Consider the following 288,358-nt stretch of genomic DNA (forward strand, 5'->3'; position numbering starts at 1 on the left):
TGCTGCTGTTCTTTGCACCATTCCAGTGCCTACTCAAGCAGCACATGATCAGCTCCTAGGGAAGTCGTTAATTGTGTTAATTTTGAGGGTGCTTCAAGAAGTGGAACTCTCTAAATAGTTGAGACAAAGCTCACTTGAGGAGGAAGTGACTTGAGCTGAATAAGCAACAAAATCTTCTCCCAAAATAAAACTCACTTTAATGTGTTTTAATGTGTTAGGTAGGGAAATGTCCCAGGAGAGACAGAGCAGGTTGGCAAAGGAGGATCAGAAGTTAAATGTGAGCCACCTCTGCAGTATTTTATTCTGGAAATAATGGCTATAAATTAGTTGTTATCTAAAGTCAGTGCCTATATATTACTGGTTTCCCTCTATATTTAACAACCAGTCAGAAAAAACCAAAGGCTGTCATTGGTAGGAGCTGTAGAGTTGTGTCCATGAGAGAACATTCACCAAACTCTGTTTTCAAAGTGCAGCCCCAAATCTGTTTGACAAAATATATTTGCAAACTTTACTAAGTGGAGTACATCTCTGTTTTAGTGATGAATGTTGGGTGTTTGCATTTTAAAACTAAAGTCAAAACAAAAATAAAAGGGACAGCATCACAACAACCAGTTAAAATATTTTCTTTCTAACTGAATTTGGAGAGCTTGTTTTCTGAATAGCACAAAAATACCTTAAGGAAATTGCATTTTTCTGATTGAGGATCCAATATAGATAAATAAAATACTGAAATAGCAATAAAGATCATTGGTATTTCAGTCATGCCAAGGCTGTCAGGTCCTGTTTTAGTATCCTTTATGCAGCAGAGCTTCCACTGATGTCACATGGGCTCACCTGGGACATCAACTGGGGTTCAAACCAGAGGATGGGATCCCAGCAGGCCACTTAGCAAACATGTTTGGCCCCTCAGAATTCAGTGTACAGCATGATCATTAGCTAAAATCACTGGGAGCTGGGTGTTGAGTCAGTCTGACAGAGCTGCTGGTTGGAAAATCTACATCCAGAGAAGCTGTTCACACTGGAAACCCATGGTGCATCTGGTGTGGGCAGGGTGGAAGCAATCTTGCAGTGAATGTTCACAGCTGTCTGGCAGCCAGGGGTGGTGCAAACACAGAAGAAGCATTGCCTAAACTAGTTGCTTGTGGGTTGCAAATGCAGGGTGTTGCTATTTATCCCTGTCAACAGCAGGCCCTATTAACTATTTTTAATGAATCACCGCTGCTTTTACTTTTGCCATCAGCCATGACCTTCACCATTTAGAAACACATGGTCTCTCATAAATGATAGTCCGTGGCATATAAACTTGAGAAGGATTCTATCAGGGCTCAAACTACAATATCTATCATTAAAACAAACTGCTCATTCCAGATGAAGAGACATTCATATATATCATGGAACCAGCGTTCCATATTTTGAAATTTACTGCCCTGCACTAGTGCTTCTTTTTCTTGGTTTTTTTTCCCCTCTCTCCTTTTTTTTTTTTTTTTTTAAAGGAGGCCATGCAACCTTGCTCACTTAATACTTTTGATAAACTTCTACTGACAAGGAACTTGATTAATGATGGTTAAAGGAATTGAATCAAGAGTAGGAAAGACAGGGCCAAAAAAGCAGACTGCTGGCCTGATGGAAAGGAACGTCTCTACAGAAATATATGATGGACCCTCCTTTTTGCCATGCCAAGTAATTACTTGCACAGGCCTGTTGTAATAATTCCTATTACAGCCAAAACGGAAAAGTCAGTAACTCACAGCCCTGGGACAAGGTGAAGGCAAGGCCAGAGTAGTGTGGATCAATATTTCATTTACTCACTTAGGTTAGCTTCTATCCCTGTATCAAATTCTTTTACAGAAAGCCATGAAAGAAATGAGGTTTGCTGAAAAACACCAACACGGGGCCCTCATTTCCTTGGGGGTGCTCGTAGAGAACACGGAGCAACAAAACCTCTCAGCAAAACAATATGCACTCAAGGTCACTCATTACTTGCTACTGTTGGAAAATAAAGTGCCATTAGCCTGATATGAGTAATGTACATCAATCAACTGCAGACCAGCAAAAGTATGTTTTCAGCATGGCATTGCAGCTGAAAATGAACGAACCATGTTAACGCTTTCTGAGCACTTGACAACAGTGAGGGATTTTTCCTTTGGCAGTATCATTTGTTTCAGAGTTTCACTGCAGCTCATCCTCGTGAAATCCAACCAGAGCACCTCAGTTATTTGCTGCACTTTACACAATTGAGTTAATTCTCACAGAGTAAACATCCCAGTTTTGTGGGGGACAGTTGGATGCTGTCCAAAAGGCCCTGAGGGTGCCTCACAGGACCCTCAGCCTAAGGATGGAAACCCAGATGTAACAAGAAATAATCTGTTGGGTTAGTAAAATAATTTAAACAATACTTGCTCAGAACACAAGATGACATCAAAGCACAAATACTTCTACTTGGCTGCATCCTCAACTCCTTCCTTCCACACAGAAGTTTTGAGGAATGATTCGTTCATGGCTTGCACAGTGCTGATCTGAAGGGGAAATGTAACGTGTGTGTCACTGTGATATTTTCTGGAAAATCCCATTGCCAGGATTTTTCTCCTGAGAAGCTGAGAAGCCTCAGAGGAAAAGAAAAACAATAATTATCTGCTGCTGTGGAATGCAGCAGGTGCATCTTTGATTGGTCCATGTGGTTGTTTCAAATTAATTGCCAATCACAGTCCAGCTGTCTCAGACTCTCTGGTCAGTCACAAGATTTTATTATCAGTGCATTCCTTTCTATTCCTTTCAAGTCTTCTGATGAAATCCTTCTTCTATTCTTTTAGTATAGTGTTACTATATCATTTTCTTTGAATATAATATATATCATAAAATAATAAATCAGCCTTCTGAAACATGGAGTCAAGATTCTCATCTCTTCCCTCATCCTGGGGACCGGCAAACACCACCACACATGTGCTTTTGCAATGGCTGATGTACACTGTGGTGTCTTTTTCTTTCTGTTTCCTCTCACAGGGTTCTGGAAAGAAAGTGTTTGGTGGGTTGTTTGTGAATGCTTTTATAGTTGATGAAATTTTAGATCTTTCCAAAGCTTCTTGATTGCCATCTTGGCAGAAAGTTATGTTTTCTGCTAGCAGAATTCAGAATTCTCTGATCTTACCTGCACCAGTGAAATATTTATATCATGGTCATGAAGCAGTACCTTCCCAAAAACTTCCGTGTTATCCTGTTAAAAAATGAAAGCATTATGTAGGCATAAAATGAACTGTCACAGAGTAGGGAGAGCTACTGTGGCAAAAGCACACTTCTTTTTCCTACTAGAAAGTAAATTTTCTCTGCCTCTTTTTTCTTTAGCCGTATTCTCTTTGGTTTTTTTGAGCATTTTGAAATCACTTATTAAATAATGATGTTAAGTCTTTGTTCCAGAATCATACCCTGAAGACTGACTGAGGCATGCAAAAATAGCTGAAGTGTTTAGGATTTTTAACTCTTGCTGTGTTTGGTAGTGGTGAAAATGAGTTATTTTCTCTCCTAGCCCCATCTCCTGAGATCAGGCTTCCAACCATTGTGAGTGTTGAGCTCCTTGTAGCACTGAACTCATTTAACCAACATTGCTTCCATGCAACTGTAATGTGCAAGTAAACACAGCCCAGAAATTCTGGGCCAGGAGGAAGATGACAGATGAAAGGCCACGTGCCCAGTCAGACATGACTGTGGCCTTTCATGTTTGACACTTTGAAAATTCATGTTAAATTTGCTGCTGTTCCGTAAAGGCTGGGGACATTGAATGAATTAATTTCACATTGTTAACAACTTGGATAATGCTCTTCAGTTTTCTGCACCTGTGATATGTTTTATTTTCATTTACAAATCTGAAGTATTGGCAAGTGAGCAGCTCTAGTCTTAATTCCATGCAGGCCATGCTGGTTCCATTCAAGAAAATCAGCTGACACTCTGGCAAATAGGAGCTTGATTATATTTTGGATTGTTTGGGTTTTTTCCTATGGATTTCCTTATTTAAAGCTGAATTTTAGGGTAACTATAGTTCTGCAGAATACTTCCTGTTGCTCTTCTGTGTGCTGTTACTTTTTAATGATTTAATGGAAAGTGATGTCTAGAGTATGAGTCCTGGGAGTGCTGCTTCCCTCATGTCTGCAAGCAGGGAAGAGGGATGAGCATTTAGAACTGCCCATCCAACTGAACAGATCAGTCTGAGGAGACTCTGCCTGGCTGCTCACGTAGAGACCCTCTCCTGCATTAGAAGGGTCCACTCCATTTGATTTGTTCTGTGCTTTAGATGTGCAGTCAACTTGGTAAAGAGGGTGAAGTTCAATCATATAAAGTCTAATAATTCCTTAAAGAGATTCTTTGAAAGGCACAGAGCAGAATTAGAGAACCTGTCTCCTCTATTCCTTAGAATCACAATTTCCTTTTTTTTTTTTTTTAATTCCCAAATCCTGTTCTTGTGATTAAATTACTTTTCAAAATCTCATTCACTGCAGGTAGTCAGGCTGCTCCATGCCTGTGATTCAAGACTGAGTGCCAAGTCCTAAAACTTGTTTAGGTGACCATGAATAATTTGAAGTCACTCAGTGGTGTTGGTAGTTTATTTTCATTGACCATCTTTGAAGCAGGGAGATAGTATTGCCTTCATGTACTGTGAGGAAGAGGGGTGGTAAGAAATCAGTGTCAAGGCATTTTGGTGCCCAGTTAAACCAGCAGAAAATGAGCAGCTAAATACCTGTGGGAGGTCTAGGTGTCACTGACTACAGGGAGAACCAGCACACAGGTACCAGAAATCTCTGAAGGTTTCCTGTGCTTCTGGTTGCAATGAAAAAATCTTTCAAGAGTGCCTCCACCAGGGCAGGAGGGTCTTGTGATGGGATGGTGAACAACTCTGTCGCTTCTAAGACAAGATGAAATCACTCCTTTTCCCTTAATTTTCTCTGGTATAAAGAGAAAATTAAGATGACTATCAAAGGTTATTTTTTCTGTTTACAAACTAGAACTCTGACTTTTAGGTTTGCTTTTTTTCCTGTTTTGCATGAAAATATCCTGGTGGTTCTTGGTGTCTCTGAGAACTTGGAGTCATTACCTTGCGTGGGCGAGTGTTCTGGTGTAGCTTTCATCCCCAAGGAAGCTGCATGCAGCAGGATTACTCTTTGAACCAGAGTGTTAACTGAGAGATTTGGGTCACATCCCTCACCCAAACTGCTTGCACTTAGAATCAAGAACAAATGTTTGGTCTGGAGGTCAGGATTTTTGGATTCATAGTGCACTTAGTTGGATCAAGGTCTCATCTGGGGTTAAAATCAATATTGCAAATTGCAGCTTAAATGGCAAAGAATATGTTTCCATCCATGTAATATTTTAGGTACAGTAGTCTTAATGTATAACTAGGTCAGCTCCATTAAGATGTAATTTCATTAAGGGACCATAACTGCAACTGGAATTTGGCTACTAGATGATTTTTTTTTTTATTCTTTTGTTGAATACAACTGTTCAGACATGCATCACTCCAGGATGCTGCTCACTTGGGTAGTTGTGCTTTAGCACAGCAGCCCAGTGCACTCTGCCAGCAAGTTTGAAGGAAAACAGTGAAAAAATATTTGTCTGCAGGGAAGGCTTCTGGTTTTCAGCTGTCACAAGAATGAATACCTGTCAAAGCAGCGCAGCAAAGCACTTGAGCATTTAACTTGGAGACCTTCAGTTTAATGCACTTGTACAGGTACATATGCAAGTGGCATGTTCAGCAGCAGAGCCTTCAGGCTCCATTTCAAACAGGATATGAGACAAAGCAGCTGACTTTGAGGAGCTTTGCTTCACTTTTAATGTGGCAAATCTAAGCAGAGTTGACCATAAAAGACTTGAAAAGTCTTGGAATAAGGAGATGAAAGCATTGTTCAGAAGAAGGCACTTTTTCTGCGTTCCTGCTGCCTAAGGAACGTGTCTGTCCTCAAGCATGGTGCACACAGGCGTGGCAGGCGAGAGGGAAAGGGAAAGTAATCTCAAAATCTTGAAAAAGGAGGAAGGCTGTGGGATGGCTTTCATGTAATCCTCTGTGAGGATTAATTTCTAGTGCACAACAGCCACACTGAGCTTTGTAGCTGAGCGTGGTGCTGTTCACAAAGTGTCTCTCTGTCTGTCTGCTGCTGTCTGCACTGTGGCTTCAGTCCTCTGACTCTGCTCACTGCTGAGCCACAAGGGGCTGCGCACAAACCGGGAGAGTTTATTTTGTGTTTCAGCCCCGAGGGCATCACCCAGCGCTGCCATGCTGTGCAGAGCACAATCTGCTTTTCTCCACTTGCAGCACAGAGCTAGGGAGGACAAACAGCCGGAGCTGGAGGCAAGCAAAGAGCTGTAGCAAAAAGCTCTAGCCCTCTCTTGGCCGTGGGGGCCTTAAAAAGCCCCAGCTTGCCAACAAGGATCTGCACTATGTTTGTGGAGGAAGTCTGGGGAGAGAGGAGATCATAACTGGGCAGCAGCTGCTCTGGATGACTTGCTTCCCTGGAAACCTGGCAGCTCTCCAAGTCAAAATGTGAATAGGAGTTAAACTGCTGGGAGCATTCCTTCCCCTTGCAGCCACCAGCCTGCTCTTTGCCTCCCTGCTCCAGCAGAAGGGAAGGATCCTCTGCCCAGGCAGCTCTGGAGGGTTCCTGTTGCTGGCCAGGGGGCTGTGTACAAATCACAAACAGGACGGGACTGCTGAGGAGAACATCTTGAGCTGTTGCATTTTCCAGCATCAGTCATATTACATGGCTATGACAGTGGGAAGATGCCAGCAGCTCACATCCCAGGCAGCAGACCAAGAACTTCATGCTACAACTCACTTTATAAGTTTTTTGACCAATCACACAAAGCAGAAGCACATTGACAGTGGTTCCATCCAACCACTATAAGCACACAGACCTTTGATTAAACAATGATTGCTTATTTCAAATGCAACATGTTTGTGAGCCTGTTTGTGAGCTCCATTATTAAGCTTAGAACTTCCTAATATCTCACTAGATAAACTTTCCTGCAGTTTAGGGAGTTATTCTAGCCAAGATTTAATACACAGACAAATTGTTTTAGTTGTTCTTACTTTCTACATCTTACAGAATTTTTCTGATGACCAATCTCATGGCTATTGCTCAGCTCTAATGGCAGCTCTCAAACCTGTCTTTTGCAGCTTTCCCCAAAACCCTCTGATTTTAAGGATTCCCACAGGTTCCTGCTGGCAGCAGAGGCAGGACACACATCCAGCACCGTGGGCTTTGTCCCCAGGACCTGCTGCTGCTGGCAGCAAACGGGGACCAGGACGTTGGGACAGCTCTCCCATCTCCTGTGTGCCCTGCCACTGCACACAGCCTGACCCAGTCAGGAGCTTAGCACTGCTTTTAGAGCTTTTCTGGTGGCTGTATTGATATTTGGGGGTTCCTGTTTACATGGAAGGCTTTCCTGTGAATTTCCAGCCATATGTAAGCATCCTAGGCCAGCCTTCTGCTGCCTCTGGATGGCTTGGATATCCTCGCTCCCTCTGCCCCTGGTTCTCCACATGAGCACAATTTTCTTGGCAGATTTTCAGGACTCCCCAGCTCATTACTGTGTCCTCTTGAAGTTGGAAAAATCAGTTTTATGTCCCTTGAATATTAACACACAGAATGTTTTAAATCTTCCTGTTTTAATAATGATTTAATCTGGGATTTATTTTTTTTAAGTGCCTTTTAAATTGTTTACTTCTTGCTGCTTTTTGTAATATTTTTGTTTTCACTTAATGTACAACATGACTCATACATTCCAAAATACTGCAAAGAGGAAAAAATAAAATCTCTACCTGTTGGCAAGTGAAGAGGGTTAACCTGGATATGGATCAGTATCTGCTGAAGAGATGCTGAAGTTTATTTTGTCAAGATGCATAAAAAAGCAGTCTAAAATGAAACAAGAGCTGCTCTGGCCTTACAAGTTTTCTGCCTATGGAGGCAGTCACCACAGCAGCCCAGACAGGTTTTTGAGGGTTTTCCTGCTCCTCTGTGCCCTCTGTTTTTGATTATCTACCAAGGCTTGCGAATAGTGCCAAACCAAACAGTGCAGCATCTCCATAGGTCTGCTCTGGGAAGCCCAAGAATTCAGCAGTGCAATGCCAGACGTGAAAGAAGCAATTCTAGTGGACTTGCAGGAGTTTGGGTTTCATAACTCTAGTATTTGTGTCATATATATTTTGAGGCTTCTTTTAGAACTGTACTTCTGCTTTAGGTATGCCTTATCCACAAAATTTTAAATTTCTTTTTAAATTTAAATTCTATATGATCTTGCAAAAAAACCGTGGGGTTTTTCCTTGTCCTCTCCCCTTTTTTGTTTTTGTTTGTTTGTTTGTCTGGGGGTGTATGTTTGCTTTTGGTGTACTTTTTTGTTTGGTTTGGGGTTTTTTGGTATTTTTTTTGTGGTCCTCAAGTGCCATACAAAGCTGGAATCCTATTTCTGTGCACACAGGCTCTGGTAACTGAAGCTCAGGGTTGGTTGGAGAGGGAGAACCTCTGCAGAAGGAACCATAGCAGTGATTTTGAGTACAGAACACCAACTTTGCAAATGTTTCTCATCCTTCTCATGTGTTCAGTCCTTCTTAGTCAGTAGAAACTAAGAAAATATCTGATGTGAAACCCTACAGGTTTTCATGCTTTAGACAATGAAATGAATTGGTGGGGTTATGGCATTGCCTAGAATGAAAGTAAGAAAACTTGAATTTCTCTCATTAATTGCACAATTGTGGGCACAATTTGAAGTAAAATTTATCTCACAGTGATCAGCCATGGAGAATATGCTCTCCATTTAATGTTCAGGGGCACAAAAAGGAGCTTTGACCAAAATGAGGCTATTTTTAGATGCACATTAGTGAACAGCCACTCTCAGAGGGTCTAGAAAGCCAGAGTCCATTTGCAGTGATTTAAAATGCTGCCTGCTTAAATTCCAGGTGAGGGGGGCAGGGAAAATCTAACTTGAAACTCAATTACAGCATGACAAGATTAGGGAAATAAATGAGCAAAATTGATTTTGCATTTAGTGATCTTCCTTGTAAAGTTTGCCCTTTTGACTTTTTCTATTTTCTTATTATTCTGAATTTTATTATTGTTTATTCTTTATTTTCTTATTCCTTTTTATTACTATTTCTTTTTAATTTACTATTTTTATTTACGTTTTTATTTATTTATTTTTATTACTTGTTTTTATTACTTTTTATTTTTATTACTATTTATTTTTATAACTATTTCTTTTTTATTTACTGTTTATTTACTATTAACTATTTATTTTTATTTACTTCTTTTTTCTATTTATTATTTCTTTTTTATTTACTATTCCTTTTTTATTACTATTTCTTTTTATTATTATTTCTTTTTTATTTTTTATTTTATTCTTAGTCTCAATTATTCTTATTATTTTTTTAATTTTTAATTTTTTGCATTCTAATTTTAATTTTTTTTTAAATTCTAATATTTTTAAAATATTTTCTGATTATTTATTCTTGCTAAAGAAGCTGTGGTTTATTGATGCCCATGTTACCCAGACCTTCCACACTGTGCCTGTTTGTTACATTGATACCACTGTGTGCAGGAGGGGAAATCTTTTCTTGGAGTAGCTTTAATAAGATAAAACTTCTGTCTGTCTTTTGTGTTGCTTCTTGTAAAGAAACAACATTTTGTACCTGGTGCCTTGGAATTTTGTACATTTGTACCTTGCTACTTGACTCACATGATAAATGCAAAAATGGTCAAAGATTTCCACTTTTATATGAAATTTACTGAAGTAGCTTTTGATGGCAGTGAGCTGTAAGAACCACTAATTCAAACCAAAAAATAATCCTTTTTTTTAAAAGGTGCAGGGATTTTTTCCCCTTGTTATTTCCCTGTGTAGGCTCAATCTTCACTAGAGCAGATCAATAAAGAACTTGTTTGCATTAACAGGGCTAACATCACACTTGATGTAGGTGCCTGCCTGTATACAGAGGTCACTTGCACTGGAAATTCATGAAAGAAATCAAATATTTCACTGACTTTGGTTGAATCTAGGGACAGCTTCAATATGTAAAATATTACTCCTTTTCCCTCCAGGAACTTAGTTCTTAATTGTAGCTACACCTCTGGTTTTTATAGTCTCTGTGAAGTTTGTAGGAGTAATAATAATAATAAGAAGAAGAAGAAGAAGAAGAAGAAGAAGAAATAATCCTAGATTTGATTTAATTTTTAGGCTTACTGCAAAAAGTCAGTCTATTTGTCTTGGAAGTTTTGCTTCACATCAGGACAGTCAAGTTTATTTCCCAGTTGTTCATTCAGAAGTGTAGGAGAGGAGGGGAAGGAACTTTTCAGCTCCTGAGATGCTGTCAGAGGAAAGCTAAAGAGCACAGGTCATATTTGGGATGCAGCTACTTGATTTAGAGCAGAATGAATTTTTAACATTTCATTTTGCAATGAATTTTTAGGGTAGAATGAATTTTTAACGTTTCATTTTGCAAGGCTCATTCAAACATGTAAAAAATAGTATTCTGAGGAATCTTTATAGTTCTGTGGAAACCCAGTGTATTTTTTACTCACGTGCTTCTAACAGGGGGGAGAGGGGTTTTTTTTAGTTTAATAAATTTATGCTTTAAAGGAACAAGTTTCTAGCTTGGAGTTTTGCTAAAAAATAAAATCTACCCACATGCACACATGGGCTGTCAACCAGGTGATATTTTCTAGTCTTTTCCAGACATTTTCTCTCTGTCCTGGAGAACTAGGATATATTGAAAAGAGAAGTAGAAGTAAAATAATTCCACTTTGCTTTGGAAAGCAACCTTTTATAATGTGTAATCCTATGTTACCACTTCCTTGGGGAAAAAAAGCTTTCTTTTACCTAAAATAAACTTTCTGAAATAACTCTCACCATTTGGGAAGCTTTCAACACATTGTAGGACAGAGTTTTTCATTTTCTCTTCCAATAATGCTTTGCACCACGCTGTGACTTGAACTTTATTTTCACATGTTGTGGGAGCATCTGAAATCCCTTGCCAATCCACCTTTCTCTCCAAATCCTTGGAACAAAACTGGCAGAAAAGCAGGCTATCCATAAAATCGTGTGTCCTGGTGTCCAGCTGGGCTTAGACCCATGGCAGTGTGTTAAAATATGTTTATATGGTAATTTGATATTCATATAAAATATATTTATACAGTAATTAGGGTACAACAATGGTAGATAGCAAGAGAGGACAGGCTGCAAATACAGTCTTTAGATATAATTTCCATGACAGAAATGCTGATTTTTTTTACATCAGGTTTACAAGGAACTGGTGAAAGTTCTGGTGGTGAAGGGACAGTTCAATTATATTTTATGGTATAAAATATATTGTTAGGTTTGGGTTTTTTTGATTGCAAACTGGGCAGGAATTCATGGGCTTAGACCCATGGCAGTGTGGTAAAATACATTTTTACAGTAATTAGGGTATAACAATGGTAGATAGCAAGAGAGGACAGGCTGCAAATGCATTTCCATGACAGAAATGCTGATTTTTTTACATCAGGTTTACAAGAAACTGGTGAAAGTTCTGGAAACTGAAGGCACAGATCAATTATATTTTATGGTATAAAATATTCTGTTGGGTTTTTTTTGTTTGTTTTTTTTTTTTTTTTTTTTTTTTTTTAATTGAAAACTGGGCAGGAACTAATCTAGGGGAAGATGGTTAGGAATGGAAGGAGAATGTAGAATCCAGGCATAACTGTAAGCTGTGTGGGGTGAGGATGTTTGATCCACAGTCTAGGTGTGGAAAGAATCTGTTGGGTTTAATCTGATTTGTGATAAATGCTAATGAGTTCTCCACACTGTGCAGTTGTTTTTGCTGAAGCAGTGTAAGTCTAAATGTGCAAAATCCTGAGCCCAGTGTTTGTGAGTTCAGCAGTTCATGTGAGTAATCCAAACTAAGCTTACTCAATAGAAATATTGTCATGGATTTTTTTTTCCTGAAATTTAAGTTCATATTAACCCTCATTATGTTCAAAGAGGGGAAAAAAATATAAAAAAGCCTGATCCTACAGTTCCAATTTCTTTGAATCAAGAACTGCATGGTTTGGTCTTGATATAGCAACAGTTAATGTTATAGGTTCTTGCATTCACCTTGAGCAATTATATGGTTTAATGTTTATGCAGCAAATTATTAGGTTTGGCAGTGACTCAGTCATGAAGATTAGTTTTACACCAAATTGCTTGCAGATACCAAATAACAGGTTTTGTAATGAAAGGTTGCAATTATTTCTAATTTCCTCAATAGTAGTCACAAATCACTGATGCTGATTCTGCTGCTTGTACGTGGCTTTCTAGAATAAGATCCTGGTGTGTCTGCCTTACCAGAGTTCTGTTTACAGAATTGAATAAATCAGGTGGAGTTATGAGTGTGCAGGAGAAAATTTCAGATAAATTATTACTGCATGATCAGAGTGGGTGTTTTGGGGTTGGTTCTTTGCAGCTTATTTAGTTCTTATTATCTATTTTCACTTGCTTCTTGATGATGTTTGTTGTTCCACGTGCACTCCCTCTTGTGAATGCTTAGAGGGAGTTGCAGAAATGGGTAATCAGCCATGGGACAGGGTTGCCCTGGTGTGAGCATTCTGCCCCTGGTTCTGTAGGCAGATGGCTCAGCCCTGGCTCAGGGCTGTGTGCATCCTGTGCTGTTCAGTGCAGCAAAAGCACTCCCAGTCTTCCCAAGCTGCTGAAATTATTCAATCCACAGAGGCTTATCAATTTGCCAAGCTCAAATAATCTTCTTATCACAGTCAGTCTCACACAAGTAACACCATGACTTATCCTTATGCTGTCCTGGCCAATATTAATGCATTCTTTCCAAAGAAAACAGCTTCTAATTGCCTAAGCTGTGTGTGAGCTATTGAACACCAGGTACCACTGCTACTGCAAGTATTTAATGCCTTTCTAATACCATGAGTATGGAAAATGAAAAAAAAAAAAAAAAAACACAGAAAAACCCGTTTGGTTTATTTTGGGTTTGAGCATTTTACTGCACCAGCACTGTCTGTGGCAATGCTAACTGGGATTGTGATGCAACTTTCTGGTCCTGGCTTTGATTATGGTGCATGTCCAACTGTATTTTCCCAGGGACCAAACTGCTGCCAGAGAAAGCACCTAAAATCACACAACCTGCTCTTTTCATTAAATACTTGTTTCATCTTATCTAAAGGTTTTGGTCAAAACTGTGATAGCTGCTTACACCTGTGCAGGTGGATGGTGAGGCTCTTCTCCAGGATTGTAGGATAAATCTTCAGTAAGATCTGCCCAGAGCAGAGCACAAAGATGCTGAGAGGGCTGGAGCACCTCCAGAATTGGGGCTGTTCAGCCTGGAGAAGAGAAGGCTCTGGGAGGAACCTTCCAGCAGCTTTCCAGTGCCTGAAGGGGTTACAGGAGAGCTGGAGGGGGACTGGGACAAGGACAAGGGGGAATGACTGCACACTGACAGAGGGCAGGGTTAGGTCAGATTTTGGGAAGAAATTGTTCCCTGTGAGGGTGGTGATGCCCTGGCACAGGCTACCCAGAGAAGCTGTGGCTGCTCTATCCCTGGAAATGTTCCAGTCCAGGCCAATGGGGCTCTGAGGAAGCTGGTGCTGTGCAAGGTGACGCTGCCCATGGAACTGGAACTGGATGGTCTTTAGGGTCCTTTTCGGGGATGCTCCTCTTTCCCCAGCAGAGCAGGGAGTCAGGGAACGGGGACCATGGTCAGCTCATCACACATTGCTCCTCCCTGTGCCCAGAAGAGGCTCCTTCCCCTGCTGCAGCCTGGGGTCCCTGTCATGGCAGACAGCTCTCCGTGAACTTCTCCAGTGTCAGTCCTTCCTGACAGAAACTGCTGCAGTCTGGGTCACTCTCCCACGGGCTGCATCCCTTCAGGAGCAGCCTGCACCCACAGAAATCCCTCCCAGGGGTCACAAATCCTGCCAAGAATTCTGCTCCAGCATGGCCAACCCAAAACACTCTGTGATTTATCTCGAGTCCTTTACTGTGTTGGCTCCTTGCAGGGAGTAGCATAACCAATGACACTTGGTACAATATTGTAGAACTAAAGCAAAATCTCAAGTGGAAAGCACGCTCAGGGAGCCTCCATGAATGTTTTGAATGGAATTTCCTCTTTTCCCCCCTGAAAGTTTTGTAGTGCTTCTCCCACTGCCCCCAGAGATGGAATGTTTGCACTGCATTTGTCTGCCCAGTACAGGTATTCTTCTAAATGAAAAGTAGAAATTAAGACTGCTGCAAAAGTCTTCTAAGTCCTGCTCTATCATTCTTGCAATATGTACCAACATATAAAAAAATTTCTGTTTTCCTTAAAAATTTGTCAGTGAAACACTACACCAGTGTTATCCTTATAGAAATCATAGTAATTCTCTTGGGGTCAAGCTTCTTTAACTTTCAAACAATTCTCAGATGAAGAATAATAGAAAACAAGGTGACAACAGTGGATGTTCAATAAAAAAGCTGACTGTCCTCAATCAGTTTGGGTTTCTTTGTGTTCAGCCTTTATATTTGCAAATATGGCCAATGTTGATACTATTTGGTTGAAATAATTTGAAAAGGCTTTTCTTTTAAGCAGTGCTTTTTAGTTTATTTTTTACATGTGCACTAAGTATTTTCTCAGACATTCACAATTTTTCTGTTAAGACGGAAAATATTTATATCCTTCAGTAAAGGGGTCCTAGAGTACAGAAGCTGAAGATAGGTGTGACATTTCTATGGGATGCAGTTTTTCTCTCAGATTTGGGATTCTCAGAGGGGAAAGTGAGACAGCCAATTCCTTCCCACCTGTGACCATCACTTATAAGCAAGTATAAGCTTATAAACTTTGGTGTCTGCAGTGCAATGCTGCTACACTGGAGCAGCATGGCCAGAAAATCTGTCAGTACCCTGGAAGTGACAGTGGTAGGCACTGATGACCAGACTATAGAAATTAGTTGATAATAATGGATAATATCCATTATCTATTATTATTATTATTATTATTATTATTATTATTATTATTATTATTGTTTGTTTGTTTGTTTGTTTGTTTGTTTGTTTGTTTGTTCTGAAGTACAACAAAGCCAGCAGTATGTGCTAACCATGGTAGTGTAAGCAGTCTGGCTCTTTAGCACAACAGGATGAATTTTAGGAATGCATTTCAGAACCTGCCTCTTCCTGAAGAAAAAATAATCCCTTCTTTATCCCTGGGAAGGGAGAGAACAGCAAAGCATTTAACAGAATATTTTTGGGAAGGAGCAACTTTATTTCTTCAGCATATTTCATTTACAGTGGCAGCTTCACTCCAAGGCACCTTGGTGCTGTGCAGCTGATGTGAGACAAGACATTAAACATAAAATAGGTTTAAATATATCTATAAAATAAATATAAAATAGGTAGGAAGGCTTACAGCTGCTTGCAGGTGGGCTACATCTCCATGTAGGACCAGGCTGAGTCTGTATTACCAGGCTTTTACAAGAATTTCAGACCCTTTGGTGTTTTCATTTTTTTTTCCCCACTGTTGCCAGCTGGTTTCTGCTCCTCCCTGCATTTCCATGTACAGTGCTCTAGCAGACAGCCTCTGCTGAGGGTAAGGATTGAGTGTATTTGCCATTGTACTGCAAAGGGGGCAGTTTTACACCCAGGTTTTTGCAATATGGGTAAGGTATAAAGCTGTCCAGAGCTATATTCTTTCTGTATTACTGTAATTTCATTTTTGGGCAACCCCTTTCCCACTTCTCTCTGCAGTTTCAGTCAGTTGTTTATAAAACAATTTCACTTCCAAGTAAATATCACCAATGGGCGAGATGATATCTGTGTGATTTTAAAAGGGTATATAGTAATCAGCAGATATTTAATTACCCTCAATTTAATTCTCATTTTAATTACTTCTCAAATACTACCTTAATTTTTGCCAGCTTCTTTTTGATATCTGCTTGGGTCAGGCAGAAATAGAGAGGTATCAGAAGGGAAGAATGCAGGATGCTGACTATGTCCTTCCCATGACTTTGCTGTGTGCAGGTTTGGTGCTGAAGATGAACAGCTGTCACACAGCAGAGCTGTAAATACTGCAGAATTTTCTCTCTTAAAGCTGGATGGTTTCAATTATATTATTTTTTTGAGATGTTCAGTGGCAAGAGAACTATGTCCTTCTAATGAGACTTCCTTTTAAACAACTTTGCTCATCTCCAGAAGCACTAATCCCAAAGTATCAGACTTGTCTTAATCCAGAGATAAAGCAGCTTTCTGAAAGGCACACAGCCTGCAATTAACTTTTTTCTTTACTTTTATATTTTTGTAGAAGCATCTAACATTCTTACTCACTTTCTAACATATTCTTGGCAGCCTGACTCATTTGATGGGGTCCTTCAAGGTAAAAGGGTCATGAAACATCACAGAAAAAGACTTCTTCAAAAACCCTAAACCTTAACCTTTGCTAGAACTATACTTCTTTTACTTCCCAAGAAGAAACATGGGTTTCAAAATGAAATATTTCTATCATGTTGTAATAAACTATTGTCAAATAGGGAACAGGTATAAATTGCTCAACAATTCTGTTCTTTTTTAAAGTCTGTGATGGGGAAGGTCCATAACAAAAATGTTGTTTGTTTGTTTTTTTTTCTTTTCTGTACTCTATCCTTTGATCTAGTTTGTTCCCAAATCTCTCCCATATAAGAAATACTACTCAGGGCTTTTGTTTAAGTAGTAAATTATCAAGAGAATTTGTAAAGGTGGCCTTAATTATGCAATTATCAGGGTCCACCAACTGACAATTAAACTCACACTAATGTGTTTGGTTTCAAACACCAAACCTGGCAGCAGATCCCAATGCTTCACTGCAGCTCTGGCAGGAATTAAATCTTGATCCCATTGCTGTGAGTGGGGATTGGCTGCATTGATGTCACTGCTCAGACTCTGAGCTAATCATTACCAGCCACAGCATCTGCTGCTTTTTCAAGCAGAAGAGTGACAATTACAGAAGTTCTTTTAATAAAAGGGAAATTATGTGAAGAAAATCTCTATGACAACTGTGGCAGCTCACCTGAGTGTGCTAATATACATATCAAGAACTATTGATGACTGTGTGAAATAATATTGCCCTTAAATGGAAACTAAGGAGATGAGAAGTGTACTAATCTATCATTAAAGGAAAATGAAACTTCAGAAGAATTTATGACAGCTCCCCTAGCTCAGTGTAGCCTTGTGGCACTTGTTAGGAGCACTAATCAGGAGAGGCATAGGGGGGGTGGCAACAATTATCAGGTGTGGGGCTAGGTAATTAATTGAGAAAAATGTCTAATTCAATTAGAGAGCTGGCAGATGACATGAGGAACTTGAGAAGGGTTCATGGACATAGCTGGCATGGACTGGGCACCAGGCACTGCAGTCTGGGGGCAGCAAGGTGGGCAGGCAGCATGGGCTCTGGAACTCTGCTCTAGAAGGGTGTGAGCTGCAGAAGTGTTGAAATTAAGGTGAGAGGGGACTCTGTGTGCTCATCAGCCTGTGAAGTGACACAAAGTGACAGAATGGCTAAAACAAGGGGTTTGGAACTCAAATGTCTCACCCTTCAACAAAGATGGAGGAGTGTGTTTGGAGGTTTTTTGCCAGCAGCAGGATGGGACTGCTGGGCTACAATCCTTGAGCTTCATTGCAGCATCAGCCTCATCACATGGCTGAGACAACAGAAAGATGGCAAAGCTCACATACAGCCAGCAGCAGCCAAAGATCTCTATGTTACAGAACATCTTAAAAACTTTCTAGCCAATAGAAAGTTTTGTCTGTAAGCTTTAGCTTACAGTTGTTCTAACCAGTCACTGAAAGCACACATGCACCAGCTGCACACAGTGCTGGCTTGTCTGCCTTCTATTAACAATACAATATACCATTATTACCATTACCATTATTATTACCATTGCCATTTTTATATTATTACCAATACCATTTTTATATTATTACTATTATATACACAATACTCCATTATTAAGCTTAAAACCTTCTAATATCTTGCTAAGCATATTTTCCTGCAATCTTAAGCTCTATCTACGACAAGCCTAAAACTCAGGCTATTGTTCCATGTCCTTGCTTTCTGTGCCATTGGAACTTTTTCTGCTTTCAGACTTTGCAGCTAGCTCTCTGCTCTTTCTGTCTCTAAGGCCTGATTTCCCAGCTTTCTAAAAATCTTCTCATTTTTACAATTTCCCCCAGAAGAGTATCAGCAGTGAGCTGTGTACCACCAAGCTGAGAGTTGGTTGGCAGGAAATAAACCTGTTACATGGTCTGACAGAGCACTGTGAGAATTGGGTGGTGGTGCAGAGATTTAATGTTCCACAGAAAAATGAAGGGGAAATGGAGAAATTGGTGGTAGGGCCAAGTTTTAATTCAGTGTGAGAATGCTGGTTTTTTTAACAAGTTCCTGCAGAAGGAATAAAAGGCAGTCCTGTGCTCTGGTAAGCTGTGAGTACATAATAAGGAGCTGCTCACAGAGGAAACTCTTCTTGGTTCATCCTTTGATTAATTTCAAATTAAAGAGAAATCTATCTCAGACTGGTTTTGAAGAAATTATTTAAAGACATCAAAGTAAAGAGCTATTCATTGGAGTCACTCGGACTGCAAAACTCAGAAACCTCTCTACTTTTGGTCTAAAAAATGTTGGAAATTTGCATCTTGAGCCAGAGGGTATAAACTTGTAAGGGAGGTTTTGAGGCCCAGTTTTGTGGTGTTAATCTGGGCAATGACTGAAGGATTATGAAGGATAAAAAGCCACTAGAATTTAGGAAAGAAGCCAATGAACAGAGGAAGAGGTCTGGTGTGGGTAGGAAAATTGTCTGGTAAGTGTGATGTGACAAGTGCTAAAGTCAAGAGAAAAAAAATCATGTCAATCAAGGGTAAATAGTTCCTTTTCTTATATTTTTAAAGAAAAGGAGTTGCTTGAAAGAAATGGGACTTGTGTTTAATTTAAAAGAGAGAGAGATCAAGGATAATCTAGTTTTGGCCAAACCTGTTTTAGTTGGGTGATTGGTGGTGGGGTTGTCAAGGAAGGAACACATTTCTTAATGAGAAAAGAAAATATGAAAATATAATCTGAGCAAAGCCAAAATGAAATGAAAACTTGGAAAGTATGATATAAAAAGTTGGCAGGGAGAAAGAAGGGAAAAGAAAAAGCTGAATAAGTCTTTAAAAAAGGGGCATGTGAAACTGGTTCCTGTAGTTCCCTTTTATTTTCTACAGACCAGTAAAATTGTACCTGGTGCCAAAAGCCAAAAAGTAAAAGTTTTGTGTAAGAAGTGCAATGCATGGAGGTAAAGATTTGCCTAGGGAACTGTTTGTTTTTCAGGATTTAGTAATCAGGAGATAAGGAAGATATTTAGAATAAACAAAAACTTCTGAAAATTGATTTAAAATTGGATAGCACACATTGAATTTACAAAAAATAAATTATGCCATGTCTCTCTGATGAATTGGATTTTTCATTTAAGGATTTTTAAAAAATTATTATTTATACCTAGCTTCAGTAAAGAAATGAATAGAGGCAAGTAAGAGAAATCATGTAAATTAGCTGAAGAATTCTATAATGTTCTAAAAGTAGAAACTTTGATGGGAATTTTCTTTAAAGGCCACCCATGAATCGCTGTTATAACAACACTGGAAAAAAAAAGGCAGGTACAGCACAATTAAATTATGAAGTCATTGTTATTAAGAGATTGACTACATAAAGAACAAACTTGACTGAGGGTAATGGAAATGGGAAGTCCTTTAATGCCACAAAGCATGATGCTGTGCTTTTAAAACTAGTCATAAGGTTTTCTTCTGCAAGATCTGGGCTGCTCAGTTGAACAAAACAAAAAGAAGGATCCCAGGACGAGGGGGAGCTCTGCTGTGATGTGGGTGCTGAAGGAAAGCAGGAGCTGGATGCTGCTGCAGAATTATTTCCAAAAGGCACAGCAAAGTGCCAAGGCCACGTGTGTTAGCTGAGTTACTGCATGCTGTCCTAGCCCCTGCTCCAGCAGTGTGATTCCAGGCAAAGAGGTGTGGGAAAAGGCTGCAGGGATCACTGATGGGCTGGACAACCTCTCTGCTGAGGGGAGACTCCAAATGCTGGCTGAGCTCAGCCCAGCCAAGAGAAGCTGTAGGACAGCAGGTGAGCTCTCTGCCAGTTAAAGAAGTGAACACCAGGCAAAACAAAACCCCTTCCCTGCTTAAGAGAAGGAGAAATATTGGCACAAGGGCAAGTTCTGGTTCACCTGGTCTCAGATGCAGGAAATCTCTGAGGAGATCTCTATCCTTGGAGAAGGGGGATGCCAGAAATGCTGTTTGATGATAGAAAAAGGAGAAAGATGCCAAGGTGCTATTAAAATGAAATATGATTAATTTATAAGCCCGATTGGATGATGATGTGGCTTGTGATAGCAGGCAATTAATTTTGATTTAGGAGGTTCCTTCCTGCCCTGTGTTTGGGATTCATTAGATGGGCTCTCCACCTGTCTCAGACTGCATTCTGAACACGATGGCATGGCACTGAGGGAACAACAACAATGTCATTTTCAGCTGTAGCACAAAGCCAGGGGACACACCAGCTGAGATTTTTAAAGCTCCTATGACTCTTTTCTTGAGCTCTTCCTTACTGGTTATGACCTTTCTGGTCTGTTGCTTCTACATTTGCCTTCTGCCCCTTGCAGTTTTGCTGATGTGGCTAAGAGTGCCTGGCCAGCTCCAGCCTTCCTCAGAGCCCTGAGGCACAGGTCTGAATTCCCTCATCCTCCTCAGGGGATGGGCTTGGAGCCTGCAAATCTCCTGACACCTCTGGCACTGCAGGAGAGGATGTGGGACGTGGAGGGCAAGGAATGAAGGGCTCTTGAGCTTCAGCAGTCAGGGCAAGGTGGGGCAACCCTTTTGGGAGCCACAGCTGGGCAGCTCTGTGGTCCTCCTGAGCCAGGCTGAGACTCAAGCCTGGCATAAAACTGGTCTCAGGATGTGTTCCTGTGTTCCTGATTCGTTTTTGCAGCTTCCTGCTGGGAAGCCTTCAGTTTTTCTGCAGTCACTGGGCAAGCACTAATTCACTCTGCTGCTGTGCATTAGCAAGCAGTGGATGCATCCCTGGGCTGAAATATGTTTTAGTGCTTTTTTATGGTTATGAATGAGGTTACATTTATACATAAACTGAAGAAAAACCAGAAGTGAATATGTATTGCAAAACTGACAACTAATATTTTTTTATTGCATTTAGTAAATTAAAAGTGTGTATGCTGGTGGTAAGGAATTAACAGAACATGCTTCAGCCTCAAGGGGAAAGAAAAAACCCATGCAGAAATGAGGTATGAGGAATAACCTGGGGTGTTTTGGGGGTATGTTTTAGGAGGCTGAATATTTATCATGAGAATTGGATCTCCAGGGGGATTTGTGAGTGGGGTAAGAGTTGGGAATTGCCTGTGAAAGCCCAAGCAGCTGGATTGTTTGTCAGTGTATCTTTGTAAGAAATCTTTAAAACAAGGAACCTATCTACCAGAAAGTCTTTTCATGTTACTTTGCACAGAATTGTCACGAAGCTTTGACTCTAGATAAGGGAATTATAATGAAATAAAGGAAACATTGTTTAGATGTCAAAACGGATTTGAAGTGTGACACATGTGGGAAGAAAGAAACCACAGAAAATTGGATATTGTTCCTTGAAATTTACGTATGTAATGTGATGACTGTGGATTGTCTAAGAGAATCTATCCCTTTATGGCTGGTGCAATCAACTATTTTATTGACCTTTCTGGTTTTCTGCTTTAAAGAGTATTAATATTAATGGCACATAAACAAATACTGCAAAAAAGAAAAAAAGCTTAGGAGGTATTTATTTGTAATTAAGTTGATATTCAATCTTTCTGCTTTTTATTATCATTCTTGCTCAAATTTCCTATTAAGTGTAAGAGTAGATATGGAAATATTTTAGAGCACCCATGAAATAAAACACTTTTTACATTATTAACAAAATATCTAGTTTACTTAGATGATTAAGATTTGCTTTTATACAAATAAGAACTTGTCCCACACTGTGTCTGTGAATCAATAATGAAGTATTTTGGCATGACAGCATTTAAAGATATTTCTCCTAATTACTGGCCCATAAACAGGAATATATCCTCTCTCTTACACACAGATTTGTGTATGAAAAGAGTTAAATGATGAATGAGCATGTTTTAAAATACAGGTATAAATTTAAGGCATTGTGCTTATCTTCTAATATAGCCAAGCATTTGCATAATCAGGATCATATCAGCTTCACAAGAAATTAATCAGAATGGTATCAACTTCAGAGGGAATGTATGGAATCCTGATGTCAGCTTTGACAGCTGCAGAACTGGCTCAATCTTTTGGGTTTGATGTGCCTTTGTGGAGAATGCCAGAGTGTGATAATGACAGTGAAAATCAGCTCCTGTAACTCGACTTGTTCTCTCAATAATCTTGTTCAGTTCTTTATAAGCTATCAGTAGTTTGTTAAGTTTTTTCTAACTCTCCAAAGCCTTTATAAAATGGTTTAGGAGTACGCAGATGTATGAAGTGGTTTAGGAGAGTGCACACATGGTTGTGCTGACAAGGCTGAGGATCTGAAGTGGGGCAGATGAGGGTCTGAGTTATCACAGCCATGGCACTGCAAAGCCAAACCTTTATTTGGGCTTTTTTTTTTTTTTTTTTTTTTACCATTTTACACTCCAGAAGTATTCCTCACAATCAGGATCAGCATTATCTTCCCTCGCAGACATTAGCCAGAAGGAAAATTTTCCTTTTCCAAGAGGGTTCACAGGGACAATGTGGCAATACTGAGTGATCACAGTGTGGGCATGGCCTGCCTGGTTGGTGACAGGCAACATGTCACCACTTAGAGCCTGCTGCAAGCTGGCACTGACTGAAGGAGTCATTCTCTGACAGCTGACAGTTGTGTAAACCAAGTTCATGCTTGGCTCACCCCTTGACAAATGCCTGGAATTCCAGAAGCTGCTGTGGTGGTTATCACCAACCGAAATGCTTCTGTGGGTAATCTTGCACTGAAACTCAAGAATGAGGGAATTAAAAGGTCTTAGATGTTCCTTTGCTGCTACAGTTGTAATTGCCCTCCTCTCTGCAACTGAAGGCACCCCAAATGGATTGATAAAGACTCAGAATGCCAGCTTTAGCTCTGTTAGACTCATGGGAGTGTCTCTCCCTTTATGATTCTTTTCCTTGAGTTTTTTCAATGTGAGCTTGCTGGCCAAAGGGAGACCCTCATGAGGCTCCATGGTGATGCAGGAGCAGACCCTGAGTGAGCTGTAGGTCAGGCTGGGAGAAGGATATACCAGCAGGCATGGTCTGAGGCAGAAAAATCTTTCCCTCTGCTGTGCTTGCTCGTGAGAGGAACTAATCCTCCTTAGCAGAGGACCCACCATTACAGGACCCACCACACACACTCTTCCTACGCTATGAGGTGACTGAAATGTTAAAGAAAAGCTTAAATTCAGTTCTTTCACTCAGCCCTGTTCCTTATCTCTGTGAGGAAATGTGAAAGGGCAGCTCTAATCCCCTCTCTCCAGGTGTGCATTGCCATGGAATGAAAGGATGCCATGCAAGAGCATGGCCTCTGCAGGGACACTCAGGGACCCCAACCCCACAAAAACCCAAAAACCCCAGGGCCCTTGCAGGAAAGGCACAGAGCTCACTCTAGCAGTGTGGAAAATGTTCCAGCAGCAGCAATATTTGTGCTTAAACAGCAATATTTGTTTTTAAACAGCAATATTTGTATTTAAACAGCAGTTTACCAAGTCAGTTCTGCAAGTCAGAACTCAGAAAGGAAGAACTGAGAAAGGAAGGGCTCAGTAAACACCTGGCTTTTGATCAAATGAATAATAATTCGAGGTGGTTGTAAATCATTTGGAGCAGAGTGTGCTGCCAATGAGCAAAGCCTGCTCAGGAAGAGCTGCGGTTGCACTTTGAGAGTGATTCCCCATAAGCCCTGCATCCTGGTTTAGGGCAAATTTGGGAGAAATCCTGTGTACCCCAGGACCCCCTGTCACACAGCCCAGCTCCTTTTGCCTTCCCTGTGCCTGGCTGTGGCAGGGATTCAGCCCAGGCTGTGGGGCCCTGCTTCTGCTCTCCCTAAGAGCTAAAGTAGCTCCGTGTACTTTAATGGTGTCAATCCTGATTTACTGTGTCACAGCTGAGCTTGTAATCTGGCTCTGAAATAATAACTTGATGCAGACTTGAGTGGAAAAAGGTCTTGTGTAAAATCAGGAGCATGCTTTTGGTAAAGAAGAACTGTGAGAATTTTTTTTTTTTTTTTTTAATCTCTGGTAAAAAAACCCAGGGGTTTCATTTGTCAGACGGGTTTGTCACATCAGAGTGAAGTGAAAGGAAAATACAGTAAATAATACTTTGGTCATTGTGGAACTCAATGTAAACAGTGTATTGTTTGTACCAGTGAAATTCGTGTCTTTTTCAGCATCAGGCCACTTCTGATACACTTGTGCTGGCATCATTATCCTGGGGTAGGAAGTAGTCATTTATTTATTCCCTTTTGGCATCCATATGATTTAGAGATGAGCCATTGCCCTTCTGGATACCTAATCCAATTCTGCAGCTTTTGGTTTTTCCAGTAAAACATCAATAATTTTATATGCTTCTATTGTCTAAAGCGGTTTTGTCTTGATGAAAGACATTTTAAGTGGGCAGTGTTTCAGAACGAGACTTCTCTTATGTAGCTTGTCATTACGTGTACAATACGTAAGTAAATCTCATCTATTAAATTAATGAGAATGTGGGGAGAAGGAAATATTTTTGATCAGTGGTAACCAAACTCTGAGAACAGGGAGGAAAAAAAGATGTGCAAAGAGCTTCAAAATACAGCACGGCATTGTTTGCAAAAAGCCTGCTGTTTCCTTTATGTCTGACTGATCCGTGCCAGAAGCCCTCTTGAATTTCTACAAGAATAGAGCTTCAGATCATCTGCATTCAGTGCCAGAGTCATGGCCCTGGAACCGATAATTGCCTCTGACAGGATTTAATTACCTTCTGCAGGACCTTTTCTCTGTTTGATTGGAGACCACCCCCCGCTCCGATCAAACCAGACAGTAATAACACGCCGTGGCGCCGGAGCCAATCCCGCGAGCGGCCGCCGCCGTGACCTTGGCGAGCCCGCGGCGAGGGGCGGCCACCGGGGCCACCGAACGGGGCTGGGGCTGCCACCCAAACGGGGATGGGGCTGCCACCAGGGCCACCGAACGGGGCTGGGGCTGTCACCGAAACGTGGATGGGGCTGCCACCGGAATGGGGCTGGGGCTGTCACCGAAACGGGAATGGGGCTGCCACCGGAATGGGGTTGGGGCTGTCACCGAAACGGGAATGGGGCTGCCACCGGAATGGGGCTGGGGCTGTCACCGAAACGTGGATGGGGCTGCCACCGGAATGGGGCTGGGGCTGTCACCGAAACGGGAATGGGGCTGCCACCGGGGCCGCCGAACGGGGCTGGAGCTGTCACCGTCACCGAAACGGGGTTGTCACCACCGAATGGGGCTGTCACCACCTAAACGGGGCTTCCACCGCCAAGCCGAGGTAGTCACCGCTCCAGGGCTGCCCACCGAGCCGGGGCTGCCACCGCAGAGCAGGGGTTGTCACCGCTCCGGGGCTGTCCCCACGAAGCCGGGGCTGTCACCACCGAGCCCGGAGCAGTCAGCCCCGTGTCCCCTGGTGTCCCTCCGGGGTAGCACGGCGGGCTCAGGGGACCCTCCCGAGCTGCCCCTGTTTGGAATATTAACTTAAAGCCTGCAGTCTCTATATTATTTAGATTTAATATAGAACCTAAATGTACTCTGTTCTTCAGGAAAGAAAACCCAGCAGTGGGCTCTTGGAGACCTAAGGCTTTGGAGCTGAAATAGCTGCAGGACTTAAGAGTGTGGTAGTTTTTAGCAAGTGGTTTCTCCTTCTCAGAAATTAAGCAGTTTTGCCTGTCTCTCATTCAGCAGCTGAATGTCTTGACAGCGTGAGTGCTCTGAGAGTTCGAGTTGGCCGATCAGGTGTGCAGAGCAGCCACAGCCCTTGGCCTTGGTGCAGGTAAAGGCTGGGCCCTGCTCCGGGGGTAGGTCCGGCCTAACTTAGCGCTGTGTCTGCTGCTTTCTCCGTCTTCAACTCGTAAGTGGCACGCAGTGGAATGGAAGGCAGGGGTGATTCGGTGTCATGGTAACTTGCCCAGCTCTCCTCGGGCTGTGGATAAAAGGCAGGGCCGGAGGAGCTGCATCTCGCACACATCCCTCCGGCAGCAGCGGGGGGTGCTGCTGCGGTTCCGTTCCTCGAGGACGCGCTGGGGAGAGCAGCATCGCTCTGCCCTGCACCACAGCACTGCCCCTCGCAGTCTGAAAAGGAAAAACGGAGAGAGGGATCGCTGACCGAGCTGCAGGAGCAGTGTTAGTTGAAGAAACTAAAGCACAGAGGTGGGGGGGAGCTTGTACAGTTTTTGTACAGTTATGCACCCCTTTGTGCAAATGCCTTGTCTTCATTTTTTGCTGCTTACCCCATTTTACCCTTTTCCTAAGTTTGCATATAACTGATGTTCCTAGATGTTTCCATATGCTCCCAACAGGAATTGTGGTGATGTGAGGCTTTCCTTATCTCCAGGCTAATAAACTTCCATAGGAAGGCACTGTTTGGTGAAAATAAGTAAATAAGTGTTTTTACAAGGCAGTGTGTGTGTGGGACTGGTCTAACCAAAGGCCAGTTTAACTGAGAGTAGTTTCAGCTTTCTGTGGATGGTCTGGCAACAGAGCAGCCTCTGAGGTGAAGAGACATTGAGAAATGTGAGACAAAGAGAAATGTGAATGTGTGATTTTTAAAAATCTTCTTCCAAACCCCTGCTAGCATCTTAGCAAAGCGTGCAGGCTGCTTGCATAGCCTGAGATGGCAGAAATGCTCCCAGCTGCAGTGCCACAGGCTTTCCCTGTTCCCAAAGCAAAGCTCTGAGAGGATCAAACAGACAGTGATGTGAGCACAGGTCCCCACAGAAACATGAGGGAATATCCACTAACCCCAACTATGGAAAATTTTTAATTTCCAGAATGGACAAAAATAGTAAGAGAATAAACCAGAGAGAGAGTGTGTGTGGGTGTTGGAAGAGGGTGGATGGAATCTGAGGCAAGTTGCATTTTATTTTTTTTTTCATTTGCCCAGACAGATTCCACTGTGAACATGTAATGGTCTTCACTGAGGCACTGTGTTATTTTAAGGTAAATCTGCTGACTTCAGAATGCATAATCAGTTTCATGATCGTAATAAATTATATCACATCATCTCTGGTGGGAAAATGGAAGGAAACACACAAAGCAAGGGTGCCAGGACAGCTTGCTGGTTAGCATGCTAGTTTGGAAACCATGTCTTTCTTGCTTTTTAAGGAAATAATTTCAAAAGCATCCAGGTCAATTAAAAGCTCATTCTGAAAGCTTTGTAGGCACTCACAGTTTAAATCTGTCTGAAAGATACTTTTGAAATCGACGTTGCAGTTCAGTTCTGCGGCTGTAAATTGGGAATTGCAGTACTTCTCGCAAAGGTGATGTGTGAATAAAATATATTTGAAAACAACTGAAGCCAAATAGAAGCTCTCTGAGGAGCTGGGGTAGACAGCCAGCCAGCCTACACAGGCTGTGGCACTGGGAACATTTATTCACCAGCAGCCACAGCTTAGGCAGTTCAGGCATCTCCCCCCTCCTGGCAGGGTGTCCCCAGCTCTTGCATTTGCTGCCACAACTGTTTGCACAGCAGTACAGAGAGCTTGATCAAGGAACAGATCCAGCTGGTAAAAGATAAAATACATGCTGACTGCATGGCAACACAAACGACTGTGCCAGCCAAAACACTGCTTGGCACGTGGAGCCCAAGCACGGAGGATGGGAGCTGCTTCAGCAACCTGCTGCCAAATGCAAAATCTCAGTCCCTTTTTATTTTCCAGGCACCTTAAATGTTAATCTAGAATGGCAAAAGTTGTGTTCTAATGTGCAAAAAGACCATGGTCTGATGAGACAACTGGAAGGCTTTTGTCAGTGATTTCCATACGAGGAAAGCTGGCTCTGTGATTTATGTATTAAAAAAACAGAGGCAAAATGAAACTAAAGTTTTTTAACAAGGGAAGTAGCTCACAAAAAATATGACTTAGAAGTCATACTGTTATATTTTGATTTTTCCAAGGAATATAATAGAAAAGTTAAGAATGGACCGCTGTCTTTAAAAAAGGCAGCTATAATTTTTTATAACTTTCCTTAGAAACTTGTGTTATGTGTCTTTTCCAGGATTACTTTTTAATTACCACTGCCCAATTGTGAGATAAATAATTGCTGCATTACCCTTTTCTATTTGAGATCAAGATCCTCACTCTGTAGGTTTGTCTTTCCAGGCTTCAGTGGCGGTACACTAAAAATGAATTTCATCTATTCCATGTGACACAGGTTGTTTAACAGGAAAATGTTTTTATTAGAAGAACTGGGTTAAGGGTCCATCTGGAACCAATTGAATCCTCTAATGGCCTAACCCTCTATTTCTAGAGGGAGAGAGGAGAAAAAGCAGAGAGCAAATCCAGGCTAACAGTGTAGTTCTGCAGTGTGAATTTAAGAACTTTCCCCTTTGCTCCCCCCAGCCTCTCATTCCTGCTCTCTAGCTGTAATTTGCCACGTCTTCAGCTTTGTGCATACAGCTATTTTCATGGCTTGCTGTAAATTACACTCTTCAAATCACTGCTGTTAAAAGTCATCATCAAAAAAGGACGGGGGGGCACTTAAATGGGGCAAGTGAGGGAAGAGTGAATTGTGCTGGGAGAAAGGAAACGGGTCTGAGGGAAGCCCAGGGCTTCCTCAAGGCCCTGTCACTTGAGGCAGCCAGCCCATGTGCCATTTAATTACAGGCTCAGCCATAGGCTTGGGTGCTCAGTAGCCCTCCTCAGTTAATCCTGCACCTCCCAGGCCAGCATGCACTATGTTCATATATGAAGCACTGGAAAAATGGAAGGCCCTGTATTACAGCTGGGTTCAATGTCCAGGGTGGTTCCCAGATGTATTATTGTTATTCCAAGTGGCTTTGGCTGAGCTAAAAAAAAAAAAAAAAAAACCCAAAAGGAAAACATTTGCAATAACATTTCTTTAGAAAGGAGTTCATATCAAAAAGTCATTGAGGCAGCAATTGTCCTGATGTTGCATTGTTTATAAACCCAGAATTTAGCCTTATTTATTTTCATCTTCAGGCACAATGTTAAGCAATTTCTTTCTCAAGTGCAGAATGGCCTTTTAGATATCAAATGTTTGCTACTTGTCCAGGACAAAAAGGGCTACAGCACATATATTAATGTATGTCCTGGGATTCTCCGTGCTTCTGATTATATTACTTCTTGAGTTTCCTAGCAGAAAGTAAGAGTCATTCTGGATATATATCACCAGATTTGTCTTGGCCAAAAACCATGTTAAATGTTTGTTAGTGATAGAGAAAAAGTGATATAGAAAAAAAATTCTCCCAAAGGAAAATAATTTTCCTTTCTCAAGCTGGCCATTGAAAACATTGTATTTCCAAGTCAGGTTGCATTATTAACTCGTATCAGGGTGAACTGATAGCAAAACGTGGAAAAAGAATATTATGTTTCTAATAGGAAAAAAACTAGCTAGGAAGTCTGAAGCTGTGAATTTTGTGTAGCTCGTGTTCCTTAGCACCACATCTCTGGCAGAAACAATATAGGGTAGAGCATAGTGAGAGAAAATGAACATAAAAAGTGTTGATTGTGTAATATTGGTGGATGTATTCATGTGTGTGTTTGGGGAGGAGATAACTGTGCAGTTCACTCCTAACCTCCTCTGCCTAAATGCACCGTGCAGTTATTTGAAAAACCTTATGAAAAAGATAAAATCCTAAGTGCAAAGAGCCTAAAAAGGCATCTGCATTGAGAAACTGTACCCAGTTGATTATTCAGCTGGCAAAATGGGAATTTCAAGTTGCATAGACAGCTAATTGTGGCCTGCCTGGGGAATGACAGGTCTATAATTTTTAGTTTTGTGCACATTCAAAGCCAGTCACCTTGACACTTAGCAGTCCATTATCTGCTGGCCACCGACCATATGATGATATTCAAAGAGTGACAGGTCTTTTCCATTACAGAATGATAAAATGCACTTTGCTTTATTTGGATAAAGCTGTCTTCAGAGACAGCACAAACCAAGTGCTTATCTGATCCTTGCATGCAACAATGACACTGAGACACCTTTTACTCCACAGGGCTAACCTGGTTTTTCTTGGATTTATTTGCTGTTGTTGTTGTTGTTGTTCTTTCGGGATAAAGATGAGTGAAATTGCTATTCCCGGTATTGTTTTCTAGGAGAACAGACAAGCTGGCATTCATATCTACGATTTCTTTCAGTATTAAGTATGACAGATTGCAGGAAGCATTGGGACACAGGTCATGCAACTACATGATTCATAATCTAAGGAGAAATGTTTGGGGTTTTATAAAGAGACTGTTTGTTTTCAGTATGAATACAGAGCGAGGTCAAAAAACACGTCCCAGGATACTTGCTATCAAATAACAAAAAAAACCCCAACAAATCAGGCTGAGGCTTGGCATTTGATTGCAGCTCAGCCAAGGGGCTGGATCCCATAGCCAGGGGCTCTGGATGAGGTGAAGGTGTCTGTGCCTCTGTCCCTTGAGGCTGGTGCTGGAAGAAAAGCACAGCTGGGAGGGCAGGCAGGGGTTGGAGGGTGTCCCTCAGCTCAGGGGTGATGCAGGGAGGGCAGGGAAGTGTCAAAATTCAGGACATCCCTGTGGCTGTCCTGCATTGCCCTGCTCAGAGACCCTGGCACACAGCCCAAGACGCCTGTGGTTTTGATCATGACCCATGGAGCAAGTTACCAACTTTAGATGAAGATCTGCAAGCCATAAAAGTATAAGTAGAGTAAAAATTAGTTTGTCACGGGGTGAGAAATAGATTTTTTGGGGTTTTTAGAATGGGGGTTCAGGGGCCAAGATGGAGGAATCTGGGCATGTCCAGCCTTTCTCCTTCTTCTTCTTGGCTTTCATCTTCTGCTGTGATGGTGGCACTTTTAGATTGGTTTAGAGTAGAAGCTCACTGTCTAACATAGGTGATAGGTGTTGGAAAGTAATTGTAAATATTGTACATGTAGTTTTTAGTATGAAAAGATAACACTGTCCCAGGGATGGGCAGTGTGCCTCTGACTGTCCTGCTGAATGGACCTCGGCAGGACAGGGGAAAGAATTTTATAGATAAGAAACAATAAACAACCTTGAGAATGAGAACTGAAGAGCTCTGACTCCTTCTTTGACTGCTGGGCTGGGAAAGAGACTTTCTAACACATCTGGGGGTCACTGTGACTGGCTAGAGCCCCGAGAGGAAAACTGTGCAGAAGCCACAGTGGGCAGGGGGAACCTCTTCTTGCTGTCTCACTGGGCAGGGAAAGCCATTCCTTCAGGCAATTGGAGCATATATATTGACAATTGGAGCCTATTTATGTGAGTATATCACAGACAACTGGAGCACAGAAGCTTGCAGTTCTCCAGAACCTCACGGGAGATGGGCCCGCAGCAGCCATGAGCTTTGTTTTGGCCTCAGCACCAGATTCTGTGCCAAACCCTTCTCCCTGAATTTTATTTATTTATTTATTTATTGCTGAATGTCAGTTCTTAGCTGTGAATTCTGAATGTGCCTTTTTAGTAGCTGTTGTTAAACTGTTCTTGGGGTTTCAGCAGAGAGTCAGGATTGTTTTTCTTAGCCAGCAGGGCCTGCTCCAGCTCCCAGAGACATTAGTGGAAAGATGCTGACTGATTCATGACGTGCTGGAGCAAGGTCTATAGGAGTAACCGTGCAGAGATGGGCTTTTCCAAGACATAACTTTTATCAGCACTTCATTTTGTAGTGATCTTAAAAATGATAAAGATCCTGAGAATTATGAATTTACAGAGCACTTTTCTTGAGCAGTTGGAGTGAGCAAGAGTGACTTTTGCCACTGGAAAAAAATAATTAGTGGGTTTTCCAAATGATACACAACTGTCATTTCAATGTTAAATACTACATACATACATATATATATATATATATATATATATATATATATATATATATATATATATATATGTGTGTGTGTGTGTGTGTGTGTGTATAAATATATATATGTATAAATATATATATACTTATACATATTATCTATATAGTAAATATATTTGTATATACTATAGTATATCTAATAAATTTATAAAATAATATATAAAAATATTTCTATATACTATAATACATAATATTTTATGATATTAACATATATTTTATATAATATATTATATAAAATTATTATATGTTATACATAGTATTTACAGACACTATACTATATTATATATAAAATATATAATATATAATGTATTTTTATATACTATATAAATAGTATGTGCTATATATAAATACTCAAATACCTATAAATACTTTATATATATAAACATATGTATAAATATATATACACTATATACTTGTATTTATTTATACTATACTATATTATAAATATATAAAATATCTAATGTATTCATGTATACTATACTATAATATAAATATATATAATATATATTTATAAGATATTTTATATTATATATATATATATATACTATGCATAATATATTTATAATATAGTATCTGTAATAAATATATTTATATATACTCTATAAATACTACTTTTTTAGGTCCTTGCTTACTCACAAGCGAGCGATGGTAAAACTGCAATATTTTAATGATTTTTTTTTTCCCCACAAAAATATACTTTGCATGCAAACTTTGAGTCTCCTGTGTTCTCAACGATACATAAGATATGCTATGATATTTATATTACATTTATAATATAATATCTGTAACAAATATATTTATGTATACTATATAAATACAACTTTTTTAGGTCCTTGCTTACTCACAAGCGAGTGATGGTAAAGCTGCAATATTTTAATGATTTTTTTCCCCACAAAAGTATACTTTGCATGCAAACTTTGAACACCCCTGTGTTCTCATATGTCCAGGGCACTGCAAGTATTTCTGCCCAGCTGTGGAGGAAAGGCTGATGAGCAGAGCAGAGTCTGAGAGAGCAGTCAGGAGGCTTCATTTGTTCCCTACATGCTGCAATAATACTAATACACCTTTTACTCTGCAGAATGGCTTGTACTTGGGGAATTGTGCTTTCATCCAATTTTCTTGCGAATAATGAACAAGTTCCTCCAGGTTTATTGCCACTACCCTGTGCACACTTTTTTTTTTTTTTTTTTTTTTTGGTGTAAATTATTTATTCTGCTAATTTAACAGCAAACAGTCCTGGCTAGTGAGCTTAGTGAGGCAATTTCAATTTCGTAGGTATTGGTTGTAGGTTAATTATTTAGGGATTGAGATATCTCTGGTAATGCCAAATAAGTACAGGCCCCGTCAGAGAAAGCAATTGAATGTGTCCAGCTTTTCCAAATCTCAGATCATGCAACCATTATTTGATAGTCATTAAGTTTGCTGTTTTATTGCAAAAGAACACAAATGTGTTTTTTGAGGGAGCCCACAAGTTAACCCTTGTAGCTCCTTTCCCAGGAGCTGGGTTTTTTTTTTTCCCCAGGAGCTCCCAATCAACTTTTTGATCCCTTTGAGCCAGCTGACCAGGATTTTCCCATCAAACATTCTGTTCTTGTGGAAATGGAGGCTGTTAAGGATGGTTTTGGATATGTGTCTTGTGGGATAGCTGAATGCTTTGGAGGCTTTAGACACATGAATGCTGAGGAGACCACAGATAAATCACATTTAGGACTGCAATAAACACCCTCGGCTGATTTTTCTCTAAGGTGGTGTGCAGACACACACTGGAGCTGGCTTCACTGCTGTAATTGTCCCTGTGTTTAGGGAGAGATTTTGATGCCAATTATTTGTAAAACATGAAATATCTCATGTCCTATAGCATCACTATCCAGTTTGATGGGTATCGTGTCATTTCTTTAATTCAAGGAGGAAAACATTATTTTTATGAGGACTTTTCAGCTGACATGTGATCACTGGGTGATACATTTGAGGGAGTAGAGCCTGGGAAGACAATGTCAGAAAAGCAGAGTGAGGAGAAGGCTGTGAGCAGGGCTTGGTGTGGATAAAATGTTGAGGCATGGTTGTTTCTCTTCTGCCATCTTTATTCCTGCAGCAAAATTACTGCTCTGTGCTGTGCCTGGCTCCTCAAAAAGCACTCAAGAAAGCCCTGCAGAAGGGCAAGAAACTCTCATGTTCAGGTTCTAACTCCTCTTCAGTAGCAGCTGGAGGTGTTTTTTTTTTTTAAGATGGGGTAATCTGCTCTGTAGGCTGGTTTTTGGGGGGCTGTGGGTGTTTGGGGTTTGTTATTCCTTCTCTTAATGCTTGATTTGGGCTGGTTTTGTGTTTAATACACGTGTGGATTCATTTTTCATGCTAAATTTAAAACCAGTTGCAGGTGGTGGGGAAGATTTGTGATGCTCCTTTTCTTTTCCTAAGGCAGTTCCTTCTGCAGTTTTAGTTCAGCCTTCACAGAGGTGCTTGCTCCCTTGGAGATGAGCTGAAAAGGTGCCCCCAGGAATGGGTTTGTTAAGGTCTGCCCAGGGTTCCAGGTGGCTGTGGGGTGGAATAAAGAGGTGCTGTGTGCAGGAACTGCTGTTGTGTTTGGGATGCAGCTCTCCAGCAGAGTGCAGAGCAGGTAGGAATGGCTGTGCAGAAGGGGTGGTGCACAATTCCCAAGCTGCATAACCAACTCCCAGTTTACTCCCTGTTGTACCTGGTGGCATGGAGACAAAGCTCACAGCCTATCTGCCTGGAAAGGAGGGCACAGGGCTGGTTTGGATACACTCAGACTGATCAGGGAAGCTTGAAATAAGAACACCTGAGAGATTCAGGGGTTTCTGGGTGGAATGTAACCTTTAAAAGCCTCCAGAGAATAGCACATGGTCTTTCAATGGCATGGCTTTCAATGAGTTCCCTCATTTTCACATTGTTCTTTGGTATGAAATGTTTAACAGAGATTCCACCTGCCTGTTCCACATGTAGGTCAGCATTTGATAACTGCACTAAAATTGTAGTTTCCTAAATCTTCTCTCTCTCTATAATCCTGCCTGTCCCTCTCAATTTTCCTGTGTTCTAAGGCGCTGTTATGGAGAAAATGTAGAGTCTTTTTTTGAATTATCTCTGGGTTGTCACCCACAAGGAAGTTGTTTTGTTTTAGGTTTGGGTCACATCTCTTCCCCAAAAGCCTCTGGAGATAGACATCACAGATGTGATGCCACATAGGAAAGGTTTTGTCATGTAAAAGTCCATGTCTTTTTGTATTGTTCTGGAAAAAAACCCACAAAGTGTTTGGGCCTGTGAAAGTGTCTTAAAGAATATATTTGCAATATTTAAATATATTTGGTAATTTAGCTCTTCAGCCCAGCATTCAGCTCGTTTTCACTGTACCTATCACTTCTGGTGTGACATTACTGAAAACCCTCTGATTAAAGCCAGCTCTCTTATGCATACTTTACCTCTGTGACCTATGAGTAGCTTGAAACCATTTGAACTCTGTCTAAATTGGATCCCCCTGGTTGTAAGTGTTACTGCATGTCAGTTCTGTGTCAGTTGGATGGAAATCTTGCTGCAGAGGATGAAAGTTCACAGCTCAGTATTAATCTACTGGGCAAACTACATCTAATGCCTTCAGTTTTCTTGAAATATAGCTCCTGATGACCTCTGACAGGTAAAACACAATGCAGGATTTTCTAATATTCATTTTCAGTGTAGCTATTTAAAATAAGGCATGTATCATCCTTCTGTACCAAATAAATGCTGTGAGAGACAAAATTAAGAATAGTGAGAAGTGGATTATTGGACGTGGAGACTTTGGTTAATAAAATATGTCTAGGTCCATTACTCCACAATTATCTTGGAACAGGAAATGCAAATCCTGGCTGTGCTAGGGGAGGGTGAGTAGGCATGAGCTGCTGGCTGGGATTCCCTTGGTATCTCTTGGATGAGACTTTCAAACTGCTGTGTGAGCTTGGAAAAAAAAAAAAAAATTCCTGAAGCTGCATGGCTTCTGGAGCAGGCAGCATAAATCACTGAGTGCTGGTGGAGTCTGTCTCCAACTCACAACCAGGAACTTTGGATTTAGCACCAGCTACTGTTTTAAAAGAGAATCTGTACAGATTTGTGCAGCTTGGATGACACCATGATCAACATCCTGTGCTGTTACACAGTGACAACAGTGACACCTCTGCTCTTGCCATTGTTAGGGAGAATTCCAAGCACATTACATTTGGGGTTGCTTTTGAAAGGGCTTTTTTGGGCCCAAAATCCAAACCTATAAAAGGAAAAATGTCCAATAGATGCAGGTTTGTAAGTCTGCAACTTCCTCTCATTTCTCTTTAAACTAACAGCAACACTCATACCTCTCTCATGGCAGCAAATTTGACTTCTAAAAACATTTATTTGGAGTCTGAAAGGAAATGGATCCTGCATTCCTTGCAAATCCCAAACTGTCTCTAAAAAGAGTCAGATTTGGTGGGAAGAAAGAAATCCAGCACTGAGCTCTGCTTTGCAGGGGGATGCTGCTGGTGCTGGGAGGGATGCTTGTCAGGCGCTAGACAGGAATCAGATCAGTGTTTCTCAAAGCCCTGCTGCATTCCCACTGAGAACTGACAAAGTGTGGGCCTGGAAGGAGCCTTGGGCTCTGCCAGGAGCCTGGGCTTCAGCCCTGTGTTTAGAGAGAAAATTCAGTCTGTTGGGAGTGTACCTACTCAACAGCATCTCTGGAGCCCTTCCAGCTTCTCTGGTTCTGGAGCTTCGGTTTGTCTTTACAAACAGATAAGTCACATAAAACATCCCATCTGATGACTCTCATCCTGTCACTCCTCCCAGGGAAGTACAAAACAATGGTAATAAATCTGCACTGCTATGGCCAGAGGTATTTTAAGACAGTGGCAGTCAGATCAGTTCTTGGACAGTTCAGGAGCGTATTTTCCTCTTGTTTCTATTTTTAAACCCAGGCTTCTAAAATCCTGACAGCCTGGCTCTTTTTCCTGTGACTCACACAAAGAAATAAATTTTTGATTACAACATGTGCAAGGGCCCAGAGCCCAAAACTTTCAAGTTCTCTTCTGTCAGGGGCTCTGAGGCCTGGAATTGAAGGATAGATATCAGATGTTGGAGATGCTCCCTGTGGGTGCAAAGTTGGGGTCACACTCATCTCTGGGAGACCAGAGCTCACCCAGAGGCAATGCCACAGGACTTTTCTCTGAGTTCCTACACACTTTCTGACATAAATGCAGAATTACAGCACAGGGACTCTCACAACAATGTAACCAGGACAAAGTATTTGAAGAAATGGAAATGAAGCAGCTTGCAGACTATGGCAATCTGGTGGCTGGTGGGCTTTAATCATTGATTTTTTTCTGTGTTAATTTGGCAGTATTGAACGTTCAGACCCAACAAATAGGTGGAAAAGAGCACTCTAATGAAAATCCATCAGAAAATAAGGGAATGCTTCAAAGTACCAGGAGAGTGTGCAGGTGGATTCTGGGCTGGAGGAATCAAAGCAGGGACTGACAGCAGTGATCTCTTCCCTTGCTGTTCATTGGCTCACACTGTTCATTTTGATAGAGACCCCCAGACATGGAGGAGTAATTTTCCCTTTGTAGAACTCCCATATGTGGGAAATTTTCTTCTTAAGCTAACACAGAGGGCTTTATGACAGGCCAAACTATGGTTTCACGGTTTTTTGCATATGAAACAGCTGGCTAAAAAAATAATGTTTACTTAAAGTTTTTTACATCCACAGCTAATGTCTAATCTCAAAACCAGGAGCTTGATCTCAAGGCAGGGCAGAATGTGTGCTCTTTTCAATTTTATCAGTTTAATTAGGAGTGAAGCCAAGGCTTTCAGAGGCACGAACGTGATCTTGTATTGCCTGCTCAACATCCAAGTACAGCCCTCAGCCTGAAGCTTGGACGGGAGATTAGGCATACATGTTATTCTAGATTTGTCCTTCTTAAGGCTAGCAGTTTGTTCTAAATGGGAAAAAATCACTGTCAGATGATTAGCTTATCTTGCTGGTGCTGGGTAGAGCCGCAAGATGATCTGGAGAAGTTTTGTGGCTGGATTTGTTTTGTAGGCTTGGCCCTATACTGGATATGGGCTTTTGGAAAGCTGGAACTGAACCCCTACTTTTTCCTTTGCCTTCTGCATCGCCCTATTTGTGTTTTTAATGTTTTCCTTTTGCCTTCTCCCTCCCTGAGGTGGGACATCCTGTGGTGGTGTTCACAGGGGTCCCAGGATGAGGGAAGAGATGAAAATCTTGACTCTGTTTCAGAAGGCTGATTCATTATTTATATATATATATATATATATATATATATATATAAACTATACTAAAAGAGTAGAAGAAGGATTTCATCAGAAGGATGGCAAGCAAAGGAAAGGAATGGAAAAGAATGATAATAAAATCTTGTGACTGACCAGAGAGTCTGAGACAGCTGGACTGTGATTGGCCATTAATTAAAAACAACCACATCAGACCAATCAAAGATGCACCTGTTGCATTCCACAGCAGCAGATAATTATTGTTTACATTTTGTTCCTGAGGCCTCTCAGCTTCTCAGGAGAAAAGATCTTAACGAAAGGGTTTTTCATAAAATGTGTCTGTGACAACATTCCAATGGGTGGGGCACTGTGGCAAGGAGGGTGGCACAAACCGAGCCCCTGCCCAAGGCTGTGCAAAACTGAATGCACAGCAGGAATCCACAAGAGCCCTCCCTGGGGCACACCAGGGTACCCTGGTTAAAATCTAACTGAGACTTAGAGCTGATCTCATGAGCTGGTTTTCTCTGAGAAGGCAGTTTTCTGAGAGCGGTCCCAGTTTGGGATGGATCACAAAAGATGGAATTGTGATCAGTGGGTCTGAGGGGGCAAAGAAACACTGAAAAACTCCTCACCTGCATAGTCTGGGTTAGCTGGCAGAGAAAATGACTTTTTAACACAATGGTTTTGAGGTCACCTCATGGGAAAAGAGATCAGAACCCACACCTAGATTAGTTTAGAAATCTGAATTTATTACCAGAAAGTCCTCTCAGGATTTCACTTAGCATTTTCCTACTAAGCTTCCTATCTGTATATTCCCTAGTAGAAAGGAATCTTCTAGATAATATCTTCTAGATGTTATGTATTATTAGATACCAGCTTTCTAATTAGGCTTATTCATAATTAATCTGCATAAATCCATATGCAGAAATGTTTCATTACGATTCTCTCAAAACATGATGCAGGACATGCAAGAGATGTTTGCGTCTGCTCATTTTCCATTTCATGGTTTTCTGCCATCCCTGGGTGGGGTTGAAGGTAGAGTTTAGTTAAATTTTCAAATTTTAGAAGTATCCACTGCTCAATGTTGATATTGCCTTTTGTACATGAAAATGTTGATGACTGTAATGAGGGATACATATTTTAATTTAATGATAACACTCTTTCTATAATTTCTGTGTGTTTTGTTGTTTATGTGTGTGGGTATTTGGGGATTTTTGTGTTTGGTTGTTGGGGGTTTTTTTGTTACTTCCCAGTCTTTGCTCAGCTCTGCAAGCACACTGAGATGTGTCAGGAGGAATAACATATAGCTTGCAGTCCATCATCTGCATTCCCTTTGCATTGGGTGTAACACTGGCATGAAAATCAGAGCCCCTGCTCCAATTTTTCCACCTGTCTCTGTCTCCCTGTGATCTTTTTGTACAAATTTTCTGGCAAGTCTACGAATGTGCACGCTTATATCCCTTTCTTGGGCATACATACACATTTTTCTATCTCAAAACACGGGTAGAGCTAAATAGAAAAATTCATTTTTTTCCCTAGTAATGCAAGTGTGTGTTCACTGATGTAGGCAAACATCAGTAAACAAAACATGCATCTAATATACAAAAATTACAATATCTTCTTTCTTTGTCCTCTTGCTTTCAGATCTCTATGTCAGTTTGTTTTGTTTTCATTCAAAATGTATGAATAAAGCAATATCAGGATCTTTTTACTGCCATCATCAGGTCTTATTTATACTTTTACAGCTCCAGGAATTGTTAACTTTTAGGCAATAAATGTCATCTTACTTCTGAGGTCATATTTATTTTATTCCCCTCAGTAATATTATTGCTTTAAGACTGTAACATGTTTTCTATTTTGGTGTTTTCCTGTTGCCCCCAGGGACTGGAGCTCTAACAAGGATTGGCCACGGTGCTGTTCTTATTCTGCACATGGTTCTGGGTAGGCAGGAGAGAGTGCCAGTGCTGAACATGATATTCTATTGGAGCAGCTCCTGCCAAGGTTTTGGGCTTGAGCAATTTGGAGGAGACGTGATGTCACTGTCTCAATCAAAGCTGTACTGTATAAAATAATTTCTGTGGGTTTCCCTGTTTTTTTGTATCTGCTCTCTGGTTTTACAGCCTTTGCATTGTGTTGCTTGTGTCCTGGTGGTATTTCTGTTTCATTATTTTTCAAGCAGAGGTTGATGACACTGATTTAGCAGTTTCTCACAGTTCACTGCTCCAGTTTCCATCAAATTATACTTGTAGTTATGCTAGACACTTTCATCATCAATTTCCATATGCCTCAAAGACATGCAGGGCCCAGTTTGCCAACACTGAACTCAAATTCCAGGCAATAACTGGAATATGTGATTTCTGTTCTGAGGGTGCCTGAAACAAAGAGTGTAATATCCCTCAGTTCTTAGCAAGTGTTTTCAGCCTGGATGCATTCAAAATTCAGACAATAACTGGTAAGGAATATTGATTTTTTTGAAATGCCAAATCAAGGGTTAAAAATGAGCATTGACGAGAGCTGATCCAGTAGGACCTTCACCATTCCTTCCCAGAAAGCTGGCTTACATTAGAGCACTGCCTGTGGATTTAAGTTTTGCTCTTTCCCCACAGAATGGGAGGACTCCTAAGCCACATGAGCTGTATTTTCTGTATAGCAGAGTCTGATAATGATGATAATTAGCACACAGTGAAGATTTTGGCTCCAGGCTCTTAGGTTTATGTGAACCTTCAGATCAGCAGTGTTACCAGGACATTTAAAGTGACAAGGCTCCTGAGAAAGTCTTTTCCTTCATTTAGGGAGCTCAGATTGGAAAAGATGTCCATGTAGGAACACCTGACACCTTTAAAGGCTTTCTGTTATGCTCATCCTACAATTTCCTGTCAGGGCACCACAGTTCTGACCCAAAGGGAATCTGGATGAACCAGAGCTAGCTGCAGATTTGCTGGAGAGCACGGTTCTTTGTGTCTGTCAAAAGCATAAAGTTAATTATGCAAGGCATGCAGTGAGGCTCTATTTGTTTAGATGTAAAGAGGTTAACTCTGAGTAGCTGTTGACAATAGTCATCGTCATCATCAGATTAATTTGCCAATAAATCTGTAGTCTTCAATAAAATATGTGTTGAAGATAGTACAGGAGTAATACTCTCTCCTCTGCAATACCATGTAAAATGCTTTTCTTGCACTTAGAGATAAGATCTATTTCAGGTTTGCAATTTGCTTTCCATGTGGAATTTTGACTGATTTGGAGAATTTCATACATAACTCTCCATGCAACAGGGACCTTCTCTCAGGAATAGAGAGAAGAATTTTTCTCTGTCTGCAGGAATTTCGGATTGTGGAGCCTAACATTTGAAAAATGCAAAAGAAAACCACTTGACAGAATCTTCTGTCTGAAGCCAGAGGGACAGGGGTAGAGTTAGACAGGAGGCCACCTGGTATCAGTGTGACTCCTCAGACCCAAGGGGACACAGTTCATGTTACACCCAGGAACAGAAGCAGTGTGTGGCCAGGGTCTGCCACAGGAGAGATAATCTCTGTGATGAACCAGGCAGGGAGTTAAATAAGGTAAAGGTCAGGGAGAGGAGAGGTTTGTAAGACACTCTTCTGTAGTAGCAATGCCTGTTGTCTGACACACCATCAGATTTTGGTACAAAATGTTTTGGTACAAAATGGGCTGTGAGTGCCTGAGCTGCAGGTGAATTAAACTGAAGGTTTTCCCATGCACTGGCTTTGACTCAATGAATAATTGAGTAAAATAATAAACTAATTAAATGATAAAATGATCACTTGGGGGAAAAGGCATCCACCTTCTAAACAGGCAAATTGCCCTGCAATAAATAGGATGTTCAAACACCCACAGCTCACTGACCAGAGTGTGACCCCCAAAAGCTTTCCTTGGAGTGTGCCCTGAGCCTCCAGCACCCAGGAGTTCCTGCAGTGATGCCTGTGCAGGAGCTGCTCTCCATCAAACCACAATTGCATCGTTGTGTACATACAAAACTGGAGTCACTGCCTTCTCTGTTGTGAGGAAATAAATCACCCATGGATCCTTCTTAATTCTGAAAAAAAGAATGCTCAGTGGAATGTTCAGGGGGGAAAAAAATAATTCTTTCTTTCCCAGGTACCATGACTATCAGTTACACTGGGAGTTCTTAGAAGGACAAACAATTCTACTCCAGCTGGGTTTTTTTTGCATCACTTTATTTTTACAGAGGGTCAGTAGGAAAATTCCAATGAAATATTTAATTTTATTTAATTTAAAGGGGAGAAGCAGCAGACAAGCATTATCCTGTGACAAAGTTCTGGCCCATCAAATGTAAAAAGACTGCCCAGAGGGCAGCTGGTGATATTTCCTTCAGTAATCTTACCTGATGCTCTATCAGCAGGATAATGACATGCTCTTGTGTATCTGCAGATTCTGACAGAAAGCTCCAATTTCAGTTCCTTTTGGCAATTGTCATTTTCCTCCCAAAGCTGGTGTTTCTATGGAAAGGCTGTGGGTTCTTCCTGAACTGTTTGCTGGAGTATTGAACAGTTTATAGGCCTGTTTGTGAGGGGGAAAATGTCAGATAAAAACTCATAATGGGACAGATTATCAAAGTCCAAAGCCATGAGGTCTGGGGGGGTTTCAGCTCTTAGGATTTAATTAGCTGCTAGTTCCAGCCTGCAATTTTGTTAAGAAGCCCTAAGAGCTTAAAAACCCAACTTGCAAAATTGGAATCCTGTTGTTTTGGATTTCTTTTTCTGTTTGTTTGTTGTTTGTAAGTAATACTCTGTTTTTCTGTTGTTTTCATGTTGTTGGCCAGCATGCACACCAAATGCCCTGTGACTTATGGCCTGCAAATGAAAGGACAGAGCAAGGGAGAATCTATCCAAACACATTCAGCAAATTTGGAACTTTGTGGGGCTCAGTGGGGCATGAAGCCAAAACTAATGCAGTTTTCTTCTGTTGTTGTCTTCTGTTCCACAGTTAGGGAAGAATTTCTGCTTTAATGGGGGAACAAGCCTGTTAAGGTACAGTTTTTGGTAGAACTGCACTGGTTTTTGCTGACATATGGTAATCCAGTGACTTTTGGTGAAGATTACTACCAGTGGCCATCCACTGGACCAAAATCTACTTTCTTGAAATGTCAGGAAAATTAAAATATGTTAGGAAATTAAAATATGCATTGTCTAGTGCTGTACCAGCGTGTTCCAGTCTCTGCAGGCTGAAACTGAATTGTCTGCAGTGCAAATGAGAACTCTTGGTGCTCTGGTCTTAAAATGGCTAAAAAAAATCCAGGAAATTGAAACAAACAACCCAAACCCTTCTGGTACTGTGTCCAAAGGACAAATAGTGTGAAACACTGGCCTGGCTCTTTCAGGAGGTGCAGCACACGCTGTGCCAGCCTTGGTCCTGCACTGCTTTGTGCGAGCACAAGAATTCATGACACTGCTGTGGATCTGCCTCAAAACCCCCTCTGCCCTTTTGGAAGAAGTCTTTTCAAAACCTGAATTTGTTCTTCACTTGTGGTTTGGGGTGTTTGAAAGGGTTTTTTTTGTTTCAGTTTGGTTTGAATTTCTTTCTGTGTAAAAGATCTCCCAAAAATCTGATTATTTAAGGAATGAGTACTCAGAGGTGGGCTTGAAGTTAGTCTTTCTTGTAGTGCTTTACAGATACTTAGGAAAATTTTTTCCTGAAGTAAAGAGCAAAAATAGGTAGGTGTCTGTGGTTGAGGGTGTCTGAAGTACCCTGTGTGTGTCTCATAAGCTGTTAGCTCTGTCTTGTGCTTGGCAGAAACTGGAGGCAGTCATACCTGTGAAATGTATTAAAGATGACATAATAGATTGTGAAGAATCGGTGTGCTTTTTTGGATTCTGTACTGTTTTATAATTTTCAACATGCATCTCCCGAATCTGTGCATTTGATGATAATCACTTTGGATTTGTACAGACAAAAAAAACCAAAATCCAGTGCCAACTCTGAACAGAACTAAAGTTTCATGTATAACATACCTTTCACTATCATTAATAGGCAGTATTCAGGGAAAGAAAAGCTGTTTGTTCACTGTTTTGAATTTCACCCAGCTAGAAAAATCAGTTCTGTGACACTCAAGCATTTCATTAACTTTTTGAGGTTTCTGAATTTATCTCTAAAATCCTCTTGTCATGTGTTTGTTAACAAATACATGTTCCAGCCACAATATAGATATTTTATTTTTGTGTGCTTGCATTTTGATGCTGCCCTTGTGAATTAGTGAAGAAAGGCAGCAAGATTCTACTCCTTCCCTCAGAAAAACTCTACTCCTTCCCTTTAATCAGTTTAAGTAATATATGTTTTCCTTCCTATAGCAACTCTGGAGCCAGCATGTTTCTCAGGTGAGTACCTCTTTGGAAAGCATACTGAAAACAAGCAGTTTGTGAGAGGGAAAAATTCTGCTGGGTGCCCTTAGCAGAAAATGTTTCAGAGTTTGTAAAGTCATATATGAACAAAAATGCTCCTGATGACTGTGTTAAAGCTTGCTGCTGTTGCTGAGCAGATATTATTGCGAAAAAGGTGTGACCTTAGAAGCAGGTCTCACTCTGCATTCACCCAAGCAAAACCCAAATAGCAGGAACTTTGAGACCACTGGGCTTGCTGTGTGTGAGGACTATGAGGCAGAGAAGTGCTCACCTCAGTGCCAGGGGAAATATCTGAATTCTCACCGGCTACAAGAGAGAAGGTCTGTGAGCTTCCTAATTCCAGTCCTCTATCCAGGTTTCTTCCCTGTTTCTCTGTGCTAGGAGCTCCTTTTCTAGTGCCAGGGGCTCCAGATGTGTAAAGACAGAACAGGAGAAGTCCTTGTGCTGTGAGTGTGGAGAAGGGATGCAGCAGGTTCGGGGTCAAGCCTGTTCCCTGTCACCTCCCCCTTCGTGTCCCTGGGACCAGGGGAGCTCTCCTGTTCTCTTTTTTCCCTCAGCTGCTTATCTCTCTCTCTGGATAGTCCCAGCAGGAGAATTTGTGAAGTGGACTGGGCAAGGCATCCGACCCACAGCAGAGCAGAAGGTTTTTCCTGGTGCTGAGTGCATCAGTTTCCCTGGTGGGTGGGGTTCCCTGTTCCTACCAGAATGCAGGGACACGGGTGGGATGCTGGATTGCTGGTTTTACAGCTGGGTCACAGGAAGCCAGCTAAAAATACTTGTGCAGACTCCATTCCAGGAAGAGTTTCCCTGGAAGTGTTGCTTTGATTTGGTCAGGAGGACGACTCATCTGTGGGCCTTTTTGTCTGAAACAGGAATTTTCTTGTGGTGGCTCACAGAGCTCACTTCTTTCAAAAGTTATAATGACAACTGTAAAAAAAATCAGAGTGAAAGGGTAAATTTGGGAAAGAAATCTTATGCCATTTAGTCTTTTTCAGGTTGATTTTTCTTAGTTTGCCATGTTTCTAAACGGGATAGTTCATCCCAGTGGATTTCTGCCTGGCAATACAGAAGACCCTTCTCATGGCTTTCAGCAACAAAGAAGAACCTGCCTGCTTGCCATGCATATCTGAGGGCTGGCTAGAGTCAAAATTACTTATTTAAAATATATAGGTCACTTATACTCACTATTAGAGGCCTGCTATTTATTTTCTGTCTGCTCAACTATTCAAAAATATTTGAACTTGCTCCTTGTGGCTTTCTTTCCTTGCGTCTTTCTTTCCTTCTTTCTCCTCGTTGTAATTTATTTTTGGAAATCTCTCCTTTCCATTTGCTGTCTTGAAAGTAAAAGGACAAACACGTCGAATCTTTACTTTGATACTGTTGTGGCTGTTGACACAATTGCTGTGATTTTGGCGGGGGTGAGAGCGGGGCGAAAAAAAGGGAAAAAGAAAAAAACAACAGCCACAGCCCTGATTTTATTTTTCCTTAGGAAAGCCCCAGTTATCCTAAGACAATGCTCGGCCTGAAAGGCGAACCCTGGTGTTTCTGGTCGCTGAGGTTAGCTTACCTACAAAGGAGCAGGGCACCGCATCAACACCCGCTGAAGAAAGGTGCGGCTGAAGATGCCAAAACCCGTTCCGAGGATTTGGGTTTTTTTAATTGTTGCTGTTATTACTTATTTATTTTCTCATGTCGGCGGGCAGCGGACGGAGCCTCTCGGCGATGCGTGGTGCGGGGCCTGCCGTGTCTGGGCGAGCGAGTCTTGGAAGAAAGGGGGTCCCGGGGGGCTCCGGCTCTGTGACCCTGGCTGAGAGAGCCGTGCGCCAGCGCGGGGAGCCTGTGCGGCACTTGGGAAATGCAGCAGCGCTCGCTCGCTCGCTCCCTCCCTGCCCGGGGGGGTGAAGTGCGAGGCAGCGGGAGGAGCCGTGCGTGTCTCTGTGTGTGTGTGTCTGTGTGTGTGTGTGTGAGCGAGCAGCGCCGTGGCCGCCGTGTTTCCTGGTGCCTGCTCCCTGACCCCAGTGGCAGCCCCGCTCACTGCACCGCGCCCGCCCTCGCCGCCGCCCCGCTGCCGCTCCCGCAGCCGGAGCCCGGCCGGAGCCGGAGCCGAGCCAGGGCCGCCGCTGCTGCCGCCGGGCGCCGCCGCGGGGTCGGGCGCAGGCTCTGCCCCGGCCGCGCCCCCGCAGCCCCATGGAGCGGCCCCGCTGCCCGCGCTGAAGGCATCCCCGACCCGTCCGCAGCGGCAGCCGGCGGAGGGAAGGTGAGCGGCCCCGGGCCGGTGTCGGGAGCAGGGGGGCACGGCGGGGGCAGCGGCGCACAAAGCGGCGGGTTAGAGGTGCCGTGTCATGGGCGGCAGTGGCGGGGGCGGGCGGCAGCTCCGGCGGCGGCGCCGGTCCAGCCTCCCGCGAACAATGCTGGGGATGAGCGCAGCCGCCCGCGCCCCCGCCGTGACCGCCCGAGCCCGCCGGGTCGGGTCGGGTCGGTGCGGCGGCGGCGGCGCTTCCCCGCAGCCCAGGCGGCGATGTCGGCGGCGCTGAGCGAGGCTGCCCTGCCCTGCTGCCCAGGCCGTGCCCCCGCTGCCCTCCGCCGCTGCCCGGCCGGGCGCGGGGGCGGCGGGGCGCCAGCCGTCCGGAGGCAGCCCGGGGGCGGGGGCGGCGTGCGTTGCCGGCGTGCGGGGTCGGGGCGGGGGTTGCGGCGGCGGGGCCGGGAGGGTAGGCCGGGGAGCTTTGTGCTGGCTGGGGCCAGCGGGCGGGCGGCAGCCGGCGGGCGCAGCGCCGAGCAGTCCGGCGGGCGCGGGGACGGGGCTGCGGGCGCGGAGGGAGCTGGGGATTGGTGCGGGGGGGGGAAGACGCCGCAAAAGTAAGGAGGGAAAGGCGGGTTGGCTCCCCGGCGGAGTTGCCTCTCGCCCTTTCGCCGGCAGAGAAGCCGCTCTGAAACCCTGATCCCGGAGGCCTCAGACACTTGGAGCCTTCGGAGGGGTTGGGGCCGCGGTGCGGGGGTAGGCACGGCCGCAATAAAAAGCGGCGGGCATCACCCCCCGCCCGGCCCCGCCGCGCTCGCCCGCGGCTGCTGTGGAGTTCATGACATCCCTCCCCCGAGCCGAGCATCCTCCCCCCGCAGCCCTTTGGGTGCGTGGCACTGCGGGGACGGCGGCGATGCGAACTTTGTGCGGCGCGGCACGTAGGGCGCAGACGGGGCAGAAATGCCCCCCGGTGCCGCGGGGCGGGGGCAGGGCAGGGGGCGCGGGACTGGGGCTGCAGCACACGCCGGGACGGGGCCGCGCCGGAGCCATTGGCCACCCGGAGCCATCAATCACCGGGGGGCGAGCCCGGCGCCCCGCGGGGCCGCGGCCGGGGCGGCCCGGGAGCCGGCGGCGGGCGGGCGGAGGTGGGGAGAGGCCGGGGGCCCAGGTACCGGGAGTCGGCGGCGGGGGAACGGGGCGGGCGAGAGTCGGGGTCCGGCTCCCCGGTGCCTCCGCCGGACTCTGTGGGTAGCGGGAGCGCGGAGTTGTAGGCAAACTGCAGCGCAGCATCTCGGGGACCGGTGGCGGGTCCCGTGGGGCCGGGAGCGCTCCGGGGGCCGAGGCGCGGCCCCGGGCGGCTGCAGCGTGCCGTGTCGGTGTAACAGCGCCGGGATAGCGCACGAAGCACCAGAAGGTGTTGACACGGGGTTAACCCTTCCCGGCTCCTGCCTTTCAGCGTTTTCTGCTACAAACCGAGCCCAGCCAGAGGCGAATTTTTGAAATTCAGATGAGGAAGGCGTAAATATTTTATTTGGAGAAATGGTTTTTTCGCGTGCGCATAGGCAGGGCTCGTGTGAGTGGCTCTCTGTGCGATGTAAGGCTACATTGAAATTGACTTAGCTGGGCAGATTTCGTGGCAGTTTTTTGACAGAGCGGCAGTGTACAGGTTTACAATTAGCTGCACGCACACTTGGGCCAGCCCTGTTCCGAAAAAGCGCCGGTTTATACCTGTAAGGCTGGGCAGAGTGTACAATGGCACATCTCCTGTCTTCCTACAAATACACGCTGCGAAAGGATAACAGCCTGTAGCTGGGAAAAGGCAACATGCTGAAAAAGCATCATTTGGGTTTTTAATATAGCCATTCTTAAAACTGCCTCGAAAGGTGCAGGAGATATTACGCGTTGTTTTCCTTGATAGATGGGAAGATAATCCAACTTTTATTTTTTGTTTGTAATCTTCAAGTAGTGCTCATAGTTGGAGAAAGAAGAATGGTAGCGATTTGAAGAAGTCTCTTTTAATTTTTTTTTTTTTTAATTTTGGGCCTGTGATACATTTGTTTTAAAGTTTTGAAGTGTTCAGCTTCTTTCTTCCGTTTTCTTCAGAGACGTTCACAGTAAAGAAGGTAATAATTAGATGCTTCTGATAGTTGAGCTGTAGTACTCTATGGAGTATTAAACAGAAATAAAGAGAATTGACACACTAGTCAGCTTCAAATTATAATTCATTTTTTTTTTACCCCCAGTCTAGCATTTGTTGTTGAATTTAATTTTAAAAGGATGCTTTCTTTAGATTTGTCTCAATTTAAGTACAGATTTATTTTTAAGATTAAAGATTAGAACAATGGGAAGCAATTGCAGCTTATGCACTTACAATCTGACTGAGAGTCAACTTAAAAGTATTTAATACAGCTTTTTAAGTGTCCTCTTATCATTTGTTTTATGCCAGTTAGTTATAATTTCTTTCTGTAACATGGACTGTTACAAACATTGTAAAAAATGCCTATTATCTTTATGTATAATTCATTCTCATGAGCAAATTAGATTTTTCTTCCATGAGTGAACTATAATATGAAATTTAATGTTCTGACCTTTCTTATGCTGGGTTGTTGAAAACAGTGTCATTTAGCTTTTTTGAAAGCCCAAGCATATTTTTGTTGTTGGTTTATTGCTTTGTTTTATATTGTTGCTTTTAATTGCGGAAAAAATAACATTATGCATGTAATTTTCACACTACTTCTTAGCATATGAAGGCTCCAAAGTTCTTGCAGTGTAAAAGAAAAACTGTATTTTTTTTTCTTGGGAGCTCTGATGGCCTGTCTTGTTAATGACAGTCATTTCTCTGGCAGGAAGATGTTTTCATTTGTATTTACTTCTCAGTGCAGGGCAATTATGCTGCTCTGCTGTTTCTCACTCTTTTGAGATAGTTTCTATCTCAAAAGAATTGCAGCGCTTGGAACAGGACCGCAGTTTGAAGCAGGTGTTGTGTTTTACTGTTATGCAAAACAACACCGAAATATAATTGTTGTAAAGGAAATTCAGGAAACAGCTGCAAACTTGGCGTGGTAACCACTACGTTGTGTGAGCAGTTCTTGCAGCATCTTCCATTGCATCTAGTGCAGCAAAGATATGTTCCAGCAAAGCTCACCCTTGCTGGGTTTTACTGCTGAAACCTTGTTCTCATGAGAGAGGTCTCACAGGGAGGGCCCGGCTGTGACCACAGTTACAATGCTCTGCCATCTCTAGTGACAGCTTTGAAATTGCTGCTTTTCCTTTTCATTTCATCTTCTTATTTTTTTTTTTCTTTTAATTTTTTCTTTTTGCTTTTTTGTCCTTTCCAATGCTGAAGAAGATGAAGGTTCGAATCCAGTTACTAGAATGAAGGTTGCAGAATGTCTCAACCCAACCAACATATGGAAGCCTACATAGGCCTGAGGTGGTAAAATAGTAAAATAAATGGCCTATAGCAAGCCATCTGCCATTTGTAGAGCGTTTTCATCGTGCCTCATGCCAAACTGGAAATTAGTCTTTGTATTAAAAATATATTTTGAATACAAATCAAAGATTTCAAATGCTCAGCGATACACATGGCAAACACATTTTTATCTGGGAGCTAGGGAAGCCCAGGGAAATTGCACTGGAAAAATATTGCTTGGTTGGATGCTCAGGGCTCTTCTCTTTCCCATCCCTTTGTCTTCCCAGTAAGCAAGGATTTACTTTCGTGAAATGCACTCCAGACAGGGAAAGTCCACTCTTGCATGTGGCAGCTGCAGGGAGGAATTTCAGTGGGTTCTGAGAGTGGTGATTTCACCCAAGTCCTTGCTGCTGGCACAGTGTGTCCCAGCTGAGGACCTGCCTCTAAATGGGCCTTTTACAGAGCTGCTCGTCTTGAAACTATCCTTCCAACATGGGCTGATCCATTTCCACAGAGCCCCTCTGAAGGGAAGCAGCTGAGGTCTCCTCAGGTTATTTACCATAGAAATCCAAGCTCGGATTTTGCTCAGGAAGCTCAGCGGAGCGTGTTTGGGAGGTCCTGGCTCTTGGCTTGTGCTGATATCACGGTACACATCCAGGCCTAACTCAAAGTGTGTTTAAGAGCGCTCTGAAGACTCCAAAGACAGGGATGCAGAGAGAGGGAAGAACCTCTTTCTTTCATTCTTACGCAGAAATGTTTATGCATAAAATCAGGCTAAAATCAGATAAATCGTTGCTGTCTTCTAACAGTGAGTCCAAACCAGTTTCACTGCTAGTGAGCTGTAATATGGATATTTTGTTAATATTGCCTCCATACTCGCCTTTCTCTGGGCACTCGGATACCTCGATTCAAAGTTATTTGGGTGTGCCTTTTGCTGTGCAATTGTAACGTGTTCTTTACGTCAGTTTCTTGTAAGTTTCTCAGCTGTTACTGTTCCAAAGTCACAGCAGCGGCTTGAAAACAAGTCTGCATATTTGTGGAAAGTCTTTTGTCCTTCAGGAAGCTGGGTCCCCTTGTGAGTTTTTCGTGGTTGCAATTAACAGGAGATGTTATTTAAAATCGAGGATAAGAAATGGGGAGTGTTTAACCGGAGCTTTTAACACAGATATTTTATTCCCCCTTCCCCCACCCCCTGAAGATAAACCCTTACTTTAGGCATTCATCCTTTGGACGTGTCTAATGATGATGGAGTTGGATGATGAGGTAATTAAAAAAAAACCAAAGTGAGTAGTAACGTGTGGAGAGGTGTGATGGGTACATCAGGAATACAGAAAAAGGTCTCAAATCTGAGTAGGTCTCAAATGTGAATGGAAGTCGGGAGAGCTTGGAGCAGTAGGTCAGTGTGTGTTTACATCTCGTGGCTCACAGCAGCGTGTGCTGTCTGTCTCTCCTGGCAGAGGTCACGGAGTTGATGCGGAGCTGCTGGGAGTTGGGATCTGCCCGGAGCACAATGCCCTGCCCTGTCCCTGGCCTTGGGAAGCTGTGAGCTGGCTCATGTCCATAAGGAGGAAGGATGGCTCATGGAATTCCTTCACAAGGCAAAGTTACCATAACGGTGGATGAGTACAGCTCCAACCCAACGCAGGCGTTCACGCACTACAACATCAACCAGAGCCGCTTCCAGCCTCCCCACGTGCACATGTGAGTATTCCTGCCTGCTGTGTGCCTGACACCGGGACTGCTGCTCCACGAGGGGCTGCAAAACGGGGAAATTGCCTTGGTTAGCCACGGGAGCTGAGAGAAAGAATCGTTAGCGGGTTTTGGACCCGCTGTGTGCGAGGGCTGAGGAGCCGCGCTCCATCCTCTCCTGGAGGGAGGTGCTCGGTGCCACCACCTCGGTGGGACTCAAGCTTGTCACTTCACTGATGTCGCTTTCACTCGCCTGAGGGACCCATTGCTGTAAGATTTAAGCTCCCTTCCCCCAGCGCTTACACTCAGCTGCGAAATAGGCCTAATTGGGACTAATTGTCCCCCCCGATCAGTGAATCCTTTGTCCTCCCGGTTGCGAGCGGAACGTGTGTCGCATTCCACATTCCACCCGCAACCTGCCGCACAAAGGAGCCGGGGCTGCCCCGCGGCTCCTCCGGGGAGCTGCAAACCCTTCCAACACCTCCCTGCAAACTCCAGCCCTGGCCCGAGCCCAGGGAACACCGTGGAGAGAGGGGAGCTGGAGGTTCCTCCTACCCTCACCTCCTTATTCCTGGCTACTGTGGCACCCAGGGTCGGCACCTGGGCACAAAGGGCTGCTCGCTCGGCAAAGCACCGGTTCCAACTCTGAATTTCCTTCCCATTGTTTAGTGGAGTTTTGATCTTTATCGGTTATTTACGCGAAGATTCTTTTTCTCTTAGCATTAATAGACTGAAAAGCACGTGAAACTAAAACAAAGCCGACATCCCTGGACATCCTGCGAGCCATTGTTAGGCAGGATTTTGAACCATGTCACACTATTGAATTTGATAAGGATTTTGCATAATAAGGGGGGAAAGTTGTATGGTACTTCATTGCATTTTTGTTATGTAGAAGACTGCCGGAAGAGTCACAATGTAGGAGTTCAGCACCTTCTAATAGGATTTCATGTGGTTACAATGTTCCTAAAGGCAACTTTGGGAAGGATGCTGAGGAGTGAGTGTCTGTCCTGCATTCACTTTTCAAGGTGGAGAACTCCCCATTAATTACATTTGATTTGTTACTACCACGCTGATAATCTAACTTTGATTTTTAGAAACATTTCCGCTTCTCGATTCACTTTTCAGACCTTTTGCCAGCAAATTTCTGTTGCGTGCTTTGCACTCCAGGCTGGGCTTCTGACTGACGTTAAGTACAAATCTTATTTTGAGAACGAATTCAAAGCAAACAAAAGAAAATCAGAAAGCACTTTTAAAGAACCCCTTCGTGTGGCTATTGACTTCAGTGGGAGCTGAATTTAGGACTAAGTGTGGTGTTCAACACTGTAAAAATTGGTCATGCTTTGTTTAAAAACCTCACAAAAATACAGGCACTCCTCTAAGTGATAGTGTTAAATGATACTAACTTGATGGATGTCGTGAAAGATACTTGTTTGGGAAAAACTCTGTGGTTGAAATAAACACTGAAACTTCAAAGTACTGACAGAATTTGAAATAATTTTTAACTTAAATATTACAACTTTCTTAAAATCAGAAATTTGGGTCCAGTGGAGGGTGTGGCAAATGAAAGGAAGATCAAAATTTCGAAAAACTGGCAATGAATTGGTCTCAGGTTGCCAGTGGAAGCAGAGACAGAAATGTTCCAGTGCAGGAGCTGAGTTCAGGTGCAGGTCTGGACAGCAAATGACAGATTTTAGAGAACTTGTTGAGAAAGGAGAGAGGGGATCCTCCACCAGGTGGGCAGAGGACAGCAAGGAAGTGAAGATCTGGGTGTGCTGAAGGTTTGTGTCATGTGAGAACAGAATTGTTGCTGGGGGGAGGACTGGATTATGTGGTGGCCTCAGATGGAGCCTTTATTTGGCTTCTTAATGAATTGTAATGGAAGTTTTGTGTGTTCATCTGAAAGAGGTTGTCATCAAGTGAGAAATCTTAACAGAAAATTGGTAAAAGCAGTATTAACAAAGAAACCACGATCTTTTTACCCTGTTCTGGCTCTGTTAGTGCTACATTGCTGCAGCTGCCAGGATTGATTTGATTTTGTTTTACAGTCTGCTTTTCTTTGTTGCTGTCTTTTAAAGTAATGCATCTGTGTGGTTTGTTGGTTTCTTTTTCTTGTGTTTTTTTTTTTTTTTTAATTTATTTTTTTCTTAAGAGGGAGTTTAAAGAGGATCTATTCTCTAGTGAAAAATTTATTTTAAAAATCATGGGATGAAGAGAAATGAGTGGAGCAAGATAGGGGCTGAGTTTTGTGCCATGTATGTGAACAGTGGGGCAATCTATTGCTCCAGGACACAGATCAGGAGCTGGATGCTGCTTAAGGACAGTGTTCTTTGCTAAAGGAAATATTGGTTTTAGAAGTAATTTCTTCATGGATATGCTGTACAAAGGTGAGAATTGGTTTCTTGGCCTACACTGAGCCATTTACAAGGTCCTGTATCCTTTGGGCCTAACTCTGATTTTACAGAGAGCCAAGGAGAACCCATGGAATATCACCAGCATAAATCTGGGGAGTAAGGCACTCCTGGCACTGCTTTGCCACTTCACATGTTCTGGGCTCCTTCTGCCACTTTTATTTTGTGCCTTCCATGTAGTTCAATCAGCTGGGATAGAGTTCTATTATCTTTATAAGTATTTTTTATACTCCTTAGTCAATTTGTTTAAGCATAGTGTCAGTTAACAACAGAGTGTTTATTACAGATCCCTTTGCTTGGGCTGGCAGCAACAGCAGCTTTGTCTGTGTAACTTTTGAATCAGTTTGTCCAACCATTTAATTTCATTTAATTTCACTTAATTTCTCTGCCAATTAATGTTTGAACAGGTATTCCAAAGGCAATTTTTGCTGCACAATTGTTTTGCATAAAGGGATGTAACCTTAAATATTATTTTGTCGTCTTGAAGCGATGCTCCCACCCACAGCTTTCAGTTACTTAGTTACAGTTGGACTCTAACTTACATTTAGACTGTAACTCTTAGTTACTTAGACTGTTACAAAGTGCTTGTATTTGATTGCTTTGTCCACTTAGTGTTTAGTTTTAATTAACAGCATCATCTTAGTTCCCTGCTTTCAAGGGCAGCTGCAAAAAATAAATAGCTATAATACAGAGATTAAAATTGTAACACCTGCAACACGCTTCTCTGTGCTTCATGTTGATTATTATTCTTTTGAAAGTTTTCATACTTTCAAATTTTTTGGCAAGAATTGTGACTTAAAGAGGGAAGTGCTTCTTGCTCCTTAGGTGTATAAGAGTATGTTTGAGGGGTTTTTTAGGTGTCTGTTTATTTTTTAAACTTAACCAGCTTTTAAGCCTGTTTAGACTTTTTAAATATTCTGTCTGGGGCTGCTAGCAGTGGTACCAACAATACCAGGGTGCAGCCTGGGGACAAATCCAAATGAAAAACTCCTTCCTTAGTTTTCAACCAGACAGAAAAATCTTCCTGTTTAGGTACAACACCTCATTCAATTGCAGGGGGGAAAAAAAAGGAGAAGAGTAAAATAAACCTGGTGTTTCTATTATGGGAAATGCCCCTTTGGACAGGCCTGTCTGCTGAGGATGAGGGAATTTTGTGAAGATAAAATAATAAAATAGCTGTAGGCTGAGCCTTTTGGAATAGTGGTGGCTTCTTTTTTGGGGTAGTTTGAATGCATGTTCACGCTTTGTTATGGTTTAAATTCAAGAATAGGGGAGTGAGAAAGGTAGGAGTTTCTGTGCCAGAGCAAAAGTCCTCTAAATAAGTTTATTCATACCTGGAGATACATTTTTCAAGCTGTAACTATATAATTTTACTGCCTTTTCTGTACTAGAGCAATCCCCGTGAATATTCTTATTTTAAAGAATATAAGCATGGTTTTATAGAAATATAAAACCATGGTAGAAATATATGTCTGGTTGAATAAAGTATGTAAATGTCTGTGTGTAAATGTATATATATAAATACGTGTATATATATCCATAAATATATATCTATATCTATATATCTATATATCTATATATGTATATCTATCTATCTGTCTGTCTATCTATCTATCATCTATCACCTGAAACTTCAAAGTAGGGTACAGTGACAAAATTTTAAATAATTTTAAACTTAAATGCTGCAACTTCCTTAAAATCAGAATTTTGGTTAAAAATTTTGGTTTCAAATCAGAATATAATAGTAAAAAAATAAAACCACAGCTGTTTGATAATAGAGGGCAAAACTTTCAGCTGTGATGAAACCTTACATTGTTAGAATCTTATTAGACTACTAACCTTGACAAGAGAGGATCTTGGTTTGGTTTTTTTTTTTTTGTTTTTTTTTGTTTGTTTTTTGTTTTGTTTTGTTTTTTTTTTCCTTTTCTTTTCTTGGGCAAACCATCCTGCATTTAATGGGCTTTATAAACTCCCCCTGAGATTAGTGGGAAATCATGGACTTGATTTGCAGCAGCCTGGATTTTTGTTTCATGTGAGCTGTGTGATATTTGGCATTAGCAAAATATGAACTCATTTGACATTTACAGAAAAGTGGAGCTGGTGCATGTAATGTTACTGGTTGAGAGAAAAAGAGATTCAGTCTTACAGAAGTCAGCTGTACCTGCGTGACTGGCTGGGCAGGGCTGTTTCAGCTGCTCCTGGTGTGAGAAAGTTGCTGTAGTTTTGCTGGAAATTGTTGGTCTGGTCATTAATAACACTATATATATATTTTTTAAATATATATAGTGTTATAATATATATAAAAATAGGTATGCATTATATATAATATGTATATAAATATAAAATGCAATAATGTATAAATATATATTTTATATATAAATATATAAAATAGATATAATATATATCTTTTATATATAAATATATAAAATTTTTTTGCAAAAACATACACAGCTTACCATTCAAGTTTCTTTTCACTACTGATTTTTCCAAAGAAATAAATAGTTATTTCTTATTACGTAAATAAATATAAAATACACATTTACTATACATATATTTATTATAATTTTTTATTAATTATAGAATTTTACAATCAATATTATAAAATTTTATATGCATATAAATAATAACATATAAATATATACATATTTGTATTATATATAATATGTATATTATATATAAACTATAATAAATATTTATTTATTATAAATATATAATAGTTTTTGAAACAATCCAGTGACATTTAAGTTGTGGGAACAGGAGCACTTTGAATGAGTGTACTTCAAGCAGGGATTTTTTCCTGGGGTCCTGGCTCATGCTCAGCTCACCTTGGAGCAGGTTTAGCCATTAAGAAAGCTCTTACTGGTGCCTGTGCACATCTGTGTGAGTGAAGATCTCTGCCATCTCACTGATTTTCACACTGTTCAAGGTTACTTGTGCAAAAATCTAAGCAGCACCCAAGTTCTAAACTTAAATTTTCGGTGTAAAATGAAAAGAATTTTTTGAAGAAGCTACACTTATTTGGGATGCTGGAGTGTGGAGCATACTGCAGGTGTTCATACAGTGGTGGTGTAAGGCTCAGTTTTGTAATTAAAATTCAAATTTAGGCCCCTTGTATTGCGTTTATACCGTGCAGTCATCGTGTGCTAAGCACTCTTGAAAAATTGATTAAATTTCTGACCTTTCTTTTTGTCATTGTAAAAAGGAATAATACCAACCTACCTTTAAAAAAATGGCCTGACATCCCTGGAAGGCTAATGCTGTAAAAGTACGAATATTATTATTATTATTACTATAAACGTAGGACAGGTTTAAAATAATTTATTTTTGTCACCATTGCCCTGTTATTACTGTCTTGGCACATCACCCTGCCCTAAGACAGAAGGCAGGTCTGGTTTCAGGTGGGGATTAACCCCTCTTGTGCTGGGGGACCAGGCTGCCAGAGCAGTTTGTGCCTGTCAAAACCAATCCATCCGTCCCTGGAGTTCACAGGGGGGAGATCCCTGCTACAAGGAGAGGTTTCAGGGCTGGACCTGCTGCTCCTGCCTGCCCCTGGAGAGCTGGCAGAGCCTTTTGGGGGCTGCTGGATGGAAACTGAGACAGTCTGTCAGAACCCAGGACATCCTCTGGCTGCCCTGGATGGCTCCAGCCCCTGCCAGGGGGCTCAGAGACTCTGACCCAAGACCCCTCTGACTTTGATTTTGACCCATAGAAAAAATTACCAACCTTATATGAGGATTTACAAGCCATGAAAGTTTAAGTAGAACAATAGTTAGTTTGTCACAGAGTGAAAAGTAGATTTTTAGAGTTTTTAGAATGGGGGCTCGAAGTCCCAAGATGGAAGAATTTGGGTGTGACTTGTCCTTCTTTCTCCTTCTTGTCCTTCATCTTCTGAGTGATGGTGGCACTTTTAGATTAGTTTAAAGTAGAGACAAACCCTCTAACATAAGTATTAGAAAATAATTGTAAATAAAGTACTCGTAGTTTTTAGTATAAAAAGACAACACCACCCTGAAGGCAGGCAGTGTGCCACTGACTGACCTGCTGGACAGACCTCAGCAGGTCAGGAAAAGAATGTTACAGATAACAGAAAATAAACAACCTTGAGAACTAGAACAGAAGAATCCTGACTCCTTCTTAGGCTGCTGAGCTGAGAAAAGAGACTAGGCTGGGAAAAGAGACTCTGACACATCTCGGGGTCATCTTGACCACAAAGACCCCCAAGAACAGTCCAGGATATAAATGTCCTTCTAGTGGGATGGGGATTTTGGTTTTGTTGGATTTTTGTTTTGTTTTGGTTTTGTTTTGTGGTTTTTTTTCCAATGAGCTACTTCCAGTGATCTCTCTCCTGGTGTAGCCTCACCAGTGGAGGGTCACAGGGGCAGCCAGGGGCCTGGCTTAGTGTGATCTTAACTTGCCAGATATTTTTTATTTTTTTTAAATATCTGTAGCATTTAACATACTGGTTTATATTGTGGGCCTGGCAGTGCTAGATTAATGGCTGGAGTTGATAATCCAGCCTCAACAAATCCATAATTCAGTCACAGCTTCTTCCTAATTTAGAACAGCCGCACAAAACTTCAGCTACAACACACCACCTGAAAGTTGCAACCTTCACTGCAACCCCATCAAAACTGAAAATAAATGGGTGAGACTTGAATTTCCAAATGCCAGCAAGCAAGCTGTTTGTGTCTGCTGAAATCCCTGTCATGAAGAGTGTGCTCATGGATCCACCAGTGGGCAGGGAGACGAGGAAGGGGCTGGTTGTTCACCTTTGGTGCAGAAATAAGACTGAGGAAGGTTTTTCATTGATGAAAATGTGCTGCTAAAACACCTTGTGGAGTCAGCCTGGCTGCTGATGCTAAACCCTGAGAGGGAGAGAAGAGAAGTTTTTTTGTGTGTTGGTGTTCTTTTGTGCGGCATTAATCCTGCAGAGCAGCCTTCAGGTCACAAACACTTTATCTGTAAGGCCCCACTCAGTAGCTGAGCACTACAAGAGGAAATTTTCTTTACATGATCTGACTCTCCTCTGTGGTGTTGACTGTAGGGTTCATTTAGTCACACTGAGACACATCTGAGTTGCACTTCCAAGTTCATGTATAGCCCACAAAAGTGTGTGTGTCTCCCAAAAACCTTTTGGGAGAAGTGTGGTGGGATGTGGCCAGGAATGCTTTGTGCAGCAGGGGCTCCTGCCACAGTACCTTGTGCTCACCCAGGAAACTCTCTGCTGTGAAGCAGTTTAGCAAAAAAGATGGAAATGTGTTGCAATCAGGATGTTGTGCTGTCCCTGGAAACTTGTGAATTTCTTTTTTTTTTTTTAAATACCAAGGCAGTAGGGATATTGTTGTGGAATTATTCTTGCAGAATTGGAGCAGATTCTTGCTTTTATTTAGTGTTTGAAGGGTGAGACACAATCTGTCCTGTGAAACAACTTCTAGAGGGTGGATTTCCAAACAGAGAGCTAACAAATAAGTCTGCAGGCCCCACTCTGCAAATCCCACTGGAGAATTTCTGGCTCATGGTTTTCTCCCAGTGGCAGGATGAAGCTGCTCTGCCCTGGCAGCAGTGATGAGGGAGCCTGTTCCCTTTGCTGTGACACATGGCTATTCCAAGCAATGTGCTGCAGCTACCTACCCATCACACATCTGACTCTTTTCTTTTGCAAACCCTTGCTGGAATTTTTTTGTTTGACCCATAAGCAGAAGGAAAGCCCTGTAAACAATGTGAATTTATATGTCTGTGTTACATGTTAAATTTTTATATGCTTATGTTTGATGCAAGAAGTTTAGTGGTGCAAGAAGTTTATTTCAGAAGTGATCAAGTGTTTGTTGTGGATGTTGATTTTTTTGGTACTCACTGTTGGCATGGTAATTTTTTGAGTTTACATTTCTGATCCTGAGCTCCCAGAGGTGGCTTAATTTTGGAATCAGTTGCCTAACATCATGGAAAAATTCAGAAATGGAGGGCTAGTGTGTCTCCTTGTCAAAGGAACGCTTGAACAGCTTGCTTTTGAATTCTGTAGCATGCCATGGTGTAGCTTGATAAAATAAATGCTTTTAGGCCCAGCAGAAGTAAAGTGAGGCAGGGACATACCTCTAAAACATCTCTGGATGTCATCAGAGCGTCTCTGGGCAGTGAGCTTGTGAAGCTGCTGCTGGGAAGGCAGAGCCCAGCATTACCTGCTGGGTGGGCAGGTAATCCCCTCTGTCCTGCATGGGGAAATAATTCCCGGCACAATTCATCATTTCCTGAGTCCCTAGGAGTGGGTTTTCCAGCAAGCTGTGAGTTTTGGTCCTTGGAGCAATGACTTCTTGTTTCCAGTGGTTTGACTCATACTTGGCACATGCAGCTGCAGTTTTATGGCCTTGAGGAGGTTGTTCCTGCTTGCAGAGGGCCTGAGAGTGGCTCTGAGCTCTTCTCTGTGGTGTGAGTGAGCATCAGAGCAGTGCAGAGGAGGCTGCATGCACAGAGCTCATGGCAGCTACTTCAGGAGATCCAGCTTGTTTGCTGGGATTTGGAAATTCAAGTCTTACCCATTTCCTTTCAGTTTTGGTGTGGGCCATGCAGGTTGCAGTTTGTAGCTGAGTTTTGTGTTACTGTGTGGTTGTTTTTAATTAGGAGGAAGCTGTGACTGAATTATGGATTTGCTGAGACTGGGTTTAACAACTCCAGCCATTTATCTAGCACTGCCAGGTCCACCACAATAGAAACCAATATGTTTTGGTTAAAAAAACATGGCATTTAACATAACATTTGGTTAAATGCTAAAAAAAAATTGAATTTAAATGTTCAAAAATGTTTACCCAAAATATTTAAAAAAAAAAATATGGCAAGTTAAGATGGCATAAAAAAAACCAGCGAATGTGTGTGTATTTAAAACACTGAAGTCAAACCAATTCTGTCCTCTTGTAAATGAGACTAGACTCCATTTAATGGTTTTTATTTTGCTGCCTTTTTCAGACCAAAAGCTAGGGTAGGATAATCTTACACCCAGTAATGTTCCTGGAGCAGTACGAAGTGGTTGAGGCAGAAAACAGCAAGTCTGGGTTCCAAATAATAAAGTTTAGGTACCTGGCATTGCAGTGACTTTATTTATTTCCTGAAGAGTTGGCCATAAAGCCTGGTCATAACCTCGATAAAGCTGGAGGTTCCCCCAGCCCTGGGGCTGGATATTGATCTATTGGAAGAAAGGAGGGCTCTGCAGAGAGACTTAGATCAGTTGGATGGATGGGCAGAGTCCAACAGCATGAAGTTTAATCAGTCTAAGTGTCCAGTTCCACATTTTGGCCACAAAAATCCCCTACAACTCTACAAGCTGGGACAGTGTGGCTGGACAGTGCCCAGGCACAAAGGGACCTGGGAGTGCTGGTCCACAGCCAGTGAAACATGAGCCAGCAGTGTGACCTGGTGGCCAAGCAGGACAGTGGCTCCTGGCCTGGATCAGGAATGGTGTGGCCAGCAGGAGCAGGGAGGTCAGTCTTCCCCTGTGCTGGGTACTGGTGAGGCCAAACCCTGAGTGCTGTGTCCAGTTCTGGTCCCTCAGTTTGGGAAGGATCTTGAGATGCTTGAGCATATCGAGAGGAGGCAACGAGGCTGGAGAGGGGCTGGGAACATTTGAAGGAGCTGTGGCTGTTTAGCCTGGAGAAGAGGAGGCTCAGAGGTGACCTTGTTGCTCTCTACACCTTCCTGAAGGGAGGTTGCAAACAGGTGGGGTCGGTCTCTTCCACTGGGCAGCACTGACAGAACCAGAGGACACAGTCTCCAGCTACATCAGGGAAGGTACAGGTTGGATATTAGGAAGAAATTTTTCAACAAAAGAATAATAAAGTACTGGAATGCTCTTCCCAGGGAGGTGGTAGAATCACCATCTCTGGATGTGTTTAAAAAAAGACTGGACATGGCACTTGGTGCTATGGTCTAGTTGAGGTGTTAGGACACAGGTTGGACTCGATGATCTTAGAGGTCTCTTCCAACCTCATTATCCTGTGATTCTGTGAATGCTGCAGGATCTGCTGCTCCTGGTACACAGGGCTGGGCCATGGGCAGTGCTGCAGCTTTCTGAGTGGGGCAGAGCATGGCTGCAGAGCAGCCCATCATCCAGAATTCATCACCCCCAAACACAGTTGTCCTCTTCATAGCTGATAGATCAGGCCCTTTTTATTTCTGCTGCCAGCCAAGTTCACCTGTGTTCTCCACTGACAGAGAGATGCTTGCCCTTATTTTTATGTGCCCTATTTTATAGTGGGCATATTTTCTAAATTTAAATCATGTGGAGGGGAGTGACAAAAAAAAAAAAAAAAATCCCAAGTGTCTCCTGTCTTCCCTAAAAGATTATTTAAATTACTGTGCAGTGCAGTATCTTTCAAGATTTGCTTTTGTCACAGGTTGTGGATTTCATATTCCCAGACCCTCTCTTCCTTGCACCCTGGCTGACATTAGGGCAACAGAGAATTCTGCTGGATGTTGAAAAAAACAGCACCAGAGGCTTCCTTGCAGCAGAGTCTCCACTTACTGCAGTGGGCATTAACTTATATCCAGCACATTAGACTTAAAAGCACACAGCCATTAAGGGGAGCTCTCCCTTCCCAGGGGGGCAGCAGATGGAGAGAGGCTGGGGGAGGGCAGGAGGAAGGAGTGTGTGAGATGGAGGCGCTGGCTCTGATGGAGCTGTAAGGCAGCAAACTTGTATTTACCACGTTTACAATTTCCCTGGGATAAGGGATTGAGTGTAGTGGCTGTGAGCAGGAAGGTCAGCACATTACTCCTCAATGTTTGCCTATTCCATCAGTTGATGGGAAGGAGAAGATGCCAGTCCAGTCCATCTTCCCTCCTGCTCCTCTCATTCAGGGAGCACAAAGAAAAAAGTCATTACTTTTTAATTACTCCAGGCTTCCTCCTTTCTTAAAGCCACTTTTGGCCAGTAGTGAGCATTAGCAATGGGTTATTTGCTTTCCTGTGAATGGTGAGGTAGTAGTTTTGGGGAAAATAATGTTCAGAATTAAAATTTCATGTCAGCCAGCATATTTAATAAATAGGAGCCTTGTCCTATACTTGTGAAATGCAGTGATTAGTGACATCATTACTGCTTCCAGTGGGACAGGACCTGCCACTTAAAAATGCCAGATTAGGCAGCTCCCTCAATTTTAAGCAATGATTCTTTCAAGGACTTATTTTCTCTGGCTGTTAGCAGTGTGCATGTAAGATTATGGTAATTGGCAGATATTAAGGAAGAGGGAAATTTCGTCTTTGTGCTGTGTTTATTTTGTAAATTTAAAATCATCCAGGCATTCACATTTCCTCTTGGTGCAAAGCAGCGAATAAATTCAAACTAAATAAACAATCATATATGAAAAAAATTATATATAACCTGGGTGTAATCTTTGAATTACTTGAAAATTTGTATATGTAATTGTTTCATTTTGATAATATCTCTCTTGACATTGGTTTGATTTTTTTATCACCTGGTTTGTTAAACAGGGATGTTTGCAAGAAGAATTAATTTTGTTCTGTCCTCAACACTATTCTGTACCTTGAAAGTGTCCACCTATGTACCCTCTTTGGATTTTTGAGAGAGATTTATTATTCATATTGTGACTTGTTAGATGTTTTGGAGGTTAATTTAATTGTTTGTATCAAGTTCTGAGGACGGTTTTTCTCCTACAAATGCATAATGAGACTGCACAGATCAAATGCTGTAGTAGGAATTTCAGACACCCTCAGAGAATTAAAATGCTGATGGTAATGCTAGGGGTGGTATATGATTTTTTTTTCCCCCTTTTTTTATCTTCATTGTGACCTTTGGTGCTGTTCTGCTCAGCTGCTCTGCGTGGCTGCTGCCTTAATGGCAGGATCACACACACACACTGCTCCTCTCAGAACCTGGCACATCTTTGGCACAAAACACAGACTTTTAATGCAGGGACTTTTCATTTCTTGTTGGTTATCTGCCACCACCACCTCTGTGCCTTGGAGAAGACAGGTTGGTTTAAAAATGTGTGCATATAGAATGAAGGCTTCATTTTCTTTGAGTGGGGACAGGGAGGAAATGCCTGGTCTGGAGGAATTACAATGGTCTGAATTTGGGGGGATTTGGTTTTGGCTTCTGGCTTGTTCATTTTAGATATCATTATTACAGAGCTTATTTTCCTGAAAAGAATCCTTGCATCCGGTCTTGATTGTCAAGAGAAAAATATTAATTGAGGTTGAAAATGAATTTTGGATCACCTGGCTTCCTTGAGAGTCTGTTGATACCATCATTTTATGCTGTCACTAGTTTCAGAGAGGTTCCTCTCAGCAGCTTTTACAGATGTCATTCCAGGGCATGAGAAAACCTCTTGTGAACCATTCATTCAGTGGAGAGTTAAAAGGTATGAACTGAAGCTCCTGGAGCCAGGAAGTTGATAGACGGGTTTTTTTTATTAATTAGTTCAAATTAAATTATTAGTTCTTATTAATTAGTTCAAATTAAATGGGGTCCTGTAGAAGATTTGGAATAAGACATGGCAATTTTCTGTATATCTGTCTGTAAAGACACAGTGCCATTTCTTTGGGTCCAGACACTTACATCATAAAATACAGGAGGAATGTACTGGAGATGACCAATAAATGGAAGTAGAGAAATGTATAAATGATCTCAAATACCCAGAAATAACCTGAGATAAGCTGTTGGCCTGAGGTGAAGCTCTTATCACACCTTGGACATATAGCCATATTTATTTATTACAATTTTACTGTCTGTACATGAGTTTCCTGCCCTAGCATGAAGTGCACCAGTGTGATTTTTATATATATATATATATATATATATATATATATATATATATGATATATATTGCTGTGTTGGAATCTGTCTTTTGTGTCTTTGTACGTGTTTCATTATTTTCCTAACAAAAAGGGTTTTTTAGATTTTGAACTTCCAGACTTATGCCTTGTAGTTGTTTGCATGGAAGCACGGTCATGCTGAGCAAGAGGGTCTTTATAGGAATTAAAGAAGAATATTTTCTTGGGTTTTGTGGGGTTGTTTTTGGTTTTTTTCAGGCACCAAATGGCTGTCACTGGGGTAGAATTTCTGTTTGTTTAGTGTGTTATTAGATAATGAGCTCTAAATGAAAAATCAAGCATCCTGCTAAGTGTCCTCTGAGTCACCTAATCCTAAGCAGCATGCTCTGTATTCATAGAGCACAGACAGTGCTGGCAGGTGTGCTCCAAGAATTCAGGGATCTTCTCTTTTTTCCCTCTCTATTTTCCAAACAGAAAAAGGCAGAAATTTAAGAATTTAAATGTCAATTCTCTCATGGTATAGCCAAAGTAAAACATAACATATAACATAACATTTAATATATAACATAACATATAACACCTATGTAATATAATATAATATAATATAATATAATATAATATAATATAATATAATATAATATAATATAATATAGATATATAATATAATAAATAAATACATTATACTATTTATATAATATAGAACATCAACATAATATAATATAACATCAATATAACATCAATATAATACATATAATAAATATAATATAATATAATATACAGTGTAATAGGTATAAAATAAAACATATTATGCATAATATCTTATGAATATGATATAATTAATATAATATAATATAATATAATATAATATAATATAATATAATATAATATAATATAATATAATATAATAATTTAAAATAGATATAATAATATTCTGATTTTAGCACCCTCCCAAAAGCTGTAGAAGAAACATTTGAATGGAACATAAAAAAAGTTTCTTGAACTGCCTTAGTTTGAACATTTGGACCTGAAGCAGTGCTAACCAAGAAGCCAATAATATGGATGGCTCTGCCTGGGACAGCTATGGAAGAGAGAGTAAAAAATTTAGGCTGTCACAGGTGGGTGGAGCAGTGACCACACAGGACACAACAAAAATCTTTTCCTATTTGCCTTACTGTAGTGGTTTTTGGTTTGTTAATTCGGGATTTCTTTAATGTTGAGATTTTTTAACTAACGTGTTGATGAGTGTGGTGCGTTTCAGTGTTAGTTAATTACTTATTTACTTAGTTAGTTTACTTAGTTAGTTTACTTAGTTAGTTAGTTACTTATTTTTTGTTATGAGGTAGGAAGACAGGATTAGGAGAAAGGTAAAGTAGGCTTAACATTTTAAAAGGGGATAAAGAAAATTTTATTAGATGACCAATAAATAGAAGTAGAGAAATGTATAAATGATCTCAAATACCCAGAAATAGCCTGAGATAAGCTGTTGATAACTAAAAGAAAAAAAAAAAGAAGTAAGAATTAAACCAGATTTTTAGAGTACCTTTCTTCTCTTTACAACTTTTACTGATATTGTAAAGAAACAAACCCTAAAATTTATAGTTAGTTTACTACATTTAAAATAGTCTTTTTTTAAGTTTACTTAGGGAGAGAAATCTCTCATGTTAATGTTATGGAGATTTCTCTACAAGATGAAAAAAATAGGTTTTTTGTGGTTCTTTTACGACAACAGTAGCTGCTGGGGGAAGTTGGTTATTGTGAAGTTTTTCACAATATGCTGCTGCCTGTGTGTTTGAAATCCTCTGCAGAGCTGCACTTGTGTTTTCTCAGGGGAGCCTTGTGCCTGTGCTTTGGGTGTGCCCTCTGCCATGTGTGATCCAGCTGCCAATTGACCTGGCAGCTCCATCAGCTCGGGAGGGCAGCAGTACAGGGGAGAAAGAACCAGCTTCATTAACCCCCCAGCATCTCCTGGTGCTTGGCAAAGGTGGGCTGGGTAATTACAGCAAAGGCCTGAAGCTGAGTGGAGACATTTTAGGAGGTATTTCCCCCACTGTGAGATGGCACAGGGAGGGGACACCAGTGCACGTGTGCAATTTAAATAGCTCTGGATTCTGCATCATAAATATACACCAAATGCAGGGGAGGGAAGAAAAAAAAAAACCAGCACGTTCTCTCAGGATGCTGTGAGGGCCAAGCAGCATCTCATTAGGGACAACTTCAAAGATCAGTTCCTCATGTCCACGAAAACAAGTGTAAATTATCTTCTGTGAGCCTGCTGTTAGCCGTTGCACTGTTACATTATGCATGTAGCCTAGGCTGCACATGGTATCAACAAACTGTACTGGGTTTCATTTTATTCAAGGCTGTTTATTAGCTTTTCTGTTTGTTTGTTGTACTTTTGGCTAATACAGTATTTGACTTAAAATTTCCTGCTGTATTAGCTGTTAGCAGTGACACAGTGCCTGGGAAGGGCTTTGAGGGTGCCTGTGTTTTCAGAGAGGAATGGCAAACAGGCAATTCCCTGTATTGACAGCTTCACTTGCCTTCTCATTCTTCTGCTTCCTGCACTCAGTGAGAGGGTGGCTGATCCTGACCCCTCTTGGAAGGAAACTTGAAGGAGCTTTCAGTGATGCTGCTCTGCAGCACCTGACTTAAATGTTTATGGAAATGGTAAAGGGGGTAGAACTTCCATGCTGTGTCCTTTCACTGCCCCATCATGCACATTTGAAAGGCCAGCTTGCAGTTGTTGCTGGGGAAATGTTTTGAAGTCGTGAAATGCAGCTTCTGTGCATGGAAGTTTCTGTGGCAATTTCCTATGGGATCAAAATTTTTGAGATTGTGTTCACTGTCCTTGCAGAAACAGCAAGATGCCATGGAATATTCTCCTGACCTGTAGTGCTGAAAATGGAAAAAATAATATTTTTGTGTTTTTCTTTTCTTGTGGTAGTTTTGCCTTTTTTGTATGGCTTAATCACTGATGAAAGGAATCATACACTTGCACACCTAGTCAAGGCTTGGGTGTGATGTTGAACTCTGGGCCAGCAATCTGATCTGCACAGGGATTCCACAAAGACCTGCACCTTAGGGCTGCCTTTGGCTGCTCTGACTGAGCTCTCTTGTAACATCCAGCACGGCTTGAGTGCTTCCAGCCATCCTTGTCGCACTCACAATGCCAAGAGGTGTGTGAAGAGAGCTTTTATGAGGTCTCTTTTGCCCTGAATGTTTGGGGGTGGTGGTGCTGCTAGCTGGAGCAGCCCACGTGCCTGTATTGTGCAGCAAAGTTGGGAATTCAGAGAAATCCCTGGAGTTTGGTGCCCAGTTCAGCTCTCCAGCCCTGGTCACCATCTGTCCCTGTGCTGACACAGCAGCCTGGAGGAGGAGCTAGGCACAGCAGGAGGGGGACTGGGATCTGCAGGGGTTGGCCCTGGTGGTGGAAGGTGAGGTTATTGATCTGTATCCCTGCACAGATTGTGATTCCCTGTGTTTAATGTGTGCCTGAGGGTTTGCAAAGGTGCTTCACTAGACACAGCTATGAAGTGGCTGGGTTGTGTTGTCCTGTGCTTCAAAGGTGCTTCCTTCAGGAGACACAGCTATGAAATGGCTGGGTTGTGTTGTCCTGTTGTGTTCTGGTGTTTCATAGGTTCTTCCTTCAGGAGACACAGCTGTGAAGTGGCTGGTTTGTGCTGTCCTGCCGTGTCAGCTGCTTTAGAGTTCACTGTGTGAAGTCCAAGGGTGGAATGAACCCACATGAGACCTCTGTGTGATTTCCCAGCAGGACATGAAGAATTTCCCAAGATTACTCAAGGCTGTCTCCTTTAATATGAGATAATTTCTATGTCCTGAAGGGCCTGAGAGCACCTGTGGGGGGATCAGAGAGAATCTTGAGTTTCTGCAGTGCTTTTGGAGCATGCAGGGTGCTGAGCTGCCAGGTGTTGCCACAGTGGTGAAGGTGCAGGGGTTGGTGCAGGAATGCAGGAGTGCCAGTGCATTTTGCACTGTGGGACAGTGTCTGCAGAGCCCAGAAGGGCTCAATGTTTGTCTCAAACACCCATGGTCAGCTGGCTGTGGAGCCAACCAAAGGTTGTTGGTAATAACAAAGTGTGAGAAGGGACAGGATATGGCTGGAGACAGGGGCCATGTGGAGGTGGGCAGAACTTTTCTGGGACAAATACCCTGGAAATAAGCACAATACAAATGACAAATGAGATTCATAATGGGCATGGGCTGTAGGGGGGAACAGGACCACCAAACACCCCCAGAGTCCTGCAGCCCATTGCCAGAAAGGTCTGGAAGAGCAGACTGTGCATGATTAACTTGCATAGAAAGTGAAAGACTGGTCTCCAGGATGAAAAAATCTACAGAAATCTATAATCCAAATAAACCTCTAATCTAGATAATCTGTAGGAGGTACCTACCCCCCACAAAGCCCCACAGGGGCTCTGGAGCTTGCCTGTGCTGAGGCTGTGGCCGTGGTTGTGGGATCACATCTACAGGAAAATGGACATGGACTGAGTGAACCAGCCTGACCTTCTGGAGCTAAAGAACAAGGTCGTTTTCATGGATAAAAAAGCTGATGCTGTGAGAAGAAAGAAGCAGCAGGAAAGCTGTTAACAGGCAGAAGGGTGTCAACCCCAGTGAAATGATGCTTACAGCATCTACCAGTCAGATTAATGAAAAGATCCCTGCTTGCCTCATGGACAAAGCAGAGCTACCAATCAAACAATGCATGACAAGATAAGAAGTAAATATAAACAACGTTTAGAAGCACAATAAATGGCTTTTGCTTGATTGACATTGAATCTGCAGAGTCCTTTGTCTCCTCTCCACTGCAGGTGGAATGAGTGGGGCCTTGGGCAGGATGGGCTGTCTTCCACCCTTGGAAACCCTAAATCTCCCTTTAGAACTTGTACCCTGGCAGTTAATCTGAGCAGAGGCCAGGTATGCACTTCAGTGCAGTTGGTGTACTTCTGATGTTAATCATGTCAACAGATCTGCCCAAGAATGACCCAGGTTGTGCTGGTAAAGCTTATGGTCTTGGTAGGAAGTAGCCTGGTGGAGGCAAAAGTCTTGCTACTTCCTAGGTTTAAGGTTTTTGTTTTGTTTCTTGTTTATTGGTTTTTTTTTTTATTCTTATAAAAACATTGAAAGACTTATTTTCTCTAACAAGCATCAAATTCTAGTGCAGAGTTGTCTGAATTTTAATGGAATTAAAAAGATACCAGCTCCTTCCCTTTGGAAAAGTTGCTGCTTCTTCCGCTGTGTTTTCAAGTCTAATGAGCTGAAATGCCTCCTTTAATTTAATTTTTTTTTTTAACAGAGAAGAATTTGAGGAATCCAAACATCCCCTGGTGTATATTTGTTATTTGTTTCCACATGTGTCTGTGTGTGTTCATGTACATATAGCTGGTACCCAGAGACGAATGTTTGCATGCACTGAGAGCTTTGCTGTTTTTTTGGAAGCCTGCTTCCTATTTGCATTCTCTTGAGCTGGATTTTAAAGCCCTTAAACCTCCAGCAGGGCTTGTTATCTTGCTGAGGAGTGATCAGTTGGATCAGAAGTTCAAGACTGTGTGGGGAGGAAGCCTTCACTTACCATCATTGTTGAGGGCTGGCTCCCTGTCTGCCCCTGGCAGACAATGTTTGAGCAGATAAGATAAGAAGTGGCAGTGATAGCCATGCTGCAGGGTTACTGGAAGGGCACGAAACAGCCTGGCCAGGGGACTTGAGAGGTCTGATCCTTGGTTGTAATGGGTGATTGAGATGTTCTTCTCATGGGGCTGGCAGTTAATGTGGCATTCATGTCACTGTGTCCCTCAGGAAAAAGGAGATGGCTGCAGGAAAACAGAGCAAAAGCAGAGTCTGTGGAACTGGGCAGAGCATCATTTGGATTTTTGTGTATAGCATGGTCACTTGGTGCTTTTACTGCTTCAGGAGCTACAGGAGACCTTGTGAGGATACAGTTTTGGCCAAGGAAGATGTAAAAAGAGTGAAGTGACAGAAAAGCCTGTCAGGTCAGGGCTGAGATGGTATGGGGTGTGGCTGGAAGGTGTGAAGAAGGTTGTGAAATACAGCCCCTTAGAACAATTAGGAAACTGCAGCCAGAACTCTTATTGTCTCTAATATATTAAAAATATTTGCTTTACTTTTTTTCTTCCTTCATTTGTTTTGTTTGCTTTTAACTTGCCCGCTCAGGAGGCTTCTTCCCACCCAAGCCTAACACCATCTCTAACAGGAGTCATCTGCAAGTTGAACATGCAGAGCAAGATCAAACTGTGTCTGCAGATAGAGAAAACCCTCATTAGACCAAAGAGCTCCTCATTTTTGCCTTAAGAGGAAAAAACACCATCCCACTCAACACCTGGGAGAATGGCTATGCTGATGCAGTGTGCAGCAGAAAGGAGGCAGCTGTGCCCTGCTGCTCCTTTGCTTCACTTGTGCTCAGATCCAGCTGACTCTGGTGAGATGAATCCAGCCCTGGAGGGGCCAGGAAGCTTCCAGGACCAGCCCAAGTCAGCAGCCACCCCATGGGAAGGGGCAGGTGGAACACAGGAGGACAGGTCTGCCTGGCTGTTGTGGGAATCCTTCTCTCTGGGCTGTGATGTGCAAGCCTTGACTCTCAGTGGAGCAGCTGCTCTGTGAGTGGGGCTGGGAGGAGGTTTGGCTGAGCATGGGAGGAGGTTTGGCTGAGCACATGCCTGCTCTTGGGAGTATGTGAGCTCCAGGTGTAGGTTCTGGCTTAGGGGGAGAAGAAGAAGGAATAGTGGCCTTTACCTGTGAATGGAATGGGTGTTAAAGGCATTTAACTCTTCACAGCCATCCTGATGTATTATCTCCCCTGGGTCAGAGCTTGCTCAGACACTCACAAAAGAGAGAATCACACACTAAGAATGATCAGGGAAAATCCAGGGCACAACAGGTCCTTGTGGTTAACACTTGGGTCTGTTTTGCTTAGCAGTGTGAAAAATGACAGCAGGATTTGAGTTCAGCAGCACTTCTCGTGCTTGCTCCTAGCTGTAAAGTGGCTGTGCATTGTCTTGGCCCCAGAGTGCAGCTCTGACATCTGGTACACTGGTGGCAGTCCCAGGGCTGAATTCTCTTTGTCCCACACTCCCTCACATTCCCATCTGGCTCAGACTGGAGTTCCATTTTTTACTTGGACTGGAGTTCCATTTTTGCTTGGACTGGAGTTCAGTTTTTGCCATCAGGCTGGGAACTGAAAAGGTGAGTGGCACATGCCACGAGCCAGAGAGCTTGTTAAATTCCTGTGAGGCTAGGTTCCCTTCAGACAGCTGCTTGCCTGAGCTGAGCACAGCAAGGCAAGCCCCTGCTCCCCGATGGCTTGGTGCATACCCCTGGCAGGTTGCCTCAAGCTGTGCTTCAAAGGCAAGTCCATAATTCAGGCTATTCTCTGGGCCTGCTTGCTTAGCAAAGGTCAAGGGCAGAGCCATTGGCTGGCTCATGTTTGCTGGGGGGGTTGCGCAGTGTGGCTTGTGAGGACAGGTATGGTGACAGAGTGATCTAAGTGAAGTGATTTTGCTGTTTTTGCAGAAAATATGCACCTGTGCTTGTTAAACTGAGTTGTATTTGCTGCTCTCTGGGTGACACCGTAAAGGGTATGCAACTCTCAAGCCACAGTAACAGCAAAGTGTTGCTTTGGTGAGGAAGGGTCTTTGGGGAGATGGTGATGTTTCAGACAGCAAAATGTCATTTGTGTGGGTGAGATTAGCGCGGCTCTTTGGAGCTGCATGGGATTCTCTTCATCACTTGAAGAGGATTGTTAAATAAAAAATCTGTCATGTTATTTGACAAGGAGAGGAATAGATGTGGTTCTTGTTACTGTAGGTAACAACGGTGGAAAAAGCAAGTGCTAGAGATGGGTTCTGAGGCAAAAGGAGTCACTAGTGGAAAGTCTCTGAGCATGTCACCTTTCATTTCCTACAGTAACATGCAGGCAAAGCCCTTCTTGAGGAAACATTTAGAGCTGAGTTGATTTTCCAGGAGATGGAGAGACCAGAGCATTTTAATTCTAGAAAGGCATGGTTTTGGCCTTTAGGAGTATAGTTAGTCTCAAGTCTTCACAATCTGCAGAAGATGAAGGATCTCAGGATTTTATAGGCTGGAGTAAACCAGCAGCGTAGAACTAGATGGAATAATGAATTGCAGAAGGGATTTCTGGAACAGGCTGGAGTATCTTGCCAGTTTTACCCTTAAGGGCTGTATTCATTATGAAACAGTCCCTAAGCCTGCTCTTGATTGCCAAGACGTTTGGAGGAAGGAAGGAGGAGAAAGGTTGCAGGAAATTAGTCATTTCAGTCAAAGAACTGAGACTCTTAACTGCTAATTTTGTGTAATGTAGGTGACTGTAAGAGTATTGATGTGAACAGAGTGGTTTCACCCAGCTCACATTCCTGTCCTATTATGGTCACTGTGAACTTTGGCTTTATTGACTGCAGGCAGCCCCAGTACAGGCAGCCCTGGTGCTGTGCAGCTGGGGATTTCACTGGCACTGCCAGAGTGCAGAAATGTACAGAAAAACTACAGCCCAGTGGATCCAGGAAATAAAGAAATGGTCAAGACAGCTGTTCCCAGGCTTTAAGTTCCATGTTTTTTCAAGTTTTTTTTCTTTTCTTTTCGTCTCCTTAAGGAACTCAGTGAATTAGCCTGTTTCCTTAAAAAGTACCCTAATAGTTGTGTCTTTTACAGAGTGCTCAGGAATGATTTTTTGCTGCAAGCTCATAGAAGCATTCTTTTTCTTTTTTTCCTTTGCACTTCCCCATAGCCTTGCAGAGCTGTGGAATTCTGTTGTAGTCTGTCCCTGGAAGGTACATTTTCCTGCTCCTTAATGGATGAAATCAAAAGAGCTAGGATTTCCTTTGCATTTACTGAGAAATATGACTGTGGATGGGTAGGTAGGTGCAATTTTACATGTATTCTTAGTCAAAGCAAAAGTGGTTTTGATTGTTAAACTGAAAGCAACACACCCAGATTAGTAGAGCTGAGTGCCCTGATATTCCATCTATTTGTGTGTTTTGGTTTTGTCAGTGTCAGTTTTATTGCTAATTTTCAAGAAGCTGAAGCTTTTCTGAAGTTTCTATTACTGGACCACCTATTAAAAACATATAATTTTCTTCTCCTTTTAAGTACTAAGAGGAGTATGAGGCTGGAAATCGATGCTGTGTATCCATATAGGGGAACTGACTCAAGACAGTTCCTATAGAAAAAGGCTGTTCTGCAGCTGTTACTTGAAAATTCCTCTTGGTGTGGGCAGTGATATTCTCTAGGAAAAGTGCTTCAGCTAAATCAGAAAACAGGCCTGTGCCTAATAAATGGATTCTCCAGGGAGCCATATAGGGAAAGCAATGGTACTCTTAATTCACACAGCCTGCCTGATTTCAGAGTAACTGCCTGTTTTCAAGCTTTGAGAAACCAGAAGATAAATAAAAACTGGAAAAGACTCTTGTATAAAAAATAGGTGTGCAGTTTTGGGGTGGGTTTTTTTAGTGGTGCTTTGTTTTGTTGGGGAAGACACTGGCTTGGTGTTTTTTACCTCATGTCGTGTGGGTTCTGAGGTATCTTTAGCTCATTTATGGCAGATGTGGTGGAGTTAATCTCTGTGAGTGTCTGTATGTAACACAGACTGTGTGAGCTAAAAGGCTGCACAATTCAGTGTATGCCTCCCCAGCACCCACCACCAGAGAATGCATTTCACCCACCTTGGTTGTTCCCATCTAAATGGGAAATGCTGGTCTCTATTTGCTCTGCTGCAGATAGGATGTTTTGTGATTTTTGCATGTCTAATTGCACTGGCTGAAGTAATGAAATTCCCTCTTTTGTTTTGGAGCATAATCAGTGAGATTGCATTTGCATTGCTTATAAAATGAATCACGGAAGTGAAATTGCATTGCCCACATCTCATTTTGTATCATAAAATGTTATGTGTTGCAGCTCATTTTCCTCCTTCCCAGGGCTTCTCCTTGTGATGTTCTTTCTCTAAATCTCAAACTGCAACTATTTGCCTTTTGTACTTGACACAGGAATTACTTTCTGCAGTGTGCTCCTACATCTGTCATGCCAGCTAAAATCCTAGTAGTGCTCAGCACAAGGGTTGGGGAGCAGTGAGTTTTCAAAGCTTTCAAGGGCAGCATTGAAAGCAATATTCTCTTGTGTATTCAGCATTATTAATTTGGTCTGTACAATTAGCAGCAACCTCTGAGTCATAGGTGGCAATGCCTTCCTAGCCTTCACAGATGGAAGCTGGATATTGAGAGGTTTGGCTTTGGAATTTTCTTGTAGGAAACACTGAAATCAAAATGATTCTGTTGTTCTTCCCCCTTTTCTCCTGACTTTGTTGCTGGCACAGAGGCAAAAGTAAATGTGTTTTTAAATTGGGTTTTCTAAAAGTATCCCTGAGGTAAATTTCTATCTTGACTATAATTCATTCTTGGATTTATTTGATTTTTGGGGATACATCTTTGGAAATGAACAGTTTAATGCAATAAGAATAATTGCTTACTGCAGGAGCCAGTAACAGTTCTGATAAATATGAATGTCCTAGATACTCCCACTGAGGACTTTGAAGTCATTAATTTTTATTATAGAAGTATAAGCAAAACACAAATGTTCTGAGATAACCTGTGGCACTGTGGCTGCCCACAAACACTCTGCCTATTAACTACATTATTGATAAAACCTCCTGATCCTGTATGCAGCACTGCTTCTCTTAATATTGTATAAACGTGATGTGTGTCAAATAAATGCCACAGTCAAGTTAAAGTGATGGCACAACTCAAACAGTCAGTGCTGGTTTTTATCCATAAGATATTTTGTATTTTCCATGAGAAGATGGTAGTCTGGATTTCAGCAGCCTCTGCCACATAGAAGTACTCATGGAAAATGAATGAGAACAGCAAATAATAAGAGAGATTTGAAAAAAAAAAAAATTAAAAGCGGGGAGAAAGCAAATCAGAATGAATTGTGCATTTCCAAGGAGTATCTCCAGCTGGAGTTTCCTTTGTGCAGCTTTCTGCTAGTGAAGATATGAGATTTTTTTTCTGTCCCACAGCTTTATCCACCAAGCTTTTTCTAACTTGAACTAATGTTTGTATCTTGAAATATTGTGGAATGTGTACTGTTTGACCTGAGGTTTCCTGGTCATAAGTTGTTTAATACTGGAGAGAGAGAGAGAGAGAGAAAAGGTGGGGAGAGCTATCAGGTAGAATCTTTTTAGCTGGGGATGCATTTGGCCCAGTGTTTCACAAATAAAAGAACCTGCTTTCAGTGCCTGTGGTCCAGCCCACTGCAGCCCCTCCAACCCAGCCACCAAGGAATTGCAGTTTTGCTGATTGAATCCAGTTCTGGCTGGGACTGGATTTCATGTTAGATGTGTGTCAGGGAGACTCTGTTGGCTGTAATGAAGACAATTGCACTGGAAACACAAAGGATAGAAAGATTAAAGTGCCAAATTTCCTCCAGCAGAATTTTAAACCCAAAGTGGTCTCTTACCTTTCTGTGTCTCCAGCAAAGTTCCTGTGAAATGTTGAGAGCATATCTTAAGAGCAGAAATTGGTTTTTGGCAGTTAGGTGGGGATTTTTTTCCCTGCTTTTGTTTTGTTTCATTGGGTTGTTTCTTTTTTTTTTTTTTTTTTTTTCTTGTTTCCTCCTCTGCAACAAAGAAAATTTCATGAGATAAGTATATATTTTTCTATACACCCTGGGACTGCTTCAGATCTCTCACTAGTCTAGATCTAGAGTTCATTTGAGCTTAAGACAACTGGTGTCAAAATTTTTTGCAGTGGAATTTCTAGGAGTACACAAATATTAGGCCAGCTGTGTGACTACTAGGGCATGAAAGCTTACCTAATTCCAGTTTTTAATGTGGCACTGAGCTTTCTGTTACCCTGGATGCTGGGTAGAGACCTGTGTTTGGTGTTGGTAGAAGGCAGTCCATAATCTCCTCTCTATTCCTGTTAGACACTAGGGCTTAACTTTGGAGGGAGAGCTAAATGGTGTCTGAATATTATCATCTTCCCTGTGGAAAGCTCCTTAAACCTCAGGAGGTAGACAAATGAAAAGGAACCTTTGACAAGGGCTGAAATGGCTCATACAGATGAGACTGAGTACCTTTTAGGACAGCAGGGCTGTTCTGCAGGGTTTTATTTAGTAGGAACACAGTGTTAAATGCTCGTGGTTTGATGGGAAGATTTTATGGCTAACACCTTGGAGAAGCTTGTTAGAGCTCAGGTGCATCCTAACAGAGACAGGTTTTGGTACTGGTTTGTGGCTTCTGGGAGCTAGTTAGAGAAAAAAGTCAGATAAGCTTTACCAGACATTCCTCTGGGAAGTTTTGAGAAAGCTCAGAGTAAGAATTAAAGCAGTCCTACACCTTGTGTTCTGAACTTCTTGTTAATTGTGAAGTGTTTACAAAAAGAATGTTATTCCTAATTAACCAACGGTGTAAAGAGTACTAATTAATGACCAATCAAGTCCACTTTTATCATAATTGCCTATAAAAAAATGTGTAGCTTCTAATAAGCTCAACATTTTACCTTCTGAAACCCTAGAGTCTGTATTCACCCAACCTCAATACAACAGCCACACAGGTTCACATGCACAAATTCATATTGCAGGCAACACATGATGTCTGCCAATTCACTTTACAGTCATATGTCATGTTTAAAATGTATGTCATGCTGCACAACTGCTAGGACACTGCTTTTTGAGTTCTGTGCTCCAGTCTGTTTGTTCCTCCTAACATCAGTGACAATCCCACAGGCATGCTAGTGGCATTCTGTGCCTTCAGTAACTCAAGGGTGGTGTTTGGTGGCATTCTGTGCCTTCAGTAACTCAAGGGTGGTGTTTGGTGCCATTCTGTGCCTTCAGTACTCAGAAGTGGTGTTTGGTGGCATTCTGTGCCTGTAGTAACTCAGAAGTGGTGTTTGGTGGCATTCTGTGCCTTCAGTAACTCAGAAGTGGTGTTTGGTGGCATTCTGTGCCTTCAGTAACTCCTTAGTGGTGTTTGGTGGCATTCTGTGCCTTCAGGAACTCCTTAGTGGTGTTTGGTGGCATTCTGTGCCTTCAGGAACTCAGGAGTGGTGTTTGGTGTCATTCTGTCCCTTCAGTAACTCAGGAGTGGTGTTTGGTGGGATTCTGTGCCTTGAGTAACTCCCAAGTGGTCTTTGGTGGCATTCTGTGCCTTGAGTAGCTCAGAAGTGGTGTTTGCCCAGCATGAGTTGCCTCTCCTTTGAGCAGGGCTTTTGTGACTCATTTCCATCAGCCCTGTGGAAGCCAAGCCGGGAGGGAGAGCAGCAGGGAGGCCCGTGGTTAGCAGCGTGTTTAGGAGAGGATGGAATTGCATCCCATCCCTTGGAGAGGGTGTTACCTGCAGGTCAGGGAGCAAAATGACTGAGCAGGCTGAGGAGGGAGGTTCTGGCTTTGCACTGTGTCCTTAACTTGTGGCTTAAAGAAGAACACTTGTGCTTCTGGAGCTGAAATTTCAAGTAGCCACTATGTCTTAGACCAAATATGTGCTGGGGGGAAAAAATAGTCAGAACCCACCTCAAGTGGTTCTTTGCAAACACTCTGGGCTTAATTCTGTAGGTATCTGAACAATGAGTATTTGTTTCTGATACTTGAAGAAAGGTTTTAGATTTAATAGCAAATTCCAAAATTTTATGCACCTTCAGGTCCACTTGCCCAGTTTCCCTGTTACATAAGAGTTATTGTCTATTTGGAGAATTTACCATCTCCAAGGAAATATAATGAATTCTGCAGATTAATTATACAGGTATATAGTGAATTATGTAGATGAATTCTGTGCATTTTATGACATACCAGATATGATTCTTAATATAAATGGCCATCAGCAATGGAATACCTGCTGCAGTACCTGCTTGTGCAGTTCTGTTTTGGCAGAACCATGTGACCTTGGTGCCCCTGATCAGAATTGCCCTAATTTCTGAGGAGGATGGCATGTCAAGTTAGAGCAACGTGATCTGTCCTGGAGATCTGCCTCTGCTTGTTTTGGGGTGCCTTTTTTTCCACTGCATTTTGGAAAACCTGTTTTACTGTTAAAAGAAGAGCTCTGTGGTTTCCATCCTAGAAGCAAATCCAGCACATTTTATGATTCCTGCAGCTGCAATGAAATGATTGGAGGGATACCACACATTAATTTAGCTTTGCTAAATATATCAAAGTGTGCAGTTTTCAAACCTCATTGTCCTTAAATTAAAGTTGGATCTAAACTTGGTTTAGATTGTACTTTCTGTGTGTATTTCATTTAGGTTATACTTTCTGAGTGTATTTCAGGAGTTGGTATTTGGGTAGATTATAGTAGGGAAATAATAAAAATCTTTTCGTGAAGAGAGCTTTTTGACTTACTTTCCTAGTAGGTGCAGTTTTGCCAGCAAATAAGTTCTGTCAGGGTGGGAGATAGATAATTTACAGCAGTCCCCCAGCAACAGCAGCAAAAGAATAGGGGAAAAGTGCTTCTTAATGAATTTGAATTGAAACCACACCAGCATAAGAAGGGTTATTTTATTTAAAGGAAACTTCTGTCTGGGCCTTAGAGTGATGCTGACACTGGTATTGAAACTATTTCAGTTCTGTTTTGCTTCTCTAACCTTTATAAAGCCACTGATATCTAAATTTTAGAAGGTATTTTGCTGACTTAGAAGGAATTTTTTTCTGCAAATGAATGATTAGTAGGATTTTCAAAAATGCTCAAGCAATTCTGTTTCTGAATTCCCATTAGTATCAAAGGCAGAGGTCAGGTACTTCAGGAAAGGCCAGCTGTCTGTTTGCCCCTCAAAGAACACCATGGCAAATCTGGATTTTAGCTCTTTCTGCTTTTATTACTGACCAGAATCTGGATTTAGCAGAGTTTGGAGTCTTTAATTAGTTAAGGTTTAAATCGGGCTGAGAAGATCTATTATTATAAATTCCTTGTAAAGGAGAGTTTTCTTAAATTTGCCCAGATGATGACAGTGGGTAATATAGGTCTTTTCTGTTTAATCTCATAAATCTCACTGGAAGTAAAACAGCTCCAGAACCTGTAATAAAAAGATCCATCATTTCCCTGCAGCTATAATTGTTGGAAGCGTTGGCAGTAAGCTGCTGAGCGCTGCACTGAATCCTCCTGTGGCTTTGGAAATGTAATTTATTTTTTTTTCCCCCCACATTGCACCAAGACACAATTAATGCCATTTCTGTAATAAATATCAGGCCTCTGTTTTACAGCTCTCCAGACCCCTCTGAGGCTTTGGTGGGTGACACATGTACGTGGAGGTTTCCAGGAGAGGTGGGGCTTTCCAGCAGGTTTGTGGGAGTCTGTTCTCACATGCGTGTGCTTGCCCAAATCAAATCTACCAGGGATAGTGTGGAAAGGTATTTGCATCCCTTTGTTTTCAGTCAGACAAGAAACCAGATGTTTGGCTTGGTGTTTGAGCACTCTGGAAGACAATTCAAGTTAACAAAAGCATTAATATGTATGATTTAAACAATTAATGGCTGACAGTGGCCAACAAAAGCAATGCTATATTTGGGCATTAATTTTGTGTATTGAGAGGAAATTAGTGTTTGACTTTGTGTCTTCAGCATGTGTTGTATCACAAAATCAGCTATGGGCATGTAAATGTTTTTCTGATGGGAGAACTCAAATGACATTTCTGTTCATGTTTTGAAGGTTTGGAAATTAGGATATGAAATTTTTGTTTCAAAATGTAGGCACATTTACAGTTTGCTATAGTCCTTCTAGTCTGTGGCCTTAAAAACTCAGTTGAGAATTGTGGAGTTGGCCTAGTAGCATTGAGGTTTGGTTGGTTTGTTTGTTTTAAATGAGAACAATTACACATCTGTTACTTTCATCCCATTTCTTGGATGCTGCCAGGCATGCAGGTGCATTTCATGCTTTTTTCCTTCAGCTGAGAGACTTACTGATAAATTGTAACAGAAATTAATTAAGACATGAATTTCACATGATTGCCCTCTTCCAGGACTTGGGACTGGCTCTAGGAGCAGTAACAAATATCACAACACGACAAAGCTCTGAGGTTTGGATACAGAAACTAATAGATTTACACAGCAGTTCTCACAGAAAAACCCATTACTTTCTCCTGAATTTTCCATGCCAGAGGGAGCGTGTGTAGAGACAGAGGTATGAATTCAAAGAAACAAAAACCTGAAGATATAAAAAATATATTGCTTTTGTTTTCCCATTTGAAAAAAGTTTCTTCCATTGACTTAGCTGAGGAGGGGGAACTAAGCACTAAGGAACAAGCTTTTAAAAGTGGGTTTATTTCAGAAAATATTTGTATTTTAGTCCTAAAATAAACACACCAAGCTAATTGGCTCTTTGAAGAAGTATTTTGTTTGCAAATTTTGAAAATAGGAGTAGCAAGAAAAGTATGAAATTATACGAGAGGAAGCTAAACTGTAAATAAATACAGTGATGACTATTCACAGGAAGCATGAGTGGGATGCTTTTAAAAAGCTAGTTATATAGATCTGTTTTAAATACCTAGGTACTAGAGAGGAAGTCTCCAAGTGACTCCCAAAACAGAGTAAGTGCAACAACACACGTGGATTTGATGTGGCACACAGATGTGAAGCCTGTGCTGAAATGGATGCATGATGAATACTTATTTAGATGTCATAAAGAATAAACCCACAAATCCAGTCACAGATATACCCAGTGGAGTAATTAGTGAGATGAAAAGCCAGCATGTGAAGTGACATGGGCTGGGAAGGATGTGGGCCCGTGTGTCATGCATGGGACTGTTCATGCATCTGGAGAGCCTGGGGACACGGAAATGTCCTGCTTTGCTGTTCAGCTGTAGCAGAGCCAGCCTGCAGAGGGCTGGGCTGTGAGCAGCAATGATACTGGTTTGGGCTGTGGGGCTGCAGGAGGGGTTGGTTTGCAGCATCTGGTCGTGTTTTGTCCATCATGGGTGCTGGGTGAGTGATTTACTCCATGGCAGGAACTGGAAACTTTCCTGGCTCAATGTTTAAGGTTTTTATTCCATCTTCAAGGATGAATTGGTTTCTTGGGAATCCCTCTGTGAGAGGGGCTTTGTAGCCTGCATATCTCAAAACCTGAGAGAGCAGGGAAGTGAACAGTCTGTGGGTTAGGCTCTACAGCCACAGGCATTCCCAGGCTAACCCACCCCTGCTAGATTAATTTTTTTCTGACTCAGAAATAAAATAACTAAAAAGCATTTTAAAAGCTTTTGTTCTGTTTTCAGGCTCACGTAAAAAATACAAATGTTACAATTTACACTATAACAATCAAAAACTATTTCTTAATTACAATACATTGTGTTTCTTAACTTATTGATTTTAATCACACTATGCTACAAATGTTTTAAAACTAATCATCTAAAATGACCCCCTCATAAGTCTTATTAAAATACATCTTTCATAGTTCTATTTCTCTAAAATATCTAGTCTTATTTACTAAACCAACCTTTAAAGCTTATTTGTAGTTCTATTTCTCTCAACATCTTATTCCATAGTATTTCTAAATTAACATTTCTTACCTCAAAGTTTGTACAAAAATACATACTGGATAAACTTTCTATTAAACTTTGAAAATTCTCTACAAATTCATTTCCCACACACCCCAAGACCCTTATTTCCAGCATTTGAACTCACCCATGCAGAATTATCCTTTATCATCAAAACTGACTCCTTTCAGGAAGGTGGTGCTTGTGTGTTTTCTGAGGTTCTTTTGCAGCAGGGTCCCAGTGTGGCTGCAGCTGTGTCTGTAGGAGGGCTGCACTGCCCTGCCTGTCTCAGAGGAGCTTTCCAGCCCTGCTGATTTATAAGACATCCTTATGAGTAACTGGGGTAGGCTTGGGCTGAAATGCACAGTTAACATGTCTCCTCTGGGGCAAGACATCCTAAATCAAGTCCTTTGCCCCTGTGTTGTTGTTGCATTAGCGACGGCTGAATAAAGCGACACAGATTTTTATGTTGTTAGAAGGTAAATGTGAAGTTTATTATACATCACATTCTTTTTATAGACAGCTCTGAGAAGGTCAGACCTGATTGGTCCTCAACACTCCTCACATTACTGGCTAATTAGCAGCAGCAATCTTCTTGTGCACATCTTAGAAATAAAGAAGTGCAACAACACCCCTGGATTTGATGTGGCACACAGACTTGAAGCCTGTGCTTAAATGGATGCATAATGAGCACTTATTTAGATGTCATGAAAAAATGAACCCACAAATTGAGTCACAGATGTACCAGTGGGGTGCAGGATAATAGGAACAGCACTTTTCTTGTACACATGTAGTGTACTTAGAGTGGTAAAAAGAACAACACTCTTCCTGTACACATATAGTATACTTAGAGTGGCTTAATAAGAGCAGCACTCTTCTTGTGCACATTTTAGAAATAAAGAAGTGCAGCAACACCCCTGGATTTGATGTGGCACACAGACTTGAAGCCTGTGCTTAAATGGATGCATAATGAATACTTATTTAGATGTCATAAAAAATGAACCCAAAAATTGAGCCACAGATGTACCCAGTAAGTACAGGAGTACAGGAAGTAGGAACCAACACATTATTATTATCCTGAGTACAGGATGATAGGAACAACACTCTTGTACACATGTAGTGTACTTATAGTGGCTAATAAGAAAAACGCTCTCCTTGTGCACATCTTGCAAGTAAACAACCAGTTTAAAACACCAGTTGTAAAGATTTAGGATTCTTTTAATTCTTTTTTTGAGCTTTCTCAAAACTCCCCAGAACAATGCTTGGGGAAGTTTATCTGGCTTTCTCTCTGACCAGGCTGTCAGCATCTGCACCCCTGTGCATGTGCAAGGCCCAAGGTGCTCCTCTTTTGTGAGTTCCTGAATTCAGCCCCCACTCCCTTGCTGGTCAAACCCCCCTGGTATGGTGTGTGCTGCTCATTCTTGCTTGTTTCATCTCCCACTTTGAAAGCCAGGCTGGGGTTTGCTGCCTGATGGGTGAGGGCAGGGTGCAGCCCCAGGATGAAGCAGTGCCTGGGCTGCTGTGTGCACAGCTGGCAGGGCAAGGGGCAGCACTCAGCCCCTGACCTGCACTGATCCACCTTGGGAGGTGCTGTGGGTCTGGGGAAGGGACTGCTGAGTGCCACCTGAGCAAGACAAATCAGAGCCTGGATAATGCTGTCCTTTCAGGCAGGGAGGGAGGAAATGCATATTTTGCAGGAACCCCCATATTTTGCAAATCTGAGGGACTCTTAGACTCTAAGTGAGAACCACTGGTGGTAAGGGCAGTTGGGTAAAGTATTTATCTGATAAACAAGGTTCTTGTAGAAGTGTGTGAAGGTTACATTGTCCCTTCTGATTGCTGGACCCTTGTCATAAATGCATTAAATATGACAGATCTTACATTTCTGTCGTGATCTCACAAAGCAGTCATTGCTCAGCTGCCTTATGGGATTTCATTCTGGGTCTTACATAAGCTTTTTAAAAACCAGCCAAGTGCCTGATTTTCTGAGATGCAACATATCTTATGTTGTTTCCTGTTTCCTGATTACTGTATTAATCCTAATATATGAACATTTAAATTATTCTGAAATATCTCTTAGTGCCTCTTTCCGTGAACATGCTGCTCCAAAGGGAGTAATCATATAATCTGTGAAGTGTTTCAGTCTGCCATGTCAAGAAGACTGAAAAAACCAAATTGTTGGTGGTGATGGAAAGTGTCAGAGTAAGGTAGATGCATTTTGTTTTCAGGAAGGTAAAGAACAAGTTGAATTTCTTAGGTACGTGCTCTGATTCAGCAGAATAGTGGTGGACATAAATAATTTGGATTAATTATAATTATTGTTATGACTAATTATAATGATTAGGGCCAAACTAATTATTTTATTTTATTATTTATTATTTTTCCTGCTTGAACTGCAGGAAGGGTTGGATGCAGAACTGTCCCAGAGATTTCAGCAATACCAGTATGCAGTCCCCAGCTGCTGGGTTGTGAGTGGATCAGAAAGAAAGGTGAAAGTAGAAAAGGAAGAAGGTAGATCAGGAGGAAGGGTGATGCTCACAGCCCAGGGTGTCACCAGAGCTGTGGCAGGGCAGTGCCTTGCCTTCAGAGTCCAATCCTCTCGGGGTGCAGTGGGAAGGGAGGCTCTCCTATTGCTGTTTGCCATGCTGCAGCCCTGGGTGAAAAGAAAACTTGAGCCTTTAGGGCTGGCAATAACACCTCTTTTATTAAGGTTCTATTGAAGGACTGCTTTGATAAATGGATGGACTGAACACAATCATCTGCCATATCTCACTTGGAAATACTGAGTGGAGAAATATTGAATGAGAGAAGGAAGCTAAGACGTAGAAAAAAGGTTACTTGGCAACATCATGGTGTTTGTAAAGGAGAGAAAGAAGGGTCAGGGACTCAATGAATTTTGATGATAGACTTTTCTGTAAGTCATGGCACAAATCCTAAACCAGGTTTCAGTGCGAGACTCTAGTGCAGAACAGGGTTTGGTTGGAAGCTGCAGAGAAGAGCAAAGCCTGGCTGCTGTGTACAAACAGAGTTGGGCTCCCCAGGGCAGAAAGTGCTGGTTTAGCTGCAGCAGAGATGCTTTGAACAAGTTCTGTGCTAATGATAGAAGATGGTGCGCATTTTTTGTGCTGTCTGGAGTAAACATGCTGGGAAGTAGGGAAATGTTGATTTGGGGACCCCCATATTTTGGAAGGAAGACAGCATGTAGGAAAGCACTATGATTGCAGTTCTGCCCAGCTTGCCAGTGCAATTTCAATGGGTAAATTAATTTTTCTCTGGAATAATAACTGAGTTAATTTCAGACCCTTGCTGAGAAAAATAAAATCCATTGATTATTGGATTTTTCTCCTGGGTTTCTGCAGTGGTAACAGTTTCATGGCTCAGGTAATTGTACCTGGTGCTTTGGGTGGAACAGGAGGCACAACACCAAACCCCAGAAGAGTCATCCACCAAATTCTCTGCTCTCCAGTCCAGCTGGCAGTAGAATCTGGTTTTAAAGTAAGCATCACCTTGGAGAGCCTGAATTTTGCAAATTAATTCCGTGGCCTATGTCAACAAGGTTGGGTACTTGGATGGTAAATAACAGCTTGATTGGAAAGATCTAATTATGGTACCTAGGAAAAGTCAGTCTAACAAATATCTCCCCCCTACTGCTTCCCCCACTAATATTTTTGCTGTGAATAGTCTTAACAAATAGAATAAATATTTAATATTATATATATATATATATATATATATATATAATCTATTAATGTAATATAATATAGATAATATCTAACAGATGTAATAATAAACATAATATAATTTAAAATTTCCAACAAAGTTAAATTCTAACTCAGTAAGATCTTGTTAGTAAGGGCATTCCCAGGGGCAGTTTTCCACTGGAGACCAGGATATATCCATATGGAGTCTGATTTCTGGAGCCACTCTAAAGCTCCCCAGGGCAGGGAACTGATTTGAACCCTGGAGGATGCTTCTGGTCTTTCTCACCTGTGCAGGGAGCTGAAACTCAAGGCACTGGCAGAAGTTTTCACACAGTTCAGTGTACAGTAAAACTAAATGCTAATTTGGTTTACAGTTCAGTTAACAAAAGCAATACTTCAAAAGTCAGTATTTTCTTAAGGTTTGTGCTTTATTTTCTATTACTGACCATACATCTCATTATAGCTGTGGGGATTTAGGACAAACAAATTCACAGTGATGTCTACTGGTGTTTGTTTTCAGTGTGGAGAGCACAACTAATAAAACCTGTTTAATTTTATTTTTACTTTCAGGCACCGATTTTTGAATGCCTGTTGTGCCAGTTTGCCCAAATAAATCTTAGAACAGCATGATTTTGGGATGCTTTAAAGTAGCTGGAGCTTGGTTTCACTAGCCTGATAATTTGAGATGTAAGTGGACTATTATTGTGACATAACTCCTAAATACCTCAACATTTCTAGCTGAAGCTAAGCTCTAACCATGATCAAAGTGGCACATAAATGGAATGAGCTGAAGTTTTGTGGAATTGGGATGGGATTTTCTGTGGCACTAATCCAGATGCTGTGCTATTCAATGTTGAGCAAATCAAATTATGGTAACCTTGCAGAGAAATAATTGCCATTCCAAAGTAGGCAATGGATTGCCTTTTGTATTTTAGTTTTTCTGTTACAAATTAGAGCTTCTAACCACTGAGTATGCACAAAGCATTTTGCTTACCTACTTTTTTCCTCTATTGTGCTCAAAAAAACAAAAAAAGTCACCAAAAACCAAATGACCAGACTTCCATGATGGGTCACATGTAGTTGATAAGATCAAATTACCAAATACAGTTTGCAAATTACCAATTGAGCTGAATTTCTAGCATTGTTGGCTGTAGAAAAAAAAAAGTTTTATATGTGTGATAGCACATCAGCCCTGACTTTATTGATTCTGGGATGATGAGCTCAGGATTTTGTTTAAGTTTAGGAAGCTGCCACTAGACTTGGTTCTGCAGTTTCCAGCCTCCATCAAAGCACTCCTGAATGTACTTTATTGTGTGTAAACAAATGCTCTGTGCTGGGATCTGTAGGAGAACCTGTGCCCTTGAACAAAATCAGCTGCTGAGTATTGTATTTGCTGGGACCCCCATGGCAGGAAGGAATGATGAATGTGACTCCATGTTCTTAGAAGGCTAATTTATTATTTCATGACACTATATTTTATTAAAGAAAACTAAACTAAACTATACTAAAGAATACAGAAAGGATACTTACAGAAGGCTAAAAAGATAACAATGAAAACTTGTGATACTTTGCAGAGCCCTTACACAGCTTGGCCCTGATTGTCCAAAGAGTCAAAACAATTCACATGAAACCAATGAAACAACCACCTGTGGTAAACAATCTCCAAATACATTCCAAAGGAGCAAAACACAGGAGAAGCAAATGAGATAATTATTATTTTCCTTTTTCTCTGCGGCTTCTCAGCTTTCCAGGAGAAAATCCTGGGCAAAGGAATTTTTCAGAGAATGTGAATGTGACAGCTGAGAGCCTGTTCCTGGCCCACCTGGCAGACCTGTTATCCCATGGCCCCTGTGCCTGTCCATGTATAATGGCACAGGATGTAAAACATCCCAATTCAAATCCTCCTAAATCCACTTTTCCCCAGGTTTAAACACACTTAAGTACCACAGAGTGGTACCTTGTGTATATTTCATCTTCCTTTCCTCACCAGGTAAGTTTTGGCAGCGCTGGGTTTTTGGCAGAGCGTGGTGTGTGCCGGTGGACACGTGGCTGCTTTCCTGAAGGGAGCAGCGTGCTGCTATCTGCAGTAATGGATGTGAGGGTTTGAACCTTGTGACTGTTGTGGGATCTTTGTGTCTGCTCTAGGGTCGACCCCATCCCATATGACACTCCAAAGCCAGCGGGCCACACACGCTTTGTCTGCGTCTCAGACACGCACTCCAGAACAGATGGCATCCAGATGCCCTACGGGGACATCCTGCTCCACACGGGCGACTTCACCGAGCTGGGACTGCCCTCCGAGGTTAAGAAGTTTAATGACTGGTTAGGTAAGGAATTACTGCCTTTTGGTGACCCCAATTAACCCCTCCTGTCCCGGTGTCACTCACTGCCTGCTAATTGAATTAGGGCACTCGAGAATCTCCCCCCTTGCTCACTCCGCTTGTCTGAGTGTCATATGATGCTTCTAGCCTCATTTGTTAATATAATAATAATAATAATAATAATAATAATAATAACAACAACAACAAATAATATTCTGTTAGTTAAGACAAATTCAGAGACTTCGCTGCATTTCTGCATTCCCTTGGGGAAAGGATTCATTGCAGCCCTCTGGGGGTGTTGAGGAGGTGGTGGCACCTCATGCAAAGGGTGCAGTTTGTCCCCTCAGCTGGTGCTGGGGTGTTCTGTGTCCACTCCAAAAACTGCTGCTCGCTGTGTTTTGGGTTTGCTGTAGCTTACAGCAGAGCTGGAAGTTACAATCTATTGGAAATGATCAAAGTCCTTCTTCCCATGGGGCAGAATCAATAATACTGTTTGGAAGACTATTATTATAAATATATAATAATAATAACAATATTTATATATATATATTATAATGTCTATATCTATAATATTATATATATATAATAGGAAGGTATCATTATAAATATATAATAATAATAAAAATATTTTTATATAAATAATGTCTATATCTGTAATATTAAAGATATATAATAATACTATCCATATATTATATATTATAAATTATATAATTACATATTATACAAATTATAATGCATAATATATATTATATAATAGATTAAATGTAAGAAGTATATACAATATCTTTAATATATATTATATTTTATATCTATATAATAAAGAAAATATATTTATGTATATAAAAGTATATATATAAATATATATATATTATATTTGGAGAATATTTGGTGGGGGGGGTGATATTCACATGCTTGCCCCTTTGATTTGGAGTACAGGCATTTTATCTTTGATCACGGGCTGTCAGCTTCTCTTTGGTAGAATACTGTCTTTAGGGAGAGAAAAAAAAAAGAGCTCTATTCCCAGAGACAAAGATAATTTTTAAAATAGATAATTAAAACTTTTACCTTTAAAGAACTCATCTTTAAGAAAGTATCCCATAATTTAACATAGCCCTTAAAGACAACTGTAAAAAAAGCTTATAAAAAATAGAAGAAATTTCATAATTACAAATTTCCCCAAGCAGCTACTATTCTTAAAAAGAAACACAAAAATACTAAGTCTCCATAACATTAACAAAAAAGGCTTGTCTCCCTAAGTAAACTAAAGAAAGATTATTCTACAAGTAGTAAACTAACTAAAATTTTAGGATTTGTTTCTTTACATTATCAGTGAGAATGAAAAGGTTATAGAAAGGTGAGAAGTGTTCTAAAAGTTATTTTCTAATTTGTTATTACTTTTTCTTTTAGTTACTATTAAGAAATTTCTCTTTATACCCTTTAAAAGTTTTAAGCCTGTTTTACCTTTCCCCTAATCCTACTTCACAACAAGAAATAAGAGAGTACATCCTAGTGAATGCACTGGTGATCAGCCAGCACTAAACCCACAACACTCATTAGTACAATAACCCCCAAAAAATCTCAAATTAACAAACCAAACCCACTACAAACACCTTTAATATTCTGCTGTATTTGACAGCAGCGCCCTGACAGCATGTTGCTGGAACTGAGGGCAGGTAAATAGCAAGAGCAGAGAACCAAAAGGAAGGAGGGGAGCTTGTGTGGGAGGCTCCTGTTGGAAATGCCACTGGCAGGCTGGTTGTGCACTGCCAGCTCACCTCTTGCTCTAGAAATATCCAGGGCTGAAGGTGACTTGAGCAGCTGATTTTCAAAGAAGCATCAGAATGTATTTTAAAATATATTTTTAATATATGAAAGATATTTCAAAGCAAAGCTCTGTCATCAGCTTTTACTGCACTCTCCCTTGCCTGCTGTGTGATGGCAGCATCTCTGCATATTTGATCCTATGTGTATCTTACCTCTTTTATCATATGTAGCATCTCTACATAATTTTATTGCACTGGAGTTCCTTGGCTGACCCTTCATATCAAGATATATGTAAGGGACATTTGATTTTACAAAAGGAGTATTTAAATAGAAGGACTCCTACATTGTCTGTCTTGTCACCCTTCTTTGCATTTTCTTCATACTCTTCTTTTTACCTGACCTCCTGATTTCCAAAACCCTGTTTGAATTTGAATTTTTTATTGCTGTGCACATGGGAGTGGGCCTCTCTAACCACACCACTGCAACTTAGCTGTATTGCTCCTGTTTCTAGAAGGAAATAGAAATTTCTAGAAGGTGATCCTAGATTTGATAGGTTCAAAACTGTCCTTTTTCTGTGTGCAATTGCAGCTCCAGAGGAGGAATTGCCTCTTGGAGGGCACAGATCTCCCTGAGTGCATTGCTGAGAGCAGTGTCTGGCCACCTGAGTTCCTCTTTGGCCCTGGAGTAATTTCACAAATTTCACAAATGCTCTTTGGGTGCAGCCAGAGCCTGTGGCCAGTGCTTGGCATTTGAAAACACTCAGGGCTGCAGAAAGCCAGCCCAAATCATCTGCCAGGGCGCTTTCACCCTTCCCTGGGGAATCCTGCAATGCTGGCAGCCTCTTGGCATTCCTTGCATCTAACAGAGGGGGTTCATGAGGACCTTATTTTAGCACATGGGTCCTTGGCTTAACATTCGCAACAGAAGATTATAACCCTTTGGATAGGTTGTGTTCCAGCCCCAGTAACTTACCAGGGGCTTTCTTAGCATATATGCATGGTTTCTTGTAGAACACAGAGTAGTGTTTATTGGAAAAAGCAAATTTTGCAGGCAGTTTCACTGAAACTGGAAGTTCTGACTCTGTGAGGGCCTGCTGGATTTGGCCTCAGGCTTTCATAGTTCAGGTACAAAGAAAATCTGGTTTTACATGCTGAGAGCTCACGTGCATTTTTTCATATATATATATATATATATGTGTGTGTGTGTGTGTGTGTGTGTGTGTGTGTATAAATATATGTGTGTGTATATATATATTTATAGATATATATTCATAGATATATATATATGGGTATATATACCCATATATTTGTGTATATATGTACATATGTGCACATATATATGTATAGATACATGTATATAATTATACATATGTATATGCACATATGTAAGTATATATATGTGTGTATGTATCTATAATATATTTTTAAATATAATATATATTTTTAAATATAATATATATTCTTATACATATAATATATTTATATATATAATGTAATACAATGTAATACAATATAACAGAATATAATAGAATATAACATAATATAATATTATACATAAATATACATAAATATACATATATACACATATACATATACATATATACACACACATATATATATATACGCGCGCGCACACACACACACACACACATATATATTTATATGTATTTATATGACAATACCATTTATTAGGTTCCTGGCTCAGGGCAAGCCCAGCAAATTGCTTCACCTGTGGGAATGTTGATAAATACTTGCTTCAGTGCAAGTATTCCTCACCTGGAATCAAAACACCAAAGCCAGCCATGTCCTTTTGCCTCTCTTTTTTCAGACTCCTGTCTCCAAAATGTGTTAATTGTGTTTTACCATCTTTTATGTTATTTTTTTTTCTGTGTGTGTTGTGAAGACTTAATGCCTTCAAGGATGTGAGGTGATGATGTGCTGTAGTTAAAAATATACATACCAGGAGCAAGCAGGATTCCTTTTCCTTCCTCAGCAGCATCTTTTTTCATTGTAGTTGGTAGGAGCCTTGTTCCAGGACTACACGCTGAGAATCAAATGCATCAAATACAAGGTGGTCCTTACAGAAAAATGTTTTTCTATCTCTCCTGGCTCTGGTTTTCTCCCCTGGCAGCTGTGCTGTGAAGCTGCAATGAAGACAAGACGTCTGTGTCATTTGTGTCATGAGGGAGAGAAGCCAGATCGAAGCTGGCTTTTATTCTGCAGCTTATCTTACCCACTCTGGGGTAAAAAACAGGTCTTGCCTCCATTAGAATTATATCATGGCATAACTGAAACACAATGGCTGTCCACAATTTCTCTTGGCAGTCAAGCCAAGTGGAAAGTTGAGAGGTGATTATTCTGAGCTCCTGCCTTGCTTGTCCTTCACTGGGCCTTACATATCCCAGTTACACAGGGCTGAGAGCACTGCCTAAAGCCCTGCTGGTTTATACCTTGTGAGTCTTGCATCCCTTTGCCACAATGTGGGTCTTTCAACAGGGAAAAATGTTCAGCATTTTGCCTGTCCATTTCATCCACACTCATCCTTATTCCTTGCCTCCACAGCCCAGCCATGGAGCTTGCTTTCCACACTCCCACTCTCCCCAGTTCTCAGCTCTTCCAGCAACTTTTGCTAGTTAAATGCTTTTTCCCTTTGGCTGTTACATTTTCATTACTGGTTTTGCGTGGAAGTCAGCTGGGTTTATACATTGAATAACCTCTGTGGTCACTTAGTGATTGCATCCCCTGGCTGAGGTAATTTATTCACTTTGTTTTGGTGTGAACATGTCCCTCGGGTCTTGTAACTGCTGTAATCACTTGACCTTAGGGACTGGTAGATGCTTTAAACACAGTTATTTTAAATTTATAATTGTTTTCATTAAAAATCTCCTCTACTAACTTAACTGATTTTGTAGTAAACACAGCATTACGTGCTGAGGAAGAATTGAGATGTTATTCTGTGCCAAATGAATTTTTTACTGAATGTTTCAACTTGCTATTATTATCTCTGTTCATATTTTTCCCATCCATTCTCATTCAGTCATATATGTGAAATGAAATAGAAGAATATCTAATTATAGCTCTGTCTTCATAGTGCAATATTTCCTTTTCCTGGGTGATGGGAAGTGATTGAATAACCCATAAGAAGTGAAGAGAAAGCAAAGATAAATTCAGGCAGATAGATCTTTAATGAGTTGATATGTTTATTTTGCTCAGTTACTGTGGGCCTGATTGTGCATATCCTTGCTTGTGTGAATAATTTGAATTCAGTTCAGAATTCTTCTTCGAACAGCCCATTTTGTACTTTTTTCTTTGGTGTTTATATCACACTGTGTTCACTTTTTTTTGGTTCTGGTTTGTTTGTTTTTCCCCCCTGCAAGGTTTCTGTTATAAAGAATATTCCTGCGCGAGCTTCCGAAATCTTGCAGTGGTAGACTTGGATAAATTCACTAGGTGATCTTGCTCCTGGTTATTGTATGTGGGGCTGAAATTTGAATTTAGCTAGGTTTTTCCTAAGTTGTTCTAGTATTTAGCAACTTGCCTCTTTCAGGTTTAAGTCTTGCTTTTGTTCTGAATGTTTATTTCTTTAAATTTCTTTGGGATGATGACTGTAAAAACTTTGTGGATGGTTTAGTGGCCAAATACATATGGGTTTGTACTGGAGCAAATGTTTCTTTACCTGTACTATGTACTTGCCTCTAGTATAAACATTGTTGCTAGAGCTAAAAAAAAATCAACTTTATTTTTCTGTGCTGTAGTTCCTTGACCATGTTACTTGAAGTGAGAAGAAAATAATTATTACATAATTTTAATGCAGAGTTTTTCTTGTTACCTCGACATATGTGGATGTGGTCCTCAGCAAGTATTGTCAATTATTTTAAAGATCATTTTTGTGTGACTATTTGTAACTGAAAATAGCAGCATCACCTTGGAATTGCTGGTTGTTACGTGGATTAGATGACAAAATGTAAATGTGGTGTTGCTCTCAGAACTGTGGACAGACACTTGGTTCCAGTCTACAGTTAAATTTATGCATTAGTGCTGTGGAAATTTGAAATTATATTCAAAACTGTTAAGCCAGACACCTGCCAGAATGTATTTGATATTGAGGATAACAAAATTCAATTAAAAAAAAAAAAAAAAAAACAAAACTCTACCAGAATAGTATAATAGCAAGATCAAGCTCTTTTCTTATCACTGTTTAAAAATGCAGGGTCACATTCCATTTTTATCCTTTCTCAATCTCTCTGGTCTGGCTTAAATATCTGGCTTCATCTCCCCCCCAGGCATGGCTCATTCAGGGTTTAGAGTGAGTGTGTTCCTTTTACTAATGTACACTGAGGACAGCTCCAGTGTGATCAAGTGTTTGTTCCTGAGGGCTTTTGCTCCCTGAAAGTATATATCTGATTAATTTGGCATCTGACATCACACTATTTCATATAAAAACACCAACCAGTGAGTTTTAAATTTCTCCAGATTCAGAGGGGTATTAGCTCAAAGTATTCTGGGGTAATTTAGAACCAGAAGGAAGCCTGTGAATATTTTAAAGTTAAATTATGGCAATAAAAACAAATCCCTTCCTTTTTTATAAATTGATTTATTTCTGATTTGTTTTTTTTACCATCTGGAGCATATTTTGAACTCTATATTGCTCTGCTTGTTACAGCTAGAATGAATAATTGACTAAACATAAAATACCATTTTGATGAACAAAACTCTGAGCACTTGAAAAAAAAAATTGCATTCATTGCAAGTGAAAGAAAATGCTGAGGTGGCTTTAGTCCTGTAAGTATGTGTGAGTTTGGCACAGCTGTTCTGGGAGAGAGGGAAGCAACTCCCTGGAAAATCTGTTAATCCAGTTTTGGAAACAACTCTGTCTTCCATGATGGGCCTGGTAAGAAGCTTCAGACACTGGGGGGGAGATATTTTATTTACAGGTTGTGCTGGTGCTGAGGACTTGTGGGGTTTATAGTGATTTAGGAGTTCTATGGGTTATGTATCTCACTCTGTCCTCACCATAAAGTTTTAGAAACTTCTTCCTAGTTTATTTAGAGTTTATTGCTATATTACTGCTTAAGAATATTTCCTTTGCTTTTGTTTTAACTCAAACTGTGTTTAATGTCATCTTTAAATTCCCATTTGTACTTAGTTTTCAATTCCCATATGGCTTGCCTGAATTAATAATCTCTGCTCAGCTTTTATTAGCATATACCTTTTAATGATCTATTATTATTAATTTTTATCTTTGTTTTTTCTCCTCAAAATAATAAAAAAATACAATTACAAAAATAGTTTGAATATTTCATTTTATTATATTTATAAAGTAGTGGGAAAACACAACCATATTGATTTTTGGTAATAGGCTGAATAATTTTCATGGTGTAGCAAGCTGTAGTGTAGTGTGAAAACAAAGGTAGGAGAAAGTGCAAAATTCTCCTTTTGTACCAGGATTATAGCTGCTTCTTCATATTTATCCTCTGTTCTGGGTCAGATGTGAGATGCTTTGTGGCAAACAGAACCCCAGAAGTACAACTTAGAAGGTAGAATAAAAGCCATTGGATAAAATGAATGTTGAGGTAGTAAAATTCTCACTGACTGAAATGGAATTTATGCCTGAGAAGAAATGTAGGATCATTCATATCTGATCAGTTCTTTCTTGTTCTGCTCTTGTTATTCCTGGCAATTCTTTATAAAGAGATTTCACCAAAAATCCATTTTTGCTACCTTCTAATGGTCTCTAGAGAAATGGAGGGTTTTAAAACTGTGTTTGCTGCTAAAGTGTAAAATTCTCTTTACGAATTGCCATGGTCAGTCAAAGCAAATATAAAGGTGTTATTGGACAGCCATTAGAAAACTTGGCTCAGGTAAAATGTGCTTTCAAAGAGAATAATGTTCTGCAGTGAGTGGCTCTTTATAAGTTTAAACTAATATATTCATTTGGTGATATTCAATGAAAGGAAGGAGCCAGTGAGCACTGCAAAGTACTGCATAATTCTTGAATGGATTTTCAATCACAATAATTGCTTGGTCATTTCTTGGATCTGCTTCCCTGGGCTGCTAATGTTGTCTTAGAAGGGGGAGGGGATGATCAGGTTTCTTATAACAAGGTATAACCAAACCGAATGTATAAAAAAAACCCCAAATAATTCTTCCTTTCAATTCCCCCTTCCTCACAAATCCCCTTTGAAACAGAAAAGAGATTTATGGTTGTTGTATTCAGCAGGCATGGGACAACCAATGCCCCTCAAATAGAAACTTTTTCATCAGATTCCTCCTCCAGTGCTGCTGCCACAGCCACATATTGAAATGAGAATGGTTTCAGTGGAGAGCAGCTGAAGGATGGATCCTTTGTACACCATCAGTTAATTCCTTCACTTGCAAATTTAATGTTGCATCAAAAATACAAAGTGCAAAAGTACTTCTCCCCTACATTTTCACACCATGCACGCCATTTTAACAATAGCTAATTAAAATGAGCCCTTCTGTTAGCAGAGCATCACGTTGCAGGCTGGGAAGAACAATGGTTTAGGGGTGGAGGAGTTGCTTTGAGCAGAAAGGCGTTGGGGCTGGGGAGAAAGCACTGAGGATTTTAGTATAATGTGAAGTGTTCAAAGAAATTTTATTTCATCATAAAGATTAGCAGGCTGTGTAATTCAATTTAAAGCTGGTTGGTGGTGTTCTGTCTATTACAAAGCCTTTTTCTTTTTTTTTTTTTTTTTTTTATTGCCACTATTTTTTTTATGTTGTATGCGACTACAAAACCTCGTAGACAGCAGGAATGATCTTAGGGGTTTTGTGCTTCCCACCTGCCCTCCTCTTTTCCGTTCTGCATGTTAGGAAATATGTGAGATTACTTTAAACTGAGCTACAAAACAGTCCCTCAGTGAAACACCATCCTGGATTTTTTTTTTTTTTGGCTTGTGTAAAATAATTATTTTTGTGGCCCAACAGCCACTGAAAGTGAAGACCTGTTAAAAATGTTCAATAGAGAGGACGGAATTGAGCTTAAAACTGAAATGTTAGCATTTATTCACATTGGTTGTGGACATTACTGTGCTGTAGAAAAGCAACATGCAGCAATTTATGGTAATGCAAGACTGGCAGACCTTTCTCTTACAGTAATTGCCTATACTAGGGGGTTAATAAATGTTCCAAGAATTACTGACTTCTTTTTTTTTCTTGAAGAAAAACAGAGAGCTGCTTATTGCTGGCTATAACCAGCCTGCGTAGCTTGTTCATTAACCCTCTTGTTGCAGGGGGCTGAGTGTTTGAGCTTGGGCAATTCCAGCATGGGAAGGACGTGTCTTGGCACACAGGGGCTGTGAAAGAAAGTCCTGTCTCCCATCCACCCCTATCAGGCCTGCTAGGAGACTTTCAAGCCTTAATTGCCTGTATTTAGGGAGTACATTGGTTTTGGAGGGTGGGTGTTTTATTAGTGGGCACCAACCACTGGTAAAGGAGAAAAAGAAGAGGAGAACCACTTTTCCCAGAGCTAAAGGAACTTTTGTATTCCTTGTCCTGCTCTGTGCTGGGCATGGCAGTAAATGATGGCACCTGCTCTGTAGGGTGGCTCTAAGACCCACAGGAAGCACCTTCAGCCCTGGGAGTGATGCCTTGAGAAGGCTGAGGGAGAACAGAGGCTGGACAGAGCTAAAGAATAAAACAGGGATTTGTTAAAAGGCCTCCAAGGGATACGCCTTGGGCAGTACAAGAGCCTGGCCGGGGCTACACCCAAGATGGACTCCAAGTCACCAGTTTTCACACTTTTTATAAGTTTTGGTCCATTTACATATTGGGGTTAATTGTCCAATTACAGCTTCAGGTTATGAAGTCCCATCCTTCCAGTTTCCTCCCCTCAGTTCCCTGCTGTTTGACACTTTTTGGGCCTGAAGCTGCAATGGTGTCCTTGGGCTGGAAAAGGATTGTTTTTCTAACTAGAATGTGAAGAGAACTTGCTAACACTTTATATGAAGTTCAGAGTTACATACTAAAGCAGTACAAAATCTGGAAAATATGAAATCTAAACCTAAAGGCATCAGTGCTAATAATGCTTTGAGAAGGCTGACTTAGAAAAGAGACTAGAGAGAGTTAAAGAATAAAGCAGGGATTTATTCAAAGTATCTCCTCCATGGACCCACCTTGGGCAGCACAAGAGCCCAGCCAGGGCTGCACCCAAGATGAACCAAAATGGCCCCAAAATGCACGAGCGCTCCCAGGGTCTCTCCCTGGGATCAGTTCTGCTCCATTTGCCCCTTGCAGTTCATTGTCCCATTCCAGCTTTAGCCCAGGCAGTCCCACCCTGCTTGTTTTTCTCTCTCCAGCTCACGGGGTTTGTGCTCTTGGGGCTGAGATTTGGATCATTTGTCCTTGGTGCCCAGCTGGAGAAGGAATTGTTTTGTCTCTCTGCTCTGTGCAGAGAGCTCACCATCCCCTCATGTGAAGCCCAGAAGTGCACACTAAAGCAGCACAGAATGTGAAAAATATGAAATTTTTCACATGAGGCATCTCTCTGTGCTCCTCAGCCAGTGACACCAGCCTGGGCTCAGCGCTGGCTCACAGGAGGGCTGGATTCTGGTAGCCCTGCCCCAGCTTTGGGAATGTCTGTCAGGACTTGTGGTGGCTCTGAGGCTCAGGTCACATCAGTGCCTGACTTCACTAGTTCTGGTCTCTTTGCTCATCCTGCACCCCAGCTGAGAGGGGACAGTCACCAAAGGCACCTCTGGCCACTGATGGTGCCTTTGGTGGAGAAGGAACAAAGCAGCACACCAGGGAACAGCAGTGTAAGGAGAAAGGCCGTGGAAAGCCAACACGGGGAGAACAAAATAACATAAAACTGGGGGTGGGGTGGAGACTATGAAGAAGAGAGAGACAAATGAGAGCACAGGGACACAAAGTACTGGACCTGCTCTTTTTCACTTGCTTTTTCCAGAGCTTCATCTCTTCTTGAGTTAGTAAAATTAGGATATGAGAGCTCAGGAGCACTCTGTACTTTGAATTTCCTGTAATTTTTGGTAAGTGAACCATAAAGACCTCAGAATTATGTGCATCTTTTCTAATGAACCAGAAGCTTTCACGTCACAGAGCAGGCTGGGTCTCAGAGCTCCTTTTCTCTTGAACGTTGCCATTACATTTTTTTGTCATAACCAGCCGACAAAGGGTTCTAAGTTTAAAGCAGAGCTGCAAATGATAAAGAATTACCCACATGTCCTTACTTTTCCCTGAGCTGCTCTCCCCAATATGTTCCTCTGAAGGCTCCCTGCTCCCTCAGCAGCGCTTGGCATTTGCCTTCACTCCTGAGAGATGAGCAGAGAAGCTGCAAGGATTTGCTGCAGCTTTGTGCAGGAGATGTCTCCTGAGCATAGCAGGGAAGGAATTTGCTCCTCCTCTTCTCTGCCCCAAGTTTCAGTGGCTGCAGGAAATAAAATGATGCTGTAACTAGACTTTTGGTGCTGAGAGTAAAGGTCCTGGACTGCTGTCCCCTCTCAAACCCCATGAGGCTGGTGAGGGGCTTGGAACACAAGCCCTGTGAGGAAGCTGGGGGAGAAAAGGAGACTCAGAGGTGACCTTATCACTCTCTACAACTCCCTGAAAGGTGGCTGTGCTCAGGTGGGGTTGGGCTCTTTCTCCAGGAACTGACAGAACGACAGAACCAGAGGACACACCCTTACCTGCACCAAGGGAAATATAGGTTGGATATTAGGAAAACATTTTTTACAGGAAAGGTGGTAAAGTTCTGGAATGGCTGCCTGGGGAGGTGGTGGAGTCACAATCCCTGGGTGTGTTTAACAAAGCCTGGATGTGGCACTGGGTGCCAGGGTTTTGTTGAGGTGCTGGGGATGGATTGGGCTCCATGGTCTTTAAGGTCTCTTCCAACCTGGTCATTCTGGGAATTTTGGGAATTTCCCAGGAGGTGGTGGAGTCACCATCCCTGAGGTGTGTTTAAAAACAGACTGGATGTGGCACTGGGTGCCAGGGTTTGGTTGAGGTGTTGGGGCTGGGTTGGATTTGATGATCTTGAAGGTCTGTTCCAACCCTGTGAATTCTGTGAATCCTGTGACCCACACTGTACAGAAAGCCACTCCCCATTTGCTGTAAATGACAATCCTGTGCCATTAGCTGGAGTGGGAAGGGCAGGAGGGGATGCCCTGCTGTGCTGGGCACCCAGGCTGCACAGGGGCAGGGGGAGGAAGCAGACACCTCTGCTCTGGTGGTGGAAGGGGTCTGGCGTTGCAGAGAGGTACCAGAGTGTGTCCAGCTAGAGGGGAAGCAATGCAGCCATTCATAAACAACTGCTTCCCTGAGACCAGCTGTGAAAACAATGATGCTTGCCTGCGAGGTGAGAGGGCAAAACCTGGGCAGAAAGGAGAATAAATAAGGAATAAATTGTTACCTTTGCCTTAAGTGACTGAAATAGCTGCTCTCTGGATGCTTTGTGCCAGTGAGCAGCTCTGATTGTAGTTCTGAAGTGTAGTTGTCGTGTTATTCAGCAGAACTTTGCCTGCATATCATGGCTTTTTACAGCAGGTTTCTCATCCCATTTTTTTTTTGTTTCAAAGGCTAGAAAAGATGGCTAAAATGGGTAAGTCAAGAGAGATTCCTACTCTGCAGAAAGCACGCTAGGTGAAAAATTGCATGCTCCAGCAATTAACCATAGTATTTAATTACAGAGAAGTATTTATTGGTGGACCAGAATTGCCAGTGTCCTTCTCTGCACTAGGGTACAGCTGCTACATCACACACATTTTCAAGCACCTTGTGAAAATGTTGCTTGAACATTTTCAAATTCACAACAATAAGTGCCATAAATCTCACACATTGATCTTAAAAATGTTTCCCTCCTAGGTTAGAGGCTTACAATTATCCTTATTGAGGAGCAGAGATGGCAGCAGCAGATCTTTCCTTTTCCTGTAACAGGGGCAGGAAAGATCAAGAGTTTCACCTGAATTCTGTCACAAATAAAAGCATGCAAACTCTCTGTTGCAGAATGGGGTTTACATTGCATACACTGTTTTTCATTTTTTCTGTTTTGTCCTGCCTTTGGAAGGAGAATTAGGAAGTATTTCAGTTTTCTGCAATGAAATTCAGAGATCTGGATTCTTAAAAAAAAACTTCAGTGTGAATTTGACTGGTCTGCTGTGAGGTCCTGGGATGCTGCAGCACAAATTACAGCCAATAAACTGGAAATTGAAATTCTGCAAAACCACTAGAAAAGAGGAGGTGGCAAGAAACAGTAGCAGGGGTGAGACAGAGAACTGGGAAATCAAATCACTGCTGCCAATGTCCATAGTTACCACTGCAAACCTTTATCAGGCTTCAAGCTTCCTTCTCACTCTCTTTTTAGTGTTTGTGCTCAAACTTACAAGGACGGGATCTGCGCCCTCCTGCTCAGGGAATTCTGAAATTCCCTCCTGCTCAGGGAATTCTGGATGGCCAGGAAGAAAACCTGCACAAGAGGAATTCAGCTCCTTGCAATAACATGATACAGCTGGAGTGACTTGATTCTCCCTCTCAGTAGCTAAGGAACCTCTCTGTGAGCTGGATTCCTCAAAAGGAATTTCCTTAGAGGGCTCAGGAGATTCCTGGCATCCAAGTTCATCTTGGAAGACTGTAATGGAATGTTTAGCTTTCTTTGGAATAATAAATTTAAACAGGGGGTTCAGAAGATAGTTCTGGAGGTTCCTAAAGACCTGCCTGGACATCTGAGCTGACTAATTTCTGTTTGCATTCTCTGTGCACCTTCTCTTTGTGTTCTCTCCTCCACAAACAGCTCAGAAAAGGCCTGTGGAGGTGTGTCTGGAACACACATATCCCTGCTGGATATTGCACTCTAGAAGTGGAGTTTAGGCTCAAGCTTTTGATTTCTGCCCTTTCCAACTTAGGAAAGGAAGGAGCAACAGGAAGGAAGGAAGGAAGGAACAGTTCCCAACAAGCATCAGTATTGCCATGTGAAAATATGTGTAAAACTACCTTGGAATATCAAACTTGTTTCTTATACTTCAGTGTTTACAAATAAAAGCACAGGCCTTGGTCACAGGGTAAAATCTCAAGAGCAGCTAATTGCTTTAGCACACCGGAGAATGTTACATTCTCAGAGTTATTAAAAAAGCTGTAGTCTGATTTTAGGCAGTAGTTCCTGCTTTTAAAGCCTCTGGGAGATTAAAAATAATATTTTATCTTATTTCTTCTCTTTAAGTTTATTTTCCTTCTGATTATTCTTGCTATCCCTGCTTTTATCTTTCCTCTTTTCATTATGGATATTAATCCACATAACACTGTGGATTACAAACCACAGTTAATTATACCGCAGTTAATTATAAACCCCAGTATGTTTTGTAGTTTCCCAACAATATGCTCAAAAATAATAATTTTAAAGGAAGGATTTCAGTTCCAGGTATAAAATCAAGAAGTCATGCAGGATATAATGTATCATATAAAGAAAATAGTTTTTAGGAGCTTCTTGTTTATGTATTTTGAGATTTTTCTTTTTGTAAGAAATGCTCTGGATACCTTCCTGGGATACAGAAAAAAGGAGATATTTGAAGGGATTTTTTTTTCAGAAATACTGCCTGGGCTCTGCCAGGCCAGGAGACAGAGGAAGGTAATTTCCTACTGTTTTGTGCATATGTAAGTCCTAGAGACTTCTAAAAATGAGAAAATAAATGATGGGAACAAGCTCAAGGACTTGGGAAACAGGAAAATGTTTTGGAAATCATGTGTTTCCCTGGTTGGTGCATTTATTTGTTCATATTTAGATAGGTGGGCAGGTACTGGGAGGATCCTGATGGGGGGGTTGGGGTGTGTTGGTCAGTCCTGTGGGCAGAAAGGGAAGTTCAGCTGCTTGTTTGAAGGTCTCTGTCAGTAAGATAGAAGAATTTGGGGCTGAATCTAGATCTGGGTCCTGCACTTGTAGTTCTCATTTCCTTCACTAAGTAGTGAAGAAATGATATCAAACCTTGTTTCTGTTTTAAATAAACTTTTTCTGGAAATTCTCATCCTTTTAGCTTTCCCTGGCCTTTTGCAGTGTGAAAATCCATGTACATTAAAATACCAAGATATTGCCTGTGATAATTATGATTAGCTTAATTACCTTCTGTATAATTGTTTCTCAAGATGACCTCCTTTTTGGTGGCTTTATTCATTTATTTTGGGGGGAGGGGGGGGGGAAGACTTAATTGGAACTGTAGATGACAGAGATAAAGGGGATGTTCTGGGAAATAGGTCCAGATCTCTTTGTGTCAGGCAATGGAAGTTGAGTTTTTATATTCTTAAGATTCATGGAGAAAAATAATTTAAATTGATACGGTATGTGTGTGCACAAGGTAATATCAACAACCAATATATTATTTCAAAATCTGGTGAATTTCTTCATGGAGGATTAGGTTATATAGTGTGGTGGGCTCCGAAAAGAAAATAGAATTGTGTATTGATGCCTTTAGAAATATTATTTGAGGGCAATAAAATGTTCTCTGGAATTCCCTCCTGAGTGGAGAAAATGGAGTTTGTTTGCAGTAATTGCATTTTCTAGCATTTGCTTTCGTGCTTTCCAATATGAGTTAAGCCAATTGGAACCTGTGATTTTGTTTTGCTTATTGGCAAAAGCACCATGTAAATTGATCAGTGATGCATTTATAGAGAATGCTTTGAAAGTTTTGAGAGAGAGATGCCTTTCTCTTATTAGATTTAGATAGTATTAGGGTTCATTTTTATGTTTAAGCCTAATGCAATAGTAACCAAAAACGTTTCTTTTCAATTAAGTCTAAATTAAGTCCAAGAAGGACATTTCTACTTAGCCCTACTGGCACTGTGAAGGCAGAACTTAAGTTCCAGCCTTAGTATTTGGAGTTCAAGGTCACAGGCATTTGGAGCCACACAAGGTGCTGAAATTGGTCTAAAATTGGTCAGCCCTGCTACATTAAGGTCTTGATTGCAGGAGAAAAATCCAAAGTTCTGTTGGACAAAGCGGGGTTTATTTCTCTGTGTGCACAGTGCACAAACAGAGCCTGAACTGCAGGGGCTTGATGCAGGTGGCTCTGTCACTGTAAATACAGGGTCATTCTGTTTAGGGAAGCACCCTTCAGCTCTGCCAGACAAAAGGTCTTCTGGCCTGAAAAATCTCTGATGGTGTCCCTTAAAGGATCCCTTGGAAGGGGCACAGGGCAGCAGCACAGACCTGGGTATATAAATTGATACCTTCAGGTACCAATTTGCTGGGGCAAAGAGGAGGGCAGCAGGAACTCCCATGAATGCAGGAAGCACATGTGAAAATAAAAAAGGACAGACAAGGCTATTGAGATTTCCAGGTAGGGTGGTCTCAGAATTTGCCAAATTTAAAGAGAAATTTCACAGCTGACAGCTCCTTTGATTTTAAGTTACGTGATTTTTTTTTCCCCCTCTTGAAAGCTCTGTCTTTTAGGTTGCATAATTAAAAGCCTGAAAAGAGAGCCTTTCCAGGGACTAGCAAGCAATCTGTGCTGCTTGCGTTTCAGATTTCATAATTTTAAAGTCAATTTGGGGGGACTTTTTACACCTAAAGTTGGCAGTGCTGTGAGCTGCAAAATCTGGAGGGTTTTTTTTTTTTTTCCTTTTGCTTTTGAGGTTAGGCTGAACAAAACCTTCAGATTCTGTTTCGAAACAAAGAAACGCCACATATTAATTGTTAAAACTTTAGTGAAGATTTCCATGTTTCAATAACAGCAGCCCAGTGAAGTTCAAAACAAGCTGGAGATCAAAAAACAGAACAAGTTATGTCAGAGTAACGCAAAGGAAGCCGTGGAACGCTGAAGGGAAACAAAAGCTTGTTGCTGCATTTCTCATTTCAGCAGACAGGAGGGAGATATTAATCACAAACAGTTACATTAGAATAATGTTATGGTTGAGACATAAAAACATCAAAGCAAGGAATGGTGACCTGTGCAAAAGCGTGGTTAGATCAGACCTGTGGCCGAGCTGGTTCTGCAGAGCACGTGGGGATGTTTTGGCCTTGTGTTGTGCAAAATTCACTAGGTTCTCTTGTGGAAGAGAGAGAATGAGTGGAAACTTGGTGTTAGGCACCGGTGATGGTGCACATCAGAGTTGTGTGCAGTGCCTGCAGGGGTGGAGCAGCACCTGTGCTCCCTTGGCACCGCTCGGCCGAGCTTGACATCCACCCAGTGCTTCCTTGCTTTCATGGGTTTATGGCTCAGCCCCGGCATTATTGTAACGTAGTTTTTTGTGTTTAATGTTCCTTAGACTTGGTTTTCCATTGCCAGCATGGAGGAAATCCTAATGCATGAGTTTGAGAGGAGAAGGCAGCAGACTCTGAACCTGCTGTGTGGCTCGATCCGCAAGCGTGAGTATTAACGCTGGAGCTGTCAGGCCTTGTGGAAATTAATGAAGCCTGACGGCTACAGAGGGAAAGGTCACAGGCAGAGCTTGCACTCACCTAACATTTCTGTTTTGTTGTGTCTAACAGTGCTCTCAACAAAAGGGAGCTTTAATGTACAAGCGTTGGATTTATCGCAGGGATTCCAGGGCCCCAGCCTTTGCTTCTCCCTGTGCTGCGATGCGATGTTTTCTTTGCATAAAGGCAAAACAGTTTCATGTTCATTCAGCCTTTCCTCTTGCTGTGTTGCCCACGTGTGTTTTGCCTTTATTTTTTTCTTCTCCAAAACTGGACGGGAAAAGAAAAAAAAAAAGAAAAAGGAAAAGAAAGTGGCATCAGAACTGATGGCAGAATGCTTTTCACTGGGAAGACTTTGAGAGATCTCATGCTTCAGTTCTTTGTACTGTTTTAGAAGCATGCTCTGGTTTTGTGCATGTTCTGTTTCTTATTTGCTGCTTTTTTTTTTTGCTTTTAATTGTTTCATTGTGTAGGTTTCTGCAGACACAGGGAGCTAAGCTGCATAGAAATTCATGGGCTATGTTTTCAGCCAGTGTGTTGGTTGTTACCAGTTTGAGCTCTTCTGTTGAGGGCTTTTTGTGAAGGCTGACTTGACTAAAACAGCCAAAATATTTTCATAGTCAGTTGGTCAGTCTCATCTCGGAAAAGGTGTTTTTCTTGCCCAGTTTTGGATCTCAGTACCTGAAGTGGGTTGTTGGTGGGATAGGCCCATCTTATCCTGTGGAAGCTCAAGTCTGTAAAACTTATGCAGTCTAACTCACTTATTGCTGCTGAGGGAGAAATAGCAGCCTTTGGGCCATTCTGCCTTTGTTTTAAAAAGCTGAAAGTAACCTCTGTGTGTTGGGACTGTGCTGAAAATGCTGGGAAGAGAGAGTGACCGTGGCCCTGTGATGCTAAGGGCTTTCCATGAGAAACCTCTCAGGAAGAAGTTGCAGAGCTGCTGACCAGAGCTGGACTCTGCTGGTTGCCCTCAGCAGCTGCAGCTGTGGGGACTGAAGTCTGCAGGAGCAGCACAAAATCTGCTTCTTCTGTGTTTACCCCTGGATGTGTATGGGGCTGGTTATAAGGGAATGCTCCATGACCAGTTTTGCACTTTTGGGGCATACACAAAATACCTTAAATTTGAGATGCTTCACTTGCATGCACATCTCTCTTGTGCAGTTTTCCCTCTTTTTAAGATTTATACTTCAAGGCTTCTCAGCCTGTTTCTCAGCATATGGCCAAAGGGTTTATGAGGCTATGAAACAGGCATGAAAAAAGCTCCATGTTTCATGGAAGTGTTGTGTGGTTTGAATAGTTAATGCATGCGTATGCATATTCAGAGCTTTGCATCAAAACCACTTGCATATCATTTGTGTGTAAATACAGGTTTCTACCACTCTACAGACAGCTAGTGTCACATTATTTCTCATTCCCCTACTTCCCTGTGGGGTTTCAGGTAACAGTAGTAGAAAAATAATGTGATTTTCTATTTTTATAGGGGCTCAGCAGTTAACGTTCACTGCCAGGCACACTCCTTTTCATGTCTGGCAGCTCTGCAGAACTTGGGTTGTGTGACTAAACTATACTCATATGAAGCATGCTATTAAAATGGGAATGGGTGTTCAACAGATTAAGGCTTCCTAGGCTCCAAGTGCTTAAGGTGAACAAAGAAAGCCACTGAAACAACTCCTTAGGTAGGTTAAAAAAACCCCATAGCCCCCTGGCCCCCAAGCTTGCCCCCTTGTCCCATGTAATAGATCTATTTAAAATCAGACTGTTGTTCAGCTGAGACTTGCAGTGGTGTAAGTGGCTGCAGCCAGCAATGGAAGTTCTGCCTTAGCAGCATTCGGACCCCCACTCCTTTTTTGCCACATCATTTTTCATCTTTTGCCCATTTTTCATTTTCATCTGATGCACTCTGCTCTGTGCCCACCAAATCCTTGTCTGGGCAGGAAGGTGCCATGGCACAGGAGTAAAGATGAACCTCTGGGGGACAAAGGTACCTGGGACTATAGCCTGAGGATTGACTTGTTAGACCAGTCACAGAAGTTTTCTGAGACTCCCAGATTAATGCATTTACTGTAAACAATTCAATTTTTCCAAGGCATTCAGAGATAACCATTGTTGCCTTTGTTTGAGCAAGAGCAGTATTGACCTTTTGGCTTCCAGAAGAGAACAATTTAATTGCAGTATTTTCTTGATCAATGAGTACATTGTGCCCTGGCTTGGACTGTTAAGAGTTGTTGAAAAACATCTGAACCAAAATAATAGATATATTTTGAAGATACATGTGCACACCCTGTGTATGTGTGTGTACAGACACAAATACTCTAGTATAAATGACTCTGCTTCACAGACTTAGTGCCCTGCTTGTTTTTGGTAGTTGTAATTTTAGCCTTTTGATCTCACCTATTAAGCATTTTAAATAAACTCAGTTATTATGCTGAGAGTTAATAATGGGGGTTTCTGAAGTGCTCAGCCCAGCAAACAGATCCCACTTTTTCTAGTTTGGAAAAGGATTCTTCTAATTGTTTTCCAGGGTCACAGTATAAATTTAGAATGGATGATGTTGCTGATGCATAATGGAAGATCTGATAGTTGGGAAATCAGACTAATAAAGACCAAATGTGGCTAACAAAGATTTAGTGAAGGGAAATGAGGAAAAGCCTTCCAACCTGTGTGTTGTGCTGTACAGGCAGCACTGATGCAGAGACACAGAGATTAATCTGGTCAAGATAAAACTAAATTACCATGGAGTAGGAGATTTTTGAAGATGACTGTTTCTATTTCCATATTAAACACAAGGTCAACAGATTAGAGACAAAGGGCAGGACTGCCAAAAGAAAACAAAATATTTCAGAAATTATATCAGAGAGAGTGGATGTTGTGCAATGCCATGGGGCCTTTCAAGAAGGAAAAAAACAGACGGTGATGAATAAATAGCTGATCTGATTGCAGGTAATTTATTACTGTGATTAGTGCTATATAGTCCTTTTCCTCAAGGAAGAGAGAAGAATTGAATGAGACTTTGCCTTGTTGGTGCCCTGGCTTTTGATGTGTCTTAGTCCTAAAAATACCAAAAGCTGTCTTCACACCAATTTCAACAAATACTCTCTGGGTCCCCCCTACAGATTTCAGGTGCTTATATGACATGTATAATGCTACATTTATGTGTTTTAATAATTACTGATGTCACCATTAGTTTGCCTTTGCATGTCCTGTGTGCCTCCAAAGAAAGCCCTTATTTTTAAAATGTCAAGATAAAAAAAATACTGGGCAAAAATGCTCCAGGCTTATTTGGGCATAATATCAGCAAAACGTGCTGGTTTTCAAGTCTATCAAAATAAATGAAAGTGTAAAGCTTGGACATGTATCAAGTAAGATGAAGAGTTTTCTGTGGTAAAACAGGCAAATGTTGAGAACTTAGCTGAAACCTGAATTTTACTCCTCCATCCCACTTCTCTGAGAATATTATCACACCTAGCTTGTTTTGGGTGATTGATGGCTATGACAAGTGTATAAAATTTCATGCTGGTGATATCTTTTATGTTTCCTGGGAGAAGAGAAAATAGCAGTTTTATCTTGTGCCCAGGAGTCACAGAGAGCAGGAATTGTAGGTACATGCCACACAGAGTTTTTAAATAAAAATGCATTGCAGAGCAGCACGTAGTAGAGATGGGCAGGGGGAGGAAAGTGGGAAAGGAGTGAGTCAAAAACTGTAGAGGAGCATTTATTGCATCTCCCCAACTTTTATTCTAATGCAGCACCACAGAGAGTTATGAATATGTATTTTATTCAGACCTGAGGTGTCTATGAAAAACACAGTCTGCTTGGATTTTTCAAGGGATTTGTAGCTTTTTGGTTTTCCATCCAGAATTCACTAATTTTGCAGAGATGATGTTTGCACCTATGCCTCGTGTAATTCCTGTTTGTGTGCTGTAAATGCTGGAAAAGCAGAGGGTTCTGACTGTAAGTCCTATTTAGGGAAAAGTTAATCTTGTTGTACATACTTACAGCTTTACTCTGAATCTCACTTTTGAAAAGAACCCAAACCAAGCAGTTTCAAAAGTTGAAAGACAAGTTTTAAACTAGCAAAGCCACTTCTGTTCAGGAGCACTGTACTCACAAGAAATGTGTTGCATCTGATTCTGTCTTCCCTGGGACAGGTGGTGTGAGTTCCAGACCTGGAAGACAAACCCAAAGATTTCTATTTCATTTTGCTGCCTTTCTGAGGAAAAAAAACCAAACCAAAAACAAACTGCACAGAAATCCCTATAACAAACCCAACCATTTCTAAATAATTCTTAGTAATAAACACCAAAATGAAGGATAAGGTATGAGACTAAGAAATCAGGCTTGTGGGGAAGGCAGGAGCAACTAGCTTTGATGCAATCCTACGAGGGATTTTTGGCAAGTCACAGTGGGACAGATTTTGTAAGAGAGCCTAACTTCTGTGAAGACACCACAGTATGGGGCTGCATTTTTAAGGGAGCTCAGCACCCAGTATGTTTATTTGGAAGATCTGGCACTGATTGCTGGTACCAAGTGCTTGAAAATCTGTTCTGAGCTCCAAAAATCTGGCTCTGTGAGCACGATCCATGTGTCCTTCCAAACAATGGTATTAGTTCCCCTGAATTGAGGGGAGCAAACATGTGATTCCTTACTTCTGACTCTGCTGGTAAATGATTTAATCAGATTTTCCTTTTTTCTAGTTTGTCTTATGTGGCTGAGTTTCATGGTTGCTTCTACTTGTGTGCTTTTTACAAGAAATTAGATACTAGCATAAACATAAACATAATAATAATAATGATAATATAAAAGTATGTTGCAAATGAATCGAAGCTTTTGGGAATAGGCTAGGTCTTGAATAAATGTGGATTCTTTGCTTCTTTTTTGCCAAGGTCAGGATTAATTGTGTGAGAAGGTATTTTTTGTTCAGACTCAGATGTTTATTAGTTCTCATCTATGCTGTAGTCTCACAAACTGGGAATTCTTCAGTGCTTCACTCTAACAAACTAAAAATGGAGCTGTATCTCCCTCTCTGCTAGGCCTTTTAAGGATAAACTGTCCAATTAAGAAATGACACCTAAATTGTTTTCACTTTTAACCCAATAACCAACCACACAATGTGGACTTTTTAATCCAATTACACAAAACCCTCCCAAACCCATGGAGAAGAAGGTGAAGAAGAAGGAGCCGCCTCCACCCTAAAACCTCCATCTTGCTTTATACATATAACTGTATTCTAAAACCTTAAACTCCAAGTTTTCCACCCTGTCATATTACACACTTCTATTCGAACTCCTCACCCACAATCCCAGTTCTGTCATTCCATTTTGGAAGCTTCTCCACAGCCTCAGGTCAAATGCAGTGCTCTCTTGGGGGTCAGTGCCTGCCAGCACAGAAAGTCTGAAATTCTCAGCAATCAGGGGTTCCAACAAATAAATGCCACTGGAATAGAGATGAATCCAAATAAAGCCATAATTTAAAAACCAGCAGTGCCCAGCAGTCTGCTCTGGTGCTCTCAGGACACGGCTGGCAGGCATCCTGCACTCCCTGCTCACCTGCCAGGCTCCTCACTGCTGGTCACTGCTGGGGACTGACCTGCATGAAAGCCTGGTGGGCACATTCAGGTGAATAACCCAGCAGTGCTGTTCCATGCCCCCTTTGGAGCTGGTTTTGCTGCCAGCAGCTGGTGTTGCTGAGCCCTGCAGCAGGGGCTCTGTGCTGTGCCATGGCTTTGTGTGCCATTCTGTGCATTTTCAGACCCTGTTCCACTGAGTGCAGGAGGAGCAGTATCCGTGTGCTGTGCCCAGCACGGAGATGCTCCAGGCCTCGGGTGTTCCACTCTGTCACTGCTGGCTGGCTGCTTGTTGTGGGAGGAAATGTGCTAATGAAGTCCTCTTTTTTGTTATTTCAGGAAACCTACCATATGAATATAAAATAGTGATTGCTGGGAATCATGAACTGACATTTGATAAGGAATTCATGGCAGACCTTGTTAAACAAGATTACTACCGCTTTCCCTCTGTGTCCAAATTGAAACCAGAGGACTTTGACAATGTTCAGTCACTCCTGACAAATAGTATTTACTTACAAGATTCAGAGGTAACAGTTAAAGGATTCCGAATATATGGTGCCCCGTGGTAAGTCTCAATTTCAACTTTCTTTGCTGTTTATTGCTTGAACCCCAGCAGGAATCATTCCTGCTGAACCTGCATGAAGCTGCTTTGTTGCATTGCCCTGCAGAACAGAATCAGACCTAGCTGTAACCATTCTGACACAGTTGCTTTTGTTTTTTTAATTTTTTTTCCTTTTCTTTTTTAGATAGATAATCTCTATTTAGTTACGTGTGTGAAATAAGACAAAAGGAACTGTAACTATTTCTGTTCTGCTTGCTGAATGCACCTAAACTGTGGAGTCAATACTGACTCTGTGCTTGTGGATGAACTGTGGTGGCATTTTTGGATGCATTAGGGAAACTCCATTACATTCTACAATGCTGAGCTATTTATAGCTGCTGTGCTAATAGATTAGTGTGGTGGCATTTAACACCCACACAGCACAAGGGAACAAGGCAGCAGGTGCTTTAAGCCTTATTTTTGAGCAGTTCTGGGCATTGTTTTCTTTTGCTAGTAAAGCTGTGATAACAGAATATCAAACCACTTTTGGTCTCATTCCACCCATGTGTCAAGCATGTCACGCAGGAAAGATTGCTGCCCAGTTTTGTGCTGAGGAGATCCTGCCTTGTTTTTTCTACATGTCATTTAATTGTGATGCCTGACATCTTTCTCTGGAGCCTTGGGTAGCACTTGTTCTAAATTCTCATGCTAAGAACAGCCACAGTCCTCTGAGGCTGTACCAGAGACCTGAACTTGAGTGATGGTGATAATCACTCTGTTGCTTGGAATTCTCAATTGTCAGCAGAAGCACCGAGATGCTAATTTATGCACACCTATAAGAAGGGCTTGTTATGAGCTTATAACTTATTTTTGATGTCAGGCTTGCTTTAAAGGTGAAAGCAGGAGAGGGGTTGAACCAGGAAATGGGACAAACCTGTACATGCAGTAGAAATTTTCCCCTTCAGCTCATCCTGGTTGCCTTGGCCTGCAGACCTTGGTGGCTGGTGTGGCACCACACACACTGATGCTTCTGACAGTGCTTTCTCCTGGTCCTGTTGTGTGCATCAGTGCTGGCTGGAAAGCTGTGATCTAGCTCTGTATCTCACATTCTTGACTTGAGCTGCTAATCTTTTCATTTAAGTTATAGCCTTTAGCTACTAGTTTAAATCAGCCTGACATTGCTTAGCTAAAAAAAGAGTAATGCTCTAAATCCTTGCAATATCAGCAAATTGGGAAAGATGGCCTTAATTCAGGTTAGGAATCATCTCCTGGAGACATTTCAAAGTAATTTTTTTGTAATAGCAGCACAGAAGGCCTTGGATAGTGAGGTGGGTCTGAGGCTTGCTGCAGGGTGAGGAGCTGAGCAAGATGTGCTGCTGAGGTTGGGGTTGTGTTCAGCTGCTTTGGTGTGTGTGCATCACACTTGGAGGGCCTCTCCCATGATTAGGGAGTGCAGGCATATTTCCAGATTTATTTGGATCAGATTTAATGAACTCAGCTTCCTGCAGCACTGCTGGAGAGACCTGGAGAACAGAGGAGAGAACTGTGTGATGCACCTTTACATTTATACGTGCTGGCAACTCATCATGTTCCTTTTTCTTCTCTTTCCCTTCCCAAATCTGTAATGGAAATCTGTCATCCTTTTGTCTCCAGCTGCATTTAGAAGTTCTTTCAATTTGCAGGTGTGCACATGGATTTAGAATGTTTGCTCTGCAATATTAAGGGACATCACATCAAGGCCCTGAGTTGTCTCAGCTGTAAAAAGTGAATGGCATGTGTCTCCTGACCTAGTCATGGAAGAAAAACCTGAATTAATCTTTCCTATCATCCATTGATAGATGGATTTTTCCCATTAGTGATGCATGATAAAGGAAGCTAGATTATTAGAAATTGACACTGAGCTCAAGCCAAGTGAGGACTTCTCTCTCCTGGTCTTCATTTGTGTTTAGCTGCCAAAAATCGTTATCAAATCATGTCTTGAGCAGCTGTTGGTGTGGAGTTGAGGCTACCATTTTCAATTCAGCTTTTTAGACCAATCAGCCAGTCTGTGTTGAAAGCAGAAATGTGGTATTGTCCGTGCATTTCTCTTTTTTTAAATTTTAATAATGACAGTTTTTAGAAAATGTGAACATTTACTATTTTTTTTGGTGTGTGTTTTAGCCAGTCTTTCAGAGGAAGGAAAAGTCCCATCAGATATTAGTTGTCCTAGGCTGACAAATTTGCCCTGAACCAGAACATTAGTAAAATCTGCTCTGATTTTGTTCTGTGCCTGGAAACTGAGACAGAATGATCAAACAAGCATTTCACCACTTCTTAAATTTTTATGCTCTCTCTCCCCTCCGATCACATCTTGCTCTATTCCTATAAATCTTCAGATTACCCCAAAGGAGGAGAAATGGTGGGGTTTTGTGTGTATTTACAGCCTCCTTACCCCAATTAATTCTGTCACAGAAATGGGGCACTGGTCATTAACCCAGAAGATGTGCCAACCCTAACAAGAGATAAGTTGGCATGTTCAATTTATGTGCAGTTTTGTAAGTATTTCCAGAGGGGAGGAAAAAACATTTTCTCATTTGCTGATAAAGCTACTGGTTTTAATTTTAAAAAGAGGGATCAAACCAAGAATAACAGATGTGATTCTGGAGGTTTGAGCCTGTCAGGGGTTTCTAAGAAGTAATTGCCAGAGTACTGGGAAGGTTGGCTATAATTCATCTATCTAGAAAATGTAAATTGCCAACTCAGTGTAAATACAGAGAGGAAATATCAGTTCATATTCATTGCATGCTATTACTCAGGGTACATCTAAAAGCTTTCTAAAGACCTAAGAGAATTCCAGTAGTGCCTCCTAACTTACAATTTAGCAGGATTTGTGAGTAAAAAAATAACTTACAATACATGGGAGCATTGGTGTGTGTTTGCAATTGGAATGTGCCGTGGTGCATAACAACAGCCTCTGAGGAGCAGAAAATTTGAATTTAGCCTGATAGTTCTGAGAGCATTAAATGGCATTAGCTGGAGGGAAGTTGAAAAGAAGAGTCTCAGCTCCTAAAAGAGAAAAGTGCAAGGGTGGGACATAAATCACATTCAGAGCTCTGCTCATTTTCTGAGGTGAAGAATGTAAGTGACATTTTCACACCTTAAATAGGAGATTCTTTGATGTACCTTGAAGGAACAAAATGGCTGAAGATTTTCCATTTGGTCTATAGATAACAATCCACAAAAACATTCCCCTCCTTTCTCTTCCTTCTGTCTTTGCCCTATGAACCTGGCTTGTTTGCTGGGAAAATAATTGATAGTTTATGCAGTGAAAAATTCTGTAAGGTTCCAGTGAAAACGTTTCCTCCTTGGGAAATTCGAGATTGAGGTGTGCTATTAAACAGGATGGAAAATAAAACTAGTGATGGATTTATGAATTTTTAAATCTTCAAACTCCCTCTGTGAAGCAAACATGAGCATAACTCATGCTGTGAAAGGGTAAGGAGACACAGTCTGTTTTTACTGCAGCTTTGGGTGCTGAATATGCATAAGTGAATTAGTGTAAGTTTTACTTATATTCAAATGTTATTTTAAAATACGTGTTGTTTTTTTAAAATTACATTTGAGATTGTTCATCCGTGCTGAGGGCTGAATTTACCACAGTGTGCTGTAGACATTTGGATACAAATATTCTCTCAGTGTGTGTTTTCTAATGAAGCTTTAAAAGCACTCAAACCACCAGAGAACTGCAGTTAACTGGAGACAGAATTTGTTTAAACCACATTCTGACAGAAACAATTGTTCAGGGAGAATATTTTTCACTGTTTTATTTCATTCTGCTGATCAGCTCTATAACTTTTGTAGCTTTTTGCCTGTTTGAAAGAGAAAAGTAGTTGAAAAGAAAAAAGTGTTCTGATGTACATTACTTTGTGTGCATTGGAATTCATGATTCTTACCTTGATGAAGAAGGAGGCAATAGGTTTATTTATGGATTTTAAATTCTGTTCTGCATAAGAATTTCACAGAAAAGTCAAAAGGTGAAAGTGCAAAATAATCTAACAAACCAATCCTTGACATCATTTTCAGCTATGACAATATGTGAGCAAATTTTACTCACAGAGTGAGAAGTAAAACTGCAGGTCTGGGACTTTCAGCCTATATATTTGTTTAGATAACTGGAGATACATATATCTTTTTGAAGGAAGAAATGTGTAGTGTAAATATATAAATATATATTAAAATATACACAGTATTTATATTTATATATATATATATATAATATTAAAAGATATTAAAAATATATACATATTTATATTTATACATATATAAATATATATTAAAATTCTAGACTTTCAGCCTGTATATTTGTTTAGATAACTGGAGATAGAAGTATCTTTCTGAAGGAAGAAATGTGCAGTGTAAATACATATAAATATATAAATATATATCTACAATGGAATATATATTAATATGTATATTCTACATATACATATTAAAATATATAAATAATACATATATAGACTTTTAGTCTTTATGTTTGTTTAGATAACTGGAGATATAGGTATCTTTTTGAAGGAAGAAATGTGTAGTGTAAATATATATAAATATGTAAATACAGAAATAAATATTTACAATATAATATGTATAATATAGATATTATATATATATATACATATATAAAATACTTATATAGACTTTCAGCCTATATATTTGTTTAGATAACTGATATGTATCATTTTGAAGGAAGAAATATGCAGTGTAAATATATAATATATAAATAAATATCTGCAATATAATATATATAATATATAAATATATATATAATATAAACAATAATTATATAGAGACTTTCAGCCTATATATTTGTTTAGATAACTGGAGATAGAAGTATCTTTTTGAAGGAAGAAATGTGTAGTGTAAATATATATAACTATATAAAGAAATATGTACAATATAATATATAGAATGTATATGTTTTTATATATATATATATATATATATATATATATATATATATATATATATATATATATAAATAAAAATATAGTATATAGATTTTCAGCCTATATATTTGTTTAGATAGCTGGAGATAGATGTATCTTTTTTGAAGGAAGAAATGTGTAGTGTAAAAGCTAATTCAGTATTAATCCATGGATGCCAATGGTTACCAGAATCAGCTTTATGTGGATAGCTGAAAAGCACAACAAAGGTAAAAGATGGCAATCAATTATTTAAATAATGCCTGAAATCAGTGATTTGCATTGCTGTGATGAACATGAGTTCCCCCAGAACGCAGGTGGGAGTGAAGCTCTCCCCCCCTGCAGGACAGCAGCATTGTTCAGCAATATCCTGCACGTTTGTCAGGCTGGAGCTGGTTCAGGTCTCAAGAACAGAAGCACAAAGCTGGCCTCCCACTTGCTTTTAATGAATCCTAGTGGGTTTTTCCTGTGTCCAAGAATTTGATCTGGAGGGTGATCCAGAGGTCAGGAACAAACGGCTCACTATCACTCACGTCTGCGCAGCCAAGGCTTTCATTTGCTTTTTTTAGTAACTCCAGAGGAAGTGCCTGAACTCTTTTTTCAGAGGCAAAGTTTTAATTGGCATAGATAATGCAACCTTAAGAAAGCAGAGGCAGGTTCAGCCATCTCCTTCAGAAATAATGTTTTGTGCAATCTTTTCTTTTTAGCCCAGTGTAAAATCAGGGGTTTCATCGAATGATTTTACATCAGTTAAAAATGATTTCTCTGACTCTGTTTCTTTCTCTGCTTCATTTGCAATGATATTTTAGTACAAGCAGCTCCAAGTTAGTTACTTCTGCCTTGTTCTGATCAGTGTTTTCAGACTCTCTGTTTATCCTGTCAGAGAGGTGTCAGAGGTTTTTTTTTTCCTTTCCAATTATAAGTTTTGTAATGCATCATGGGTTTTGCTGACAGTCTTCAAGTTCTTGAAATAGCAAGCAAATTAACAGCAGATATTGAGCGTGAGGACTGGAAAACCAATTGGCAACTCACATGATGGGATTCAGATACACTGATGGGTTGGAATGGATCTCATTTCTTTTATTTTCATGGTCTTAGCTGGCAATTAGCTCCTGTCTAAAAAAAAGGAGGGATAGAAATTGGGCTATTCAGCAATAAAGTTCTTCTTTGCTGTTTAGTGGTGAGGAAACCAGGGGAGCCTGGACAAGGCTGTGCGTGTTGCACCAGTTTTTCAGGAATTCTGGTGTTTATGCAGTAGAAGTCAGCAACTGAGAGAATTATTGGCAAAGACTGAAGTCTCCTGTCTGTATGTTAAACAAACACAGCACCACTGCAGCATGGCTGTGTTTAAAGGTGCAGGCTTCTGTTTCGTTTTTCTTGGCATTTCTCCTCCAGGTCTCTCAGTTTAGAATGGAAGAATGAATTCCCCCTGGTCTAGAATTGCAGAGGTTTGTTTACATTTTTTGCCTTGTTGGGAATGTGGCTGATTTTTCTTTGGTCTCCTTGACTCCTTGATATCAGATTCACTTTCAAGTAAAAAAATTGTCCTGTTTACTTTTAAAAGCTTTCTTTCTTTTTTTCTTCCTTTTTTTTTTTTTTTTTTTTCTTTTTAATAAAGAGTGGGATGTTTGGCATTTTAAATACACTCGCTCATAAGTAATTTTTAATCCTGTGGCACAAACCTGCCCTATTTAATTCTTTGGACAGCTCTGCATCCTGGCACTGGGGCAGATCATGAAGTCTTGATCTTTTCTTCAAGCTTGACTTCAGCAGGAATAAGAACTTTAGAGTATTTTTTAGTAGTGTTAACAAATAAATTGTGCCTATTTGTGAGTGGAATTTTAGCCAGTTAAACCAGATATAAAATGGTAGTTCTCCTAAATCATTCCTGGTGTGGAAACAGGGATTTTAATTCTTCCACAGCAGTACAGACAAATGATTGTGGAAATCTGCTCTGAGTCTCTAATTCTTGCTCCATTTCCCTGGAGTTCAGGCAAAAAACAGAGAGGCAAAAGGAGCCAGGATGAGCTGTGGTGCTGGGGTGCTCATTATTCATGGCGCTCTCCCCATTTGTAGGTTGAAGTATGGTTTGCTCAACAAGAAGGACATTTTGATAGACAAGTTGTGCTTGTACTTGTAGTTTTGCTTTGGTTGGTGTGTTTTTAGTTGCCAAAATCAAGCAGTTTGCTTTCCTTTAGCTGAGCACTGGATAACACAGTGGTCATTGTGGCATCTGTGTGCAAGGAGCAGGCTGAAAGTATTCACCCCCAGCCAGGAGTTACCAAGAGAAGGAAACAGAATGCTGCAAAACTCCTGGCATTTTTAACTCAGGAGCACCAGGCTTTGTCTTGGGAAGGGATTTGAAGCCCCTTAAAGAATGGGAGCTGGGAAAGAGGAGTTGTTAAGGCAAATCTGGAGACAGGCTGTTCTGTACAGGGCAGGACTCCTTGCAGTGTGTTGATACTTGCTTGAAGAAATTCTCCTGCACTTCAGGACTCCTGCTTTTCCATTTCCTCTCACCTGCACATGCCCCACACCTCTTTGTGGTGGTCTGGTACAGAAGGGAAGACAGACAAAGCTGGGAACACCATGCTGTTCAGGTTAACTGGAAAATTACCTCTCTCTAGGACAGCCACCTTCATGGCCAGAGAGTGGAGAAGTAGGAGAGGGGCTGCAGCTCTGACAAGCTGACACCAGGATGGATTTTGCATTGCGTGGTGCTCTTCAAGCCTCATTACTTTCATTGCTTCATTTCCCCTATGCCCTGAGCAAGAAGAATTAGGGAGCAGGTGTATGCTCTGAGTGGCAGGCAGAGAAGCCTGTTGGAGGATGTGCTGGGTCTGGCTGAGCTGGAGCTTGTTCCTCACAGCACCATACCAGTGCTCTGCTCTGCCCTGGGGGCTGCAAGGGTGCTAACAACACGCCTGTGTTTGGCTACAGCATCAGCACTGCTTTCTCCAACACCCCTCCCCTCCATCAGGAGGCTGGGCAAGATTTTGGAGAGGAACACAGTGAGACACTGACCACAGGAATATTCCATACCACGTGATGTCAGCTCAGATAGAAAAGCTAAGGAAAGTGGGGGGATGGTGTTTGATATTTGCAGTGTTTGCCTGCTGGAGCAAGCACTCCATGTGATGAAGCCTGACTTCCTGGGGAGTGAAATGAATGAAATTAGGATGGAGGAGGTGACAGGGAGGAAGGTGGTTGGGTATGGGAAACAGATGCAATCTACAAGTGGTTTGTTTCACAGTTCATCTATTCAGGACAAACAGGAGAAATGTGGGAGAATTTACATTGCAGGTAGAGTTGACAACAAAGCTCACGTGATGTGATGGGGGTAAAATGCAATAGAAATGGAAAGGCAATTATTTTTTATTTTTGTAAATCCAAAAGTAAGTGACTAGATTTTGTTAGCTCCCAGTGAAGGGTAACATTTCTCATGACTGTCTTTCAGATGATTTGGGGTCATATTTATCTAATACTTATTGATCACAATGCTAACTTTACCCTGACGTGCATAAAATGCTTAGAGTAATTCTCAGAAGCTATGAAATAAAGCAAAAATTGCACATGCACTTTAAATAAGAGACCACTGATTGTGAATCTGAGCATAGACATAAAGATCAAGAGTGACAACTGCATTCATCAGATTTTCATGAGAATCTGTTCAGTAGAATAGATCTGGCACCTCATTTCAGAAGTGGTCAACACTCATGGATTCAGTTGAAAATCAATGAGATTTCATTGGGTATTTATAACCACCCCTACAAGGTTTAGCTGCTGGTCTGGATTATGGTGTACCTGTAAAATGTGAGGATTGCTGACATTTCTAACACAGCCACTAGGACAAAGGGAATAATGCTTTCCAGGAAGTGATCTCGTGGTGATTTGAAATCATCTGACACCTCTGCCATCGTGTTCATTTTGCAAGTAGTGCAAGCACTTGAGTTTTGTGTGTCAGATCTGCCAGCCTGCCTGTCCTCTGCTTCTGGAGAACTCTCACCTCCAGGTTTGCTCCTTCAGCAGCATTTGTAGGATGGGTAGAGCGTGCAGGAAGGCTGTGGGGTCTGGTCCTTCAGAAAGCCAGTTGTTTTTTGTGCATATGTGAATCAGTGTGTGATCAGTGTGAATCACTGACAAAAGCTGATATTTGCAGCTGCTAACTGTATTAATCTCTTGAGTCAGGTTTGTTGTTATTTATAGTTGTGTATCACTTCCAATTTTACATAAAGCAAGGGAAGGCTGTCTTTCAGTCTCCTTTTCCTGGCACAGATTTTAATGCATCTTGTTTTCAAAACTGGGAATGTAATAAATTTCAAGAAAGGTGTTCTCTTTAACACTTCCCTTGGTGTTCCATCTGGGCTGCTTGGGACACTTCCCATGGCCTGCACTGCAAGAAAAAGGAGAAAGGCAACCTGAGTTGTTAGTCTGAAAGCTCTAAGTGTTCCCATTTTTAACATGGGGTGCCCTAAAACACTGTAATCTCAGTTATGGCTCCCTGAATTTGGTTTTTCAGTTTTAGCAAGCTTGGCTCTTTCTTCTGTTTATGAACATAACATAAGTTTCATGTTTTTTGAGAAACCTGCAAAGTGCCATTTTAAGGAATATTGTCTTCCACTGCCTAACCTGCAAATCTTTTTTTATAAACTCCTGGATTTATAGGGTTTAAGAGCTGACATTGCTGCATGTACAGAGGTGAAACATTTGGGACAGAAAATGGAAAATGACAGAGTAAACCAAGTATGGATCACTCTGCACAGCCCCTTGCAGGGCCAGATGGGGTATGGGGCATCTCTGCTGGGCTGCAGCATCTGCTCCCATATTGCAGGGGTTGTGGAACAGTTACTCACGTGCCAGGACTGAATTTCTGACCCACAGATGCACAGCTGAAAAGTGTAGTTGCTACCCACTTTATTCACCTAATATCAGCCTAGAAATCCAAGTGACCTGAAAGAGTGAGAGGAAGAGAAACAAACCAAACAAACACCTATTTTGTCATTGTTTTGTGGATTTTGGGGACAGAACATATATATATATATATATATGTGTGTGTGTGTGTGTATGTATGTATATATGTGTATGTATATGTATGTATGCATATATGTGTATATGTATATATGTATGTGTATATTTGGGGACATACTATAATGTATATATAAAATTGTTAATTATGTATCTAATATATATTCATTATGTATAAATTATTAATTATATATTTAATACATAGTAACAATATATATTATGCATGTTTCATATTATATTAGGTTATGTTATGTTATATTATATTTAATATAAATTTTATATACTTATTAAAATATTTAATAATTTTATATAATTATATATAATTACATAAAATCAATACTATATATTATATGCATATATAGATATATTTAATATATTTTCATATCTATATATTTGATATATATTTATTATATATTTTATAATTGTATAATATTATTATTAGCATAGATATATATAGATATAGATTATATATAGACAGATATAGATATATATTTGGGGACATGCACAGACTGGTGGTTCATCTGGAAATGAGCTGTTCTAGCACATGGCAGCAAGACCTCGCTGTAAGGATGTGCTGATAATTACTAGCAGTCAATCTGCCTAGAATGTACACCTTTTCTTATTTATATTCCAGTCCTGTAACCTTCCCTATTCTCTTGTGCTTTTGTCCTATTAATCTACAAAACAGGGCTTGACTTGCGATTAGTCCTCAGAGGTTGTTTCTATTAATCAGCCTGCAAAACAGGTCTGCTTGGATGTTCTGCTGCAAGTGCTTGATGTGCTTTCCTCATCAGCCCAGAGCACAGAGCTGCTGGGCCTGTCTCAAATGGCACTGAAATCAGGGAGGTGTCTGCTGCACTTTCTTTGTGTTTACATCTTGATTGTGGGGCTGCAGGAGGGGGAAAACAGAGGGAAATAATTGCAGTCCTCCAGAAAATGACACAAATAAGTGACATTTGTGGCTACGTGTTGCAGGACAGGTCCTGTCACAGCAGAGCCACTGCTTTACCTGTGTTTTGGATGTGAAGAACCTGCCCAGTTATAAGTGTCAGGATTAAAATTCAGACTTTGCTCACAGGTGGGACTAAGTTTTAAACTCTTGGTAGAATTTAAGGAACAAGTCTATCCCCATTACATTCAGCGTGTTATTTAAGAGAATGTGTATTTCTCTGCAATAGGTAGAAAGCCAGAGAGATTTTTTGTGAAATATATATATCTTTAAAAATAGATTTATTTCTAGATAAAAATATATCTATTGTATTATATATATAAAATTTTGTATATATAACAAGTTTTGCTTATATATATATATATAGATATATATATATATGTATATGTATATATGTAACAAAAGAATAGTCTGAGAGCTGTTTTAATACCAAAAAACCCCCCAAAAACAACCTCAAACTGAACTGTTTGTAACACTTGAATTATTAGAACTTACCATAAAACTTGAACAATAAACAGCATGTGTAGTGAGAAACTAATCTAGCTTCATTGTAGAAGAAACTGCTAACTATAAAAATGGAATGATTTATTCTTCTAATTAAATGCAGTGTTTCTTGCCTTTAGGAGGAAAGCACATATTTTAAAATGTACCATAAGAAACAAACCAGATCACTAGTTCTTTTTTTCTATTTTGTTCCTTTGGCTTTATTCATTTATTTTTATTTTTTTTTTAAGTTTTTGTGATGTTGATGACATACCCCTTAGCCAGCTCAATGAAGTTCCCAAAGGAGACTGTCACAGCAGGGCAGGAGAAGGGATTCCCAAACCAGATTTCCACAGCAGGAGAAGGGATTCCCAAAGGAGATTGTCACAGCGGGGCAGGGGAAGGGTCCCAAACCACTTTTTTCCACACCAGGGCCGGAGAAGGAGCTCCCAGACCACCTTTTTTCACAGCAGGGCAGGAAAAGAGTTCCCTAAGGAGACTTTTCACAACAGGGCAGGAGAAGGGTACTCAACCAGTTTTTCAGAGCAGGGCAGGAGAAGGGGCTCCCAAACCATTTTTTCAGAGCAGGAGAAGGTGTTCTCAAACCAGATTTCTTGCAGCAGGGCAGGAGAAGGGGCTCCTTAACCAGTTTTTCAGAGCATGGCAGGAGAAGAGTTTCCCAAAGGAGATTTTCCCCAGCAGGGCAGGAGAAGGGGTTCCCAAAGGAGATTTTTCACAGCAGGGCAGGAGAAGGGCTCCCAAAGCAGATTTTTTCCCAGCAGGGAAGGAAGAGTTCCCAAAGGAGATTTTTCACAGCAGGGCAAGGAGAAGGGGCTCCCAAACCATTTTTTGTCACAGCAGGGAAGGTGAAGGGGTTCCTAAACCAGGTTTTTTCACAGCAGAGCAGGAGAAAGGGTTCCTAAACCACATTTTCCACAGCAGTGCAGGAGAAGAGGCTCCCCAATGAGATTTTCACAGCAGGCAGGAGAAGGGGTGCCCAAACCACTTTTTTCCACAGCAGGGCAGGAGAAGGGATACCCAAACGAGCTATGCCTTGTGAACTCCTAGCCAGTCTTTGCTGGGGGGTGGAGCTGGAATTTGGGTGTGCTCTAACATGGTTTTCTGTAGTCAAATTCCCTTTGGTAATTTCATTTTCACCAGCTATTTCTACTTTTTTTTTTCCCCCTCCTTGCTCCTTTTTTTCCTCCCTCCTTACCATTTCTCCAGTTATCAGAGCAATCAGTCTTCCTGCATTGATTCATTTTGACCAGAGTCTGGAAGGCATAGGGAATCAAATTAACTAATATTTTACTTTTGCATGTGATTAATGCTAATGCTTATAGAGAAGAAAATACTTTGCTGTGATTTAATTTTCATTCTCCAGTTGAATCCCAGTGATTTAATTTTGCAGAGGGTTGTTTCTCTGCTTCTTGTCTCTTAAGGAATCATGGAAGTCAGAGATGGAGAAGACCTATTAAATCATCCTGCTTTTGCAGGATTGTCTCCTCCACTGTATTTTTGAATATTATGCCCAGCTTTAATGAATGAAGAAAAGCAGTTTCAGTTAATTCTTTTTGAGGCTGTACCTCAGTGCAGTGAAGATGTTACTAATGGGAGCTCATATTCTGCTTATACGTTTCCTAGGTTTATTTTATTTTAAAGAATAAAACTGAGCCATGTTTGATGAGGAGCCTAAAGATTTCTTGTACTCTACATGATGTTACTTTTCTAGCCTTGTGTCATTTATTTTATACCCCCAGCCTTCATAATCCTTTCAGATTTCTCTCTTTTCCTCTTTGTTATTTCTGGTGAGGTGCCTGATATTCTGGGGTATTTGGTTCATTGATTGTCCGGGCTGTTATTTCTCCCCCCCCCCCCAAACTTCCACAAGGCTTAGACCCAAACTGCAGGATTCTGTCACTGCTGAATGATGAGGGGATCCTTGGATGCTTGAACCCTGCTGAAGGATGGTGACTGTGTTTTTCCTCTGCTTCTGCAGGAGGTCCAAGCTTGCATCAGGCTCTGATGGGGTGGTACAACCACGTGTGTAGCCCAGGTCATTTAATTCTTTTCCCCATTCATGTTGCAAGCCCATGCATAATTTTCTGTCAGCTGCTGCCCTTGGGTCTTTTATTTTAGCTTAACAGGTTTGGGTTTCTTCCTCTCACTGGTTCTTTGTGCTTTTCAATTCTCTTCAGATGTATTAGCCTGCATTTTTTTCACAAGGAATCCCCTTTTCTTACTTATCTCAGTGTTTCTAACCTCCTTTGGCATCATTTCTTCCCCCACTGTCATGTTTATAACACTTCTCACGATTCTGAAATCTGTGAATTTAATTAATGCACTGTTTACCCCTTCTTCCAGATCATTAATAAAGATGTTAAATAAAACTGATCCTAATACCAGTCCCTGTGGCAATCTCCTAGCACCTCCCTTGTGCTGCTGCAATCTATTTATTTATAGCCCTTTAGCCACTATTCAGCCATGTCCTAGTCCTCACAAGCAAGCCAGTTTTAGGGTTTTTGAAAGGAGATTGTGTCACGTTTCTGCCAAAGTCTGGATTGATAGAATCTACTCTATTATTTTAATCTACTGACTTGGCTGAATTTAATATATGTACAAAAATTAAATGTGATGAAATTGAACTGTGGTTTTGGAGTGTTTTGAGATCTTGGCAGCTGAGTAGCTCTAATTCTGCTTTCTTAGAGCAATTACACCTCCTCCACCCCCACCCACCCCCCACCCCAGCTACTCCAGCATTTTATTCTGGGCTCAATTTAGATTTACTAGGAGAGGATTCTCAGCATTGCTCTGTAATTCAGGGTGTGCTGAGCAGTGCCATGCTCCTCACTACTTCTCCAGGGCTGGATTTTAAATACAAAACTACTGTGGATGGAATGGTTCTGGTAGTATTTCAGTTGTGTAGTGACAATTTGAATTGTCTACTGCTTGTTTGGCTGCAGTCATAATTTTGTGGTTTTCATATACATATTATATATATATATAAAAATATATATAAATAAGATAATATAAATTCAAGTTATATGTAATTATAAATATAATTAAATATAATAGAATTAAATTATTTATAAATTAAATTATTAATGAAGTAGAAATATAATAATTATGTATAAGTATACATGTGTCTCTTTGAAATTTTATCTTTATGTGTTTGCAAAAGCAATAGTAAACTCTTGTCTTAATTTTAAGTGCGCACTTTCATCCTTCTGAAATTTTTCAGATTTACCTGTTTGTTTAAGTTCAGTGTTGGTTTGAGTGCTTTCTTGCTGTGCATCTTGGGGGTCTGTAGAATTTGTTTAATAGCACACTGAATCTGGATTTCCTTTAAATTCAAAGGTATTTAAACTTTAATTGGAAAAAAATTTGTCCTTCCCAACATCATTGTGCATCAGTACAAACTGAAATAAGGAGTTGTGCCATTGAATGAAGCCAATCTTGTGAGATTTCACTTTCTAAGTTTGGCTTGATTTTAAAAGCTCTGTGCAAAATCCCCATTTTTACTCTACAAATTGTATCGTGGAAAACTCATTTATCCCACCTTGGCTGGAATGGCACACCCTGCAAAGCACCACTGAATCACCAAATCTGGGCTAAGGAGAGGTGTTAAAATCTGGCTGACAGGCCTGATTTAGGTCTGTGCTAGTGCAGAGCTCTAGAGGAGCACAAAAGCAGAGCAACCTGGTATAAAAGAAATGACACAAGGAAGGCTAGAAAAGTAACATTTTGTAGGGTACAAGAAATCTTTAGGCTCCTCATCAAACATGGTGCAGATTGGAGTTCTTTTAAAATAAAATAAACCTAGGAAACATATAAGCAGAATATGAGCTCCCATTAGTAACATCTTCACTACACTGAAGTACAGCTTCAGAAAGAATTCAATGCTTTTCTTCATTCATTAAAACTGGGCCTAATAGTCAACCCTGCTGGCTGGGGCTGGGCAGCTCTGCAGCCTGAGTCAAGCCCCAGTGGGACTGTGCTCAGGAGCACTTGGAGCCAGGATTTCTCCCTTTTCCCCCAGCACTGAGATGCTGCATTCAGTACCTTTAAACACAGTGATTTTGGAAACATTTAAGCCCCACTGGAAACATTCAAACACCACTGGAAGCATTCAAACACCACTGGAGCTGGGGAGAGGAGGGTAGGTTGGGACAGGACTTAATCTCAATTCCACAGTCTTAGTCTGAGCTCTGCCAAATTAACCACTAACAGCTTCCTCCCAGTCACCTGGGTCTCTGCTTTCTTCTCCTGAGTGCAGTTAGGAAGTGTGTGCTCCAAATTTTAGACTGGCCAGGTTTATACTGGGTCAATACTTTGCTGCAGTGCCTTGGTTTGGTGTTCAGGGGCTTGACTGAGTTCTCGTGCCAGGTACACCAAAACAGGATTTACTGTCTTGTTGGATGGTGGCTTCAGAACAGAGTTAGTACTTCAGTAAGGCCTGCATCAGCAGGGATTGGTATTAGGATCAGTTTTATTTAACATCTTTATTAATGATCTGGAAGAAGAGGTAAACAGTGCATTAATTAAATTCATAGATTTCAGAATCGTGAGAAGTGTTATAAACATGACAGTGGGGGAAGAAATGATGCCAAAGGAGGTTAGAAACACTGAGATAAGTAAGAAAAGGGGATTCCTTGTGAAAAAAATGCAGGCTAATACATCTGAAGAGAATTGAAAAGCACAAAGAACCAGTGAGAGGAAGAAACCCAAACCTGTTAAGCTAAAATAAAAGACCCAGGGGCAGCAGCTGACAGAAAATGATGAGATCAATGGTGAGCGATGGCCCTTGGAGTGCAGTGAAACATTGGCACAGGCTGCTGGAAATACCCAAAGCCAGCTTGAATGGGGCCCTGAGCAACCTGCTGAAGGTGTCCCTGCTCGTGGCAAGGGGGTTGGACTGATTTAATGTGATGTACATTAATGCAGCAAGGGGTGGAACTGAGTTTTAAAATTTGTTTGCAGACTGCTGTGCTTGCTGTGAGTGTGCCTTCAGTGAAGAGGAACATGTGGGTGCCAGGAGGCTGAGAATGTGGGTGAGGGAGCAGGGAAGGGGAGTCACAGCTTTTTGTTTAATTCCTCTCTCTACAAAACAAGTAACAGTTATATGACTGCCATTTAAACAGGAATTTCAGCACATGAAAACACCTGGAAAGTGCCAAGTATTGCTGTTAACCTATTTTTAGCCAGGTGATCCAGCAGGTCCTGAGCAAATTCAAGCCTTTCCTCCTTGAATGGTTTCAGAGGAGCCAGAGGGAGGTTTTTTTTGCCCTTGGAAGTCTGTGCACTTGCAGGGGCTCTTGTCTGGATCCTTGCACTGCAGAGCTAAGGAGGTGTCTGGTTTTTGCAGGATAAGAAGGGGCGTTCTTGAGATACTGTTGAAGTGGAATAGATAGCTGTGTTACTTGAAGTGGGAGCTGATAACGTGTGATTTCAGGACACTTGAAGCCCTCTTCTCCAAAAGAGGAAGATTAATAAATAAAAACTGCAGTGCTCTGAGTTTACTTCCTGAAATTTCTGCTTTGGGTGGTAAACACATCACTCATTAAGAATTGGTTTATTAAGGAAGAATGCAGAGAGGCTGCAGAGGGGATGGGGTCAGGGAGAGCCATCTGGCACAGAAATCTGTGCTCTCCTGTGCTGTCCAGCCCAGCTAAGCTGGGCTCCTGCAGAAACTGGTCCTGGGCTTAGCCTGTGCCTGGCTCACTGCTGAAAACTTCTCCCAAGGCACAGGTGAGTTGGACAATCCCAGCATTCCCAAACTCCAATTCCAGCCCATTTTTTTCCCCCACACTGCTGCTGTGGTGCTGTGTGTTTTTAACATACACCCACCTTGGCACTTATTATCTGTGGGGAGGATATTGAGACTTCAAAGGAATGGAGGGTGGGCCACACGTGAGCACCTGTGGGAAGAAATGCACCTTTGTGCCTCACGAAATAATACAAATATTCATTCCTACCTCCTAATAACCACCTCCTGCTCTTTATTTAAAGCCAGACTAAAGGTAGAAGATACAATCTCCAAGGAGAGGCACTTAGCAGGTATTTGAGCAAAGAGTCCTGCAGTCCAGGCAGTGAAAACTGACACTGCTTCTTACCTTCTATCAAAAGCCCTGTTGAAATGTAGGGCCTGTTCTTGTATCTTTATTCAGGCATCAATCACAATCAAGCCTCCTGCTGGTTCATCTGTGAGGGCATTGTAATCCTATTTTTATCAGTTCCTTCCTGAACAACAGACAGTTAAAATAGCACCAGTAGGGCTCACAAATATCTTAATGGCTTCAGTTCCCAGAGATATCAGTAACCAGAGGAAGAGTTTTGCCCAAATTTCTTCCTGAGCTGATAAGGGGGATAAACAGGGCTGAGGTGCAGGGCGAGGGCAGTGGGAAGGGCAGCCTGGGATGGAGCTGCACGAAGAGCAGGCAGCACTGCTCAGAGAAAAACCTCGGGAGCAGATGGAAACAAGGGCTTCTGTTTGGGGAAGGGTTCTCTCTTTTCTGCAGGCTGGGCTGAGTCAAGTGATTTTTGTAATTTATTTTGATTAATTAACTTCTTTTATTTATGTATTTTGTAATTTATTGTATTCTTAAAATTCTCATTTATGTTTTGTTATTTATTTATTTTAAATTCTGTTTGTAATTTATTGCATTCTTAAAATTCTCATTGATTTATTTTTATTCATGATTTATTTATTATTTAATTTCACCTAATTAAATAATTTATTTATTTAATAGATCATTATATACCTATGTAATTTTACTTATTTATTTATTAATGTATTAATTTTATTTCTTTATTATTTAACTTATTATTTAATCTCACTCAATTCCAATTATTTATTTATTTAATTTGTTTGATCAATTATTATACATTCAATTAATGATTTCATTTTATTTCAATTAATAATTTTATTGTACTTATTATTTATTTTATTATTTATTTTATTATTTAATTTATTAAATCTTAATTTATTACTTAATACTTTATTTATTTATTAATTATTTAAACTCGATTTAAATAATTATTTAATTTTTCAATCGATTAGTAGATATTTAATTAATTATTTTATTTATTTTTATATTTCTATTTTGATTAATTAATTTTATTTATTATTTAACTTCAGTTTAGTTATTTAATTTATTAAATCGGTTATAAGTTATGTAATTCATTATTTTATTTATTTATTTTTATTTTGATTAATTAATTTTTTAAAATTTATTTTGTAATTTTTTGTAATTTTTTTGTAATTTTTTTCCACCTCATTTTGCTATTTTACTTCTTAAATCTGCAAGTGATTATTTATGTGAAGGAAATTGAGTGACAATTGGCAATAATGTCATTTTTTTAAACTTGGGACAGTATGCTGCTGACTATTTAAGTAGCAGCATAAAAATGATACATACTAATATTTTTGCTCTTCTTTTTGTACATATACTTAAATATTTGCTTATTATAAAGTGATGAATTATGCTTTTTAATATCTTTTTCATGAATTCCAGCTGTCTTTTGATGCAAGTTATTAGAAATAATTTATAAATTAACACAGAGAATGTTTTAAAATGCATTCTCTTACCAGAATGAAACTAGCTTAGGACTGTGAATGCATAAGGGAAAAGTTCATTACAGCAAATTTTATCTTATAAGGCAAAATATTGCCTTGGTCTCAGCTTTTTCAACTAATCTATTGTTCCTGGTCAAGCTAGTCTTTCAGGATTTCAGAGATAATGGACATAGTGTTTTATACTTAGTTTTTATTCATAAATTGTAGGTGGTACTTTTCCTGGTTTGATTCCCAGGTTTTTGGGGATTTTTCCTTTTCATTTTAATCAAGCATTAGCATGTACTACTTCTATGAACTAAACCAAAAAATGTATTATTTTCTAGAAAAGCAGAAATGAATCCTGTAGCAATTCTTCCAGCAAACTGTAATTCTAAGAGTTTATTCAAAGACTTCTTTCAGTTAAGCAGCTTGACCTTTAATTTTAGGAACAAGTAAATATTGCTTATTTTTTTGGATATTAATGATTTTATTGTATTATTCTAGTGTAGACTTTGTGTGGGTGGTTACATCTTTAGGGTATACGTTAAAAACAATTAGCTGTCCAAACCAGTAATAATGTACTTTATACAAACCAGAATTTGCTATGTAAAAACTCAAAAAATCCACATGAATTAAATCAGAAATATGAGTTTGCCTCGCTGCCACCCTTTGGTTTTGAATCTTCATTTCTGCTGCAAGAGAAGCCACGTGTCAGGCTGCTCTTCTCCTTGCTGTAGGGTCTTTTGTCCCCCTTTTGTTCTAGGGGTGGCAGCTGCTGGTGACACTTGGGTTTATGTTTAGCTACACAATGTGAGAAGGTTGCACCAAAAAACATGCTGAAGATTTCAAATGGGGCCCCACCTGATGTTTTTTTAATTTTGTCTGTTAATCATTCCAATTGTGCATTCCAAAATACCCTTTTCCATGGAAACTTATTTAAAATAATTTGTGCAAGAAAGCAACCAGTCAGGAGAGTCTGAAATATTTTTGGAGACCTTTTGCTAGAGATAAAAGAGGCATCAGCGTTCTTCCACCATGAAAACAGGCAACAAATAATAATGAGGCATCCCACTCACTGCAAACAGAAATTCAGCACACACAGCAAGCTGGAATTCAGTGTTGCTCTGCTTCTGGAACTCTGTGCTGGCTAAAGCCAGCAGAGATTGACACCAGGGACACCTTCAGGGAAGCTCCAGTGCTCCTGGTGGTGCTGGAGCTGATGGATTCTGTTCCCCAGGGATTGATTTCCCACAGATTTTCTCCTTTGCCTCTTTTGTTTCTGTCATGGAAGGGCCCTGTGTTTTTCAGCCCAACTTGAGCTCCCCCAGGGGAAGTTTAGGCTGGGCGTTACGGAGGAATTCTTCGCAGTGCCACGGTCTGGGTGACAAGGTGGTGTTAGGTCAGAGCTTGGACTCAATGAACTCAAAGTTCTTTTCCAGTCTAGTTAATTCTGCAATTTTGTCACAGAAGCATCATGCTGAATTGTGCACTGAAAACCTTAGATAATCAGAATTTTGTAGCAGCTGACCTTACAACATGGTCAATTAAATCTTTCTGTCTGAGGTTAGGTCAGGAAGAAATTGTGCCCATTTACAGTAATCTAGGTTTTTCTTTTGTTGCTGTTCTTAACTCTTCTTTCAAGAAGAATTAATCACTTCTGGAGGTGTGGTATGTAAGTTAATTTAAAAGTTGGTCTGACTTTCTCTTCAAGTGACAAGAAGGTGAATATCGATGTGAGCAAAGCTGTGATTCTGGTTGGAATAAATAGTGGGGGTGGAGGGGGTTGTGGCTTTCACATCACAGCTTTCACTTTGGTCCTAATAATATTGCGCTTTCTTCTCACCTCACTCTGGTGGTTATATTTCAGGTGAAGTCACTTTTACTTCAGCAGAAGCTGACAAGAAAGGGCAAACTTTGTGAGGGAGCAGGAACTGCTCATTTTGGTATTCTGTCCCAGCAGCTGGTTTTTTTTTTTTTTTCATCAGGATGGTGTTTCCTTCAAGCAGCTGCCTTCAAGGCACAGGGCCCTGAGCACAGGATCCTGCTGTGCTGCTGCTCCTGGCCAGACACACTGAGCTGGGGAGCTGTGCAGGGGGAGAGGCTGCTGGTAAAACAGGTGAAGTCTGCACACTGTGGTCTCTGTGCTTGATTTCTCAAATAAGGCGTGGGGTGGCTGAAAGTAGGGGGATGAGTCCATCCTGCAAATTGTGGTGTGAAAAATGTCACTTGTTAAAGCAGCTCCCCTGAATGAGTGTCAGTAATTGTGGGTTTGTGGAAATATGGTCTCCTTCCTCTCCCTCGCTGTATTTTCACCATTCATATCTACTCTCTTATATTTTTTATGGGGATTTTAAATAATACCTATTTTAAATAACAGGTAGTATGCCACTAATCCTCTGTGTAAAATTTTACTAACTCTAAAGAAGGTGTTGCTTTGTAAGCAAAGTGGGGTCCTGAGCTAATTTCCATGGACTCCCGTGAACGTTTTGTCTTTCTGATTCCACCTTTATGGATTTCCAATGCTTTAGTATCATTGTCATTAATGAAATGTGTTTTGCAATAACTCTGCAGTAAATGTCTTGCCAATAGCCACCTCAATTCAATCTTGATCCACTTCAAATCCTTGGGCAGAGCTCTCCTTCTTTCTGTGGGAGATGAAGTCTCAGTGTCTGGAAGTGTCTGTCAGACCTGGGATGAGAAGACAGAGGAACGTTGTTCCCTCCATGCCAAGACAAACAGGGAGATTGTTTTGATATATCTTGCAGTCAAGCAGAAGTTTAAACCTTGCACAAACCTTGCCTTGTGTGCCTGGAGCTCTCCAGCTGAAGAAAGCCATTGTGCCTGTAGAGGTTTTGGTGAACACGTGCTTCAAGGTTAAAGGGGAGATTATAAAACACAGGGAATGGCAAAGTTTTTTTAAGGATAAATTGTTTAATTAGGAAATGGCACCTAATTTATTTTTACTTTAAACTTAATAATTAACCACGTGTGGCCCACAATGTGGAATTTTTTATCTAATTACACAAAACCACCCAAGCCCATGAAGCAGAAAGTGAAGAAGGACCAGCCTCTACTCTAAAACCTCTATGATACTGTAGTCTAAAACCTTGAACTCTAAGTTTTTTGCTATGTGATATTACACACTTTTATTTAAACTACCCACCCATAATCCCAATTTTATCATTCAATTTTAGAAATCTTTCCTACAGCCTCAAGTCAAATGTAATATTCTCTTAGGAGTCAGTGCCTGTCAGCACAAAAAGTCTAAAATTCTCAATAACCAGAGTTCTAACAGCTATGAAGTAGGATCTGATTTTGGTATCATGCTATAAAACATGGCACCTATTATAAATAAATGTACTGTTCATCATAATGAACTATCAAATAATTACCCTGTGTGAACTGCTTTTCATAATTTAGTTCTTTAAATATGCTAAAAAGTATATCTGCTCCCATGAATACTGTGAGCAGAAGCCCCTGATAATGAAGTCATTTTCTCTTTGGGAAGAATAGAATTACCATCTAAAATATTTATAGGAAATATTTTAGTGACTGTACCAAGTTCACTTTGAAATCACCATTTGCTACAGCTTGAGTTCAACAGCAGTTAAAATATCTTTGTGTAACACTAGAAGAAGTTAAAAGTGTTATTGGTCTCTATTTTATCATGAGTTCTGTTGTCAGTGATAAAATTCCCAAATGTACCAAATAGAGAAGAGAAGCAGAGCAGAAAAGAGACATTTGATTATTGATTATTGAATATTAGATTTTTGAATAAAAAAAAGTCTGATTAGTAAAGTTTGGGATTGAAAAGTTGAGATAAAAAAAATAAGATGACCAGAAATTTTGGTGCTGAGCTACAAAATTGGCCTAGAACTCGCTAGGTGCATTTTCCAGCCCTGGAAAACTTTCTGACTCTGGTCCTCTGAGTCTCATCCAAAGCTCCTTGAAGCCAATAGGATTTTCCCACTGATCTCAGTAGGCTTTAAATCGTGTGTTTGATCCTGGGGTTCTTAGACAACTGATGAGAAAAAATTTAAAATTCTGTACTTAGAATTCTGCCTGGCTCAGGACTCAGATTTGTACTGTGAAGTACATCATGGAGGCTCAGCCATGGCTGCATCTTGGTGCCAGCCTGGGCACCTAAACAGCTCAGAAATATATTGGAGTCTCCAGGCCTGTAAGAATTTAAAAAAGGCTTTTTCTTTATGCCTTCATTGCAGCTCTAGTTTGAAAAGTCGTGTGACTGTGTTTTCTGTGGTTTCTCAGTATTTCAGTGTATTACTTAAAGAACTTCCTTACACTGAGCTGGTTATCAGTTCATTATGCAGATGAAAAATAAAAGATTAAGGATGAAAGTCAGCTCTCTCTGAAATCAGTAGCGTTTGTTCCTCAGTTCTGTAAAGAAAGGATGTAATTTCAAAAGTTAGTGTGGAAACAAATTCTTTCCAATAGAGGCATGGCCAATAAAGTTTCACACTGGAGGACTAAAATTAATAGAGTACTCTTCTAATTCTGACTGCTTGTCAGCCCTAGTTACTTGTTAGAGATGTAAACACAACTATTTAAAACAGCATGTGAAATGCTTCTGAATTTCCTAAAAACTATCAAAACATTCAAGAAATCATTTTGCTTCAAAAAGAATTTTTTTTTCAGTTTCTGCTTGTGCAGGTGCTGCAGGCCAGTACAATCATGCTTTGGGAAGGATAAGGGAAACATCCAATCCACACACCACCTTGAGAATAAACATATTTGTAATGTGGGTTGAAGAAGAGAGCTTTTTAAGTTAAATTGTGTGGACTTGAAAGCATCAATGCTGAATATTTTATGTGAAGCTTGTCAAGGGCCCTTACTAAAATAGCTTAAAAGCAGTATCACAGTTGCCTTCTTAGAAGCATTGCACACAAGAGGCATGTTGAAGGGTTTTCAATATTGCCAGAAGTTGATATATATATTTTTTTAGGTGTCAGATTTTTTGTGCTGTATATATACGTGCATGCTCGTGTGAACAAACACCTATCTCACCACATTTCTGCAGAAGCTTTATTTTATGTAATGTATCATGTCCCTTAAGGTGCAGTAAATCTGGGGCTGGAGCCTTGATATTGTTTTTTTTTTTTTATTTAAAAGTTGCAGTGTGAAACTAAGCAAGAGTTCCTCAGCCCCCTGTTTTCATGGGAGGAGACTGAAGGGAGCACTTGCAATCCACCCCAGCTGCTTTACACATTGCACCCTTTGCAAAAAGGGCTTTTCTCTTGCTCTGTGGCCCATAATGGAGCCAGGGAAACTGCCTTGCACCAAATATTTCACTTCTGAACAGCTGAATTAATTAAGTAAGAAACCTATTAAGTATTAATAGGCTTGCATGCACTGTAGCTAATGAAAACAGGTCATGTTTGGTCCTGGTGCATTGTAAGAAATAAAGTTACCTCTGTAAGGGTGTCCTGAAAGTGACTGAAGCACTGCAAAACCTTAAATGCACTGGAAAAATGACTGACAGCCATTGCTTGTGTTTTAAACACTTGGCTAATTCAACTGGCCAAATACACCTTTCAATGAAGCAACTAGGCAGAGGCATGACAGTGAACACTGCTCTCCCCTTTGTAAATTCCATAAATTTTATAAATGAATGTATAATTTTTAAATGAATTTATAAATTATAATTGCTAATAGAAATCTCTAAAATTATAGAGAAATATTTTATTATTTATAAATTAAAAATTCATTATATATAATTATATATAATATATTGTAATAATAGATTATAAATATAAATATTTATATATTTATACATATAAAATTATAAATTATAATTGATAATAGAAATTTCTAAAATTATAGAGAAATATATATTATTCATAAATGCAAACATTTATTATATATAATTATATTTAATATCTTATTATAATACATTATAAATATAAATATGCATATTATTTACAGATAGAAAAAGAAATTTATAAATTATAATTGATAATAGAAATTTAAAAAATTATAGAGAAATATTTATATCATTTATAAATATAAATATTCATCATATATAATTATGTATAATATATTATTATATTATATAATATAATATATTATTATATTATATAATATTATATATTATTATATTTTTATAATTTTTATTCTTTATAGATGTAAAAATTTTATAAATTATAATTCATGATAGATTTTTTCTAATATAAATTAAATAGAATTATAAATTTATAATTTATAATAGAAATTCCAGGCAGAAATTGAGCTGCTCTAACAATCTGGTGAACAAAGTTTGGTAGGGCTTGTAGGTTTTCATGTGCAAAGTTTGTCAAACTCCTTCAACATGCCAAATCCTTGTCCTGATTTCGTGGCTTGGTTGCAGCCTCTTACCTATTTATGTGTAGGGGCAGATATGAGAAAATAGATGGAGTTTGCTGCAGATAAGGATAATAATGGTGCAGGTAAGTGTAATCGGGGCACTGTGTTTCTGCATGCATGCATAGGGTGCTGGCTTTGTGTGTAGGACATGTTGAGGCTGTTTCTCTCGTTTTCTGTTTGGTTTTTAAAAAATATTTTGTCCATACCTCCTGAATTGAGCTTTCTGAGGGAGTTTTTTTTCGCCGCTTGTATTGGTTCAAATACAAGTTGGAGTAAAATATAATATACATGTTAAATATACAAATTAAATATTACTGGAGTATTGTATGGTCTGAATTCACCATCCCAGCAGCCTTCCCTTTCCCTTTTTCTCTCAGGTGTGGCAAGGGAAGCTGAGCTAAGGGGAAAGCCAAGCTCACATTGCTGTAAGCTGTGGGTCTGAGTGGGGCAGGTGTGACCTCCTGCATCCCTGGGAGAGGAAGGTTTCAGGTGCATCCCACTGTGCTCTGAAAATACACCCCCAAAATATGGTGTGCCTCACTTGTGTCATCTGAGCCATGGAGGATTCTGGGCACCTGGGGCCTGGGTTTTGTGCTTTTAAAGAAAAGGGTTGTGCAGATGAACTTCTTCAGGGGAATGCAGCCTAAATACAGCACAGGACTTGATTTTTACCCTACCTTCCACTAAAAACTTTGTTTCCTAATGGTCTTAAAAGACATCCTGGTGACCTCTGGGCTTTATTGTGCCAGTCCAAATGATTTCTTCTGATGATAAAGGCAGGGGAAGGCTGAGCAACAGCTTGTGTTGGGGAATGGAAAGGCAGCAGGGCCTTACAGAGAGGGTAGCATGCAAAGCTTTAAAGTGGATGCTGCTAACAGAAATGCACCTTTTCATGTCTTCTGTGCTCTCAGAAGCAAAGAGCAGGACAGCAAGAGATGACATTGAAAAATAAATCCTGGGTGAAATTTCCAGCCCTGGCTTGGGTGAGAGCAGCATTTCACACACTGGTGGAGGTTGCTGCATGCCATCCCAATGCTCCCTGCTCCTTTCAGCACCACACAGGAGGAGGCACTGCAGGCAGTGGCAGCTCTGCCTGGCTGCTGAGGGCAGGCAAACAGGAGGGGCAGAGTGAGCAGTGCCTCAGGTGGGACAGAGGAAGCAATATCCAGGTGAGAATTGCTAATATAACCCCATCTGTTGTTCTCCCACTGGTTGTCAGCTCTATGGCATGAGCAAGCCTGTTGAAAGGAGATCCTTTTTAGAGGCAGAAGATTGTTGTTTCACTACAGCAGGATTTAGCAAAGAGAAACCCCAGTTCACAGTTTGGTCTTGAAGCAGTTGATAGAAATTCATAAGTTATGGCAGTAAGAAATGTTTCTGTGCTCTCCTCCCTGCTGCCACTGAAGGGATGTCTGTAGGTTCTGAAATCCCTGGGAGCAGGAGGCATCATCTCCTACAAAAATGTTTTCTGAAGGGTGTTTAGTTCTTTACCACTGCCTTCTAGGTCTCAGTCTGTTAATCTTCATTAAATATGTATTATGGCCACGTGACTTAATCTCCTGTATCAAGGTGTTTGTTGCTGTCAGGATCTGATAACCTGTGGTAGGAAAGCAAAAAAATATTTACAAGATTTGACTCTTAGTGGTGTTTTTAAATAAGTATTTATAGGAGTATTTATATACATATATACAAATATTTGCAAGATTTGACCCTTAGTGGTGTTTTTAAATGTGTTTATATGAGCATTTAAATGAGTATTTCTATACATACATACAAAGTTTTCTTACCTTATGCTCTGTGTTTCAACCTGTGTGAAGTCACATTATTGAGCTTCCCCCTGTCACCATCAATACCTGGGAGTGGGCCAGGAGCCAGAGGCAGAAGTGAATGTTCACATTTGCCAGGCATGGTTGATTGGAGAAAGCAGCTCTGTTGTTTTCTTGTGCCTTTGCTCATCTGTCATTGTGGCAATGCATAGTGACATTTCAAAGCTGCTAGCATGGAAATAAGATAAAAAGTGTTTGGGACAACTGGGAAATTTCATTTGGACAGAATGTCAGACCCTAGTCTCTAGCTAAAATACTGTAGGTTTACCATGTCCAGGTTTGAGATATCATTTGATGTGAAATTAAATCAGAGGCCAGGAACAGGAAAGAATTTGAGCCTGCTCACTTTTGGTTTGTTGTACAGTTCTGCTGCTCGTGATGCCTTGCAGGAGTAAGTTACATGGGTCACCATTTATTGAGGTGTTCTAAAAGCATGATTCCCACAGAAATGTCTTTTGATTCCTAGCCTGGAAGTTTGAAAAGTTTGTTAAATCTCCCAAGTGCTTATTGTGGCCCTCATTGTTGCCCTGGATGGAGTTGGGGCTGGCTCACAGTGACGTGGCTCTGCACAGTAACCTGACACTGATATTTCAGGACAAACAGGCACCAGAGTGGCTCCTGAATGGGTGGCTTACACGTATTCATAAGCTGTGCCATTCATTTCTCTGACATGGAAAAAAGGGTAGGGCTGCTTTCATCCTCCTGCCAGCCCTTTTATCTCCAAAGAATCAAATTTCAGGAAACCTTTCTGCCTAGGTCCCAATTTCAAAGGGGCCTGTGATATTTTCAAAGTTTAACATCTTAATTCTCATAATTTGAATTTCTTTTCCCACTGAGAAGGCAAAACAAAGAAGCCCCCCCAAAACAAAAGAGAAACCACTGAAAAAACCTAAAGCAAAACACAGGTTTGGAGACGTGGGGCTTAGTAAAAATGTGTTTAGTGGTACTTCACTTCCTACTATTGAGGACAGCGCATTGTTGGAGCTGGTGCAGTGTTTATACACTTTGTGGTTATGGCTGCAGTCAGGGCTATTGTTGAAGGATGTTATACAGACATTTATCATGGTATGTCAGCAAACCCATTGTAAAAATGTCCTGGTAGTTAAATGAGCCTTAGATTTAATGAGGCTGTAAGAAAGGGCCATTTTTTAATCCTACTGTAAATAAGGTTCCTGTAGCAATGTCATTGGGATTAACGTTCTTTTGTTTCAAAATAAGAGCAATATCCATGAGGTTGGGTAGGCATTTTAGGAATACACTCTTGCAAAGCCTTTGGAGCAGGAGGTTTGTGCTCATACTTTGACTACGTAGTGTTTCTAGTGAAGTTGTGACATTACAAAAAATTCAGACCTCCCCTCCTACAAGCTAATAGTAGAGTATAGGTAATTGTACTAGCACTAACAGAGTACTGTGGTGATGGCTAATTAATGCACTGTCAATGACAGAAAACCTTCTTCAGTACTTTTTTAAAAGATGCTCAACATAGTTACAAATTTCTGTACTGTTCCCTTTGCTAACAGTGAACTGACTCTAATGTTTTTAACACCACTGTTGCTGAGAAATATAAAGATGCAGCTCGTAACCATTAAGATCTTACACATCAATGTTTATATTTCTTGTACCTGTGAAAGCAGCCATCTAAAGGTTTCAAAGATAGTTATTTTAACTACATTTTACCTTTCTGCATTTGTTTACAATCTAATGTGTTTTCTGTGCAGTATAGGTGCTGTGCTTTATGTTTAAATTAAAGAGTATGCAAGTGTAAGGGAAAATATAACTTTTACCATTCAAAAGGGCAGGGTCAACAGCAGAAGATTAGGACAGGAAGAGTGTCTTTATTGTTCTTCCTATATTTCTTTTGCAGCAGGAGTGCATTGTTCTATTCCAAGCTGTAGTTTGGTGCTAAGGCCGTGAGTCTTGCTGTCAGGGAAGCAGCTCCTGTCCTGAACAGCCAGTCCTGAGCCCAGTGCTCTCATTCTCCAGTCCCACATTTGGGCCGGTTGAAGTCTTGAACCCTGTAAAACCAAGCAACCAAAAAGTTCTTCCCATTTTTGTCGACAAGAGTGCTGGGAGTGGCCTCACCTCAGGTTCATCAGGAAAAGAGAGCAGCGCCTGTGGCAGGGTGAGGCTCAGGAGAAGAGCAGGATGTTTTGTTTACAGAGAAAAACACCTTTGTGCAGCCTCTGGAGATGGAATTGTGCCTGTCCACTGGCAGGGGGCTATTATTGATGCCTTAATGAAGGGATGGGCCTGGTTTTGGGCTAAAAACCATTTATTGCTCAGATAAACATCAGCCTCAGAGACTGTGAGATTTTAGAGGAGCAAGAACTCAGCCATAGCTCAGAGTAGTCCCAAGTTTTTTTCATTACAAGGCAATACAGAACTTTCTAATCCAATGGAAAGCTGCCACAAAGTTTATTTTGTTTTTCTAACCCATCACCTTTACTTCATTCTGCTGCACTATGGATACTTTTATAGAGTGGGCTGCTATCACATGCACACACACATGTGCTTCTGTTCTAACATCTGAACTCTTGTACAGTTACATTGCTGCACTATAAACCCTTCACAACCTTCACAGTTTCTCACTCACTTAAGGCATATTCTTCCTTACAACTACAGAAACCTAAGTTTATGATTTTTCTGCTTTATGTCTGTACTTTTATTTTTAATCAACCCAAGGCTGCAAATCAAACCTTCCAGTGTCTGTGGAAGTTTCTGTCTTCCCATTTCCTCCAGGGGCAGCTGTTCCCAGAGGGAAGGCTGGGAACAGCTCCTGAGTCACCCCAGTCAGAGACAACTTGGTTCTGAATCACCTCATTCCACCTCTAGTACTGCTGCCTTCGAGAGGAAGACCCAGACAATGGAGAAAAGATAATTCAGGATGAGGATATTTTGAGCAGCCAAAACCACAGTAGCTTTCCTTTTTCACCAAGAAAAATTTTGACTCAGCTGGGGACTTGCATGCCCTGTTAATGCCTGAGATTTCCCTTTGACAACATATTTCCTTTCAGCTGCTTAAATCTTTCTGGGGGCATTGCTGGGGTAGTGATTGCAAGTGCTTCATCCTACAAGAGCAGATTCCTGTAGCTCTCTATTTAGAAGGCTATTTAATGTTAGCTCTCCATTCATTTGGAAATAATGGTGTTGGGGGGGGTGATAATTAAAATGGCTTCAAAAAGTAGTTAATTATAAAGCCTACCATGGCCTGCAGTATAAAATACATTGCAGTCTGAGAAATCATGGAGGGGAGCATTACTAAAATAATTAATTTAAAATTTTACATCTATCACCCACACAGCAAATGCCTTGGCTGCTGCTAAAATGAGTCCAGTGCCCTTCAAAAACTGAGCATCTCTTATTTCTCCCACTCACTTCCTTCTAGATATCCTGATTTTCATCCTTAATCTGGGGGGGCAATTTGTGTTAAGAACATCAATTTTGGAGAAAGGCTTTGGGCAAGAAATGCAATGTTCCTCTGTGTTGATTTTAGCATTATTTTAGCAGTGTGTCCTGTGGTTTCTTTGGGCGCTTGATGTGGCACATCCCTGACTGCCCCACCTGGTGCATCCTGCCAGACTCTGGCTCTGGCTCTGGCTCAGCTAAGCCCAGCTCTGGTGCTGGCCTGGGAACATTTCCAGTCCTGGCAGCTCTCAGAGGGCAGCAGAGCCTTGCTGGTCTCCCAACAGGGCAATCCTTTAAGTTCAGCACTCGTGCACCAAATTTAGGGGTTTTCTGAGCCACTGTGTGTGCCTAGCAGGGCAGCCAGGCAGGCATCGAATACTGCAGAGGCTCACCTCTAAGTGCAGGAAAAAAGGCTGCTGGCTTTTGGTATTGTAATGGTGAGCAGTGGCTTTTTGGGGGTGCTTTTTGGGCTTTTTGTTTGTTTGCTTGTTTGTTTTTCAGGGTTTTGGGGTTTTTTTTGTTTGGTTGGGTTTTTTTTTGTTGTTTTTGGGGGGTTTTGTTTCTTTCTTGATTGTTCTTTGGGGTTTTGGTTTTTTGCTTGGTTTTTGTTTTTTTATTTTTGGGGGTTTTTGTTGATTTTTTGTTTGCTTTTGGGTTTTTTTTTTTATTTTTTTGTTGTTTCTTGGGTTTTTTGTTTTGGGGTGTTTTGTTGGTTTTTGTTGGGGTTTTTTGTTTGTTGGTTTTTTGAGTTTTGGGTTTTTTGGGGTTTTTGTTTGGGTTTTTTTGTTGTTGTTGTTTTTTGTTGGGTTTTTTGGGGTTTTGTCGGTTTTTTGGGGGGGAGCTTTTTGGGTTTTTGCTTGGTTTTTTTGGGGGAGGTGGTTGGTTTTTTTGTTTGTTTTGGAGATTTTTTGTTTTTTGGGGTTTTTTGTTTGGTTTTTGGTTTTGGTTTTTGGCTTTTTGGGTTTTTTTGGGTTTTTTGGTTTGTGTTGGGCTTTTTTGGGTTTTTGTTTGTTTTTGGCGTTTTTTGTTGGGGTTTTGTTGGTTGGGTTTGTTTTTCTCTCTTTGTTTTTGTTTGTTTGTTTGTTTGTTTTTGATGTACTCTTGAAGAAAGGAGCGTGTGTCCCGTGCAGGCTCGGGCTCTGTGCTCACCCCCAGCCCCATCTGTGCTCTGTGGCTGCCACCCCAGGCTCTGTGCTGGCTCCTGCCCCTTGTGTGCCTGATCTGTGCCTGCTGCAGGCTCTGACACCCAGGCCTTTCTCAAACACTACCTCCTTGGCACCTATTAGGGCTGATCTCAGCATTGCTAATAAACAGCAACATCAAGGCCATATTTTCTGGTTCCTGTCAGAGCCCTGCTTTCCTGGGTAAAATAAAAGTCCCATTAACATGCTCCTCCTCATGGGCTCTGACAGTTTGATTAATTGGGCCCCCTCTTTAGATGACCCCTGCACTGACACGACAAGGAGGTGAATAGAAAATGAATCGTTTGCCCACATAATGGCCTGCTGCAAGTTTCAGATTTTTATCAGATCAGCCTCAAGTCCAGGGCCTGTGCTAAAACCCCCAGTGCACAGCAATATATGGCTGTGGGTTATGAACTGCAGGCTTTACAGCATGCTTAAGGAATTAAAACCAAACCAATCCTAGCCATCCTGATATATTGACTGACTGCTTCTCTAAGAATTAATCTTTCCTTTACTCTCTTGGCCGTACAATACAGATCTAATTCATTTACATTATCAAATAAAATGACCTTTTGTTTTCAAAGGGTTTTTTATTGCCAGAAAATACAGTATGTTAACTCTGTGGTTATTCAGCCTCCCATAAAATACTAATGTAAAGCCATTATTCTAGTGCCACTCTATTTAAATGTCAGCCTGTCTTTCTGTTATAAACCACCAGTTCATAGGCTGGTAACTCATCAGTAAAAAATTTACTTCAGCTGGGAACTTGTAATATGAGCTCACAACTTCTCTTTGAATGCAGCTTCTAAAAGAAATTATGAGTATATAATATCCCAAGGGGTGAATATGTAATTGTGACACTACAGCTTGGCTGGAGCACCTCTCCTGCAGGAACAGGCTGAGAGAGTTGGGATTGTTCAGCCTAGGGAAGGGAAGGCTCCAGGGTGATCTTCCAGCTTTCAGTGCCTGAAGGGGTTACAGGAGAGCTGGAGAGGGACTTGGACAAGGGCATGGAGTGACAGGACAAGGGGGAGTAGCTCCAAACCACCGAAGGTAGGGTTAAATTAGATACTGGGAAGAAATTCTTTACTGTGGGGGTGGTGATGCCCTGGCACAGGCTGCTCAGAGAAGCTGTGGCTGCCCCTGGATCCCTGGAAGTGTTCCAGGCTGGATGGGGTTTGGAGCAGCTTGGGACAGTGGAAGGTGTCCCTGCCCATACGGGTCATAAAGAAAAAGCTGAAAAGACTGGAGAGAGCATTCGGCTTTACAGAGGCAAAGAGAGAATTATTTTAATTGAAAAGAATCTATTTAGGCAATGGGTCACTCCTTTTTGTTGCTTTCAAGATTAAACAAGGAACTCTGATGACAGCTGGGTCATTTACACAGCATTTCATTTTAAGGCTCCCCACCTTGGTGTTGTCCTTCTGATGCCTTGTACAGGCTGCCCCAGAGCAGAGGCTGGACAGAGCTAAAGAATAAAGCAGGGATTTATTCCAAGGATCTCTTCCATGGACCCACCTTGGGCAGCACAAGAGCCCAGCCAGGGCTGTACCCAAGATGAACCAAAATGGCCCCAAAATGCACGAGAGCTCCTGGGGTCTCTCCCTGGGATCAGTTCTGCTCCATTTGCACCTTGCAGTTCATTGTTCCATTCCAGCTTTAGCCCAGCCACTCCCACCCTGCTTGTTTTTCTCTCTCCAGCCCACGGGGTTTGTGCTCTTGGGCTGAGATTTGGATCATTTGTCCTTGGTGCCCAGCTGGAGCAGGAATTGTTTTGTCTCCCTGCTCTGTGCAGAGAGCTCACCATCCCCTCATGTGAAGCTCAGACCCACCCACTAAAGCAGCACAGAATGTGAAACATAGAAAAGCTAAGCCTGAGGAGTCACTTCCAATGAGGTTTGTGGGAGATGGGGATTACCACAGACTGAAGGAAAGTTAATTTGACTCTTCTGGTGAAAAAACTACTAATAATAGAATAATATTTGTAATATTGCTCATGGCAGGGAGCTGGAACTAGGCAGGTTTGAAGGTCCCTTCCAGCCCAAATCATTCTGTGGATTGCAGCACCAGGAGCAGCAGTCTGTGCCCACTGCCTGGTGCCTCTGGCTGGAGCTGCTGCTCCATGGCTCCAGGAGGAGCAGTTTCATCAGCCTTTGAAAGCACAGTGCAGTCCTCTAGGAGGCACCTTGGGCTTCTAATAAAAGCTGGAGTTTTGGCTGGTGGCCACTGAGAAAGGCATCATCCCTGCATCCTTGTTCTGCTGTTTGCTCCCACTTAATTATTTTCCACTAAGACTCTTGAGAGGTGTGGCCTCAGAGAGATGTGGGGGTCACATCTTCTGTCCCTCAAGGGGAGACCTGGGTCAAACATGAGCAATATTTTGTTGATCAAGTAATTGACACAGATGCGAAAGTTCTGCTACATTGGTTTCTAATAATTTTGTTATTAGAAATATTATTCTATTATTGTTAGTTTTTTTCACCAGAAGAGTCAAATTAACTCTCCTTCAGCCTGTGGTAATCCCCATCTCCCACAGACCTCATTGGAAGGACAACACCAAGGTCAGGGGCCTTAAAATGAAATGCTGTGTAAATGACCCTGCTGTCATCAGAGTTCCTTGTTTAATCTTGAAGGCAACAAAAAGGAGTGAACCATTGCTTAAACAGATTCTTTTCAATTAAAATAATGCTCTCTTTGCCTCTCTGATGCTCTCTCCAGCTTTTCAGGTGCTTCTTCTTTATGACCCTTATGTTTTTCCCTCAAGCTCCCCTGTCATATCTCTCCCTTTGTGTGCATCTGTTGATCAAGGAACTGCATTGCTTTAATTGATTTGCTGAATTGGCTCCTACATGAGACAGCTCCTCCAGGTGATAACCTGGAAATGTTTGCTCACATTCCTGTGGCCATGCTTGAGTGCTGCAGCACTTGGAGCTCTCATTGGTTTGGGAGTGCACTGAGCCATTTCTGCAAGCTGCTTTTCAGCTTCCCTGACACAAGCAGGAAATGAATGTTTCTTTATATTATACATATGCATAGAGATATCCACGCACAAGTGCACATGTTGTATGCACCAGGTATACATCAGGTGTGGGATTTGCTGTTTGTGTGCACTTTGTTTGCAGCTGGGTCTCCTGAGGCTTCCTGGGCTGGGAAGGAGGTGTGATGTGCATTTTGAGAGCCATGATCATCCCTTTCCCCAGATGGCTTTGTGGAGGAAGTTTGTTGGGAGGCAGAATTTGGCAGATGAAGTAGCAGTGGTTTTTGATGAAGTCTGGACAGGAACTTTAACTTTCCTTTCCTGCAGTTCCAAGGCAGATCACATTTTTCAGCAAAGGTGGAATTTTGAGTATGCCAGGTGTTAAATTTCTGCATGAAGCAAGGTCTGTAATAAATGAAGAAAATGAACCAACCTGCATAGCTTTCACATAAATGACATTTCCTAAAACTTACAATTGAACAGTAAACCAGTAAATGATGGCTTAAGACCAAGCCATGGCATTTTGTACTGTACCTAAATGCCAGCTAAGCATGCATTGTGACACTGGGAACTCAGTTTTCATCTGGTTAGTGGGGATAAGAGACTTTACATCAAGAATAAGCTGGAACGGAAGGTAGCACAGACCTCAGGCAAACAAGAAATGCTGGAAGTATCCTGTGGCCTAATTATAACTAAGTGTTTCCATTCTTTTCTGTAAATATTTAGAAGATTACTTTGCAAGTTCCTACAATTAAATATTGTGGGCTGTGTGTGGTTGGAGGACTTAATTCATGTGAGCCTCATTTGGTTTTCCTAGCAGGCATTCTGGAAAGTTTCAGTTTCTTATTGAGGAATGCTGGCCAGCATTTGGAGCAAAACATAAATGAAAATAGTGGTGGTATTTATAGATAAACAGCACCATCTGGCAATAAGCAATCTCAGAGTCTTATTTTAGGTCATCTGAGTAGCTCAGAATAATTGAGTTATTGGTAAAGACTAATGGTGAAAACCACAGAGGGCAGAATTCTGTGTCTACTGTCTGATTGACTTTATGCAAGTTGCTTAGGCATGCATTCTGGCAAATTTATTCTTGGGTTAGCCAGCCTAGTTCTGCACCTCTGTAAACAGTGCTCTGACTGGACTGTTCAGAGCCTGAATTATTTACTGCTTGTAAAGCACCTGAAAGAGTTTTTGAGTTCCTGTGATTGTGTTGTAGGTTTGTGCTTATGGTGTTCCTTTGGGTTGGTTCTGGTTTATGTATTTTTCAGAAACACCAAAGTGGTTTGATAACTCTGGGAATTAAATGGGAAAAGCACAGGCAACTAAGACATCCAGACCCAAACCTTTTTTTTTGTGATGTTATGTGGTAGGGCTCCTCAGTATAAAAAAGACACACCCTTCCTGTAGGTGTCATTAAGTGTTGTGTACATTAGGAGCAGCACAGGCTGCAGATATAAACATATAAAAAGGTGCTGAAACACTACATAAAAATATGTGTCTGGAATTTGTCTGGTCTGTGGCATTAATTAATGAACAAGCTATCACATCTGCTGACCCTCAGAGCCTTTTGGAGGAACTACAGAGACTTTATCAGTGCTAAAGAATTCTGTTTTAAGGAGCATTCCAAATAATTAAACATCTAGAGGTTGTTTCTTAGGAGCAAGAACCAATTTTACTAATAGGGCAGGTTGACATAACTACTTTGGAGTGTTTTATTTGTTTCACTAACTTACATCTGGCAACATTTCTTTCATAATTCACTGAAATGCAGCTTATTTGTTTTAAAGGCTGACATATTTCTGTTAATATTTTCCAAATGCTGCCTTTAAAAGTATATAAAATATTCAACTACTGGATGTAATTAGACCTGTTCAGATGTTGCTGTTTTACATGTCAAGCACACAGACTACCCCAGTGGGTTGAGAATATGCACTATTAAGTGTGTTGGGGGAGAGCTCTTTACTTTTCTTTTTTTTTCTTTAATGTGTGTTGTCATCACAGAAGCAGGACTGCTAGTAAAAGCCTCTCCCAGACTGACCTGGGCTGGAAGCTTTGTCAATTTACATTTCCTGCACAGATAATAAGAGGAATTTAAGTAGGAAATGAATTTAAGATGTGGTACAATAGCATGCTATGATCATGCTTACTCTAAGAAGTCAAGCATCCAAGCATCATTCTCAAACATGCACAGTTGTTGAGCAAAACTGAATCAAAATTTTAGATAGCTGTTTGGTTTTTTTTTTCTCTTTTGTTTCCTCTTTCCCTTGGCATGTCCCTGGGAGCAGACATCTGATTTATGTTGTGGTGAGCTTCAGGATCAGAGAGCTCCTTCCTCTGGATAGATATTTTAAGGTTCTCTGTGTTTTTAAGAAGACCAAAAAATTTTGCCATAAGAACTTGAGTCTTTTAAGTTCTTTTCCATGCTGCAGCATCCTTTGATGATTCAGGAGCACATGTGCCCTGCCCTGGGATGCAGTGTGGGAGTGAAGGACTAAAAGGGCTCACTCCACAATGAGAAGCAGTTCTAAAAGTCAGTCCAGAGTGTACTCTGGAGGTCTGAGCTGCTGCCACAGTGCAGCACCACTGCCACATGGGGAAACACAATGTGCTTAATGTCTGGATCCATTTGAGTCTGGTCCTAACTTAGGCCAGGTCTATCCTTCCAGGCAGCCCCAGTTATACAGAGCAGATGTGTAAGGTCTGGTACTTGCTTCTATTCCTAGGTCTTTGTAATTCTGTGCTTTTTAAAAGTAGAATGAAATTAGCCCTTGAGTCAAGTTTGAATTATTTTCAATTTTTGGGGGGATATTAAAATATCTCCCAGATCTCATTAAGTAAAGCCCTAAATAAAATAACTGCAATACAGTTAGGGATTGGGAAGCCCCAGAAGGTTTGGAGGAAATTTCCTCTTTGATGAGCAATTTGGATACTTGAACAAAGGTTGCCTGGATCATAAACTTGAGATATTCACCTGCTCCCTTCCTCTCCTTTGCAGTGGTGGTGTCCACTGCTCTGCCTCATTGTGCTCTTTACTGCTGTGCTCTGTGTCCTGCTGTCCTCAGTGTCCCTGTGACATTACTGGGCTTCCAACCTCCTGCCTGCCTGCTCCTTTGCTCTCAAGTCTCTTACACCCTGGTGTGTTTTTATTTGTTTCTTAACTCTTTTTTTTTTCTTTTTACTAAAACACATCTTCCCCACAGATGAGTTTACATAAAAACTGTGGTGCTCTGGTGTTGTTAACACGAAACATATGAACTGAATTGAGAATCCTTGGCAAAAAGGGTCACTAACCATTGCAGACATAGGGTAGGAGATGCCAGTGGCTGGTGTGGACCATCAGAGAGAAGAAATAAGTGAGAGGTATCCACAGAGGTAGTAGATTTGGCTGTAGATTTGGGGACCAGAGCTCAGTTGCCTGTCAAGAACAGCTGGAGTGGCCTGGAGGCAGAGATGTGCAGACACTGACAGAGGGGACATGCAGGAGGGAATTCTTTCCATGTACCATTTGTATGGATGGCTAAAGCTGCACTTGCTGCTGTCCTGCTCCTGTTTGATGTGATAATCTGGTCCAGATCAGCACATCCATGGAACATGATGTATGGCAGCAGTAAAGGTCCTGGATTTTTCATAGATCCAGGCCTGAATCTGTGTCTGACAGGAGCTGAAACTCAAACCTGCACTGGCCAGTTTTTACAGTCAGAAATTGAGAATTGCCTGGTGCAAGGAGTATGCCAGGTCATGCTGGCTGCTGAGGGGATGCTGCAGCTTCTCATTCCCTGCTCCCCAGGGAAAAGGCACTGCAGGGCTCCTTCCCTCCAAACTCAGTGCAGGATGGGGGCTCCTGCTTCTCAAATGCTTTGTCATTTAGATAACCAGAGGTTAGAGACTGTAAGTTAGAGAGAGAAAAACCTGCAAAGCAGAACCAATCAAAACAACCAACAGGTTGTTGAGGTTTCAGGTTTTTCTGACCTTGTGAAAATAGCTGAACCATGCTTTAGAGACTTCCTGAGTGAAGTGCAGGCTGGTAATAAGAAGGTACATGGCTAACATAATTGCAGCACTGATAATTCACTTCTTTGAGAGCTTCAGCTGTTTAAAGACGCAGGGTAAGCAAAATCCCAAGGAGCCCAGTGCTGCTTTCTGATCTATGTTATTATTCTCACTTTCTAAATGGGACACTGAGGCACAGCAGGTGAGTGCTGGTGGGAATGGCATTCAGCTGGAGCCCCCAGGCTGTGCCTCTCACCCATGTCACAGCACTGCACATAATGAGCACATTTCGGAAACAATTTAGCCTTTACCATTTCCTGCTGGTTGTTACATTATGAAAAAGCATTTGAATCTTCACTATAAAAAGGAGCTTCACCCAAAAAAGTACTTTAGTGGCACTGAAAGCAGGTTTCAGTGGCTTTACAGAAGCTGCTGTAAAATGTGCTGCTTCAATGTGATGCCTTGTGCAGGCTGCCCTAGAGCAGAGGCTGGGCAGAGCTAAAGAATAGAGCAGGGATTTATTCCAAGGATCTCCTCCATGGACCCACCTTGGGCAGCACAAGAGCCCAGCCAGGGCTGCACCCAAGATGACCCAAAATGGCCCCAAAATGCACGAGCGCTCCCGGGGTCTCTCCCTGGGATCAGTTCTGCTCCATTTGCACCTTGCAGTTCATTGTCCCATTCCAGCTTTAGCCCAGCCACTCCCACCCTGCTTGTATTTCTCTCTCCAGCCCACGGGGTTTGTGCTCCTGGGGCTGAGATTTGGATCATTTTTCCTTGGTGCCCAGCTGGAGCAGGAATTGTTTTGTCTCCCTGCTCTATGCAGAGAGCTCACCATCCCCTCGTGTGAAGCTCAGACCCACCCACTAAAGCAGCACAGAATGGGAAACATAGAAAAGCTAAACCTGAGGCTTCAAATGCATTGTGCATGTGCCCTGCTCAGTGTTTTGTCTGGATGATGCCCCAGGCTGTCCTCTCCTGCCCTTGTCCCTGTCCCTGTGTGTGCATTCCTGTTGGACAGTGTGTGCTGCTGGCCCTGGCAAACCCTGTGTGTGTGCCCTTGGGGCCAGGGGGCACTGAAACCTTCTCCTCCCTGCACAAAGTCACTGTTGGTGGCTGTTTTGTCACGTTGTCTTGGGTTTCTCTGGTTGAGATGGCTCCCAAGGTATTAAAGAGTGTTTTTTCCCAGCCCTGTGACCAAAGAAGAAATTGTGATTCGTTGGTTCTGCTTTTCAGGGTTGTTTATTTTCTCTTATCTGTTCCATTCATTCTCTGACCTGCTGAGGTCTGTCTGGCAGGTTGGTGCATGGCACAGTCCCTGTCCTTGGGGTGGTGTTGGCTTTTTATACTAAGAACTACCTGTACTTTATTTACAATAATTTTCCAATACCTATCACCTATGTTAGACAGTCTGTCTCTGCTCTAAACCAATCCAGAAGTGCCACCATCACAGCAGGAGATGGAGGACAAGAAGGAGAAGAAGGAGAAGGACAGGACATGCCCAAATTCCTCCATCTTGCCTCTTGAACCCCCATTCTAAATCCCCAAAATTCTACTTTTTCACCCTTTGACAAATTCACTATCATTCTACTCAAACTCTTGTGGCTTGTAACTCCTCACACAAAGTTGGTAATTTTCTCCATGGGCTAAAATGGAAGGCACAGCTGTTTTTGACTCTGTGCCAAGGTGCTACGGTGCAGCCAGAGGAATGCTCTGGGTCCCCAGAACTTTGCTGCCCTGCAGCCTTGGCCCAGGAGTGGAGCAGGCGCTTTGGGGATGCGTCTGTAGGGTGGTCCCACGGGTCCAGGGCTGCACATCCCTGTCCTGTGCCACCAGTTCTGCTCTGCTGCTGGAGATTCCTACCTCCCTCATGAGCCAGGGCTGTGTGCTCCCTTTGAATGCTGATAAAAATAGAGAACATTTCAATATTGTCATTGGTGGTGTGGAAGTACTTCCCACTGGGGTGCCTTTTAGATGCTCCCTCAGCTGTTATCCTGTGCAAGGAGACAGAATGAGATTTTTGCCTCCTGTGCACTTTACTCATTGGATTAAAGAAAAAATTGAAGCTTTCCTAAAAGACTGTGTACCCTTAAAAATGAATGAATATGTGGGATTAAAGACCTACGAGATAATTCATTTTTCTAATCCTGTTTAGAAGTAACTATTGAAATAAATGGATTTACTGGTGGAGTTAAGAGGAAAATGTGAATCTAGAAGGTCTCACTGTACATTTACCTTTTGAGCTGTTGAGCTCTGAGGATCGGGTAATTAAATTCATGAGTCAGAGAAGAGATGAAAGTAGTTGTAGGAGCTGACACCCTTCAAAAGCTTTTAAGTTGCAGGAGGAGTTGACATTTCTGTGCTACCTGGGTGAACTTGGCTGTGGCTTTGTGTCCCCTTTCCTCATGTGGGTGTTGCTTCTGCGGTGATTGTACCAAGGAGCAGTTGTGATGTCATGAAATCGTGTTCCATGGCTGTGCTTTTGTTGCAGGTCGTTTTGGGTTTGTTTGGGGTGTTTTTTAATGTATTAGTAAAATAATAAAGCTGTACAGTGCATACTTGTGAGAAGGGAGAGCTGGTCACCTGCTGAAGCTGCAACTCCCTGCTGCTGCAAGCAGATGGATTTGTGTGTCCTGTCCAGGGCTTCTCCCAGTGCACCTGGAAAAAATTCTTAATTTGTTAAGAAACAAATTAAAAATTAAAATGAGGATGAGTCTTGTTGGGAAGCTTAGCATTCCCTCCCTCCTGCCACGATGTCCAGCAGTGTCTGCATCACTTGCAGCACGAGGTGTGAAGATAATTTGCAGCCTCCTCCTTTGAATTTCAGAAAAGGTAGCTTCCAAAAGCCAGGTGGAGGGGAGTCTGTGGGGATTCCTGTGCAGGAATGAGGAGCTGAGGAGAGCAGGGATGGGCCAGGTGTCTGCCCCTCCTGAGGATATTCCCTGAGCCACATCTGGTGCCAGCAGAGCCACCCTGCCCAGATGATGAGGGAACTCTGTAGCCAGGGAGGGCTGAGCTGTCAGGTGAGCTGTTGGGGAGCTGGAATTCCTGTGGGTGTTTGCTGGCATGTGGGGGAAGCTGTGAGCTGTGGTTGTGAGCAGCAGAGCCTCAATTAGGTTCCTCTGCACATGGGCTGTGAGGACGTGTTCTGCTCCATCAAACCTAAAATGACAAAATCATTTGTAATCTCTCATTACCAGCCCCTCTGGGTTTGCCATCTACGCCTCCCTTGTGGCATTATTCAGCATCATATTATCCATAAAAAAAAAACTTTGATTTTTTTTATTAAATTCAATAACTTCCTGCTGTTGCCTGCTATACTTAAAAAAATGAAGTTTTAGGAATTAGCTGAAATATTTAATTCAGAGATCTGTAGGAAAGAAAAATTAGGTCAGATCTGAAATATTGCTGCTAATGACTAGTAGCCTTTATTACTTACTTGTGTTTGCTTGTAGTTTATAGCAACGAGTGGCTGTATGTGCTTTTACCCCTCTGATTCTCTCTCCCACCCCATGGGAGGTAAGGAGAAGGGCTGTGGCTGTGGGGTTAAACCATGACAAAGTTCATCACCTACATTTCTTCCCAGACAGGAAGTGGTTTCTCACAGTAATCAGCTTGAAAATGCATTGCAGAGGGCACCTAACTCTGTGCACAATTCTTTTCTTCTAAGTTGTTTAGACACTGAGAGTGACTCTACTTGACTCTTGTGTATGCATTAAAAAAAAAAAAAAAGCGCTAGCAGCAGTAAAATATCTCTGTGATCCACAGAGCAGGCTTTGTGTTTCCTGCAGGTATCTGGAGTTGGCTGGGGTGACCAGCCACTCCCAGGGCTCACAGCACACTGACCCCATCTCACTGCAGCACAGCAAACATCAGGTCACCTTCCCTGTGCTCCCTGAGCCTGTGCCATGCAGCTCTTTGGCTTCTTGGGGCTGTTCTGAGCACATCCTTGGCTTTCTGGCATGGCCTGAACCCTCTCCAAAACAGGGACCCTCAGTTTGTCTGGCCAGCCTGCAGTGCTGTCAGGAATTATGCACTGTTTCATGTTTTCAGTGCCTGAAGCCTAAATCTGTAATCCAGGTGTTCTTCAGTCGTGCCTGCTCTTCTCTTTGATTTACCCCTTTTGTATAAAAATCTTTAGTATATTAAATAAGTACTTGACCATCTTTTTTTGTGCATAATGAGGAAGGTTTCTCAAAAGTTTTCTTCCCATGTGGCGCCTGTTAGTCACAGCTAATTACAGAGGTTGGTGAATGAGGCATATCTCTGAGCTCAGGTCCCCTCCTCCTCTTTCCACAGTGCTTCAGAAGAAAATAAAATAAAAATCCTGCAGACAAATCCAGTTTTTTTTCTGTTGTCGTGGTCTCTGAAGAGCTCCAGAGAAATCACAGATGTGGTTTCACATTTCAACTTTAACTATGTTGTAATAACTACAGTCTTATCTGCAGGAGAAATGCAAGTGGGGAAAGAATCATTAATTGACAGTGAAAAGTTTGACCCCAGCTCTGTGTGTTTGTTTGTTTTAAGCAGCTAAATGTTTAGACAAACCATGTTTTAACTTCTGCCTGCAGCCCTGAAGGTTACAATAATCTCCATAGTTTAAAATCCAAGAATGTTAGAGGAAGGGATATTTTAACTTCTGCCTGCAGCCCTGAAGGTCACAAGAATCTCCATAGGTTAAAATCCAGGAATGTTAGAGGAAGGGGAACTTAGATAGGTGTTTCAGGAAAGCCAATCCTAGGAAAGCAGAAATTCTTGTGGTTTAGCTAAAGTCAAGGCACAGCCTCCAGTTTTAATGCAGCTGTACACAAACCTCCTGCAGGGTGCATGGACCTTGCTTTAAACACAGGAGGGGTTTTGGGTGTTTTGGTGGGTGCAGAGCAAGGCAGCTGTGAGAGGTGAAGCTTCTCCTGTGGCTGAGCACACAAGGAGCCCACAGCTCACATGAAATGTTTGGCTAACATCTAATTTTCCTATCTTTTGTCAGTGTTCATTCAGGAAGTCTGCTAGGCTGAATGAGTTCCTGTGTGTGTGTAGTATGAGCATTATGCAGCAGGACTACATGGGATATGTCTATTATTTGTCACAAAGGCACCAGTGACCTGCCTGCCCCTATATTAGCAGTGCCTGCTGCTTTTCCATACTGCCAGTTGTCAGGAATGCAGATCATCCACAGAGCTGGGTACAGTCCTCATTGGTCAAATTGTGTCTCAGCAAAACAAAATGCTTTCACTATAAAAAAAAAATAAAATTAGAGATGTCATCTCAGCAGGACATTCCCACTCAAATGCATATTTGAGGCTGGAAAAATGAATAATTTAGAGAGTAGGGGAGGCAGATTACATGATGAAATTGCACAGGACTCGAATGATCTCTGTTTTAACAGGTATGGGTATTTTCAAGGTTGATTTGTGGTTGTTCTTTGCCCTCAGTTTTTCTTTTCTGTTTTCAGAACTGCAGCACACAGAAGACTTCAGGAGTAGCCTGAACTTTCAGAAATATGGGCTAGGACAGGAGAATCCCACCTAGAACTTTCAGAAACATGACCAGGGCTAGGACAGGAGAATCCTACCTAGAAATCAAAGTCTAAAACTGTTGCCTGAGCTCTAGGAAGCACACACACAGATGGAAACTCTTAAAACTAGTACAATACTAAGAAAGGTTATTGGTAACACATATAAATAGTCCTGTATTTCATCAGAGCAATTGTGTACTTGTTTGATAGGGAAAGGCTTTATTATGATAGACCTGTCTCAAAATTATGTGTTGAAAAAGTTCTATGTTAAAAAGCTACTAGAAAATGTGCTTTTCATTGCTACATGCTTGGGTTGGTGGATAAAGTGTCTCAGAACAACTCTGTGCTCTCCTGGAGAGCACTGAGGGTATCAATTTTCCTTGAGAAATGCTAAATGAATTTTAAATTATAAGATCCCTTTAAAAAGCCACTGTAAGGCTAAACATTGTGTGAATGTTTATTTCTTTTAATATTTTTATTATGTTTTCTTTTATTATTTGTATTATGTTTTTCCTGTATCTCTAGGAGGCTCAGGGGTTCATTCCCCAGTTTTGTGACAGTGTTGTGGTAACAAAAGGGCTTAAAGGAGCAAGGTTGAGTTTAGTGAGATGCCTCAGTGGCACAGGTGGTGCTGCCCCATGGAGCCTCTTGTTGAACTGCTACTGCTGCCCTGTGCTGGCAGAAACTGATTTTTGCCTCCAAAAAACTTTTGGGTTGTTTTGGTAGTTAGCATAGGGGAGGAGTTCTTATGTTTTAACATTCCCAAACTTTGATAAAAAGCTTGAGATTTAGACTTTGTTATTTTAGTGTTTTCCCTTTCTCTCTAGTGAGTAAATGCCCCCAGGGCTGAATGCACTTAAAATACAAAAACAACATCAAACATTAGTCTAAACTCAAATGTACATTTTATCATATGTATGTATTTAAATCAGTGTGTGTTAGAGGCATCCCCTTCAAAAAGGCTTTCTGCAGGTAATCTCTGAAGCACAGAAATTGGTTTAATTCAGAAAAAAATTGGAGAATGGAAGCCAATTTATTTTTTATTTTACACTGATGCAATTTGTCTTATTTTCCCCAAAGGACACCATGGTTTAATGGATGGGGCTTTAATCTACCCAGAGGTCAGTCTTTGCTAGACAAGTGGAACCTTATTCCTGAGGGAATTGATATACTAATGACACATGGACCTCCCCTTGGTAAGTGAAACAAAAGTTCTGCGTGATTTTTGGTTTTTTTTGCATGAGAATTTTACTTTCAAAGTGAGCAAAGTTGATAATGCTGTAAGATATACTGTAATTGCACCCAGAGTAAAAACTGTGGATTGAAAAACTTTCTGAAAAAAGTGGAAAATTATGATTAGGCTTAACTGATTTGTTGAGTTTCCATTAAAAAAAACTTGAATTTTTTTATTAAATTCAAGCTAGGGAAGATCAAATATCTGACACCATAACCATTATAGTGTGACATTTTATTTAAGAGTAGTATTCATCTGACAACCAGTTTTCAATCCCTTATGACTTTTTAGAGATTGACTAAAACTTTTGAAACCTTTTCTCACTACAGTGTCGTGTCATTTAAGGTTTGAGAGTAGCAGTCAAGAGTTTGGAACTATGCAGTCACATATTCTCCTTGATAATGTCCTTGTAAACTTGGAATATGTAACAATAGTTTTAAAGGTATTAATTGGCTTATAAAAAATTTGTCAAGGAATAAAATTATGTTCTTAGATAATTGTTCCTAACTTGATCTAATGACAGGTGAGCACCAGCCTCTGAATGCATAATTTGTTTCTTCATTAGGTAACTAAAGTTTCTCATTTAGTTGAGTTTTGCTTGTCTTGTCAGTGTGAGTCATTCGCTGAGCTCAGGTTTAAGATTTAAACTAAGCTCTGCTAGTCCCAGGAGGACCCCAGGACACTCACCCAGCAAAGGCAGCACTTTTGGCATATCTGAAATCCTTGGAGCCCTCACTAAACCCTTTTGGGAAGTCCCACTCTCCTGTCTCCACCCCACAAGGCAAAATAATGCAATTTTCACTGCCTTTCCTCCAGACACACATGGCAGGCAGCCTGGGACTGTGGCTTCACTGTCTCGGCTGGGCTTGCAGCAACTGAGCCTCTTAGAAATGTCACTTATCAGGAAGGGTGGCAGTGGCTTTGTTGCCCTTACTGGGAGAAGAGTGATTTTTGTCAGGGTTTTAGGGTTTTTGCCAGGGTTTTAGGAAGTTCTTGTAACCCATGGGGTCACACAATCACAGGAAGTGGCCAAATCACAGTCACTTACTACATTTGTGGTAGTGGATGTGTAAAATCTGCTCAGAATTGCATGGGGCATTTCAATAAAATAAATCAGCATTTTAAGTGCTTCCAGGCTGGCTCAGTGTTCTTTTAGAGCTTCTTGGTTGCTGTGGAGTCAGGAATTAATGCATGCTTATTTTTTTTTTACCACAATTAAGTTAAGAGTCAGCAATCCAAGCTAAGGGCAGAAAAAAAGAAAAGTCCAGAAAAAGATTTTGACCAATGTATCACTGCTCCTTTTATATTCTGGTTAGTTTTTTAATGCTACTTAAGAAAATATTGTAAGAAGATCAGCAAATTCTCTTTAACCTTGCTGGAGCTGCCAGTGTGCTGCAAACCAGGGCGTTGAACAGCACTCTCTTAATCACTTCATTTTCCCAAAGAAGCAAAAAAGAAAACACAACCTCCAAGTGTGTTTATAATGTTTCATGAGTGCTGTTTTATATGGGTTGCTCATCCACCTGCTCTGAACTGGGTTCATACAGAAATACTGAGATGTTGCAGACACCAGTGAGTGCTGTCATTGAATAAGCCTGCTTAAATTTTGTGTTTGAAGGAGATAATGAAGCTCAGTTTCAAAAGGCTGGCACTGTGTCTTAACTTACAGGCACAGATTAGGTGTCAGTACTGTCCCTAAAAACAAGGGGCTCTAGGTCTCAGCCTGCATGAAAACATTGATAAAATACTATTTTGTAAATAAGTGCTTACTTATTAATGTTAAGTGAATATAAAGGGAGGTAGAGCTGTAACTGGACTCTTTGGTCACTCTAAAATGTAGCCAAGCTCATGTCCCAGCATGTTTTTACTAAAGTCAGTGGAATGGTGCTACAGCTGGACGTGGCTCCTGATTCCTCTTTCCTTGCTCATTCCCTTGTCCTGCTGATGTTTCCCATGCCAGTCCAGGCAGCAGGCTCCTGCAGGGACTGATGGCAGCTTTCTACATTCTTCTGAACTGTCCAGAAGACCAAGTGGCAGCGTGGTCAATTAGCAGTGGCTTGTTGGGAGCTGCTTTGTAATTTTTGCAGAGTGATGAGGGCTCAGAAGTGACCTGATGCCTGCAGACCACACTCCTCCAGAAGCTGTGGGAGTCTGTATTTTAAATCTTAGGGACTGATCGGTGGCTCAGCTCATCTTCCTGAGCTGCTTCATTTCTGGAGTAACCACAGAGCTGACTGCTGTAAGAGCCAGGGGAAAGGGAAGAAAAATCTGCAGCAGTGCCAGGAAAAATCTGCAGCAGTGCCCGGGGTTTCAAAGTGGAAGAAACCTCTAGTTCAAAAAAACAAATCACATCCAGGAAAAATATTCATGCAGATGGAGGGAGGAAATCTTAAAGACGATAAAGTGACAGTGAAAAACATTTCTTAAAAGCCATTGTGTGCTTTAATGGAGAGGTTATCACTGGAGATAATGGAATAAACCCTGTGTGAATGATGACTTCCTGAAAGACTGGGTGAAACCTCACCTGAATAGGGGAAATTACCAGCACTCATTGCTTTTTGCCTCCAGGTTTTCGAGACTGGGTTCCCAAGGAGCTGCAGAGAGTGGGCTGTGTGGAGCTGCTGAACACAGTGCAGAGGAGAGTCAGGCCCAAACTGCATGTCTTTGGTGGGATTCATGAAGGTAAGGAGCAGAGCTGTTCCCTGCTTCATCTCACATTTCCAGAGGCACACTTTGGTGGTGTATTGCAGTGGGAGATGGCAGATTGGATTAAAGTAGGGAGGGAGTTCAGGGAAGTGATTGCCTGCGTGGCACCTGGTAAATTTATTCCAGGATTACAGCAGACTCTTTCAGGAATGTGTGCTACATTTAGCCACCTACATCTTTCACTGTGCTGCAAAGGTTGCTCCATGCAGGTTATTTGAAAGCAATTCAAGTTTTGACAAACTCAGTTGGAGAAACAGATGAGATTCCCCGCACTTCTGAGCCAAAATGAAAATTATCCCCATTACTCCGAGCACAGGAGCTAAGAAAGATGCTGGAGGAGAAAAAGGAAATGTGCAGACAACTTGCTGCCTCTGCTCACCTCCCTCAGGGCATGAGGGGAAGCAGAAAGGAGGGCGTGTGAAGTCATCAGTCTCGTGTTTTAGGGGTGACATTCCCTCTCTGTGATGCCAGCACAGGCAGTGTGAGCATTGTGTCAGCTTCAGAAACAACCAGCTCAGTTTGTGGCACTGAGAGATTAAATACATTCTGGAGATACTTAAATATTTAACACAATTTTGTGGCTTTGATGTGCCTGAGAGACAAACACTAGGAGTTCTGCCTGAGAGAGAGTGGAAGACTTCATGACCCCAGAACTCAAAATTACACATTAAATGTTTTATATTCTCCCCCTGGAGGATTCTCCATTGTCTCTAACTAGGTTCTCCATAGGCCTAAAGATTTCAGGACTTCATAAAAGCAAAATAAAAAGAGGACAGCTCTCTCTGCCAGTGGTGTTGGTTTTTCTGAAGCCCTTGTGACTTCATACAATGATTTCCATGCCTGGCATCTGCAAATAAAGAGTTTATACTGGGAATACTGACATGACCCTCTGATAGAGGCATAAATAACAGTCCTTTAATGCACCCATTAAAAAGATTGGTTATTTTGTACAAATATTAGTCCTCACATGTTAAAAATAGATGAATGTGGCAAGGCTCCCAGCTGAAATGTGTAAATTGTAAATTTGGGTGGTGAAACTTGTGGTTGTAATAGTGCTAAGGATGGAAGAGGAGAGTGTCTGAATGTACAGGACCATCATTATGAGAAAGCACCACGTTTAAATCTCCTGGGAAAGATGGCAGAACATATTAAAAGTGAGCATTCAAATAAATTCTTGTAAAAATACCAACAAAAATTTAAAATAATTTCTAGTACTTACACAGAAGACATAAGAATGGCTTGTTTCAGTACAGGAAGAAATAGCAAAGTGTAAAGACTCAGAGTGCAATTAATTTCTATCCAACCTCAGGTGGGATGAAAATGCACCACATTCCCTTGAACCAAGAGAGGCCATCCACACATTTTGGTGATGCAGGTTTTTCCCCCTGGTTGATAAGCAAAACAACCACAAACAAGGTTTTTTCCCAGCGTGAGATGATCTAGATCCAAATTGCCAGTCTAAATAAATAAAGTGATACAGGTGGACAGGGAAGCAATTCTGAAGTGATTATTCTTTCTGATAGGCACTGTAGGTAGCTGTATTTATCTGAGCTTTCAGACAGCAGTGATCTGCACTCCATCATAATGGTTTAAAAGGAAAAACCTTTTTCCTCTGTGGGTTTGCAATGGGAAGCTTTCTTCCTCCATGAAAGGAAGGGGATTTTTTTCCAATTTTTTTTTTTTAAAGTACATTTGGGCCAAATACTTCCTGGATGTTTTCAAGCTTCCTTGATAGCTTTTTGTGGATGTCAGCTGAAAACACACATCCTTTTCTAAAATTCTTTTGAAATACATATATAAATTAAATAATGGAGCCATAGAATTGTTTGGACTGGAAGGGACTTAAGGATCATCTCATTCCAAGCCCTCTGCCAAGGACAGGGATGCTTCCCACTATCCCAGGATGCTCTGAGCCCTGTCCAGCCTAGCTTTGAACACTCTGGGGATGGGGCAGACACAGCTTCCCTGGGCAGCCTGAGGATGTGCATGTGTGTGTTTTTAACCTGCTGAGAAGCTCCTGAGGTCTCAGAAGCTGATGTCTCAGCTTTCAGCTTTTTTTAGTTTTCCCATTCTGTGCTGCTTTAGTGGGTGGGTCTGAGCTTCACATAAGGGGATGGTGAGCTCTCTGCACAGAGCAGGGAGACAAAACAATTCCTGCCCCAGCTGGGCACCAAGGACAAATGAGCCAAATCTCAGCCCCAAGAGCACAAACCCCGTGGGCTGGAGAGAGAAAAACAAGCAGGGTGGGACTGCCTGGGCTAAAGCTGGAATGGGACAATGAACTGCAAGGTGCAAATGGAGCAGAACTGATCCCAGGGAGAGACCCCGGGAGCGCTCGTGCATTTTGGGGCCATTTTGGTTCATCTTGGGTGCAGCCCTGGCTGGGCTCTGGTGCTGCCCAAGGTGGGTCCATGGAGGAGATCCTTGGAATAAATCCCTGCTCTATTCTTTAGCTCTGTCCAGCCTCTGCTCTAGGGCAGCCTGCACAAGGCATCAAGGCAGTGTGAGCAGCAGCTGGGCAGTGCTGGGATGAGGAACTGGGTGATAAGGGCCAGCACAGGGGAGGTGACAGAGTTCAGGTCGTTTGTTGGAGAGGGGGTGGTGAGGCTTAACTGAAGTTACTTCAAAATCTTTTGCTTCTGAATGGTCTTTTTCTTCTGACAGGCATGCAAGCTATAACTCACTAATTAAGTAATTAGAAAAAGAACATGTGTGGTTTGTGTTTCTGCCACACTCCGTTGCAACAGAGGATTTTCCAGGGGTGAAAAAAGGTTTGTACATAAACCAAAAGTGCCTGTTCTTATCTCAAACACAGCCCACTGGGTTTTTTCCAGTTGAGCATTTGTGGCAGAGGTACCAGCAGTGGCTGGTGTCATTTTGAAGGGGTCAGTTTGGTTTTATTGCACAGCAGGGATGCCCCAGCAGGCTTGGGGTGCTCCATGTGTAACTGGCAGTTGATGGCTTGGGAAGCTGCCCTAGAGCAGAGGCTGGACAGAGCTAAAGAATAAAGCAGGGATTTATTCCAAGGATCTCCTCCATGGACCCACCTTGGGCAGCACAAGAGCCCAGCCAGGGCTGCACCCAAGATGAACCAAAATGGCCCCAAAATGCACGAGCGCTCCCGGGGTCTCTCCCTGGGATCAGTTCTGCTCCATTTGCACCTTGCAGTTCATTGTCCCATTCCAGCTTTAGCCCAGGCAGTCCCACCCTGCTTGTTTTTCTCTCTCCAGCCCACGGGGTTTGTGCTCTTGGGGCTGAGATTTGGATCATTTGTCCTTGGTGCCCAGCTGGAGCAGGAATTGTTTTGTCTCCCTGCTCTGTGCAAAGAGCTCACCATCCCCTCATGTGAAGCTCAGACCCACCCACTAAAGCAGCACAGAATGTGAAAAATAGAAAAGCTGAAACCTGAGGCATCCCAGTGAGTGTGCCCCCTTGTCCCCACAGGTTATGGGATCATGACAGATGGCTACACCACCTACATCAACGCCTCCACGTGCACAGTCAGCTTCCAGCCCACCAACCCTCCCATCATCTTTGACCTTCCCACCCCTCAAGGATCCTGAAGCACTACTGGGGAAGGTCTATAAACTGCCATTTTCTAATTGAAAACTTACATTCATGTTTATTTCAAATAGGGGCTAGGGGGGATTTTGGGGGAGCTGTGGGGGGGTTTTGTTTTGGGGTGGGGTTTGGGGTTTTTTTTTGTTTGTTTTGTTTTCTTTTATTTGTAAATTGCTGGTGCAAAAGAAGCAAGAAGAGAAGTTAGAGGTTGTGCTTTTTGGAAATGCAGCATTCATTTTAAATTGATAAAGCGTTGTGAATTTGTAAAATGAATTTTGTTTTTCAATAAATTTGCCATTGTAAATTGTTATAGTGTTCTCAAAAGGACAGCCAAGCTTTCTTTTAATAAGTGAGAGACCTTATTTTAATATTATATTATAAGCTAAAAAATAGGCAGCATTTAAATACACCCATATTTGCACAACTTTTGTTATTGTCGGGATTTTTAAGCGTCTTCTTTTTCCCTAGGTTTAAATGTTAGCTTTTTATCTCAATTTATATCAATTTTTTTAGTAGCACAAACAATGTTTTGGGGTCCATTTACCTCTTGACATGTGTGCATGTACTTTAACTTGTTTCTATTCATGGTAGAATGCAGCAAGGGGAGAATAGACTTCTCAGTTGTTTGTCTCTGCCTGCTTTATAAAGACTGATCTTGATAGCCACAGCCTGTATGTGATATCTACCTTCTGTTGTTCCTTTTTTTAAATTATTTTAGCTTTAAAAGACTGGGGGTGAAAGCTGCAAAGAGCAGGTATTTCATGCAGTAAAAAAAAAGAAAAAAAATTGTAAATGCGGACTCCTTTTAAATATGAATTTATATATATATGTATTTTTTGTGCATTATAACTAAGCTAGGATTTAATATTGCCAGTATAGCATCTGCAAAATTATGCTGTACAGCACATCTAAATAATGAAGGATGTGACACGTTTTTCCAAGTGCTCAAGGCCTTCAAGAGCCCGAGTTAAATCTTTGTTTTAGTTCAGGCATGTATAGAGTCAAATGGATACAATCAAGCCTAAATAAAATAAGGCTTAGTTGTCCTTTATATTTAAATATTCTTCTTGTCTTTTTTATTTCCTTTCTCTTATTTTGCACTGTGTGTAAATGCAATCTCACTAGCACAAAATATTGTTGCAGATAGTTATTTCTGTTCCACCACTGTAAATGCTATTGAGCTTCGTTCTGTTTTATGTTACCTTGTTAATGGAATTTAGAAAAGCAGTTGTTTCTTTAAATTTATTGTGATATTCTATCTAGCGGCCTTTATATGCAAATAAAATTGCGAGATTTTTAAATACGTGGTTCAGGGGAATTCTGTGCTTTTTTTTTGTGGTATGAACAATTTTGGGGAGTGATGATAAGGGTAAGTTAGAAGTTTTCTATTTCTCAACACATCTATATTGCAGCCCATTCATCAGATGGCAGCTGGGCCAGTGGAGCACTCAGAGTTTCCCTTCTGTTTCTGTGCCATCCATCTCTCATTCCTTTCAGGCAGAAGGGATTTTGTCTTTAGGTGTTGTGTGACCAAGTTTAAGCCTTGTGGGACCCTCCTCCAGATGACACCAGGAGGAATTGATCAGGCAATAAGCTTTTTGCTGCCTCACTGGGTCATTAGCACCAAGCTGCAGGTGTCTCATGCTCTCACCCACTCTGGGTTTAAAAATGAATAGTCAGTGGGTGAAATACAGCAATTTTTTTGTGGATCTCCAGTCAGTTTTGTGGCTGCAGCAGAATCCAGCACTGGCAGGGCAGGAGGGTTGTGGGCATGCCAGGGGGATCACAAACACTGCTGGTGGTGCTGCATACAGGTCTATAGATAATAACAGAGTCTTCTTCCAAACCAGGAGCTATGGCTGCAAAAATCTGCTTTCAGACATGAGAAAATAAGGTGCAGTTTGCATGAATCTGCATCCTCAGTAACAACAACACCTGGACAGAGCATCCCCATTTACCTTACCAGGTTGGTAATTTTGGACATTATTTTGATACAAAGGTTAGAAATATTAGACAAACAAAATAGACAAACAAATCCAAGGCTCTTGCAACAGAGTACAACTTAGAGGGCCATTGTCTTTATTTTGATGCAACATGCATGTCACAGATCTTGGCCAAAATCTTCAGATTTATAAGGCTGCTATACCAAAGTCTTTTTTGGGGAAGAAGCTGCTCTATGTCTTAAATCTAGTTCTTGTTTTGTATGTGGGATTCCTTGTCAGGTTTCCTTAGGAAATACAGACAGGTACCTTCACTCCTTAAGGATATCTGCCTCACTTTGCTTGCAGTGCTGCTTATTATCAGCTGAGCCAGAGGAAGAAAGGTCACCAAATATTAGTCCTTACTTTTGGGTCTAGATGCAGGGTCTGTCTTGTGGGGTTTTTTTTCAGCTAGCGGTAAGAACACAAGGAAATTGGTTTTGACACTCACAGCTGGCAAAGAGCTTTTGAGAGTCCTTGGAAGACAAGCAATTCTTGGAGCACACAGAAATCATGTGTGTAGCACACCTTGCATTATTCTGTCTCACTGATCTCCTGCTTGTTGTCACTGCAGAAGGAGGAAGTCCCACAGCCTCAGATGCTCTGCAGTGCCATGAATTTTCAGGTGAGCAGAGAATAACCACTGTTGCTCTCCAGCCTTCTGGAGAGCCTGGCACCTCTTCATTAGCTACAGCAGGAGGCCCATGGCACCAGGCTGTCGTGTCTCTGCCTCTTACAGAAACTGGGTTATTGCAAAAGCAAAAATCCCAAGCCAGCAGCTTTGTTCCAGCACTTGAGCAGACTTCTGGCAGCAAAAGGAGTGGAAGCTCATCCAGGAGTGTGCCTTGGGTAAAACTGGTGGTGAGGACAGCCCAGAAGCAGTGCTGGGAGGGAGCAGATCTTTAGCAACCTCTGGAATAACCTCTAAGTCGGTACCTGTAGCCATGGGTGTCCTAAAGGTGTGAGTCCTGGTTTCAGCTCTTTGCCACGTGGCTTTTTGGCCCTGTGGTGCAGCAGATGTGTTACTAAGGGGTTCTGCACTGGCATACAAGGGCCTGGATTTGTCACAGCAGGTTGAGGCTTCCTCCTACCATTTAGACACATCAAGGACAGTCACTGCCGTGTCATCAGTTGGTGCTGGTGCTAAATGCAGCTGTTAATTTACAGAGGTAAGTCTTCAGGGGTACTTCCTAACCATCTGGTTTCTCCTGGTGTTTTTTTCTCTCAGGCTCTGTCAGCTTCACCCTGCTGGTGGTTCAGCACTGAGCTCATTCTCCTCCATGCCAGGGTATTTTAAATTTTGCTCCCTCCATTTTTCTTTTGTCCTTTCAGAAATTGATCTAGTTTTGCTCTTCTGAGGAAACTCTCATTTTGGCTAGCAGCAATTACAAAAAAGGCCAGACAAATATTAGACTTTGGCTTTTTTTTCTTGTTGTGCTCCTTGGAGATTTTGAAATGTCTCTAGGATACCTGTGTGTGCTGTCACAGGCAGGTCATTTTCCTTTGCTGGATGTCAGCCATATCTGACAATCAGGGTGACTGGGAGGCAGCATGGATTGTAGAAGTTTGATTTCACAGGGAGGCAAAAGTGTGTGATGAATCTGCTTCTTTTCAAGGATCTTTCACTACTGAAAGTAGCTTGATGCATGTATGCAGAACAAACCTTGGGTAATAAGTCTTTCTTTGGGGTCTGGTCCAAGCCCACTGAACTCACCAGCAGTCTTTCTATTGACTTCAGCTGGCTCTGGATCAGACACCTGCCATCCCTCTGGACTGTGCTCCTGCCTATTACTCATCCTTCCAGCTGGAAGAGATGGTGCTTGGGTAAGATGCAGGAAACTGGTTGGGAAGAGAGCCCTACCTATTGCAAGTGCTGAACCCTCCCAGGTGATTGATTAACAGCAGTGCAGTCGATTAACCTTTCTTCCTGTGAGAGCAGCTCCCATCTCCTCATCTCCACGAGGCTGAGAGCAGTCAAGGCCTTCAGCAGGGCAGGGCTGAGGAGCAGGATGTTCCCCGGAGGTGATTGCTTCCCATTTCTCCCTGCATAGTGGATTTAGTGAATTCAGCAGACCTTGGGGTCAAGCATTTATTAGGCTAAGAGACTGTCAAATCAATCTGCTCTACTCCAGGCAAGTTCTACCAGGAGGATGGGTTTTGCCAAGACTCTGTCTCAGCAATAGATTGATGACTGGCTCGTGGTTGAGGCTGCCTTTCTCTTTTCCATTTTCTGTGGATCAGAGTTTTTCCCCTCACTGACACTGATATTTTCTCCTTAGACAAATTTCATCAAGGAAACTCTTGGAAACTATCTGGAATTTAAGTCACAGGGAGTGACTTAAAGTCCAAACTCTGGAGTCCTTCCATTCTGTGTTATATTGACTCCAGGGCCTTTCTTGAGGGCTTGCTTTTTGACTACAGGTGTTTGAATTACATTTCTGGAATTTTCTTTTAACCACTTCTCTCCCTCATCCTCCCATGTCTTTTTTTCAACCTAATATTCTCTAGCAGTTACAGGCAGGTAGGGATTCTGATTTTTCTCTGCCTAACATCACAGCTTCTTAATGAAAAGAGAAATGCATTGTAAAAGCAGCTGTATTTCCTTTCCTTTGTACCAATCCTAACTTCCTTGCAGGCTCCTCATTTGCTGTGACCAGGCTGTTGAGCACTATCACCAGCTAATTTACTTGAGCTGCCCAAATGAAATTGTGTTGTGCTCAGGCTTGGCCAGGGATGTCAGCTGCCAGAGGACACCCCTGTGAGCAGGTTCCAGCTGCCAGAGCTCTGCAGAAATGCAAGGAAAGGGAGTCCAGCACAGCAGTGCAGTCTAAGTGCAGCATGGAAGACTAAAGTCAGGTTTGAACATTTTCAACCTCCATTTCCTGCCAGCCTAACCGAGGGAAAATGCAAGAGAAGTCTGAGTGGGCTCAGTGCTCTAAATCAGTTTCCAGTGATCCACATTGATTTGTTTCTTCCCCTGCAGTCATCCCTTTCCTGCCTGCACCTCTGGCAGGAGCCAGCAGTGCTGCAGTGATTCCATTAGGATGCGGCTATGTGGATACATCTCATTTTGCTTTCCCTCTTGTTTTCCTCAGGGTCAATTTGCTTTCCTGATTGATTATAGAACAGAATCAGAGGAGCCCTTCATTTCCTCTGGGCAGCATTTCCCTGTAATTCTTAGCACACAGCTCAGTCACTTACTTTGTGAAGGTTTGCATTCACAAAAGGAGGTGTGACAAAAACTTGAGTTCAGGATGACTGAGTGAACAGCCCACCCTCACCTCTTCCCCAAACAGTGGGTGCTACTTCTTTAGGTAGGTGTCAGTGGTGCAATAGGGCTTGTCAGATTTATGGACTCAGGAGCATAAAGTCCAAGGAGTTCAGATAAATGGCAACATATCCAAAAATTTGGGCTAGAAAGCACAGACTTAAAGTATAAAATAAAAGGAATTGCATTAAGTTGTATTTTTTTATTACCATTACTGTTGAAGTGGCTCAGAAGTGTCAGTCTGTTGGGCCCTCAGTTACTAAAGGAACTGCACCACAAATATGAGGGGTTTTGCATGTTGTGCTCAAGCATTTCCAACATTCACTCTTGTGCAAGGACCACGGCAAAATATTTTCTTTTCTGGTGACTTGCAGCAATTGCAGGGAGAATGTGAACTGTTTTATGAGCACTATCATGGACTCTTTAAGAGGTCTGAAGCAGATAGAAAATGTGCATTATTGTGAGGTACAAACTGCAGATCTGTCAGTAACACCACCCTGTTATTGGATTTGTGTTAGGAGGTATCTGGAGAATTTTGAAGGCTCTGTTTGAGCATCATATTGACACTACAAGGCTCAAGCCCAGCTCTGGCTGGGAGACGGGCAGTTCCTAAGAGGAGCTAAATTGTATTGATTAAGGTCTCCTAATCAACAGAATGACTTCTTGCACAAAGTGCTATTGAATTTTCTGCAGACTTGAAACTACAAAACACATAGACTTATCCATAATCAATTACATTCAGTACAAAACTTTGAGACCCAAGAGCTGTATCAGTTTAAAATGAAATTCAGGTTGTTTGTTTTTATAAGTGATTTGCATTTCTATTACCAAATTGAAGTCAGATTTTCAGATATGTTTAGGTTGCCAGTAACACTCCTGAATACCCCATCACTTGTTGTATCTGGAAACACGTTAAAAAAATCCTGGGTTTTTTGGCATGTCTTATAAAAAAATTCTTACCTGTTGTTCTAAGATTTTTCTGGAGGTGCTGTAGGTACCAGTCAGACTTTAGCACAGTGGATAGTCAGATAATAAAATTTACTTTTCTTAGTATAATGCCCTGCAGCAAACTGTCAGCTGTGTGAATAAAAGCTGGAGCTCTCAGCTGCACTCCAGGAGCACAAAGACTTCCCTGATTTGGTGTTCCTTGTCAAACGTGGTCAGAGGGTCCCTCCACGGTGCAGTCTGAGTCAAACAAGAATCAGAGAAAAGCAAAAAGCCAATAATTGTGCTATTTTTACTGCCACAGTTACACCAGTGGCCTGTAGCCAAACTGAGGATGGAATTCTTATTTCCTGATTTTTTGCTGCTGTTTAGTTCCTCATAACTTTTTCTTTGGAAAGATCACACAATGAGAATGAATCAGCTTTCTTATCCTCATTTGGAGAAACAAAATAATTTGAAAGCCCACAAAAGATTTCACATGAAAACTACGATTTGAGCCAAAAATAACCAATAGATAACAGAAAGGGCATTTGGGAGACAAACTGGATTTCCAGGCTGGAATACACAGGTTGTAGTTTTGGCAAATGTTGGACAAACAGGTAGTTTATGACTTGTTTACTGGAATCTTCCTTCTTAAGGGGCTGTGTGTGCCAAAATTCCAGGGCAGGAACAAATCCAGGACCCTCCAACCCCAGGTTTTTCTTTTGTTTGGAGAGGGGAGGGGGGGTTTGGGAGGTTTTTTTGTGTGCGTGTGTGGAGTAGTTCCCAAGGCACTATTCCTTAGTAGGAAGTGCTCTTTGTTGAAATCTTAATCCCAGTTTACTTTTGTTCAGACCAGCCAGTTGCACTTGTATGTGTCACACAGTCCATTTTTTCCCCCTGAAGCTGCATTTTGATAGTTTTTGTTCCCAGCTTAAAGCCAAGCCTGAACAATGGGGGCAGGTACACGGCGTGGCTGCACTGATGATTTAGAGTTTGCTGGCTTTTATTTGGAACAAGAGGAAAGCTGCTCTGGTGTCAGCAGTCATTACCTTCTGCCTGTGATGTGCTTTCCCCACACTGTGGCACTTGAGAGGCTGCTTTGTGAAAACAGACTTTTCCAAGGAACAAATTATCCATCCCCAGTGCAGTAACCATATGCAGACAGCCCCTGCTGCAGCTCTGGCTTTCACCAGTATCATTTACAGACCTGGATATTTGTAGAAATGCCAGTTAAGCTGTGGTGGCACTGTTTGTCACAAAAAGCTTGGCCATATAATAAAAAATACCCCAGTTTCTGTTGCCAGACAATTTGAAGAGAGCTCCTGCTGCAGTAAATCATATACTGATTGATAAAATTATATATTATAATAATAAATTGTATATATTATAATATTACTTGATATATACAACATATATTATATGTTCTTCTACATGATACATAATATATTCTACAATCTATAATCTATAATCTATAATCTATAATATCATATACAATGTATAATATATTATATATATGTTATATATGTTATATAACATAAATTCTATATTTTATATATGCTATCTACTATCTACTATATAATATATATTATCTATTAATTTATGATTATATATAATTATATATTTTATATGTAATAGATACATTATAATATCTAATACATAATATATAATACATAACATATTATACATTATATATTATATATAATATATAATAATGATATATATTATATATAATGATATATATTAATAATGATATATATTATAATGATATATAATTTTATATATTATGCAGATAATAATAATAATGACAACAACGATAATCATAATGATAATAATGATAATAATAATAATAATATAGTCCTTGCATTGTTACAGAATGGTAGCGTGGAGTTTCAGCATTTCTGGGAATCTTGGTGAAGTTGGTGATGCTGCTCGTGGGTGTCAGGGGTGCAGGGCTGGCTGCTGTGAAACCACAGACAAAGCAGTGAGACTTGGCAGGTTGTAGGAGGATATAAAAGTTGTTGGAAAAAGTTGTTGTAGGAAGATAATAAAGTTGTTGTTCACTTCGGTAGGACAGAGCAGTCCTCAAGCCCAAGAGCAGGGCAATGGAAGAAATCCTGGAAGTGTGTCTAGTAGGTTTTTTGGCAGCTGGGAAAAATGACAGATTTCAAGGGGTTTCCACAAAGCCTACTCCCTCCTCCAAGCACACATCAAACAAGAGCATCTTTCCTGAGGTAAGTCTGACCCTCAGCAATCACAGCCCTGATTTTAGCAATGACTGTGAGGCACAATGCACGTGCCTATGAATTAATCATCTGCATCATCCTGCACGTTGACTCGTGTGTTTAGTCACTGAAATAGCTGTGTGCACTTCCCCGGCCTCTGAAAAGCAGTTTGTGCCTGTGCTGAGGGGTGTTTGTCACTCCACACGTGGGCTGGCAGGGTGCTGACTTAACATCCAGGTCAGTTGCTGCTTTTCCCTTTGAGGAAAAGGTAGAAGGTCCTCATGGCAAATGAAGCCCCTCTGATCTTCAACCCTGTCCATGTGCAAGTGAGTAAGTAGGTTAAACTGTTCACAAAATGAGAGAATCTTCTGAGGAGTGACACAAAGTGGCAGTAGCAAAACTGAAAAGCAGCCCATTGTGTTTTGCTCTGGGCTGTACCTGCCAGTGTACTGAGGACTGAGCACAGTTTTTGATTGCAATCAAGTTAATGAGCACAGGAAATATGGTTGCTCAGAGAAATTTGCTCTCTTTCTTCCTCCCAGGGGCACAAGTGCTCTCAGGATGGCCCTCCTGAGCTCAGTGCAGCCTGCAAGGACCCTGCCCCAGTGACAATGGCCAAAAGGAGCTGAAATGTGCCCAGCACACGAGAACTATCTCTGCATACGAGGGCAGTGAGTTTCATTACATTAGTTTTCATTTTCCTGCCTTCTGCTTGGTGCTCTGGCTAGCCCAGCATCCTTCTCAGCCCCCAGCATCTTTCCTCCTCTGGGGAACTGCACAGGTTCCCCCTGCCAGCACCCAGAACCCCACAGGATTTCCTTCCCTGAGACAGGCAGGAAAGAGAACAGTATAAAAATAAAGAGTGCAAACAGCAGCAATATACTCTACAGGTGCTTGCATGCACAGCTTTCCTCCTGGATACAAACAAACGTGAAAGAAAATCAGAATTGCAGCAATGATCACCTCAGCTAGGCAGTTTCCCAAGTCCTTCCTCACCCTCTAGAAAGTTGCTGTGCTCCTGCAATGATCAGTGGATGTTATTTTCTTATAGTTTGTCCAATACAATTCAGCCCTGGTGGACTTGCAGCTCATCCCTGCTGTAATAGGTCACCATATGCTTCACATCTGGCCCTACAAAAGAAGCCATATCACACACATGATGACAACTGGTTTAGGGCACAGTCTCCAGAGACTGATAACTGTGGCCAGCAGTCTTGACAATTTAGCAGTTTCATTAATCAGCATTAAAATCTCATTTTACTATTACAGGCATAATTATTACACATCCAAATGCTGACTAAAATAAGTCATTTCACGAGTTTTGTTATTTAGCTAGCTGATATAGGCAATTTCTTTTTCTAAGATGCAGGCATTTAGTAAAAAGCCAACAGCAAGTCCACTGCAGTGTCTCATTAGAAATTGCTGGACCAAACTGATCTCAGCAGTGATGATAGAGCAGAAGTGTATTTAGTCAGAAAACAAGCAAAGGTTGTAGACTATATATATGTTTTTTTCAGAATTCAGACCTTTCATTTGTCACAGGAGAAAGTGCTGCTTTAAAATTGCCTGCAATATCTGAATAATAGCTGTCAGGTGATTATTTCAGTTTACATTTGGGATCTGACTCTGGCTTCTCTTGGTGAGGGGGAGGGAAAAGAAAAAGAAGCCAGTTTCCAGACAGCTGTATGCAGGGAAATTATGACTCCTCTTGCCCCACACAACACATCCTGGAACTCACTGATATTTAAAGTTTGGAACACTTATTTTCTATATGTTTGCTACAGGGGATTGAAATTTGATGTGAATTCTTTTCTTGAAACACTTGAAGTTTTCCTAAGAGGATAAAACACAGGAACCTGGGTTATTTGCCAGATTAAGCTTTAGGAATTTTCTACAAATTCATTTCTGTGTACAATTCCATGTTTGGGGTTCTTCTGCAATGTCCTGACAGCCTTTTCCTAACAGCCCATCCTCTAAAACATGAGCCAGGGGAGGCTGTGCCACGTGGGCAGGCACATTCTAACTTTCAGTAGCTCATACTGTGAGACAGCTGCCTGCAGAAAGTCAGCCTGGAAAACTGAGGAAAATGTCTTGAAAAAAGAGCCGGGGAAAAAAATAATTTGCTTCTCTTCTTCATTACTCATCAAATCAAAATCCATCCTGTGTGTGCCACTGCTGTGTGGGTTGGAAAAGGGAAACTGCATTCTCTCCAAGTCAAACACTTTCTTTTTGAAAAAGGAAGGGTTACTTTCTATTGAATTTACTGAAAATTTGCACCCCAGATTCATTGTAGCAGCAGGGTACATCCACCTCTTTAAACTCCTGCAGGACCAGGGCTGATTTGCCATGATGATTACTTTGCAGGTGGTTTGCTAGGACAGGAAATGTTCTAGAATGCTCTGGAACTGCAGATCTGCCTCTGCTCTGAGTCCTGTGGGCACCTCTTCCAGAACACAGAATTCCTACAGCACTTGCAGCTGGAAGATACAAGGGGGCAGAGAATTGTTTCTCCCAAGGACCAAATGCATTTTTGATGAATGAACAGCTTTTAGGTCCTATTTATTGCCAGGTATGATGAACCCATTTTAAATTTATTTTGTTACAGCTACAAAGCAAGGAAGGACATTTATCTCAGGCACTGCAATTAAATTTGGTTTTCCCTAAATCCCACCTTTCAGTGAGGTAGCTCTTGGGGTAAGTGAGCAGGGATGCTAGCCTGGAGCTGTCCCATGAGGTTCCCTTCAAGGCCACCTGCTGTCTGTCCTGGCTGACTCCCTGCCAGGTTGGGCACTGGAAATCCTTTGAAAACTCTCATTTTTTCCCAGCTGCCAAGAACTGTGGTGCTCTTCAAGGAAGATACAGGTGATGTACTGGATTCCTCACACGACCAGCTCTCCAGAGCTGGAATTTATTTTAAGCTTTGCTTATTTTTAGGGCGGTTCTTGCTGTTGTTGTCAGGCCCATGCTAAAGCAATTACTGTCTGGGCGGGTCACCTGGAGTTCAGTGTCACTGAGAAGCTTGGAGCAGCAGAGAATGGCATGAACTGCTCAGCAGAGGGGCTGACACAGACTCCCTCCATTAAAGAAACACAGCAGCTCCCTCCCTGCTTTATTTTTTTTTTCAAGTGAGAAGCAGGTTTTTTCTTTCATGGCATCAAGCCATGCTGCAAAAAAACCCCTACCCTGCTCCAAGCAGCCAACTGCCCCCCAAAATGCAAACCCTGGCATGTGCTGGGGGCAGCTCCAGCTTCTTCTGCCTGGCTCCTCAGGGGGATGGAAGCAGCCAAGGCATCCCTGGGTGTCAGAGCAATCCACCCAGATGAGATGTGCTTTGACACACAGTCCAAAAGGGATGGGCAGAGATGTGACAAAGAGCAAATGAGAGCCAAACAGGGAATAAACATGGCCATCCATCCAAGGGAACTCCTCCAATGTGCTCTCCCCCCCTCCTGGATCAGCTGCTCCTTCCCTGTCACTGCTGCAGGAGAGTGAGAGGAATAGCAGATTTGTCTTTACAAAAAAGCTGTGGGTCTGCTGGTAGATAAAACCAGCACTGGGAGATAAAAGAAAAAATGGGAAGGATTCCACTGATTGATAAATGGAAAAAGATATTTGCTTTTACAAATAAACTTTTGGTTTGCTGATAAATGAAATGAGACTTTGAAAGATGAAAGAAACAATGGGGAAGAAAAACCTCTAAATTCTGTAAGAATTAAAAATTAAAAGGGAGGGTTATACATTAGAAGGAAATTTTTGGTATCAGGTGTATCAGGAAGTTTGTATCTTTCAAGTACTTCAGCTAATGGGGAAAGAGAGAAGGGAAATGTGGCCAGGAAATTGGGATAAAAAGGGAGGCTGTGTCCTTCAAAAATTTGAGAGATTCCAGGGGAATGCCCCATGGCCTCTCCCTTTATTCAAATAAAGTAAAAGGACTCCTCTGTCTCCTTTTTAGACATACACCTCTGATGTTCGTAAATTAAATTTCCTAACAAGAGGGAACCTCTGCTGCCTTCATGCAGCTTCAGTTCCATTTGCATGTTTGCTAACTTTCCTCCAGCAAGACAACTTTTACATTTAGATGGCTTAAGAGGCTGATTTTTCTGCTCAGTCCCTTGGGTGGAGAACCACTGTGTAATGCAAGGCATTCCATGAGTGATCCAGGCTTCAGAGCACCTTCTGTTCCCTCTCTGCTCAAGTCAAAAACACGCTGCTGGTTTCAGTTTGCTGGGTTTTGTGTCTCCACTTACATTTTCTTCAGAGGAGAGAAATGAAATGTTGGGCATTAAAGGGGAAAGATACTGGATTTGTGTGCAAAGGTAAGAACAGAAATCTGACCTGTGGTGCTGTTCACAGGGGTCCCAGGACGAGGGAAGAGACAAGGATCTGACTCCATGTTTCAGAAGGCTGATTTATTATTTTATTATATATATTATATTAAAACTATACTAAAAGAATAGAAGAAGGGATTTCATCAGAAGGCTTGCAAGGAAAGGAATGGAATGATAATAAAATCTTGTGACTGACCAGAGAGTCCGAGACAGCTGGACTGCGATTGGCCATTAATTAGAAATAACCACAAGAGACCAATCCCAGATCCACCTGTTGCATTCCACAGCAGCAGATAATCATTGTTTACATTTTGTTCCTGAGGCCTCTCAGCTTCTGAAGAGAAGAAATCCTAAGGAAAGGATTTTTCATAAAATGTGTCTGTGACACTAACCCTCTAGACTGATCTTTGATATTCATAAATGAAATGTTGGGCATTAAAGGGGAAAGATCCTGGATTTGTGTGCAAAGGTAAGAACAGAAATCCAACCCTCTAGACTGATCTTTGATATTCATAACATTTAGACTTGGGTAGCTCTACTGCCTGGACCTGTCCTGTCATGGTTTAAGCCCAGCCTGCAGCTGTTCCTGCACCTGAAAGCTCTGAGAGCAAAAGAGAAAGCTGCACTGGTGAGGGGTGGGCTGCACACACTAGGGATGCTGGGCTGGCTGCTCACAGGAACCTCAAGGACCATTCCAGGAGGCTGTGTCAGAGCCCTCTCCACCCCAGGGGGACTGCCCAGCCCGGGTGAGTGCTGCTGGGAAAGCCACAGGCATTGCTTTTGTCCTTGCCACAGAAAAGCAGCACTCTTGTGGGGCTGTCCCAAAATGTGTTCTATTTTAACAGCTGTGCTGCAGAGAAAAGTAGGATGGGTGTAGCTGTTGTTTGAGGAGGTGAGGAAAGTAAAGGGGAAAAAAAAAAAATCAGAAAATTGCATTCTCTTTTTTTGCCTTTTCACTTTTTGGGGGGCTGAGGAGTTTCACTGCTCCATTTCTAGCAGCTACAAGTGGAGGGCTCCTTTACACCTGGGTATTTCTAGATGTGGCTATAAATGCACCACATCTTGTTTTCACTTTTTTTGTGTGTGTGTACACGCAGCACAAATGCAAACCGGCTGGTGTTGTGTGCATTGACAAACATGCTCAGGTTCTGTGGGATACCCACAAACACACATATACACACCCACACACCTTGAGGATGGTTTCATTGTAGCCAGCCACAAGGGTTTTTATGACAGAACCCGAGAAGTTGCAAGAGATTCATTTTTCAGCCTCTCTGTCACTTACGAAAACACCTGCTCACAAATAAAAGTGTTTACTAACTCACAGTGGTGATTACAGGGACAGACCTCTTAGACATGACAAAAATGCTGCACTTTTCATCACAAATGGATTTATTAAGTCCTGTGCAAGGGCAAATGAGCAGGGAGAGCTCTGATCCTCTACCCAGGAGAGCCGAAAGTTCTGCCTGTTACCCTCCAAACTGCAGGTGAGCTGCTACTGCTATTGGGTTTTATTTGGTCAGTGAGAACAGAACCAAAACAAGAGTTTTGATACCACTTTTGGTGGAAATAGAATACATTTTGTTCTCTGATCATTATCATATTTAATAATGAGAAGTACACCTAATATTTAGTAATATATATAATAAATATATTTAATAATGATAACTGTATCAGGTAAGCACAGCAGCATTAAAATAATTCCCTGATGAAGAGAGGCCTTCAGGAAAGGGCCAGGCTTTATTGTCTGTGAGGGTGCTGTCAGCATAAAAAATTATCATGAACTTCAACTTCAAGCAATCAAACTTCATCATATTGAAGGAGCCCCATTAAATGCTCAGATTGTTCTTCATTTGATCAATTCCTGAGGGAAGGAGAGGCTGCAGAAATCAATAGGGCATGGCTGAGGAAGCCAGAGTGTCTTGGTGGTGTCTGCCAAAGGGAGTGGAGCCACCTAAGGAGGGAGCTTGTGTCACCCTGCTGGGACACCAAGTGCCCAGGAGCCCTGGAAGGGCTTGGAGCAGACAAGGAGTTCCAAGGACAGCTGGGTTTGGGGAAATCAGCCTCAAAACTCTTTCTGCTACAGCTCCTCCCTTGGGTTTCACTGCTCCCCAGCCATGGGGATGCTGGTCCAGCACATCCCTCACTCAGGGCAGCTGGGCTGCTCACTGCTGCCTCAGCTCTGCCTTAGAGACACCCAGGGAGTGAGCCAGCCTTCAGAGCACCTTCTGCTCCCTCTCTGTCTGTAGCTGCTCAAGCCAAAACATTGCTGGTCTCAGTTTGCTGGGTTTTGTGTCTCCACTCACATTTTCTTCAGAGGAGAGAAATGAAATGTTGGGCATTAAAGGGGAAAGATACTGGATTTGTGTGCAAAGGTAAGAACAGAAATCTAACTCTCTAGGTTGATCTTTGATATTCATAACATTTGGACTTGAGTAGCTCTACTGCCTGGACCTGTCCTGGCATGGTTTAAGCCCAGCCAGCAGCTGAGCCCAGCAGCTGCTGTGTCCTGGGGTGACTTTTTAGTGCTCTTTAATATTGTTCCCTTTTTTGTGCTGGTGAATGCTTTGCCTGTTAAATAAAGTTTTTTCCCCTTTTCTCCAAGGAAATTCTTAGCTTTCTAGAGCAAATTCTAAACCCCTTTAGAGGTTTTCTCCCAAATTTGCCCTAAACCAGGACATACACACTCCCTCCCTCCAGATGGGAATGAAGGAGAGAATGGGAAGGGTGGAGGTGAGACAGTCCTGGACTGAGGTAAAGACAGTTTAACAGGGAAAGCAAAAGCCATAGGTGCAAGCCAAGCAAAGCCAGGGGGTCATTCCCCACTGCCAGGGCAGGCAGGTGCTCAGCACCCCCAGGAGAGCAAGGCTCCATCACATGGAGGGTTACTTGGGAAGAAAAACCCCATCACCCCTTCCCTCTTTCTTCCCCCAGCTCTCCATGGGAGTGTGATGGTCTGGAACATCCCTGGGGTCAGCTTTCCTGTCTGTGTCCCCTCCCAACTCCCCAAAAAGGGCCTTGTCACCCTAAGTGCTGCTCAGCAGGAAGGAAAGCATCTCTGTATGACCAACTTTGTTTCCAAAACACAATCCCATACCAGCTCCCATGGAGGAAATTAACTCTATCCCAAAAACCATCCCATCCTTAAATCAGCCCCTTTCACCCTCAGCTTCTGTTCCACTCCTGCAACAACAGAGAGCCCAGAAAAGTTAAAACAATTGGCACAAATTTTTTGTCCAAACTGCTTTCATGTCTCATGATTTAAAAATCACCCTGTCACTTTGGAGTTATTCTGTTAATCAAGTTCTCGCATTGAAATATTTCTAAATGAAAAGAAAAAGTTTGTGGAGAGCAGATTTTTTTTTCCCCTCATATTCTGATCACAGAACTGGGGGAAAAAACTTAACTTGAAAAGCACACTGAAAAATAAATAAGGACAAGGCCATTTACAAAGGAAAATGTCTTTTCATTTGAAAGCTCTCTGTCCCTCCCCATTTACAAGGGTGAACCTTGCACTGAGCTTTCTGGTTCCAATTGTTTCACCAAAAGGAGACCATGACATGCTTCTTCTGAGTCCTGCCTCAGAAAACTGAACGTGTTTTATGTCAGAATTGCTGCAGAGGACATAGATAAAGCTTTGCAAACAGATTTTGTGGCTTTTCCCTTTCTGATTGCTGGTTGAATGTTGGGAAACTCGACCTGATTCAGAGCAGGGATAACATGCCCTACTCTTTCCAACTGGGCTTCAGGGCACAAAGAAGCCTTGCTGCAGTCCTTGGAGGTAAAGAAAGCAGGCTTTCAGACCCTGTTAGCCTTTCCACCCCCCAGCAGGTTCAGAGTGCAGCCTTAAACCTGCAGAGAGAGCATGCCCAGCTTCCCCTGGCCTTTCCAAAACAAACCAGCACAGTTCCCTGCTTGCTGCTCCCACCTTTTGGTGCTGGCCTGTGACAATTGTGCATGCCTGCTGATTGTTGGCACTCCCAAAGCCTGTCATCCAGGGCAATAATGTTTGAGATGAGGAGGTTCTGCCTATGAGGGGGTTCTGCATGTTTGTGCTGCTCTCCAGAAAGCTGATCTCCCAGCAGAGCAGCTGCTTTATGGCACCCTTCTCGTTGTGTGGGGAAGCCACAGGGGCCACCGGGAAGGCAGAAGGCAGGCCCTGGCCACCAGCTGGGAATTTCAGCTGGCCCCAGGCTCCACCCTGCACCTTGCCCAGCAAAGCACTGGCATCAATGCCAGCATCCTTCCACGTCCAGAGCCCACTTCTGTCCCCACTCCCCTTCCTGCTGGCTTGGATTGAGCTTTGACATCCTCTGGATTTGCTGGCCATGGTGTCCATGCCCAGGGTGTGCAAGTGTGCAGCTGAAACCTCCTCCTCCTCCTTCTCCTCCTCCTCCCGGTCCCTGGCACTACCCCGTGTTCTCGGGTTAACCCTCACTCTGCCTCGTGCCTGCGGCTCCTTCTCGGGTTTTGTGTTGCTGAAATGGCTCCCAAGGTATTAAAGAATCTTTTTTCCCAGCACTGTGAGGAAAAGTCAAGATTCCTCAGCTCTGGTTTTCAGGGTTGTTTATTTTCTCTTATCTGTTCCATTCTTTCTCTGACCTGCTGAGGTCTGTCTGGCAGGTTGGTTTATGGCACAGTCCCTGCCCTTGGGGTGCTGTTAGCTTTTTATACTAAGAACTACCTGTACTTTATTTACAATAATTTTCCAATCCCTATCACCTATGTTAGACAGTCTGTCTCTGCTCTAAGCCAATCCAGAAGTGCCACCATCACAGCAGGAGATGGAGGAAAAAAAAGGCAGGACATGCCCAGATTCCTCCATCTTGCCTCTTGAATCCCCATTCTAAAAACCCCAAAATTCTACTTTTTCACCCTGTGACAAATTCACTATCATTCTATTCAAACCCTTGTGGCTTGTAAATCCTCACACAAAGTTGGTAGTTGTTTCCATGGGCTAAAATCAAAGGCACAGCTGTTTTTGTCTCTATGCCAAGGTCTCTGTGCCCCCTGCCAGGGTCTCAAGTCCTCCAGGGCAGCCAGAGGAATGTCCTGGGTTCTGACAGGCTGCCTAGGAAGTGGTGTCAATAATACAGAAAAGTTTAAAAAATTGTTTAAAAAAGCTTAACTAATAATACAGAAAAGCTTAACTGGTGCTGAGCTGGGCTCACATGGAACCAGGGCCTTCCCTCCTCTTGGCCCAGCCAGGGGCTCGGGGGGCACGAGGTGCTGGGAGGGACAGAGCCAGGACAGCTGACCCCAGCTCACCCAGGGGACATCCCAGGCCACGTGGCCTCATGCTCAGCAGGTAAAGCTGGGCGAGAAGGAGGAGAGGATAGATTCAGTGCCAGCATTTGTGTCCCCAAGATGCCATTATGGGAGCTGGACCCTGGGCATTACTGAGCTCCTGCCTGCCATGGGGAGCTGGGGAGGGAATTCCTGCTTTGCTTTGCTTGCGCATGTGGCTTTTGCTTTCTCTGTTAAAGTGTCTTTACCTCTGTCTTTACCTGGAAAACTCTTTACCAGGGTTCTTCTCACTTCCACCCTTGCCATTCTCTCCCCCATCCCTCCAGGGGGGAATAAGTGAGTGGCTGTGTGGGGCTTTGCTGCCAGCTGGGGTTAAACCTTGACACCTGGGGAAAAATGTTAAATATCTGTGGCAGGAAGTACTCAAATAAAACTGCCAGCCATTCATCACAGAGAATTTATGGATGTCTCCCCCTTCACATCTTAAACCTTGCATTCACTGAAGGCCACAAGATTCAGATATTATTGTTGTGTATCTTACACAAACAGGGACTCAACTAACCTGAGGTCAGGGAGTAGGGGAGCATGGACAGGCTGTCACCATGTCCTCCTCCCTTTTTTTTCCCTCTGGAAGTATCCTAGATGCATTTTAATAAGTAGGAGCTGTCAGTATAACATCTTGCCTTTCTCACATCCTATGTGGGAACATTAAAATAACATTAATAATAAGCTATAATTGATTTTATATTAGTTATATTAGTAATAATAAATTATTGTTTAATTAATAATTAGAATAACATTACAAAAAGCATTTCATTTTTGATCCAAAGATCTTGGAGTGTTTTTTGAGGGACAGGAGCAGACTGGAGGAACAGGACAAACACAAGTCCTGCACTGTGGAGGGACTGTGCTGGAGTGAGCACAGCTGCTAGAGGAGGTTATCAGACCCCTGTCCTCAGCATTTGTCAGGCTGCATCACAAGTGGTACTGTGAGATCTGGGCTCCCTCATGTAAGAAACGAGAAGAAACTCTGCAGGAACTATTTTATCTCTTTTATCACCACCCAGTTCTGCTACAGGATAATTATACAGAATACTGTCCCCCCTGCAATGGGGGCAGTACAAATAGCATATCAACCCCAAAATCCCTGCCCTGCATTCAAGGCCCTTGGGATCAGCCTTGCCACATTTTATAGCTTCAAAATTAAGAGTACAGCTGGCAGTTTTCATCTTTGGGGATGTCATTACCTTCAATTAGCAGATAACACCACCCCTAAGTGAGAAACTGAGGAGTCTTTGTGACTCACGCAGCAGAGGCAGAATAAACTGTCCTAAGGTTTGAGAGCAGCTTCAAAAATCACTTATTTCCATCCCAATTTGTCTTCAAATTGGCTCCAGAAAGCCAGCACATCAAAGATCAATATACTTCAGGGAAAGTGTGGGAGGAAGGGAAGAAGAGTGATGGTAAGATGATTCCCATGTTACTTTGAGGCACATTAATATTCCTTTGGCCACAAAGCACAGATCACCGGTGAGCTGAGCTCCAAAACAAGGTAGGTTTTGCTGCAAGATGCACAACACTTGTATGAGCTAGGAGCCCTGCAGGTATCTCTAATGGGTACCAAACATTTAGTGAGAAAACAGGAAGAAAGAGTGGTAATTCAGGAGCAAAGCAGTTGGCAGAGGCTCAGTACATACACAGCAATGCACTGTGACAAATGTAGGCAATAATGTGCATCACTCTTCAGAGTCAGGGCCAGAGACTGTAAAGACCAGGTAAGAATTAACCAAATACCAGCAAAACAAACAAACAAACAAACAAAACCCAATAACAACAAAACCCCAAACAAAAATCAAAAGCAAAGAGGATCTTATCCTCCAGTAAATCATTTTTTTGGGAAAGGACTGCCTGGTGTGCCTAGAGCTTGAGACCAGGGTACAGTGTGGTTGCAGTGCCACAGTTCACACTTCTGTAAGAGGTTTTATCTTCAGGCAACAGCACTTAAATTTTGCTCTTAATAAAAAATGTCAGGAGATTAAGACCAAGCTGAAGATTTCTACTGCCATCCTGGGATTTAGAGGTTATGCTGAAATCATTAATACAACCACTATTTGAACTCTTTTGATCACCAAGTATTAAATTCATCCCTAAGTACATAAATCCTAGGAAGCAGGAAAGCAGAGCTACCAGCATTGCTGGTCCTTTTTCATCTGCTTTTTCCATCATTGCCAGTGCTTGTAATGTCCCTCAATCACCTCCTGAACTGCATAAAGAACCCACAGTCCCTCCCCATAAAAAGCTGTCCTAAATTATTCTAGAAGATCAGGTTGTTTGTTTTTTTTTTTTTTTTTCTTAATGTCAGACTCTCAGAGCATCCATTAAAATCCCAGGTGGGATTTGTTCCCTCCCTGGGGCTCCTGCTGGTGATTTGTGCTAGGCCAGAGAAGCAGGCTTGGCCCTGCCCCTGCTCCTTCCAGCAAGCAGGTATTTCTCAAAGCAAAGAGCCTTGATGCATTTGCAGCACCCCCAGCTGTGACAGCCCAGCAGAGGCAGTGCAGTGCTGGCAGAGGGTCAGACACATTTCATTCTTTTTTATGCTATTATTATTTTTTCAGCTCAACCTTATCCCTGTGCTGTGGTGATAAAGAAGAAAGTTGTTTTGTTTGGTTTTTGTTTTTGTTTTTTTCCTTGGGTAAAATGAGTGCCTAATATAAAACCTGCTGTCTAAAGCCAGAAGACCTCAAGTCATTTATTAAACCAAAATCTCCATTGCAAGTAGATGAGCCAGCACAGTAGTCAGGGAACCCCAACAGCAATTTCTTGTTGTTGTTTTAGGAGTTTTTAACAAATATTTCTGAGTCAGACAAAGGATTATGCTAATGAGCCTGCTGACCTGACACTGCCTTTCCACAACTTTTTGAGACAATGGCCACATTTTCTTCTAAAAGCAACTCTTCATTAACAGGAAGGCTCCAGAAGGCATTCTGCATCTCACAGAGAAATAATTCCTCTAATTGCATTTTCTATTTGACTTCAAGCAGTATTTGAACAAAGCTGTCACTCCAAAATGTTATGGCATTGTTCCACAGCCTTTCTTTCCACATCCTTTTCCACCCTTAAAATGAAGATTCACAGGGAACCTCTACCTGCTCCTGCAGCAAGCTGTTGTTCTGTGTGTTGGGTGTCTTTAAGTGCCCCTCATCACAGCTCAGGTGAGATGGCAGGATCTCTTAGGAGCTGGAATGGACTTAGCCAGGCTTTAGGCTTTCATTACTCAGCTAGAACGGGGACTCCATCAATTCCTCCTGCATTGACAGCTGCTGAATTAATTGGCACGTTTGACAAGGACAGCTATTACCCTGTGTTCTTCTGACAGCTGGGCTTGAGATCAGGAATTTGTCAACTTCCCTTCACATCAGCTGCAGGAACAGCTGAATAGATCAGGTGAGGAGGTAGCAAGATTTCTCCCCATCCCCCAATACAATCTCAACATCTGGTGATAACCTGAACCCTAAGTAAAGTTATGGACTTCATGACATCAATAAGCAAGCAGCAATGCCAGAGCTGTGCTGTAAACCATCTCCTGACTGGGCTGACAAAGCATTCAGGGAGTCAGAAAATTAATTCATTGTCATCAGGAAAGTTAGCACATTTCAGTAGTGACTTTCTATGTGTCCTTCAAGTGAAGCTTGTTGGGGGGGAGTATTTCAGGTTTGTCTGAGTCTGGGGACTGGTGTTTACACAAGTGTTGGTCACTCAAACTTCACCTCTCTGAAGATCAGGACCCAGCCTGAGTTACAGTTGGATGTGAATAGTTCTGGGCATGGAACACTGTGCTGGGAGCCTGTGTTGCTCACTGGCCACCACTATCCCATTTTGAGACAGTTCTAGAGCCTCGTTCTTCATGTCCCATGGCTGTTCTCAAGAGCTTTTTCTGGCCTTTTAAGACCAGATTAGAAAGTGATGTGGTATTTTATAGAAAACAGCATGCAGGCATGCTCCTGCCCAGAGCTGGCAGAGGTTCACTGGCCTGACAGTCTTATGGTCTCCTTCCTTTAGTGATGCCTCAGGTTTAGCTTTTCTATGTTTCACATTCTGTGCTGCTTTAGTGGGTGGGTCTGAGCTTCACATGAGGGGATGGTGAGCTCTCTGCACAGAGCAGGGAGACAAAACAATTCCTGCTCCAGCTGGGCACCAAGGACAAATGATCCAAATCTCAGCCCCAAGAGCACAAACCCCGTGGGCTGGAGAGAGAAAAACAAGCAGGGTGGGACTGCCTGGGCTAAAGCTGGAATGGGACAATGAACTGCAAGGTGCAAATGGAGCAGAACTGATCCCAGGGAGAGACCCCGGGAGCGCTCGTGCATTTTGGGGCCATTTTGGTTCATCTTGGGTGCAGCCCTGGCTGGGCTCTGGTGCTGCCCAAGGTGGGTTCATGGAGGAGATCTTTTGAATAAATCCCTGCTCTATTCTTTAGCTCTGCTCTAGGGCAGCCTGCACAAGGCCTCACAAGAGGGAGATACCTGAGCCAGTCCCCAGCTTAGTGAGAGATCATCCTTTTCTCCCTGAAGAGCAAAACCAAGCTGTGCCTCTGCCCCCTCTGCTCCCCTTGATGCCTTAGGATTTTAGCTTTTATGGTTTTGAAATCCTCTACTGCATTAGTGCATAAATCCAAACTCCATGCAGAGTGTGGTTAGCTATCTTCACATTTGGGTGGGACAGAACAATCCCTCTGAGCCTCTGATCCAAAGACACCCTGTGGCCTCAGGCCCTGAGAAGAATAAACAAAAGTGAATTGCGGGCGGGGGGAACTGGGGGAATATGACTTCATTACCTGAAAGTGGAATTGGAGGATTAAGCCCTGATATGTTACTGGACCAAACTTTTAATTGTCTGAAAAACTTGTGACCAGTATCCATTTTGATTGTAGACTCAGAAGCTTTTGACTATGCTGTTTGAAAGCCTTTGATAAATATCCACTTTATTCTCTTAATCTTGTCTGGCTTCTGTTCTAGGCAGCCACTCCAAGGCATCACTCTCTGCTGGTCACAGAGAGGGAGAATGCCCTTACCAGGAGATCCCCCCCCCAAGCCTGACAGGAGGGCAGTGGAAACAGACTCATCCTCACAGCCTAAAGCGCTCAGAAGCAAATCCTGAGACACAAAACTCCATTAGGTCTAGAACTCAGCACCAGTCAGGCTTAAAAGTTAGTTTGTAAACAATTAGGATATGCTAGAGCTGTTAGAAAGTAAAGGCTTACCACAATTCTGTAAAAAGGAAAAAGGAAAGACATGCCAAACTTCCAAATTCCCCAGCTCAGCAAACAGGTACCAGCTACTTGGCTTTCCCGAGACCACGAGGTAAATTAGGGAGAGATATGCCTTGGGGCAGCCCTGTGGCCACAAAGCAAGTCTCTTTTTCCTTTAAATAAAATTACATTAGTTTTTAAATCTGGAGGGCTGGGTATCAGCATCCATTACCCTAAGGATGGACATGAACAAACCACCAGGTGTGTCGCTGTCATATTTTCTGAAAAATCCCTTTGCCAGGATTTCTTCTCCTGGGAAGCTGAGAAGCCTCAGACAAAAACTAAAACAATAATAATCTGGTTGCTTCTCCCTGTTTTGCTGCTTTGGAATGTGATTGGGGATTGTTTATCCAACAGGTGATTGCGTGATTGGTTCCATATGAATTATTTTTAATTAATGACGAATCACCATCAGCTGTGTCAGGACTCTAGAAAAGGTCATGAGTTTTTAATTAGTATCTTGTTAAGCCTTCTGTCTGTATCCTTTCTCTATTCTTTAGTATAGTTTTAGTATAGTTTTAGTATAGCATAGCATAGCATAGCATAGCATAGAATAGAATAGAATAGAATAGAATAGAATAGAATAGAATAGAATAGAATAGAATAGAATAGAATAGAATAGAATAATATCCTTCTAAGAACATAGAGTCAGATTCTCAATTCCTCCTTCATCCTGGAGACCCCGAAAATACCCCACAGGTGGGCTCTGGAAGGGACTGGATGCACAGGGAGATGGGGCTGGCTGGCTGGTGGCTGTGTGAAGACAGAGTCCAAGCCTGACCTCTGGCTCCTCTGGGCAAGCAAAGCGTGGCTCTCCATGCAGGTGATCACCATAAACCCTTTGTCCTACAGCTGTGCCTCCATTCCCTGAGAAAACACAGCAAAGAGGAGCTGCTGCCCTTCACCCATCAGCCCTGGGTTAACTGTGGGCCCTGAGACCATGCCAGCATTACTTCTGGAAATTATTGCTCTTTTAAAGACAGTGATGCAGCCAGGTTTTCATTTGCACATTACTGGTTGTGCTGGGAAGTGGTGCACAGTCCAGATTCAATCACCCAAGGCTTGCTGAAAAGACACAGAAGAAACACAATTATGCTGTCTATGACTCTTGAGGGGAAATAGCTGGGACCAGCTCATTTATTTTCTTAGACCAGGTCATTTGCTTGTGGCCAGCAAAACCATTTTATTCAGCGCGTGGACACGGTGCTACCACCAAACTCCTTTAGCAGGTAGTCCAAGAAAAGTAAAGTTAAAAAGGTTTTGCAACACAAAAATCCAGCAGGAAACAATCTGGCAAGCTCAGTCCCTCAGATCCTTGTAGGAAAAAATTGCCCTGTGGTAGTCAGCTGTTCTACTTTCACAGCCAGGGGCTGCTCCTCCGGACAAGGTGATGCCTGCCTGCCCTGGCTCAGACCAAAAAAGATGGATCCCTGGACTCTTCTTCTGCCTTTCATCCCAAATAAAATTCCCTAAGCTGGGGCAAGGATGCAAGGGGAGCAGCTTTCTTATTGCTGCTACCTCTGTCTGCAAAGCTGGTCAGTGATAAACTGCAAAAAAATGGAAATGTGCAATGGACAGAATGTACCCCACTTTTTTCAGGTATCTGGTGATATCACCTCCAATTTAAAGGGATATTTTTAACAGATGATTCAATCAGCAAGCAGAGAAAGTTGCAAAAATTAAGTGCAGTTTAATGGTGTAGCATTTCCATTTCTGAGGCACTACCTTGAATTATGCAGCAGTGCATCACACTAACTTTCAAGTCAAAGTGACCTTTGGTCAAAGTATATTGAAATAATCTTACTTTATAAAATATGGGTTAGGGGAAAACCCCCCAGCACCTGGCACACATAGATTTTGCCATTTCAGAAACTTGTCTTGCCAAATGAAAAAATACAGCCTTGTAGGTGTTCATTAGCAGCAGAAGTAGCATGGGGATCCATACTTACAGTTAGTGTGATCAAAATGAAATGTTAAATTACCTAACTGCTCTGGTAGATTTCTCAGAAAAAAGGATGGTCAGGTAGGCATAGGCAGTAAGATTACCTTTAAAATGTTTTACTGTAGACCTAAAATAGCTACCCAGCTTTGTTAAAAAAAAAAAAAAATTAAAAAAATAAAGGAGAGAGAAGGGGAGGGAGAAAAGAGAGAGAACATAATTTCCAAACCCTGAGCTTATTTTTAATTTATAGTCCTTGGAAAAAAAATAAGTGGATAGCCCAATCATTTATGTGCCTGGGCAAAAGCAATACATCTATATAAAAGTGCAGTGATATATTTCTGTTGCTGGTTTAATGTGCTGCTCTGTGCCCTGTGTGTTCTGATTCATTGGAGAGCAGCAATCATGTCGACAGGAGCTGTTCTTCAGCTCCCATCAGCGACAACTAAAGGCCAATTCAAGGTTGTGGTGGGGTCATGAATCTAACACACTCACTGATGGAACAATTTTCCTCCTGCATGACACTCTTGGTGGGACACAGAGGGAATGCACAGCAGGTTTGTCTTGTTTCCTCATCCTGCCTCCCCTCTCCCCACCCTGTTCCTCTTTTTTCTGTTTTTGTTTTTAATTTTTGGCGGCGATGTGTGCTGTTAACAAGCAGCCTCTGGAGAACACAGAGTCAGCAGCATGGGAAATAAGAGGAGAGGAAATTTCTAAGCCTTTAGGAAGCCAGCATTCTGCTGGCCTCTGTGCAGGGCAGCTCAGCTGGCTGTGGAAGCTAGGTCCACCCCGAGACAGCACGGGCTAAAGACATGAATAAAGAAGAGAGGTGCTGGACCAAACTCCACAGCATCTTCACCTCTGCTCCACCACCCTTCAAGTCAAATAAAGAGGCATTTTTATCCAGCTGTAACTGCACCTGAGCTGCTGTCCTCCTGTGGCATGGAAATAAGAGCTGAATTTTGCCTGGCAATATTATTTTCACACATTGGAGCTCGTAGGTGTGAACTTCCACTGAACTTGGCACAAGGTTTGCCCAAGCTGAAATCAAAAAGCCAACTCCCATTGTTATTTCTTTTGTGTGTGCTGCTGAGAGAGCTGATCTTGGAGGTGCTGAGGGTTATTTCATTCTTGTGCCATTACCTGTCACCACAGGGCTGTTCTGGTCTAAAACAACCCTCCAGGCCAAGGTGAATGCTTATACTCAATGCTCTGTGTTCCCCATGCCTGGAAAGCCAAAATCCCAGCTGAGAGCTGCAGTGGATGGGGACAGCTCCAAGCTTTTCTGTCCATCACACTGCCTCCCCTGTGTGTGACACTCATGGGCACCTGGGGCCAGGCCAGGTGTGCACCAGGAGCTGCTCAGGTGTGGACTGCAGCTAAGTGGGGCTGAACAAGCCCAGCTGGAAGAGAGGTGGTCTCTTCTGACCCCAGGGATTGTGGTCACCAATTGTTGTGGTGTTGTGAGGGTCCCCAGGACGAGGTGAGAGATGAGAATTGACTCCAAGTTCTCAGAAGGCTGATATATATTATATTATATTATATTATATTATATTATATTATATTATATTATATTATATTATATTATATTATATTATATTATATTATATTATATTATATTATATTATATTATATTATATTAATTATATTATATCATATCATATCATATCATATCATATCATATTATATCATATCATATCATATTATATTATATACTAAAACTATACTAAAGAAAGAGAGAGGAGACATCAGAAGGCTGGAAAGGAATGATAATAAAACCTGTGACTGACCAGAGAGTCCGACACAGCTGGCTGTGAATGGTCATCAAGTAAAAACAATTCACATGGAACCAAGATGCATCTGTTGGTAAGCAACCTCCAGACCACATTCCAAGCAATCAGATAATTATTATTAACATTTCTTTTCTGAGGCTTCTCAGCTTCTCAGTAGAAAAATCCTGGGGAAGGGATTTTCCATAAAATATCACAGTGCCAAGGGATGCTCCACAGGGCTTGGGCGGCAGGGCCTGCTCAGCAGTGCTCCCTTCCTGCTGCAAACACAGTGGGCACCAGGAGCAGGGAAGGGAGAGGAGATGTCAGAACCCAGGACATTCCTCTGGCTGCCCTGGAGGACTCAAGACCCTGGCAGGGGGCTCAGAGACCTTGGCACAGAGACAAAAACAGCTGTGCCTTTGATTTTAGCCCATGGAAACAACTACCAACTTTGTGTGAAGAGTTACAAGCCACAAGGGTTTGAATAGAATGACAGTGAATTTGTCACAGGGTGAAAAAGTAGAATTTGGGGGATTTAGAATGGGGGTTCAAGAGGCAAGATGGAGGAATCTGGGTGAGTCCTGTTTTTCTTCTCCTTCTTGTCCTCCATCTCCTGCTGTGATGGTGGCACTTCTGGATTGGCTTAGAGCAGAGACAGACTGTCTAACATAGGTGATAGGGATTGGAAAATTATTGTAAATAAAGTACAGGTAGTTCTTAGTATAAAAAGCTAACAGCTCCCCAAGGGCAGGGACTGTGCCATGAACCAATCTGCCAGACAGACCTCAGCAGGTCAGAGAAGGAATGTAACAGATAAGAGAAAATAAACAACCCTGAAAACCAGAGCTGAGGAATCTCAACTTCTTCTTCAGTCGTGGGGCTGGGAAAAAGATTCTTTAATACCTTGGGAGCCATTTCAGCAACACAAAACCCGAGAAGGAACTGCAAGCATCCTGAGAGCAGATCTGCTCTCTCCCTCTCTTGAGGGATCTCCCTAGCTTTCTAAGGGATTTCCTTTAAAAATCAGGGGGTTTCCCTCCTTGTTTTGAGCAGCTTCAAAGGCAGGTGAGACCCAGTCTGCCATTTCCCTTTGGTGTCCAGGAAGAATTCCATGGTAATTCACACAAACCGTTTACAGGAGGAGAGGACCTGAGTGTTTCTGTGCACTGTGGCCTTTCAGACTTAGCAGAGCATTGGGCAGGCTTCCCCAAGAGCATTAGCTCTCACTCACTAGCTCTCAGGCCCTGCAGCTGTACACAGCTGTGTCTAAGTATCTGATTTGTAATTTTTTTCTTAGTAGTGCTGTAGTTGCTCCTGATCAAGCTGACTGCAGATAGGAGCCCAGCATGTGCTGAACTCAGGAGCAGGAGCTGGTGTCACCATCCTCTTCCATGTGTGCATGTGTCTGTCCCACCACAGGAGGAGAAAATGAGTGGAAAACCTCCCAAACCCCAGCCTTTAGCTTTTCTTTGGGCAGAATGTTTGACCATATTGATTTCATTTGCATTAAAAATGCTTCTCTGGAAATGAAAGACTTGCATCTGTCTCATTATTTCAGATCTGAGCTGGCAACTGAGTTAATATTAAAATGACACATGCACACAAATCACATTTCCTATGTTACAAATAACATGAGCAAAGCGAATATACCAACATTAATAATTTACCTTTTGAGCTTAGCCCTTCTTTATTTTTCTGAAACCTCCACAAGCAGATTGCCATTTCCTCCAATTTATTCATTATTCAAATTCAGCCAACAGTTTAAAAGAACATGTTTACCTAACTGATAGCTTGCATTTTGCTCCCATTTTCACTGCTCAGTATTTGTAACAAAGTGTGAGTCACAATCATGTAATTAAATCACATAATACAATTCCTTTTCTTCCGCTAAATCAAAATGTAATACTTCTAGGGGAAAAGTACTGCCAATGTGTCTATAAAAACCAAATTCCTGCAAATAGCTTTGTCTATGTCTGAATTTCATGTACATTCATTCTGACTAACAACTCAGCTGCTCGGATGTTTAGCAAATAATCATTAAAACAGGCAGAGCAGCTTTATTTCCTTGCTTCTCATAAAGAATGAAGGAAAAATCCATTTGCTTTCCTTGAGCCATCTTTAGCTCCTTTTGCCACCTAGCCACTGCTTTCCCCCAGTCCTGCAGGTGACATTAACAGCAGCAAAAAAGGCCACTGACAGCAGCTGCCTTCCAGCTGCCTTTTATTCCCTTTTGAGCTGCAGCCTTTGGGGTTTTGCAGCTCCACGGGGAAAGTGAAAGCCAAGAGTAAACTAGAGAAACATCAGGAGAAGAGCAATAAATCTTTCACACCTCCTCTCAATTCTCCTTTAGCAGCTTTCATTTTTCTCACCCAAAAGAAAAACAAGGTTTTTTTCTTTCTGTTTTAGTTACTTTTCGTTAATTTCAAATAACATTCCTCATTTATTTCAGGGCTAACCAGACATGAAGCCTGCATATACAGAAGCTTATAAACACACCAAGCAGACCTTTTGCAGATCTGATTTTTAGCTGAGCTCCTGGCACTCAGAAGTCTCTGCTGCCATGGTAGGATGCAATGAATCCCTTTCCATGAACACTGGAAAGGCAGCATCCCACCACACCAGGCTGCTCAGAGCCCATCCAGCCTGGCCTTGGACACCTCCAGGGGTGGCACAGCCACGAGTTCTCTGTGCCCGGGCCTCACCACCCTCACAGAAAAAGAAATCATAGCAGCTATATTTTTTTAATCAAATATAACATGACACTCTCTAATCTCTCTCATTTTTTCTGATTTCTGCCAAGACGGGCTGAGATGCTGCTGAATGAATGTAAAATTTAACACCAGTTTGCACATGTACAGCTCTTGGAAAAAAAAGAAAAAAAAAAGGAGTTGCAGGAGATCTTTTCTTGTAAATCCATTCTGACTCCAAACAGCAGCACTCTCTGCATTTTTGGAGGAGACAGAATAGATTTAGAAAGTGGCTGCCTATCGATTTATTGTCTTTATGCTGGACATAGGTTTTTATTAAAGAAAGCAGATGCTCAATAATGTTAACTAGTAATGGGAATTGACTTTTCACTAATTGCACAGAACCTGGCATTAATACACTTTAATAGAAAATAGGCTTGTGCACTCCAGATCAATCCAAAAGTTTTTCCTGAGTACGCTGCAGACAAAGGGCTCCAACAACAACAGAGCTAAATAAGACATGGTATTTATTCACTTATTATTCCTCCAGTTATTGAGACAGGGAAATAGCTCCAGGGAATGAGGGAAATGCTTTCCCTCAGCTGCTTTTCCGCTCCCTGTGTGCTCCATAGGGCTCAGTATTTCCTGGTCTGCTGTTCTGCCCCATTTACCTAGTTTGTAAACAGGGGAGCAATTTTCTCTGCCTCAGGTACTGTGGGATGCAGGCAAAATAAATGTTTTGGACGTATGACATGAGAAATAAAGCCATTTATCACTTTATAGAAATATGTTATCATTACTATAAGTATCATCATCATCATCATCATCATCATCATCACTATTATCATTCATATTGTTATTAATGTTATTATATTTGCTTAAAATGCAAATGTTATAAAACAAATTTTCTGTATGTTTAGTTTCACCATTTGGCTTCTCATTAGAGGAGCACAAGGGGATTAACAGCACCAGGGGCTGAACCTTTCTGTGTTATTTGGGGAGTGTATCTCTGTGGGGCTCAGCTGCCTCCTGAGACAACATCATGAAACCCTTTTTCTGGGGTCAGGCAGGGGAAAGCCAGTGGGCACAGCCAAAACCAGTGCATTTTCACCCAAGTGGTTTGGAACATTCACTGAAGTGAGGCTCCCAGGGTGCAGTTAACAGGTACTTTGCATTGCCTGCCAGGCACCTCCAGGAAAAAGATGAAGACAAATGAAGCAGGATCAAGACTCAGTCCCTGTCCCTCTGAAACCCTTGCAGGAAATGAGGCCACGTGCTCTCACAGCAAACAGTGGTTCCAAGTGGAGCAAATTGGAGTCCCAACCCTTTTTAGGCACTATTACCAGTCCAATAAGGCAGTTAATAATAAAGGATTGCTGCTTTATTTCCTGCACTTAAGTAAAAGAGATTGGCAAAACCTTGCTAATCATTTCTGATGCTGAAGCACTATAGCAGCAGAGAGGCCGCTGGAGAAAGGCAGGCATTTCCAGCAGGTTTGGACTTCTGAAGGGAAGGAAGGAGTCCATGATTTCATCTGAATGAACTTTGAAGCACCCTCACCTCTATAACCACCCCTCCCATAGCTCTCAGCTATTTTAGATCCTCTTTAGTCTTCTCTGAGGCAGCTGAAGGAAAAAGCCCCATTGCCCAGGGTCCTGGCAGTGACACAGGGGGTGACAAAAATTTGTGCTTGTTATAAAAGTATGCTTGTGCCACAGGAATGTAATTTTTAGTTCTGTGCTGTGTGTGGGTGGCACAGCTGGACTGCTGCCATGGCTGGGTTCCCAATGGATGGCCCCGAGATGAGCTGGGGTATAGCACGGCCGTGCTGCTCCCCAGGAGGGGGAATCAGCTCTGGAAGAGGAACTTCTCACTTCTGAGAACTTCTGGCTCACCTCAATACTCCTATCAGGAGGCAGCGAAAGCCCAGAGGGAGAGTCTCTCCATGGGAGAGGGGATCCCCCAGTTCCTCCTGGGCTGTCCCCATGGCAATGGTGATGCCTTGGAGCTAGAGCAGAGGCTGGACAGAGCTAAAGAATAGAGCAGGGATTTATTCCAAGGATCTCCTCCATGGACCCACCTTGGGCAGCACAAGAGCCCAGCCAGGGCTGCACCCAAGAGGAACCAAAATGGCCCCAAAATGCACGAGCGCTCCCGGGGTCTCCCTGGGATCAGTTCTGCTCCATTTGCACCTTGCAGTTCATTGTCCCATCCCAGCTTTAGCCCAGGCAGTCCCACCCTGCTTGTTTTTCTCTCTCTAGCCCACAGGGTTTGTGCTCTTGGGGCTGAGATTTGGATCATTTGTCCTTGGTGCCCAGCTGGAGCAGGAATTATTTTATCTCCCTGCTCTGTGCAGAGAGCTCACCATCCCCTCATGTGAAGCTCAGACCCACCCACTAAAGCAGCACAGAATGGGAAACATAGAAAAGCTGAAACCTGAGGCATCAGCTGGGTGCAGGAGGATGCAGGAAGGTGGGAGGTCCCTCTGGCAGTGTTTCAGGCTGAACCCTTTGCCATTTGGAAGGACAGGGAATGTGTTCCTGGAGGCAGCTGAAGGGCCCCCAGGGTGCAGCACACGTGTGTTTGTTTGATTCAGTTTTAGTCTGGGAGCAAAGAGGGATGAACAGCCAGAGCCACATCACCAGTGCCAGCCTGTTTGGGGCCCTGGACCTGCCTGTGGCAACAGGAGCTCACCACAGCTGCTGTGGGCTGAGGGTTTTGCTCTGCAGCTCCTCCACCCCTCCTGATCCCCTCACTGGGGAACAGCAGCCCCTGGGTTTGAGCTGCTCAGAACACTGGAATTACCTTTTTGCTTCTTGATCCTGCTGCTGGTTGTTTTTCAAAGCAATGGCAGCTCAAACTAAGCTGACTGCTGAGGAAGCATGACTAGTTTACCATCATTGCTATTTAAAAGTGTGTTAAGATGCTGCTTATTAAAAACTACTAATGTATAATTAATTAATATCCTATCCTGAAGTGAACTTGTACCACTACCGATCATTGATAAAGCCACTTATATTTGTCCCCTTTCCTAAAGTGGTAGTTTATAGGGGAAGAGCCCCTCTACTTGCAGTGCCAGACATGTTGCTTCTGGATACCTGCAGAAATGCAGGGTAACTTGCCCCACAGGAATGTTTTATTTAGTCAGACAGCCCTTTGAAGTGAGAGGGTAACCATTTCTGATCATAACCTTGGCTTTGCATTTCTAGTAATTATCCTTTAATTGCATTACCCTATTCGAAACAGATTCGTAACTGGAAAAAACCAATTTGATGTTCCCTGATACATACCCTGACATGCATTTTTTGCTTTTTTTATTCAAATATAAATGTTGTCTGCAATTCCATCCAAGAAAAGAGAAAAGTAAAACAAAGTTGAAATGTCTGTAGCCATTTTGGACATGTGAGAAGCATTAGCAACCAGGGCTGGTTGGGAAAAATAACATTGTGGTAATATAATAATAATAATAATTAGTGGTGTCAGTGGAAAGAAGAGATGTGGAAGGGCAAAGAGCTCCAGCTCTGCTCCTCCCGAAGCTCTGTTGCACATGGTGGTGTCTGAGTATTGAATAATTACTAAGGTCAATACAATGGAGTGCAGGTCCCCTTTCCTCATACCCTGTGGGACAGAACACACACTCAGGCAGAAAAGTGGTTTTACTTCTTCCTTCTTGGGTAGATTCAAACTAATCCAGATCAGTGGCAACTCAGACCCATGCCACTTGTACCTGGTATTTCTGAGAGAGGAGATGCACCCAGTTTGGCTGGATTAACTGCACATTACAGCCCTACAAGTACATGTGCACACACACACACACACACACATCAATGAGATCTGACTCAGCCCTGCACCATTTGGAGCACTGTGCAGACAGAAATTAAATAAATTACAGGTACAGTGTTAGTGAGGTGGGTTCTGCCACTCTGCAGCAGAAATAGAATTTCCTAGAAAAATAGAATAGCCAAGAAGCCAGGATGTGCTCAGAGGGTGGACAAGGAAAGCCATGGCTGGGTCAGAGGTTCCTGGTAGGATGGAGTGTGCACAGAGCTGGGTGCTGCAGCCCCTCCCAGCAGAGAAGGAATTGCAGACATTTTCTGCAGCAGCTCCTGTGACAGATGTCCTCTGACAGCAGCCCTGCATCCTCATCTGCTCCAAAGCACAGCCAGCCCAATCTGTACTTCAAGAAGTCAGCAGCTCACAGATAAGAAATTAACCCAAGGGAGTCATAAAGCAGAGGTGGCTGGCACAGGCTAGACTGGATAAATTTGGCCTTTCTGGGGTTTTTGATAAAAGCAAAATCAAACCCTCAAACCCAATAAGAAGAAATAAAATCTTCTCTTGTGAAAAATAAAATTCTGGTTTTGTCTGGAGAGATAACCAACCTTCATTAGTACAGTTTGTTTATACTGACCACATCCAACAGAAAGCACAGGGAAAGTCATCTGTTCTGCTTGTGCCTGTCTGGCTGCCCTGTTTCTAAGCCTCATCCTGAGGGAAACATAAGTACTGAGGTTCAGATCCAGGCATTTGGCACTTCAGGCTTCTCTGGATCTTCAGGGAACAATCCTGCAAAGGTTACCCAGCATTTTATTTTGGGAATCCCACGACAGAAGGCAATTTTATTTTAGGTGTACACTCTGTAGCTGTTTTCCATGGTGGCTCCTTAGGATCACAAGATCTTGGGCACAATCTCTTCTCCGGTTTCACACATAACCAGTGAGGGTGAGTGGTGACTTTGTCCAAACAGCTCTGTCAGTCCCAGCATTTCATCCTGACACGTTTCACCTGGGCAGAACACACCTCTTTGCTTGGCTTCCTTCACTGCTCTAAGCAATTCCACTCAATCTCCAGGACTGTTATCTGGAGCTCACTGGTGGGACATGGAACAGTGCAGCTGAGGTTTGGGGCTCCCTCAGTGCTGACAATTTTAGGAGTCTGCTGGAGGTTTGGCATCCTGCACAGGTGTATTTAACAAAGAACTAGATCTGATTTTTTCTCTTTTTTTAGAGATTGAACTGAAACTCCCAGGAAGCAGCACAACAACAACAAATGAAAACTAAGCCGAAAGATAATCACTCTAATTATAATGACTGCTAAAAAGAGATGGTTAAGAAAGAAATTCCAGGAGCATTGAAGCCAGCTGTCAAGATCCAGCCCATCTGATTGAAAACTGACAAGCAAGTCAGCTGAGAAAGCACGGCCGTGTTATAAAATAGAAGGAGGGGAGCAGCTTGGAGGCTTGAGGGTGGGGTTTTTGGTTGTTTGTGGGTGGTTTCATTGTGTGCTACAAACTTGCAACAGAAAATGGATAAAGGGAGAAGAAAAATCATTCTCACCTGGATTATAAAGTACTCTAATGCAGGATTTACTAGAAAAAGAAATAGTGAATTAAGAAAACTTATGTTACTGACATTTGCTAAAATCTTATTTTCTACCTTTAAGCCAAGTGTTTATGTTAAAAGGTTTCTCAGATGGCTTGTGAGGCCTTAAAAGCTGTGAATGAGGTAGGATCTTTGAATTCCCAGTGATTTCTCTTTGAGAATTTAAGTTGTGATGGTGCTGGTAACCAGCTCACCCAGGCTGCACAGCTGGTGCTTGGTGGTGTATACATACATACATACATTCTTTTTAATATGTTACTTGTTAATATGTTTCATGGTTCTAATTTAGCAGCTAAAACAATCAATTTAAAAGCAGGGAGAGCTATCAGCTAAAATGCAAGAAAAAGTGGAAGAATAACAAGGAGAAACCCAGAAGATGATAGAAGAGAATTGCTTTTACTTGAGAGTGCAGGCTGGAGCTCTGCATGGAGCTGCTCTCAGGAGGTTGCAGTAGGTAATGCTGACATCTGTGGGTGAGATGGGAGAGATGAGCTTGTGGCCCAAGTTGTTAATGCTGTCCTGACTAGAGCTCAGAAAGGCAAGCCACTTAGTGTGTGATCCAGATTTCATCTGCTGCTGAGTACATGCACAGGGCTACTGAAGGGCAGGAGAGAAGGATTAGGGCAATTTTCTCACCACCTGGTTATGGTGGGAGAACCAGGGAAAATCCCTCTCTTGTCTTTCCCCTACCCCAGCCTCAGGCTAGGCTGCTTCTGGCTGCTGTTGCAACTGCTCTGGTAAAATGCTGTCCCTGTTTGTATCAAAGGTTTTCCCTGTTTGTGTGGGAAGTTTCCCATTTTGTCAGGAGAGCAGGGCCCTGCTGTGAGTGCCTCTTTGGCTACCCAATACTGCATTTCTGAGGCGATGTTCAGGCAGGAGATCCAAACCAAACTTTCACAGTGGAAAGTAAAATTCAAATGTATCTATTAAAATGTGCTGCTCTCCTCTGAAAGAACTAGCAAGCATCGAGGTGTTTGGGGATTGGGTGCAAAGCTCTTAGCAAGCCCAAAAAAAAAATCAATTTCTTTTAATTGCAAATCTTGTGCCTGAGTCAGCTCTATTGCAGCCTTGTGGCTGTGGGTGACACTTCTCTCATCCTGTGCTCCATTTTTGAATGCTTCCATCAATTCCTCCCTGAGGAATCCCCCAGCTCTGGGGTCACATCTCCTGCAGGTGCACCACAGAACTCATGGACAGGTTTGCAGTAAGCTGATGCCCTCTGCTGGGTGTGAGAGACGAGAAACGTGGAAATTCCCTATCACAGAGTGGGATAATGGCACAAAACTCCTTCCAGCAGTCAACTGGACAGCTTAATGGCAAGGGTTCACACCTCCCTACAATATTTTTTTAATACATGTTGGAGGACAGCTGATGATTTGAAGTCTAATTGCTGTCTATTTGATTTGAAATCTAAGAACAATAGTTCTGGTATTGGCTTCCACATTGGTGAATACTTGTAATTAATGATCTTTGAAAATATTAATTTCAATGAACTGCTCCTCTGCCATCAGATGGATTTAAAAGAATGTATAATTTTGAGAGAAGTGTCTGAAGGGGCCTTTATTTAAAGTTGCATTAATGGTATTGGTTAGAAACCAGTATAAAAATGACCAAAGCTTTCAGAAAGTTTGCTGAGGAGTTCATTGGGGAAAAAGACTTGGATCATGAGGGACAAGTTACCATATGTCAGCACACCCTATATTCCACTGAGAGATCAGCTGAGAAATGCTGGAACTGCATTTCTTGAGACAGCAAATACAACAAAAGAAAATTGGGAATTTTAGGGGAAAACAAATGAAAGCTGGGAATGGTGTGTTTGTGTTTTGCCATGAGACTGAGGACTCAGGCCTTGATGCTGACTGCTGTAGCTGTTTCTGTCACACACCAAGGGACAGATGTCCACTTAACCTCTCTGGAGCTCTGTCACCATGGGATTTCAGTGAGAGTTTGTGCAGTTGTCCATTCTGCTAATATGAGTAATGCCTATGAGAAAAGGCTAAAAGGAACATTAAAACAGATCTAAAAATAGGTATGACTTTGTCACCTTAACTTTCTTCTTTTCCTTTAGAAGCTTTAATTCTGACTTCTGGATTTATAAAATTACAAATTTTCTGTAGGTCTGTCCACTTAAAGATCTTTCTGATGTATTGAATGGTAAGAGATTCAAAAGTTAGAAGTTGTCTTATGTTAGTTACTGAAGTAATGAATTTAACTGATTAAAAAAAAAAAAACAGATTCATGCTGTGTCTAACGATAAGGTTATAACATACTCCCAAAGATAAATGTCTTTTTGGAGCATAATGCCGAAAAAGTTAGTGTAAAGCTTCTCTGAGTTGATTACCTGACTGCACTATACTGTTGAGTATTTAACACAAATAATCCCAAGGGATACTTCAATGGTTTTAAATGTTCAGCTTCACAAAGGGGCACATCCCAGCTCTGGTCTGACCACAGGTTGTGCAGCAATTCTCACAGGGTCAACAGAAGTACCCTCACTGACTTTTGAAGATGTTAAACTTGACCATTTGATAAACATGAAGTGAAGTTTGCTCTGTGTGAGAAAGCACAGTGTTAAGGACTGGCTTGGTTTCTTACACAATTCTGGAGCTTCTGCTCAATAAACCCCAACTAATTCATGGGATATGCATTCTTCATAAACCAGTCTTTTATTGTCATTGATTTTTGTCCCTCGAATATGTAAACTTTGCCAAGACATAAATTTTTGCAATTAATGGCAAAAAGAATGTTTTAATACACTGAGGTACACCTGCAGTTGGTTTCACTGCATGCAGAACTTTAAGTGGTTATGAATTTTGGATTTTATGGAAAGTAGTTCTTTCCTTTGGCTCTATTAAAATAATGTCCAGTTTAACAGACTTAATTGTGAGTAATTCTGGCAGATGGGGAAGCACATGTGCTGCTGGGAGTCACATGCACTCACTTTAAATAATGACAAAATAGTTTGTGTTGTGCTTATAAAAACAGCAAAAAGAGAAATTCATGCTGTAAGCAGGTTAAATCTAGCAAGATGGTAAAGTTTGACTTGTAACAATGTCTTTGAAGAGAAAAATGGTTGTGAGGCATGTGGAACTGTATAAAAACACGCTACTGAACTTAGTGACACACTACAGCCTAGGCATGTTAGGAAATGCAGCTAAATGGAAATGACATAAATATGTTAGGCACACATGTGAACAGCCAACACCAAAATGTTGAAAAAACCCCAAACCCTGGGTGTCCTCAGGGACAGTACTCACTATCTGCATTGTTAGGAAACAAGTGTTTTATTTGGGAAAGTAACCACCTGCTAGTGCAGCTGTAAAATGAGAGGCTGAATGTACCAACTTTGCACAGACTTACTGGAGGTGCAGAAATACAGTTCTAATAATGAGATGCTCTAGGCACCTTAAGTTACTGGTAGTTAGTGAATCCAAAATCTGGCTGTGAAGGGGTTACACACATCACACTCATCATGGAAGCCTGTTAAGTTTATTAACAGTGGGTACTGCCAACTCTGGTCTAATCAAAAAAAATAATAAACACATGAAAGTGACACCACTCAACCAGCTTTTCCTCTCTCACTCTCCTGGAAGTTACCTGTTTATATTTTCACCTGATTGAAAAGATTGCTGAAGAGTTGAAACAGTGAGAGACATCCACTGCAACAGCAGCCAATGCTCTGACCAAAAAAGAGAGTCTGATTATTTTTAGAACAGATTTAATAAAAATGTAACATCTCAGTTCTTATACTCCAGCTGGACCAGCAGATGTCAGCATAACTCAAAGCATAACTCTGGATTTTGGCAAGGCAACATTCATGACACCAGAACAGAAAAAGATCTGCTGAGCACATTGCAAGATTATACAACTTTACCAAGTAAGTCTGCAAGAACTTAACAGTATTATTGAAAAAATGTGACCCAACAAACATGCAGATCTTCCAAGTCATCAAATGACAGGAAATTTATACAAAACACAACAAAAATATAAAGAATAAAAATGTTACTAAAACTTAATTTATAAAACCTTTTCAATAAGCCTTCTTACAGTGTAAAAGTTTAATATTATGAGGACAGATAATGTATCAACCAAAGATACTTTCCATTCATCTGGGTTTTTTTGGTAACAGTCTAGATAATCTTGGTTTGGAAACAGACAAATTCATTTCAGCTGCATGTAAACCTTAAAAATCAGTAAAAAGAGAAAAAAACAAGGAGAGGACTGTTGAAGTACTGGTTCAGTCCAATTACAGACTGATAGAGCAAAATTGTTTTAATTTTGTGCTACAGAAACCAAAAAAGTAATAAGTAATACTTTAACACAATGTATATTACAGGTTAATTTCAATATTTTAATATGAATTCATATGAATTCATATCCTTATGCATTCATAAGGATAACTTGACCTCAAATCCCAATAACTGGGATGAGACCTGAACACCTAAATGCTTTTGACTCCTTTTTAAGTGAACAGGATTGGATTTATCAGATGGAGCTTCAATACTCTGTAGAAGACACAGTATTCACTAGTAATACTGCATATAAATTCCTTGAGAACTTTCCCATAAAACAGATTAAAACCCACGAGATCCTGAATTTGAGAAGGAGAAATGAGTGATACACAGAGATGGTACATTCTACAAAACAATGTATGAAAGAATAGCAAGTGGCTCAGGATAGATCACATTAGAATTCAGCACCTTGTACTTGAATACAGCTGTTCAGTGAGATCCCACCTGGATCAGTAAGAAGCCTGATTACAGTGCAAAGACAGCAGTTGGTTATGTCCACCACCACACTGAAAACGACTGTGAAAGTGAGCGCATTCATCCCGTGGGTCCTGACAAGTCCCAACAGCGCCCATTAACCTAACACTGCGTCTGCTGTGTTTACCCAAAGCATGGCCCACACTCAGGATGGAACAATGCCCATGGCCCCTAGCCCACGTGCTTGTTCCTGATGATCTCCCCTCCCTCGATCTCGATCTGCTCGTAGAGCCACTTGCGGTCGCAGCGGCACTCGGTGCCGCACTTGTTGGAGCCGCACTTGGGGCAGGCGTAGAAGCAGCCCAGGCAGTCCTCGTCCAGGCAGTCACACAGGTCCATCCCGCTGTACAGCAGCAGCCCCTGGCTGTCATACACCTTACTCTTGGCTGGAATTACTTGCCTGTGCAATGAAAAACAAACAGGTATTTTTATCATGTTAAAATCCCTTTATTGTTTTGATGCCAATTTGCTGAGATTTTTTTTAGGCTGGAAGGAAAAAAGTAACTTCCTGGAAAGGAGGGGTTTTTTTTTTGTCTTTTACATGTGTTTTTTCACAGAGGTGTGTACAGCCTTCTAGTGGCTAAGCTTTGCAACACTTCTGTGAATGCTTCCCATGCAAAACCAGGACAGGAGGGAAGTTGCTGTCTTCAGATGCTCACTTGAACACTGTTAATTCTAAAGATACCTTACTGTATTTGGTAACGTTTGTCAATCCTAATTGTATCTCCACTCTTAGTGGAGTTAATGACCAAAGTTTCTCCTGCTTAGTCTGTGCCCAAACGAAGCAGGAGAAACAGAGGGAGAGGGAAGGATGTGTGGTTGGACAGCAGCACATTTAGTGTCTGTTTCTGTCTGGCACAATTACACGTAATGTGATACAACACACTAATGTGATTATTTCTTGTATATTTTGACAAATAGAAATTTTTTTCTATTTTTTTTTTTTTATCAGTCACATTAGAAGGTTGTAACTTGTTATCCAGTATTACCCAATCTGGATGTTAACTTTGTTTCTCAAAAGGAAGGTAAGGTCCTAACTTGCACACTTTTGTTTACCAAGTGTAACTACTGAGTTTACAGAAAGATAATGACCAATATTTTAAGTGTAGCCTACTTGATCTTAGTGTATTCAAATTTATCTTATTATCAGAATTTTAGTTTATGCATGTATTAATAGCTACATCTATGGTCTGTGTAGTATTGTGCCTCACAAACAGCTTTTTGTGCTTGCCTGAAATATGAACTAACATTTTATCTTCTCTTTTATTTATCTAAGGAACGAGAGGAATCTTCAACATCCCTAAAACCAAGAACCCAATCCATACACACACAAACATCCACATAGTTAATGGTACAGGCTGACCATCAAGGCTGTTTTATTTTCAAATGAAAGTTAATGTAAATACAGCTAACAAATTACCTGTCTGAATTAAAGACTGAGATTTTTGTTTGCCTTCTTTTTTCCCTTTTACTGGTCTCTGGAGTGAACTCAGTCTGTCGTCCTGGGTTAGCAAACTGGAGAGACTTTAAAGCCTTAGCTGTACGTCCCTAAAGGAAGAGAAAATGTCACTTTATTAGAAATACAAATCTTAAGAAAATATCTAGTAAAGGATATTGTAATAACCTAGATGAATTCTTGACCTATGAGTCTATGATTTTCCAGGAGGAATAACTTAAAATCTTCATGATGGAGAACTATACCTGTCTCTGACCCCAGCAACACAAGCTTTGTAGTGGCAGTTTTAATCAATGCTTTCAAATCATCCTCCTAATCAAACTGACACACAATTGAAAAACAAAGCAGGGGAACAGCTCCTAGGATGCAACTCCTCTTTGCTCAGGGTGCAGATTCCCTGTGCCCTCCTGAACACTGCAGCCAGCAAGGCACCAGCCACATTCCAAGCTCAGCACCTGGAGAAGTGTCCTCCCACACCCATTCATCAGTGTCCCTGACCAAATGCCACGGCCTTCACAGCCCAGACACCACAACAGGAGTACACTTAATGCACTTCCATGCAGGCTCATTTCATAATGAGCTGCAACAGAAAATGCCTTCTTTTACTTTTTAACTGAAGAGACATCTTTAGAAGCAATTTTTGCAGTGCTGTTTCAAGCACAGGAGTTGGTTGTTTGCAAGGCTTGAATAACAGCTTAAAATACCAGCAGCAGTCTGGTATTTACATGAATTTATAAGTAGACACATTTTTTCAAAACTTAGAGGCCATATTATTTAATTAGAGAAGAAGATTTTAAGGTTCTCCAAACAAAGGTTTATATACAGTAAAATCCTGTACATCTAAAAGATTACATCCTTTCTTATTTCTATGAGAGAAATTTTAATTTATGTGGTAGTTATATGAAGTGCAATAGCTTGCAGAGTTCAGAGGGGATGGAAAAACTGATCCATATATTTACATCTGGATCCAGCCTTCTCCTTTGTCGCTCCTCAGGTTCCACATCCACACTTCCATTGATTATCTGCATACACTTGGGACAAAGCTTCCAGCCAGGAACAAACTGCCTTCCAAACTTGGCACTCAGAAACGCTGCATCATCCAAGTCAATTGGTCGCAAGTTTTTCTTTGACAGTTTTCTGTGGATGTTAAAGGGATCACAACAGGATTTTTGTAAGTCTTCAAATCTCTCAATGTAAATTTTGGCATGGTGGAAGCAGATTGTGTTGTTCTCCGACAGGGTTATCCCAGTCCTCAGCTGAAGCAGCAGGAGGTCAGATGAAGAGATATCTTGTTTGGTCTTGAAGCCAGTGTGACGGGTGTAATAGATCTTATGGCACTCACTGGTAGCCTGAAGCTGAACTCCAACTGAACAAGGATCCATTCTGCTTTATCAGAACAACTTAGCTCATTTATTTTGCCCAAAATAAATCTTTGAAGCCTTTGGGAGTTTCTGTGAAGTTCACCCTAGAGAAAGCATTAAAATCAATCAGATTTGCAGGGCAAACTTTTATCCATAAGCCTGACATACTGGATTTAAGTAATTTAAAAAACATGTAAAGAAATTATAGCCTTCTAGTCCAGATAAAACTAAAATTTACTCTGGAATTAAACCATGCCTTTTCTATTCCTTTCAGAGGCTTTTTTTTTTTTTTTTTTTTTTTTGGCTAAAGTAAGTATCTATTCAAAATGTTTAGTAGCATGACTGTCTCAAAAGCAATCTGGGAGCAAGGTGGATGAATTGTTCACTCAGATCATTGGTTTTCCTGGGGACCCCCCCACTTTTGGGACAATCCCTGCTAGCCAAGACCTGACTGCCCACAGAAAGTGACTGCTGATGGCTACACAATTCACCTAAGGAGTTTCTAAGGGGAGAAAAAAGCTGCAGAAGGTGGGCTGGCTGGTGTCAGTCAGCAACTCCCATCCAGCAGCACTTTCCTGAATGTCTATCAGGTGCAGGTCCACACCCTGGATCAACCTGAGCCTTTCCAAGGGCCAGGCTGGGCTATGCACCAAGACTAGCAGTTCCAGGTCTGTGCATTTCTGTGTTCATGTGGCTTTTGTGTGCAGCCCGCTGTTGGGCAGTTATTTCATAGTTAGACACTAATACCAAATTAAATTACCAAATGCCAAGTAAGCCACTGCAGACTGATGTTGGAACCCTGGTTGCTGACAATTTCAGACTTTCTCTGCTGTCACTGACCCTCAAGAGAACACTGCATTTGACCTGAGGCCCCGGAGAAGGATTCCAAAATGGAATGACAGAACTGGGATTGTGGGTGTGCAGTTTGAACAGAAGTGTGTAATAACACAGGGTGGAAAATGTAGAGTTTAAGGGTTTAAAATACAGTAATAGATATAAAGCAAGATAGAGGTTTTAGGGCAGTGGCAAGTCCTTCTTCTTCACCTTCTCCTCCACGGGTTTGGGTGGTTTTGTGTAATTGGATAAAAAAGCCCACATGGTGGGCACGGGTGGTTGGTTATTGGGTTAAAAGTAACAATAATTTAGGTCTCACACCCTGCTTGTTGCTAGCCCAGTGCTGGCCCTAACAGACCAGAGCCTGAGCCCATCGTGCACTATTTTCCACCACAGTGTAAAAAACAAACTTTTACCAAACAAAAGGAATCACTTGCTCTCAAATCCTCCTAGAACCTTAATTACAATGTGTGTAGTTTAATTGGGATGTTTATGTTCACCTACACCCCGTTCTGCAAAGGCAAAACCCAGAAAAATGGAAAAGCAGTCCGCTGGTTGTGTCTGGGAGAGAGTCAAATTTTTCACAGTAGCTGGTGTGTGAATGATTTTTCTATCTTTTTTAAAAGACCACCTATCAAACTTCACCATCTTAGTGAACCAGCTCTAATGACAATCTTTTATTATTAGCTGCCCAAAGTTTGTGTTTCAAGCCAAGGTAACTGGAGCTGTTAATGACCAAAGTTCACTGCAACCGAGTTAACATCTGAACAGCAATCCAGGCAATACCGAGTAACTTTACTCAGAGAAGTCTGTTACATCCAGCCTGCTTCAAGGGCTAACCTGCATTTCAGACTGATTCCTGCTGTGGAAGGTGGGGTTCGTGTGTGTGGCTCAAACACACCGTGTCAATATACAAGTGACAGTCTGAACATTTGCACGTGGATTTTAAGTCAGGACTCTTGGAAAATGTTCTTATTGAGAAACCCAATTTGTCTTCTAAGGAAAAAACCCAAAACAATTATTACAACGTCTGGTATCTGTACTATGCTGTGCGATATTCCTTATGTGGTATTAAACTGCACAAAAGCACAAGTCTGTCACCTCGCTTTGTTCAAACGACACTACTGCTGACGGAACACGGGGATCTCATCCATTAATCACAGCAATTCTCGGTGGGAGCTGCAGCGCGTTTCTTCTCCGCGTGGGAGGAGCACACGGCTGCTTTTGCTGTGAGTTCTCCTTGGCGGAAAGAGGAAAGTGCTGGAAACCCCAACCCCCGAGGTTTGTGCGTGCACCGGGGCGATGTTTCCCAGCGCTCCCCGCACACCCGAGCTCCCTGAGGGGCAGCACGGCGAAGGAGGAGCTCGCCCGACGCCGGCCTAGCAATGTCCCGGGCAAAGAAAGGCCCGGCCCCTCCGCTGCCCGCCGCGCAAGCCCAGAGCCGCCCCGCTACCTCCCCGCCGTGCCGGTACCTGCCCGCGCTGTGCGACCCGCGCTGTACGGCCCGCCGTGTGGGCCGTGTCCCGCCGTGCCGCTCTCGGCCTGAGCTCCGTCCCTCCGCGCTGCTCGGCGGGCGGCGGCCATCGAGGGCGCCTCACCACAGAGCCCGTGGGCGGTCGGAGCGGCGCTTCCGCCCGGCGGGCGGCCACAGCGACACCTGGCGGCGCGGAGGGGGCAGCCCCGGCCTGAGGGGCCCGGTATTTCCCGGTGGTTCCCGGTATTTTTCCCGGTGTTTCCCGGTATTTCCAGGCATTTCCTGGTGTTTCCCGGGGCCGGTGCTGAGCGAACGCCTCCGGCGCGGCCTGTGAGCGGAGGGCCGCGGCCCGCTGCAGGCTCCACCGGGCTGCAGAGCGGCGGCGGCGGGGCTGAGGGAGACCGGCACTGACCGGGGCCGGGACCGCGCCGGGGCTCGGGAGTTGCCTGTGCTGTCCCGGGTGTCACCTGTGCTATCCCGGGAATGCCCTCTGCTGTCCTGGGAATGCCTTGTGCTGTCCCGGGAGTGTCCCTGTGATATCCCGGGAATACCCTGGGCTATCCCGAGAGTGCCCTGTGCTGTATTAGAGTGCCCTGTGCTGTCCCGGGACTGCCCTGTGCTATCCCGGGATACCCTGTGCTGTTCCGGCTGTCACCTGTGCTATCCCGGAGTGCCCTGTGATATCTCGGGAATGCCCTTTGCTGTCCCGGGTGTCACCTGTGCTATCCCGGGAGTGCCCTGTGCTGTCCCGGGTGTCACCTGTGCTGTCCCGGGAGTGCCCTGTGCTTCCCCCAGGTCCCTCAGCCTCTGTTTCTCATCTCACCTCAACCCCAAAACCAGTTCTCACCAAAGCTGTTCTTTGTTTTAAATAAAGAAATAAAACCAAAACCCCTCAAATCTGTCCCTTCATTTAGGTGAAAAACCCAACACGGCCTTTGGGTCACCAGAATGTCCCTGAAAAGTCTGTCACTCTTTTTTGGTCGCCAGAATGTTTCTCAAAAGCCTGTCACTGTTTTTTGGTCACTAGAACATCTCTCAAAAGTCTGCCACTCTTTTTTTGGTCATCAGAACGTCCCTGAAAAGTCTTCCACTCTTTTTTTGGTCACCAGAACATCTCTCAAAAATCTGTCACTCTCTTTTTTGGTCACAAGAATGTCCCTCAAAATTCTGTCACTCTTTTTTGGTCACCAAAATGTCTCTCAGAAGTTACTCTTTTTGGTTGGTTGGGTTTGGGTTTTTTGGTTGGTTGGCTTTTTTAAAATAAATTCTGCTGTGTGTTCAAGAGGTACCTCAGTGGTGTGGTGGTTTGGGGGTTGTGCTGGGATGATCTTGAAGGTCTCTTCCATCCTTCAGGACAATAATGTGATAGTGGCGCCCTGGAAAATGCTAAGATAAACTCTGAAATGTTAAGCCTTGTGTTTTACCTGCGTAAGTAGTATAATTGCTAGCTGAAATGATTGTTTAGTGATTAAAATAATTATTGTATAATCATAAGAAGAACAATGAGAAACTGTATGTTCCTAGTCTAAGGTGGCCATGCTTGGCTGAAATCTATGTATACTATAGAACAATGTAAGTTTAATAATTAACATGAAAGTTATATAACGATAGAATATAAAAGCATATCCATCCCGAAGCTATGTCGGAGTCAGATTTGGGTCTTTACCCCTGACACCCAGAGCTCTTCAATAAAAGCACCTGCATATAATCATTTCTCGTGATTATGTGTTCCTGAATGCTAACGTTTTTGGCGACCCAGGTGGGACCCTGTGAGTGCTGCTGGGCGAGTTCGCGACTCGATCACACTCCAGCCGGCACCGAGGGATTCTCGGGGAGCCCATCGGCCGCGACCGCCTCTGCCGCTCACAACGTCCCCGGGAGAGAGGTGAGGTGCTTTGATTTTGGTTTGGGTGCCTGCCAGTAAGACGCAGCGAAAGCTATGCTTGGTTGGGCTAAGGAATTCCTGTGGTATTGCCTAGGCGCGGTCCGTAAGACAATCGCGAAAGCGTTACTGGTTCGGCTTTGGTATTTTTTGGTTGGAGAAGCTCAAAGGAATTTTGGGCAGCAATGCCTCTATTCCACAAACTTCTCCTTTGGGGTGCTTAATAGCACATTGGAAACAGGGTAGTTTTGGGGAAGAATTACGTAAAGCTCAGTTGATTAATTACTGTAATACATGGTGGCTAGAATATGTCTTAGAGAATGGCGAAAAATGGCCAAAATACGGGACTTTGCAATATAACAGTATTTCACAGTTAATGTCGTTTTGTAAGCAAGAAGAAAAAAAAAATTAAAAAAAAAAAGAAAAAGAAAAACAAGGGGAAAAAAAAAAAGAAAAAAACAACAATGGATGAGGTTTCGTATGTTGATTTGTTTTTCTATTTACGGGAAAGCCAGAATGGCGGGATGAATGTAAATTAATGGTGGTTAGAGCGTCTGCAAGTGATAAGTGTGGAGTTTGCGAGAAACATTGTCTAAAATGTTTGGCGTTGAATAGGGAAAATTATACAGATATTGATTTACAGGTAGCTCCAATAAGACCAAGAGAACCTAACCCTATCCACCTGCTTCATCTGTCCTTGTCCCACTGCCTGCCCCTACTTCACCTGATCCTGAACCTGTCTCATCTAGTATACCTTTCTCTCTTTATCTTCCTCTCCCATCGTCACCTGATTCCTCTTCCTCGGGAGTTGGGCAAAGCCTGGCTATGATAGAAAGGAGGGAGAGGGATGCAGGTGAAAAGATGGTGGTGGTAATGAATCAGCGACCCCAGTGGCCCGCGGAACCCAAAGCTGGTCAGGGCTTGCCCTGGTTGTGGGGGGAAAAGACACAAGCAGACAAAAACGGACTGTGATTGCTCCCTTGCGACAAGGTGTGGGAGTGGAGGGGTCAGTGTTTGTAGAAGTGCCTTTTTTTCTTGCAGATTTGATTATTTAGAGGCGGTCAGCTAGAACTTGTAGAGAAGGTCCTGGTAAGGTGGCACGAGTAGTGAAAATAGTTATGAAAACCCAGAATCCTGAAGGTGGCCTAGAGGGTGTATAATAATCGCAAAAGAGTAGCTGGTGGGAGGCAGCAGCAAAATCTTTGGCAGTGGTAGAAGGAAAAGGGAACCCAAGTTTCGGGGGACGTGGCAGAAGTAGTCGTGGTAGAGGACCAGTTATGCAAGGGTTAAGCCTAAATCAATGTGCGTATTGCAAGTGAGAAGAGCATTGGAAATGAGAGTGCCCAGACAGGTTTCACCAGGGCAATCAGTTACAGCAGGAAAATGTTACCAAGGCGATGGTGTTAGGAGAATATAGCAGCTGATTAGACATAGAATTTGTAAAATAAGTTAGGACATAATATTTCCAGTAAAGGAACCAAACAGTGAATATAGATTAGTGCAAGATTTGAGAGCAATAAATAAAATAACAAAGGACATTTATCCAGTGGTAACAAATCTCTACACATTGCTAACATCCGTAAAAAGAGATATATAAATGGTTTACTGTAATTGATTTAAAAGATGCCTTTTTCTGCATCCCACTTGACAAAGAAAGTAAGAAACAGTTTGCCTTTGAGTGGAAAACCCAGGGAACGGAAGAAAGACCCAACTCACCTGGACACGACAAGGGACAGGAACTCGCCGACCCTATTCGGAAACCAACCGGCAAAAGAGCTGGAGATTTAGAATGAAAATGGGCAAGTACCAAGAGACCAATACCTATTGTTGCAGTATGTTAATGATATACTAATAGCTACAGAAGAAAAAGCAACCTGTACAAAAATAACCATTGAGATTTTAAATCCACTTGGGAATGGGAGGTTACAAAGTATGCAGAGAAAAAGCACAAATTGCCCAAGAGACTGTGATCTACCTAGGATGTGAAATTTCACAAGGGCAACGAAAACTAGGTACTAACCGTATCCAAGCTATCTGTGCTATTCCAGAGCCCCAGAACTTACATGAGCTGCGAGTCTTCCACGGGATGGCAGGATGGTGTCGCTTGTGGATCATGGACTATGGACTGATTGCAAAACCCCTGTACGAAGCTCAGAGGACGCAGCCATTCACCTGGGCCAAGCCACAGAAGGAAGCCTTCCTAAAACTAAAAGGGCACTGACAACTGCTCCAGCATTAAAGTTACCTGATCTGTCTAAAGATTTTCAGCTGTTTGTACATGAAAGGCTATGCCTAGCACTAGGAGTCCTGACCCAACGTCTGGGAAGCTGGAAAAGGCTAGTAGACTACATTTCCAAACAACTTGACAACATAAGTGCTGGGTGGCCTCCATGTCAGCGGGCGGTCGCAGCCACCGTGATGATAATACAAGAAGCCAGGAAGCTTACTATGGGAAGACACATAGATGTCTATGTACCACACATGGTAACCACTGTCTTAGAACAGAAGGGGGGCCATTGGCTATCTCCAAGCAGGATGATAAAATTCCAGGTAGTCCTGACTGAGCAGGATGATGTCACATTAAAAACAACTAACCTTTTGAATCCAGCTTTGTTCCTAGGTACCACAACTGAAGAAGGCCCATTGGAACATGACTGTGTAGAGGTAATAGAGTACAGTTATTCAGCAAGAGAAGACTTGAAAGACGTCCCGCTAGAGCAGCCAGAGTAGGAGCTATTTACAGATGGGAGCAGCTTCGTGGAAAACAGAACCAGATACGCTGGATATGCAGTAACAACAGTCAGCACAGTAGTGGAAGCAAAGGCATTACCACCAAATACATCTGCCCAGAAGGCAGAACTGGTTGCTCTAACCAGAGCACTAGAATTAAGTGAAGGGAAAAAGGTAAATATATGGACTGACTCAAAATATGCTTTGGACTGGTGCATGTACACGGAGCACTGTGGAAAGAAAGGAGAATATTGTCTTCTCGAGGTACACACATTAAACACCAAGATGCAGTCCTGCAATTGATAAAAGCAGTACAAAAACCTGAGCAAGTGGCAATTATACATTGTAAAGCACACCAATCAAGAAACTCCAAAATCTGTGAAGGAAATCGAAAGGCAGACTGGGCAGCCCGACAAGTTGCTTGAGAAGTCCAAACAACAATGGCATTGATACCTTCAAAGTTCCATATATCCCAATTTAATCTGCCTCCAAAACCAAGATATTCAGTAGAACATGAGAGACTGGCACGTTTACTAAATGCACAAAGAACTCGGAAAGATAGTATTTGACTGCACAAAGACAAATAGTGGTACACCCCCCCCCCCTTAATAATGAGAGAAGTTCTACAAATTAAACATAACAAATGTCATTGGGGTGCAGAGGCATTAGTAAAATTGCTAAAGCAGAGTTTAATTTCGGTACGGATGTTAACAATAGCAAAATCAGTCATGTCAAAATGTGATATCTGCTTGAAAAACAACCCAGTAGCTAGGCGACAGGCACAGCTAGGAAGAATTCAGATAAGAATAGAGCCAGGAGACTATTGGCAAGTAGATTTCGTAGAATTGACAAAAACTCAAATATACAAATACCTGTTAGTAGGGGTTGACACATTTTCCGGATGGTCAGAAGCCCTTCCCTGTTGCACAAACCAAGAAAAGGAAACAGTTAAGTAGTTACTACAGGAAATTATTCCCAGGTTCAGGGTACCCCTAGGAGTATCATCAGATAGGGGGCCCCATTTCATAGCTACAGTAGTAAAAGAAGTAAGTAGATTGCTGAGGATAACTTGGGACCTCCACACACCTTGGAGACCCCAATTAAGTGGACAGGTAGAGAAGATAAATCAGACACTAAAAAGGCAAATCAGTAAAATATGCTAAGAAGCCAAGCTGCAGTGGCCCCAGGCTTTGCCAATAACACTGTTGAGGATTAGGATAAAACCTAGGAGCGGGATGTCAGTCAGTCCTTATGAGATATTGTATAGGAAACCATATGAATCTCCTGAGCCTAACCCTAATGTACACGTTACAAGAAAACAAAAAGTGTATAATTATGTTCTCTCTCTTGGGAAAACTTTAGCTCGGCTCCAGAGCATGCTCGTGTGGAATAGACCAATAACTCTCGAGAACCCAGTTCATAACATACTTCCAAGAGACGAGGTGTACATTAAAAACTGGAACGAAGAACCGCTGAAAGAAAAGTAGAATGGACCCTATCAGGTACTGCTGACCACCTTTACAGCAGTGAAAGTAGCCGGTGTGGACCCCTGGATTCACTATACCCGAGTGAAGAAAGTCCATCCTGGATCACAGACTGTGTAAACTGTGGAACCAAGACTGCAGATAAGATGTGTTTAATTACTTTGAAAATGCAATTAGTAATTGTGCTAATATTATGGTCATTAATGTCTTTGAGATGTAGAATGCAAAAAGATCAACTAACCACTCTTCATTCTAGAATAAAGAGAGAGGCAGAAACACCAGTGATAAAAATTTCTAACGCAGTTCAAGCTGAGAATGTAATGATTAGATTAGTCAAAGATTTTGCCAAAAAACAAAACACCAGTAGAATAACTGCCTGTCTGCCAATACCTAAGGCAGCAGGAGATCCAGTAAATTGGAGAATCATAACATCAAAACTACCTGGAATACAAAAGAACAAAACAATTGCATGCAAACAGGTACCCCACCAAGACAGGTGGTCAAGGAAACTTGGGAGAAAGTAAGAACATGGATGAGACCTATGAGCCAGAAAGACTGTATTCTAAATGATGGCATACTAAGAACCCCTTTGGGACAGTCAAGAGGCATCACACAATGGCAATGCTATTTGCCACACTATAAAAAGATCATAGAAAATGTTACAGAAACTACTCTGGTATGGAAGTGTGAGGCCGAGGATCAGAAAGATCAGATAGAGCCTTGAGACAGTGCGTGGTCTGTGAATATACTTCAAAAGTTCCAATATATGGCAAACACCCCTTGGTGTATTAAGTGGGAAGGTTCTGAGAGTGGAACAGATCCAGCAGTAACATACACTGCCACTAGTAGCAGAACGTGGGCAGACAAAGTAAGTTGGTGGGCATGCAATAAAACTTATGACTGCACTTCTGATGATGCAGAGATAAAACAGATACCACCCCTGGCAATAGCCCTACAGATTGGTTGTGCTTGCAGAGAGATCAAACATAAACAAAGCAAAATGAATTATAAAGTGATTATAGGATGTACCAGGAGTACAATTAAAAGTCCAGGACAATTTGTATGGGCAGCAAGCGATAGTACCTGGACAACACATCTGCCTGTAGATGGGAAAGTAAAGGAAATTACTTTGGGCCTCCCAACCTTATGTCCAATTTAGAAAAAGTCCCCATTTAATGGAAAGCATGAACTTCTGCAGATAAGAGCAAGACGAGAAGTTCTAGACAACAAAAATCCAGATGACACCTGGCAAGAACCCTCTAGTGGAATAAAACTTAGGTGGGCCCTAGGGTCTTTACTCAGTCCTATAGCAAACTATCAGAATAGAGAGATGCTGTACAAACTTACAGGCCAAGTAGATAGACTAGCAAGAATCACCCAAGAAAGATTTAAAGAATTAAATGTACAATTACAAGCCACCACAAAAATGACTTTGCAAAATCAATTAGCCTTAGATTTGTTACTCCTGAAGGAGCATAGAGTATGTAGATTTTTAAAGGGATGAGTTGATCATTACTGCGTTCACATCCCAAATGTAACTGCAGATGTAGAATATGACATCAATCAGTTGAAACAAATAGAGCATGAGGCACAAGAAGAGCAAAAAGATTTGACTACAAGCTAGTTAGGAAAAATCTTTAAAGAGTTAGGGTGAAATGTGAGTTCATAGATTAAATCTATCATTGAGAGTGTGATAATCTTACTAATTGTATTCTTAGCAATTTAGTTAGTTTACAGCATTATAAGGAGAGAAATACAGAAGAAAACGTCCTGGAACCAGAAAATAATAAAGGCACTGACACGAGATCCACGCCCCTATCTTCTAGTTCTCCAGCCCATGATAGCATCCACGACAACTTTTACATCAACCCTGGATTTGAAGAACATCAAACATAAATTGAGAAGTAAAGGACTGTATCAAGTGAAAACATTTACACCTATAGTGAAGTGAAAATGCTTTCAAAGGGGGGATAATGATAGTGGCGCCCTGGAAAATGCTAAGATAAACTCTGAAATGTTAAGCCTTGTGTTTTACCTGTGTAAGTAGTATAATTGCTAGCTGAAATGATTGTTTAGTGATTAAAATAATTATTGTATAATCATAAGAAGAACAATGAGAAACTGTATGTTCCTAGTCTAAGGTGGCCATGCTTGGCTGAAATCTATGTATACTATAGAACAATGTAAGTTTAATAATTAACATGAAAGTTATATAACGATAGAATATAAAAGCATATCCATCCCGAACCTATGTCGGAGTCAGATTTGGGTCTTTACCCCTGACACCCAGAGCTCTTCAATAAAAGCACCTGCATATAATCATTTCTCGTGATTATGTGTTCCTGAACGCTAACAAATGGATTTATCAGGGAGGAGATATGAAATTTTGACCTGCCTTCATTTCATCCACGTCTAAATAGTGACAGCACACCCTAATTATTCTTGGAGTTTTTAGTTTTTAGAACGAAGTTAGTTCAAGAGTTCAAAGTTTAGTTTTAGAAGAAACAGAACACAGTTGCCCTAGTAAGTACCTTAAATTTATAATGTTTCAAATTATGATGGTACTAGTGATGTCTAAAATAAAGCCTCTTAATGCCCATACAAAGGTTTTGTTGGTTTAACTAAATAATTGCTTTCCAACAGATCTCCAGTGGGTGTTAATAGCAAGGAAGCTGGTTCTTAGGGCAAATACAGAAAGGCATGGCAAGAACCTAAAAAAAAAAATTGTAGTGAGCCACAGGAACTAGTGTAAGTACCAGAACAGTGAATTCCATGGGGTTTCATAGCTGTGCTGACACTTAGTTTTAAAGAAATCATTTGGGACTGAGATGAGGCAGCAGTTTGGGTAATGGAAGCTCAGCTTTATTTACCCATAAATATTTGGGTATAGAGCTAGGTGCTCTCTTGAGACCTAGCAGTAAGTTTTTATCACTTTGGTATATTTTTGCTATGTTTTTATATATTAGAAAATGAAGTACTGAAGCAAGCTGGGCACATGGAGGAGAAACATCACAAAAAACCCAAAGCAGCAAAGTGGTTTTTGTTTGGTTTTTTAAAAAAGTCTGTTTTTTACAGTAGCCTTTGTCAGTACTAGGAAAGAGATTAGGGAGAGGGTATTTTCATGCATAAATATGACACTGAAATTGCCTTAAGAATGCAAGACTCTAAATCAGGATACCTTTTCACCTAACCTTTTGAACAGTGTTGAAGAATTGGTGGGATTGTGGTCTGAAAATAATTAAAAACCTGTGGAGAAATTATTTTATCCTTGCTTCAGGAGGTACCCAGGGTTCTAAAGCATGGGAATGTGAAGCTTTAATATGTGGGAGTAACATCATGTAGGTTGTGCCATTTGCTGTTTCTCCATCTGACCACTAAAGAAAACCACTGTAAATTCCAGATATTAAATCCTGCAGTGGGTCAGCAGTGACAGAGAGACTATGAAGTGCTATCACTCAAGAAAGCCTCAGTGAGGCTGCTTCTGCTGACTTGTGTGTATGGCTTAGGATGAAATATGTGGAGTTAATGGAGGGGAATAATTCATGAGAGGAGATATTTGATGTACAGGTTGTGACATCAATTTGTATTACATAAATATAGGAAGAGCAGTGAGGTGTGTTCACTTTTTCACTGTTAGTGTCAATATGTGAGGCTGACTGTATGGGGCTGCTTCCAGGTTATTTGGGAATTAACAAATCTGCCAGCCATGGATTTAGACTGGTGTTGGTTGATCGCATTAGCTGTCCTCTGTGTATATGGAATAGTGCTTTAATGAGGGAGAGCTTTGGGATTTAAAGGATTCTAGATAAGGATGAAGGGGAACTGGAAGAGGAGATGGACTGGGTGTGGTAGAAATATTCCCATGTGTTCTGGTGATACTGGGTGGGTGTAGGCACACAGTTTGTGGTGATTGGGGCTGCAGCTGAGCCTGATCTCTAATTGGCTCCAGCTGTGAAAGGCAGGTGACTAATATTAAAGGTAATGAGCCATGGAGTGCCCAGGGGTGCTGAGCAATCACACAGGAAGCAGAGGGCACCCAGGTGCAGGGCATGAGGGGTATAAAAGGCTGAAGGACAAAAAGAGCATGCATTTGTAGCCTTCTGAAGTGATGTGGTGCTGTTCTGTATGGGCTGAAACTCTCTGCATTTGGATGGTGGCACTCTGTGGGTATCTCAGCTATGACAGATGGGAATTTAAATTTATTACTCTGCTGATGCAGATTGGCTCCATTTGCTATATTCACTCATAAGGGTATCTGAAAAATGTCAAAGCTTATGCTACAAAGCAATATGTATGTCAGGGTAATTTTTAATGGATTTTTGGTTGAGCAGTAGCAGAAGTCCTACTCTCTCCAGTTTGTGTCTGCTCACTAAGTCAATAATTTTTGTGTCCTTCCATTCCCTCATGTGTAAAAACTACATAAAGTAGCATTGACATACATCATCACTTAAAAATTGCTGATTTTCCATTGCCTTGATTTCCAGAGTTTAAAGCAGTGACAGATTTGTTGCTGTCTGCAAAAACTTTGTGATTGACTCAGAAGAAAGCTATTTGTTAACTGTATTCAGTATAGTATAAACTTCAGGTAGCTCACTTCAAATTTCAAAAGTAATCAAGGAAAAATTTTTCATAACTGTCAATCATTTGACCCTTGTTCTGCATTATTTTAACATCTTACAACTTATTTAAAAAGCCTCCCAGAGATTCTGTTCACCTATATGATATCCAGTTAGTCTGGTCTGGACATCAGCAAAATAGTGGAAAGTGTCAGATTTAATTTCTTTTTCAGTCTAAGCAAGTTTGAGGATGCTGTTAAATTGGTTTTTCATTAAAATGAAACAGGCTAAGGTATTCTACTAGTATAGGATCACTATCTCAATGAGTGTGTTTTTTAAACTTTAATGTCAAATGGAAATAAAATGTCCATATTATTATATTTGGCATATTTGAAAAAAAAAAAAAACCCAAAACTTGAATGTAATTGTGGTTATATATTTTTGCTACCACCAGGAATCCTGTTACTTTTCTTCAAGGCAAATATCTCTAGCTCCTACAAAATGTGCTGGAACACCAAGTAGGCATAGCTGTTGTCTGCTTTGAGATTCTCCATGATTTTATCAAATATTGTCATCTACTCTCTTAGAAACATGAAGTCAGAGATATAGAGAGCAATTGTTGCAGGGGAAAAGGCAGAAAAAAGCTGATAGTTTTGGAAGGGAGCATTTAGACATAAATGGAAAAAGGAAAATAAATAGTCTACGTGAGTTTGCCTTGTAGATAAGGTTATGCCAAGTGCTGTATTTTATCTAAAAGTCATCAAGTAATGTCACAAACAGAAACTTTGTTTCACACCAAATCTTTAAGTCATGGAAAGTCTGGGTAACACCATAAAACTAATTTTAAAAAATCTTAAAATTTACCTTGGCATATTTTGTAGCATGCTAATAAGGTTTATTTGTTAGCTGTGGATATAATAGCACGCATGTAGTGTCTTAAATTGCTCTCTGGCCTAGTTGTTCTGTTTTTATTTTAATTTGGCAATGTTATAAAGACTTCTGATTATTTAAATTCACATTTACATTTTGGCATACAACTGTTGGATATGTGGATTTGTATGATGTGGAGTTTTTGGGGTTTGTAGAAATTATAGAAAATATGTCAGGCTGAAAAAAACCTAAAATCCCCCTCAACACTTTGAGTGTTGCTGTCTCACAAAGAGAATACTCGGCTTTACTGGCAGTGACCTTGGGATGCCTCTTTGGGAATCTTCTGCCCTTTCAAGGCCGATTTCCTGACAGTCCTTATAAATTTATAGCCTGGAACATTCTCTGTTCAGTGAGATCTTTGTGTTGAGGAGGATTTTGGCTGCTGCTTCCAGCCTGCTCCTCTCATCTGAGCACTTTCACAGATGATGCAGCATCACCCTGCTGCTATTCTGTGTTCCCTTCTTTGGGGCTGAAGGGAATGTGCTCAGAAACTTGGATTTGGTGCAGCCACTCTGTGCCAGTTTGGGACCCAAACCCAGTGTCTGGGAGTTTCTTTTACCCCTCTCTAAAGGTATTGAACTTATTTCTGATTCAAAAAGCAGGGACATTACTAAAAGCAATCTCATTCAGCCTCCTTTTTCCAGAGCATCTAATCCTTGTACAGACCTAAGACAGTCAATAGTTACTCACTGGTAACAGGTTAGGGTGCTCTAGGAATTTAGGGTTTGTCCTTTCCTGAGAAAAACATCCTCTCCATGCTTGGCTTGATGGCAAATGAAGGTTGTTAATCTGACAGCTGGTGAAGAATCAAATAGGGAAAACTACTTTTTTTTTGGCTTGGTGCATGCTGAATCATTTGTCTGAGTGTTACTTCTCCCCAGTGCACCCTGATGTCCCAGGGAGCAAAGAGGTCATGAATAAATGATCTGTGAGTGGGCTTTATGTCAGTGTGAGTGTGGGTTTATGGATCACGCAGCACTCCAGGAAGCCTTCCACAGTTTTTGCCTATTAAATAGTAGGGCTTGATTCATGGTTACTCAGCATTTCTTTGATGCTGTTTGCCTTCATGGATCACCAAAGCTGAGACGAAGAAAGGACCAGATCAGCATTTAGGTCAAGAATTGTCAGTTCTGTGGCTGCCTGCAGCCAGTGCAAAGCACTCTAGTTAAGCCCTAATTTTAGGAAACCCATCCAGCAAAATAACTATATAATAATAATAATAATAATAATAATAATAATAATAGCTTCTTTTTTTTCAGTCCTCTTTTGCTGCAAGGATTGGGCTCTACAAGAAATTCTGTGACTGTTCTGTTCTGTAGTGCTCTGCTCCATGACTCACTGTACATCAAAATTTTCTGTCAGCTGTATGTATGGGAATTACCATGGTTCCTTGAAATTCTTTTAGAAATAAGACAGTTATCTCATGAAACCTTTACTGAAATAAAGTTTATTTATATATTTTCTGGTTTTACTTTTGAGAGTGATTTTTTTTCTCAAGGCATGGGAGACAGTTACATTGTCCATCAGTTTTATGGCCTTCTGACAAATCATTGACCTAAACCCACACTGTTTGCCCCCTGATTTCATGCCTCATTAGGTATTTGGAGAGAAAATGCTCCATTTCTCTGCAATTGATAGACCTGTTAGCAGGTTCCAGCTACTACTGTGAATAGCCCCAGTCTAATCCTAGCAGTTTTTGACTTGCAGAAATGAATGTAAACCCATTATATATTGCATTAGGCTGTACTTTTAAGAAGTGTTCAAACAATGAGATTCTGGACGCTTTATCCTCTGTCACTGTTTTGAAAGATAAACAGGGAAAGACTGACAAATTATGGAAGAAAAGTCAAGTGTTACCCCAGTTAAACCTGTTCAGCCTGACCCACTTTGTGGGTGTACTTTGCATATCAAAGCCAAAATAAGGCTAGTACTTGTTATGCTTGAACTAAGCAATGTATGAGTCAGGCTACAATTTATCTAGTGTACAGTGTATTAGGAGTTACAGCAAGAGTTTTCTTTATAGATTCTATTGAATCCAAGTAACATAAGAGGGACCCTCAGCTTCCAGAGGAAATGAATGTAAGTTAATACCAGCAGGTGTGCAGACAAAAGAAAGTGTAACTAATCCTAAAGGCAACCTAGAAAAAGTTTTAGTTTTGACAGTAATTATAAGCTTTGGTTTTTCAAATTAAGAATTTTCATCTTAGGCCTTTATTGAAAGCTGAGATCCTGGAAAGGTGATACTGTGCAACACACATTAATTAACATTTCTTTGTGGAGGCAGTGGCATTGAGACTTCTTGTTTCTCTGGGTTTTAGTGCCATTCCAGTGCCAGCATGGGGCTGAGGGCAAGGGGGATGTCCTGTGTGTCCTCTGAGTGTGTCCCCAAAGAGTTGAGGGGAGGCTCCACAAGTGTGTCCAGTGCCAGGTTCCCAGGAGCACCTGGAGCCTGCTCCAGGCTCAGCAGTGAGCTGCTTTGAGACCCCAGGGTCCTTTTTATTCTATGTCTGAACACCCTCTAGAGTATCTTCAAACAGCTTCTTGAGGTAGCTCATTCTATCAGCTGGCTTTACTTGTTCATGTCATAACATTCTTCTCTTTCCAGCCAGCCTCAAATGTTCTTTTTAAGTTTTTCCCTGGCTAAGCTGAGCACCAGCTTCACCATAATGATGTGCTCTCATTTTATCTGTAATGGTTTTCCTGTGTCTGTCTCTGAGGCAGTCACAGCATGTTAGGCTGCTGGTTTGATTCAGACGTAATTCCACATTTGCCCAATAATATTTCTGATGTTAGCATTCCTTGTCCTCTAAGAAGTCTTTGTTGTATGATATGTTCAAGGTTTTGTTTCTTGTGTCAGTAATGTGAATTTGCTATGATCTAGAACCACACAGTGGAAAAATAAATTATTCACTGTTTAAATAAATTTTTATTTGGAAAGCCCATGGTTTCCCTGAGCTTTATAGTTAGCAAATTATTGGGAGTTTTTGCTTCTCTTTCTTGCTTTGGATCAGTTCGGTGTAATTCTCAGATAATTCAATTGCTTTGTCAGTACCAATTTTTCATTGTCAGGGCACTGAGTTGATTCTCTGTTTATGTAGGACAATCAGTGTTGCTGTGTGACTGAGAACAGAATATACTTTTATTTCTTTTATCAGTAGCAAGATATTTGACTTCTTTTTTTTCTTGTGGTCAAGACTTTAAAAATTCATTGAGATGTTTTTGTAGTTGCTGAGCCATCCAGCTTCCTCCAAATCTGCTGCTGTTAAGAGGTATGACACACTTTTGCACAGCTGATAAAAATGTGCTCAGTGGTGACTGAAATCCCAGAGAAATCATTGTTTCACCATGTGGGGTTAATTTTGGTTCTGAGATTTTCTTCAAGCAATTCTCAAGTGCCAAGAACAGTTCTGTTATTGGGGATGGTACCATTTTATCCAGATGCTCATTCCTTAGCAGGAACAAAAAGATTCCCATTTTCTGCTTGTCCAGCTGATGTCTAGACATGTGGACGTGATTTCAGGTTTCCAGTTGGAAGACAATTGCTAACTGCTTTGAACTTACCTCCTTGTACTTTTTCAGTTTTTATTTTCAAAGGAGAAACTGTCTTTTTCTCTTACAATTTTAGTATTTTAATTTTAGTTTTGAAGTATCCATAATTGTGCAATGACACTTATCTTTCAGATATTTGAAATTCAGACAATCCTTTCAGAACATGTTTTGTTTTGTTTTTATGGTTTTATTGCCCTCCAGCTGTAGGAGACAAACATTTGGGCCATTTTTTAATGCTGAATTCATGTTATTTTAAAAACATAAACATACCACTGAAACAAGTTCATTAATTATTCACTTTAATAGACTGTGACCAAAATGTTGTTTTTCTTTTGTGTAATTTCCCTTTCTTTTCTGTAATCTCAGTGTTTATGGTGCTTTTTATTGTTCTTTTCCCCTTTATTTTGAAGCCTATGCTATTGCTTTCATCCAGCCTCTTTGCAGTATGATGCTACAATGAGTGGAAGAATTCTAAAATTTTAGGTTCTCCATGACTCTTACTGTTGATGGTAAGCATTCATTCACTCTCTATGGATTTTGGAATATTAGGAAGTCCTTGGAGAAGTCCTTAGTGTCTAAAAATTCATTAGCTTTGTGTAAGTGTCTGATTATCCTGTTTTGGCAGCCAGAGCCACATTTATGGTCTGCAAATTGCATGTGTCAAGTGTTGCATAAAAAAAAAAAATTACAGCAAACCAAGGAACTGAATTCTTCTATTGTTGAATTCTTCTATTAAGAAACCTGTCAACAAAACAGTTCAGCAAATTAATTCTGAGGATGTAGGCTGAGAAGATTTCACCCCCAAAGGGCTACTTCATATTGTTAATATTTTATAGCCTCTTAGAAATTCTCAGCTGGAATCATTACAGTTTTGTAATGTATTGATCTGGCTAGAGAAGTGTCTTGAATCTGGATTTTTACCTGCATCTTCTCACAATACAGAGACACCTGAAAGGTTCTGATGTGCAGGCTCATCCCAAGACCAGTGGCTTTTCAAGGGAGGGACCCACCAGAGAACTTTCAGAACTTTCAGTCTCAGATGAAATGCTCTCATAAATGAATGTTTTGTGTATCTATCAGGTTTCTCAGATTCTAAGTGCTTTTTCTTTCACTCTCTGGAGTGGCAGAACACAGTGAAGTGCACAGAAGCATCTGCTTTGTTCTGGGCTTGTTCCCATGAGCTAACTTGTACTCTGCACAGTGGAACATTCTTCTGCTGAAGGAGGGGAGAGCTCATTTTGTGCAGTGAAATATGGTTCCTGCGAGCTGTGCTTGGATCAGGGAACTGCTCTGGAGTCAGGTCACTCATGTACTCAATGGGTTGTGCACTGGTAGTTTTTTATTTGTTTGTCTGCTTGCTTTGTAATGATGGAGAGCATCAGAAAATAATGGCCAACATATAAAAAAGCAGAATAAAGATTTTGTGCTGGGGAATGGATAATTTATGGCACCAAGCAGGATGGGTATGAATTGTTTTGACTTGTCTTTACTCTCCAGATAGTACCATGACTAACAGAAAAAAGGCAATGTGCTCTGTTACAGTCATTTGCATGGAAAAACTGTACAACCATCCAATCCTTTTCAGACTCTTGTCTCCCCAAGCACCAAGTGATGTCTGAATTATCATTTTTTCAAGCAGTAGCACAAGCAGGCTGATGCCTGTACAGTGCAACCCTGTGGGACAAGATCTCAAGCTTTGCAAAATGTTTAGCTCTGAGAAGCCAAAGCAGATGTTAGTGCAGAAAGAATTTGTGCCAGAACTTAGCAGGATGAACAGAAGGGGAAAAGGTACCAGAGGAAAACAAAATGAGAGACATGGGGACTGGGAATAGAATAAATGGAGGACCACTGAGGACTGACTGAGAACCTAACTTAGAGATGAACTGGGAACGCAAGTTAGCAAGAATCAAGGGCTGGGAAAGGAAGGATTGAAGGAGAAATATTAAAAGAAGCAAAATAAATGGAAGTAATGGAGGAGTCCAAAGCTCTGAAGTTACTGCAGTTTTCTCCCCTCCAGTTAATTTCACTTGATAAAATTACAATGTATGAGAAATCTGGCTTTGATCCTTCTGGCAGTCTAGGTACACTTGTTTCTCAAAATAGAAAAAATAGCTAGCCAGATAAGTTGTTTAATGGCACAGAGAGACTGAGTCTTCCTTTTGGTCCCATGCTAATTTTCACTGTATTTAAATGATACCCTTTTTGGGCCAGTCAGCTTGTGTGGAAGACATTTCTTCAGCTAGAGAATTGTATTTGGTAGGAATTGAATAAGCAGCAGTGGTCATGTTGTAATTGAATTAATTCTGCAGTGAGAGTGAGCCTAGAGCTTGGAGTATCCTATACATTCTCACCTGAAGTTTGTTTCTCTGTAAAACATCACCTGTGAAGTGAGTACTCTGTATTTTCTAAAAGGAAAAAATTGTAGGTTTTAATGTATTTTTATTGCCTGTGTATGTTTTCTCATGTTGCTTCCATGAACAGGGATAAGGAGGTCAGTTTTCTGGATAAGGAGGTCAGTTTGCCGGATAAGGATGTCAAAGTTTTCTGAGTGCTATTTGCAGAGGGTTTGCTGAGGGCTGCATCCTCCCAGAGCAAAGCAAGCAGGACAGGGAGTGTGCCGTGCCTGTATTCCTCACCTGGCAATGCCATGTGTAATGCCATCTTGTGGAGCTGTGTTACACTCACCCAGAGGAAAAGGAGTAACAAGTTCTCTGGGTTTGTTGAGTGCTTTTCTTTTACCTCAGAGGCAGACCTGCATATTTATCTTTAATAAAGCACAGAGCTCTAAGGCTTTATCAAGAAGAGTAAATAATTCATGGCTTCAGAATAATACAAAGGTACTTACAGATAGGTTGTGAGGGAGACAATTTAATATTCTTGATCAACATGTTATCTCTTTTCATACAGCACAATATTCTTCTTCTTGACATCATAGGAAAGGAGAATTTTAAGCAAGATATGAAAGAGAACCAGAAATTGCTTTTCTGGATGTGTCAACTCTTGACTTGACAGAAGTTTTAGAGATGCCTGTTTAAAAGATGAACACGAAGATGATGGGAGCTGTCACTACAGCTTGGTTGGAGGCCTCTGAATATTTGATGAGAGGTGATGGCTGGGAAGAATCAGTCATAATGAGCTTGAAATGTGATGGCAAATACCTTATGGTCAATGCAATGGAGAAGGGCTGGTCAGCAGAAGGTTGCAAAGATATGTTTGGATGGGCAAGCAAGGCAGATGGTTTGTGCAGCAGCATTCTAAACCTATCATCTCTAAAAACTGCAAAAGATTTTTACTTTTCTATGGTTTTTACTCTTTGATGTTAACATGATCTCTGGCAAAGAAGTGTTGTTTATCTTCAGTTTTTCCTTCTGTCAAATGTGTCACTGGAGCACAACATCACATGGGGTATGGCATGTTCTTCATTTTGCAGCTAAATTAGTGAGACACTTGTATGACACAGATGCTTGAAGTACTGTCAGCTGTAGCATATCTGAAATAGCAATGCTTAATTCTTCATTGGCTTTCTGCTGCTTTCCTGCTAAGCCACAACTGCATCACTCACTTGAGTGAAAGCAGGTGAACCCACATGGTTTCTGTGGCTCTGAAATGCCCTCTTGGCAGAGGTGGGGCAGGTGCCTGTGGTGTTTGTGAGGTTCCCAGGACAAAGGAGGAATTGAGAATCTGACTCCATGTTCTCAGAAGGCTGATTTATTATTTTACGGTATTGTATTATATTAAAGAATGCTATACTAAATCTACACTAAAAAATAGAGAAAGGATACAGACAGAAGGCTTGGCAAGAATGACAATGAAAGCTCGTGACTGACTCCTCAGAGTCCAACACAGCTGATTGTGATTGGTCATTAATTAAAAACAATTCACATGGAACCAATGAAACAACCACCTGTTAGAAAAACAATCTGCAGACCACATTCCAAAGCAGCCAGACACAGGAGAAGCGAATCAGATAATTATTATTTACATTTTTCTCTGAGGCTTCTCAGCTTGCCAGGAGAAGAAATCCTGGTGAAGGGATTTTTCAGAAAATATGACAGTGACAGGTGCCTGGCATGTGTTTGTCAGTGCATGCTATTTGGCCATTATTTGATACTTACAAACTAGGAGAATCAACTTCTCTGTGTATATTTGATTTGGTTTTTGAGTTGTTTTTTTGGTTTTTCACCACCCCCCCCCCCCCCCCCCCGCTTCATGTGGTTCAGCAATGCTCTGCTGGTTTTAGCATCTTATTTTAAAACACCTTTGAGGAATTTGTACTGCCAGTTGTTCAAGGAGATTGACTTTCAGGTTTACATGTGGGAATTATCATACCTGGGAAACTTCGTATCTATACCCATGCTTGGTGGTATGCCAAAGATTCTTTGTAGGAGCTGACATTCTTCAGCTGAAAAAGGATGCTGCTGCTTGGTTTTTGTGACTCACCATAACTGCTAAGATGATAGGATTTTAAATATTGAGTTTTTACCACTTCCTTTGGAAACATTCTGAAGCAGTCTGGGGGTAAAATCACCAGATAAATCAGTTTAGCTTTGCTTTCTAGAATTATGTGACCTGAGAAAGAGGTTATATTAATTCATTAATATCCTAGGATTTTTGTGCTGTTCCAAACACTACTCTAAGATTATTTTCTGAATGCTGTATCTGTAAGCATTGATCCAGAGAGTAATAATGCTTCTAGATAAGGTCTGTGGGAATTAAAAGGAAAACTCCTTCCACTCTAAAATCAGGTGAAATTTCAGTCCTTCTGTGTCTTTGACAGGGTAAAAGAGATCAGTGGTAGATTGTAAGGTAAGATCCCTATCTACTGAAATAAAAGGAAATGAACTCCGTACTACCAGGGTACATTTTACATCAAAGACAACATCTGTACCATATGAAAGAGACTCTTACCATCCCCAGTTAAAGAGTAGCTGGCTCCATTTCATCTCTTCTCGATTTCCTGGAAGGGACATAGCCCAGAGGTGTTCTTAAATTACACTGGAGTTGAATACATACTTAAAAAGATGATAGGAAGCCACCCATAAGTGAGGTTTGAACTTTGGTGCAAATATGTGGTGCAGGTCACTTGAAAGAATCACTCTCAAAGATATTAGCAAAACCAGATTTAATATAAATATGCAGAAGCAACACTGTTAACAAAGTTCAGTGCAAGGCTCACTCCATTACTTACTAGAGAGGTGAGGCTCACAAAGGAAAGTCTACTTGGCATGAGTTTAGAATAATTTATTTCTAAAGGATTTAGCAGCACTTAATCACTGACTAATTTAATATTTGCAAAACAATCCAGTAGGATTTATATGAGCTCAAGAGTAACTTTAACAGTGGAGCTAAGAAGGCAACATTTACTCTACACTTATGTACAAACAGATGCAAAGGACTATGTGCAAAGGTGTTAAATTCCCCAGTGAGCTATGTTGGTTGCTTTTGCCTCACAGGGCAAAGGGTTCAGCCTCCAGGAGGTGATATCTTAACTTTTAGCTTTTCTAAGTTTCACATTCTGTGCTGCTTTAGTGGGTGAGTCTGAGCTTCACATGAGGGGATGGTGAGCTCTCTGCACAGAGCAGGGAGACAAAACAATTCCTTCTCCAGCTGGGCACCAAGGACAAATGATCCAAATCTCAGCCCAAGAGCACAAACCCCGTGGGCTGGAGAGAGAAAAACAAGCAGGGTGGGAGTGCCTGGGCTAAAGCTGGAATGGGACAATGAACTGCAAGGTGCAAATGGAGCAGAACTGATCCCAGGGAGAGACCCCGGGAGCTCTCGTGAATTTTGGGGCCATTTTGGTTCATCTTGGGTGCAGCCCTGGCTGGGCTCTTGTGCTGCCCAAGGTGGGTCCATGGAGGAGATCCTTGGAATAAATCCCTGCTCTATTCTTTAGCTCTGTCCAGCCTCTGCTCTAGGGCAGCCTGCACAAGGCATCAGAGGGGGGTATCAGCCCTGTTGTCTCCTTGCGTTGGTGGCCCTCTGAGCATCCCAAATTTCAGGGCTGGCAAATTCTGGACACTTCCCCTTCAGAGGAAGATGCTCCACAGTGTTCCAGGAAAGCTCAGAGGGTGTCATGGTCTGCCAGTCCTTTGGCTTCAGTCCCCTGCCAGTCCCTGTCCTGGCCATAATCTGAGGTGCCAATTACTGGGATTTTCCTCAGGAGTCCTGTTACATTAATATTGATTCACTCTGGCTGTGATTCTGGCAAATACTGTTTCAAGGCCTTCTTCTGTTAGACAGCAGAAATTCCTTGGGCAATAGAACTTTCTGGGAACAGACTGATGAGCTCAAGGGAGATTAATTGTCCAGAAACCATTAATCAAGGCTGAGGCCTAACAAGGACTGCTGAGAGTGTTGGGCAGCCTGAAGAAAAGGGAAGGAGAGGGCATGCACCACCAAAAACCTAAATATAAAACTTTTGGTTTGCATTAATTCCTTGCCACTCTTAATGCTCCAGAGGCAAATGACAATGAGTTCTTATGCTGAAAAGCCTGTTTGTGATTTAGAGTTTGTTTTATAAAAGAATTCTGCATTTAGGAAGTCAAATGCAGGAAGTTTTACAAGTTAGATGGAATTTCAGAGCTGAATTCAGGCAACTCTTACTTGGACTGTGGCTTATTCTGCTGTTGGGGACACATTTGTGTACTAAAGGCTAAATGAGATTTAGGAAACCTGACTTGGGGAGATTTTAATTTAGATAACTAAAGCTGAGTTCCTGAAAGTATTGCTCACAGTGAATTGCATATAATTTGCTTTGGAAACTCAAGTGTTCACCAGGAAAATCTGTCTGGCCTTGGTTTCCCAATGAATTTTACCTAAGTGCAGGTACCACATAGAGGACATTCTCAGGGAAAAAAAAGAGAATTTTTGGAAATCAAAACATTGAACTCAATAAACACTTAATGCTGACTGAGTTGAAGAGGTGAAAGGGGAAATAGTACTTGGTTCTACATTGAAAGCAAACTTTGTGAGTGCATTACTCACATCTTCAGTTATGAGTTCACAATATCAATTTAATTTTAATTTTTTATGATTTTTGATCAATCAGTTTTGTGCTCAGCTAAAGCAACACATAAAAATACCAGCAACAGCCTTTTACAGACTTGGCTGTACCTTTTTCTGAGTGGGAGGGACTTACTCCTGTAACAGAGATTTTTCCAAAGACAACCAGAGTTGTGGGTGGTTCAGAAGGTATTTCTGCCACCTTCTTCACTGCAGAATATGAGCATTTCATAATTATCTGGTGTAGTAACTAGCTTTTTGTTGTATGTCCTTCAGCTTAGGATTTTTGAAAAGGACACGTGCTGTTGTGCAGTTAGGTGCAAGATATTTTCAAAAACATCCACTCACCATCTTAAGCAGAAGAAGACTGATGATTGTTCCTGGTACTGAATGTCACTGCCATTTATCAATTACTGACGACTCGAATTTCCAGCTTATATGTGGCATTATGAGCTCCTAAAAGTGAGAGTGTGTCCCATTAATATTAGTGCAAAACTACTGGATGTATGCATATAGATGTATTTCACCTGCAGACTTGAGAAATGCTGTCCCTGCAGTTTGGAAAAGCAGGCAGTGTGAAAAAAATGAGAACAGAATTCAAAGCTACCAGAATTGCTCTTCAGAAGACTTCCTGTGAAGCAGATGGGAGTTGCTAGCAATGCCATGGTCAAAAGTTGCAAGAATGCCTCTCTTTTTGCTAGTCAGTAGCCAGAAAATGGGAAAAGAAAAGCAGCTGGTTTATTGAAACTTATAAATAGAAATTTAAAATACTCCAGTAAGGTGTTTAGTTTGGGGGGGTTTGTTGGTTTTGGTTTGGGGCGTTGTTTTTGGTTTTGGGGGGCTTTTGTTTGTTTTTGTTTGGGGGGTTTATTTGGTTTGGGTTTAAGGGTTTTTTTTGGAGGGGGTTGGGGGGATTTTTGGGGTTTTTTTGGGGTTGTTTTGTTTTGTTTTTTGGGGGGGTTTGGGGTTTCTGGTTTTTTGGGGGGGTTTGGTTTTGGGGTTTTTAGGGGGTTTTGTTGCTTTTTGGGGTTTTTTGTTGGTTTTTTGGGGTTGTTGCTTTTTAAGGGGGTTTTTGTTGGTTTTGGGGGGTTTTTTGTTGCTTTTTGGGGGGAATTTTTCTTGGTTTTTTTTTTTTTTTTTGTTGTTTTTGGGGGCTGTTAGTTTTTTTTTTACTTTGTTTTGGTTTTTGGAGTTTTTTTTTGGGGGGGTGTTTTTTTGTTTTGGGTTTTTTTGTTGTTGTTGTTGTTTTGGGTTTTTTTATTTTTTTGTTTTGGGGTTTTTGTTTTGTTTTGGGGTTTTTTTGTTTTATGGGGTTTTTTGTTTTGGGGTTTTTTGTTGGTTTTTTGGGGGGTTTTGTTTGGTTGGTTTTTTTACTTTCTTTTGTTGTCTTTGATCAGAAGTCTTAAAGAGAGTTAGACAGCCTGAAATCCTGAGTATGAGTTAAGGCAGTGAAAGGGCAGTGAGATTTGCCTGACTGGTAAATTACTGATTTCAAATTGTGTCTTCATGTTGTTTTTAGTAGAGTGAGAAGCTGGAAGGTCCTGAAATCTGTTATCCATGCATTTCCTTGGGCAGGCCACTTTTCCTGTTTGGAAGGCGATGGGTTGTAAGTCAAAAGCAGAGTTTGCTTGTTTCTTTCATATGACATTCTGAGTTCTAAAGAGAAGATCCATTTTTTTGTACTATCAGTATTACCTAGTTATAGATGGGGAAAATAACCTGAAATAAGATGGCAGAAATTATGGTAAGGGTGACATTAAAGGGAAATTTTCTAATTTCAGCTCTGACACTATTCCAGTCTTCAAAGTGTTTGTGAATATTTAATGGCTCAGATATCTACTGGAAGGATGCAGACTGAATTATTTAAGTACATCACAGGCCCTTGAATATTTAGCCCCCGAAGCATTGAAATTAATATTTAGGGGTTACTAATTATGATATAAAGTTCATTTCCAGAATTCCTCTTGTGCCATTTTTTTTAATTAATTTTATTATTAAAGCAACATTAGTCTACATGGTGCAAGCAAAATTAAATGGCTATCCTAATCTTAAAATAAATACCATGTTAAAGAGATGAAAATAAATATTCTTGGAGTGCTTCTCATGAGTCTATAATACACTACAGACAAACACACCTCCCATTAATTACAGTGCTTGTTTTTAGGGGTGGTGTCTGGGGCTTGTGTGGGGCTGCACTGAATATTTGTCCAAGTACCACAACTTCATTATCTCTGTGAATTTATTAGCTGGATATTGGAATTTGACAAGGTGATTTCCACGCTCTGCTTAGAGAAATGCTCAATAAAATGGCAGCCCACATGTTGTGTTTGCTGAATAACAAATACTGACTAACCAGACATTGTCCCTGAACTAAGCATCAAAGTGTAAAGGGGTTTTGAGTTCCAGACATAATAATCCAGGTGTATGATACATCTAGATACTTGTAGATCAGGATCTGCTTGTCTTAAGGCTAGACTGTGTAAACAAAGCCACGGAGGTGAAGCTTCTGTCTGTTCACACCCACGGTGCAAATCAGTCTCCCATGTAAAGCATTAGCTCACTTTAGAATTCTCATCAAGATCAAAGTATTTCTCCAAAATGAGATATCATTTAGGAAATAAATGTAATTTATTGGGCCAGAGCCATGATGGGCAGGGCTGTCTTAGGTACTTTTTGGAGCTGGGAGCAGAGTTAGTTTCAAGCTGTCTGTGTTATTTCTAGATCACTGGGCTGGATGAAGTGCATAACCCAATTTGTGTTACCTAGCTATTAGTGATTCTAAATTCCTGTTTGGGGCATAGACCTTATCCATAACCCATTGCCTCACTGTGACATAAATGTTGAGAGTGTCTGATCCAAAATTTTTTCTTTCTACCTCACAAAGATTTTTCTTTGTGTTCATATTATTTTGACTGGGTTTTTCCACAGCATTGACAAAAGCATCACGTGTTGCCAATATTGTGTAATGAAAGGAGATCATGACAGAGAGGATGATTTTTGAATGAAAATTTAGATGTAAACACATGAAGGAAAAGTGGATTGGTTAAGCTCTTCAAAGGTTTGTCTACCAGCCATTGGATAATGCTAGATTAAGCTATATGTCTTGAATATTGTCATTTTAAGAAGGACATAGTTTAGGGCTTGGACTGAATATTACATCTGTCTCTAGCATTATTTAATGAATGCATCTGCAGCTGAGTGCAATCCAAACATATTATCTCCATAATTAGGTTAACTTTTTTCACACAGAACAACGTTAATATATAATATCTGTTTCACACAGAATAGCACAGTGCAGGAAGTATATCTGACCCACCTGCCATATTTTTTCAGTGAATTTAGAGGTCTGATGTTAGTGTCTGAGAAGCACAGGGGGTTGATTCTTGGCCTTCCCCGCCTACACAGAATGCAGCACTGACATTTAGTTTCTTGGGAGGGTGTCCTTTCTCCAGCCCTGCTGCAGTCTGGTTTGCTCTATTTCCCAGACTGTAGCCTTGTAAGCTGCTGTAATGTCTATCAGCATAAGTCATGCTGACAGACCAAGGCTCTGAGAGCCCATGTTAATAACATTAATTGAAGAGAAACATGAGAAACCCAGAAAAATTTCATAGATCCCATTGCCTGAGAGGAGGTGAGCCAGTCATCTCAAGGCTGCCCTCTCCAAATGAATTTTTCAGACTAGCTGTTCAGCTGTTTTTTCAGGTTTTTTTGGTAGTTTCAACTAAGATTCCAGTTGTACTTTTGAAATGAAACTAAAGTATGTGGCTAAATATTGCACACTGACAAAACTGAATGGCCTTGCTGAGCTGGGAGTGTGGAAGAGGAGCATAGCATGTGAGCACCAGGCTGAAATGCCTTTCCCCTTGCCATTTCAATAGTCCCAGTTAAGTGCAACCCCAAGCCAACACTGCTGCTGATTCTGCTTTCTGACCAGACGTCTGGTCAAAAACATTCCTGCTTTGCATTTGTAATGACCTCTGCTTCAGGCTGGATTTGTCTGAGGATTTGTGAATGGCTGGTGAGTTCTTATTCATCAGCTGGGTTAACACAGGGAGATGTTTGTTTCTTGCTTGTGGTAAAAAATACAGTCTGATGAAATAAGCAAAAAACACAAAATAGGCAAAAAAAGGAGCAAAAATAAGGAAAAAAAAATAGTGCCCAGTTATATGAGCTGTATTTATAAATAGTATAAATTAATATAGATATAATATGTATCATACCTTATTTTTATACATTTCATAATTTATTCTTATGCATTTCATACTTTATTCTTATACAGAAAATATATATAATATGATATGATATAATATGATGTGATATGATATAATATATTTAATATGTATAATATATATGTATCTCTATATTATAAATTAAAAAAGCAAGTGCAAGCCTGTTTTAAGCTGGGAGGAATGATTTATTTAGGCTGGGAATAGCAGCTGAGCATTGACAGGGGTGGGGTGATGCTAATTCCATCGATGCTTTATTAATGGCTTCAAGGTGAGCAATGTGTGTTTCCTTGCCTACCTGTCAAACCAGGCTGTGCTTTGCACACCAAAAGGCACTGGGATTAACTGGTCATCTCCTTGGGAGGACTCTGAATGCTGCTGCTGCACTCTGTGTTCCCATCCTGACATCTGGAGGGCTCCCAGTACAGCTGGCACAGCCCCTCCTAAGGTCAAGGTCAGGCTGTGTGCATAAGGAATGGCAGAGAGCATTAATTTGCCCCCAGATGAATGCTCTGCCTGCACTTGAACCACACATCTGGGCATTCATTCATTGCAGCACGGAGAATTCTGCATCAAGTGGCCCTCAGTCCAGCACTGTGCATTGCCTCTGTGCTGTTTGCCTTCACCAGGGGGTATGAATTCAAGTCTTCCAGGTTTGCTTCTTCCAGGCTCATGCAAGAAAAGAGATAGTTTTGCTTAAATACAAGTAAATCAGTCAATTTTAATTTTTACTGCTTCTAGCATTAGATTTCACAGGCTGGTAGCTGAAGTCTGGCATATCCCCAGGTCTTTTTGCGGAGCCTGACATTAAAAATGGAATTAATATGCAGTTGTGGAAAAGTTCACTGTTGGCAGAGTGGTTCTGTTCATGTTGGAAAACATTTTACTTATTAATTTCAATGAAAAGTGTTATGCCTATGGTAGGAGTTCTTCAAAATCTACTTCTAACTGTATTAGAAACATTCCTAAAAGCTTATCCAACAATTTGCTTTTTCGAGTAGCATGTCATACTGAGGCTTTCACCTTCTGACAGAGTTCCCATTTATTCATCTTGACAGACCTAGACAACAAGCACAAAAATGACTTCTTAAATGTTTTTCTTAAATAATAAAAAGCAGATTTGGATGTCATACTATAGTGATATTCATGGCTCATGTGTACCTTCACTAAAGATTTGCGGAAACACTGATGTAAAAGAAAGCTTAATGAAATTGTTGGGCATTCAATGGAAGTTGAACTTTTAAAAAGGTAAGGCCTGTCTTACAAGCTATCAAATGTAGACTGACCAGCCTTCTTTACGAGGTTCTGAATAGTTTTGTTTGCAAAAGGAAAATGTGTGGTGCATTTGTCTGATGGATGAAATGAGACCTGTAGGATTTTTGTTTATGCCTGCAATCTAATTTATGACAAGTGTGGACAGGTTCTAATGTATATAATCTAAATAAAATATTAATGATTATCATTATTCTTATCCACAGTACTCTTATATTGCAACTATGTAATATTTCATGATCATATTACTGGATCAGGCTAAAATCTGTGATGTGTCTTATTTGATGTGATTTGGCCATGTAATGCATACATGGCTCTGGTGGCTGTGCTGATTACATGGGAAAAAATTATGAGAGGTAGTAAAAACCATGCAATTCAAAGCACAATAAAGTTGGCAGGTGGACTCTTAAGTTTTAAAATTGGCTTATTAAGACTTATAACAGAAGTCGAATAAAATTATTTTTATTATTTGAAAATGCACAAGAGACAATACAGATCTATTTTGAAAACATACTTTTTTACATACTTTTTTTAACATACTTTTTTTACTAAAGCTACTTTGTTTTGCAATTGTAATTCAAAATTCTCAATTAGAATGGAATAATTGCTGATATTAATAATATGCTTAGTTTTACCTGAAATTGACTCATGTTTAAAACTGAAATGAGTGAGACCCAATGTGATTTATCCATTACTTTTCCACTTTTAAAGCTTCACTAGACCAAAGAAAATGTCCATGCACATAAATCTTAGAAATAAAATCAAGAGAATGAATACCTTTTAGTAAAAAAGCTAAGTTAAAATACCTATTATCTATTACAAGACAGATTCAGAGTGACAGGCAGATCCTCCTTGAATAAACACATCTGTAAGGGTCTCCAAAGCAGACCTGCCAGGAACTCCTCCTGCATTGCCCTGACTGGTGCTGAATGAGCTTTGCCTGGCATTCCCAATGGGTTCCAGGTGTTCTGGGAGCCCTGTGGTGCTCACTGACCCACAGACCCCACACCCTTCCTTCTCCCAGCTTTTTGTGCAGTCTGGCTGGCTGTAGCTTTCAGGAGATTTGCTGGTGCCTGCTCTGAATCTTGCATCAGTTGTTCTGCTCTCTTTGGGCACGGAGAGCTGACTGCTCTTCTCCATGTGACAGTCTTCAAGCATGTGAAATGTTCTGCTGATGTTCCCCCTAAGTCTTCCCTCCCCTGGGCAAAACAACTACCTTTCTTTAAATAATCTTTTTCTCCTAAGATGTTTTTTTTAGGCTCTCCATTCTTATTCTTCTTGTGTGAGTTTTCTCTGGTGTTTCAGAGCTCTGAAGTTCTGTCAGAAATAAGCACTCAGCCATGCCATGCAGAGCTGAGTGCTGGAGGTAGCTTGTGTCTTGTAGGCTCTGCTCCTTCACCCCCACTTTCCTGCAGCTCTGGCACCACAAGCCTGCAGTGCCAGGCTGCTGCAGAATCCACTGTTTCCATCCTGTGCCTGTGCAGGGGATTTTTCTGGTGAAGAATTTTAATTTTCCCCCTAAGATCTCGTTCTGTAGGCTTCATATAATTTTCTCAATAACATGAGGTAATTTCCCATGCTGGTTCAGTCTGTCCTCCAGCTCACTTCCAGACCCAACTTCATCCTGCTATTTGCAGAGTTAGGTGGCTGCAGGGTTCTGTGGATTTCCATTCTCTGAAGGGACTCCTGTGAATAGCTGTCAAGGCACATGAGCACACAATGTTTGCACTACTGGGGTCAGGTGCCTCTGGATCCATCCCTAAATAATTTTTGAGACTCCTGTGTTAAATAGTGCTAAGCATTTCTCTTTGTTGCATCCTGCACTCAGGTGAAACAGAGCTAATGACTTCTTCAAGTTAGCCAGGTACGAAGCAGAGTTCATGTTACTTGTGTTGCTGTGACAGTGAGGCTGAGCTAACAAGCCTTACTGAGAAAGTACAAGAATTCAGGTGGCATTTAACATTTGAACATAGATTTTTGGCTCTTAAATATGCATGCTGTTAATTTTGGCAGAGCATGATGACTATATGGAACGTAATGCAAAGAAAAATCAGTCAGAATCTCAGCTGAGGGAGGTTTATGGTCCAGCTAACAGAACCACAACCAGCAGCAAGGCTTTGAAAAATAAGTGTGCTCTTAGGAGAGATGAAAAGCAGGAGATTCCTGAGACTTGAAACTTGGGAACTTTTTGAAAGCACAGAACAGCATAGAGTAATCTCTGTGAACCAGACAGTGGAAATAAAGGAATATAAATAACGAAGTTGTGATAAAGAGGAAAAAGGAGGAAAGGCAGAAGAGATTGGAAGTAGCATTTTTTATAGACCTATGAAAATGCTTTTAAGGCAAATGATAGGTTAGGTAAGGAAGGCATGAAGAGGAGTTTAGTCAGTAGCTCTTAATTTTGGCCTTAAAAATCTTCGTTTCAGTCTTGGCAGTTTTTAAATACCTAGCCTGTTACCTTCCATTGAAACCTGAACAGGACCTTCACCTAGCAGGGAACATTTGAAGCCAAACTGCTGTCCCCAGTGCCCCTCATTGGTTACTTCCACTGTGACTGAAGGAACAGTAGGATGGCCCCAGTCCCCTGACAGTGCAGTCAGTGGTGTCAGTGTCACAGCTGTCACAGTGGCATTCTGTAGCTACTGGGTATGAGTAAAAAGCTTCAGGGTGGTCACCACAGCCAGGGATCTTCACTGTTTCATACACAACCTCCTTGAAGGTACAGGTCTGCTGAGCAGTTGATACTGGAGGATATTTGTATACGGGATCCTGAAATGAGAAGGAAATAACTGTTTTGAAATTTGTTATGGGCTGGGTTTCAAAGTTTTTATAAAATGAGAAAATCCCACCGAGATCAAAAGCATTTGGGTCTGACTCATCTAATTTCATTTAGATCTTTAAATTTCCCCTTTTAGGAGGACTGAAACATCAAATTTGTGTCATCCCATCACCAGACAATCTTTCAGGTAAATTGCTTGAGTCTTTAAATTATTTGAAAGAGCAGAGGAGTCTGCATAGGAATGGCTGATTTATTGTATCTGCTTGCAACGACAAATTGAGCACAAAGCAGAGATCCAGATTGTAATTCTTCTAACTGTGGTCATACACTGAACATAATATATGCAGCCAGTTAATTAACTGAATTTTATGGTGATATTTCACCCTTCTGTCTGTGCTTCAGATTGGCCGTGTATCTACTTTTGTGTTACTCAGTTATTCAGCCTGGTTTTCACAAGGCTCATCCTGTCTGTGTTTGCTACAGACTGCAGGAATGGGATATCCATCCATCCATCACTTGAAACATTCAATTCTGGTGCCTGAAATGAAGAGTCTCACCCTGGTGAAGCAGTATCCTGAGCACCACGTGGCATTCACTGTGATACAGAATTCACATTCTTCTCTTTCCACAGCAATGGTGATGTTGGTGAGCTGGCAGCCGTTGCAGCAAATTGCTTTCCAGCAAAGGAGCAGCACGTAGCAATTAAGTGTCTTCATCCTGTCTATAAAGCAAAAAGTAGAACTCAGCTGGAGCAGCATGTATAGCTATTTCCAACAGGAAATAGAGAAACAGGGAGAAATTGAGTCTCTGCTTTATCCTCAAGTGGTTTTAGAACAGCAAGAGTTCAGAGTCATCAGTGAGAGCAGAGACATGAGATAGATCTTCCTTAAGATTGCTGCTAAGGGAGTTTGGATTTCCTAAGCAATGGAAATGGCATGGCAGCAATCTCTGCAGAATGGTAATAATAACAGAATACCATACTACTTCCAATGAAATATTTTTATCTAAGTTTCTGGAGAGAGGAGGTATCCTGTCTGTGAAGACAAAAAAAAAAGAAGCAAGAGAGAGAAAGAGCAAAGTATAAAGTATTTTTTCAGAAGCAATTAATTACTTTAAGAGTTTGCAATATGAAAAAAAAAAAGATTTCTCCGTCAGGATCTGATGAAAACTTACCTGTATTCTACTTGCCTTCCTAGAAGCACCAGCTGTAGTGAGAAGAAAGCCCTGTGCTTTCCTTTTATACTGAATTGGGTGTAATTTATACCTTGAGGATTTGCAGTGTCTTAATGCAGCAGGCATTAGTTTGGGACTTGGTGAAAGAGGATTAATGTTCAGCCAGACAGGGAGATTAAGCCTTGTTGAGAGGAAAAAAAAAAGCCAAACACACTCAGGAAGAGATGGTGAAGGTTATTGTCACAGTGTCTCTCCCCACATGTCACTGGGTTTGATTCAGTGGCATTTAGAAATAGCTGAGCCATTTCACAGTCTGAAAAAAGGTTGAGAAGCCTATTTCTGGAAATGAATTGTTCAGGTGTTTAACCTGCTCTGTCAGCCCCCAAAGTGATGGCTTGGGGTGCAAGCTGGTCCTCTGGCAGTGGAGGACCCCTCACAGTGGGGACACTGCCATAGTTTTTCCTAGCTAATAATTGTTTCCTTGTTTTTTTCAGAGAAATTTTCAATTTTAATTGTTTTTCTCTGAGTTAGGTCTTACCAAGTGAGCTGCATATGTATTTATTCATTGATCCATTAAAGCCAGTAATGTGAATTTTGTCAAACCATGAAGAACTCCTCTTTTCTTTGCCATTCTTTTCCAGCCCAGTATAGGCAGTCCTGGTTCCTGTCATGATCACGTTTTTAACTTATTTAAAGGATGTTTGTGTTGTGGAAAGGGACTGTTGGGATGTCAGAATGAGGATCCAGATTTGTGTTTTCATGTCTGTGATCTCAGATGAAATATTTTTGTGTTCCAGTGAAAATCCTAATATTTTCAACTGACAACCATGCAAACTCAACTTGAATGTATTCCTTGGTTTTCCATGGGAATAAAAGAGTCTGTGGATAGTGTTTGGGTATTTCCTGCATTCACAAGCTAGGGTTGTGTGCCTCTTCACCAGAATAAGGGCAGACAAAGATCTCTGAGCTTCACACATGCTTTTGGGGAGGATGACTCACTGTATTTACTATTACCTGCCCAGAACAGCCAGTCTTGCTTTGTTATGACTGCTCTATTATGGTCAGTCTGACTTTTACAGAAATCCATCCCTGAAGGAAAACTAGACAAGGACATAGAGTTTAAAAGCATTTTATCATGAAAATAAGTTCTCACTGGCCTATTAGGTTCCTGCAGATGGGGTATTTTTCCAAGTGGCTTTTACAAATGAGCCCTTTACGTGTGTCATACCTTGCTGGGGTTCTGCAGACTGCCCATCTGTTCCACTTTCCCTGCAGTACCTGCATTGGGAAATGAATTTTTGCATCTCACCAAAGTTAGAAAGCAACCTGAAATTTTTCTCTGGGTGTCTCCTGTAATACAAACTTTGTTTGAATGAGAAGACAGTTCACTTAAATCTATAAAGAAGTAAAAAATGTTAGACATCTTTCTCTGAATGACTATAAACCCTGTGACTGTCTGATAATGGTATTTTGTGTCATTCAGTGTCAACACAGTCTGTCTTTTCAGAGGAGGTTCTCAGTTGCTGCAAATCTCTAATTCCAGAGAAGCCAGACAAAAGCTGATTACTTTTGTTATATCCCTACTGAGGATCTGATCTTTTCTAAGCCCTAATTTATGCAAATTAAATAAGATGAAATAAGTTTCATTTGCAGAGGTCAGCACAGAAAATATCTGATCTGTTTCATGTTTTGAAGAAGTCATACACTTTGCTTAAAGCATGGTTTGGCAAGCAGACAGTGCGAGTTTAGCCCCTGCCATGTTGTGTCTTCACTGCCCCAGCACTCAGCCTCCTCACTTGTGGGAGCACAGTTTAGGGAAATGCTTCTATTCAAAGGAAAAGCTGACTTTTACAGCACAGTTGTAATTCAGTATTTGTTCCACAGTGAGACAGAGGTGTGGGAGTGGAAGTGATGGAATTGATTGGAGAGTGTCAACGAGGGCTGGGAGTAGCAGAAATTGTTCTCCTGAAGAGTTCATGGAGTCCATTAACACAACACAAACGCTTTAATGAAGGTTTGCCCTGATTTCAAGGGCCCTAAGGGAGCTGTTGATGGCCAAGACCTCTGCACTCTGCTGGAGGGAGTGCAGGAATCTGGGAGATGCTCTCAAGGGAGATCCTCAATGTGAGCAGGTGGCTGGTTCATCCAATACAGGTGCTGCTGGGGCAAAATACAAATACACAGAAGACAGCACGTTCACATGGCTGTGTGATGCCTTAGTGGCTTCTTGGGGACATGAAAGGCTTCTTGTATTGCTGCTTTTTTAGTGTTCTGTGGCTCCTTCCCTTGGACTGTTGACTGCTGTAACCTAGCAAGCCATTGTCACCACTGCTGTCACAAGGGAGCTTTTGCTTTGCTTTCTTTTGAATCTTCAAATAGAAGTGCTGTGACACATTTTGCTCTAATTTCCCTTCTATCAGCAAATGCTTGCTTTCTTCTGCTTCTGCTCTGGTGGTTGGTTTGTTTGTTTGTTTTGGGGATTTTGTGTGTGTGTGTATGTGGGATATTGTTTTTTTTGTTTTGTTTGGGTTTTTTTTCTTGCAAAAGCATCTAATACAGGACTGAAAGCTTTTATCTTCTTTACATGTCCTAAAAAAAATTGAATTTCTTTATTCAAATGTGTTGGTACTAAGACTAATGAGTCTGTTGCTACAGGTTTTAAGTGTGTCTTGCTTAAAAGAAGATAGTTTAGATATCTAAGAGAACTTCAGCATCTGTCCAAGTGCTATTGAAAGACTTGGTTATATATGTGCAACACATCCACCACGAGTAGTAAATCTGACTCTGTCTTGACAGAAGATGTATTCAGCCTTCTAGTGGGGAAAAAACCATGTTTGGTATAAAATACCTGTGACTATTCCTGCTGCAGCCTAGCTTTAGCTTTTAATGTAACCTTAAATGCATGGTTTTAAACTTAATGGTGTCGGGATGTGGTTTTAAGTTTCTGATATTCATAGATGTGATGACATGTTTTAACTCTTGATAAATATATAGGTTACTGAGGATAACAGCTTCTGCATATGAAAGCTGGTTTGCATTGGAGGTGTCTCAAGGCATGTCCAAGGTGCTCAAATCTGTGCATTAATTCCCTTTCTGTGTGGTTGCATCCCATGAAGATGTGGAGCAGTGCATTCAGTGCCACCCTGCTGGGTGTGTGCCTCTGCCAGGTTTCTTTGGACACTGCCTGTCTTGACCAAGCACTTTCCTTTCCCCTGCTTGTCCAAATGTTTTTCTGCACAGCTCTAGATTTACCCTGAGGTTTGCTGCTGCTCCCCTGTGACTGACTAAATGGATATCCTTGAAGTACCAAGCTTCTTTGCTGCAGCCTGAGCTCCCTCTGTGGCGTTGGAATTTCAGAGCACAGCAGCATAGGCCTGGGCTGAATAAAAGGACTGGAGTTTTGGCTTTTCCCTTTTGTTGCTGCTGATTTTGTTGCTTGCAGCTGGTGGGAGATGACTTTTGCCACAGCTTTACCTCTCTCTTGGCCTTGGGGTTTACTGTGACTCTTATTAAATTCACACTGCCTTCAGTGGTACCCACATTGAGGGGCTGGGCACTGTGGTCAATATAATTTTTACTGATGTTGTTTTAAGCTGCCAGCACTAATGAGCAGAACTGTGAAGTAGGTCGGGCCTGCTGAGCACACAGATAGTTGAGACTAATTAGTGTCAGCTAAAGACTTAATCATTAATGATGAATTTGTATATGCATTCATATGAAAGCAGAGTATTTGACCCTCAGGAGACTAGAGAAAATGCCAGAATGGATTGAGTGTGCTTTTAGTAGCACAGGGTTTTAGAAATCTCTGGAGATACAAGTTCCCATTCCTTGGAGCTGAGGTTGTATATCCCATATTTTCAAATACCTGTACAAGCTGTTAGTCTTTCTAAGCCTTGTGGAAATCCTGCTTGCAGCCAACAGTAGCAGAAATGAAAGATTCTGAGAAGTGTTTAATAAGCACAGCAATCCAGATGTGCTGAATTTGTAGGCAGCCCCGACGAGGGAAGAGATGAGAATCTTGACTCCATGTTTCAGAAGGCTGATTTATTATTTTATGATATATATTATATTAAAAGAAAATGATATATTAAAACTTACTAAAAGAATAGAAGAAAGGATTTCATCAGAAGGCTAGAAAGGAACGATAATAAAATCTTGTGACTGCTCACAGCCTCGACACAGCTGGCTGTCATTGGTCATCAATAAAAACAATTCACATGCTGGGTAAACAATTCTCCAAATCACATTCCAAAGCAGCAAAACATGGAGAAGCTGAAGCTTCCCAGCTTCTCAGGAGAAAAGATCCTCATGAAAGGATTTTTCATAAAATATCTCTGTGACACAGATGCTCTGCTGTCATTCAGTCTTCTCTTGTAGCTCTTGTCTCACATGCCATAAATTCATTCCTGGCTGATTCTTATATATAAACCAGCTGTATTTCCTATTCTTTTTAGAGATGGAATTCTTATAATCTTTTCTCTTGCAGAACCATGGTGTGGCCCTGGCTCCTTATATAAGATCATGTGGAACTCCATTGGTATCTGTTGGGAAATATGTGTTAAGATTCTGCTCAAGAGTAAACCAAGGATAAAAAGTATATGTTTGGTAAAAATGCTCTCTTTATTTTTAGGTCATTCTTTCGTTTTTACGTATCTCATAGTTTCTGAGTATTTTAATTTTCCAATGAAAAGTACTTTTTTCCCTTTTTTTGTGTGTAACTGGAAGTTTTAATTCAGTCATTGCCATGGAGTACTGCTGTGTTATTTTAAGTTTTTCTGAGTATTATAGTGTGTTTCAACTAGAAAGCATTGTCATGGATTAAAAAGTGTTATTAGAGTGTTTTTCAACTAGAAAGCATTGTCATGGATCAGCCATATAAGAAAAGTGACAAAGAAAGGGCAAGACCTGATGGGAAATATATAAAGTTATTCAATACATAATCACCTAGGGTTTCCTTTTTGTTACCTGAGCAGTTCTTGGGTCTGTATGGAGATGTCATTATGCTGTTGAGAACATCAGAAAGATAGAGAAAAACAAATATATCTAAATATTCACTTGAAAAGTCAAATCCAATTTGAGTTTATTTTTTATTATGATTTAATTAATTTTCATTTTTATTTAATTATTTTACATTTTAATTATGTTTATTTATTATTTAATTATTATGTTAATAATATTTCAAGACCCAAATATAATAGAATGACTGGAGTCCAAAGGACAAAAGCTGCTATTAGTTTATGTAAGGAATGTTTGCATTTATTTTCTAGGTAGGTTGCTTTACTGACCTGCCATGTTCATACTTTGTTAAACCTAGAAATAATAAAAAAAACCCAGTATTTCAGGCACTGTAATATTTCCTCACTATTTCTGTTATGTTAAGGAGCTGGGCAAGCTTCTATGATGCATTTTATGATGTCTTGTTCTTCTAAAACAGTAAATTTGGCAGGACTGAACCTCATTCATACATAAAAACCAGCAGCTGCTAATTGTTTCCAAACTGCAGCTATGATATGCAACACAAGGCTGGTGTGAATCATGCTGGCAGTCTGCATTGAGAACACAACAAAGTTGGTGTGGAATGATTTGGCACTCTTGGAGGAAGGATGAGAAGCCCACCTTACTTGGCTTGCTAAATAAAGTCCTGGGCTGAAGATGCCTGACACATATTTTTTAGCAAGTGCAGTAATTTTAGGTCAAATTGTTTAAGAAAAATAAGTTGGGAAGAATGCACACAGCCCTAGCCACCTTTGGCTGCAATTTTAACCTTTTGTCTGACCAACTTTAGCTAAAATATTAACTGCTTTTAGGGGCTCTGAACAATTTATTTTAAATTATTATTTTTTTCTAAGCAGTCATGTGGACCTTTTATTCTAGAGCATGGAGTCATTTTGGAGCAGATTATAGGGTGATGGAGTTGCCCTGTGAGCTACAGGAATTGGATAGTTATCAGATTGCAAATTCACAAAGACATTTTATGAAACAGCAGCAGGAATCAGGATCAGAGAATTTAAATGAGGAAACAGATCTGAACCTTAAAAGAAAATCCTTTTAAGGTCTCAGCCCAGTACATAGCTTAATATGAAAACCAAGTCTGCTAAGTTAGGTTGTATCAGCAGAATGATGTCATAAGAAAACAAGTATTGTATTTGGCTGAATTCCCAATGAATGTGTATTTTTAAAAATAAATTGCAATAATTAAACCAGAGGCCTTGTTTTTAAACTAGAATATGATAGAAGTCAGGAGGTCAGTTTTATTTAAATCACAGTATTGAGAACTTTTAGCTGTCTGAGGGCCAAACATATTTTGGTGTGTGGTGTAGTGCACAGGCACCATATTTGTTCAGGTAAATAGATGTTCAGAAAGCTCATTTGGAAGTGTGTGTTTTTGACACACTTGTTTTTGTGATTTTATTAAAGGATTCTGGATTTGAAGTTTTTTTCCTTGGTGATCCTTGAAGGCTGAGATGAGAAGTACACAAAGCAGTTTGTGCCCTGCCATGCCATCATTTCATGACTTTCCAATCCAAATCTTCCTGGCAGGAGGGTGAAACATCTTTATAGTGTAAGGGATGTGAATGATCCCATCCCAAAAATTCCTGGGAGGTATGCTGGAATTCCATGCTGTGGGACTGAGAGCAGGCACTGCACAGGCTGTGCTGTGCTGGGGGTTTGGGCTGCCCAGCCTGCCAGACAGACACTCCTGTGTCTGCCACGGTACCAGCAAATGGAAATGCAGAACAGGACAGGTATTTGATGGCTGGAACCCTGAGCCAGAGTCTTGGCCAGCCTGACATCAGAAAATACTGGTCATTGTTATCTTTATGATGAACCTTGCTTCTTATCTTGCCTAGAAATTCATTCTCTGGCCATCCTTCTCTTTAGTATGAACCTTGCCTCTTATCTTGGCTAGAAATTCATTCTCTGGCCATCCTTCTCTTTAGGATGAATCTTGCCTCTTATCTTGTGTAGAAATTCATTTTCTGGCCATCACTCTCTTTAGGATGAACCTTGCCTAGAAATTCTTTTTTTTATCCCTCTTTAGGTGCTTGGGACCCCATTGTGCCAGGCATGCTTTGGGAGGCAGCTCTGCAAGAAGATGGGGGAGAGGGGTTGAACAGGGAGGAAAAAACAGGCATCATTGCAGGGCAAGCTCCATGAGCAAGCCTGCCAAATGTGTGCTCCTAAATGTGATTAAAATGACCTTGAAATGGGATACCTGTGGGCACAGATCACCTTTTGAAATATTGATTTGTGTTGTGTCTGTTTCAGCACAGCTGCTTGAAATGGATCAGCCTAAACACTGTCTGCTCAGCTTAGAGGAATGGAAAAGTCACTTAGCAGCGATCCACTTGTAATCTCTGGAAAAGAAACAGTGCTGCTCAATAGCTTTATTAATTATCTAAACCGCTAGATCAGAGCTGCAGATAACTGAGCAGCTTTTCTGGCTTCTTGTGGTGCCATCTCGTGGCTCCTGGGGCAAGTTTCTACCTTGCTGGAAGTAACTGCCCAGCTGAAGCAGATTTTACAGCACTGCAGTAAGCAAACTGGGATTTGGCACTAAAGCAGCACTTCAGCCTCCTGGCTATGGGCCGGATCCCTCCCTGCTCACTCCTTCCTCACCCTGGTACAGCCTTTGGGCAAAAATAGGTGTCAGAGCTCTCCCTGCAAGAGAGGGGCTAATGCAGCACTGCTGAAATGCAGTGATCATTAATGACTCCAGGCCTGTCCCTGGGCATGAGAGGCATGGAGAACTGTGCTCAACAAAACAGGCATTGCTTTTTTCCAAGCCCTGGAACATTAGGCATAATTGTTCCTGCTGGTGTCTTAAATACAGAATTGCTCTGAGTGCATAGGGAGAGTGCAGTCCTTTTGCTCCTAGTGTGCCTTGTTGGGAATAAGAAGAGAAAATTTACAGAAAATATCTATAGCAGTCCTCTCCATCTCATTGCCACGTGTTTGTTACACAGCTTTCCTCCTTAATCTGAGCAGCCTTTCTGTGGGCTCCCTCATCTCACTGTGCTGCCAGCCGTGAAAGAGAATGTTTGCTCCAACTTGTCCTCCTTATATTGCAATGGAATATTTGCAGCTATATGGTTTTTACAAAAATGCACACAGCCCTAGCCACCTTTGGCTGCAATTTTAACCTTTCATCTGACCAACTTTAGCTAAAATATTAATTGCTTTTTGGAGTTCTGAACAATTTCTTTGATTTTTTTTTTCTAAGCAGTCATATGGACCTTTTATTCTAGGGCATGGAGCCATTTTGGAGCAGATTATAGGGTGATGGAGTTGCCCTGTGAGCTACAGGAATTGGATAGTTATCAGATTGCAAATTCACAAAGACATTTTATGAAACAGCAGCAGGAATCAGGATCAGAGAATTTAAATGAGGAAACAGATCTGAACCTTAAAAGAAAATCCTTTTAAGGTCTCAGCCCAGTACATAGCTTAATATGAAAACCAAGTCTGCTAAGTTAGGTTGTATCAGCGGAATGATGTCATACGAAAACAAGTATTGTATTTGGCTGAATTCCCAATGAATGTGTATTTTTAAAAATAAATTGCAATAATTAAACCAGAGGCCTTGTTTACTTTACTTTTGCTTCAAGTCCTCATAAAGCAGAAAACTTTGTCCCATTGGAATGGCTCTCATTTCAATGCTCCTGTTTTCATGTTAATGCCTCCTGTTTCCTTGGTGCTGTCCACTGTTTGCCATCTCCTTCTGCTATGACATAATCTCTCTTTTGATTGCATCCAGTAGATTGGCAAGCACTTTCTGTGAAATGTTTGTCATATTTTTCTCTTCCTGAATTCTAATTTCTGTTTGAATGACTTTTAGGTAACGATGCTTCATAAGGAAACTGTTGATATATCCGTGTCTCTTATAAAATTTCTGTCAAATACAGAGACTGTGAATCATTGCAGGCCATGGAATCCTGCTAGGTAATTTAATAATTTGGTGGACTTGTAAAAAGCTTAGGGAAGATATCTCAGTGGCTGTGGACAATAGGATCTTTCTGGAGCACTGAGTACAGGAAAAGTGAAGGAATTCAATCTCTGGCCTTGGTTATCATCAATAGGTCTGAAAAAACAGAAGTCACTTTTGGAAAGAGCTGATAAAATTGCTGTTGTTTGTTCACAGCTCTGTAGAAAACCTTTTGCTGCCTTTGGGTGAGGTCCCAGGGAGCATGCTGTCGTTCTTCTGTGGGCAGAACAAAGCTGGGATGAAATCAGCTGGTCAGTTACCTTCTGCAGGCTGTAGGGGAAAGAGGTTTTTAATCAGTTCCTGGGCTGGCAAGTGCTATTTAAAGGATTCTAAGCAGTATTTAAGCCACTGCACTTGAGTGGCTTAAAATGCAGATGTTTTCAGACTCTAGAGCTGTTCTTCACATTCTCATATCTATTTTTGCCTTCATACAAGTGATAATGCATTGAAGGGTTACCCCATAGAGCATCAGCTGTGCTAGAGACAATCCAGTGTTTGAGAGCTATCAGCTCTGCAAGAAATGCCAGCCTTCTGTAGTCTTAATTTCTGTTCCTGACTGCCAATGTCATCACCTGCTCCTGGATACTGGAGATTATTGTAAGACTTGAATGACCTATTTAGCTGTTCTGAATTTTGAATGATGATTTTTTTTCCCCCCTATCAGCTGAGTTTCCTTCCCCTTTTAGCATAAAACAGAAATTGTGCAAGATTATTAGGTAGTTTTAGAAGACAGTCATCCCAATATAATCTTTCTTATAAACCCTTTATAAGAAAGCTAAAGACAAATTTATCATGGCTTCTAAAAGACTGGGGAAAGGAGGAGTCCTTGATTTTAAGCCTTATAAATAATAATAATAATACTAATGTCTACCAGATATTCTCAAGTCCCAATCCATGGGGATGGAAACAAACTTTAGGAAGAAATGTACATCCCCAGCAAGCAGCAGTTCAGACTCAGAATTTCAAAAGCATACATGAATTCCTACGTGCAAATGACACAAAATAAAGGATTTCCAGTGGGCATATGCAGGTCAGAATTTTAATATCTATATTGAATCTAATATTAAATATTTTAAATATAATATTAAAATATAAATTTAAATATTTTAATATTTAAGGCATAACTCCCAGCCCACACTGGGATCAGGTTAAATTTCTGCAGACATCTGCAAGTCTGGCCTTCTTGTGATGATCAAGGATCTCTCTGCAATGCTTTATTTTAAAAAGTGCAACTCTCAGATATGCAAATTGTAATATTTATGATGTATAGACACTATAGTCTGAGATGAGTACAAGGTTGTAAAACTGCCCCTGATACTCTGTTCACCCAGACCTGTTAAGTCATCTTCTTCCAGGAACTAAATCTAGAAGAAATAATTGATGCTATTTCCTGAAAACATAAAGGACTTTTTTTGTTAATGGTGACAAAAAAGAACATTCAACTTTATGAGTCTGGATCCCTTCCAGTTAAACAAAGAACATAAATTTTCTTAATTAGAGAGTAATTGGATTCTCTCTCTCAAGCAAATTACAGACTTTATATCATAAAGAAAAAAATTATGGGAGAAAAAATTGCTGCAAGCTCTAGGTGAAAACATTTATTATATCCACAGCTCTGCAATTTGCTGTGGTAGACTTCAGCAAAATGGAGTTACTGTCACTGAATCAAATCTAGGCTTTTTTGCATTTTTTTTTTCAGTATTTATATTGATGTGTGAGACGAAATCTTAATCTTTCCTGTGTTTCAGAAACTTCTCCCATAAGCTTGCCGTGTTTCTGTGTAAAATATCACATTTCAGCAAATTTGAAAGAATGATCTCTCAGCTAACAAAGCAATACCTCAACAATTAACTGAAAAGATCTCCCAGTTCCATAAATGAAAATTGCAATATAAGACTTTGGGGAAAAAAAAAAACAACTTAATGAAAGAACTTTGTAATGTACCTTAAAGGTGGTTGTACTCAACATGCTCATGCTTCACTCTGTAACAGTGGAAAAACTGGCATGTGACTGGAATAACTGAAATTGCTCCTAGCAGGGATCTTGTACTTAATCTACTCAAACTGGAGTCCTGTGTAAAAATGGGAGAATACTGTAGATAATGCACATATTAAAATAAAAACCAACAACCCAAAACAAAGCCTAAAAGCACATGGAACAACTGTTCCTATGAGTCTGAATTAATGTGTGTGCAAGGATTGTGAATTTGTCACCTGAAAAGGTGAGTAAAACCATAAGGAATCTAATACAGGAAAACCAAAAACTAATTAAGACCTGTTGTGCTAGATGACCCCAGTAACCTTGTTCATTTTAGCTCTTATCAGCAATGAGGTTGCAGCATATCTGACTCAGGAGGTCTCCAGGAATGGGTTTGGTGTTGTGCCATGTGAAGTGTTGTTTACCTGGAAATGGTGGCACCCAGCAACAGAGCAGATAAATTATGAAGTGATAAAAAATTTTATGCAATGACAAAAATTTTAAGGAGAGAAGACCTAGTGGTCTGAGAGACTCCAGAATAGTGTAAGCATCAACCTTATACATATTTTTTCATTTTTACCCTGTTGTAAATAGTAGGTGAATTCATTGATGTCTTAAAGCTGGAAAACAATTTGACTCAAGCATGAGATGAAATCAGCTAAGTGAATTTGAAGTGAAGCAACAGACGCAGGATGATATTGCAAGGTCATGTGCTCAGGAACTAATTGCAAGCATTTCTGCTATCAGTGAGTAATAAGCAACACATGACAGTCTTAATCAGCTACAAGATAATTGTGTTTCAGCACTGATAGGGCAATGAAAATGGTAAATAGGATGCTCAGGTAAGGAGGGGCTGCTGGGAGCTCCTTAGCTGGACTGCTGTCCAGCCCAGGTCAGCTAAATCAGGTGAGGGGAACTGCAGCACATGCAGTGCTCAGGTGGGATGGGGAACTTCACAGACTTGCCAAGGAAACTTCTTCCTAGCTAGATGTTGAAAGAGCCTTCTCTGTGTGACTGTGGTAGGAAGTGATGCCTCAGGTTTCGGCTTTTCTGTGTTTCCCATTCTGTGCTGCTTTAGTGGGTGGGTCTGAGCTTCACATGAGGGGATGGTGAGCTCTCTGCACAGAGCAGGGAGACAAAACAATTCCTGCTCCAGCTGGGCACCAAGGACAAATGATCCAAATCTCAGCCCCAAGAGCACAAACCCCGTGGGCTGGAGAGAGAAAAACAAGCAGGGTGGGAGTGGCTGGGCTAAAGCTGGAATGGGACAATGAACTGCAGGGTGCAAATGGAGCAGAACTGATCCCAGGGAGAGACCCTGGGAGCTCTCGTGCATTTTGGGGCCATTTTGGTTCATCTTGGGTGCAGCCCTGGCTGGGCTCTGGTGCTGCCCAAGGTGGGTCCATGGAGGAGATCCTTGGAATAAATCCCTGCTTTACTCTTTAGCTCTGTCCAGCCTCTGCTCTAGGGCAGCCTGCACAAGCGCATACCAGGATGGCTAAATGCTTGAATTAAGGTACAGTGTTGGCATGAAAAAACAGCTCTAAACCTGCTAATGAATAAGTTTAGCCTGGGAATAATATTGGGCCTCAGAAGGCAGCAGGATATGTTTGTTGGCAGGACTGTGTTGTTGCAGAGTCTCTGCTTGTGTCCAGGCTTTGGGTCCTGCTTGTACAGGTGGCTTTCAGACAGCAAGAGTTGTTGGTTTATTCCCAGCTTTTACAGAGATGGGGTAACTGAGAGGTGTTTTAAAAGATTTTATTCCATTATCAGCCTTGTTGAAGGGTGACACAAAGGAGATGTAAAACTCAACTCCTTTTTATCAGAAGCCTCCCTATTTCCTGGTTACAACACCTTGTAAATGTTTTTCATCCTATCAGCTTTTGCCACACAATGCTGCTAATACTTCTAACACCAATCACTTATTTTACCCCACCTGGTTCTGCTGCAATGCATCCTTCACAGCTCTAATTCTCTAAAATATCTTGTCTTTTGGCAAGGCCATATTCTGAAACTTGTTTCTGGTTCAGTCTCTCTCTCAGCAGTGTCATCTCTGCTCCATGGCCTCCCTAAGGCAGCACACCTTATCTCAGAGTTTGCACACAGATGTACACGGCTGTGTGAGCTTTCTGTCAGGTTCTGAGAATCCTTCACAAACCCATTTTTCACAAAGAGGAATAATTGTTGTAGCTGGGATTGTAGAGTAATTGTTGTACCTTTCACAGCAGTGCTCAGAGTCCCTTCGGCTTCCTATCTTTAATTGCAGCTGTGTAGTGGCAGAAGTGGCAGTCTCCCAGTCAGACTAGTTTTATTATTCTTTAGTTTGGTTTTACTGTGATTCTGACAAATGAAGTCATTTCCTTTGCCTTAAAACCAAGGGCTTAGTCAGATTTGTTTTTCTGATGGGATATTCACTCTGACTAAAAAACAAGTAACTTGTGAATGCCTAACACTTTTTTTTTTCCTGTGGGTAGACCAATATTTAAGGAATGTTTGCAGGGGTTTGATGCACTGCAACCTTGGGATCAGAAATGTACTCATTGCTTCAGGAATTTCAGTGAATTCACTTCCTTCACTCAGGCTGGGTGCACAAGACTATAAAAGCATGAATTTTTTAGTAGTTTCTGGGATATTATGCTTCTAATGTACTTCTGCTGGTCTTCCTGCATACATTCATTGCTTCTGATTTCCAACAGTGATATCTTGTGCTGTTCCCTTGAGTTCCCCTGTGATAAGTCTGCAGACCTCTTGTCATTTTCTTTTATTTTCCATTGTCTCCAGCCTCCTCATCTTGTTCTTTCATCAATAATGCCACCTAAACTTAGTTCTATTTTGAGATTTACTTTTTTTAAATTTCATTTGTGTGGGATCTGCCTTTGCTGTCACAGTTTTCCTCTGAAGAAATTCTGATAAACTGTTTCTGATAGGAAATTCTGGTATTTCTGATGGTCATCCTTAGAGGTGAGCATATCTGGAAATCATGTAATACATATGGTTTTTTTTTCTTTCCTTCTAAAGCAAGGTATTTGGTTCATCTTGCCTCATTTTTATGAGTAAAAAATGGAGACAATGAAAAAGAATCCTCTGATATCAGGAAGTCATTTTGCCTGTAGGAGATGTATTGGGTTCTCCTGTTAAAACGTGTTTTGAGCAAGCAGAGGACATGGGTTGGAAGTTAGCTCAGACCTGCCTTGTTACCAATGACTTGCTTCTCTTTTAATTTTTAATTACAGAGCTAAAACTTCATTTGCTGCTGTCCTGCTCTATGTAAAACTCTGATACCCCACGGAACCTCCTTTAGCTGGGAGGAAAAACAAGGAGCTCCTTTTCTTGAGAAGTTCTTTGTGGTAAATTGAGCAAATTTCAGTTTTACTGCAGCAGTGTTTTTCTGTAGCACCAGAATATCCTGGCTTTGTGGGCAGTGCACAACTTGTTCTCTCGTGATAACTCACAGTGATCCACTGGAGTTTCTTCTCTGTTGAGAATTCAAAGCACTGCAAGGGCACAAAATAATTTAGCAAGCCTGGAGGCAACAGTGTTATTTTCTTGGGGGTTTTTTTTAATGCTTGGGTTGAAGGTTTCTCATCCTGCACATTTCCTAAGCCTTGGAGTGAGATCAGCTGTGGTGTAGGCAGTGGTGAGGTTGGCAATTTTTGACTTCTAGCAGCAAATGTTGAGTCCCAAAAGCTTGACCTTGATTTTTCTGTGCTTGCTCAAGGGTAAAAAGAAGTAAGAGCATTTGCTTTGTGTTCATGGCGGTTCTTAGCAAGTGTTGTTGAGTTTCCAGAGCTCCCACTTGAGTTCTGCCTCAACTGACGCTTTACTGATATTTGCCAAGGAATCTTTAAGCATCTTCTTAGGGAGGAGCAAACAAATAAAGCCCCAAACACTTTGCTCTGTTGTAATTCTCTCTGTATGGCATTATTTAGGATTACTGCAAAAAATGATTTAAGCTTCTCTATCTGAAAAGACTGAAAAAGTTATTTTGTAGTTATAGCTGGTTTTCATTGCAAAAATTGGTGTTGGTGGTTTTTGGTGGGTGTTTGTTTTGTGGTTTTTGGTGGGTGTTTGTTTTGTGGTTTTTTGGCACATGCTTGGGTTTTTGGTCTTTGGGTTTTTGGTGGGTGTGTGTGATTATGGTTTTTTGGTGTTTGGGTTTTGAACTTAGGTGGTGGAAGTGAGAATGTAGATTTATAGTTTAAAGTAGAGACATGTTAAGTAAAGTTTAGAGTTTGAGATATAGAAAAAATAAAAATACTTACAAAAGTAAGCAAGAAGTTAAAAATGTAATTCTGTAAGTTTGTGTCGTAACATAATTAACTAAGAACTTATGCTGTAACATGAGTCTACTAAATGAAATATTTAAAGATTAAGTCAAAACCAGAAATATTTTTGTTAGTAGCATTTTATTAGTCAATAAATCTTTAAAAAATCTTGTAACTAGAAGTCTTGTGACTTTCTAAACTCTGTGGTGAAAATGTGAGCTGAACTTGCTTTTCCTACCTGTATAAAAATAATAAAAATAAATTGCATCATTTAAAGCAGCTCAGAAATCCTCTCTTGAAATCACTCAAAAACTCCTCACAAGAAGCTGTTCTCAGCCAGTGAGCTGAGAAATCACCAGAACACTGAGAATTGTTTTGGAGCCCAGGATTGGGAAGGATTAATTCCCCCAAAGGTGGTGGTGGGGGGGGGGGGGGGGGGAATTTACATTTCCCATGATTCTGGGAGAGTCAGGTGTTCTTGTGTCTATAAATGCTGCACTTGCTCCTCTGCTGGCTCATCTCACTGAGCTACAGAGATGGATCAGTGTTCCATTCTCTAAGGATAAAATTCTTCACCAGTTTCACAGCAGTCAGGCTGCTTTGGGCTGCAGTACCTAAGGACACATTTGCACAGATATGTGGTGATAAACCAAGACCTGCTGTCTATTCTGGTTTGATCAAAATAGTTTGATTTTCATTATAGTGGGCAAATGTAAAGGAAGTTGCATCAAGTTGCATGCATCCTAAATCTGTAGAATCTAACCCAAAACTAAATATTTTCATTTTTCTTCTTCATTAATGCAGTGTGTTTTCTTTCTCTTCCTCAAAGTGGCCTTAGAACTTTATAATCTGTCCTAAAATGTCAGTAGAAATGCATATTACCCATGGTTTATAGTTTTGATGTGAAAATAAATCATCAAGCATTGACAAGAGCCATTTGAAACTTCTGCTGCAGCCCCTTAATTATTTAATGGCTGCTAAAGAACCACTTCTTTATTAGAGCTTTGATATTCGAAAAATTTAATTCAGGTTTACCTGCAGGCTCAAGCATGCTCTTCTCTCATTAAAAAAAAAAAAGAGGCAGGAAATATTAATGGAGTAATAGTTAATAAACTGAAAGATGTTTGCCAAGGGAATGTGACTGCACTGAATTTTGAAGCCTGTAAGAAGTAGAAAAGCAGCAAAAGCTTGGCAAGGCTTCCATTGGCCTCCAAAGGATGCTCCAGGAGCAGCAATGCTCCTGAGATGTTCTTCACAATTCCATGAAAAAAGGAAAGAATGGATGCTGAAGGATGATCCCTCTCCAATAACTGTTTGAAAATGTTTGTGAAAGTTCCTTTCAGAAGCCCATCTCCCTCCTCTTTGTCGTGGAGTTTGTCTTTTTGCCTTGTTAATTACAGGGATATTATTTAAGGCAAGGTTATACCAGAGTCCTGGTTTCTGTCCAGGTTTAAAGATCTATTTTCTTTTTTCCACGGCTACTGGTGTCACAGTATGAGTAGGAATGCTGATACCAGGTAGGGAAATGTGTAATGGGAAAACAGAAAGTAGGTTAATTCAGTCTAGTTATGGTCTGTCACTCAAATGAAATAATATTTTGCTGTCCCTCCCCATCCTTTTTTAAATTTTATTTGAATCTTGAAGAATTACTTCTAAAATGCAAACATCATTGTACAAAATACTCAGAAATATCACTGCGTAAGAAAGTAAAACTTAATGCAGTGCAATTTCCCCTATTTGTAGTTATTGGCAGCTATTCTGTTGCAGTCTGAGCAAATGCAAATTTTACATCCATTAGCAGACAAAAAAAAAGCCAATAGCTAAGGAGTGAGCAGGAGAATGAAGGCAGGATCTTAGCTGAAGTGCAGAGGGAGAAGGAGGGAGTGCTCATGCATGGAAATGGGAGTGGCTTGGATCAGGTGTGTATGAAAACACCCTGGTTAGGAGACAATTAATTATTGGAACAGGTTTCCCAGGGAGGCTGTGGAGTTTTGGAGATTTTCAAGGCCCATCTGGAGATGTTCAAGCCCCAGGCAGTCTGGCTTGGTCTCACTTAGCTTAGAGCAGGCAGCTGCATCAACTCCTCAGCTTCCTTCCAGTTATCAGTTACCAGATTCTCTGATGAACAAACTTTCATGTCAGTATATTCTGCTAGAAATACTTGAAATAATGAGGAGTCAAAAGGATTGATCAAATTCACTGTGAGGTAAGGCTGGAGTTTTCACTGTAATAGTTTAGCTTGGTTCTCCTCCAAGTTGCACAATACAAAATCAGACCAAAGATGGCAAGTAAAGAACATGGATCTATATGGGCATAAAATAATTTGGTTTAGAAAAAAAACCCAAATTTTTAGTTTTTAGGGTTTTCAGCTTGCCTTGTCTGATCTAGTAGTTTTGAAGAATGAAACTTTTTTTTTTTCCTGTTAGAAATACAAAGAATAAAATCAATTATCTTTCTGGGAGTCCACTTTTGCTACTGAATTTTCCATGGAAAGTGGGGGTGAGTACCTGACTGAATTTCATTGAAGGTAACCAAGCAGTGGAGGCACATGAGACTTCTGTCAATTTAGAAATGTGCTGTCTTTACTCAGAGTTCCCAGGATGAGTTTTGAGTTTTTTCTGATTGACGTTGAGACAATTAGTTCTAGTAAATGGCATCCCTTGTTTCAGTTTGGTGTGTTATGCAGTGAATTAAAGAGGGCCCTTTTCAGACAGCTCAGTGCAGAAATCTGATCTAGAAAAGGCAATCAATGGTTGCCTTTGAGGCTGTTGTGATATTTTCTGCCTAACAGAGTCATATTTGACTGCTGCTGTACAGGCGTGGGTATCTATGGGTAATTTTGTGTCAATAATTCACTGTCAGAATTTTTTTCCCTTTGCTCACTCTACTTGTTTTTTTCTTCTTTTTTTTTTTTTTTTTTTTTTTTTTTTTTAATTATTGAGCCAAGAATCACTCCAGCCCTTCAAGGAATGACTTGTCCAACCCAGAGTCTTGGTTAGCTGTTAACTTTTTCCTCAAACAATGCAATCATGGTTGGCTTTGGGAGCTGCCATTTCCAAATTTTGCCATGGAAAAATCAGTTATCTTTCACATAATAGAATCATATGCATAGAGCATTTTGTTATTCTGAGGTATTAATCCAGAATTATATAATCCAGAGAACTGTTCATCAACATCCAAAAGGAGCAATAAATAACAAGAATTTTAAGATGAGATTTTGTTCCCAGTAGTCAGCAAGAGTTGGATTTTTCTACCTCTGTGAATAAAATGAGAAGCATTATATCTGAAAAGCAGTTTATTCTCATGGTTACACAGCCCCCCAAAGTTAAAGGAATTGTGTCTAATGTGATTGCTGAATCTGGGATCCATTACAGCATCACCTGATTTCTTATTTTGCATTGTTTGATAGTCCCCTGATTGTATATCATCTGTACCACTTGGGAAGCTTTAGACCATGATTTCCCACAGTGTCAGACACCTATTTTTTGGGTTGGTTTTTTTTTTTTTTTTTCCTGCAATAGCAAGAAGAAATGATTAGACATGACCCATATAACTCTCCAACACTCAGTGCAGATTATTTCTGGGGAGCTCTCAGCATCAAAGGCTATTTTTTTTCTGGTACTTATTCTCTAGAAGAAAAATTAAATGTGTTCTATTTGCTATTGCTTTCTTCATTGCATTCTCTTGCTCCAGTCTTTTTTTGGCAATGACTTCTAATGGTGCCAGGCATTGGGAATTTTATGGAAGCAGCTGCTGTCAGCAGATTGAGAATTTGGCTCCAGAGTCACACAGTTCTAGAGCACTCTGACTCCATGTTAGCTAAAATCTGTGGCTAAAACAGGTCCATCAATTTGGGCAGAGTCAGAAATAGCTGTGGTGGAGGCTGCTGGGACACGAAGGAGCAGGTTCACTTTCCATCAGTTGCATAGGCAATGTGATGCACTCTAAGGGACAATTACAGCTAAAAAACTAACATTTTTTTAACAGTATTTTCCAAGATTGCCAAGGATTTCTTGCTTAAAAAAATGTGGCAGTAAAAGAATGGGGAAAAATAGTCCCTTCTAATGGGTTTGCCAATTAATCAGTATAAACAAGCCTAGCTTGTATGCAAATATTGAAGATTGGTATGTGCCCTTATTCAGATCAGTAGTGTGAAATGGAAGCTCTACTCTGTTCAAATAAACATTTCATTTAGTATTTAAAAGAGCTGAAACTTAGATAGTAAAATGTGAATGTAAACAAATGGATTTGAGGTCAGGCTATGTGTGCAGGATTCTAGATTCTAATCTGACCCACATTCTTTCATGATTAATGTTCATTAAAACCCAAAAATTCTATCAAAAGAGGTGTGAGGTCTTGAAAGATAGCACAGAGTAATTAAAAATATTTTTAATTATAAACTTTTTCACTATTTCCATTGAATTCCTCCACATTTAATCCAGGGATCTAGAAAAGAAAATGTTATAAGAAACAAAGAAATAGAAATAAATAGAAAACAGAAAATAGAAATTTTTTAAGAAAATACCTGCAGGGACATGGGCAAACATAGAAATGCCAGTGGTCTGTGCAACTTCCATTCACATGCCAAGCTGTGGGTCAGGCCATCATCCTGGAAGAGTTTTGATTGGAGTACCTGCTTTTAGCATAATTATAGTAATTATTAGGAATTGTAGCATTCCTGATCTCTCCTCAAAATACACTGAATTTTCAGGTGATGTATGGAGTGTTGAGTTTTCAAGCTACGTTTTTTCAGTCAAGCCTTTTTCCATTTCACTGGTGAAACCTCCCTGGATTTCAGTGACAATAACTTTAAATGAGAAATCCTGTAATAACAATAAATATTTCACATAGGTTTTGAGGTGTCTGTTTATATTTAATTCAATCATATATAATCAGGTTTCTTCCTTTTGAACTCACATAACAAAACATTCTAAATTCATCTGATTAATTCTCATTTATCATTCCTGGATGGTTTTCTTTTAATGGATATTCTATTAATCTTTATAAATTACTATAACCTCTGTTAGATGCATGATTCTAAACAGACCAGAATTCCAAAGAAGAAACCTAATTACTTGAACATGTGAATGGATTGAATTATTTACTTCAAAAGTGATACCATAATCTTTTCCTCTGAAGAAAACCTTTCCATTACTTCTGGTTGTCATTTTTGTATGGATAAATCAATATTTGATGTTAGAAGATTTAAAACCAAGCCTTACTCTTCAGAGCCACGTGCCCAATGCCAAAATGGGAACATTAAATATATTTAACCATCACTTTTTGGTTCACCACAAAAATTACAAGGCAGGGAGGGCAGAGGAAGCTTTCATTAATGGTATGAACCCACGAGCTGAATTTATTCTGTTGTTACTGAGCATTGATTTTTAAATTGCTCTGTGTTCCACACAGTGCTGAATAATCTGGGTTTAAGAAAAGAAAACTGCAAAACTTAAGTGGGAAAAGAGGCATATGTAAAAAAACCCAAACCAAAAAAAATCTACTCTGTTATGGAATTGCAAAGGTTCCAGGAAGTAAGAAGGAGAGTAAATCCCAAATTTTGCCAATTCAGTAGCTGCTGAGCCAGATTGTAGTAGGAATTTCATTTCCAAGAGCTACAAGATTTCCTAGTTTTGTAAATTTAAATTTTTTGTCTGTCACTGCATATATATCAATGGAAATGAATTGTAAATCAAGTGAATAATTGAAGTTGTAAGCACTTGGGAACTGTGAATCCACATCACTGCTATCCAGCACAAATGGAATTTGGAAATGCTTGGAAGCCAGCATTTACATTGTCTGTTTTAGAGTCCATGAAATAAATAATCAGGATTATTATCAGGTGTGAGTTCAGCACTTGTTACGTCTTTCTTACTTCTAGTAAAGCAACATTCTGAGAAAAAATCAGATGTATTTAGAATGTTTTGTTATGCGAGTTCAAAGGAAGAAGCCTGATTATAAAAGATCAAATTAAATATAAACAGACACCTCAAAACCTATGTGAAATATTTATTTTTATTACAGGATTTCTCATTTAAAGTTATTGTCACTGAAATCCAGGGAGGTTTCACCAGTGAAGTGGAAAAGGGCTTGACTGAGAAAACATAGCTTGAAAACTCATCACTCCATACAGAACCTGAAAATTCAGTGTATTTTGAGGAGAGATTAGCAATGGTATAATTTTAATTTTATTTTTGATTTTACTAGTTGTTTATAGATCATATACATCCTAACTATGGAGCCCTTTATCTTTAAAATTACATTATTTTTTATTTCCAGTTTCAGCATTAGTCATCTCTTAGGTTGTCTTTCATGTAAAATGAAAATATAGGACAAAAATAGTATTACCTTACATAAGAAATTGTCCTTTTATAGACAGTAGTGGAGTTTAAGAGCTATGTAGGCTCAGTTCTGACATTTATTCTTGGGGTAAATTTCATAACACGCAAGTCATCCCTTAACTCTGATTAGTTCACAGGTACCTAAGTATGGGAAAAATCAGTTCTCTTGTAACTTATTTGTGTGAATAAATGCAAATACCTGCAATGATATCCCCCATGGCTTTGAATTTCAGTCATCACAGAGTTCGGTGTCAGTAAAACTGAAATGCCTGAATCTTTGTAGAGAGAAAAGCCAAAAAGAATTTGTGTATCTCCAGAAAACTCCAGTGGATATCAGAGTGAATATACTTGATTCTTTCTTAGCAGCATTTTCTTATAACCTGGTTGTTTTTCGGGGTTTTTTTAAAACACTGAGAAACTGTGATGGGGGAAAAAAAAAGGATACTGTGGCTCTAAAATAATGTGAACTATATATATGTGTATATATATATACACATATATATATATATACATATATATACACATTCTGAGTATCTGTCAAAACACTAAAAAACAGTTTTTGGAGCTTTAAGAATTTGTGACATCTGACAGGCTGAATTGAAAGGATTAAGGTGTAGAGGAACAGAGGCAGCATGACAGAGACAGCTTTGATTTATTCATTACTTTGTAATACCACAGTGTAAGTGAAGTAAGCAAGCAAGTTTTAGGTAATAAATAAACAATTTCTGTTTTAAAAAGAAGATTAAATGCTGCGTTTTATTGAGGATTTGCCCCTGCTACCTACCTCTCCACTGAAATTGTTAATCTTTTCTACATTGGCTTTGCTGTGGAAACTAATGAGTGCTCAGTTCATCTCAGGGGACAGAGATCCCAAAGCTGGGGTCCATTTTTGGCTGTGCCCATTTTTGATGTGTTGTGTGCTAATCCAATGAGATTCCTGCCTCTGCTGATTGAATTTAGGCCTTAGCAGTGTTGTGACTGCTGGGAAGAAATCTGGACGTGTTTACCTATTTGTGTGTCCATTTTTCCTGGTTACTTCTCAAACAGTTGTGTCTTGATGTGAGAGTTCAGCTGGAATGTTTCACTTAATCCTTTGGAAACAGCCTCCAGCTCACTTTGTTATTGGGTTTTGGGCTGATTGAAATGATCAGAGATTGTCCTGAGTGCACTGTGCTGCTATCTCTGCCTTTACAGTGTCATTTCTTCATTTACTGGCAATGTAGACATCATTACTTTCCTTTTTTACAAGATCATGGAGTAGTTTATAAAAAGCTCCTCAAGTTTGTGTTGCAAAGAAAGGCTGTACAGTCACTGTGATATTTTCTGAAAAATCCCTTTGCCAGGATTTCTTCTCCTGGGAAGTTGAGAGGTCTCAGAGAAAAATGTAAATAGTAATTATCTGATTGCTTCTCCTTGTGGTTTGCTTCTTCGGAATGTGGTAGGTCATTAAGTTAAAACAATTCACAAGGAACCTTCATTGGTTCCTTGTGAATTGTTTTAACTTAATGACCAATCCTAGTCCAGCGGTGTCAGGACTCTGGTCAGTCAGGAGATCTTATTATTCATTCTTGTCCAGCCTTCTGTCTGCTTCCATTCTTTAGTGTAGTTTTAGTTTATAATTTCATATAATATATTATAATTTCCTATAATATAATAAAATTTCCTATAATTTCCTATAATATAATATTTCCTGTAATACAATTTCATATAATGTAATAAAAAACATTATGTATCATATATATATTATATATCATATTTAATATTATATAATATTATAAAATTGTAATAATATAACATAACACGTAATGTAACGCATAACGTGTAACATATAACGAAACGGGTAACATAACATAACATGTAACTTAACGTATGAGGTAACATAATGTATAAGGTAACGTATAACTAATGTAAAGTACCGTGTAACATAACTTAACATATAATGTAATATAATGTTACGTATAACATAATGTAACGTAACATGTAACATAACGTATAACATAATCTGTAACGTAAGGTATAACATAACGTAGCAGTTAACGTAACATAACTTTTAACCTAACGCATAATGTAATGTAATATTTAATGTAACATTTAGCGTAAGGTAACATTTAACGTAACGTAACATATAACGCATAACGTAGCGTATAACATAGCGCATAACGTAACATAGCATTTAAGGTAATGTTACGCATAACGTAATAACGTAACATGTAACGTAATGTATGACCTAACGGAACACAAAACCTAATGTAATGTTTAACGTAACGTATAATGTAATGTAACGTAACGTATAAGGTAACGTAACATTTAACGTAACATATAGCGTAATGTAACATATAACGTAACATATAACATTTAACGTAATGTATAACCTAGTATAACGTATACCTTATAACGTGATGTATAACGTAACGTATAACACAACATATAATGTAGCATACAACGTATTGTACAACGTAACATTTAACCTAATGTAATGTGTAATGTAATATGAAACGCACAATGTAACGTGCAACATAATGTACAACCTAATGTGAAGTGTAAGGTAATGTATAACCTAATGTATAATGTAACATAACATTTAATGTAACGTAACATTTAACATAACATGTAATGTAACATATCACATAATGTAACGTAGCATATAACGTAACATGTAACATAACGTGTAATGTAATGTAACATAACGCGTAATGTAACACATAACATAATGTAACGTAAAATATCAGCCTTCTGAGAACTTGGAGTCAAATTCTCATCTCTCACCTCATCCTGGGCACCCTCACAACAACACCACGCTGTACTGTAAGGTGTGGTTGTAAACAGAAATAAGTGTTTTCTGCAGTGCTTGACTTTGTTCTTACCAAGGTGATCTATCAATCAGATTTTATCTTTATTGTTTTGCTGGAGGTACATCATGATCTCACCTTGAAAATAACCGAAATTGGTATTCCACTCACAAACACACAAAACAATGAGTGTACTTTGAATTATAATCTCGATCTGAACACTTTCTTCCTTTTGTATCTTGTGGTGATGTGCAGTCTGTTACCAGAACATATTGTCTAACACTGATGGAGTAATTAATCTATAGATAGAAAACACACTAAATTACTAAATTCAACTTGTGAATACCATGTAATTGTATTTTTGCATGATAAATTTATGAAAGTGGATTCAGCATCACTGTAATCATTACATAATATAGATATATTATAACATATACAATAATATAATATATAATTATTATATATATAGCCATTCTATAATATAATCTATATTGTAATATATAATATATAATGTAGATAATATAAAATAATTATATATTATAATTTATAATTTATAAGTATATATTATAATTATATATATATAATGTATAATGATATATTCATTACTGTAGTAATGAATTAAACACTTTAACAGAATAACTTTACTTAGAATTTAGTGTTAGAAATTCAGATCTCTACAACCCAGTTGCATAGGTCAGCTTTAGCATATCTGCAGCCACTATACATTTTCCAAAATTAATTTGTAATATATGGATTTTCTGTGGCTAAACTAAGTCCTTTTGTCAAAAAAAGGGTTTATTGTTGCCTTTTTGAACATCCTAGAAAGGTGTTACATAATCTCAAACAGATTAAAGGAAACAGCATTTAATATGCTTTATTAAAATGTAGAATTCTCAGGTTAACAGGAAAAATCTGCTAATGACTAGGCAGCTTGCATACTTTAATGTTTCCTAATTAATTATTTTCTTATTGCTGTTTGGTATGTCCCTTTTCTCTTCCAGCTCTGTTGCATCCACCTGGAATTGGTTTTGTGTCACATTACCCTTGTGAGCCCTGTGTGGTGTGATCCACCATTTTTCATTTCCCTTCCACTGCCTGATGGTCAAAGTAAATTGTGAGATGGTTGTGTAGCATAAAATGTTTTATTTTGTTATTGCACAAAAAATTCTGAAATCTCCTCATTTGTTCAAAGCTTGCATGTGTTCTGACATCTCAATTCATGTAAAAAAATTCTGAAATCTCCTAATTTGTTTAAAGCTTGCATGTGTTCTGTCATCTCAATTCATGTAAATGGTAGTGGGTCTGAAGGGGGATCCAGTCAGACACTGGTATTAGTCTAGAAACAAATATATAATAAAAACCCAGTCCTGCATGAGACTTCTAGGGTCTAGTGGGATCTATGAGAACTGTCTGCACTATCACAGGATGGCAGGGGAAAAAACACATATGTATGGGACCTAAAAGAGAAAGAGAAAATTTTATTGGAGAGGGGAGCATTTTCCCGTAGCAGGAATGTTCACCAAGCATTGATGTGGAAATGGAAACATTTCTTTCTCAAAGAACAATTTGGCATATTTTTTGCTCTCTTAGGACACATCTCTTGAGTGTTTTGGAATATTCTGAACATGGTTTCCCCTTTCATATGAGGAGAAGGCTCCCCCTGAACCCTGAACCCAAAGGTTTCTCTGCTTCTCTTAACCTGAATGCAGTGAATATTTTGCTGCTAAGGTACCATGTGAATTCTGGTTTGTTTTACAGCTGTTCCTGTCCAAACAGGAATAACAGGTGTCTTGTTATCACCCCCAAGGTGTGATTCTGTGCTGCCATGGCAGGAATTGGGACTGATGGTGCATTATTGGTGCATGCATGCTTTCCTCCCTGGCACACACATTTGTACACTCATTTTTTTCCTATGGGACTCTGCTTCTGAACAAGAATGCAAACCTTTCTTTTATTTTACCCCAATCCACATGTTCTGAATTCTCCTTGCTTATCCTTCCTGTTTGTGGGAGATAAAAATTTGAAGAAGCATTAAGACAGTTCTCTATTCAGTAGACAGAGTGAAGATTTGCCCTTATACTCTTTCAGCACTTTTAGATTTTCTCCAACAGAAAATCTAAAAAAACCCTCACAGAGTTTTCATGTGTGTCCCAACTTCTGTTCCACTGCAAGGAGTGTCTTGGTGAATCAGAAAGACCAATTCCTGGAACTTCCTGGTACTAGGGATAACTATAGTTATTTATGATATTTAAATATCATAAATATGATATTTAAATTAATAATTAGGAAGAAAATTCTTCAGAATTTACTGGAGAAATCCAGAAATTCTCCAGAAACCTGCAAGCTTGAATTGCTTCTCAACAAATAATACATAAATAAGAGAAATTTCCTAGGAGCAAACACATAAATTTATATGTCTTGTGTTACACAAGACACGACATGGTTCACTGTGATGAACTCTTGTCACCAAAATCCTGGATAGAATAGATTAAAAATCATCCTGCTCTTGGATTGTGCAGTGTTAGTGACTGATGGTAAGCACAGTGGTAACTTTGGGATCAATTAAGATCAAGACACAATCAAATGACTATAAACAAATAGTGAATAGACTATTAAAATTTTTAAAATATATATATAAAAAACAGCTTAGCCACTCATCAGTATTAACACATCCACATCATGATAAGCTGCTTCTCTTCTGGGTATTTTGCTTGAACTGCTCATGAACCTGTGATTTTACAGTGCAGATTCAGAAAGAACAGGAAGAAAAGCTCATGCCCAGCCTGTTGCAGACTTCCAAAAAACCCCACCTTGTACTGCATCAAATGCAGCTGCTAGGGAGGTGAAATTGCATGTGGCACTGTAGGCTTCTTCTTGCCCCATGATGAAAAAGCTGTTAGTGTTACTGTAGAAAAATAGGTGGATAGTAAGCACTTTATTTTTCCAATGCAGTTTTTGAGCTGTATCATTAAACAAAAGAAGGAGTCTTTTATGTTCTAAAAATGAAAATACACACCAATAGACAACTTGGTTGGCAGGCAGGGTGTTCTGAAAACTCAGGAAACGTTCTCCACAGGAATGCTCTCTGTTGGTTTTGGGTTTTGAATAAAAAGTTTTATAACTGCTGAACACAATGCAAACTCAGGTTTGAACCTGACAAACTATTTGCTACTTGAAGCATAAATGATGGTACTCCTGCAATCTGCAATTAGTGGCAAGTTAATTACTAAACAAGGCTAGGGGAGCATTGAAGTGGTTAATTACAAACCCTCTCTTCCTGCCATATCTGATTCCTGACATGCAGGGATGGGAAAAAGACTAGCAGCCTTCAGGTCTCCCTTCTCACAAGGAGACAGAAGGTATGGCTCTTTGCATGTTTTTAATTCAGATTCTCTTCACTGACTGATTACAAGACCAGAGAAAGTCATTGTGAAAGTCAGACAGCTTTTCTTCAGGGTGGAATAAATGTTGGAGTAGTGGAATGGTCTGAGGAAATGACTGCAGTGTCACTGTCATATTTTCTGGAAAAATCCCTACACCAGGATTTTTTCCTGGGAAGCTGAGAAGTCTCGGAGAAAAAGGAAAACAGTATTATCTCATTTGCTTCTCCCTGTTTTGCTGCATTGGAATGTGTTTGGAGATTGTTTATCCAGCATGTGAATTGTTTTGACTTAATGACCAGTCACAGTCAGGCTGTGTTGGGACTCTGGAGAGAGTCACAAGTTTTTCTTTAGTACCTTGTTAAGCCTTCTGTAAATATCCTTTCTCTATTCTTTAGTATAGCATTCTATAATATAATGTAATGTAATATAATATAATATAATACCATAAAATAATAAATTAGCCTTCTAAGAAGATGGAGTCAGATTCATCATTTCCTTCCTGCCACGGGGAACCCCAAGAAAATACCACACTGCAGTGAGCACGTTCTACCCCAGGTTGTTTCTTCATGTTTTCTGATTTGAAGGAAAAAAAAATCTATTGTCCATTAAATAGTTTGTAGTACATTGCATTTTTCCCTATGGGGCACATACACAAAAATGGCTTGATCTACAGCCTTTGAAAGCCAGGACTCAGAGGCTGAGTTTGTAATTTTAATGAAGCTGTAAATGCCCTCACAGGTCAGTCTGGTCATTATTTCACAGAAACATTTCAGTGCACTCAGACTTTAGCAGCTTGCTTTTGTGAGATTAGAAACTGAGGAGAGCTGCTAATCCTGTTTTTCTCCTCACAGTCATAAATCATGACTGGGTAAAGTCCAATACTGTTCATATTCACGTTGTAATTCACATTTTGGGCTCCCCCCATCAGGAGCTGAAGCAGGTGAATGGCTCATGGCTGGGGCAGTGCCACACTGACGAGAGATGAGAGTTCTCAGTGAGGTCTGTGTGGTTACAACTCCTTTTAGGACTGCAGAAATCCACTTGGCTCCTCTTTGAGGCAATTTTCTCACAACAAGCCAAGGTTTGACAGAACGCTTTTACCTCAGAGGAATGTCGTAAAGACAAGGATTTGCAGTTTTTTGGGGTTACCATGGGGTTATCTTCAATGCCTTTTGATGCCAGCAGTTCTTGTGTAAAAGGTTTTCTATTCTCAGTGGAAAACCATTGGACTTGATTATCTCCAGTCTCCTGTTGTAGGTGCTTGCCTTGTGAGTGTGGTGGTGTGGGGTCCCCAGGATGAGGTTAGAGCTGAGAATTTGACTCCATGTTCTCCGAAGGCTGATTTATTATTTTATCATATTTTATATTAAAAGAAATTATATACTAAAACTATACTAAAAGAAAGAGAAAGGATACATCAGAAGGCTTAACAAGAATGAATAATAAAGACTAGTGACTGACTCCTCAGAGTCTGACACAGCTGATGGTGATTGGTCATTAATTAAAAACAATTCACAAGGAACCAATCAAAGATGCACATGTTGGTAAATGATCTCCAAACCACACTCCCAAGCAATCAGATAATTCTTGTTTTCGTTCTTTTCTGAGTCTTCTCAGCTTCCCAGGAGAAAATCCTGGGCAAAGAGGATTTTTCAGAAAATATCATGGTGACATTGTGAGCATCCTGTGAGGTGCAGGGAATAGATTTGTACTTTGTGAGCAAAATACACACCCACCCATACACAGAGTTTTCATGTGTGCCCCAACTTCTGCTCCACTGCAAGGAGTGTCTTGTATTTCTTAAGAAATATTGGTAAGAAGTCTTTACTGTGAAGCTAATTTGATCATGAAAAATAGCTCTAGGAAGGTGCATTTCATTTTTAGAAATTATGCTCTTCTGAATTTTGTGGGTTTATGATTTTTTTTTTTTTCATTATAGCACAGTATTCTAGGTAATCAGAAAAATAGTGAAGGAGGATTTCTGTAATAATAATTTTACAGAATACATCTCTTTCTACTCTTTTTATGTCTGAGTTTTGCATTTGTGATTCACTAAAAGTCCTTCAAACAACAGTGATACAGAGACTTCAGAACTGGAATTTGATTCTTTCCCAATCTTTGTAAAATCAGAATGAGGGTCTGGATAGAAATAATATCCCTGATCCTTGTACCACTACATGAGGAAGCTACAATCTGTCTTCTGAACCCATTTTTATCTATAGCATGCATCCTTAGTTCTTATCTTTCAAAGACTAAAACAAACAAGAATTCTGGAGATTCCACTGCTGATATTGTAAAAATTATCCTTGGATGTGTTCATTTGAACTAAGATGTGCTTCTTGTGGCCCCAGCTAAGTCCTAATGGTGCCTGATGGTTGTGCTTCTGTTGATTATAATTGTATTACCAATTTCTGCCAGGTTGCACTAAGCACATCACTAAAAACCAGATTTCTGTTCATTTACTGTTGTGCTTGGCTCAGACTCAAAATTTCTGCTGATTTCATTTTTTTTCTCCAGTCATACTTGGCCCAGACATTTCTCATTTAATGCACGCAGAGTTATCCATAGCGAATTCCCTTCTCCCAGTTAAATTTCTCAATATTTCATCTTCGGAATCATTGCTCTGTCTCCCTTTTGCACTGGTTCATTCTCAGCAGCCAATCTGTGTTTTCATTCCTTGTGTTCATGAAAGTCAGAATTCATTTCTGTGACATCTTGATCAATGTTTTTTAAAAAAAAAGATTCCCCACATTGTATTTTCACTGTGGCACTTCAGTCTTTTTGGTTTAGTCTGTACAGCTATATTTTACTTCCTAATGATTTGATTTTTTTTTTTTTTTGCAGTTAATTTATTTTGCAGATATAAGAGATCTCAAGAGTATCCTTAGGGTGAGTATGGCCTTCATCAGATAAAGGATTCCTCTGTGTCATTCTGCTTTGGTTATATGGAATTATTTATAGTTACCCTTCATTGAGGGCCACTGGAATGTCCAAGATAACTGAAACAGCTCCTTATTCCAGATAAGTTAACCATAAGGAGTTTATAAAAAAATGAAAATTAATTTGGTGTCACTCTTTGCTTGAGTGTCATACATGGCTATTGTACTGCTAAGAGGGTAATGGGATCGTCGGTTTTAATTAAAAAGTTAGGTGTTACCTGTGCTTCTCATGAGGCCACGGGAGTCAAACTTGAGATTTCCAGAGTTTCCCACATATTAAACACAGCATCGATAGAACCCTAGTTATGGGAGATATGGAATGAAGATTTATCACTAAAAACAGATTAATTGGGAGGCTGACCTCAGAGGAGGAAAAATTTCTTGTAACAGGAAGAATTTGAAGATGACAGGTAAGAGTGGAAAGAGTCCAACCCCTGCACGACTAATATCCTTGGGGAATTCCATTTTCCCAGACAGATGAAAAGAGAGTTCAATTATGAAAATTAGGCAGTGGGCAGAATAGTTAAGTGCTGGTCATTTTAGAAAAGAAAAAATAAAGTTCTTACTAAAATAACTGTATAATTATGCAGTACAGCCTCTTTCCCTACTTGCAAGGTGAAAATCTCAGCACATGTTTTAAGGAAGAATTTCTTGGCAGGACTTTCTGATTCATGTCATTAGAAAAACAGGGCACTTGTGTTTGCATTCAGTGCCTCATTTGGAAGAGGTTGTTTCTAAATCCTGCCCTTTGGGCTGTGTTTGGCATTGCTTTACCATAAAATTCACAGAACTTTTTTCTACAGACTCTTAATGAGTGGACTTCAGCCTGGGAAACACTTCTCACTTGTGCCAGAGCAGTCAGGTACAGAGAATTACACCCGAGATCCCTTCAGAGCCCTCGGTATTGATTCTCATTCTCAGTAAATACTGAGAATTATTTTGTGTCTTTTACTGGTTTTTTTGGTGTGATATATTTGGAATGATATACTACATTTTTCATATTTTTGTTCCTTTAGGCTGTCCCAGAAAAGCATAGGAAGGAAGGTACTAAAGGTCCAAAGAGAAATTCCTTGAAAATGAGGGAAACTGCTGAATATCAGATAATGGCCCTTTCAAAAGAAGTGACAAAGTTCAACTCTTAATTACAATGGCAAGGTTGAATAAATGTTAATTTCTCAGCAGAAGCTGCAGAAGACAGAAGATTGCAGCTGACTGATGACATATTTTGATGCTAAATATAAAATAGAAAGTAGGTATTATTGCCCTGTCACCTTCATGAATTTTCAAAGCAATGTTTGTTTTTTTTTTTTTTTAAAGATCAACATCAAAAACCAGCAAGGTGAAAACAGGGGCAGAACTCTGGGTTGAATGCAAGACTGGGAGGAAGAATCCTACTGGAAGAAAACCTCACCAAATGCCATTTTGGCTCTCGTGGCCCAGGGGAATTTGCTGTTTGGGCCAGTTGTGCAAAGAACACAACTATGAGAAAGCATGGTAGGAATGATGGCTGTTACATCAAATTCCATAGGAGCATTTTCTTGTTCTTGGCTTCTTTTCTGCCTCTGTCAAGGCCGGGATTGAAGCGCTCGAGACAGTATTTCATGTTTGGGCTCAAATGTTTATTATTTCTTACCTATATCACAGTCTTACAAGCACTGAGTTCTGCAGCATTCTACTAAAAAGCTACAAAAATGGCTGTCTCTCTCTACAAGGCCTTTTAAGGCTAAACTGACCAATTAAGAAATGGCACCTGAATTATTTTTACTTTTAACCCAATAACCAACCACCAGTGCCCGGAATGTGGGCTTTTTAATCCAATTACACAAAACCACCCAAACCCGTGGAGGAGAAGGTGGAGAAGGAGAAGGTGGAGAAGGAAGATCAGCCTCCACCCTAAAACTTCCATCTTGCTTTATATTTATTACTGTATTCTAAACCCTTAAACTCTAAGTTTTCCACCCTGTGATATTACACACTTCTAGTCAAACTCCACACCCACAATCCCAGTTCTGTCATTCCATTTTGGAAGCCTTCTCCACAGCCTCAGGTCAAATGCAGTGATCTCTTGGGGGTCAGTGCCTGCCAGCACAGAAAGTCCAAAATTCTCAGCAGAATGGGCTTCAACAAACCATTCCAGACAACTTCCCATTGTGTGAGAGAACAAAAGGATAAGGTAATTAAGATACATTAAGATTTAATTACAGCACAGTTCAGCTAGGAGTATCAGGATGTGTTGGGGTACAAAAAAGTGGTCCAAAAAAAGGCAATGTACTTGTGATAATTTACTTGTGGGGAGTTCTGAATGAGTTAGAGATGGGACTTTTGAGTCGTTTTTGATGATGTGGTTCATTTATTTTATTTTTTGCATAGGTAGGAAGGGTGAGTTCAGCTTACATTGTTATAGTATGGTTTAGAAGGTCTTAAGATTGTTAGTAATAAGAATTTTAAAGGAGTTATTAATTAATAAAACACTGTTAATAAAGATATGTATATTTTTTAGTTAATTTTTAAATATTTTGTTTTATGGACTTATGGTGAAAGTTTTCTTAGTTAATTATCTTATTACACAAACCTACAGTACAGTATTTTATTATTTTTGTTTTTTTCTGTAACTACTTCTATTTCCTTTGTATTTTAAACTCTAAAATTCTGAACTTTGGTTTGTTTAGCTTAGCATGTTCCTGCTTTAAACTATAAATTTACATTTTTGTTTCTAGTACTTAAGTTTGGAAGTTTTTTCTAAGGTTTCAAATCAAATCTTGTGTTTAATTTTACATTTTGGCTTACAGGCTAAAAGTTCTGAGAGTTCTTTGTATTGTGGATTCTAACAGTAACTTATCACTTCATTTCAGCAAGGTGCATTTTGTTTACTTTGTTGAACCAGGGCATAGAAAGTGCTACAAACAAAATGTGTAAATCTCAGAAGAATGCATTAAGGGATGGCATAAATATCTTTATTTGTTTTATTTTATTTAGTATTATTTATTTAGTATTAATATTTATATTTTAATATTTTTATTAATAATATTTATTATTAATGTTATTGTTTATCTTATTATTTTATTTATTTTTAAGGCTGACTTTCTTGTCACCTGTAAACAAAAATTCAGTCTTTTATGTGTGTAATAAATCTATTCTGTTGGCATTTTGATTGTTATAGTCAGAGTATAAGCACTTCTCTGTGAACTTTGCAATTATCTGCCTTGTTGGTTTGGCTATTTTAAGAAGGAAAGCTGATATGAAAGCCAATTATGAGTTCCCTTGATAATGGGCATTCTTATGCCAGAATTTTTTACACTACTTTGACAGGGTACATTGTTAACATAAAGGAAGTCCTAGAACTGCCTGAAACCCTCTGGTCTGTCAGACATTTTCTCAAATGTAAAGTAGCATATGTTTGGAGCTCCTACTCTGCAGAACCAAGACTTTATAAGTAACCCCATAAAGCTGTAGTTGCTCATTTATCTTTCTTCCTAAAGAAGGTTTCTACAGATGGGTAACGGACTCTGATATAAATGAGCAATGCAAAAAGTCCTTTTCTTTATTTGTGGATAAAACAGGAAATTTATTTTGCATTCATTCAGAGAAAGCTTTTGTCAGGATTCATTCACCTTTCCGTCATTAACATGTTAATTCCTACCTTTATTATTCTAGGTGTATTCTGGGCTGCTTTAGCCACCTTTGGATTGATATTTCAGTTAAATCTTGTCTTCCCCTTGCCAACAAAGAAAAGAGCAAATTAGGAAATTATGTTTCACAGGAAGAATTTGTATTGTTTTGGTTTTAAGTCATAGTTGGAACCCTTTTCCACTACTTTCCATATGTGTGAAAGCAAGAAAGGATTATTGAAGGATGGATTTATTTTTCTGACTTAGGTTTTTTTCTTCCAGAGATGATTGAGGTCCCATTTTCTGTCATTTAATAACCTCAAGGATGCACAAAGGAAACCCTCAGAGAGCTGAGAATTGTGTGCCTATGCCCCTGCAGATGTCTGCAGATGTGTTCTGCTCATGCATGGGCAGCAGAAATGTACCTATTCCACTCTGCAGAAAAGACATTGGTAGACATTTCTTGAAAAAGTGAAACTTTTCTTTATGTGAATCACTTTGCACCAGCAAGGTGTGAGTCTAGAATTCAGCTCCAGGTGTAATGCACACAAATCTACTTTCTTCAGATGCCCCAGCTGAGCAATGTTTATTATACAATATTATTGTTATACAATTATATAGTTCATGCATAATATATATAGTATAATAATATTATATTGTATATAATATTATATAATTATATATTTTATATTATTATACAATATTATATTTATTAAACCATCAGTTTTTTCAGAACAAACATTGTAGGCCACCCACAACACCTTCCATTGGAAGAATCTTGGTGGTGCTAAAGTAGTGAACCTTGTGGTTTTGATAATTGTTTGCCTTGATAAATAATAATATCAGTATGTTCAAATTGTAATTAAGAAGAGATCGTGAAGGCAGAGCTGAGCTTTGTGTTAGAGAGATTCACTTGGGTCCCTCTTCATCTGGTAAAGAAATATTGCTTAAAATGGAGCTTGAACTTACTGAAGTGGATGAATCTGGGCAGATTTTGAGCTCCTGATGTTAAAGACTCACAAGAAAATGAGCTTGTAAATAAAGTAGCTTCTTTTTCTTTGCTTAGATTTAGTGCTCTCAGCATTGACAGCATTGGTGAATGCAGCTCTCGTACTGAGGTGCTAAGGGAGTTGTACAGGTTCACCCAAGGATACAGGAAATAGCTGCAGAACCTTCTCACCTGACAGGTGGCTGCAGACACACAGAAGTGCCCAGAAATATAACTGAATGGTTTTTTAATTGTTTCACTGCGGCTGAAGAGAGAAACTTGGTTTCTAGAGCACTCTCATCAACATTACACTGTCAAATTTTCCTTCTCTGGGTCAGGGTAAGTGTCTGGAAAAAATTAGCACTCCTCATTTTTCTTCAGGAAAGGAAAAAATTAAGAGATATTAAATTCTAAAATTTCCCCAAGAATATCTGAAGTTGACTTCCTGAAGAGAGCCCAGCAGAAAGGATGAAAAGCCTGTCAAGTGAGAAGTTGTACTGGATTTTTATACATTAGTTCTCTTGGCTTTTGCCTTATTAAAGCTTCCAATGAACATCCTGGATCAGGAGTTTGCCTTGTGTAGGTCATTTTAACCAAAAGGAGGTCTAGCCCTGTTGCTAGCATCTATTTATTTAATTATTTATCTATTATTTTTATTTATTTAATAGCTAGAATTAACTAAATTAATATATTATTAATTAATGAATTTACTACTATTTACTGTAGTATTGTGACAGTATTACTAATATTTACTACTAATTTAGTAATTAATTTATTACTATTAATTTTTAACAAAAATTACTTTACCTGAAAGTGGGTGTTCAATAGATTAGAAGGTCCATGATAGAGCAGGCTGTGAGTGTGGTGGGATTTTTTTGTTGTTGTTGTTTAGGGAATGGTTTCACTCTCAAGTTATTATTTCTACTTGTGGCTAGGAAGTGCTGTGCTGTCAGTGTGGGCAATATTCAGTGATTATTCAATTTCAGGGTGTGCTGAGGTGGTGATGAGAGAAGTGGGGTGAATGTTGAGCTCACAGCCCCTGTAGAGGAGGCTTTCACAGCTGGCACACCAACAATCCCCTGTGAGAGGCCCTGTGCTCATAAGGAGAGCATTGTTTAGTGCAGTTTTATTTATTTAATATTTATTGTTTAGAGTTGGGTAAGGGGATCTATGAGCCCAGCACAGAGGGATTTAGTGCTCTTCTTGAGCTCCCCAGAAATCTCACCAAATTCTTTGGCATAAGGCTCTGTTAGTTAATGGGAATGGAGAAGTACACTGACAAAAATGAAAGTTCAACCCTATTCCTGTTGGATTTAGAGGAGAGGTAGGTAGCTCATTGTTTTATGTGCCTGTTCTAGAGAGCCACATGGGGAATATGGTGAGCCATTCCTAAACACAGAGCAGGCTATTGCAGGCTCCAGTTCCAACTAATTAGCTACACAGGCCTAGTCCTGAACAATTCACTGAAGCTTTTGACTTCAATAGAGGAAAGGAATTAATCCATGTTAGCCTGAGAGATCTGAAGCACTTGGACCATTAGGTCCACTTAAAACTCTGAGTTTAACAACACACTTTAGTAAGATTTGCAACCTTTGGCTTACCAAAGGTTAATGCCAAGATTAACTCTTGGGCTGCAATTTCCAAATTCTGATTTCTGACACAGGCTTTTGACACAGGTATGATGCCCAATTTTTAAAAGTAGCTAAGTATAATGCAGTTCTCAGGATCTCATAAAAATGATAATTGTATTCATCAACTACAAATGGTTTGGCTTTTGATCTCTCAATGAAAACTCCTGTCCCTGCTCATGTTCAACAATAGTTAAGCAATGCCCAGAGGCACATAATAACACAGTGAGAGTGCCCACACTGAGAGGTGGGAGGAAATTTGCTGTAGTACTCTGCTGCTGAGAACCACAAGAGTTCTCTAAATTTAGAGGTTGATATGGAGGCTTTACTGACCTGGGACAGGAATAGGGTAGAACTGAGCTAATATTAACTAGGAGTTTTCCAGGAGTTCCTCTGCTGTGGTATTTTCGGGGTACCCCGTGGCAGGAAGGAAATGATGAATCTGACTCCATGTTCTTAGAAGGCTAATTTATTATTTTATTATATTATAGGATATTAAAGAATTATATACTAAACTATACTAAAGAATAGAGAAAGGATACAGACAGAAGGCTAAAAAGATACTAATGAAAACTCAAGACTCTGGAAAGAGTCCCAACACAGCTTGACCCTGATTGGCCAAAGAGTCAAAACAATTCACATGAAACCAATCAAACAAGGACCAGTCCAAACCACATTTCAAAGCATCAAAAGTCAGGAGAAGCAAATTAGATAATTGTTTTCCTCCTTCTCTGAGGCTTCTCAGCTTCCCAGGAGAAGAAATCCTAGCGAAGGGGTTTTTCAGAAAATTTGACAGTGACACCTTTGCCACCAGGGTACAAAGGAACATCATCTCTACGGGTAATTTCTGATCTGAATATGCAAATTATTTATTGGGATGACTTTTTAGCCCAATGAGGCTATGACAGCAAATATTTCCCAGCTTTACCTGCCTTGTGCACAGACAAAGGGTGCAAATCCTCCCTCCCCTGCCTGTGCCAGCTCTGTGTGAACGTGAGGGAAGGCAGCCTGTGATCTCCAGAACACCATTTCCTCTTCCCTCTGGAGAAAGGGCTGGATGCTTCATCCAATTTACAGAATTTAATATTTCCTTGCATTAACTGCACCTCAGCCCTCCCAAGCATTACTGTAAATGATCCTCAATGTTCTGAAGTGGAGGTCTTCTTCAAAAGGGTAATTTTAAAAGTATTTTTAGTAACTCAATTTCTGTATCAGTGTTAAAGCAATTTTTATATTGTCTTTGTGCTACCTATTTTAACTTCTTGTTTCTTAGCCAGTCCCTGGAGCCCAGACCCATGACAATACTCTAGAAAGGGCACTTCCATTCTGGAAAGGTTTTCCTCAGTAAATGTCACACTGAAAAGCACCAGAACTATTTATCTTGTAACATATCAAAATAAATGCTATTATATGATTTTTTTCTACACTGTTTGCTAGTTCAAAATTGTCCACAGGAATATTTCTTTCATTTAATAATCTTAATAATTAATTTTTTCTCCAACTTTGTATAGTAGTTAAATATTGCACCCTGCTAAAGTTGGTTAATTCTATGTGTTTATTCAAGGTGGGAACATCTTTTTCTCTGTTACCTCTGTGCTTAATGCACCCCTGAGATCATACAAAAATATCTCCATAATAGAGAGGTTTAATAAACTAGAGGAAAGTATAATTTACTGGAGAACAATTTGCTTGGATCAATACACATGGCACTTAAAACTTCCAGACATGTGGATCTCTTTTTGAAGCCATTAGGAATAGGATTGAATAGATGATTCTTATTTTTGTCAATGTAGTCCTCCTTCTTAAAAATTTCTTACATCTCAGATATGCAAGGCTGGTTAAAAATGCACACACATTTCTCCAGAGTTTGTGATTGTATATTTTGGAAAAAAGTGGAATCAGGCTTTTGCCTGGTTATCTGAATACTCGGACACAGTTCTGCTACGTGTCAACAACTCAGACCCAGCAGAACGAGTTTCCTCTTAAAACATGGAGCAATTTTCTGCATCCTTATTACATCAGGAGAAGAATGAGCCTTCAGAGCAAGAGTGGCATGAAAGCATCACCTCTCACACACCTTTAAACATCAAAGGGAAATGCCTGTGGTCCTTCCTCTGTTGATCTACTGAATGTTATGAGGTCTGGTGGCTGCTTCTCTCTTCCCCACTCTCATCTGGAGTCTCCCCTGGCTTTTCTGTGTTTGTCAGCAGGGTGACAAAATGATGCCTGAGAAGACTAAGCTGGTTCTGACCCAGAGATTCATCTGGAAGCTACATCTGACTTCCATCAACTTCTGCACCAAGACACCTGTGTACCTACTGCAGTTACAGCCCCAAATCTTTAGCAGGAAATTATCTAGTCCAGAAAATTTATGTTCATCATCTAATTTATGTGTAACAATCAGTGTAAGTAGAGCCTTCTAATATGGTTTGGAGTGCTACAACTACAGTGATGCATCCCTACTTTTAGTCTGATCCTACAGTTCCCTCACCCATGTCTTCCATTCATATCCATTTCTTAAAAAGGAATCATAAAAACATTTACTGGAAATTTACCATCATCTGCCTTCTAGAACTTCATAGAAATACCCTTTTTTACCTACAAATATATAGGTAAGCTATGTTTGATGCCATACTTAACATCTAAATTTCCTTTTTTTACATGCTTCTTCACATAACATCTTGCTACTGCACATTCCTGGGGCATGAGGTGCCTGAACTTCCAGCTAACAACTATTATATATTTTAACAGGAATAGTTTTGAGGTATTTTGACAATATCTTGCATACAGATGTGTCTTTACAGTTGTTTGTTAAGTCATGGTTAACTTCATAATGCAAATTTACATTAATTACTATCCTACTGTCTGATTTTTCTCCAGAATATTCCTTTTAAAATCCCAGGGAGAAATAAGTCTACTATGCCCTCATAATGTTTTCTGATCTGGACAAAAATATATGCAAACAGGGATTTTTTACAGCATCTGATATTTTCAAGTTTTGTAATCATTGCACTTTCTGTCAGCATAGTTGGAAAATTGGGTATTCAGAATAATACATTTATCTTTAAATGCAGAAATAGAGCAAATCCAATGACATGGTAATTTAAGTAATTCTGTGAAACTAATTCATCTCCTTCATGATTTAATTAAAATAACAGTTTCCAGACTGCAGATCCACCCTTCTCACTACTACTTGGCATATCTGTAACAAGGCACAGTGCGTGATCCAGGCTCTTCCATTTCAGCTAAAACCAAATTACTGGGGGGGGGGGGGGGAGAAAAAAAGGTGATAAATAACCCCTGTTGTACTGGATAGAAAAAGGATGTCAGCATTATGATTGATGTGGCTGTGGGTATCTTGGAAATCTGGTCCCTCATTTAGAAGCTTTCTCTCCAGACTATCCTTATTTTTTTTCCCCCTCTATTGTAATTTTTCAGAATAGACTTGAGATGAGTCCCTGTCTGCTCAGAATGAATGGAGAAATATTCAGGTCCAAAAATAGAACATATGTGGTATTTTTATCCTGTTTTCTGAGTAAATCCATACTCTGGTACAAGAAATCACTCTCCAAGTAAAAATACCATCAGTTTTTACTGCTGTTCATCCTAAACTCAGTGATGAACGGCCATGGTTCTGCAAACTTTCCTGAGAAAATATGAAAGGGTTGCTGTTCTCTGGAGCATAAGCTTCCTTGGGTTAGCCTGCTGAAGCACAAGGAATGAACAGATGTGCTTTTCATACAGGTTGTGTGGAAGAACTGACTGAGGATAGGCTGTATTTTAGTCTGCCAAGTGTCTCATTAAATACTGCCAGTCATATTCAAAAGAAGAGTACTTGAGCCAGATTCTTTGACAGGGGAGTCTTACAGAGCCTAGTTAGTAAAATATGAATAAAATATGAACTTCCTGAAGTGATACAACCGCTGGGAGACAAAACTTATTTGTGGAGGCAAGAATTCATTGCTACTTTGGTACCTCACAGTCTCTTGCACTGTAAACAGCTGAGAGGAGGTGGAAATGCAAGTTCTGAATCATGTTTCTGAAATGCTGTAGTGACCACAGCCTTTTTACCTGATTATCTTGAGTTCCCACTGCTACATTTTGCTTGTTTAGAAAGGAGCCCCTGATCTCACAGGGATGATTTAGAGTTGGATGTGTTGCCTTGAGAGAGGTGAATAGAAATAACAGTGAAGCAAGCATAGGAAAGAGCAGAAGAGCAAAAAGAGAAGGTTGAAAGGGAAGTAGAATAATCCATGGTCTGGAAGTGCAGTGAGTACTGAGCTGTAGTTCAGTCTTATTCACTGCAGAGATTACAGCAGGGAGGTGAGGGCTGGACTGAGGCCAGACCCTGCCAGTGTGAATTGCAGCATAATTAATATTGGGCACAGAAACATAAATGAAGCTTTGTAAACCTCACATTCCCTTTGCATGGAAATGTATGAAATGGTTGTGCAGTTTTCTCTGCATATTTCTCACCTACATCACTGTAAAACAGGACAAATCTGTGTGGCAGCATACCTTAGAGATCTTTTACTACAACGTTTCTATCAAAGATAGTGATGTGTGGGTACTCTCTCTTTGTTCTACCAATATTATCCCTTATCAATGTGAAGGAGCAGAGGAAATGTAATAGCTCTTAAATAAATATTGCTCTTTGAACACTGTGAAAATACAGAGTTGAATGAAATGAGTCACAGTATTCATCTGCAAATACTTAAAGCTTGTTTTTTGCTTTTAAATCAGTTAAAAATTGGATCAAGTAAGACCTCTGAGCTAGATTGAATTGCATGTGACTACATGATCCCTATTACATTAGAATGGATTTTAAAAGGCACAAAAAGGCTCTTCTGTTTCTCCCATTGTCAGTTATGTGTGTACAGAATCATACACCACAGTTTATTCACCTTTGCTCAAGAACATGCTTTAGCTATTAAAACCAGGAAGAATAACACAACTCAAAAAGGAATACCAAAGTGATTGGTCTGTTCCTACTTGTCTTTTTCACTCAGATTCAGTCCACTGAATTTTTCATTTTAACAGTCACATGATGATGACAAGACAATGCACCTGAGATTTTGAAAGAGAAATAAAAGCTAAATAAACTATTATATTTTGCCCCAAGTCTCTGAAACATCTCGAAAAAGAAATAAAAGGGTGTTCAAATCCTACTGATAAAAAGCAACAAAAGACTTGTTAGAGAATGAAGGGACTGAACTCTGAAAATGCCCCTGGAACTCAACTTTACTGATGAAGGAGTGAGTCTAGGTGCTCCTAATGATCCAATAACTTTACCTATGATAACTCTGGTATTTTTATGGCTTCACACATGTCCTTGTGCTGAAGTGATGGCAGCAGTTTGATCCATGACTTTGGTATGCTCCTATGCCAGGCTACAGAAGAATCTGTGTTTTGGTACTGGAAATGAATATAGACGTTTTTTAACTGCATCCAAAAGCACCCAAATTTTGGACTGTTTTTGTGCTGAGAGAAGTCATTGTATTTTAATGGTGTTTGGGATGACATTAGTGATTTATCTATGTTTTTCACTTTATATTGACTATGGAACCTGAAGTATTGTGATGGTTGAAAAAACCAGTTAGCTCTAGGTACTATTTATATGTTTCACAGTACTGTTGGCAAGAGTTGGTGCCTGACATCCAGCATGTTTATCTGGCTGATCCCCCATGCTCCCCAACATATTCATAGGTCATCCACTGACCTGAGTGGGATGAAGGGAATGGGCAGTAACTGGTGTAGGCAGCAGAGACACAGATGGATCATGACCCACATGGATAATGTGGGCTGTGCTGCTGGGGATCTGAAGGGAAATAGTCACCAGGCTCTCTTGATCTCTCTGTGGAGGAGGACCTCGGCAATGAAAGACATGCCCAACCCACTTGCTGTGCATGCTGGATTTGTCTCCAGCTGCAAACACCTTGAGGCAAAGTGTCTGGAGTAAGCGCTGCCTTTGATTTCTTCTTGATTCAGTCTTTTCTTCCTCCTCGAGGGGAAGCAGGAGTGCCCACAGTTCAGGCTGAGATGGTAGAGTTGGAGGTGCGGTGTCAAATATGGCCAAGCTGCATTTTCACAGCCACCCCTTACAGAGAGTGGAATGTGCCACAGCTTCAATTCTCTAGGTGCAAAAGGAGCAGGCAGTCTATACCCTGCTCGTGCTGCAGCGGGGAGAGGGAATTCGTTGCAGCCATTTGAGGTGTTAACTCTGCCAAACACACCCTCTAGCCATGAACTAGGACCGGCTTTCTGTTCAGGTGCGGAATTAGGGCTGAAAGTTGATTTCGCTTCATTTGCGAGATGGCTGCAGGAGCAGAGGGAACGTTGGCTCGTCCTGCCGGGGGGCTCGGGGCCGAGCGAGGCAGCGGCGTGCCGGTGCGGGCACCTCTTCTCTCCTTCTGGGAAATTTGATCCGGGCTTGGCTTTGCAATCTGTTGGAATTTGTTGGAACCCGGATCCGAGCGACCTCAGCCCAAGTGCTTCGCTTCCTTCAGGGCACGCCCAGGGGAGCAGAGACCGGGGTTGGCAGCATCGCTCCGGGCGGACAGCTTCGTCCGCCAGCGCGGGTATATCGATAACTGCGGCGCTAACAGGACGCGGGGGACGAGGCGGGGGCAGCAGCCCAGCCGAGCCGTGGCGTGCCGAGCCGTGCGCGGCGCAGTGCGGGCGGCGGCCGCCAGGGGCCGGCGGCGGGCCGGGAGCGGCGGCAGCGGCGGGCGGCGGCTCTGGAGCAACAGGGCCGGCTCGGAGCGCCGGGGGCGCGGTGCCGCGAGCTGGCCCGGCTCCTATCTACCGTCTCCCGGCTCCCATCTCCCAGCTCCCAGCAGCCTCGGCCCCCAGCAGCGCCCGCCTGCGCTCCGCGCTCCGGCCGGCGGCACCTCGACCGCGTCCCCCCGGGTGGGACCTCCCAACAAGTGGATGGAGCGGGCAGCAGCCGGCTGAGCCCCGGACGTGCCGGGGGACAGCCCCGCCGGAGCCCGGCTCCGCGCGCGGATTAGCCAGCACCGATTTACGGACCTGCCGCCAGAGCCGAGCTTGCGGAGAGCGGCGATCGCGCCTGCCCCTGCGTTCCGCCTCGCACACACGACAAGCACACGCACAGCGCCTTCGTTTTCCCCGTGGGGACGAGATCCTCGCTCGTTGTTGCCTTGTGGCCAATGCCGAGGCGAGCGGGAGCGGCTGTGGCGGTGCCCGGTGCGCCCAGCCCCGGCCGCCTCCCCGGCTCGCTGCCCCGGCACCTGGCTGGAAGGGGCAGAAATAAGTCTCCAACCTGTGGTGCGCACTGACCGCAGCCACCTGCGGGTGTGGATCAGCCGGCACAGCCCCTCGGCACCGCTGTCACCCGGTCCTTACACCAGCGGGAACAGCGCTGCTATTTCTCTGCCTAGGATCAGTAAGTATAACGGCGTTTTTAGGATCTTCTTCTGCATGACACGTAGGTACGATTTCAAAAATAGCGTCATTTAATAGTTCGTGTTCACCTTCTCTCGTGTATTCATAGATGTGGCTATAGATGAGGCTTCTGTTTCAGAGGGGGGTGTGAGGGGCTGTGTATTTTTTGGCGTGTGTGCTTGCATGTAGACGTTGCTTCAGTGCACCTGCAGTTGTTTTCTTGACCTATCACGGTGTTTTCACTTGGCTGAGCATTGTAAGTGCCCGTTTCCAAATTAAATCCAGTGAGATGTTCATTGTGATCGAAACACAGTTCTGCTGTAGGTAAAAATGTAACATTCCCTCATCTGATGTGTTTCTGCAAATACAACAAAAGCTCTTTGTCTAGATACATTTATTCTTTAATGTTCCGTGTGGATATATGTAGGTGTATCTCTTATGGATGTGCTCAAAGACCTGAATGCATTGTGTGTTGCAGTATTTTTATTAGTGTTTACGTGTGTTGGTGTTTCAGGAGCATGCATATGTTTGTGTATGGATGCAAGTGCTTATATGGGTGGGGATTTTGTATCTGTCTCTATATATATGTGACATACCCACCCACATCCTTACCCACAGAGTCGTTGAAAATCTTTGTGCATGTGATGTGGGTGTGTGTGTAATGTAGAAGTGTGAATAGTGTGGGCAGGAGAAGATTTGAATGCCATGGTAATAGATGACACAGTTTCATTTGATCGCTGTGACCTTTTAGGAAAACAATCCAATCTTTTCCCTTTTTGTTTTGTTTATTTTTGTGTGTTTGTGCATGTGCCTCAGGTTAAGTGCTTCTTCTGCATGACCATAACCAAAGGGTGACCCATCCACTCCCTTGTGTCCTATGGGGACCTCAGAGCCAGTTTCTCAGTCTTCATCTCCTCCTCCTCCTCCACCGCCTCCTCCTCCTCTTACCACTGCTGCTGATGCCCTGGGTGCTGCTCCCAGATTTGAGACATTGTTGACAGGCTGAAGAAAGCATTTGCAAAGACCTCCTCACTGTGTAAATGAAGTGATGGCTGGAATTAACTTCAGCTCTCTAAGAAATGACATTAAACAGTAAGTGTGCTAGGCCAAAGCATTACCAGGAACAAATAATGAGGAAAGAGACTATTTGCATTTGGTTTCAATGATGAGCTAAAACCATCTGCGGAGAACAGGTACCCTTTGGTTTGCTTTTTTTTTTTTTTTTTCCTGAGGAATGCAGCCTTTATAGACTTCGAGGCAGACATGATTCTGATCAGGTACAGCTGTGATGGCTGCAGGAGATAAATGAAAATAAAGGGGCTTGGTGGATGGAAGAACAAGGTCTCAGCTGTTCTCTGGTCCAATCTGAGAATTTCATCTTTTCTCATTAGCAAAGCAGTAGTTTGTGTCCAACCTTCTGGAGAACAGGAAAATGCATCTCTGTGGCTTTCCAAAGTACAGGTTCAGTGCTACAACCACGTTGCCCCGCTCGACGCGCAGGGGACAGTCCTCCGAACGCAGATGGCTTTGAACTTCCTGGCTGTGAAAGTCACGGCCACGCTGTAAATAGCACAAAACCTCGTCAGGGCAAGCGCCCACAAACCAAAACAAGAGTTGCAGGATGGAGGTCGCCATGGTGAGCGCGGACAGCTCCGGCTGCAACACCCACATGCCCTATGGATACGCAGCCCAGGCGCGGGCCCGCGAGCGGGAGCGGCTGGCCCAGTCCCGGGCGGCGGCAGCGGCGGCCGTGGCAGCGGCCACGGCAGCAGTGGAAGGTGGGGCGGTGGGCGGAGGGGGACCCTACCACCACTACCACCAGGAGCAGGCCCGCGGGGCCTCCTCCTCACGCTCCGGCGGCCTGCCCCGCCAGCAGAGCGGCAAGAGGAGGAAGAAGGGCAAGAAGAGGAGCCACCACCTGGGCAGCAGGGAGTGCGGGGCCTCCTTCCCCTGCTCCGAGCTGCTGCCTCTCAGTGGTTCCGAGGAGAGAATACTGAAGGACTTGAGCGAGGAGGAGGAGGAGGATGAAGATGAGGATGAAGACGACGAGGAGGAAGGGAAGCTCTACTACAGTGATGACTATGGGGAGGATGAGTTTTCGTACTCTGACCAGCCGCCTGATGACGGCGGAGGCCCCGGGGGTTACAGCTCCGTCCGCTACAGCGAGTACGAGTGCTGTGAGCGCGTGGTGATCAATGTGTCAGGGCTGCGCTTCGAGACCCAGCTGAAGACCTTAGCTCAGTTCCCGGAGACGCTGCTGGGGGATCCAGCCAAGCGGGGCAGGTACTTCGATCCTCTCAGGAACGAGTACTTCTTTGACAGGAACCGGCCCAGCTTTGACGCCATCCTGTACTACTACCAGAGCGGTGGCCGGCTGAAGAGGCCGGTCAATGTGCCCTTTGACATCTTCTCTGAGGAGGTGAAGTTCTACCAGCTTGGGGAGGAGGCCATGCTCAAGTTCAGGGAGGATGAAGGTTTTGTCAAAGAGGAAGAGGAAAAGGTTTTGCCAGAGAATGAGTTTAAGAGGCAGGTTTGGCTGTTGTTTGAGTACCCTGAAAGCTCCAGTCCAGCCAGAGGCATCGCCATTGTCTCTGTCTTGGTCATCTTGATCTCCATCGTCATCTTTTGTCTGGAGACTTTACCAGAGTTCAGAGATGACAAGGAATTCGTCATGTCCCTGAGCTTAGGGAAGGGGCTTTCCAACGAGTCTCTCCGCCTGGACGCCGGGGAGCACACCATCTTCAATGACCCTTTTTTCATTGTAGAGACTGTGTGCATCATCTGGTTCTCCTTTGAGTTTACAGTGCGCTGCTTTGCGTGCCCCAGCAAAGCACACTTCTTCAAGAACGTCATGAACATCATAGACATTGTGTCCATCTTGCCTTACTTCATCACCCTGGGCACGGACCTGGCGCAGGAGCAGGGCAGCCAGCAGGCCATGTCCTTTGCCATCCTGAGGATCATCCGTCTGGTCAGGGTGTTTCGCATCTTCAAGCTCTCCAGGCACTCCAAGGGTTTGCAGATCCTGGGTCACACGCTCAGGGCCAGCATGAGGGAACTTGGCCTCCTCATCTTCTTCCTTTTTATTGGAGTCATTTTGTTTTCCAGTGCTGTTTACTTTGCAGAAGCTGACGAGCCTGCCACCCATTTTCAAAGCATCCCAGATGCCTTTTGGTGGGCCGTAGTGACCATGACTACAGTCGGTTATGGGGACATGAAACCCATAACCGTGGGTGGGAAGATAGTCGGGTCCCTGTGTGCCATTGCAGGAGTGTTAACCATTGCTTTACCAGTGCCAGTGATTGTCTCCAATTTTAACTATTTCTACCACAGAGAAACTGAGAACGAAGAGCACACGCAGATGATGCAAAATGCTGTCAGTTGCCCTTACCTCCCTACAAATTTACTGAAGAAATTTAGGAGCGCATCATCTTCATCCACAGAGGATAAATCAGAGTATTTGGAGATGGAAGAAGGAGTTAAAGAATCTCTTTGTGTAAAGGAGACTAAAAGTCAGGACACGGGGAATAGCAGTGAGTCAGAGAAGAAAAACTGTGTAAATTCAAATTCTGTGGAAACTGATGTGTAGTTTTGAGCATTTCCAAATATATTTATGCATTAAAGAGTGCAGTGAAAATAACGAAATATGCAAAAAAGAGTCTGCAGCATACAGTAGTATGCCATTTAATGGTTAAATACAAATAAAAAGCATTGCTGAACATGTGTTACATATCAAGTAAGTGGTACAACTTGAGGAAAGGGTTGCTAGATCTGAAAAAATTTCAGACTTTATATTTTTATTAGAATGCAAGTG

At 41.1% G+C, this 288,358-nt stretch overlaps 4 protein-coding genes across 14 annotated transcripts in view; 2 read left to right on the plus strand and 2 right to left on the minus strand.

The window, feature by feature from the left end:
- Positions 1–46,806: 46,806 nt before the first annotated feature.
- Positions 46,807–201,640, plus strand: MPPED2 (metallophosphoesterase domain containing 2). Of its 11 annotated transcripts, none has more exons than XR_009486788.1 (11): positions 46,807–46,949; positions 51,801–52,044; positions 88,558–88,739; positions 111,775–112,000; positions 157,281–157,396; positions 160,003–160,116; positions 165,552–165,667; positions 166,255–166,305; positions 171,945–172,106; positions 172,640–174,666; positions 198,386–201,640. XR_009486788.1 is itself a non-coding variant. In XM_059848371.1 (7 exons), exons 2-7 carry the CDS (start codon positions 51,917–51,919, stop codon positions 198,436–198,438), a joined length of 819 nt encoding a protein of 272 aa, XP_059704354.1. In that variant the 5' UTR covers positions 46,807–46,949; positions 51,801–51,916; the 3' UTR covers positions 198,439–201,640. The 11 variants fall into 11 exon arrangements, 5 of the variants coding, with proteins under 5 accessions (XP_059704354.1, XP_059704353.1, XP_059704350.1 ...); XR_009486787.1 differs by lacking the exon at positions 198,386–201,640 and adding an exon at positions 176,451–183,312; XR_009486786.1 differs by lacking the exon at positions 198,386–201,640 and having other exon boundaries at positions 172,640–172,768; positions 174,462–183,312.
- An 820-nt stretch (positions 201,641–202,460) lies between these two features.
- Positions 202,461–208,789, minus strand: ARL14EP (ADP ribosylation factor like GTPase 14 effector protein). The gene is made up of 4 exons (XM_059848373.1): positions 208,649–208,789; positions 205,941–206,446; positions 204,946–205,073; positions 202,461–203,925 (listed from the first exon to the last, which is right to left on the minus strand). Exons 2-4 carry the CDS (start codon positions 206,361–206,363, stop codon positions 203,697–203,699), a joined length of 780 nt encoding a protein of 259 aa, XP_059704356.1. The 5' UTR covers positions 206,364–206,446; positions 208,649–208,789; the 3' UTR covers positions 202,461–203,696.
- Positions 208,790–238,816: 30,027 nt separating this feature from the next.
- On the minus strand, positions 238,817–239,779 carry FSHB (follicle stimulating hormone subunit beta). Its single transcript, XM_059848159.1, has 2 exons — positions 239,621–239,779; positions 238,817–239,053 (listed from the first exon to the last, which is right to left on the minus strand). The coding sequence occupies exons 1-2, from the start codon at positions 239,777–239,779 to the stop codon at positions 238,817–238,819; spliced, it is 396 nt and encodes a 131-aa protein (XP_059704142.1).
- A 45,587-nt stretch (positions 239,780–285,366) lies between these two features.
- Positions 285,367–288,358, plus strand: part of KCNA4 (potassium voltage-gated channel subfamily A member 4) — a 4,688-nt gene continuing 1,696 nt past the window's right edge. Inside the window, exon 1 of the mRNA XM_059848374.1 lies at positions 285,367–288,358. This exon is cut by the window's right edge and continues 1,696 nt beyond it. Coding sequence (XP_059704357.1) covers positions 286,166–288,133 — 1,968 coding nt within the window. The 5' untranslated portion in view covers positions 285,367–286,165 and the 3' untranslated portion in view covers positions 288,134–288,358.

This window comes from Haemorhous mexicanus, chromosome 6, assembly GCF_027477595.1.
Source record: "Haemorhous mexicanus isolate bHaeMex1 chromosome 6, bHaeMex1.pri, whole genome shotgun sequence".
NCBI classification, from domain to species: Eukaryota; Metazoa; Chordata; class Aves; order Passeriformes; family Fringillidae; genus Haemorhous; species Haemorhous mexicanus.

Bases quoted from the DNA above. Each gene is read 5' to 3' on its own strand.
- MPPED2 (XM_059848370.1), top strand. From the start codon at position 51,917: ATGGCTCATGGAATTCCTTCACAAGGCAAAGTTACCATAACGGTGGAT. The intron at 112,001-157,280 runs GTAAGTCTCAAT...TTTTCCCCAAAG, and splicing joins CGAATATATGGTGCCCCGTG to GACACCATGGTTTAATGGAT. The intron at 160,117-163,559 runs GTAAGGAGCAGA...GAGGCATCCCAG, and splicing joins CTTTGGTGGGATTCATGAAG to TGAGTGTGCCCCCTTGTCCC.
- FSHB (XM_059848159.1), bottom strand. From the start codon at position 239,779: ATGAAGACACTTAATTGCTACGTGCTGCTCCTTTGCTGGAAAGCAATT. The intron at 239,054-239,620 runs GTGAGACTCTTC...TTCTCATTTCAG, and splicing joins CAGGATACTGCTTCACCAGG to GATCCCGTATACAAATATCC.
- ARL14EP (XM_059848373.1), bottom strand. From the start codon at position 206,363: ATGGATCCTTGTTCAGTTGGAGTTCAGCTTCAGGCTACCAGTGAGTGC. The intron at 205,074-205,940 runs GTAAATATATGG...CTCTTCCTTTAG, and splicing joins GGAGAAGGCTGGATCCAGAT to GGACGTACAGCTAAGGCTTT. The intron at 203,926-204,945 runs GTAATTTGTTAG...TTCATTGCACAG, and splicing joins TCAGTCTTTAATTCAGACAG to GCAAGTAATTCCAGCCAAGA.